Below are 242,643 nucleotides of genomic sequence, written 5' to 3' on the forward strand. Positions count from 1 at the left end.
ACTTACAGTAATCATGAGAGTTCAGTTTATAGCACAACATCTGATTTGGTGTCCAATCAGTGATACATTATTATAACAGTCATTACTTTATACACAAATATTATACATCAATTGTGGCATAATTGTGTTTGTCAATATTGCTTCACCTCCTGACCTCCCGCATTTCTTAAAACATAAAACATTCTCCATAACACTGTCGTGAATAAACGCATTAATATGCAGAAACATTGGCGACACATTGTACATTCTTTGACTACCCCCTGCTGACAACATAAGGAACTGTAGGATAGAGAAAAGGGGTTAACTCACAGGTCCAGATTTCCAGACTCCCCCCTCCCTAACGTATCCAGCAGTTTCCCGTGAAAGCTGCTGAGGTTTATCACAAGGGACAGAAATGTAGAGAATCTGTGTTTGGAGGCAGCCGGCCCGCCCGTCCCATTAGCCTGTTTGTGAAGGTGCCTGATGGGGGACAATCCTGTGGGCAAAGTGAGATGTGGTGCCAGAGCAGGTTGAAAGCAGGTGGGGGCTGATGTGTACTGACAGCAGGTATCAGGCAGGGTGGCTACGGGATACGACAAGCCACTGCGGAGCAGTGCTGAGATGTCACAAGCCTAACTCAACAAAACAGCCATGAAGAGAGAAGCCCAGATGACGAGCACTGTTTCAATTCCACTCTGACCTAGCTCGGTTTCTCTAACATTCACACGAAGTAAACCTGTAGACTTTGACCCTTATATCACTGGCTTTATATTGATTATTGTATTGAATATTTAAAGTTAAATGTTCTTAGAATAAAAATTACATGTTTAGATGGATTTTTACATTTGTTTAACATTCAGTAAAAACATTTGTTATTGCCTTGGTTTGAAATAACTTTTTTAACATCACTGTTTATTGTGACTTGTTTTTTAAGACTTTGGACTTAGCTGCATGTTGTTTCACAACCATTTTGTTAGCTCTAAAACCTATAGTCCATACTCTCCATTATCTGTAGTCTGAGTTTCACATTGAAATTTTAGAAATAAAAAGAGAATTGTATCTAGGTTTACATCATGCAGCAGGAAGGCTGCTGTGTGTGTGTTTGCAATAATATATACATTGATTACATTAAACACAAATACATTTTGCATACAAACAGTACATTTTAGAAAGTTATCCGTGACGTCACTGCACTCGGCCAATCGGGGCCATGGGAATCTTACTCTCTCTCTTGATCGCCCTCTGTGCGTGCGTGCGTCTTACAGCCATGGTGTCAACTGGTTGTTAGCTAGCGCTAGCTACCGTGTTAGCTGGCTTCTTGAAACATTCAAACATAGGCAGTCTACACCAAGGAATTGCTCTTGTTCATCATGCTAAAGGACCCCTGCTCCCGCAACATGCTTGGGAACATTTGCTGCCAAAGAAAATGAGAGGCTTTCGGAAGACAATGATAAAATAGCCAGCGCCAACAAAAAGTGAAGCTACAGTTTTGGAACATCCGATTTCCTTGCTCGCTAGCATCCTGAGAAGCAAAGCTCTGAGATTTTGCAAGCACTGGATGCGGAAGGAGGATATGAGGCAAGCTGGCCAGCTAATGCTAATTGTAAGCTATGCTGGGATACATACCTGGAAAACATTTAAGTGTGATCACAGTTATCAAATCTACCAAGCTAGCCTACGCTAACATTAGTCAGTAGAAGGGCCAACGCTAACGTAAAGCCAACTTGTCATAGGCTGACGTTGAATTTCTCAAGCTAACGAAAGGGACATTACTGAGGTTGAAATGTTGATATTTGCGGCCTAGCCTTAGCCGGTATCTAGCGAATATCAAGCGACCGATGCTCAACGTTTGTCAGCGAGTTTGCAGAGGTGAACAGCTGCTGTCGAGTGTGTTTTTGCATTTACCGAAGAGCTAATACGTATCTGCGTTTAAACATGTCATATTTGCCAATAATAAACCCGTAGAGATCTTCGTAAGCTAGGCTAAATCACCCGCTAGCTTGCTAATGTCAATCAAAAAACTCGATCTAGGGTTGGCCTTCACGTTAAAATTGGGTGTTATAAGCTGTGAGATCTTGTTTTATAGCTGGACACGATATCAGTCATGTTGAGTAACTTTCCTTATGTTTGCTTTGACTGACAAGCGTAGCACTCATTTTAGTTCTCCTAGTACATATCACAGTGTGGTGAGCAGTTAAAAATAGTGTACAGATCTCAGATCTGCTCAATTACTCTACTGTGATTTTATGGATATGAAGGGTTCAAGTTGAATATTTGATTAATTGGAAATGTAGTCTTGTTTTTTTGTGACCCTTCATTAAACTGAAAACTAATAAGGCATCAAAACTACTTTTGATTTTTGTTTCATAATGATGTGGAATTTAAAGAAGTGCCTAAAGTAAACACACTTGAAGGTACTTCTCTCGACAGCTGATCTTTGCATGTTGAGGGCTTTATACTACAATAAATTATTACAAGCATTTTAGAATTTCTACTGTAATGTCATAGAGTAGATTTTTGCCTAAAAGTAATTTTGCTCACTGAATGCAATGTATATGTAGCTTCAAACAAACAGTTTTGATTTTTCTTACAGATGAATATTTTTGCACACACTCAGTGGGTTACCAATGTGCCAAAAAGTCACTCTACTGATTACCCAACAAGGATTAGGCTAGAGTGTGGCAACGTCGGTTCAGGGAGGGAGCACATACTGGCAAAAGAATATGCAAGGATTCTTGACCTCAACTGAAGTATACATATCCAAGACACTGAACTATTGTCCTTCATGAAACAGTCTTGGTTAACCTGCCATTCCCAATGGAAGTGCCATCATAGACACAATATACTGTGGCTTGAACTGCTGCATAGTTGTTTTGAGCTGCAGCCTTGGAGGAACAGTTTCAGCATTTAGTTGAACGCGAAGGAGGAGATGGGTTCCCAAGCTCTTCAGATATTGCGGCAGGGTGTGTGGGCCTCGCTCACGGGAGGATGGTATGTGGACCCCCATCAGAGCACATTCTCCAACTGCTTCCATCTCTACCTTTGGATTTTTCTCCTGGCCTTCCCCTTTCTGCTGTACATGGTAAGAGCACCTTCACAGCTGGATTAGTCATCCATATGAATAAGATAGAAAACACTAAATACAGACATGCGACCTTAGGAAAAAGATTACGATGCAAAATTGCTTTAAATGTGCAGAGCATAACATCACAATTAGTTTTATGACAAATTGTACAAGAGCATGAATCTTGGTGTTTTACTTAAGTGTAAGTTAACACAGTAATTGTGTAATTTTTGTTTGTGATATTAAATGCAGCATCTGTTTTATTTACCTCTCAGGCTCTTCCTCCCAGCTTGGTGGTCGCAGGCGTGTACTCTGCTGTTGTGGCAGTCTTTTTCACAGCCATTAAGGTGGTGAACTATCGCCTCCATGCAATGTTTGATCTTGGGGAGATTGTAGAGAAGAAGCAGGCGTCACTGTCCGCTGAAGCCCCGAGGACTGAAGAAGGAGATGAAGGTTCAGGTGTACACGATGGGAATCAGCAAAGGTAAGAAAAGGTTTCCTACACATTTTGGAGAAAATCTAACCATATCCAAATGCTTTGAGTCCTTTTAATTTTGTGATTGTGTAATGTTTTTACAGGGATAGTCATGTTGGTGTGGAGATGACTGTGTTTCGAAAGGTCAACTCAACACCCCCTGTCCGCTGCAGCTCCCAGCACTCACTGTTTGGATTAAACCAAGTTTCTGTGAGGACTGATTCATTTTTCTAGCATACAGTCCCTTTTGTCTTTCCCTTCTAACTGAAGTAGCACATAGATCAATAGATCTCAGGCTTAAGTGAGTAATGACATGGGATAACTATTTTATTGCGCTAATTATGTGTGTATTTTTCCAGGAGTTCTTGCCCCAGCTGGAGGATACAGGGGGTACTAAGGGTAAGCATCTAAATTCTGGTTCCTCTGTGTCAGAATTTATTTAAATGTTTAAATAATACACTGAATCTGAATTGTTACTGTGACCTTACAGAATTAAATTTGTTCACCTATTAATCATGAGTTTAAACTATATTAATAATGGATGTTTTTGTTTTTGAGTGACTTTTTTTTCTTCATTTTACCTCAGATATCAAAGAGTTCATGCGGGAACAAGGAAGCAATAATGTCATTGTTACGTCAGCTCACCGTGAAATCCTTCGCCAGAGTTCCCAGGATATCATTCGTAAGTGTGCTTCTGATGCGTATCCAGAAAATAGGTATGATTTTAAACTGAAATATAATATAGTTTGTCTTTTTGAAAGCTTTCTTATGCTCAGGGCCTCAGAAGATGAACACATCAATATTGTCATTACAGAAATTGTTTTCTCTCTCATTTCTCTTTCGTAGTTATTTTTACAAGCATGTTGATATTGATGTTGATTGATAAGAATGAAGGCATGCTTAGAAGCAGAAGCACAAATCTCTGCCTCCAGTTATCCTAATTATCTTTCAACCTGTTTTTAATATCTTACTCTGCAGGGACTCCCAATGTGGTCCCGTCCTGCATTTCGGCTGCTCTGGGTGGTGATTTCCCAAGTCTCATTGGAGTATCTGGAGTGGCAGCTGGATTTGTAGAAACTGGAGACTGCTTGTCTATCCCTCCTTCACCCTCCAGTCAGGAGGATGGAGGTGAGAAAGACCAGTTGCAAGAAATGGATGAGTTACCAGAACAACGGTGCCAGAAAGACAAAGGGTTGGGAGATTATTCTCCCCTTGGTCCGTCTGCTGAATCAGAGAGCCTGGGGGAGACTCCCCTCAGCCCCCTTATAAAAAGCAGCTTAAGTGAGGAGCTAAGTGAAAATCTCCTGGGTTTGGGCCTCGACCCTGTGGCATTTGCACCTGGAACTAAGCACCCAGGCAGCCGGAGTGGAGTAGCACTAGCTGCAGGATCTACAGACAGTTGTTTCAGTGCAGGTGGAGCCACCACAGACCGTGAGACGCTCAGTACTGTCAGCAGTTACCGCAGTGAAAAAACAGATTCCACTCAGCTAGAAAGTCCTTCATTCAGCCAGTCACGGCCTGCAGATGGACAGACATCTGCCCCTGCACCAGCAATGGGCTCTAATATCCCAGAGCCTGTGGAGAGTCTAGCAGGACAGGGTGGCAGTGATACAGACAACCTGTCAGACAGTGTGTTGCTACGCTCCCCTTCCAAAGAGTTCTCCCACAGCCAGGGCCTGGACAGGACACTTGTTGAAGGAGAGGATTTGGCCCCTGTCCCGTCAGATATTGCACAGCCCCCTCCACTTCAGAACTCCTCTCCATCAAGTAGCGGCCACTCTGAGGTTTGTGATTTAGACAGAAATGTTGCAGTGCCTCCCTTACCACCACCCCGACAGGCCAATTCAGTGCCCTCGGGGCTGGCCCTGGGTCTAGTGTGTTCTGAGCCTGCTTTGCCCATATCCTCTGCTCCCTTCTTGCTGTCTGATCAGCCTGCACTTCAAGCCCAGCAGGTAGTGCGCCCTAAAGACTTGAAGCTGCTGCGGGCCAGCGGCAGTACCGTAGGGCACAGGCCAGGCCGTAGGAAAGCTCCAAGGAGGCGAGCTGGAGCAGGAAGCAGTAGCTTTGACTGTGGCTCTTACAGGCGTCACCACAATCACAGACAACACAGAGATTACATCCTTGTTCGAAGACTGGGTGCCAAGGCTTACAGTGAAAGTTTGTTTGAAGACTCGAGCGATGAGGATGATGGCAGTGACGTGAGCGCTGGTTCTAGTCTGGGCTCTCAGCGCCATTTTAGCTCAGACGATGACGACAATGACGATGATGATTCGAGTTCCTCTACCTCCTGCTACTCCCCCGATCTCGCTAACACTGGTGTGACGTCCACACTGTCCCCTGCTGCTCAACTGCCCACCCCAAGGGAAGGGGAATTACCTGACACTGCTGGCCCCTCGAATGCTCGTGCCGCTCAGCGCTCTTCTAGCACAGCCAGTGCTAAGACTCATGCAAGAGTGCTAAGTATGGATGGGGCAGGTGGAGGCCAGAGCAACACTGCAGCTCTGCCGTCCACTCTGCTTACAATGCCCTCCACCTCCACCCCTGCACCACGCACTCTTACCATCTCTAAGTCTGACCTGGAAGCGCGCACCAGCCATACAGATGGCTTTCCTAGCACTCGACATCATCATCATCATCATCATCATCATCAGCGACTGGACTCTCTTGGAGGCTCTTGGACTGGCAACCAGATGGGCTGGAGGACTGGAGAGCTGGTTGAAGAGGGAGCTGTCGGAGGAGGTGAGTTTGCGTTATTATTGCCCATTTGCCCAGAATTTGGGGTAAAGCCACTTCTTCGGGTGCAATAGTATTATTTTTTATAGTATGATGATAATAATGTCTCTTTGAAAAATATGCTTTGAACATATATATATTTATTACATCTTTCCACCCTTTAAAACCATTAATTGTTAATTATTATAGTAATAAATGTATTAAAATGTTCTCCAGTGATAAAAGATAATTACTAAAGATGTAATATGCACCATAGAATGTTGTGTCTTTGCAACATCTCTGCCACTGGGGCTCACTAAATCAGAAGGCAGTTTCATCTGACGTGTTTCATAGCCACTGACAAGTCTACAGACAGATGAAATTGCACTTAAAAGTAATACAAAAAATTATTGAGTCTGTTACCATACAAATGGACAAATCAGATGACTAAACGCTGCAGACTGCAAGATTATATGTCTCAATATTAGTTTCCTGCAGTTTGTAATTGTGTAGTCATTTTATAACAATAGAAGAAACAAATGTGCTGTGATGAAATATAATACTAAGCATCGCCCACTGCCTCTGCTAATCAGTTTCCTGGCAGAATCCCTGAATGTAATAATTTCAGTATTTGGCTAATGCCTGCTAACCTGTTATTATCTGAGGTACTTACTAATGTTGCTTATTCTTTTCACCATCAATGCTTGATTACGCTGCATTCTTGCAGTTGACATGTACTCAGTGGGGTTTGCTATGCCTGGATAATTAAAAAGAAAGAATTTGATTAGTAGTAACAGTAAGTCATACTGTTGACTGTGTGTGTGGTTTATGTCAGCATGTGGTTCATTCTAAATCCAGGCATAAAATATGTCAGGAGTAAAAATGCAAAATGAGATTTACAAGAAAATGGAGCTCTGTATAATCCACATAGACTGTTGTGATGTAACCGATGACATTTTTTTCAGCCTTGGATCCTGAGAATGGAGGCAAACATGATTCAGTCAGCAGTGTTAAGAGGACCCAAGCCATTCGCAGGAGACACAATGCTGGGAGCAACCCTACACCACCCCCATCCACAATGGGATCCCCTCCCAGGTTAGTCACCAAAGCAGTGAATACCCACTGCCTTACCTCAAGCTTTGCATGTCTTTATGTTACCAACTTTACCAAGTGTGCAGTAGCCATTACATTGTGAAATGTAGTAATTTGACATGCAAAATAGTTTCAGTAGAAGTAGTACCGAGTCAAAGTCAAATATTAAACACATTTTGATTGGAGTGTTGTTGTTGTTGTTATTTTCTGCAGCCTCCAGGACCTCCAGCGGACCAGGACCTCATCTCACTCACGGGCTCGCACACTTCCCTCAGCCTTACAGTTTGCCTCCTCGCTCCTCCTGCCCCGTGGTGGTGTCCACGAAGCCTCCACCTTTGACGACACATCAGAGGGGGCAGTGCACTATTTCTTTGACGAGAGTGGTGAGTCAGGCGCCTCGAACAGCCCCACAGCTCTTGGAAGACAAAATGTAGTTTATGATGCAAAAGCTTTAGACAGAAATCTATACGATGTGATTATTTTTTTCACCTTTGCGATTACCAAAACGAATGTTAGGATTAAGTTTTGAATTTCTGTCTTTAATTTTACAGGCGTGAAGAGGTCATACACGTTTGGAACTGCAGGAGGTGGATATGAGGATCCAGTTCAGTAAGTTCAGATATTTATGTCAACTGTCCTTTTCTTCACGTCTATTAAGAGTTACATAGAAGACAAATAGTTAAACTTAATACCATACAATTTTATTATTGCAGGGAAAGGGAGAGACAGTCCCAATCATCAAGCTTCACCTCCACTGAGGTCCAGGATGGGGCACCAGTGGCCATGTTCCAGCCCAGACCTGTAGTTTTACAGGGCATGCAGGTGCGCCGAGTGCCTCTGGAAATGCCTGAGGTTAGCAGTCTTTAATGTCTAATATGGCACAGAACAGTATGTAAGTAAGTCAGGACTAACAATGAGAGAAACTCCTTCGATTTTTGCTCTGAATTCATCATTCATTTCTGACCTCCTGCCTAGTTTGATTTGGACCACGAGTCTCTGCAAGAGTCCCAAGAAAACACTCTGATGATCGAGGAAAAGGCCAAACCCAAGCAGTACTATCGCTTTTGGGTGCTACCGGGGAAGTGGCTGAGGGTTCGTTATGATCGGTTGGCACTTCTAGCCTTATTGGACAGGTGAGTGGGCCTGTTGGAGTGGTGGTGATGCCCATTTGGTCTTTTTGGCTGGTATTACCCGGTGTGGCTTCTGAAGGACACATTGCAGCCAAACAATTTTCCCAATGAGCACTGACTAAATCTTGAAAGAATTTTACATGACTGGATGTGATTTATTAGTGCTACATCGTTAAGAAGATATTTATTGCCACAGTTGGATGGAACATGTGTTTATCGTGTTTTTCTACCCGCTTCCATTCTGTGGCCAGAAACCGCCGCGTGGGGGAGAATGTGTTTGCTGTGGTGCTGGCAAGTCTGGTGGCCTTCCTGGGGTTCCTGCTTCTGCTCCAGGGCTTCTTCAGGGACATCTGGGTCTTCCAGTTCTGCCTGGTCATTGCCAGCTGTCAGTACTCCTTACTGAAGGTATCGTACCTCGTGCATATGTAAAGTTATTATATTGAAGAATCTAAGCTCATACTACAGGTTAAAATCCTCCCTCTGTTTTGTGTAGAGTGTGCAACCAGATGCAGCGTCACCCATGCATGTGAGTAGAGGTCACTTATGGTAAATGCAGGTATGATGTGCAAAACCTACGGGAAGTAATTTTATTTTGAAAATTTCTGCGTGTTTTCAACAGGGCCATAACTGGATCATTGTGTACAGTCGGCCAGCTTACTTTTGCTTGTGCTGTGTGGTGATCTGGATTTTTGACCTGTCTGGACGCTCTGGAATCCTGCAACCCGTCTCCCTCTATGGTGTCACCTTTTTCTCTGGACAGTTCCTGCTCTGTGTCAGGGATATGCTCATCGGTTAGTTTTTACACAGCATTCTGTAGTCTTAAAGTAACACTGTAATACATTTCTATTATACCAATTTAGCAGGCAGGAAAAGGTAAAGCTTCACAAAGTTAGTCTCTAAGTCTATATTATCTGCTAACTGTTATCTGCTATGGATCTCTCTAACTTTCCGGCTTTTAATATTTCTTTTCTTTTCCCGTCAGTGTTTGCCTTGTGTTTCCCAGTCATCTTCCTGTTCGGGTTGCTACCTCAGGTCAATACTTTTGTGATGTGTCTGCTGGAGCAGATCGACATGCACGTTTTTGGGGGAACTGGTAATAACATCTACACAGGATTTACCCGCACCTTGTCATCAAATTAGGAAAGTGCTAAAGTGTCTCATTCTTTCTCCTCAGCCACTACCAGCCCCCTCTCATCTCTATTTAGCCTCATACGCAGCATCCTAGTGGCTGCCCTGCTGTATGGATTTTGCCTCGGTGCTATTAACGTGAGGAAAACCCACACTAAGCGTGACTTTGCAGGAGTTTTATTGTAGTGTGTGATTTCATTGTGTCATATAATCTCAACTCTATTCTTTTTATTTTTTTAGGCACCGTGGGGGGATGCCCATGTGCCAGTACTGTTCTCTGTGTTTTGTGGCTTACTCTTGGCTTTATCCTACCACCTCAGCCGCCAAAGCAGCGACCCCACCATTCTCTGGTTGGTATAAAGACCATACATTAGCATTTACATATAACTGGCACACATTTGGCTGACTAGCAGTTGTCTATTAACACTGGTGTATCCGTTTATTGATTTATGTCTTTTTCTTTCTCTCAACTACTAATATCAGGGCGTTGGTCCGGTCTAAATTGTTTCCAGAGCTGGAAAACCGAACACCAGAGGAACCTCCTGTGGAGATCAAAGACCCTCTTCCTGAGAAGCTACGTAACTCTGTGGTAAAGCTTAGCCCTCATTGATCTTTATAGACTCACAGTTTCGTCATATTGTTGTTACTACACACGAGCGCCCTCTTACTCTCTACTTGTAGAAAGAGGTTCTCCATTCAGACCTTGTCATGTGTCCCCTCATGGCTGTGATTACCTTCGCCATCAGTGCCAGCACTGTTTTCATCGCTCTTCAAGTCAGTAGGCGCAGCGTTTATGATCCTGTTCTTTCAATACATTTCTTATTTCAGTATAGATTGACTTAGAGAAAGATATGAGATAATGAATTGTACTTTTTTTTTTTTTTTTTTTGATCTACAGCCTGCTCTTAGCTTTGTCCTGTACATCCTGGCTGGAGTTGTAGGCTTCATCACACACTATCTCCTGCCTCAGCTGCGCAAACAGCTGCCGTGGTTCTGCTTGGCTCACCCTGTGCTGCGCTCCAGAGAGTACAGTCAGTTTGAGGTTCGAGGTGAGTGTCAGATTAGTCTTTCTCCTCAGTCACAAACAGATATGGGTGTGTAATAGAAAGCAGATCATTTTGCGAACTTTGGATTTTCTAAGCAAGTGTGTTACATCATTTTTCCTTTCATTTGCCCCAGATGCTGCTCAGTTGATGTGGTTTGAGAAGCTGTATGCGTGGCTTCAGTGCGTGGAGAAATATTTCATCTACCCAGCTGTAGTTCTCAACTCTCTAACGACAGAAGCTCGAACTGTGGGCCAGAACCATAAAGAACTGGACATTTAGTAAGTCTTTCTTTATTCACATCTACCTTAGTGTCCTGGCTCTTCTCCCAGGCAGCATGTGCTGTCAGCTGTTTTTGTTGGGAACATAGAACGTAAAATTAAGCCATGCTAAAATTCCCTAGTTGTGTAATGTGCTCAGTAGCAAAAAGTACCTAAAATATACTCCAGCAAATGGTGTTTTTCTCCCTTTAGCAGTCGACTAGAATAGTCAGCTGTCTGCTTAGATCAGGCTTTGGGAACTGAATGTCATTCATCGCTACTGTTTCAGCCTCGTTTGTCAGCGTGTCTCTGATTTCCTCTTTCCTGCCTCCTCCAGCAGCCGAGCTCTCTTCATTTCAGTGGCAGGAATGAAGCTGCTGCGTTCGTCCTTTTGTGCCCCATCGCAGCAGTACGTCATGCTGTGCTTCACCACACTCTTCTTCCAGTTTGACTATCCGCGCTTCTCTGAGACATTTTTAATTGACTATTACTTCATGTCCATTATCTTCAGCAAGGTACGCCCACACACAGTCGGTGAATAATGAATTCGGAAGGCATTTGTTTGTCTCTTAATGTGATTTTGATCTGTCCTTTTGGTTGCTTAGATGTGGGACCTCCTGTACAAGCTCCGCTTTGTACTCACTTACATCGCCCCCTGGCAGATTACCTGGGGCTCAGCCTTCCACGCCTTTGCACAACCCTTTGCTGTGCCTCGTATCCTTCAACATAAGTTATGCGCCACCTCAAATACACCTAGAAATTGGCCGCCGTTAATTGAACATGAAATTAAATTGTGTGCATTTTTATTGCTGTGCAGCTTTGTTCTTCCATGTGGTGAAAGGTTTTGCTAATTCTCTGATGTGACGTCCTTAACTCGTGCTATTTCAGACTCTGCTGTGCTTTTCGTCCAGGCTGTCTTTTCTGCCGTCTTTTCCACCCCCCTCAATCCTGTCCTAGGCAGCGCTGTGTTTGTCACGTCGTACATTAGACCCGTCAAATTCTGGGAGAGAGACTACAAGTATGTAACTTCTGAAAGATGACTGAAATCTTAAATTAAGACATTTCCTTTTATTAAGCTAATTGTTCTTTATGTATCTAGCACCAAGCGGGTTGATCATTCGAACACTAGACTTGCTACTCAGTTAGACCGTAACCCAGGTAATACATTTTGTCTTAATATTTGATCATCTTTTTGTGTCTTGAATTTTTGCTTTGAAACAAAAACTCATCTGTTGTTCATCTGTCTTCCAAGGTGCTGACGACAACAATCTGAACTCCATATTCTACGAGCACCTGACCCGCTCTCTGCAGCATAGCCTGTGTGGAGACTTGCTGCTTGGCCGCTGGGGAAACTACAGCACGGGCGACTGCTTCATCCTCGCCTCAGACTACCTTAACGCTCTGGTGCACATCATCGAGATTGGCAATGGCCTGGTCACCTTCCAGCTGAGGGGTCTGGAGTTCAGAGGTCTGCATAAGGGAATGATTTGAGCTGACAGTGTTTGGGGCTTGAAAAATGAGATCGGTTTACGTTGTTTGCCTTCTGGTTCCAAAATGTCACTTTGTTATCTATCAACTGTTTTCCCAGAAAAGTGTTTGGTACAGAGATCAGGTGGTTGTAACCCAAGACGGTAGCTTTTTTTGTAGAGTAGCAGGTCATGCTACTGAGCCATGAGAAGTATTGCTTAAGGACTAATGTAATAACCTTGTAATCTGGTACTGTTCATCTGTACCCACATTGTTATATAGCAGTTTTATTCCTTTTTGTAGCTGCATGTCTCTTTTAATTTAATCCACCTCTTCCTCATTTCTGTCTAGGTACGTACTGTCAGCAGAGAGAGGTGGAGGCCATCACCGAGGGGGTGGAGGAGGACGAGGGCTGCTGCTGCTGCGAGCCTGGCCACCTCCCCCATATGCTGTCGTTCAATGCTGCCTTTGGGCAGCGCTGGCTGGCGTGGGAGGTGGCCGCCACCAAGTACGTGCTGGAGGGCTACAGCATCAGTGACAACAATGCCGCCTCTATGTTACAAGTGTTTGACCTTCGTAAGATCCTCATCACATATTATGTCAAGGTAAGCTATTGCTCAATGCTTTTTTTTCTTATTTTGCTGTCATTATGAGCTAATTTCACAAATGTCTGCAAAACGAATGCGCTTCGTGTTTGTGCCCTTGAACAGAGCGTCATCTATTATGTGAGTCGATCATCAAAGCTAGAGGACTGGCTGACGAATGAGTCGATTCAGGAGGCTCTGCGGCCTTGTCTCAGCCCCAACTACATTGATAGTGACCCCACATTCAACCTGAACATTGATGAGGACTATGACCACAGGGCCTCTGGGATTACTCTGTCCTCATTCTGCATCATTTACCTGGACTGGATTCAGTACTGCAATAGCAGGCGTCAAACGGTTAGACTCTCTGTAACAACTTTATTATGCTGCATACTTTTATTATAGTAGTACACAGTTGTACAATATTTGACCACTAATTCTAGCTTCTTTGCTGTGTTGTAGCCGGTGGCTAGTGAAAAAGACTCGCCACTTGTCAGCCTCTGTTTTGGGCTGTGTATTCTGGGAAGAAGAGCCCTGGGCACAGCCTCTCACAGCATGTCTGCAAGGTAGAAGCAGCAAGCCCCACTGTTTATACACATACATGTGTTTGCAGAGGTTATAGCTGTGTATCTGTTTGACAGCCTGGAGCCCTTTTTGTATGGCCTCCATGCACTGTTCAAGGGAGACTTCCGCATCACGTCTCCCAGAGATGAGTGGGTGTTTGCAGACATGGACCTGCTGAATCGAGTCGTGGCACCAGGAGTGCGGATGTCCCTCAAATTGCATCAGGTAGCTTCTCAAAGATGCAGAAAAAACAAGTGTTAGGGGCTGTTTTTGTTTGGGTTTGTCACCATTTGAATTTGAATTAACAATGCTTTTCTCTTAATCTTTCAGGACCACTTCACATCTCCAGATGAGTATGAGGATCCTATGGTTCTTTATGACGCCATCACTGCCAATGAAGAGAAGATGTTGATATCACATGAAGGTGACCCAGTGTGGCGCAGCGCGATTCTAGCCAACATGCCTTCGCTGCTGGCATTGCGCCACATCATGGATGATGGAAGCGACGAGTACAAGATCATCATGCTGAACAAGAGGTTCCTCAGCTTCAGAGTCATCAAGGTCATAGCTCTTGCTGTCTTTTGAATTGCATCATGTGAATTGTTGCAGGAAGAATGCGTTTCCAATCAGACTGCTCATTCCTTAGCGGCCTTCACCTGAACTGCCCTTGTGCTGCATCCTACAGGTCAACAGAGAGTGTGTGCGCGGGCTGTGGGCGGGTCAGCAGCAGGAGCTGGTTTTCCTGCGCAATCGTAACCCAGAGCGTGGCAGCATACAAAACGCCAAACAGGCCCTGAGGAATATGATCAACTCGTCGTGTGACCAGCCCATTGGCTACCCAATCTACGTGTCCCCTCTCACCACCTCATATGCTGGAGGACACGGCCAGCTCCGGTCTGTGTGGGGAGGACCCGTCAGCCCGCACAACATTTACACCTGGCTCATCAGTAGCTGGGACAGGTACGTAGGCCGTTCTGTTCAGAGGTCTTTTTTATACAAAGTGATCTTCCTCTGAGCATCTTTACTGTAATGCCCGTCTTTCTCCAGGTTACAGAAAGGTTGTGGCGCTGGCTGTAACAGTGGAGGAAACATTGAGGACTCAGACTGTGGAGGCGGCTCCACCTCGATCTCTACCAACCCAGCTGTTCACACTACACAGAGCACACCAGCCTCCAGCCTCCCCCAGCCACACATCACCACTGTCCAGCCCTCTATGGGTAAGACCTGCAATGACCCGCTGCTTTTCACTCTTCACAGCCTGCAGCGCTGTTTGCTAAACCACATCAGCTGCACATTCAGTGTTTCATAATGCACAAAAGAATAAATAAAACGAGTGTCCTTGTATTCCAGGTACAGACAACCCTCTAGGTCCAACACAGAACTGGCCTCACCACCCACAGCCTCTTCCATTAGCTCTGCTTAGCCAGTCAGAGGGCAGGATGGAGGCAGGACTGTTGACATCTTTACAGCGCACCGCTTCAATTCAGGGGCTCCTGGGCCAGCAGCTGTCCAGTTCCCAGCTGTCGTTCAGCAGCTCCGTGGCTCAGCCCCCTCTTCCAGGTCCAGAGCGCTTCTGCCTGGAGACCTCTGGGCACCGAGTGGGCCAGCGGGCTGGCCTCAGCCAGGGGAGCGGACTACACTATGAGAGCCACTTTGGGAAGTGGAGTTTTTCGGGCAGGAAGGCATTTAACGGACCAGCTGTAACGGAGGGTGAAGGAGGAACAGTGCAGACCATACGGACACAGGTGATGGTGTTTATATTGTAGTTTTCATTGTAAATGGTTCTACTTGTATGACCAGTGTTAGTTGTTTTTGTCAATAATGGTAGTAATGATTGGTCAGTTTATTTATAGTGGAGACTTGTGGTCGTTTACTATTATTTACTATGATTAATCAAGACGGACACCTTGCTTGAACTTTTTTTCTGCCTTCTCTCTTACAGCCTACTCCCTCTACAGCCCTACAAGACATCAGTCCAACACAGGATCCTCTGGGAGCCACTCAGAAAATGGATCCAGTCCTGCAGACACCAGGTGACCCGCTCACCCCTCGAGAGGAATCCACAGAGCTGCCTTTACTTGAGCACCTACACTGAGTCTGCACTAAGAGATTCAGAGTGACATTCTCTGCAGTGAAAGCACACCGCAGCTGAATCTGGACCGGGCCTATCCCGTCCAGACTAAAGTCATTCCAGCTTTTGGGACTCATTCTGTCTGCTCTCAGTCACCTGAGTGCAGCTGCTGTTTGATGGGTTTGGTTATGCTGTTTATCACTCCATGCCGCCTCAGCCTAAGCAGCTAAACACCTGAATGCATGCTGAGCTGGTGCAGGTCAGATCATGAAATGATTTTAGCCAAATTCAGCTTCTGAGTCAAATCTTGATGATGATGGACTCATTCTTGCCCCTCACCCCCACCATGGACACACAGTGTCTCTATGGACAACCTATAGGTTTTAACTGTAGTGGCCAGAAAGGCCCGGTGCAATTATAAGAGATATTTAGCTTAAGGATTGTTTATTTTTCTATACTGGAGAATAAAGGATCAGCTCAGTCGTTCTCACTTGAAAGCAGCAAGGTTTTTTTTTTTTTCGTAAAAGGAAAAAGTGTTCAGTTGAAGGATATGTTGAACTTTAAGTCCCCAAAGTGACTGTCAAACAATATTAATTAGTAACATATTGACCAATTTAATTAGCCTCTATCTATGCTCTCAACATAAAACATAATCAAAAGTGATTTATTCTGTGGCTTCCATGCCTCACAACATCATCAGTTCTGTTCGGAGCAGGTTTCAGGGATAAACTCAGATAAGTCCCTTCCACCCAGCCAACACGTGCTACTACCACCTGTTTACAGTCTATTTAGGCCTGGATCTGACTGGCAGCGTGGACATGTGGGATGACTTCTGACTCAGCGGAACCCCGTAGGTCAGGATCAAGTTTTGATTCCAGTCTGTGAAAATTGTGTTGATCACAAACCTAAAAAAAAACTGGGAGTGTTAAAAGCATAAAGACTTTTTAGTAGAATGTCTTTTTTTTTTACTTGAAGAATCACAATTTTCTCTGTTTAAAGTGCACTGAGTTTGTCTCTGACTAGATCCAGTCTGCTCACGACGTTCTCAGTAGCAGGGACCCAGGCTGCTTCGTGTGGGGAGCTCTGTTTTCTTTGCCTGCAGTACGGCCCCTCCCATTACTATACTACTGCTTCAGCATCTCCTGCTACTACTAATATACCCACTACTACTGCTGTTCCTACAACAGTCAAATCCAGCGTTTTAGTTGGAAATAAGTTTAATAAATACTGAAAGCGAAAGGCAGACTATTTATTTGAGTAATATTGTCTTACAGATATCTTTAAGGAGTTTGTTTATATGGTGTGCTGATATATCAGATTGGAAATCTACCTTTTCAACTGTGCCCCCACCCTCCCTCCACCTTCCCAGTGTTTGTATCATCTCACCAATGGCAGTCTTTTTAATTTAAGAGTGTAAAATAACTGGACGAAATGCTGAGAATTCACTTTGAGTAGATTCTTTCCCAACTCTCACGCTTTGTATGTCCCACCACTGTGAAATGCAAAAAAGATGGTAGTTGGACGCAATCGGGCCCCAAAAGTACCCGGATCCTGTGGCTGTGCCACTGTGAGCAGCTACAGGATGGGTTTTAACCAGACTACTGCCTGGTATGCGAGCTCTCCCAACTAATTCTCCTGGAAATGTGTTAACTTGAAAGAAGACAGACGTTCTCAGGGTTTATTATGGGAAGGAAATCAACTTTCTCAGTGGAAATGGTTTTTGTCGGAGGGTGAGCAGCTCGTGTACAGTCACACTGGCATTAAAATATGGCCCTCTGAAGCATTCTACTCTCTGTGGGTTGCAGCACGCGCTGCTCACTGCATGCTGGTAAATCCATAGATTTGTTGAGGTCTCTTCGCAGCAGTACAACATCCCCCACACACGTTTTTATTTTCCTATCCGTTGAGATTTCTGTCAGTCTCAGCTGTGAAGGAAACACGACAGTGAAAAGTGTCTGGATCCCTCTCAAATGCGCAACTCCCTCGACTCAGGAAAAACAGAGACTTTCTGATCAAGTGCTGTTTTCTGTTTTTCTTTTCTACCTTGTATCCAAAGCAACAGGGAGGTGTTTTTGTTTGTTTTTTGTCTTTGCTGGGAGTGAGGAAAGCACAAGATAATGGTCAGACCTGGGTGTCAATAAAAAGGGATTTCGTAATCTCTGCAATTCTGTACAGCATGTTTCATATATAAATATATTAAAAATACAAATCTATTTTATTATTATTGGATTTTTGGGTTGTTAAAGTTTAGAGACACTTGAGTTTTCCGGGAGGAATCCTTGTTCATCCATCAGAGGGGAGATCTGCGTGGAGACGCACTCTTCACATTTAAATGTGCAGTTTAGAAGAACCAGTTCAAACTTCTTTTGCACAAAATGTGTTCTACACCACCCCACTTTGGTTTTACTACTTTGGTTATTTTGAGAGGGGGCTCTTTTATTTAACTAAGGACCTCAAGTCAATGTTCTGTACAGTTTTTTTTTTTTTAAGTGATTTTTTTTTTCTCCTCCTATTTAAATTAAAGGTTATCGTGTCTTTGTTTGCAAACGAACTGCAGTGAGTGTTTTGATTTCCCTTTTAAGATTCACGTTGCCCTAATTTGTACTGGTGACCGCTAAAATGTGAAGTAGTGCGACAGTGCTCTCCAGTCACGTCATTAATAAGATGCTGTGGATCAGCTGAACAAGGGGAAAAAAAACACAGTGGCCCAAATGCTATACAGTTAAATTACAATTGAGTTACTAGCAATTATCTAAGATGCAATTAATTGATGATAATGTTTAGTTTTTGTCGAAGCTGTTTAGGAGATGTACCAGTACATTGTTACTGTTGGATGTTCTAGATTATTCCAGCATGTTTTCTGTTGGTCTGAGCTAAATACATGAATTATGACAGAACATTTCAAAAGCAACACAGCACATCCTATTCAGTTAAGATGAAAAAAGGAAGTAAAATTTCCCAGTTTTGAACAAATGGACCAAATGTTTTGAATCTTACCGTGACTGAAACTGGAGTCTAGTTGATAAAAGCATAACGTACAGGTTCCAACCCTCTCACTCAGCTTTTAATTTCGGAATCCATGATGCTTTAACAGTGCGACTGTAGAGTTTAAGGAGCAGAGGCTACATGGTAAAAATCCATTCATTATAAATCATCAGGTGAAACAGTCTTTTGAAGTTTGTTTGTGCTGCTTTTACTTGTGGATGATTTTTGAGAGCTCAAACGAACGACCGCTTCATCAGCGCCGCCGTGTAGCGTATCTCGTTGTAACACTCCTCCTCCTCCTTCCCCTCCCTCCACCTCCTGGTCTGTCCCGTGCGATGCAGCCACAACAGAAGCGCCATCAGCGCCAGCAACACCAGGCTCATGGACAGGGTGAGCAGCACCCCCTGCAGCATCCCCGAGGAACTGTCCGGAGCTGCGGAGAGGGAGGATCAGGGATGAGCAGAGGCCGTGCAGACGTTAGAGGTGCAAAGGAGCAAGAGAAAGGCTCTCACAGCTGTAAATGGACAGGTTGATGTAGCAGTTCTCAGTTCCCAGCGTGTTGGTGGCAGAGCAGCGGTACAGGCCGGACGTCTGAGAGGAGACGTTGACAATTTGGACCGAGCCCGACCGTTCGTCTGAGACAGGAGGGACACGTCACGTTAATGACAAGAGCTTAACGAAGCAGGAGTGTGACTCGTGCTTTTTAATCTCTACTGTGACACCACAGAACCTTCCAGTAACGGCTGACACTGACCCTCCATGTTGATGGGGAGCGATATCTCCTCTGGATTCAGCTTATCCCAGCGGATCTCTGGGGTCGGAACGCCCTCTGCCACGCCGCAGGACAGCGTGACACTGCCCCCGCTGTCGGTGTCTCCGTCCCACTGGCACGCGGGCAGCGAAGGTGGTGCTACGGCGAGAAACCATGGAGGGGTCAAATGCAGCGGGACCTGAACATCACACTAGCAGAGCAGGCACTCAGTTGCACATGGTGGTAAAGGCTTTGGGGCTGTTTTACTACTCCAGCCATAAGAACATTTTTAAGGATAATTCAAGAAATGAATCTGCTGTCAATCAAGTTTTACATCATCACTGGGTTTTCCAGCGAAACAATTACCACAAACATGTTTCTAAATTGGCCGCGATCGGAATCCAGTTGAGAATCAGTGGCAGGAACTCAAAATTAAAGTCTGTGCTCAGCAATTAGCGATGGAAGAAAGAGCCAAGATCCCTCAAGAAATGCGCCGACCTAGTTAGGAACCTCGACAGGTTGTGGCCACAACGGGAACATCCGCTGAGATAGTTTGAGTTTAGCTCATGGGTAAAATCCCGCCCGTTACAGACAAGCATGAGGAGAAACCAGACGCAGACGAACCCAGGACGCTGAGGGCCACCTCTCCTATCCCCGGATCTGCTGCCTCGGGGGGGTTGTTGACCATGCAGCGGTAAACCCCAGCGTCTGACACGCGCGTGTCGTTCAGGACGATGTCTGCGCTCCAGGGAATACCTGCAAAGTGGCCGTGGTTTAACCCTGCACTCATTGGACAGTTTGCGTGGACAGTTCACCAGGTACCTGTGAAGCCCACCCTGCCGATGAGGGAGGGGTCTTCAATCACCTGCCCGTGGTCATAAACGATCACCTGGAGGCAAGAGCAGCAACAGTGGGCCTTAAATCACCATTCAAGGCTGTGCTTTATTGCTGCTATATGGAGAAAGACGCAGGTTCAGACCTGAATGGGTGTTTGTGGACTGGAGGAAGGAGCCAGCGTCCAGATAACGTTGAGTCTGGTGAGCAGGCTGGAGGTGAAGAAGGAGCAGGGCAGGACGACCACATCCCCCCGGACCACCTCCAGACTGGACTCCCTCATGGCCACTCTGAGCGCGGCTGGTTCCGTTACCGAGGGAGGAGAGATCACGTCCAATCACACGTTTATCATCCAGACTCCACCTTCATTACTGAAACAATGAGCCCGTCCTCCCTCCCTCCCTCCCGTCATTTGTGTGCGGGAGGATTCAGAGTGCACACTGCTTCTTAATTGCATGTGACAGCTCTGAGCCGGAGCCAAACTCATCACAGAGTAGGTGGAACAACAGTCCACTTCAATATGAAACGCTCTGAATCCATGATCGCCTGTTTTTAGAAATATTTGAGTAAAATGCATGCGACCAAAAAATGACTGTGCTGTTTAGTTTTTAATTAACTAAAATCCTCCAACTTTAGGCAAAAGCTGCAAACTCTTCCAAAGTGTGTATAACATCACCAGTGTTATATTATACGTTACCAGACTTGCCTATTCGTACCAGAGCGTAAACACTACTCACCGTTCTGCCGACTGCTGAAGCACAGGCACAGCGTCCAGAGCATCCATCCTCCACGGGGACCCATCGCTGTGAGGACGCGCCGAGAGGCTCCGCTGGGTTCTAACTGGTGGCCAAGAAGAGCAGGCATGCATGATTAATCTATTGAGCCGTACCAGCGACCCCACCCTCCGCTATTTCCACTCTCACTTTACAGTATGTTGTCTAGTTGGAATTGAATCTGGTTTCCAGTCTAGTTTTATAAAGATTATTTAAAGGAGCTCCAGTTGCAGCACTACATTTCCTCACGAACTCACCTAAATGGAGGCTTCACTGTCAATATGAAAAACAAAGGATTAATATATTTACTCCAACATGTCAAGTACAGGAATTTCTCCTTGTAATATATTTCTATTCTTATATAACACTTACACACAAAGTCTGAGTTGAGTCTTTGGTTTGAATGAAAAGCTTCATACTTTCGTTGTACACGATTACAAAGCTGCTCCAAAATAACTGAGCACACAATAGTACAGATACGGGAGGGAAACGAACAAAGTAAACATCTCCCCAGAATCCTCTGCTTCTCAGCAGGGACCCACGGCAGCTCCTTCTGCAGGAAAAACATGTTTTTACACCATTTCTGTTTACAGGGATTTGTGCGTTCAAGGCAGTCAGAGATCCAAGCTCGTCGCAGGCATCAGGAAAGGTTCAAAGATTTGCTTTTGACACAAATCTGGTGACATCATCCACTTGTGACCTATGGGCTAAACAAGACGCCGTCAATGGATTTGCATAAAACGTAAGATATTAATGAATCATGTACATCAAGCCGCCTGCCAGGTTGTTCAGTGATCATCATCCAGTTGCAGCTAAACGTCACAAGCTGATGTCGACTAACGCCTTTGCCACGAGGGCCAGACAAAACATTTGTCACATTTAATGACACTCTATATCCAAACATGGATCTACAGCCGCAATCAGCAGCAGAAAACAATGATTTAAGCAGCTTCCTGGTCTCTGCAGCAATGAACAGTGGCTCCGCTGTGGTCATAACTGAAGTCAGACTCAATCAGAAGCAGGTTCTGAGGTTAAAATGTGACCTTTTATTATATCAACTCAAAGTCAGTAGTTTCCTACTGATGATACACTTTGCCTTCTGTCATTTAAAGTCATGTCACTATGAGTTCTGATACGATAACGTTACAACAGCAGTGAGGTATGTTAACGTGTCAGTTTACAGTCCAAACATAAGGAGAAAGTCTGAGCTTGTTTGCAGGTTTTATTGGTGTGGCCATCATGAACCAGCAGTGACAGATCATATGAGGAGGCTGTCTGCACATACGTATGCAACACAAACTGAGATGATGGTGTCCACCAACAGTATTTTTAAAAATGTGGGACATTTTGCACATTGTACCACTGCCGCTCTATCTGGTATAACTGGTGAGGTGAACTGCCAAACTTGCCATTTGACGTGTCGCAATTCATTTAAATAACAAACATCCAGCACCAGCCTTGTGCGTTTCAGCTGAGAAAGTAAGTCATTTTCTCTGAGACTAGAAAAAAATAATATCTGTACTTAAGAGAGAGCGAGAACCGGCAGAACTCAGATCTATACAAATACTAAATTATACAGAGGGGCTGACTTTGACTACTTCGGCCAAACTGTATATAGAGCTCTATTTGGCATTAAACCATAGAGACATTCACAGAATAGTGTTTGTGTGTGAAAACCCAAGGATTGTGTGTGACTTACTCGTTCAAATCCATCCTTGGTTGTCTGTAACAGACAAATATGATACTTTATATGAAGCCTGGAACCTACAGTCAACACACAAAACAAACTTGGGGAAACTAAGTTTGCTGGTTGGACATGAATCATGAACCAGGGTTTTTTGTGACACTGGGCCGGTCTCTGTTCTAGAATAAATTCAACCTAATTTAGGTGTCTCATAAGATGGGACTTCAATAAATAGAATGTAACCGAGGGAGAGCGAGAGGAAAACAAAGACAGCGAGACAGACAGATACGTGGAGTGAGTTCTGCCTCTTCCCCCTTTTGGGGTAACGGGGAGTGATCTTGAGGCCGGCCAACCAAACACAGGAGGAGCCACGTCAGGTCAGACCGATCAGATCACTTCAGCGAGAGGCCTCGGCTGCTGCCGCAGTTGTGTTGGCAGTGGGGTTTGATCACAACAGCATGGTGACGGGTTTCTCCAGGAACTTGCGAAACTCTGCGAGCCACTGTGCACCGACCGCCCCGTCCACCACCCTGTGATCGCAGCTCAGCGTTACCGACATCATACTGGCTACATCAAACCTGCGAAGGCCAAACATATCAGATGAGGGTTGTGAGACGCTATGCAGGTGAGACGCGAGGATACGGCAGTCACAGCACTGACCCTTTTTCATTATCAGCGGGCAACAACCGTTTCTCTGAGCCACCAACGGCGAGGATACAGGCCTGAGGAGGGTTGATTATCGCTGAGAAGTTCTTGATGCCAAACATCCCCAAATTAGAAATGGTGAATGTTCCTCCCTGGTGGGAAAACACATCGATGAGAGGAATGCTTCAGTTTGCAACAGCAGATTTTAAACAACGAGTGAGTTTTTGTACCTGGAACTCGTGCGGCTGCAGTTTTCCATCTCTTGCTTTGGCTGCTAGAGCCGACACGTCGGAGCTGATGGCAACCAGTCCTTTAGTGTGGGCGTTAAAAACTATGGGTGTGATCAGGCCACTGGTGGTGCTCACTGCTACACTCACATCCACCACGTGATTCCTGCAGGAAATCATGATGCGAACGTCAGAAATGTACACACGAAGAAGAGCGTTATTCTGTGTCTGCTGACTGAGTGCCCTCTACTGGCTCTGTCATGCAGGTACATATGTGGAGACCAGCATCTGGCAAAATGTTAAGGCAACAATGCAAGTGTTTCCGCTAAGCTAAAGATGGATCTTCACATGTCGAGAGAATCTTTCCAGTTCACTATACATTAGAACAAAGCAACATCTTGGAAAGTTTTTACTCACTGTCGGATCACAGTGTCCATCCAGGAAGAGTTGCACTCTGGAACCTTAAGGCAAGCCAGAGCACTGGCTTTGATGATGAAGTCATTTACACTAAGTTTGATATTCTGGGCTGTAACTTCCTGTAAAAAGCAAAAAAAGTTTTTTTTGTTTTTTTTTTACAAATAGAAGTCTTATCTTTTCCTCTTCGTATTTTTATACAGGTATGAATAAGCACTCACAGCATTGAGCTCTTTCCGAAGCTCAAGTACTTGGTCCATGTTGACATCTACAGACAGATAATAGTGGGGGATTGTTTGCTTGGACTGCATCAACCTCTGAGCTATGACCTGCAAAAGACAAATATATGATCTTTAGCTTTAGTCTATTATTCATCAGAGAGAAAATTTGGTATGTGAGTGAGGTTTGTGTTGAAGTGCAAGTCTTCATATCCTCATTATGCTGGATGTCAGAACCAGATGACACAGTCTACTACCAGAGCTACATCAAGACTTCGCCCTTACCTTACGGATGTTGCTGATAGGGATGTCTGTGAAGGTCCCAGCTGGTGCAACAGGAGCAGCAGCAACACGTGCAGGAGCAGCTGGAGCTGCGGCCGGCGTAGCAGCAGTCACCCCCTGTCAAAGGACATGAACTATTTAGCATCACAATTAATAACAACAAAGCATTTCAGACAGACACAGGAGGACAAAAACATATTACCACATTTTAAAATGCACATTAAAATAGAAATTGATTTTACTTACAGGAGCAGCCTTTGGTGGAACAAAGCTCTCGATGTCTTTCCTGGTAACGCGTCCATCTGGACCAGAGCCTAAACAGAAACCGGCCCAATGTATGAATAATATTTGAACTTATCACAGTAGATACAATATATTTTCTACTGATAGACATTTTAATCATGTGCATTTTGGTCACTTACCGCTAACTTGTGCCAGGTCTATTCCTTTCTCAGCAGCAAGTTTCTTGGCAAGTGGACTAGCAAACACACGGCCTTTCCTGGGTCCAGCAGCAGCAGCTGGAGCAGCTGGAGCAGGACTGGGTGCTGCTGCAGCAGCTGGAGCTGCAATCTATAGAATAACAAAACACTCAATACTGAATCACTTTGCCCAAAAGGAATAGACACCAGATTTAATATTACAATGTAAATTTTTGTTACAAATTAAAAGCTCAAGAGCTGCGTCTTACTGGTGCTGATACTGGAGCTGGAGGTGGTGTGGAAACCTCTGCCACTCCGGTCTCCACATAGTCCTTGAAGGCATCAATGTCACTCTCTTTCTCTACAATAATGCAGAGCGGCATTCCCAGTGGGACGTCCCGAGTTCCCTCTGCCACCAGGATTTTGGCCAAATATCCTTCCTCCTGCACCTCAAACCCTACACACCAACATGAGAGACGTGTTGAGTTGATCTTCCGATTTCAGGCACTCCTAGTTCCGTAGGTGGAATATTTACAGTTGCAACAAGTCACAGCAAAACTATACCCTCACTCATCGCCTAAATTGCTTCACTACTGAAAGAGTAATTTTGAGTTTTACCAATTGTCGCCTTGTCTGTCTCGATCTCAGCCAGCAGATCTCCTTCACTGAGCCTCTCTCCAACCTTTTTCTCCCAGCGCTGCACAGTGCCCATCGTCATGGTGGGAGACAGGGCAGGAAGAGCTATCTGCAGGGCACACATTTAAAATCCACACCAACTGAATTAATCAAGGCAGAGGGAGGAAATCTCAGTAGCTTCCAATCCATTGGAAGCATCATTCACACTGCTCACTGAAAGATATTGCTTTATTTTAGTCTGAAAAAATATTTAATGATTACACAGTGTCCCTAAACTATCCCCGAGGCTACAAGTCCCGTATTTTATTAGACTCAGCTGCTTTCAAACTACGGTGCATAAGATTACGTTGTATTGTACCTTCATGTGTGGTGGGTAAGAGCTGCCTGGGGCTGCAGGGGAAGTAGGAACAGCAGCAGCAGCAGCAGCAGGTGGAGAAGGTGGAGCAGAGGCAGCTGGTGAAGGAGCAGCACCAGCTGCTTTGATCGAGTCCAAAGTTACATCTTTAAAGGCTGGGATGAGGTCCGGGCTGCAGAGAAAAATAGACAAAGATATTGCACAGAATATAAGTATCCAGTATTTTCGTGATTTCATTATATTGATTATAGGGATCTAACAGAAACTTACCTATCAACTGTGATGCAAATAACAGCTCCGACATTTACATCTCTGGTCCCTTCAGGAACCAGGATCTTTGCCAGATAGCACTCCTCCAGCATCTCAAAGCCGACTGTGGCTTTGTCAGTCTCCACCTGTCAAAACAAGCAATATTTAAAAAAGATTGTACAGATTTGATTCCTGACAGTGTAAACAACAGCACCGCAGCAACACTCATGTTCCAACCTCTGCTATGAGGTCTCCCTCTCCAATTTTCTCCCCTTCCTTCTTCTCCCAGCGAGCGATCGTTCCTGTCTGCATGGTAGGCGACAGCGCAGGGAGCTCCACCTGGAGAACAGAGGGAACACAGTGGACATTAAAAATGAGGGGGGTTGAGAGAACTCACGCACGACACAGCAACGTATCCAAAGATCAATGCAGTGACTTCACGGGTTCATGACAGGGCACTGAAACGCTGCCAAATGTCAGGTGTTGTAACTGCAGCTTCTCCATCGCCATCACCTCATTCTCTTGCTCAACACACAACCTATATTTAGCCGCATTATGACACATCTGCACTGATTTGGGCCGTTTTAGGGGCATCTATGCACAAGTACTACCTGTGGACACGCAGATTTACATTAGAAGAGACAATTATTAATGTTATAAAGGAAACAAACAAGACATACCAGCTGTGAAGGTCTCCAAATTAAACTTAATGTATTGGCTTCTGTTTACTACGTGTTGACTGAAGAAAATGACAGTGACAGTTTGAAGACGCTGCTGCGTTTCACCGTTTTCAAGCCGCTGGTTCGTAACTTTACCAGGCAGTGCTACTTCGTGCTAGCTGCGGAGGTCATGCTAACTATAACCGTGAACGTCGGTGCTATGGCAACCCGAGCTCGAGCCCGGGTCCGGTGGCGTTACCTTGGTGTGCGGCGGGAAGCTGTAGAAGCGTTTGCCCCGCCAGCTTCCTGCCAGCTGGGGACCCCGCAGTGCAGTCGTTCTGCGGCTGAAGCCGGAGCCATAGCTCTCGGCTCGGTACCTCGCTCCACAGTGAAGCCGCCTCGCGCAACCGGTTCCGGGTACAGAGCGGGAGCCGAGAGCGGCAGGCCCGGTCGGTAGGGCACGGGGACAGCGGAGCCCGGCGGACGTCCTGAGCCGCAAGATGAGACGGAGCATTTCGTGGTGGTTGGAACCTTAGACACGGACGATGAATAATGTATTGTCTTACACCGACATCAGAGATACTGGTACCGAGGACCGGTCCGTACTTAATCCTCACTTTCTAATGACCTCCTTCAGCCTAAAAACACGACGCTTTACGGCCCTGCCCTCCGCCTGCCGTCGCTTCGTCACAGGTGTCGTAAACTGTGGGGATTCAGATTTTATCGAATAGCGACACCTACAAGAAATTAACTGAAAATCCATTAATAATATTACTGTTGCTGTTAACTAGACTTTTTAAGCTTAAGTTATCACATGATAAGACATTTTATGATTATAGTAACACTAGTAAGTTATTTTATAACCAAATACCTCTCTTTATAACTTTAAGTAGTAAGCAGCTGAAAGGTCCTTCTTCAAACACTAAAACCTTGAAAAAATGCTAATAATAAAGTTAAGTTTTATTTTAAAATAGATTTTTAATATTCAACAAAAGACGTATAGGTTCTGCAAAAAATCCAGTATTTCAATAAAAAGGAAAATTACCATCTTACCAGCAAATTGTACATTTCACAGTACAAGCAGGTATGGCATTAAAAGTAGACAACGTTTCTGTTGGCGTTTTAGTGAAGGCAAATACAGTGATCCAAAGGCAAAATAGAAAAAGATGCATAAAAACACAGTTCATTTTTCTTTCTATACACCCTGGCCTCCCACCCCAACATTAGCACAACTACTACAACTAAATGCATGTTGCTAAACTGAATCCCAAACAAACCTAAAACTTAGTGGCAAGGGCCGACTAAAACATACTTACATTTTCTTAAAATTTGCCCAGCAAACTCTTACAATCTGTGACATCCACAGCGTCTTTTTCACAGGCACAAAACAGCTGCATCGTAAGGATCTCGAAACAAATATAGATAACAATCTTTAAATATTTAAAGATATAGTGAAAATACTTTACACACGTTTACAAAACCCTTTTATACAGTAAACAAAATCTAAAACATTTAAACCCACATGTGGTTTTAGGTTCTATTTCACAAACCTGGTTATTCTCAAGCACATTCTCAAACACTTTGTCCCCTATCTTTTTGCAACAGAATATTTATTTCCAAAAAAAAATAAATTAATCTTGCACAAACATTGACTTTTCCCATTCTTTTAAAGTGTTCTACAACCTAGATTTGATCCTATTTTCTTGCTATGGTAAATAATACTGTATTATGAGACCAGAACGTACCAAGGCTAAAGAAACGTAGACAAAACATATTTGTAACCTGTAATATGGTGGTATTCTGAATAAGTGTTTCTGCTACTGAGCATTTTAACATTAAACTGGTTCCTTTTCATTAGCTACGCTAAACAACAAACATTCCTTCAGCTTCAGATAAAAGTATTTTATCTTCATGCCTTATTTCAAGTCCCCTTATATACCGCAGTTACTGCCTGACAATAAAAACGTGATGGGAAGAGCTTTTTCCCATTATGATCTAAGGCACTGGTTTTAATTATAATGTAATTATCAGTCACAGACAGTTTCCAGATCAACACTGGTTAAAACCTGTTGCATACCAGTTGATCAGCACAAACCTCTTGCTACAGTAACAGTACTTTTCCTCAAAGTGTCCATTTGTGCCTCTCTTCTGACCAGCTCTCTTGATGCACCTCTGGGATCAAAGTAAGCAGAAGTAAAATCAAGTGTCATGCTCCCTCAGCTTGAACCTACATCGGCCTAAGACACAAAGGATAAAGAGTCGTTCACCAAGAGTCAGGAAGGTAAAGTTAGGAAGCCAGACTTAACATGTGGTCACCTTTCCCCTCCACTCTCCTCTTCTACCCAGGCCACTATTTTCCCTTCCCAACCTGGAACAATTGCTCCATCCAGGAATACCTGCATGCAGACATATAGACATGTTTTATATTCTTAATCTATCTATAAATAATGCAGGAATAAAATGATTTAAAAAATTTAAATAAAAATTTAAAAGGTGTCACTTAATTAAATAAAAAGAAGATCTTATTTAATAGCACATACAAAAAGGTAAATAATATTGTGCTATAACAGTGAATGAGTGAAAACAGGAGGAAATAATTTACTTATTTTATGCCAAGTATTTGTTTATTGCCTTCTCAGACATGTACCTCTTCCTTCACAGTGCCAAACTCAGGGTCCAGGGCCTTGAAGTGGTACCTAAAGTTCCCCCCTCGATCCACAGCTGCTTTAACGTCCTTGAGAGTCACCTCACCTAGCCTGAACAGCAAGTAGGGAACAGATTCGCTCATCTCTGTACCTTGTGAGTAAAATATTTCAGTGTTAGCAAAAAAAAAAAACACCAACGCAGAACTCACCTCTTTTGTATATTAATCATGGAAGGTGTTGGAGACTTTCCAGTAAAATAAAGAATTTTGGTAGATGCAGAAGAGCCATTGTGGGACTGGCAATCAGATTCTGTCATTAAACAGCAAAAATAGAAACGTTCTGCTTAATACATTGATGTTATTATTGTACATAGGTTTGTTGAGTGTGCATCAGAATCACTTACTTTTGCAAGACAGGGAGTCAGAGTCAGTGTGTTGACCTTTGCGTCTTGGTGATTTTCCTCTTCCCTGCAGGATTTGGCCAATTATTATTTTGCATTCCGCATCAGAAATATATAGCTCCTTTTTTAATGTAAAGCTTCCCTAAAGTAAGAGACTTCAGCTGATAATTAATAAGTCAGTAGCCACAGTCCTGAAGCAGTTTGTGTGCCACCACACAATGATGACTGCTTACACGTGGTGCTCAAGCATTTAAAGCTCTTCTGACATCCATACCCTGTGAGTATGCAGAACACGCAGTCTGTCAATGAGCGACACTATGCCCTGCTCCAGCGTGTCCAACGTGTGGTGCTGCGGGTCATGGTCTCTAAAGTTGTTCCTCAAACTCCTAAGTGCATCTCTGAGCAGCTGAACCTCCTCCGCCTGCTAACAGAGCACAACATACAAGAGCCAACTGCATTAACAACAAAGGCCTGCTACTACTTTGTAATTTAGTAGCTTTTAATGCAGTTCTAGTTTCATGTGGCAAAACGATAGCATGTTACATAAATACTGAATGAGAACGTAATACAGGCAGGATGAATACTGACATATATAGAATGACTGATCAGGCTTTTCAAAACGAACAATACTCACACTGGACACAGATGGAGACGGATTTCCAGGGTAAGAATATCCATTTTCTTTGGCAGTGGGAATCTGAAAGAAAGTGTTGTGTTGTGTGACATATACAGAAACTGCACTTGCAGGCCGAACTTTAAGGTTATAGAGTAAAAAACACTGGTAACAGTACTACCTGCTGCAAATCTCTGCTCATTAACTCCTGTAGTTGGCTGCTTTTATGCTCCAACTCTCTTTGTAATTCACCCTGGAAAATTGAAACATTATAAGACACCAAAACACACGTCAAGCAAATAAACCATTAAACCTCAAATAAACATGTAGACACTGAGAATGTTGACTGAAGTTTTAACCGCTTGCTAAACAACTTTAAATATTAAAGTAAATTAATAATGAACAATTGTGAACCACTGAGCTGCACAGAAAAGTTTAAACATAGAATAAATCATACCTGCTGCTGCTGGCTTTCTTCAAGCTTGTGTTTGAGTTGCTGCAGCAGTCTGTCCTTTTGTCCTGCCTCCTTCTGTATCCAACCAATGAGACAAGTTTAATATTCAGTATGAACTCAATAAACTTTGAAGACGTAACATCAGGATAAAAAAAATTATTTATTAAATTATTATTAAACTATGTTGCAACAAACCATTAAAAGGAGAGAAGTGCCTCACCTTGCATTCGCCCCACAGCCTGTTACATTCCTCCAACTTCCACTGTAGATCTGCCTACAACACATTTTCACAGAAGGGAGTTTCCTTATGTAGTCACAAATTAAAGCTGTCTTGTCAAGAATAAAAACAAAACGATAATAATTTAATTAAGAATAATTGTATTTTGAAGAGTTCACTTCAAATAAGTTCAAACAACAGACTTGTGGAAATGTGAATGTATATTGTTATTCATATACTTCCTACATTCTGGTTGTTAAGGTCATCTTTTGCCATGCTGGCTCTGAGAAGCTCCTGCTTCATCTGCAGTACTGATGCTTCCTGAGTGCAAAGCCTCTGCTGCTGAGCATCCTGCACAAAAACAATACTATAAGAATGCTATTTACTTGAGACATTCCATCCTGAAAGTCCTAAATGTGGCTTTTGTCTTACCTTCACTCCCTGAAGGTTTCTTATCTCTTGTTTGCAACGCAACAGTTCCCTCTAAAGCAAAAAGCAAACAACACTTCCTGAATTAAATATTAATGACATTGAAGTTCAAGTTCAAGTTGTCTCTGTAACAAGAGGTAATTTTATTCATAGCAAAAGAAGAATTAATCATACTGATACCTTCAGTGCCTGTGACTCCTCCATGCTTTGATCCAAACGACTGCGAACGACTACCTGGAAGGAGAGCAAAAAGTGTGTGTGAGAACCACAATGGACTGAGACAGAAGGGAAACTGATACCCGTGTCACCGTTCAACACACATAAGCGTGTGTACACACACACACACACACACACACACACACACACACACACACACACACACACACACACACACACACACACACACACACACACACACACACACACACACACACACACACACACACCAAGCCTGCAGTTAAGAAAAAGAAATGGGATCTGAGTAGACACAATAAGCTGGTATGACAGGGGGATGAGAAACTAGAGAACTAGAAACAGAAAAAAGAGGGAACATGCGAGGACAGAAAATGCAATTAGGATGGATAAAACTGATAAAAAGCACAAATATAAAAACTAATTCAGAGGCATTACCAATTGTTGTTCAGCGCTGCCTTGGTCCAAAGTCAACGCCACATCCTGCTCATCCTCAGGCATCGAACCGTGCAGCAGTAGGGCCTTAGCAACAGAAAGGCATTAAACTGTAACACTTAATTGTATTTCAGCACAAACTGGTAGACAAGTACTGCAACCAATCGGTTGAAGTCATAATGAAGCAAATCAGACATGGTCTGGTTCACATTCTCTGAAGCCCTAAACCAAACCAGATTACATTACAAAATGTCTCCACCTAACCAATAGTATTTTAGCAATTCAGATTACAAATGGATAATTCTCCACAGTTTCTAAAGGCAACAAAATGGGATGACCTTAACTGGCCAAATCAGTCACCTCATCCCAAAATAATACAGCAGGTCAACCTACAGTTTGTACACACCTGTAACGCAGACACCATTTTACGCGTCTCCTGCACTTCTTTTTCTATAGCTTCGTTAAGAGACTCCTCCAATGCAGACTCCACTGTGATGTGAGAGGATTCAGCTACAAGCAAACATACATAGAGGACGCACTTGATGGGAAGGGTTATGGTTTAAAAATTAAACCAAACAAGACACAAGACACAACTCACCAGCGCTTTCCTTGATGGTGATGCTGTCTTTGCTGTCTTCCTGCTGTTTGTCATAGTGGCAGCTGGGTGGTGTTCTTGGAGATGGCTGTGAACTGACAGAGCTGAAGCTCAAAGAACAGAAAACATTTTAATTAGCTTTTTTCCAAAGCTTTATCGTGAATTGGTATTTCAGTCCGCTCTAATAAATACGAAGTAATAAAGCATGCGAGTCTATAACAAGGACACTCTGAATACAGCCACTGTTTGTGGTCCTAATTATTTTAGAGGTCACAGATAATCGCAACATTCAAAAGGAGTCAAACAGAAAAAAACTAACAAGAGAATTACACAATTTGTTTCCAAATATAATGAATTACAGCCCAATTCTTTTGCAAATCAAAGCACTGTTTTTTAACATTACACAAACCACGGCAGACTTAGAATCTTAGAAGAATCTTATTCGCACAGAATAACAGAAATTCATCCACACATCCTCACAGAGTCTGGTCTTACCATTTAATCTGTGTCCCCCCCATAGTGGGCTACAGGTGGTTTAAAGGGTATAGCACCCACATCTCCACCAACTTGTGATTTTGTGATAGTCCTCACCCTGTCTTACCCGCCCCTTTCCCTCCAGCTAGCAAAATGTTACCAGGGCGACCAAATCAGCAGACATTACTTAACATCTGCTTAGGGGATGCAAAAAGCAAAGCCCATAATAGAAAAGCTGTGATATTCTTTATGTAAACCTGAAAATAATGTCCACTAAAGCAACATTATGAAAACAATGAACTAAATTCATTCAGAATCGGCTCGAACACTGAATATAATATCTCAATATTAGTCAATTTTAAATTAAAAAGATAAGTATAACTGAGTAATACCAAAACCTAGTACAAAGTCTAGATAATGTCTCCCACTAGCATCACATACACACTCTCCTGCCCCTTCTCCCCATTTGACACTTGCAAAACATAGCACTATATAAAACTCAGCATAACCTCTGGGCCAGATTCTCATAAACATGTTTATGGGAAAGTTTTTAGAACAAAATGGAACCGTTTCATCTAATGCATAATCACATACATTTTTTTTAGACTGACAGATGATAAAACTTCATCAGAGTGTGATAAATAATGATCAAGACACAGATACACACACACACACACACACACACACACACACACACACACACACACACACACACACACACACACACACACACACACACACACACACAAAAACCACAGGGCACAACTCCAAACCAAACATGTGACTGGACAAGATAAAGACTAATTGTTCATCATTGGTCTGTTGCTGCCCGGATGTCTCACATACACACAAATAGCAAAGTGAGGTTTGGAGTACTAAAACCAAAGTCATATGCTCTGTCAGGCAGGGATACGCACAACCACAGAACATAATCTACTGTTTTTTTTAAAAAGTAATACACAGAAGGCAGAGGAGTTTTTTTAACCGCTTATTTTGACACCAAACTGTGCAGAAAACAAAGAGTTTTGTACCAGGATGAAGTTAATAACAGACATCACATGTGATTTTAGGTCACTAAGTACAGTATTCACCATATTTTAGGACAGCGGTGTCCCATGTGTTAGCCTTTCGTTTTTAAGGCTACTTTCATTTAGTAAGTTTGAGGTTATTTAAATGCAGAGTACCTGTTAGGCAGAAAATCATCCTGTTCTTCTGAACCTCCTCTTTCATATTGCTTAACCAGTGCACGAACACACACACCTTTATCCACATCCAGGCCCCAGCCACTGAAAGGTGACAGACAAAGCAGATTATTGTCCACTAGAGGTCAGCAAAGACAGAGGTGAACGTAGATATATACAGTGTCACAAAACAATTGATTTTTTTTTTCTGTAAAATAATGAGAGATTAATTATTATTGTAAACTGAAGTGCATTTATGAATGGTGCAATCTGCATACCTGTGGATCCGTGCAACATATGAAGGCTGCAATGCATCCAGTCGTGCTGATGCTAAGGCAGCTGCAGCACCTTGTGCTAGTGCAACACTGGAATGAGGGTTGTAGCTGGAACTTGCTTTCGTTGAGCTCCTTGCACTTCCAGTAGCATTCCTATGATTGGCTGAGGGTTTGAAGTGGGCAGCCAATGCCAGAATTATCCTCATTACACCTTTCAGATTGCCATCCACAATGTCTGCAGAAAGTAATATACAGGATGTCCACAATCAAATACATCATGAAGTGTGGTTCATCAGTGAGAAAAGCTATGGATCACCTTGTGTCACACTTAAGCAAGAGAGCGCACATAAACCTCAGATTTACCTCTAGCGGATATGTGTGACATCCGTATGTGTCTGGAGGAAATGAACTGCAACACTTGCTCCACATTCTTCCTGCTTTCCTCTTTGTTCTGTGGAGCAGCATACGCTCCTTCCAGCACTTCTCCAGCTGCCACGGAAAAGGATTTGGAGGAGAAAGACAGTAAGACAGTAACAGTAAGGTACAGCACAATATTAACATCCATAAATCACCAAATTAGATAGAAACGGGGGTAATATAATACAGACTTATTCAATCAGTATATTACTATGCTGTGAGACTTTACCAACTATCTCTATTAGTTGTGTGAGCACCACTCCATCCTGCAGGTCCCTCCTGAGGTCTGTGATCGGCTTGAGACCGGGCTTCTTCTTCAGTTGAGAGTTCACCCAGGAAACATAAGCTGCCAACTGCTGCTGCAATGCATCAGGCACATACACACAAATCAGCTAGGCTTCTGGGTTTTAACCGCTGGAGAGTTCAGCTTTGTATACCACTACCGCTTGGCTTTTACTGAGGAGGTCAGTGATGTAGTCGTCTGTGTGTGTGTGTGTGTGTGTGTGTGTGTGTGTGTGTGTGTGTGTGTGTGTGTGTGTGTGTCACGTGACGTCCTGTTGTCCGGGATACATTATATAGAACGCGTCCCGTTTGAAGCGCATGGACGTTTTCACTTAGCTAGCTCCGGGTGAGGGAACGCTAGCTAATGGTGACATTTGTTTTAAATAACGTTACGGCTTTTTTTAAAGCTTAATTACAGTAATAACGATTGGTCACTTATTTCGACAGCTTCCAAATTAAGCCTGAATATTTGTTTTGAGCTATATTCATATTAACATTTGGCAGAAATATTGGTCCATTAACATCAGAGACAGCTTGTTAGAGTTTAACAAACTGCAAAACGCTCAGTTTAACCCAGATATGAACTGAAGAAGGTTTTCACCACTGTTAGCTCGTCAACAATGACGTTCTTTCACTTGCTAATTGTTAGCTTAGCCACACATTTAGAGAAACAATGACATTAGTAACGCTCGGTAAACGTTACCTCGTTAAAGCCCCCATGAAGAACCTCTTCCAGTAAACTTCCTCTAGACAGTGAGGCGATCATCTTTTAGTTCGACAATCCATTTATGCTAGCTAGCGAACTGGAGTCTTTGAATGTAACAAAAGTGGCCTGAAACAATGGCCAGTCCCCCGTTACCAACTACCGCTGCAGTCCAGCAGACATCAACAAACCAGGACCACTGAATGATCGGATGCGACAACCGTTAGCCCTGTCACACAAGACTTCCGGTAAAGCGTTTCAGAATAAAACAGTCACAGGCAAACACTTCCGGAATTATACCGCAACGTAAAGTGTCTATATTTTAGTGCTATACGTCATAGACTGTTTAGTTATCAGTGTTTATTGCTCTTAAAAATAAATTTAACTGTATCCCACACAACTTTATCTAATATCTTACACTTTTGGATGTTTGAAATTGAATTTAGATCACTATAATAATTCCAATCAAATAAGCATGCACATAGTAAAGACAAGAAGGTGAAACCAGGAAGAACCTGCAAAGCAGAACATTCTAGGGTAACGTCGGTCTTGTGGAATCGCAGCATGAAAATGCCACTGTCCTATGTTTTGCTGTAATAAACGAAGAGAAAAAATTGTCCCATCCAATATCAACATACTTGCATTTTATTTCTTTTCGAGCATCATTTACAGCTAAATGCAGGCAGCAGGTTTCAATATTTGATGTAACTGCATTACAACATTAAAGACCAATTTCAAGAAATCCTCTTTCCTGCTTCTAATAGATGACCCCAGCATGTCATAACAGTTTAATGCATGTCACTGATCCGACATAATCTCTTTACACTCCTAAATATTAGGAAATATTTGAAATCTGTCCTGGGAACTGAATTAACCCCATCCTTTTTAGTAGGCACAATTACTCACAGTGGATCTGGTTTTGACTTTCCAAATACAGATTATCTTCTACAAACCTGCAGATTTTGAAAGATTAAAAAAATAGATAAAACCTCATCAGCAAACCTCTCATGCTGTGCATATACATTGCAGCAAAGCAGTAGAATAAATGAACAGGGACACAAGTTAATACGAACAGTTGCCAATATGTAGTTACCGCTAGAATTTGTGGTATATCGATTTAGGCTTCCAATGAGAACATTAAGCAAGATCTTTACAACCAAACATTCTCATTTCATTTAGAGAAAACCTCAGAGACTTTCAAACTGCAACGTTAATGTTGACGTGTTCGTTAAATACCCTCTGCATGTCATCACAACGGATGATGTGTTAGAAGAAGGTTTCTCTGCACAATGGACAGGATGACTTGTTGCTGGAAGTAAACCACTTGTACTGTAGAAAGATAAAAGATATAGTCATTCAAACAAGCTCTTCACTGTGTGGTTGCGGTAATTAAAGGCCTTAAGATAAATGATACTGAAGTGCTACTTGACAGGCCAGCACAGCATTCCATATAAACATGTATCTCACCAGACACGCTGAGTGGAACTTTTTTTTGCAGGTGCGGCAGGCCTTCTTGGGCAGGGAGTAGTTGGAGCCATGGATAACAGAGAAGCATATCATACAGTCTTCTATTCCCTCAAAACGCTTATCCACATTGTTCTTCCAGAGGGCCAGGCCTTCCATAATGCTGCCATTCTAAACAAAAACATAGGTTGAACAGTCCCTACTCACTGAACCAGCTCTTTGTGTTCATGTCTATATCCACAGGTTTTGGGTGTTTCTACCTGATGTGTGAGGTATGTGCTCAGCTGCAGCATCCAGTTCCTCCACTGCTGTACGGCAACGCCAACGCGCCTCCCACTCTCTACAGCTATAGAGCCTAGAGGATAGTTCTGTGGCAGCTGAATCACCAACTCAATGAAGATGTCATCCACAGAGTAGGTAGCAATCACTTCACGTGCTGCTGAGCGGGCCTTCACCTAGAGCAGTGACATTAATACACATGTTGGCCTGTTGCAACAACCTCGAAATCACCTACATTCTGACAATAATTTGCCTAATAGTTGTAAATGTTAAGGTCTTAAATATAAACAATGTTCATTAGATTAGTTTTAGTTATACACAACAATGTTTTTGCTTACACTCATGTTTTCGAACATTTGAGTGCTGGAGTGCACCGATGTAATCTCCTCAGCTGAGAGAACAGGACTGACATATTTAATGGTGAACTTCTCCACAGCTGTGCTCACTCTCTTCTCCTGGCTGTTCCACCACAGCCGCACCATGGCAGGCAGGTCCTGTACTGTACTGAAGTAAACGTTGCATGCCAGGTGAGGAAGCTCCCACTCAATGCAGTCACTTTCTGTAGACAGAAAAATAAAAGGTTAGAAAATCTAAATTTGTATAGATTTCTCTGTCATGTACAGGGACAGTTTGTGTGTGTCCTTACTGTCAACAACCAGAACCAGGCTCTCCGTGAAGAAGGTTTTGGTCTCCCTTGCCTCTGACCCATGGCCTCGGTAGATTGGATTCTCAGGCATCAGTTTGAAGAGGTGAAGGAGAAGCTTGTTTAGAGAGGAGGATCTCTTCAGATACTGGGCATAATGGGCACGCAGCTACCAATAGAAGGAAAGAATGAGTGAGTATTGCAACAGTCCCGGAGATGAAAAAAACAAGTATACACCACTACATTAAACATATTGTACTTGTATCTAACAATAAACGGCTCATAACTTACATGAGAGGGTGAGGATTTGAAAAAGGTGAGGAGCAGCTTCCAGGCCAGCAGGTAGCCCAGGATGCAGGAGTACTCCACGCTGAGAGGCTGGACCACTGCAAACTCTCCTACTTGAACCCCTGTCAGGATACTTTCACAAAGCTCCTCACAGGCTGACAGAACTGTCATCAGCGACGCTGGAGGAGACCTGCACACAAACACAAGCACATGAACCACTAAGCCCAAGAATATTTTCATGTAGCATTGTACTAACTACAATACAAATCCTATATTATCACCTGACTGTAAAACCAAGTGACTTGTTCTCCTTCAGTAACTTACAGACAGGGTTCATCTCCATCTTCATCAGACTTGTTGTTGTCTCCTTCTCCGTCATATTCAGGCAGCTGAGGCATGACCCTGTATGATAAAAAGATAATGTTATCCTTATACTCAAACAGCATCCGGACAAGCATGCAGCGAGATGATCACCCCTACTGTAAGTTGCTGTAGCAAGGTAAAGTTAGCTACATTTGAACACTGATAAGACACAAAATCCTTACTTTTCCAACAGGTGAAAAATAGTGATCTGCAGAGGTCTGGCTTTAAAAAGCAGCAGAGGACAGAAAGTGTTGAGAAGCGTTTGGAGGGGCTCTGGCAAGTTTGTCTTCTGGTCTGCTATGAATCGCGGGGGCAGGGAGTTCTGGTTTAGCTGCTGCACAGGAACATACGTCAGAGCCATGCCAGCAGACTGGAGCACTGCCAGCGGAAACACTGGATCATCTGGTTCATTAAAGGCACCTACATTTAGATAGCAAACACAAAAAATACATATGACTGCTTCATTCACTTGCTCAGAGGATAGAAACTGTAGGAAAAGGATTTGATACATTTTGCTTCTGTTTGAGGATACATTCATACACAAACCTATAATCTTGACAGGCAGGGGCAACAGCAGGTTGTAGATTCCATCAACAAAGAAGTCCTTCCATTCGCTGGTCAGTTCTGATGGCAAATTCCCCAGAACATCAGCAGAGCTTGATGTGAAGAATTGGTTCAGCTTCACGATCAGTGCAGTACTCTCGCACGCAAACAGCTGCACCCATGGGTTCCACAGACTGCTCACATTCTCACTGGCTGTCTGTTTTTGGCAGCAGGAAAATGCACATGGCATAAATAAAACTGCTAAAAATGTATGTGACAAAAGATACTTCTAAGCTAATATTTACCAACAGGTATATTTTTTATATGTGCATCATCTATGTCTCACCTCCAACCAGGCTAACATTGAACATAGCAAGAAATCCCACTGGTTGGCACCAAGAACATTTGGACAATCAGTCACTAGCCAAGATAGGAAACGCATCATCTCAACAGCAAGGTTTAACTGTTCCGTGGTTGTTTTAGACAGGTCGCTGAAATACAAGTCATATGATGAACATTATGAAGTAGAGTAAAGGTTATAGAGATGTGTTAATGTTCGTATTATTTGAGAGATGCTGTTACTTGCTGAAGAGAAACCAGTCCTCCTTGCTGTTCCTCCACTCCATCACTGTGGCAAGAACAGCCTGCACAACCTCCTGCTCTACTTGTGTGCTGGTTTTGAGGCAGCACAGCAGCACTGTCAGACACCCATAAACATCTGTAGCACACAGCACAAACTTACTCTATATGCTCAGAAGTTCAAAAACAATGTTTGTTTTTGTATGCTTATGTTTGTTTGCACACTCACTGTCATTCTGTTGCCAGTTGATTAGTCCAGCAGTAGCCAAGGCTACAAGAGTGTCTTTCTCTTCATTAGACATAACGGGGCAAAGCACCTGGAGTGTGCTCAGTCTGCTTCCAGATGCTGGGAACAAACTGGTTAAACACAGTAAAGCTATGTTGTTATAGTATAAGTGTTGCTATATAAGTTGTGCTACATTGATTTGATGACATCTAGTGAAAACAACAATACTTGCATAACTTGACTACACACCTAGGACCATGTAGTTTCATATATTACATATTAAACACTGCAAATAATTTGAATATGCAAATGACTGACCTGCCCACACCGTCATACAGCCCTTTCACAGCTTCACTGGTGGAGCAGCTAGTGTGGATGTAGTTTTCTAGAGTCAGTGACCATAGACTTCCATCCTCCATTGACCTTTAGGATAACATTGAAAAGCATGATATTATTGCTTTTATTGTAGAAAATCACAACATATGTTGACCACAGGCTTGTCTTCGCTTACTCTCACATATTCTTTTAAACTACATTGCACAAGATCACAAACAAATCAAAATCAAATCAACTATAGCAGGCACCTCGAGTAGAGAATTTCCAGGAGTTCTTTCCTTGGGACCTGACTGGGGAGTCCTTCTGACAGCCCCCAGTCTGTCAGCAGGTTGTGATAGGATGACACTATAGCCGGACTGTATTCTATCTCCTTACACCACTGAAGTGCATACAGCAACTCTGAACCTGCCAAACAGTAGATTAAACAAACAATCAAAACTACATCTACATACAGTAAAAAAGTGTATGTGTTTGTTTACCTGTGTTCATGAGGTTTGATACATGTGAAGCAAATTCTTCATTGCTTTGGTCACAAGGTCTGAAAGCAGTTGTTGCCACCTTCCCTAACAGGGCGCAGGCACACAGGTGGGCTGGAAGCCTGGATGAGAACCTAAACTTCCACATGTCTATAGAGAGTTTCTCACAACCTCCTCGGTGACGACCAGACAGTAAGGGCATTTTGATCCACTGCAGATGACAAGATTATAATAAAGCAGGATCCTTCTACAGAGAATCTGTCAAAACCCATGTGCAGTGGTGCTTTATTTACACTGTGTAAACTAATTGGCTTGCTAACCTGAGCAGGTAGAGCCTGTCTGATTCTTGTCCATTCGGTCTGGCCTGGCATCAACAAGGTGAGAAACTCATTGAACAGGGAGAGGTCTTCACCATGTACAGAGATGATTGTCTCCACTATGTTCTGTACAGCCACAGCAAGAATCTGTAAACTAAAACAGAACAAAGATCTTAAGATATAGTAGCATCAATGTAGACACAATGATTATGTCAAATGTTTAAGAAGAATGAATGAAAATCATTTTGAGTGTTACCTTTTAATGTCCATACAGGTGCTGAGCAGTTGGTTTTTTACCCATATAGCTGCACTGTGTAGGAAACCGCCTTCCTTGACCTCATTCGCAGAATGTCGGATCAGTGTCTGGACCCCAGCTAAACACACCTTCTTCAGCTTTTCTAAAAGTGAGTCTTTACAAGCAAATACAAGGGAGCTACTTAGTTTACTTGAGAAGAACGTGTGCTTTATGTTGTATTTGTGCAAGTGCCTACCTGACAGACGAGTATATGCTTGATCTTGAGCAGTAAGTTGGAAAACAGTGAGCAAAAGCTCCTCAGCAGAGAGTAGAAGAAGGCAGTCTTGTACAGAAGAGAAGAATGTGGAGGCAACATCACAGATGAAGGAGATGAGCGGCTCCATGTTTCCTGCATCTGACAGGGTCTTGGTTTCGGACAGAGTGGCGTGGAGCTTCTCTAGGATTTTCTCCATGTACACCTCCTCTATCAGAGGTACTGGGCAAGTACAAACATGTCAAAAATATTATGCGGGGTGTAAACTGATCCGATTTGCAGATGAAAAAATATGACTGAATGTTTTAAGATGTGCATTTGTATTTACCATTGTTGTGATGTTGCGAAAGGACAAGGCTGATAAGCATCCAACTGTGGTTGCTTGTAGACCGTGGAGAGATGTGTTCCAGATTGCAGAGCTCCTCAGTCAATCCCAGGAGTTTTTCACCCAGGACTGAACCTTTCAGCCATTCGTTACAGCTCTTCAGCGTGTCAGGATCTGCACATGCCTGACAGGAGACACTTACAATAGTAAAAAATGGAATTACACACAATGATAAAGTCTCCAAAAATTAGATGACACATACCCTTTTTATAATTTGTAGGATAATTCCCCACTGTAAATCCATCTGAAAGCAGAATGGAAGAAGTGTCAAACTGCACAAAATTCAACATCAGCCATTAGGTCCTCAGTGTTGTCCTGTTACCGTGGTGATATGGTTGAGGATGCGGGTAGTCTCTTGTTGGTTGCAGCATCTTAATGAGCTGAAGACCAATTCCACCAAGTGCTCAGAGTCACTGTGACTCTTATCAGCAAGCCACACCAACACTTGTTCCAACAGAAACTGTAGTGCTGGATTTTTCGTATTCACGTCTTCTTTCTTCTTTGATACTTTCTCATCTAGTTCCACCAATGTCTAAAAAAGCATAATAAAATTTTAGTAAAATTTCATATAAAGCCAGATCCATAAAAAACATTATATAAGTCTGTTGGCATTTCAAATTTTGTATGTTTGTTTATTTGACCAGAAATACACTTAAGGTTTATTTGACTTACACCAAAGACCCTGGGTGTGTGGAATGACTGTAGTAGAAGGGAGAGTAAAACAAGATGTCTCTCTGAATTTTTCTCATTCACATGCACCAGACATAATTGTGCCAGCTGGCACACTACATCCTCAAAATGCTGGGTCTGCAGGGACCCTAATGTCTTCTCATTAACAAGTGCAGGGTTCTTAACACCAGCCTCTTCAACTCCAGTTTCCTCCTCTTGCTTAGAAAAACAGATCTTGACAGACTTCGACTTTTGGGTGTGTTTTTTATTTACTCGCTCAGGATAACGCATCACCTGGAAACAAAATAGTGAATTGGTGTATTTAGGCACTGTGTTTTCTGTTTCATGTCATACAAGAGTGGCTGCCTTATTGACAGAACTGGTGTCAGCATGGAGATTTTAGGTGTGTATGTGAATTACACCATAAACTAACCTGCAGCAGGGTGGCTACCCCGTTCAAAACCGTTTGGTCTGCATCCTCGTTGTCAATATAATGCACAAAGATAAGACTAAGGGCCTCCCAGAAGTCTGCAATAAGCCCTTGAAATACATCCTTGTTGTCAGTAGCTTCATCTTTATTATGTAAACCTGCCCTTTTCTCCAAGGAAATGAGCAGTTCAGTAGCCAAAAGAAAAAGAGGACCATTCTGAAGTGAGGGGTTTCCCAGAGCCTTCTTTATCAGTGGTACAAGCTACAAAAAAAGCAAGTAGATTATTAAGTCACAACGATAGAGATCGTAGTACATTAAAAAAATGAGAAGAAAATTATGTGAAACAGTGGGACCTCACCTGCTGTGAAATGAGCATGGACCTTATTTTTCTTTGATCTTCCTTCTTTTCTGTATTTTGCAGTATACAGTATTTCAAGCACTCAGTAACAGATGTCACTATAACTGCACTCTCTGATGGGCTCGCCACTGCACGCTCACTAGACAGGCTAGACAGACACAAGAGACTTTGAGTACAGTACAGGAATTATGTAGAGGTAATGCATTGCAATATAAACAGGAAACATCAGTGTAGCTCTTTTTACTCTAACAATAAAAAAAACATACCCTTGCATGAATGATGTGAAGAAGGTGGTGTAGAAATCTAAGGCTGGATCTGTAACCTGTGGGGGTAGTTTACTAAGGAGTGGCATTAAATTAGGGTGGAGTGATTTAGCCATGCCTTTGCCACCGTCTTTTAGCAGAGACCATAGTTTTGGTAAGAACCCCTTCTTTGCATTTACATGAGTCCAGCAATCCTGAAATAAAAACAAAAAAATGTCATACAGGGCTTGACTACAATGCTGTGTTACTGATACACATGAAAGACATCAAAGTACAATGTACAGTGTACAGTGATGTAATACTTACGGGGATCGTGGTTACAACATAAAGAACAGCCTCCCACACAGGGGGTAGCACTACAGGGTCTGTGTCATCAATGCTGAGCAGTACAGCAGGGCAAACCCGTGCTGCTTCAGCCTGAACCAATCCTGGTGTGAACTCACAAAGGGCACACATCAGCTCGAAAAATGACCCTCGTACCTGTGAAGCAAGACATATTAGTCCTGGAAGCATTATTAGCCCTTTCACATCTTTTCTCTGTGCTTGAAGAAAATAAAAAGCTAGCTTGCGTAGCTGCCTTTGTTGTAGAATATAACTCAGTGTTTTTTTTTTTTTATTGTTAAATCTGCACTCCGTGTCAGTACCTGAGGTGTCTTGTGTTTGCTGTATTTCCAAAACTTTCCAGAGTTAACCAGATCAGGAAGTCTTTGCTCTAGAGCCTCCCTATCATTCTGCAGAAGCAGGGAAAGCAGTCTCTTCACCCCCAGCATCGAACTGGTCAGCACCCGCACATATTTAGCCTCCCTCTCCTCCTGTGTCACACTTCTAAAAGAACAAGGGGAGTCAGTACAGCAAAGATGATACCAGAATTAATTATTGTGCACATAAAAGCAATAGACAAAGACACATAAACATACTGTGGATCACTCAGAGTGTCTGCTGTTTCTTTCAACAAAATATCTTGTAGAACCTGCAAAACAAAAATAATCATTCAACTTTGTTTAATTTACCTTACTGTGTTAGAAATCACATTGTTTGCACCAGATCCACTACTACTCACAGAAAGGATCTCATCCTTGCAGAAGCTGAGGGCCTCAGGTTGTTTGGTGGGCGAGAAAGCAGCCTGGAAGGCCAGGCAAGCAGCAGAGGCTGCAGGTGTGTAAGTGTCACACTGGGACAGTATCCAGTGGCCCATCAAGCTCTTCAGAAAGGGGGCCAAGCTGCGACGCACTTTTAGCACCAGCTGCTCAAAGGCCAACTGCGTGGCCTCCCTGATTCTTCGATCGTGATCCTGAGAGACACAATAATGGGGATAGAACTATCCTAAAGCAGACTTAACAAACAGTAGTACTCACATATATACACCGAAGGGTTATGTGCACATTAGTTTTTATTTCCAGAATGTTAACCTGAATTATTGATTACAAAATAAATTACCAGCTCACCAATGATATCTTGCAATAAATCCTTGGCCAGTAAGGCAAGACGCCTTTAACCACTTCAGCATCACGTTCCTGACACATGGACCCAAAATCCTGCACAGCCTAAAAAGAGAACCTCTGATCAATACACAGATACAGATAGTGGTGGGGTTTATTCTTAGCTAATGAGTGTCTGTTGTTTATATTTTTAATAGCCTCAAGAATCTGACAGTATAAGACCAAGATCATTAGGTTGGACAAAGTTCAATCTCACTTTTAGTCTGGTGACGACATCCCTTTTGGACATTTTCCTGAGAACCAGCCTGAAGTCGGCATCAACCAAGTTATCTATCTCCTCGGCGCCGTGGACGGCGGGGACGTAACTCAGGTCCGAAGTCACGCTGGAATCGAAGCCAACAAACCCCGGGATAATGCCACCATCGCGGGCCAGTACTTCAGCGGCGCGGCCGCTACTGGACGGCTAAGAACGGGAGACGAATAAGAGACAATTATCACAAAGTTGGAGGCTGTGGCAAAAGGAAAATGGGACGTTACGACAGAAGGAGTAACCAGAAACAGTCACACGTAGCGTTAGCTGACGGCTAAGGATGCTAACCGCTTAACAGTATTTAAACAACGTAGTAACACGGTACGTACCCGGACGTTCCCTTTAGTTCGCTGCTTATTCTTACCCCCCATTGTACGTCTTAAACATTAAAGTACCCTCTTCCTGGTAACTTAGAAGTTACAAATGTTGTCTAAGGTTAAGCGTAACGAACTACGCTGGTAGTGCTCGTGCTGCAGAACGGAAGTTGATGTCAATACTTTCAAAATAAAGTACCCACCAACGTCATCTGTGTACCATGGGGCTTTTCAGCTTTCAATTTCTATTTCTTAGCTAGTTTAAAATATTCTACATATTATGTAGAACATTAGATCTTTAGCGTCATTTTATTACTACACATATTAAAATAAACTCACCTTTGCCACTCACACTTTGTAGACTTGCAGATGCAATTTATATTAAAGATTGTAATAACTATAATTATCGGCACAAGACAAACATGTCATATAAGTTGAAACAAAATAAATTTTATTATATATTCTTTTTACACGAATTAAACATACATGTATGCACTACAACCATTGTTAACTCTTTGGCTTGAGTCGTTCACCCTCTACTTTAATTTTTTTTTATTTTTCAAACATGGCTTCTGGTGGAGGTCGGTGTGCCTAAGCTGGCCTAAGCTAATTGTGTTCACATCAGAAACAGAGCATCCCTAATGGTTTAATTAAGAACTGAAGACGAAACAGTATGATTTTCAAAAGGCAGAGAATGAGTTGAGCTGCGTTGTTTTATTCAGTGAATTATTGTTTAATACACTTAGTTTGTGTAAACAATAGAATATGCTTTTAAACATTATTATTTAAAGTCAATCAACATCATTTTTCACTTTAGTGACACAATCACATATTACTGAAACACTCACTTGTGAAATATCGGTGGGCAACATTTTTTCTAGTTTAGAACTTTAATTTTAAAAACTCTTATCCTGAATCTGAAATAAATTAATTGAAAACATCTATTTGAAAAGTTGAAAGCAGGCCACAAGTGAAGTTCAGACTCAAGCATGATGGCAAACAGATGTTCTCTGCCGACCACTCACACTGTACATGTAATTATGAATAGGGTGAGAGATGTCTTGAAAACCTGGTTAGAGTTCTGCATATATGTAGTGTATGATACTACCTTAACATTCAAATAGCCTGACTGCTTGTGTAAAGAAGTCACAGTACAATTTACTAGTAAACAACCAGTGGATGTGTGGTTCCCCTCAGCTGTAATTGGGGAATTTTCCCCAGTTAATATAAATTAACTTAATCTTGGTCTGTGCTTTCTTTAACATTCTTAAATATCTATAAATGTTGCTCTTTGCTATCACCACTGTAAACTAAAGAGAGAAAATGTTTTAGTGTGAAAAATGTGAATTTGCATAAAAAAAAGGCTATGACGTTCTGAAAAAATGTAAAAGTTAAAATTATGTATTTTATAAATCTTTGAAGGTCACATTTTTAGAGATATTTTCCATTTCCTGCTACAGAATAACATGTGAGTGCACACACTGTTATAAAAATACACATGAAATGATCAGGAAGTAATACTTTCAATTTCATTGTCCTCCTAAATCTGAGTCAAACATTAAATACCACCGTGCCTTGTGAGTGTGTTTTACCTTTGGATGTGAAATTAACCATCCAAATAACAAACATCAGTCAGTATCAAGCTGCAGGCAACAGAGTGAAGAAACATCACAAATACATTAAAAGGGAATGTTGCATCAATCTACTTTGAGTAGAGTCAATTTTATTTATTGACTAGTCATTTTGTTTTTGTTATTTGTGTAGGTGTGTATCTACCCTACCAACACACCATGTAGATCCATCCATGTGATCTTGACAAAGCAACAACAAATATAAATTAACAGCCTACATGGACATTTTCTATAGTATGCCTATCTGTGGTCTCTTTAGGACTTACCTCTATTTTGCTAGAGATCTTGGGCTTTGAAATTCTTCAGAGTACATCTTATCTTAGAACAAATCATTCCCAATGTTACGTCAGAGGCATAACGCTTGAAAAATTCTTCAAGTTTCTGAAAAGCAATAGGCAAACTGTCCATTTCTTAATGAGGTAACCCTACAGCCCCTCCCAGAGCCTGGTCCTGATTCATCCAAGAAGGATGTCGGTCACCGGTGGAAGCACGGTGGTGAATCGAGGGTCCAAATTGGGAACAAATCCTTTAAAGTCCCTGGAAGCCTGAGTGCCAAACACATCTAGCAACTGTCTGTTCATCAGAGCAAACCTAGGAAAAAAGAATCTCATCATGTCTGCAGCAGCCACAGTTATTTTCTTCACATATTTAGTTTTGTGCATGCACGCTAAGTATATGACCAGTGTGTTTCATTTCTAAACATGTCAAACCAACAAATCATACGCTATATATCCTCACCTGCCCTTAGTCAAACGCAGCAGGAACTTCCAATACGAAGGCCTGAGGTTCTGCACTTCCATCACAGCCTGCATAACAGCAGTGAATCTGACATTAAATCCACACTCAGACAAAAACAAAGAAACATTTTCGTGCATTTGTTACTTACAGCTTGGAAACAGATGGCGGTGGAGATGGCGTATAAGATTGTGTCTGCATGGGGAAAGTATGGGAACCGTCCAGCCTCGATGCCTTTGAAATACATGGTCTAAAGACACACATAACCAGCTGTTAATGATAAACTCTTCAACCAGATAAGGAGGCATTTATGTCATCATAACCAGGGTAATAAAGTGAATGCCTCCTTCTGAGTAACCTTGTGTTCTAGATTTAGTTAAACATATGGCACTGGTTATTTACCTCCACCAGCTTGGAGAAGAGGTACATGGATATTGTTGTGCTTTTGTAGAAGAACATGGACATACCAGCCAGGAAACCTTAGAAGATGGAATACAAAAGGAAAACACTGAGTAAAACAGCTGAGCAATAGGGAAATCTGGGGTTGGACCAAACTATAGGAAAGTTAGACAGTTTAAACCATACATTCTTACCGGCTATCAGTGCGTGGAGTTCATCGTCAATGTTTCGCAGCCAGCGCAGCAGGCAGCTGGTTCCCTGTGTGACCCAGAGATGCATTTAATACAATAATAAAACAACACTCACATGACATTTAAATAAATGCAGAATTGCATTTATTTAAAAATGCAGAACAAATTAAAATGGTTTAGAAAAATAAAAAGTGTAGTACGCAATCTACCTTATAGATGCTGACAAATGATCCTAGAAATGCTCCCAGCTGGAAGTTCTCTTTGTTATAGAAGAGAGAAGGAAGCCGTGAGGGTTTGGAGAACATCTGCCTGAATGCTGAAGGCACCCGAAGACAACACTGGATCAGGTAGCCAACACTGAACATCCTGACAAATCCCTGGGCAGTGGTAGAAAATATTGCCTTATAAAAAAAATCAACAACCACACAAACAGGAACGATATCACTAAAAGTAGGATTCTGAAAATATCTTACTTTAATGCAGTAGGAAATGCAGTTGTCTTGATGATGTTTGCAACATCTGTGTCTTGGACCCTGTTTACATCTGCATTGAAAGAGGGAAACATTACTATTGCTTTGTACTCTGCACAAATTTATGCATGTCTGTACAGATGTGTATACTCTCACATTGAATCTAACAGTTTCCTGGTGTAGGCTACCACAGTTTTCCTCCTAGAGCTTCTGGCAGGAGCCTGTGAATTCTCCGTCTCTATCGCAGCTGTCCTATTAGCAGACACAGTGCAGCTTTGCTCTGCTGTGCCAGAGTGGGCTGGAATCTCTTCCTTCCCAACAATGAACCTGCGACAGAAAAAGCACCTCACCTCTGTAAGCTTTTCCAAAACACTGTCGGGGTCTAAACAAAGGCCTCATTAGGAATATAGTTACTTACTTTAATGCAGAGAATGCAAAGCCTTTAAGACCATCTTTACTCCTGCAGTAGAGAACACAACATTCAAAAAGGAAACAACACTGTTTTAAATTTTCACTTTAAAGCATATTTCTGACAATCCACATGTGTACATGTTTCACTCTAAGAATTGACTGTGCTGACCTGAAGAAGAACATGTAGAGCGATGCAGTTATGCAAAATAAAAGCACCTAAATGAGAGAAACAAAGAGAAAATCAGCAGAAACAGAAACATGGGCCATCTTAAACAGGGAGTAAAGTGGTCTAGATTTATTCATAGGCTCCCAGGTTTTTTTTCCCTCAAGCAAATCCAGCAAATTAGATTTTTTTCAAATTAAATCTTTGGTTCTACATTTTACATTACATTTATTCATTCCTAATGTGGCAGAAGAGCCAGATCAGAACTTGCAGGTGCATATTGCCTGTAATTAAATATCATAGTCTACACATCTTAGTTCAGTAAACACAAAAATAGAAGAGCATGCATTGTTGGTACTGTCAGTGTGATTGTATACAGTGGCCGACATATCAGTCAAATTCATCTTACCTCTCCATGTTTGATGGGTTTTATCATGCCTCTTGTTACTGCCATTCGAAACAAAGTCTCTGTAGCCTGACAACAAGATCACACTGTTAAGAATACATAGGTTTATCTCTTGATGTTAAACTAATTCAAAAAGATAAACAGAGGTAATCTTACAAGATTTGCCATGTAAATCGTCAGCATCCCTCTCCTGGTGGGGAGGAGAACAGGTAGGACACATTAAACACATCCATGAATACAAATGGTATTTGAGATGTATCAAACAACCGAACTGTGGCATTTTTATGTGTTTTAAGTGATGGTGTGAGTTATTATACATTTCAAGACAAAAAGAAAAGCTAACAAATATAAAAATTGTCAGAAATCTCACCTGCTCTTGCGCTCAATGAGGATGGCGATGTAAGAGGCAGGCAGTGCAGCACCGAACCCTGCAGACCACGAGTAGAACCCTCCCAGCAGTTTTCTAAAATTATTTTACAGTTTTCTGTCTTCATACAGGTTTTCGCCAAACTGTATGCATTTGTGTTTACAATATACAGTGTGTACAGTATGTGCACAAAAGACAACAGTAAGATGACATAATTCATTTGTGTATTTTGTCACAGTGATGTTTCCAGATTTGCTTCTTGCCTGTGGCTCACAGGATGAATTTTTCAATTAAGAACAATCCACTTCTTAACTGCTTAACTTGAAAAACTAACATAATCAGATTACCTCATCCAGGATTACTGCTTTCAGCAAACCTCATTGGTCTTGGAACTATTTTGTAAAGCACCAAGACCTTAGAGTGCACTTAATTAAACAAGAATGGAGGTGTAACTTAACAATACTACATTGTTGTAGTTTATTATTCAAAGGAAACATCTGTAATGGTATACTGTTGCTACTTTCCTAAGAAGAGAAGCTAAACAAGGACGCTTTCAATGACACGGTGCAAATTGCTTCATAAAAACACCAGAAATGTCTTTTGTGGATATTGAAATCCTTGCATTTCTGCTAAACGTAAGCTAAAACAGTGTGTGTCTAAGTCACATTCCCATACTCACCTTAAAATGCAGAAAAAAACTATGTAGAGACCCCCATTGGTAGTGAGGAATGAGGTGGACCACAGGATCTCAGGAAGAAGCCTTTTGAAATAATAGTCCTTCTTCTTTCTCCTAAGAACTGCTGCTATCTGTTAAACACAGAGTGGAGGTCATCGGCTGTGTCTACATTTGTGGACAGACCAACCTTGAAAGTGAAACTTTACCCTTGGGGCCAACAATGACTTAAACAGTGTCACGGTGACTATGCCACACTATAAACTGCAAACGAAGCCTGGCTGAGAGGTCAGATGAGCTGAGTGTGGAGATTAACAGTTTTCATAACTTCGATTAGATTATATAAAGTTTTCAGTCAATCATAGTTTATTAGACCAGACCATGAGAATGGAATATGATATTTTCAAGGGGCGGACGTGTTTATGCATGTGTCTGTGAGCGACAGACCACAATGTAAAGCCTGAACTTGTCCCTCAGTGCAGAGTTATTTAAAACGAGCCACCTTGCTGCTAGTTAGTGGAGATAGAACTAGTTAGCTTTGGGTGTTAGCTAGCTAACTCTAGCTTCACAACCAAAGGTCCAAAGGTTGCGGGGCGCGAGGCGACACTTACCAGATACAGAGGCGCGTAGACTTTGAAGGAGACCTCCAACGCCCCCCTCGTTATGGCCACTGCAGACTGCACGCAGGACGGGTCCCAGGTGTGGCCGATCTCGTAGCAGTTGTGCGGTATTTTACTGAGCGCAGCCATGTCTGAACGCTGGCAGCCAACGGCGGAGAAGCAGCGTCGTGCGCGCTCGCGGCGACGGGAACGCGCTTAGGCAATGGAGCTGTGCGCGCGCACGCCACAGAAGAAGAGCTGTTCGCTTAGCCGTTGAAGCAGTACACCTGGCATTTGATCCTAAAATTATGTTTAAAATGTGGATCAAAAGGGATTTAAGGGATCAAAATATCCTTTGAACCCCTTAAATGATGAAGTCAAATGTACTTTGTACTTGGTGCAGTAGAACTTTCCTTAAAATAATATAAAATGTCATTAAACAGGGGACTAAATCGTCAGCCAAGGCTTTGCTTATTCAAAGTCTCAGACGTATGACTCACACTTTCTGACACAAGATGTTAACATTGAATATTGTGGTTAAAGTGTTTTTGCATTGCTGTGGACCACAAGCAGTTTACAAGAGAATAGTCTAGTCAGCAGAGCCACCCATGCAACCCTGACCTGCGGCTGTGCTGCTGCGGGCCGGTCAGCAGGTGTCAGCTTCATCCCTGTGAGGTGAGGCGGACACAAGGCCGACTCTCAGGGCAATTACGTTTAATGACTCCCTGAAGTTGAACCAGTCGACTGCTGTGTGACTTTACTGCGGCCATATGAAGACGTTAAGCAGAACAGCAGACTGGTCTCTCATCCCGGCGACCACTAGTTGTTTTTAACAGTTCCAACGTTCTGGAAACCATCGGGCCAAAATACCCATAAAACCACTGGTCCCACCTATTATTCTGTTTTTGGTGATTTAAAAATGAAGTGGTGAAAGATCTGGAACATTGTGAACAAATGACTAAAGCGTAATGTTAAAAACACGCGTGACAACAGGGACAAATGATTCAGATTTTAACACAAGTCGACAGTGACTTTCATTACTTCCATTTTCCAGTTCACAGCATCTCGTAGTAAACTGTTAGAGTGACTGGTGAAGTCGTTAATCCACAGGATGCTGTGGCCCCGCCGCCGCCGCTCGAACCTTGAATAGCCCGACTGTTGTCTTTTGCAGGGTTTCATAAGCTCCGCAGCGCCGCCGCCACTACGCGCTCACATGGTGCCGGAGGAGGTTCGCTCGCGTGCCTCTTGAACCAAAACCCCGCGAAGCACGCGCCGGTCGTCGACATGGCGCGGATTGCGAGGCTGTCGCCGAGCCGCGTGCTGATTCTGCTCGCGCTGCTCGGTTGCTCCGCGAGAAGCGGTCGCCGCAGGGAGCGCGTGTTCTACGTGGGGATCGTTGAGGACCGGTGGAATTACGCACCGAGTGGAAAAAACCTCCTGAGTGGGAAAGCGATCGCGGATGATGGGTGAGTCGTGATACCGTCGCGATAAGACATATTTAATATTTTTTTAAACTATTTATTTTAATGTGTACACAACTGTTTGCTGAGGCTATTTATAAGAGTACGGGGTGAATTCAAGCACTCAGAACAGTCAGTATCAGAACATGAGCAGGTCCAAAGTTTACGCTGTCGTCCTGCCGGGTGTGACCGAGGCTGCACTTCTGAAGAGGTTCATGAGCGCGTTACTGGATGTTGAGCCAAGTACGTGAAACGTCTCAGAATAACAGTGAATATTTGCCCCTTTGTGGCAAAGGGGGGCTTCATAGACAAGACAGAAAGTAATTATTGTGAGATAATAGGCAATAAGAAGAGAAGAAGAAGAAGAAGTTATGTTATAAACCTACAAAATAATGTCGTTTCCTCGTTTATGGTTGTGGCTGCAAATTTCCTGTCTCTGCTCTTATAGATTGAGGATGTATTAATGACACATACTGACAGTTTCCGAATCTTAATGTCATGATGTTATTGGGTAAAAGGCTTTATGAATAAACCCCATGTAGCCTTGACACAGAGTTATTACATCCCACAAACTGCCCCCCAGTTATCAGCCATGCAGCTTATCAGACTCTCGCTGACTAACACCAGACACAGACAGTCCCACGCAGCTTTTACACAATCCTTATATTGTGTACTTTTACTGTATGATACAATATCATGATGTGTCGTTACAGTGGAGGATGATGTAGTGAGAGGTGCGTGTATGGAGTCACTTGTAACAACCTCCACCCAAAACATTGCGCCTTTTGTGCTCGTGTTGTTTTCTGCTCGAGCCGGTCGCAAAACTGTGTGTACCACAGCTCTAGTGGCCGCTTATTAGCCCGCAGAAGCGTGTCATTACAGTAGTGATATGTGTAATTGTGGCAGAGCTGCAACAAGGTGCAATTTGTTTTGCGGTGGTGCATTTAGAGCGTTCTAGAAGTCGTATCAGGCAAACCACAGCGACAGCACCTTTTTCTACACTCCAGATCCTTCCTTTTTGAGTCAGATTGTCTGTTTTTGTGTAACCACCTCTTACTTTCCACTTCCACCTCAGCGACGCAGCTGTATTTCTGCAAAGCGACAATCAGAGCATCGGCGCTGTCTATAAGAAGGCGATGTTCCGACAGTATACGGACGCCTCCTACAGCCGCCCGGCTCCTCGACCCGAGTGGCTGGGCTTCCTGGGCCCCATTCTGCGAGCGGAGGTTGACGACGTGATAGTGGTTCATCTGAAGAACTTCGCCAGCAGGAATTATTCCATGCACCCCCATGGAGTTTTCTATAAGAAGGATGCTGAGGGTGAGATCCTAGAGGACGCAAAATATACGTGAACACATAGAAAATCATACAGAAGAAAATTAAACACACTCTTCATACATGCAGTGCTTTAATGTATGTGAATATGCATTTGTAGTTTGAGTGGAGTCTCACGTATTGTAGTCTGATCTTATCACCACACCAACAGATTTATTCAAGTATTATGTTCATGGCAGGAAATGCACTGTTTTCCATAATGCGATAGTTCCTTCCTACTTTTTAGAATGTGCTGCTGTAAAGAAACTATTATCAGGCAAAAGCTCACTGAACATTCTCTCTTGGCATAACTTTGGTCGGATGTAATACTGACATTGTCCACACAATAAAAGACATTGTGTGCGGTTCCAGCACATGAATATAATACTTTCTGTCCTGCTTAAAATACAGAAGGCTTTGGCTTCGTATAAAAGTAGTCTGAAGGTTTTGCCTTTTTTTTCCCCATACTGTCCCTGATATCAAGATAGTAAGACGAGAGACAGGCAGCGCCGTTCTGATTGAATGAGTCTGTTTAGGGCGGTGGACGCTGGTCAGTTTCAGGAAGTCAAGGCTTGTTGTGGATGATCTGGCCCCTGTTAATGGTGTCTTTGTTACGCAACGAGCCCCCACCCCCGTGGGAGGTCACCCTGAGGAATTTAAGTGCCTTCAGGGAACTGAAAGTGAAAGTTTGTCTAAGGCTTTTGTCCTGATTTGCTTGAGGTATTCATTGTATATCAGTGTAAGCTTTGGGTTAGAAGAGGAAGAGAAGGGGGAAGGGGAAGGTGAAGACATAAAACTGCTACTCAGCGACTCCTGTTTTTAGCTGTGACATGATGAGCAAAGGTTAATGTACTGTACCAGTAATGCTTGTGAGTCAGACTGAGGTCAGTTATAATAGGCTTGTAGATCACACACAAGCTGCGGTAGCTGATTCTTCATCAGAGACACCATCTGTTAAAAGTGATATGACATCAATTTGGCAAACGTAGTTCTGAATGAAGCATCTGCATTATACCGATGCAGTGAGTGTGAATAGTTGAAGCCGATCCGTACAGGCAGCAACGCGGTGCATGTGTTTTCAGGGGCGATGTACCCAGACGGGACGTCGGGCAGGTTGAAGGAGGACGACTCGGTTCCCCCGGGGGGCAGCTACACCTACCGCTGGGAGGTCAGGCCAGAATTTGCTCCCACAGACGGCGATGCCGACTGCCTGACCTGGGTCTACCACTCCCACCTAGACGCCCCCCGCGACATCGCGTCAGGACTTATTGGCGCTCTGCTCACCTGCAAGAAAGGTACAGCGGCATCAACCGCATGCTCCTTATGTGTAGCTCTTTTTACTCTTTTTAAAAGTGGCATCATCCCATTCGGCGTGTTTCTCGGCGCGCAGGGGTTTTGAAGGAGACTAACGAGCCAATCGTTACAAAGTCTGCCCGTAACGACGTGGACCAGGATGTGTTCTTGATGTTCAGCGTGGTCGATGAAAACCTGAGTTGGTACCTGGAGGAGAACATCAGGGAGTATATTGGTCCAGTTTATATCGACCAAGAAGACCAAGACTTTGAGGAGTCAAACCTGATGCACGGTGAGTGAAAATGTTCCACATTTCCCCTAAAATCCAAATTTGCTGACCTCAGCGTTTTCTCTCCTCCAGCTATTAATGGCTACGTGTTCGGGAACCTGCCGGGGATCTCGTTGTGCCAGCACCGCAGGGTTTCCTGGCATTTGTTTGGCATGGGCAACGAGGTGGACATCCACTCCGCGTACTTCCATGGGAACACGCTGCTGGACCGCGGCCACCGCACCGACGTCCTCAGCCTGTTCCCGGCCACGTTTGCGACGGCCGAGATGGTCCCTAAAGCCCGAGGAAAGTGGCTGCTGTCCTGCCAGGTTAACGACCACTTTGAGGGTAGGGTAGCTGACCTTTGACCTCTTGGCTCTGGGGCTTTGCCAGCTGTGCGGAGCTGCTGACGGGGGAGAATGCGAGGCACCCTGCTGGGGTTTTGTCAGAGGGAAATCTTCCAAACGGCCCCACAGCTCCTCTAAACAGGCCAGAACTCGCGTTGGAAGACTTTATAAGGCCAATAAACGTAGAAATGGTCAAACTGCACTCAGCGGCCTAGTCTAATCTAAAGTTTATATTTATTTACTTGTTTTACAAAGATTATGAAAACCTCATCCTCTCTTTTTTTTGAAACTGCTAAAAGACAATCATCCAGTTTCCTCAGTCTGTGGTCCTGTGTGTTTGTCTGTTCCAGCTGGAATGGCTGCTTTTTATGAGGTGAAGGCTTGTGACGGTGAGTCTGGCGCTACAGTGGCTGAAGGTGCTGTGAGGACCTATTACCTGGCAGCGGAGAAATTACTGTGGAATTACGCTCCTTCAGATAGGGACCTTATTAATAACGTATCTCTGACCGAGGCCGACAGGTGGGTGGACACGTACCGAGTGTTTACTGTGATGTTTTTCATGTTGCTGATGCTTAAATCCACGAATAATATGCACAGTATTGAGTATAGCTTAAGGTTAATGTGAATCTGGCTATAGATAGAAAGAGCCATGGCAGCGCCTCTGTTGAGTGAAACAAATGAAATTCCCCAGCGCTGCCTCATCTGATGTTGATCGCAACACCCGTTTTTCTTGTAATCCTCCCCACCCACCCCCGCCTTCTTCTCACACAGTCCATCAGAGGTGTTTTTTGGCAGAGGTGACGGGAGGCTCGGGGGTCAGTACTTGAAGGTTTTATACAGGGAGTACACGGACGGCACGTTCACCACCAGGAAACCGCCCGAGAGCTTTCACTTGGGACTTCTGGGTACTGACTCTCTCCTCTCGGAAATGACTCAGGTTCTCTCAGTTCCCCTGGTGACAGTGCTCTGCCGTTGTCCAGGTCCAGTCCTGAGAGCAGAAGAAGGGGACACCGTCCGCGTGACGTTCATGAACATGGCCGATGGACACTACAGCATTGAGGCTCACGGCCTGCAAGACGACCGGCTGTCCCCAGGAAGCTCCTCGGACAGCAGTGAGAAAGCAGCAGCCGCACATGCGCACGCAGTACAAACGCAGACATTGTAGAGTCATGGGAATGAAAGCGGAGACAGGAAACACTGCCTCTGACTGCTGTCTGTGCAGATGAGCGATGGATGGGGGCGACGCCCGGTTCCCAAGTTGCTCCAGGAGAGAATTTCACCTACACGTGGAAGGTGCTGGATGGTCCATCGGCCTCTGACCCGCCATGTGTGCCCTACCTGTATTACTCCGCCACCGATCCCATCATGGACACCAACTCCGGCCTGGTGGGACCTCTGCTTGTGTGCAAGAAAGGAACGCTGGCGCAAGGAGGAACCCAGGTGCAGCGAAAGTGACGTCAGTTGAAATCCAGTGGGTATCTGAAAACTTAGAACAAGTGAATACTGGGTGTGTCTGTGTTTCTGTGTAGGAAAAGGAGTTTTTCCTTCTGTTCTCTGTCATGGATGAAAACATGAGCAGGTATTTCGGGGAGAATGTCAAACATTTTGGAACGAAAGAGACAGACATACACAATGAGGATTTCCAAGAAAGCAATAAGATGCATGGTGGGTTTCTGCCTTGTTTCATTGATTCTGGTTGCAGCCGCGTATTCGCCGGTAACGCCTGTGAATCTTTCCGTTCCGCCCAGCTGTAAACGGACTCATGTACGGGAACCTGGACGGGCTGGACATGTGTGCCGGGGACGCTGTGAGGTGGTACGTCTTCGGGCTGGGCTCCGAGGTGGACATCCACGGCGTTTATTTCGAGGGGAACACCTTCGATAAGCACAGCACCACGCGGGACACCGTCAGCGTGTTCCCACACACCACCGCTACCTTCAGCATGCGGCCCAGCACGCCCGGTCAGTCAAGAATGAGCAGATGCAGTATGTACATGTACAGGATGCAGGATTAGGAGATCGTGTGTTCCTCCCAATACTTGAATCAGGAAGCACTGAGGTAAATAACTATTGTACTTACAGGAAATGGACAAACATTTATACAGGAGCCTGAACCTTCACCTTAGTCCAGCTAAAGGAAACATCCACAATGAATTACTGTACATTGAAGTTGAGCAGTTAAACTATTTTGAGAGCTTTATTTTCGAACCTCAGAGCTCCTGCTCCTGTGCACAGTAAACCCTGATTAGTTAACAGAACTCAACTGATTGCCTCAAAACTTTAGAGTTTATGAACTCAAATGTCAAATGCCACAGTAACGTAAAACTGCTGATTACATGCTACATATTATTATTGATTGCTACGAAATGGGTATTTTGAGTTCAATACACAAAATGCATGTTTATTAACCCAAAATCTTTAATATTCTGAACTCATTTGCTTGATTACTTGACATAAAACTTTACATTTAACGCGCTGATTACCAAATGGATTTAACTTTGTTTTCCAAATGCTTCCCTTAATATTTTATGTAATATTTTATTTTAAGTTAAGTCATAACAATTTTTTTTCACTAATTTCTAATTCAGTTTAGATCATCAAACCACTAAACCCATAAAAAAACAAAAAACAAATGGTCTTTTGCTCAGATGGCCAGTTTTATTTTTGGAACACCTGAACGCATCACAGCGGAGGCAGGGTCACCCACAACAACAACATCTTCCCTAACGGTGCTGCACAACCCACACATCCCCCTCAACGCCCAGCGACCCGGAACCCCCAGGGGGGTTTCATCATAATAAACAGAAGCCATTTAACGCAACTGTCAACTAGGCAACAAAGTCAACAAATCTCACCAAAACCTAGAGTGTTGCTTTCTTAATCAGAAAAAAAAAAGTTTACAGTGCGTCCACACTTAACCGCTCATCATTTCCCCACAGGTGTGTATGAGGTGAGCTGCAGGGTCACAGACCACTTCTCCGCTGGCATGAGGCAGCTGTACAGAGTCAACTACTGCCCGCAGCGCAAAGTCAAGGCAACGCAGACCCGACCCGCCAAAGTTGTGGAGTACTTCATCGGCGCAGAGGAAATCGAGTGGGACTACTCCCCAGAGAGACACTGGGAGCTGGAGAAGCACAGCGCCACCCCAGAGAACAGGTGTGTGTGCGGCATGAGTGTTGGCTCACTGCTGAAGCTGGAGTCTGTAACATGTAACAACCCGTGTCCAGTCCAGGCAGCATCTTCGTACAGAGGGGAAAGGACCGGATCGGCTCGCGCTACAAGAAGGTGGTGTACAGAGAATACACCGACGACAGCTTCAGAGTCCACAAGGAGCGCAATGGGGACCAGGAGCACCTGGGAATTATGGGTGAGCTCCTGGGTCCGGCTGCACGGGGTGTTTGCGTTAGTCCAAGAAAAGAGCCGGAACTTGAGATTTCATCGTCCGCAGGTCCGGTGATCAAAGCAGAGGTGGGGGAGCAGATCGTGATAACGTTCAAGAACCTTGCTAGCCGGCCGTACTCCATCGGCGCCCACGGCGTGAGGGCCAGCGGCGCCCACGTCCCCGTTCAACCCGGTGAGCACCCAACACGCCGCATTAATGCTAATGGCGACGGGGTCTAATACCCGCTGCATCCCGCCCTCAGGTCACATACTGGGCCTGACGTGGGACGTGCCTGTCAGCTCAGGCCCAGGGCCCTCAGATCCCACCTGCATCACGTACGCCTATTACTCCAGGGTCAATTTCATTAAGGTGCGTTGTGCCCTTCGTGTACACGTTGACAGCGGGAGCGCAGCCCTCACAGTGACGTGCGCGTTGTGTTGTGTTGTGTTCAGGACCTGTACAGCGGGCTCCTGGGGCCTCTGGTGATCTGCAGACCTGGGACTCTGCAGCACGGCGCGGGGGCTGACAGGCGCAGGGCGGACGTGGACAAGGAGTTCGCTCTGCTCTTCATGGTGCATGACGAAAACCAGTCCTGGTATTTGGAGGACAACATCAGAACGTATCTGGAGGAGGACCCCGATGCATTTGAGGCAGACCAGGAGTTTGAGGAGAGTAACTTGATGCATGGTAAGTGATAGGATTCAGTAAAACACAACCGGACCGTGAAACAGTGGATTTGATGCAGCGTGTTTTAATGTCCGTTGAAGGGATCAACGGTAAAGTGTACGGAAACCTCCACGGGCTGGAGATGACGCAGGGCCAGAGGGTGGACTGGTACCTGCTGGGCATGGGCAACGAGGTCGACATGCACACGGTCCATTTCCACGCCGAGACCTTCACCTACAGGGTAACGCTGCGAAGTCTGACGCCGGGCGTCGTCGTCTTTGCACTCAAAGCATTTCCTGTACCTGTTCCTGTATCTACTTATGCGAGAAAAACACTTCACTGCGATCGCTCAGGGCTTGTTTCCTCTTTTCGTTGTTGTGTGTGTGTGCGTCAGACGGACCGCGTGCACCGCGCAGACGTCTTTGACCTGTTCCCCGGGACTTTCCAGACTCTAGAGATGGTCGCTGGAAACCCAGGAACGTGGCTGCTTCACTGTCACGTGACGGACCACATCCACGCAGGCATGGAAACCACGTTCACCATCAAAGGTGTGTCGTGTCCACATGTGTAGGCTTGGTGTTCACTATGGTGATGCAACAGTAGCAGATGGTATCTGCTAGACTTGATTTCCTATATTCTTGCTAATCGTTGTTTTTCCCGTTGCAGCGTCGGGAGCCGACGTGTCATCAAACACCGTGCTGCTCATACTGACACTTAGTCTCCTAGCTGCAGGTGGACTGCACTGATCCAAGGCCTCTGACACTGGACTGGGACTTGTGTAATCCCAGTGATTATAGGTGGATTTTAAAATTCTAGGACAAAATCACTGTTGCATGTGTTCACTAAATGTAAATGTCCAGTCAAACATCTCGACACTAAAGAATGTTGTATATCTTGGGACAAATGGATTTTATATTTTTTTGACATGTTGCACTTCGTTGTTAGTTTTGCTCGTCGTGCCCAGAGCTGATGTGACTAACATTTGATTCCTGTAGAGAATGTGCAATAGCAACATTTATTCTACATGGCTTAGACATCGGTTTTCATTCTGATTGTGATATTTCACCACCAGGTGGCAGCATTGCACCTTGAACAGATGCATCCAGGGACTAAATCTGAATGTGCAGTGGTGTATATATACTGAGCCAAAGTACACAAGTGAGTTAAAAAATGCAATAGTAAACACTCCCAGTAATACTACTGTAGGTTACATTTATATGTTTTGTGCACTGCACATGTAGCGTTTTATGTGTTAAAGCGTTTCAATTGAAGCAAATGAATGTTAAAGCTTGTGAGAAATAAACAGATCAGCAAATTAAACAGGTTAGTGACATTACACAAGAGTGGGAAGTCAGATGACCAGTTAATGACAGACACTCAAACAGGCTGATTGATTCATCTATTGATAGAGTAAGTTCCCCATCATGGACTTTCAGATTAAAAGCAGGTCTGAATCTCAGAAGCGGTTGTTTATTTTACTGTTATCCAGAGACATTCATCATGTAAGAGCATGAATTAGCCTATCAGTGTTTGTTCCCATGGGTTTGTTGTTGGTCACTTTGTGATTGATTTGCATATTGATTGGTTTCAGCACTGTGCCCTACGTGCGAACAATCAGCGCTCCCAGTGCTCAGAGAAAAACACATTCTGCTAATGATAAAACAATCACAAGCGCAATAAAGTTACTTTTAAGGTTTGGAGATAAGTGTTTTTACAGCCTGGCAAATCTAAAGTTGGCTGAACCTGAGAAATCAAATTGCCAATAAATTATTTAAACAATTATTGTTTGTTGTGTCAAAACAGAGGAATAGTTGCAGAACCAAAGTGGAACACTTTAGAAATGCTAGAGTCAAATGAATAAATATGGATTTGTTCAAACATTTAGGGACACGCCAGGATCCTCATTTAAGGCTCAGTCATCAAAAAGTTTCCTCCCAAATCTAAACCTCAGTGTGATTTAATCATTCAACACTTTCATGAAATGTCTGAATCATAAACACTTTATGCAACAGGAGCCTCTTGCCTTCATCAATAGGCCTTAGAGATCCAGACAGATGTTGACAGCCGTCACGTACCCTTATCTGAACAAATCCATTATGTTTTCAACCAGACTTTGTTTGGTTCTTGATTTATTCTTCCCACTTACTCAGATAAAAGTCCAACGACGTCATTCTTTTTATTGTAGACTTTTATTTTCTCCTGGTTTCCTTTAGGCTAAAAGTTCACATGTTTAATGTTAAACCCGTTTTCAAGGTGGAAAAAGACCAGGTCCATTGAAGTGCTGGGCCTGTTGACAAGGCTGTGGCCTGGTGGCTGATCAGAGAGAACAGGGGCAGGTTGGTCGATAGGGGGCGCTGTGTGGAGGGAGCTGGAGTATAAAATCCTGGCCTTTCAGATAACTGGTCACTTTAAAGCCAAGAGTACGTCTGGAGAGGAGTCTGTGTGAAGAGGTAAGGAAAAGTCACCTACTGCTCAGGTTATAGCCTGTTCTTGATATTTATTTTACTTTAATTCTAAAAATCTGAATGAAATTATCTATTATATTAAATAGGATATTATTATATGCAGGATATCCTTGATTTTTCTATGTTTAGGTTCTTCGGTTTCATTTAGTTTCAGTCTCCATCAAATCTAAAATTGGGTCTGCACCACTTTTATCCCACTGGTGAACAGCTTGTGTGTGGGTGCATAGTACAGCATGTGCGAGCGAGGTTGGCTGCGGGAGCCAGTTTGTTTATTGTTTGTCTGGCGACTCCTTTGTGCTCCTCGTTCGATGCACCGGCGCCGTAATTGCGGCGGAACGCTGCAGCGGAACGGGTCAGGGAGGACGTGGAGGGGGATGCGAGACAAATGAAAGCCCGAGAGAAAAGGGGCCACGAGTTGAGGGAGCAGCCAGCGAGACAGACCCATTTGTCCAGTTAGTCCAGTTCAGACCAGTCTGGGACCCCAGCATGGATGCTTCTTCACTTATTAGTGCCCATGATGGGATGGAAGGCCTTTACCCAGCAACACAGTGACGCAATGCTGATTTACTAGCCAGAGAGTTAATTATTCACCCCCCCTTGTTACCACTAGTTAGTTTAGTCCTTTAAAGTCATTACTTCTTCTAATCTAATTAGATGTGCAGCTTTCACCAACAGTGTATATCAGTAATAAACACACTAGATATTATGTGTTTCAAGTGGATTTCACCGCCTGTTGTTTACAGTTTGGTCCAAAGTTTGCAGATTCCTCCAGTGATCTAATAAAACCTGCCCAGTATAAAACCTCCCCCGTGCTCTTGTCTCTCTCCTTTCAGATCAGACTCCCAGTCGCACCAGTCCGGGAGCCTCTCTCCGCTCGTCCAGGTTGTTCTGTCCCTCTCTCTCTCTCTCTCTCTCTCTCTCTCCCTGTTCATCCATCCGCCTCGTTCGCCCCCTCTCCGCTCTCCCTTCCTCACCTCCACCATGGCTCCGACCTTGGCCACGGCGTTCGCCCGGCGCTGGTGGATGGCGGTGACGGCCATCGTGGAGAACCTGCTCTTCTCCGCCGTGCTGCTGGGATGGGGCTCGCTGCTCATCATGCTCAAGTCAGAGGGCTTCTACTCGTACCTTTGCAACGAAGAAGGTGAGCGACGGGCGTCGGGCGATTAGCGTGAAGTTATTGCCTTTATCTGCGAGACACGTCGTCCTGTGTTGTGAGGCAGAAGGAGGGTGTAGCTGGTGTTCAGCAGCTGTAACCCAACACTGGCTCCTCCGCTCTGAGGGAAGAATGGATGTTTTCTGTGAAATGTTTCCTCTGGACTCAGGAGGTTAAACCTGATAAGTCCAATTAAAAGCGGGTCGACTGGGTTGTTGAAGGTAGAATAGCGACCGGCTCTGGTGTCTCTAAAATCTGTCCTGCTGGACGTCTTTACTCACAGTGGCTCCAGCTGATAAACCAAAGACAAACAGAGACCGGGTTTTACTGCATCCCGTATCTTTGGCTGTTTGTAAGACAATATGTGACGTGAACAAGTGGGATCCACTTGCGATGCCGTGCACAGAGGAACACACACGGGACCTGGGGAACTGCTTCTGTATCTTATCTGGGCTCCATGATGTAAGAGTCAGAGGAGAGCAGCACCAGCTCAGCGCTTTTCAGGCATGTGACATGTTGATAGAGGGACAGCGGGATTTTATTACTGCCAATATGGATGTTTAAAGTCCACTGATAGAGAGCAGGGAGGGCGATAAGGCTGATAGCGAAGTGATGAACGGGAAAAAAGAAAACCAAGGAGCCAAGTGTTGGAATGGAAGATAGTGGTGGGAGCAGATTGTTTTGCGAATGCAGCAGATATGAGGGGAAGGAGTCAGGACTTAGGCTTCTTTACATTATCTCCTTCACAGGTTGTGACGATCGTACGACATTAATTACCTGATGGCCTTATCTCTTTTTATTATTCAGTGTTCCTCAGTCTACTAATAAAACCCGAATAACCCAGCAAGAACGTGTGATCCACACAAAAATGCGCATTGTTCCTTTTGCTTTGTCGCTGGTATGATGATGCATGATCCCAGCAGCCCTCTTCCATTCGTCCGCAGGCAACAGCTCCAGCTACAACCTGTCCCGGTCCGCGGCCGCGCCGGAGCCCGACGACTACGACTACTACGAGGGCGAGGCCGGCGTGGTGGGTCTGGGGGACGGGGTGGAGATGAAGCCCCTGGTGCCCCAGGACGGCCCCCTGCGGATGAACGGCTGGCTGGTGTGCAAGGAGCAGGACGAGATGCTGAACCTGGCCTTCACCGTGGGCTCCTTCCTCCTGTCCGCCATCACGCTGCCGCTGGGCATCGTCATGGACAAATACGGGCCGCGCAAGCTGCGTCTGCTGGGCAGGTAGGCGCCGAGGGCCTCGGGTGTCCTCCACGAAGGGCAGATTCCTCTGGTGGCGCTGGTCTGAGGGGGCGTTTGTGTGTTTGCAGCACCTGCTTCGGTTTGTCCTGCCTGATGATCGCGTACGGAGCCTACCAGCCCAACGGTGAGCCAGCCTGGGCCGCGCTCGCGTTGACCTTTGACCTTCAAACCCGGGTTGTTGACAGACTCGTGAACTCTCGTCCGTGTGTTTCGCAGACCTTTCCGTGCTCATCTTCATCGCGCTGACTTTCAACGGCTTCGGGGGCATGTGCATGACCTTCACCTCCCTCACGGTAAGTGTGCGGCAGATGGAGGTCCTCTCTGTTTTAATAACACGCCCCCCCCCCCCCCCCTCGTGTCGCATCCCATTCCATTGTGTTCCCAGTCTGCACCCCGTGTTCCTTTGGGGAACCGGGCTCAGTTTAAAAAAAAATAACTACTTTCGCACCCACTGATAAACTACTTGCTCCTGGTTTAAAGCTTTAAAAGCACCAGCTGATATCCCATCGACATTACCCAAAATGCAACACTAGCAAACATTAAGCGAGACTCTCCCACAGGCGATTGGAGAAGCTCTCGGGGCCACTGCTCCCCATCAGTCCGCTCTGTGGCGTCTCAGGCGTCGTGCCATGGTGACGGCGCTAAATCTGCCAAAGCGCCCGATCCGTCAAGCAGCAGGTTGTTGCTGCTGCTTCTCCGCTGGCCTCAGCGTGAGAGACGCGGTGAATCCAGGATTTAGGGCTTTGTTTGTGTCCTTCCCTTTGTCTCCTTCACGACGCGTTGCATTTAAAAGCCTTGGCGGCGGGTTAATAATTGGACCCCAGCCTTCTGCGCCCGTTGGTCGTGGCTCCGGCTCGGACTCCCAGCTGATGGGTTGGGTAACGCTGAACTGGCCCCATGCCCGTGTCACACGTCGGGTCACCTTCACCTTTGTTTCGCCGCGGTTCCTACTCTTTTCAGGGTGCTGGGCCGAGCGTTCCCCACTCTTACGCAATTGAATGTGCTTGTTGTTGTCCAGTGTCTCGTGAAAAGGAACAGCCTGTGAGCGCCTTCGTACTGTATCTGGATGTGCTTCCACCCACCGTCTCCTATTTTCTGGCTTTTCACTGGTTTTCTGCTAAAAAGGAGGAGAGAATTCACCTCGGCTGCCAGATATTAAGTCTCCAGCTCTTTCTCCGGTCCCCTTGAACGCCACCTCACGCTCAGATGCTGTGAAGTGACTGCGTAGTGTGGTACAGTTACTTTTAGTGGGCTTCTCACATGTCCACTCTGACCCCACTGTCACTAGAAACCATCCTCAAACTGTCCCCAATCTGTCCCCAGAGCAGCCGCAGCGCAGTTACAATGACTGATCTCAGCAGTGGACGACTTGAATCCCATTCTTACATTTACTCAATCGAACTACTTCCTGTCACCAGCTGCCGAACATGTTTGGGGACCTGCGCTCCACCTTCATCGCCCTGATGATCGGCTCCTACGCGTCCTCTGCTGTCACCTTCCCTGGAGTCAAGGTAACGGGCGTGCGGGGGGGACTGTTCTGAGCACTGTCGCCGCCGCCACCGCTGAACACTGCGTTTGTGGGTGACGCTCACAGGTGATTTACGACCTGGGCATCTCCTTCATCACCATCCTGGTGGTGTGGGCTGCGTGTGCTGGACTGGTCTTCCTCAACTGCTACTTCAACTGGCCTCTGGAACCGTTCCCCGGCCCGGAGGACATGGACTACACGTCAGTACAGCCTAAACGCACGAAAGTCACGTTTTAGCACCCAAAGCAGCTGATGTTTATGACGCACTCGTCCCCACTGACACAGTTATGACATGAGGCCAAAGTCTATTTGCTGGTGATTGCGCTGATCCACAGAACTCATCCCTGTGGTTAATCCCTTTTAATTACGCGCACCCTCCTGTCTGGCCTGTTCAGCAGAAAACGTTTCCAGTAGATTGATTCATACAGAGCGTCGTCCACAACCCGCACTCCCTCTGCCTCCACTGACACCCTCACTCCCCCTGCGTTTTCCCAGCGTGAAGATCAAATTCAGCTGGCTGGGCTTCGACCACAAAATCACAGGGAAGCAGTTCTACCAGCAGGTGACCACGGTGGGCCGGCGCCTCAGCGTGGGCAACAGTCTGAAGGAGAAGGAGACGGCCGCCAAGGATGGGAACACCCTGTGCCTCTCCACTATGGACCTGGAGGTGGAGTGCAAGCCTCAGGAGGAGTGTAAGACAGCGATTTAACCGCACCACGGGCGCCCTCTTCTTCTTGTCTGCGCCTGTTGATGTTTACCTGTGTTCCCCCGCAGCCCAGTCGTTCCTGAAGAGCATCATCAGCCCGATCTTCCTGCTCAGCCTGGTGACCATGTCGGTCACTCAGCTCCGCCTCCTGTTCTACATGGGGGCCATGAACAGCGTCCTGGAGTCTCTCAGCGATGGCGACTTCAACACAGGTTTGTTTTCGCACCCATGCGTCCGCGCTCCCAGACTTTTCTCTAAATTTGCCTGATGACTTACGTGATTCGACTTGTCTGGATTTAACGTGGCTTTCATCGACTTTTCAGTGGAGCGAATGGAAGTTGGTAAGACTCAACGCCTGTAGTTGTGCTAGTGGTTTAATTCCCCCTGGAGTTCGCCTGTAGTTTGCACCCTCCGGCCGCCACGCTCACCGCGGCTGCTGTTGAGGTCATCTGACCTTGAGCGCCGTTCGCACTCATTAACCAACTCTGCCCTTCGGCGTCAGCACAGACTGACGCATCATGTGAGCAGGTTCACGGCGTGCGCTTTTCATTTACCATTGCTCCCCCGGCCATAAATAACCCGGCTAATGGCGTCGTGTTGACTTTTGAACAGCCGTGCTCTCTACGCATGTAGTTTCCCTCAGTACGACTAATAATTAACCGCGCCGCACTAGACATTAACCAGGTAGAACGAGGGCCCCTCTCTCTGGCGTCCATTTTTCTCATATTCTATGCGTATTATTCTCCTTCTTTGCCCTCAGTGAGCCTGTACTCCTCCATCTTTGGCGTCTTGCAGCTGCTCTGCCTGATGACCACGCCTGTGATTGGTCAGATCATGGACTGGAAGCTCAAGGAGTGCGACGACGGAGAGGGCGAGAAGGAGCCCTCCAGCAAGTGAGTCATGTTGCGAGCCTCGCATTGACGTGATGGATAGAACCAGCAAGCAGAGTTCTTATTCTCCTCTGATTTGAACCCCCCTCAGGGGCGAAACTAAGAAGAAGCGCAGAGACAGGAAGACCCAGAAGGTGACCAACGCCCTGCGAGCGTTCGTGCTCACCAACGTGCTCCTGGTGGGATTCGGAGTCACTTGCCTGATTCCCAACCTCCCGCTTCAGGTGAGCAGTTCACTGTCAGAGATAACGCGGGACACGAGCGCGCTGACTGGCTCACGAAGTTATCAGCGCGTCTCCGTGACCTTCAGTTACTGATTAGCCTCATGTGACTGGGCCCCGGACACGATTCACACCGTCCCTGTTCGGGTTCCAAAATTAGACGCATCCCTTTCTCATCCTTCCCGTTTCTCATCTCCGCAGATCGTGTCGTTCATCTTACACACCGTGGTCAGAGGATTCATCCACTCTGCCGTCGGCGGCCTCTATGCGGCTGTGTGAGTCTCGCCGTGAATCTCACGCTCCTCACCACCAGTCGCCGTCGCGTTTGACCCCACGTTGACCCCCTGTGTCTCTCCAGGTACCCGTCCTCCCAGTTCGGCAGCCTAACGGGCATGCAGTCACTGGTCAGCGCCGTGTTCGCCCTGCTGCAGCAGCCCCTGTTCTTGGCCATGATGGGACCCCTGGGGGGCGACCCCTTCTGGGTACGTACAGCATGCACACTATGCCAAATAAACCTTTGGACGGGGCTAATGGCTACGTCGCCCCCCCCCCACAGGTCAACATTGGACTGTTCGCTGTCAGCATGCTGGGCTTCCTGCTGCCGCTCTACCTGATCTGCTACCGACGGACCCTCCACAAGGAGCAACAGATGAAGGAGGAGAACGCTAAGATCTACATCAAGATCAACGGCTCCGACGTGCCCGAGGCCTTCATCTAGAGGAGAGCGAAGGCGAAGATCGGTTTCTAACCCGCGATCGCCCAGCGACGCACAGACACAATCCCACATGTCACATTTAAGCGTATAATTGTTAGACTCTTCTCTCTTTAGTGCAAGTATTTCTATCCCAAATCCCACCGGCGAGAACTGCTACTGCAGTTGTCATGGAAACGGAGTGTCGCCGAAGAGACACGTGAAAAGAAGCGCACGAGAGGAAAGACTGTGAAAGGAAGGAGGCATCAGCTCCTCTGCGTCCCCCCAAATCCTCCCGTGTCTCTTTTTACTCCTGCGTCGAGCAGCGCGTCTCTTCTTTTTTCCTCCTTAACGTTGGCTTTAAATCGTGCTGACCGTGGATCAGTGTGATTTATCGGTGCTACCTACTGTATCCGCCCGTCGGCTTGGGACTGGATGTGAGTGTGAGTGTGGATCAAGTGGCGTTAATGACTGACAGGAGGGAGTGAAGTGCCTTAGTGCTAAGGTTTCTCAGGCAAGTAGTCCTGATTCATTAAAGGGCTGGAACACGTCTAACATCTTATCACAAACCTAAGTGTCCCATAAGAAGGACATCAAACAACCTGCATCGTTTTTCCTAAAGAGAAATGTTCATAGATTATTTATTTTGCTTCCTGCTTCATTTAGTTGACTTTTTATACTTTATGAAGTTTACCATAGATGCCTTTGAATCTATGACTGGGCTGCCTGTTCTGTTAACCTTTTACACAATAAAAGTCTGCAGTATTGCACATCCTTAATGTTTCTATTAACCATAACCATGAGGTCATCCAGTGCCTTCGATCATTACTCATTACTTCTAACACGAATAAAGCACTTTTACCTATTGTACGTATAGACACGTTCCCACCGAGCTCCTCCTTCTCTATTTATTTTATGCAGGCATGACTGTTTAATATGGTGAGACTTCTGAGGGTTTATAATAAAGATGTGTCAGCCTCTTTAAATAGTTTTTTGGGTTTTTTACTGCTCGGATTCATTTTCTGAACACATTGAAGTTGGTGGAACGTTTTGTTATATTCTGTAAAGTTCCAGCAGAGGTCAGTGTTGGCAGAGATGATGTTGAAAGACCCAGACAACACAATGGTTAAACAATTTAAACTAGATATTGCTCTTTATGAGCTAAAAAAACAGAATAATGGCTAAAATATGTGTATGTAAATAATATAAAGCTAACATTTGATCCTAAACTGCAACATTAGTATACGATGTGACTCAGTCTAGACAGGAACTATTATTTCATCTATACAGAAGGACTTTCATTATGCTAATTCTCTGAGTCTATTGACTCCACGTCACACAGGTGGTGAAATTAGGACCATCGCAGACGCTCTTGACACACTCTTTCTAACAGGTGAGTCTGCTCTGCCACCTGACACCGCTGTTATCACCCGACACCTCGGCCCCTCTCATCACCTGAGAAGGGAGCTGAGGGAGCGTTACGCACATCAGGGACGATGGCGGCTCCTGGAGCTGTGGTGGGACACGGTTCAAAGGCGCAGCATGAGACACTTTGAACTGATGATGAATGGATGAATGATGGATGAAAGGATAGATAGATAGATAGATAGATAGATAGATAGATAGATAGATAGATAGATAGATAGATAGATAGATAGATAGATGGATGGATGGATGGATGGATGGATGGATGGATGGATGGATGGATGGATGGATGGATGGATGGATGGATGGATGGATGGATGGATGGATGGATGGATGGATGGATGGATAGATAGATAGATAGATAGATAGATAGATAGATAGATAGATAGATAGATAGATAGATAGATAGATAGATAGATAGATAGATAGATAGATAGATAGATAGATAGATAGATAGATAGATAGATAGATAGATATGTACATGTTGTACATGTTATCACAGGCGACCATGAGCATTAGTGAAACGCCAGCAGAGATGGAGGCAGATAATCACGTCAGATGTGGGGACTTGGGTTGAAGGGCTGACGCACCGTGCGTCCGTGCCAGCGGCGGTGGTCCCCGCGTCGTGCCCATTTTATACTGTGACGTGACCAAGCGCGCCTCTACGTCACCGTGACGGCGATGACGCACAGGATGTAGCGCACTCACAAGAAAAAGGGGATTCAGGAAAGCTCCTTTGCGCCGCGCTGAGCGTATTTATAGCATCTCATATTTGGCTCATCTGGATTTTTTTTTATTATAATCACGTGACCAATTTATTCCACTGTCGGACAAACTTAATTCTAACTTTCGCTTCCAATCTCTATAATTACTATTACTATTTAAAACGCTTCTGCACCCCGTTCTCCCCATCCGATCCCAGCCAATCTGCATCGACTGCGTGGACCAGAGGCAACGTCCACAGACGTCCCCCTGCCGTGAACCACCGTTTTGCGTGCAGGCTGCTCTGCTCAGGCCTCGGCGCTCTGCGCGCAACAGCAACGCCGCGCCGCGGCCCCGATCAGGAAGTGAATTTGAAGAAAATAAGCGAGTGTGTGGAGGTAGAATGACATAGAGGGGGAGAGGTGGGAGAGAAGCAAGCAGAGGAAGAAGAGACTCGCGGAGGGAGGGATCGACCCCGGTTCTGGACCTGAATTAAGCTGCTCCCCTCTGGGATACACTCCATCCTAAAAATGCTCATAAAGGAATAGTAAGTAGCTCCGTGTGGAGGTGTGAGTGCGTGTTTCCGTGTGTTTGTCGCTGACATTGTGGTCAGTTGCCCGGGAGGGGAATTACAGGAGCGCGGCTGGTGGTGATGCTGCTCTCGGTGCCCGTCGTTATTTATCATCCGTGCGACATCAGCCCGTTCATCCCTAAAGGATGCGCCGGACGCGCCGGGAGATGATAACGCGGCGGCCGTCGTTGCATCAGCAGCCGGCGCAGACATGGCTGTGCCCTTCACGTCGCGCACCGCAAACCTCCGGGCGCAATCCGGAGGCTTTCACTGAGTCACGTAAACCCCCCCTTCGCTCCGGCGCTAAAATGACGGACGCTCGGGTGGAAGCGGTGCGTCGAGCGGAGGAATGGCGTCCGGCACCGGCGACCGTGTTATTGATGCACAGTGAAGGTGAAAGCGACCGACGGAGGAACGGAGACGGCGAGGCGTGGAGGGATGCTCGGGGGGGGGCAGGGGTGTGGAGGTGCAGGGTAGGGGAGGCGGGCGAGAAAATGTGGAGAAAACGCGAATCGTGCGCGCAGCGGGAGGGGTGTGGGGATTTTCGCACGCGCCTGCTGGAACACGCTGCTTGTGCAGGCCACGGTGTGCGGAGAGGATCAGCGAGGCCTCCGCACGCTCAGCTGCTGGTGAGGAGAAGGGTACTGTAGAGCAAAGACTGCAAAGACATCCAGACGATGGGTTCCAGAAATCAGTAAAAGCAAAATGAATCCTGCAAGAACCCACCTGTAAAAAAGTTGTCAGTCTTTATATTTAATTTCCCTTCAGTCTAATAGCTTTCTAATTATTTATATTCAAATTCAATTACAAGGTCCGAATTGTGCAGCTCCAATCTGATAAAGTCACTGTCTGTGTAAATGGGATGGTCTGGATTAAATGGATTCAAATTCCTCAGCGTGGTGCCGTCTTGAATCGCGACCACATGAGTTCAATCAATAAATGGTGCGGCACCAAAAGGCTCGGGATCACAGCGATGGCGTGGCTAAAGATCTGAAGTGATTAGGGAAAAGTCTGGGCCTCAGCAGTCCGCCTGGAAATTAATTAAATCTGTCACGGTTAAATGTTGTATGCACTTGCACACTGTCAACGCATGGGCACGGCGTGGACACACACACACACACACACACACACACACACACACACACACACACACACACACACACACACACACACACACACACACACACACACACATTATGAAGTCCAGAGACACGGACTGGATCCTTCCACAGGCCAGTCGGGCCTTTTGGACTCTGCTGTTTACCTGAACCACTGACCCAGATCCTTCCTCGCGCCCTTTTTCTCTGCTGTGGCCTCTGGGCAAGTGAACCGCGATGCCTAAGCACAATTTATAATGTGATGAAGAGAATGAGTGAAAAAAGGAGCAGAAGGAAACAGCATCACAGTTTGTTGTCTGAAGCAACAAGAAGCTTGATATTCTTGTCAGGAGGTGCATTTTGGATCTCACTGAATGTTTCCCACTGCTTCACTTGCAGCATCTGGTCTCCCGTCTCGTATCTGGCTGGGAATCAGACCCAGATTACGCTCAGCGGCGAGTGGGATGCAGGATTATGTGAATTTGGGCATACATCACACAAAACGCAACAAACAGTCAACATACTGCGCGTTGTGTGGCATGAAGTGCAAGCACGAGCTCTAGCCGCTGCCCGGGAACAGTGCACACATGCACAAAGTCTGTCTTTCTTCACCCATTATACTCAGTGGAGAGTTTATCATTTTATATAAATAATAAATATCAGGACCATCATGTAAAACAGACACTAGGCATCAGGCCTAAAATACGTGGCCACATGCAGGTCTAGATCTATACAGGCTAGAAGCTAAGCTAGTCAGGGTCAGTCCACTGCTCGCCCGCTCCCTCTCTCTCTCTCTTTCTGCTCCTTTATCTTCTGCACAGCTTTGCGGGCAGAAGTCACTGTCGAATTACAATAAATAAGAAGCTGAACGTGTTTTAATGCGTCTCTGGGTGGTTGGACGGTCGAGTCTCATTCAGAAGATTTAGAGGTGGATACGTCTGTAGTGGGTCCGCGGATGATTTGTGGCTCATTCTTCTGAAAAAATGTAGAGTTGAGGAAATGCAAAGTTTTGATTCCTCTGTTCTTAAATGATTTTGCTGTTACTTGTTTTTTTCTCTCCCTTCCAGTCGAGTGATTCTTCCTATTTCCGTTGAAGAGGTAAGTTCCATTTCAGCACTTTCCAGTTTTTCACATCACACTATTCAGATCTGTGGTTACGGGGGGTCACGGGGTCACGCTGGTCTGACATGACCACGTCCTCGTCCTCTTCTGTCCCTGCGCTCATATTAACTGTACTGTACATCTGCATAATGAGGCGGCTCTGATCCCAGTCAGCGGCCCCTGTCACGACTGGAGAAACACTAACTGTTAAACGTGATCAGGCCTGAAGTCGGCTGAGTAACGTCCGCTGTCCCTGGAACCACGCGCGCCCCCTGTGCCCTTGAACGTCATCCCTCCGGAGCCTCGTCTTCCCTCTGATGAGGCAGCAGCTCTATTCTCCTCAGCTATGATTCCTTTAGACACTTTTTTTTAATTTTCCACATATTTACATATTGCCAACAACTTCACTGAGGTCATTGGAGGCCTTTAGGCCTTGGGGTGATGCTCCCTGGATAATTTCCTGTCTGAATGCTGGATTTCTTCCCTGTTAATGTCTTGCTATGAGTCATCCTTCGGCCTTTTCACTGTTCTATTGTTGCTGTTGTCGAACGTTCTTTTAGAACCGGACATAGAATCACCCCGAAAGGCAAGGTTGAATTATATTTGTCCGACCCTGTTACCCATGAGGCATTGCTGTTCTTGTTGCCTCTGCATTTAGTTGGCAGTTTTTGTTGTTCTGATCATTACAGGAAGTAGCTGCCTTTATATAAGCGACCAGTGTTTGTCCATCACAGCTTTTTATGTGGGATTTGGCCACAACTTAATGTTCTAGTTAACTAAGAGTTGTGGTTATGATGATGTCCAGAGCTCTTGGATGCTGAATGCTCCTCCTGATAAATCAATTATCAGTTTACAACGTAGAAGCATGAACATAAACAGATAAACACTTACTTAATTATTTTGTCGGTCAGTATTCTCATGTTTTCATTTGACACGATGGGAGATTCACTGGAATCCCAAAAGTAACTTTGTCTCCGTGGACCCGTTCCATGTTTGCGCTGTCGCACGTGCGTCTGAGCTGTGGTCCAGCTTTGTGCAGAGGTTATATTTCGGATTAGAGGTGATTAAGAAATGAACGCCGCCATTGTTCCCTCTGTTTACACACTCGCATGTACGACCGGGGTCAGGAAACCAGGGATTAGAGGAGGAGAGGAGCTGGGAGATAAATTTGGCACAAGATGAAGTGTCCCGGGGACAAGACGGAACAGTGCAGGATGAACAAGTGTGTAGTGACTCTGGGATGAGAAAACGTCAGGGACTCTGGAGTCTCTAAACTGTGGGCACAATTAACACAAATGCATGTGTAATAATCGAAATGAAAAATACTATTTGTTGTGATCTTCGTGGACATTTTGCTGGTTCGGCCACCGATTCCCCTCAGCATCACATGTGATGTTTGTCCAGTGCAGCCCTGGTCACCTGTGATGTCCTCCCATGCAGCATTCATGGAATTCAACAGAGACATCCGATCCTGTGGCCGATGCTCATGTGCTTTTACCTCCAGACTGAAGAGAATTCCTGTGTCGCATTCAGGAACGGTGGAGGCATCAGCAGCAAAACACACACACAGCAGAGTTTTCTGTGACTAAATGAAAACACAGAAGAAGAAAACAGGTGTTTATTTCTCCCCGTCTTCTTCCATCCAGTACCAGGTGGGCCAGCTGTACTCTGTGGCCGAGGCCAGCAAGAATGAGACGGGTGGAGGCGAGGGAGTGGAGGTGCTCAAAAACGAGCCCTACGAGAAGGAGGGGGAGAAGGGCCAGTACACGCACAAAATCTACCATCTGCAGAGGTGAGCGGCCGCGACCTTCTACCTGCTGTCCAAGTCACACAGGCGTCGTTCCTGTCAGTCAGAACCAAAGTTGGCTGAAATGGCTCCAAATGAATGGTAATTGTTGTTTTTTGCTGCGGTTTTGTTCGTTCTGCAGCAAAGTGCCGTCGTTCGTCAGAATGTTGGCTCCATCTTCAGCCCTCAACATCCACGAGAAAGCCTGGAACGCATACCCATACTGTCGCACCGGTACAGACACACACACACACACACACACACATACACACACACACACACACACGGTTCCTTTTGTCCACGTCAGGCTAAAACTTCACTGTTCTTCATATCTGCACATGCATCGACTAATAAGATGTTTATTAAACTGGAGTGAGGACAATAAACATAAACATGTGAGCGTTTGAGCACGTTTAACTTGAGTTATTACAGTAGCGCCACCTCTCCCTCGGTCTCTCAGTCTCTCTTCTCTGGGTCTCTGTCACCTTGAAGGAGCACTTGAATAATTTACTCCGTGTCCAGTGAGAGGAGCCGCGCAATCACTCTAGCAGTTCAGGCTGGAATCACACACACACACACACACACACACACACACACACACACACACACACACACACACACACACACACACACACACACTATACTTTATTTGTTAATATATTTGTCATCTTCCTAAACTGTCTTATTTTTCTCCTCCTCTCTTGTCGCTCCTCTGCTCGCTTCCACCTGCCTCTGCAGTTATCACTGTGAGTACGTCTTAAACACCTCACGCACCGTTTGTTGACGTGATGCGTGTGAACGCAGCGAATGAGGCTGAAAGCTGAGAAAGAAATGTGATCGTGTCTTCTGTGACGCTGCAGCAGAAGGGACAGTCAGACACAGTTACTCAGCGTATGTGTGTGTGTGTGTGTGTGTGTGTGTGTGTGTGTGTGTGTGTGTGTGTGTGTGTGTGTGTGTGTGTGTGTGTGAGAGAGAGAGACAGAGAGAGAGAGAGAGCAGGAAATGTGTTAATTTGTCCTCTTTTCTTTGCAGAACGAGTACATGAAAGATAACTTCCTGATCAAGATTGAGACATGGCACAAACCTGACATGGGGCACCTTGAAAATGTGATTATTAATACTAATGTTTGTGTTCATACAGTAAGTGTGTCGGCAGAGACCTGCTCCTGCATCCACCTGTGCTCTGTGGTTCTCCTGCAGGTGCACGGTTTGGATGCAGAGACCTGGAAAAAGGTGGACGTCGTCTACATCGATATCGCAGAAAGAAGCCAAGTGGAGCCAAAGGTGATGCATTCAGCGTTCGATCCCCTTTAAAAGCTTGACAGCGACAATGTTTTGCTTCTCGTGTCATTGGTTTCATTTTTATTCTCTCCGCGTCCAGGACTACAAACCAGAGGAAGATCCCTGCAGGTACAAGTCAGCGAAGACGGGGCGAGGGCCCCTCGGCCCGGACTGGAAGGTACATTACACCTAAGTTAAAGATGCCGATTCAGGTTATGTGCGTATTTAAACTTTAATCAAATCCTCCCTGTGTGTGAACTTGCAGAAGGACCTTCCCAAGAGGACAGACTGCCCACACATGTGTGCCTACAAACTGGTCACTGTCAAGTTCAAGTGGTGGGGACTGCAAAACAAAGTGGAGAACTTCATTCAGAAGGTTGGTTCCTGATCAGAGCTTCGGTCCAGTCGAAGCTGATTGGACCTGTAAATGCTGAACCCAGTTCCATCGTGTGGGTTAAACCTCCTCCTCTTCGCAGCAAGAGAAGCGCCTGTTCACCAACTTCCACCGTCAGCTGTTCTGCTGGATCGACAAGTGGATCGACTTGAACATGGAAGACATCCGCCGCATGGAGGAGGAGACGCGCAAGGAGCTCGACGAGGTGAGACACGAGCAAAGCTCCAGCCCGGCCGCGTTTCGCCGCTCCAAACCGTGGTTCAGCCCGTCTGGGTCTCTGCTCTGTGCGTGTGTGTGTGTCAGATGCGGGTGAAGGACCCAGTCAAAGGGATGGTGGCTCTGGAGGACTGAGGCCGGGTCGGAGCGTGAATGCTGCTGCTCATCGGGTGAGTGTGGGGGGAGCGCCTTTATTTACACGAGCAGCATCAAAGCCTTTGTTTCCGTCAGTATTAAAACATATGGAGCAACTGGTGAGATGCCTCCTTTGGTCCATTTCAGACCAGAACACCCTGACACCAGCGGATTCACATCCTCCCCCCTCGCCCGGACGCTCCAACCCCACCGCCCCTGGTATATTCTGGTTTTCAGGGACCTGGACCCAGTTATCCTGCAGTTTTCCCTTGAGTACCATCTATATGTTTTCTCGTCATGTTAGGAACTGCTCTGAGGCCTCCAGTAGCAGTAGAGCTCATCCGTCTGCTCCTCCTCCCAGTTTCTGAGCTGTTTTAATCTACAGAGAATAGTATCAGCAATTTAGGATTTATTTATATTTAAGATATTCTGATGGTGTATATACAATATACAGTATACTGAGGAGCTGAATAATTGTATTAAAATATATAAATATATATATAATATATATAAACAGGGTTTTTAAAATGATTTGTCTGTAAGTTTGTCCGTGGATGTTTATTTTTCCGGCTCAAGCTGTATCCGCTGTGTTTTTTTCTTTTGCTCACTTCCTCCACTTGTGTCATACTTTATGCAGTGTTCCCTCTTTGTCCTTGGACTCGATTTGCAATTCCACAAAGCGCAGCCGTCTGAGGGTTCCGCTGCTGATACTGGAACCCTGACCTTTTTGCCGTATCTCCCTTAATATGTTGCTTTTCTGCTGCTTTGTGAACTCTTGTGCGTGTGCACATGCTGATGTGTGTGTGTGTGTATGTGTGTGTGTGTGTGTGTGTTTTGGTAGCATCCGTCTGTATTTTTCCCATCCTTCTTTCACTGGACCATTTCATATCTCCTTTCATTTTAAAGGACTGATCACACATTCACAGAGAGACAGTAATCTCGCGTATCACATGGCTTAAGGGCGGCACAGCACACTTTCCTTGACAGTTTACCAGAACAACCCTAAATCTTTTTCGGTCTAATGGTCCTTCTGTCGCAGATCTTCCAGCCTTTCAGTGTAAAAGTCCTCATGGCGGCAACACTGGCGACCTTCATGGCCGCGCGGCTCCTCTTTCTTTGTGTAGATAAATTTATTGTTCTAAACTTTACCCAATTTGTATGGAATCGTGCCCCATCACCCATTCTGTCACACTCCAGTGGATAAATGGTCTTATCCAGCGATAGCAATAACTACCATGACATGTTGGTCTCTTTTGTATCATGCTAAATATATATATATATATATATATATCCTACTCTGCCGTATATTTCTATTGTGCAGTTTTAGTAAGAGCTCCAAGCTCAGAGTCAAGGATGCTTGTTTGATGACTTAGTCAATGCTGGATTTGTTGTGTTTCTCGTCGGGTGCGGCCGGTGTTCTGCTGCTGCTATCTGCGTATCTGTCATAGGTGACTGTGTGCTTTTTGGTGCGTGCGCGACACACACGGGCGCCGTGCGCTATCGTAGCTCGTCCCGGAGCCGATCTGGTGCTGGCTGGTTGGAAATAACCAGGGTAAATGTGCGCAGCCCTTCGCTCCCCTCCGCGGCGGCCTCGCGCTTTCGAGCCATTATTTATTATTCCCACTGTTTGCTTCACATCCGTCTCTACGTATTTTTTACCACGAGGGAGAAGAAGCAGGATCACTGCTACCACATCAAGTCTTTAGAGCGACTAAAGCGCTGTATAATAAAATAAATCCAAAATTCACCTTTTGGTTCTAGACCATAAGCATAATAAGTAAGAAATGGCAGTTTCTACACAGTTCTATGAATCAGTGGGAAGTAAGTTATTCACACAATCATTTAAACTCCCATGAAGGACTTTAAGCATATAGACCTTTTTTAAGACATCTCCGAGCATCTCACTGTCTGTGATGGGGCTACCAGCTGAATCGTGGAGATTTGTGGATGTACTCTATGTATTGACTTTGTAAATAGTAAATAAATTAAAGATGAACACACATATATATAGCTCAGACTGTCCTGCCAGGCCCACAGCACACCGGCCAGACTTCACAGCTCACCGCCGTAGACACGAGACGAGTCGCTCCAACGCGCTGGGTTCCTTTTGCAGCCGTGGAGCTGAGCTGCTGTTTGTAGCGGGTAAAAGTAATAAAAAGCGCTCACTGCTTCCGCCCCCTTTTGCGCTCTTCCCCTCCAGGGAGCACATCCCGGCGGCAGGACAGTGTATAAGTATATATTTTTGTTCTGAATGTTGTTGTACCTCTGTTGTCGGTCTCTTGAACTACACTCGCGTCTCTCACTGAAAAGGAGCAAATAACGGCAGCTCGGGTCACGTCGTCGATGCACGTACTGGATCCTCAGCGCCCGTCGGTGGCGAGGATCAGGGGGAGGTTACGCATTACGGAGCAGCTTCAATCAGGTGCTGGTGGGTCAGGGCTTAAAGCTACACTGAAAAGAAAATCATTTGAAGATATCATTTAAATGTGTGAGAGAGCACAGTTTAACAGAGACAATCTTATAGATAACCGTCGTTAGATCCTTCGATTTATAATGAAAGTATGAAACCAAATGAGTCCACAGTCCCAAATGTTAAGTCTCTCTCTTTCTCTCTCCTTCTCCCCCCCACTCCTGATAACCTGTCTCCTGTTTTCTTTTCTTTTATTGTGAATTTGTGCCTTTTTGTCATCTTTTCTTCCAATAACACTACTGTACATTGGAGACATAAAGAAACGAATAAAAGAAGCAAAGCAACTGTACCTGGACTTCTGATGTGATTGGGTTTTTTTTACTTATGGAAGAAGGAAAAAGGAAAGTTGTGTTGTTATTGCCATGAGTCTGAAATTTATGAATAATATTTTTGCTAAAATGAAGTGTAGAATTTGAATATTTGCCTTTGGCGCCCCCTGTAGGTGAGTGGGAGCAGAGACTGTGGCAGGCAGCAGTCACACACTGAAACGCTGCAGAGTGAAATTAATCAGGCTTTGGATGGCGAAGATTACTTTAAATCCTGATTATGAGGCAGAAGAGGGGCCGGCACACAGCGCTGCTCCACTTTATGTGATATGTGGATGGGCCTCTACACATTATGTAGGTGGACGCTGTGGGAAGACATGTTCTCTTCTCTGCTTCTTCAGCTACACAACGTTATGTTAATTCACTTTAAGAGTAATTTACTTTATGAAAGTTAAGATGAATTTAGATGTAAATCCTGCTTTTAAGCTGTGGTTTTTATTTTGATATATTCTTTATAGTGAGCATTTAATTAGACTTCATTTAACCTCTGATTCTACGAGCGGTTTCTGGTCCAGATCTGGAGCCAAATGTTATTTATTATAAACAATTTGTTTTAACTTAATTCAGATCAGTTATGTGTGATCCTGACAGTCTGAGGTGCTGATACTGTACTTTACACAGGGGCTCATGCTCACATTTGCTCAAGTTCAATTTACAATAACACAGAAAACTTTGAGGCAGCAGATTAAACCAGCAAGTTGCAATGTTGTTGTGTGTTTTATGAGTCAACAACAGAATATCTTCGCCTGTACACGACACTTCATCTCTTTCTGATAGTGTTTATTATTGCTGCGGTGCCCATCCATTGCTGTGCTGCACATTCCATACCGCTGAGCTAATAAAGGAGTATTAATGAACATACAAAGACGGCCTTAGAGCAACAACGCGGTGACACCGAACAAACAGATGTCCATTCATGAAAAAGATAATGCTTTCTCACTGGGTCGTTAGCCAGCCTGGGATAAAAGCTTGATCCGATGCTATGCTTTAAGTCCGGAGCAGGCACCTTGCAACAAGAGGGGGAACAGCTGAGAACAAAGTGAGGGGGGGGGGGCAACAACGTGACTCGCTGCAGGGAAGCAGCTCTCAGCTCTTTGAGGTCTCTGTCATCGGTGAACGAGGGGTCTGCAGCGTTTTCTGGACCGCACAAGCGGGACACACACAGAAAGGTACTGTACAAACTGGATCACACAACGGGTTCTGCGGCTCCAAACATTAGCGCTAAACGCCTTCCTTCAGTTTGGGAACATGGCGTTCTGCTTTTTACACAAAGAGAATAACTTCCAGTGGGCTCCACGTGTCGCTGGGGTCTGTTGTAACTAAGTGGGCTGATGGGAGCAGGCATGCATCAAACACTAGACACCAGCTGATGAGAGACTTGTGTTCTGACAATGATGATGACTGTGTATTTTGTTCCTTGCCTGTATTTAAAACAATATCCACAAGCACAAGGATCAAACATGCACTTGTTTGTGAAACTGGTGAATGTTTATGTCAATGTGATATTATGTGATTAATAAGAACATAAATGAACTGTTTTGATGGCTGAAGTGGTGGATCAGTGATGCTCTGGGGCTGCTTTGTTTCCTCCAGAACCAGAAACACTGGGAGGCAAACGCATTCATTCAAGAATGCTGTGAGGAAGCCTCCACTTTGTGTGACATTAGTCCTTTAGATCATTTATTTCAATTTAATGGAAACAGAATCATTATTTGATGCCAGGGACCTCTTGATGAAGTTTTACTAGTGTTTTTGTTTTCCCATGTGCCCTTCAGGGCTCTGTCACTTTAACGTGGATTAGACATGATTACAAAGCAATTTCACAGATGACTTTCAGGCATCCCTGTCAGGTTGGGCTCCATCTAGTCTGTTTGTCTCAGGGTAAACTGAGTGGAACAGAGGAAATCATTAGTTGTTGGTGTGTGTGTGTGTGTGTGTGTGTGTGTGTGTCCTCCCGGCTGCTGAAGAGCGCGTGTTTGCGTTTCCCCACAGGGGAGAACATGACCACCGGAGGACCCCAGAGCGGCAGAGACGAGCTCAGGTGAGATCAGCTGGAGCTGCTCCTGCACAAAATGAAGCGATGATGGGAGAAAACAGAACGCGGAGTCTGTGGCACGTGCACGGTCGGGCCTCTGTAAGCGGATTTGATCTGGTTCTGTGCAGGGTGTTTGTGGGCTCTGTGGTGAAACCTCATGCTGGACCTGAACCCTGTTGTGATTATCCGCGCAAAACTCCTGGTTGCTAAAGAATGTGCCTAAGTCTCTGCATGTGACGCTGTTACATGACGCGTTGGGGAAGTGGGACGACCAGGATTAGCCTTTTATAATTAAAGGCCAGTCTGGTTATTATGTCTCTTTTTGCAGCAACAATTTATATTATGAATATTTATTGTTGTGTAAAAGAAGAGACTCATTTTGCACTGGTGGCTTTGTAATGTAGGTTTTCTAAACTAACTAACTAAAGAGTATGTTCTTTTAAAGCAGTGCACGTTGCTTCTTAACTCTAAATCTGTTATGTAAATGTTATTGAGCGCTCAGTTGTTCATAAAGAAAACCCAACAGGCCTTGGTCTGATCTTACAAAGATGCATTGACCCCCAGTGTCTGGTTTACAACAACAGCCTTTCATCTATAGACGCTGGAATGAGGCCAAACTAAGCTGATGCTATTGTGCGCTGAGAACGTGGGGGCTGCGTGTTCTGTCCGGCGTCTCTGCTGACGGACAGAACGCCGGCAGAAAACCCGCTCAGGGCTCTGAGGGGTCGGTCGGGCCTCACAGAGGTGGAGACAAACACGCAGGTTCACGTGCCTGCGCTTAAAGCCCGCGTCCGACCCCCTCTCGCCTGCATTCCCGACTCCAGTCCAGCGCTTCGTCAGGACGCGGACGCACTGTTTCACCCTGGTCAGTTCGGAGGAGCCGAAACAGAGGCCGCCTGAAGGATTCGGGGGGGGATTCGACTAACGAGGAACCCGGCCGTGTTACTTCCAGTGGCCCGAGCAGAGAGGAGGCCTCCCCGTCAGATGGCTGCTCCCAGACCAGCTGGAGACGCCTGAGGACGAATCGAGCCGCGGGCGTCGAATCAGCAGGAGGTCGCTCATTGTTTTGGGGAAGACCTCATCGGCGTGAGATGGAACCGCCGGCAGACGGTCCACGCGTGCGCTCGGACAGCGCCGGTAGCTCGGCGTCCCAGGGCTCCAGGACCAAAGTGCTGCTCCGCCAGCGCTTGTCCCAGCTGCTGACCTGCATAGAGGACATGAGCTCTGACGACGAGGCCAACGAGGAAGTGTCGCGCACGCTGGACGAAGCCTTTCAGCTCTGTGGACGCTTCGTCCCCACAGACGCATTCAGGTGGACGCAGCATTGAGTTCTTTGCGTGGAACAAAACTACTGAGCAGATTAAATTGGTGGTGGAAATAATTCTAAACTGATAAAAACAGTGTTTAATGATTCTTTCATCTCCATAAACGCTGACAGGCTGCACATAGTGACCTGGAACGTAGGCACAGCTGAGCCTCCTGAAGACGTGACCTCTCTGCTGACCCCCGACGTCCAACCCTCCACAGACCTTTATGTGATTGGGTAGGAAAAACAAACAGGTTCTGAAGCGATTGGGCACAAGAGATGCTGAATGTCCGCGCAACGTGTTGGTGTGTGTGTGTCAGCCTGCAGGAGGTGAGAGCCACGCCGCTCAAGTACATCTCAGACCTGCTGTCGGACGACTCCTGGAGCCACGCTTTCACAGACGCGCTGGCGCCCAGAGGCTTAGTGAAGGTGAGCGTGACAGTCTGCTCGTGTGTGTGTGTGTGTGTGTGTGTGTGTGTGTGTGTGTGTGTGTGTGTGTGTGTGTGTGTGTGTGTGTGTGTGTGTGTGTGTGTGTGTGTGTGTGTGTGTGTGTGTGGATAAACGATCTTTGCTTTGTTCAGGTGGCATCACTGAGGATGCAGGGTTTGCTCCTGCTCGTCTTTGCCAAACACCTTCACCTCCCCTTCATCAGGAACGTCCAGACCACCTACACCCGAACCGGCATCTTCGGCTACTGGGTAGGAAGTCGTACTGGGAGCACTGGTCGTAGACCATAACAATATTATTCACCTCTGCACACCAGAAATCCCACTTGCATCAGCTGCTGGAGGGCTTAAGCACGTTATGAAAGGCTCATTGTGCTTTGACAGAGTGCAAAACACAATGAAATATACAGAGTTAGGACAAATTAATTATTTAATTATCATTAAATAAATGATCCATTCAAACTGAGACCTGATCCGTCTCCTCTGTGTCACAGGGAAATAAAGGAGCAGTGTCCGTGCGTTTCTCCTTCTACGGCCACATGCTGTGTTTCCTCAACTGCCACCTGGCAGCGCACATGAACTACGCTCTGCAGCGCGTCGACGACTTCGAGTACATCCTGGAGACCCAAGACTTCGACCTGTTCGAGACGCCGCGGGTGCGCGACCACAGGTGAGCACACGGCGACGCGCCGGGCGCACGTGCGACGCGTGCTGACGCTGCGGCCTCTCTCGCAGGGCCGCGTTCTGCTTCGGGGACCTGAACTTCCGCATCGCCGACCACGGCCTGCACTTCCTCCGCTCGTCCATCGACAGCGGACGCCTCCACCTGCTGTGGGGCAAAGATCAGGTGGCGTGTGACGATGGGCGCGTGCACACAGGCCGGTGTTTGGCGGTTGCGGAGACTGTTTGACTGTGTTCCGTGTCCCTGCAGCTCATCTCCATGAAGAAGAAGGAGCCTTTCCTGCAGGAATTTGAGGAAGGGCCATTAAATTTTAAACCCACCTACAAGTTCACCAGAAACTCTGACACATATGACACCAGGTAAAGTACATACAGAGCAGCCCACCTCCCAAACAGGCACCCAGACTACATGTGTGATCCTGTTTTCATTCCAATTCTGCACAGCTCTTCAAAGACATGGTTGGGTTTTAAGTAAGACATCCTCCGTTATTTCCTGTTGCATGCCCCACACTATCTCGCATATGAATTTCAGGCATGAGCTGCAAATTCATTAAACCTCAGACAACTCCCTCGTACCCAGCACCGCTTCCTGCATAATGCTTGTGCTGCGTCTTATAGCAGATGCTCGTATACGTAGCTGTGATGCACTGTCAGATGTTCTAGTTGACTCTCGTCACAGCCTGTGGTAGAACAGCACTATAGACACATGTCTATGTGGGCATGTGTGTCTGGTTTGTGTTATCTAACAACACAGGCTCCAGTACATTCACATTAGAATAACACCAACAGCTGTCATGTACTTTTACAGGAGTAGTCTGGTGGTAAATATCGCCCATTCTTTATTCAGTGGCAAGAAAAGGAAACCCGCTTGGACTGATCGCGTGCTCTGGCGCATAAAACCCAAAAGTCCACCTTCAGACGAGGAGGACGAGAAGGCGTCGACGTCTACTGACGACGGACTGGATGAATACCCGCTTCTGGTCACGCAGGAGAAGTACACAAGCGACATGAGCTACGGAGTCAGTGATCACAAGCCTGTCGTTGCAACCTTCAGCCTGGAGGTGAGAGCCATTCACTGTGGGACTCAAAGACTTTGATTTGTGCTGAGAAGGTTTGTGACTTTTGACAGCTGAGGAAGTACTTTGACACACAACTGGTGCACGTGTCCTCTGTGGGAGTGTGGAGCGCTGACCAAGACGCTCAGCTGAACTACACCATCCAACAGGACTTCCTGTCCTCCACGTGGGACTGGATCGGCCTGTACAAGGTTCGGAGAAAAGCACTGAGGGAAAAACTATATTGTAAAAAGCCTGTAGTGTAAATAATACAATTATTATCTTATTTGTTATAGGTGAGTTTGAACTTGGTTATACTGTCTTTAAATACTGCATGTTTTATGTGGTGTCTTGTTGTGTTGTGATCCCATATAAAATTGATTTGAATGGTTCTTTCCCTGCAGATGGGATTTAAAAGTGCATCAGATTACGAAACCTTTGTTTGGGTTAGAGAGGTCGATCTGCCAGAGATAAATGAACTTATACAGGTAAAACGCATGACAGACACGTGATTGTGATTTGAAATGCTTCGCAAATGTTCTATGAATGGATTCTTCTTCAGTGTACACTTGTGTGTGTGTTGTGGCTGCAGCTATCTATACATAAGGATGAGATCCCTGCTCTCGGTGGAGAGTATGTTTTGGGCTACTACAGTACAAACCTGCAAAGCCTCATTGGCCTTAGTGATAACTTCCATGTGAGTCCTAATTATTTATCATTAACATCATGTTAAGATTACAATATTTATATTACACAAAAGCTTGATCTTTATTTTTGATCTTACAGATCCTGGAGTCAAAGTCCGCTGTTGCAGACAACCTTGTTCCTGACAACGTGAATGGGCTCAACAAACTAGAATAAATCGTCTATTGTGCCACTTTATTTTCCGTTACCACGCAAATCCACAGAGAATTGATTCAGGCTTGAAAGCACCAAGATTAACTCATCATCCAATTGATCGATGCCAGGTGGAAGACCACTTGGCCTTTAAGTAATGCTTTTCAGTGTGTACTAATACACATGAAGATACACATAAAATTGAATTTGTTGTTGCAGACTTTTTCCATTTATCATAGTTTATTGATATAATTGGTAACTGACCAAATTGTTTACTGGAAGCAGAAGATACATTAAAACACATATCAAACAACCAAGCAGTGCAGGTTAGAGCAGCCCCTGTCAAATAGTACCTAGCAAAAGTACACTTTTATGTACTAGTTTGGTGTATTTTAGTGCCTTTGCATTTCAAGCGTATGAACAATCTGCCAATCATGAGGAATTGTTGTAGAGAAGATTCTTTGTTTATGCAGGCTGTTTTAATTTGTTGCTTTCAGAAGCGTGTACCTTTAATGTGAATGTCTACAGTTTCCTGGACCATGTATTGCTTTAAAATGTGCAAATGTGTAATGCTCAATAAATCTCATGAATATTGTGTCTTAGACTTAATAGACTTATAATATAACAGGATTATTTATTATCTTGCTAAACACATCTGGTGAAAGTAGTGGGATCCAGAAAACTTCTGTTCCAATACAAAACAATGACATAAAACAAAGAAACAATGTCAAAATTTCTTTTCTTTGTGTATGTGGAGTAAACTTGTGTTGTTTGGATCACAAAGTTCGCATTGCGGGTTGAGGAATGGGTTCTTTCTTTTCACATTCATCGTGAGAAATGCTACACACAAGAGTCATCACCAGTTGAATTGGAAACGCTTCCTGGCTTCGCTCTCCCAGAATCCTTTGCGGCTCTGTGCTCAGTGTTGACATCTTTAGCCGGTTAGAGCATCTTTCGTTCAATAGACTCTTCGGTGGGATACACGTGGGGAGTTTAAACACATCCTTACGTCGCTAAAGGTAAAGGTTTATCACTTTTTGGTCGCGCTGTATTGTGATATACTGTTGAGGCGGTGGTGTAAAAACATTACAGTTAGTCTACTGACCTGTGGACGCTACTGAAATAAATAATGCGTCCAAAACCGTGGCTAGCACTGGGCTAGCTAAATTAGCCTCGTTGCTTGTCAACGTTGACTAGTAGTTAACCTCAAATAAAACGCGTTAAGGTTAACGTCGTGTCTTAGGAGTTGACTCCTGGAAAAAGTAAAGATGACAATGTGGGTTTGCCGTGTGTTGTTCACTGTTTTTGTTTTAGGCTAACACAAGGCTATATTAGTTTGGCTAGTGTTAGCTGAATGTGGTCGTAGGATAACTGGATAGTTTGGGCTATCAGTGATACATTACCCATCAACCAAACAAAAACACGTTAATTCGTTATAAGATTCAATATCTGCAGTATCTTTTAGGTTATAACGGTACTGTTCTTCAGAGACACTGAAAAACTCGCATCAGCAATGTCCAGGAACTTCGGCGATATTATTTGAGTAAATACGTATATTTTGTTTATAGCTGTGTTTGTTTCGTTAGATTTAAAACCAAAATTCAGGATGACAAGTGAGAACGTGGAACGGCTGCTGATCCAGTTCCAGGATGAGAACGGGGAGATTCTGGGTTCACCCTTTGACGTGCCTGTGGACATCACTGCAGACAAGCTACAGCTGGTCTGCAATGCGCTGCTACAGCAGGTGACAAGCTCACATTAGGCGTTGTACATTTTACACAATTAATGTATTTAGTTAAAATAATAACAAATGATTTACCAAAATGGACCCTATATCTGTATTTTAATGTTATACCAAGTGAAATGACCTGTTGTTTATTGTTGCTCAATGCAGGAAGATCCAGTACCTCTGGCATTTTTTGTGTGCGGGGAGGTCGAGGTAGTATCCAGTCTGGAGTCGAGTGTGAAGACTCTTGACTTCGAAACAGAAAAAGTCCTTCCAGTTGTTTACCAGCCTCAGGCTGTGTTCAGGGTTCGAGCTGTGGCCCGCTGTACCAGCACCCTACAGGGACACACAGAAGCTGTCATCTCCACTGCTTTCAGTCCCACTGGCAAGTGAGTAACTCTTACTATAAAGTTTCTATTGCGCTTTGCATGGATTCAGCTGTCCGTCAGCACCACAACAAGCTAGGGAGGCATGCAGATGGTGTAGGTACAGTAGGTCAGTGTCTGCTGTTAATAAATACAACTAATCTTGTGTGGTGTAGATATCTGGCCAGCGGTTCTGGTGATACAACAGTGCGTTTTTGGGACTTGATGACTGAGACACCCCATCACACTGCCAGAGGTAAATATAGTCCTGTAGAATAGCCTAGTCTGTTGTTCTTTAAGATATAAATCACCAATTAATATCTTTAGAAAGTATTTAACCTGTGTTCTGCTGGATTTAAGGACACACACACTGGGTATTGAGCATTGCCTGGTCACCTGACGGCAAAAAGCTGGCTTCAGGTTGCAAGAACAGTCAGGTATGCTTCTAAGCGATACATCTGATTTGTAAGTTTAAACTCAATGTCATGACATACAATGTGTTTTGCTGTGATTCACTCGTAGATATGTCTTTGGGATCCAGAAACCGGTGCACAGATTGGGAAGACTTTGACAGGACACACCAAGTGGATCACCTGGCTCTGCTGGGAACCTCTCCACTCGTCAGTGCTCAATTATTGTATTCATTCAATTCTGTGCTGATTTGCTTTACTAATTTAGATTTGCTGTATTCAATTGACAACTGCTTCTACTCCTTGCCAGAAACCCAGAGTGCCGCTTCTTGGCCAGTAGCTCTAAGGATGGCTCCATTCGTATCTGGGACACTGTCTTGGGACGCTGTGATAAGATCATGACTGGACACACCCAGTCAGTCACCTGTGTGAAGTGGGGAGGAGATGGACTTCTCTACACCTCTTCCCATGATAGGACAGTCAAAGTCTGGAGAGCCAAAGACGTATGTTTGTGTCTGACAGAACAGTAATAAGAAAGAAGAGATGTTTGTGTAGTAAAGCTGCTCTAAATGTGTGTTCATGTCTGTGGGTGTAGGGTGTGCAGTGTAGGACTCTGCAGGGTCATGCACACTGGGTGAACACACTTGCTCTTAGCACAGATTATGTCCTCCGCACCGGCGCATTCGAACCAGCAACTGCCACAGTCAACCCCCAGGACCTCAGAGGATCATGTAAGGGCCTCCATTTTTTGATGAGGGGGGGGGCAGTGTGGATGTTTCCAGATGTTTTTATTTAACAAGTGTTTTTTGTTTTGTTTTTTTTTAATCTCAGTGGCAGAGCTGAAGGAGAGAGCATTGCAGAGATATAATAAAGTCAAGGTAAGTTAATGTGATGTCTGTAAATGAAGATTTGAAGAAGAAGTGTCCGTCATCACTCTTAATCTAATTCTAATGCTGCAGGGCTCCGCGGCAGAACTTTTGGTGTCTGGCTCAGATGATTTCACCTTGTTCCTGTGGAACCCTGCACAAGACAAAAAGCCTTTGGCCAGGATGACAGGCCACCAGGCTCTGGTCAATGAAGTTCTCTTCTCACCAGACACCAGGCTCCTTGCTTCTGCATCTTTTGATAAATCCATAAAAATCTGGGATGGGCGCACTGGAAAGTAAGACGTGTCAACCATAATAATGAACCAATAATGCTGTATCTGCATGCAGTTTTACTGTTGGCCAGGTGGTGGTGGTGTAAACACAAGATTAGCGGTGTAATATTTTTGTTTGGCTGCTTGTCTGTATGCCCACAGGTACTTGATGTCACTGCGTGGCCATGTGGCATCTGTGTATCAGGTGGCGTGGTCAGCAGACAGCAGGTTGCTGGTGAGTGGCAGCAGCGACAGCACACTTAAAGTCTGGGACATCAAGACAGGCAAACTTAACATGGACCTACCTGGACACGCTGATGAGGTAAAGGAAGAGAGACTATTCAGGAAATGTGCTGACTCGTCTCTGTTCTTTGTTGAATGATTTTTCCGCTGTTGCCTGCTTTCTGTTCCAGGTTTTTGCAGTTGACTGGAGTCCTGATGGACAAAGAGTGGCCAGTGGTGGGAAAGACAAATGTCTCAGAATGCAAGTCATACTGTCACACACGTTTTTTATAGTTGTAATAGTGTTTCCTCAAAGCTAACTTGCTGCACCATTGTGCTATGTATTTCTAGATGGAGAAGATAACCACACGCTGCTCCACCTTGTTTATGACGAGATTCACATCCTCCTAATGTTACATTACGTGACGGAGAAAAGGTGACCGACCTGTAACTACTCCCATGTTCAACTTTGTCATACTGTCAACAGTGATATTGTGTCATGGTCCATGATGCTAATGCCACTTTCTTTCAACCCCATTTATATTAATGATTTAAGACCTTAAAGGTGTTTAGTTGAGTGGGAATTTAAAATGCAAAAGCTAAAAATAATAAGATCATCAACCCATGCAGGTTTGTGCCACAACACATGAAGCACTGTGTTTATGATTACATAAGCTAATGCTTTAGTGGATACTGACTGTAGCTCAAAGACATGACATAAGACACCTACATAATCATATTGAGGGTTTAAAATGATTTAACCAGCCCTTCCGTAAAAGCAGGATTTGTTCCCTCATTTACCTTAAGCCTCGCTACATGAGCTATAAACTGTCCTGTGACAGGTGGACGGCCGAGGCAACAGGTGGGAGCGCTAATGCCTTCCTCTGTGATGTTAATGCTGACGATGCTCACCCTCTGCCTTCAGCCTTTAATCTCCTGTCCCACAGAACGCAAAGCCTCAACCTGCCGTTTTTGTGTCGGGTGAAGGCAAGTGTCATCCACACTGACTAATAAGTATGTACATACACGATATGTACAGTGCCTATTCTCAGTTTATGATTTGATCAAACAACTTCAAGTGTTTCAAGTTAAAAAGAATTAGGCGTCACTATTGTTTTAAGGCCTGTGGGCAAATTGTTGAGTAAAGTTGAGTGATTCTTGTAATGATGCAAAAGGAATATTCAAAAAAAGGTATTAAACAAGTTAATGTTTAATGGTATTTCCTGTAAATTAAAATGGTGGATACAATGTATGAAAGTGTTTGCTTTTCACAGCCAAAATGACACAGTAGTCTCTTTAGCACGATGTGTACTCCCACATTTCAGGTTTATTAGTTTATCCATATCAAGCTTATAGAAAGCAGGTCTATTTATGCTTTTCCCATATCAGATCCTGTACATTACACCGCAGCCTTTCTCTTCTGATGTTACTCTCGCATCTTTGTTTTACAGCAGCACAAATAAAATACCTGTAGCTCAACATGAGCCTCTGAAATATGAAAGCACAGTTTCGTGCAAAGTAGCAAAGGATGACCACAAAGATAGTAAAAATGTGCTCAGTTAATCAAAAACAGTGGTGACACACATGAAACACTAGTCTGTTGCCTTTTGATAGAACTCTGCTAACTGGAGATTCTACTGGGCTGAACTTTGGCAACTGTGCTAGGCTGTGTGGTGCATCTAGGCCGATCAAAGCTGTTCAACATGTGTAAACAATGTTAGGCAAGGAAAATGAGTAAACAACTTGGACGTACTTAAATACTATAACAAAAATGTGCAGCCTAAAATGCAAACATATAGAAATAACAGGAGTTCCACCTAAGGCCTTAAGTCGTTTATCTGGTGATGAATGTAAAATCACTTAAAAAAATCAATCCTTCTAAAAATCGTTGCATGTGTAGATTATGTTCAGTTTTAAAATACCAGGCCTGATGTCACAATGCACAGTAAACGTAACTAATACACAGAGAGCAAAGATTGTGAACACTTTAGTGTCCTGACGCCATAAGCACAGTCAAATAAGCACGAACACCAGGATGTGCTGAAGTATTACACATTTAACAAGTACTGCAGCCAGATCACTTGCATGTAGTAGCAGTTGGGTCCCGTCAGCTAAATGACAGTAACGATCGTACAAAGCTTAAACAGTAACAGTCATAGAAAATGGAAACATTACATACAGTACACGTAATGTCCCTTTAACCAAGGCAAGGCTTTTTCTCCATTTCCGACCTTTGGTTAATATTTGCACATTTCTGGAAATAATACTTATCGTTTGGACAATTGCACAGAATAAGGCATGATCTACTTCATGTCACTGTGACTTTTCCTGGCCCTCAAAAATAAAATAAAGAAAAGGATCCCCCCTGATTCCGAATCTGACTACTGGCTAAGAAAACTGAGCCCAAGCGAACGCGATGGACTTGGTTGCGGCGAGGAAGACGTTTCATCTGGCCGGGGCCACGACGGATGAGGTGGAACGGAGGTGTTGGGTTGTACAGCGTGAGGCACGGTGCGGCCCGTCTACTGCGTGTGCCACACGTTGTTGAGGAGCTTCACCACCTCCTCGTAGATGACAAAGACTATGGCCACATCCAGGCACACGCGGCCAAGCCTGGGAACCGTCCCTTTGTAGAACCTGGAGGCAGAACACACAGACGCCGCACGGCGGTGGTCAGTACGGGCTCCGTCTGCAGCGGTAAAGCACCTGTCGGGGCTCCTTACGCCTGCGGTCCTTCGTGCTTCAGGATCTGGAAGGCACAGTCCACTGTGTGTTTGTAGCGGTGGGCTTCCAAACCCTAAAGGGAAAGAAGTAATAAGTGTAAAGAAGCCGGCGTGAACGGGTCACGGCAGGCGTGGGCACGCGCGTTCCCCACCTGCATCCGGGTTTTCACCACGTCCAGAGGCGTGTTGCCGAAAACGCTGGCGGCTCCGGCCGCCGCTCCGAACGTGGCGGTGACGATGGGGTGCATTTCCCGTCTGGGGTCGTCGCCTGCGAGGACGAATTCCACCAGGAAGTGAAGTTACTGTTACTGCATGAAGTCAGACTGTGTTTGGCGTGAAGTCTTCCTCCTCACCTTTGTACCAGTTGCGCAGCGCGTTCATCACATAGAAGCGAATGGCCTGATTGGTTCCCTGCTTCAGCACCGTCGCCGTCAGGCCTTGATACGTTCCCCTCACACCTGCGGGAGGAGAGATTACGGGTGAAGCGCCGCCCGACGACGGCGGCGGATCGGGTCGCGCCGGCGCGTTCTGGTGTCGTACCCTGTTCTCTGATAATCTCGCTGACTCCGTGAAAGAAGCCTCTGTAGCGCGGTCGGAGCGAACACTGGTCATGGATCAGCTTCACCTGCAAGACACGCACTATTAGACTAACGTCCATTCAGATCAGTGCTGATTAATATAAATAGAAGGCGTCCTCTGGACCTTGAGCGTCTCCATGGGGCACACGACCACCACAGCCTCAGCTATGCCTGCTCCCAGACCGCACAGGAGGCTGCGGGTGTTGTCCAGACGACCCGTGGCGTCTCGCATCGGGTTGCTGAGCATCTCGAATGTGCCGAACCTGACAGGAAGAGGGGAAGGTGAGACGCCAAATTGACTCATGTCGTAGCTCAGCTTGTAAACGATCTAATGTTTAAGTGTGAGAATTCACTGGCAATTACAAAGAAATGCTGAGTCACCCCAATAAACCCCTGTGCTGTCAGTTATAAACTCTATTCTATGCTGTTACACTAGAAAAATCTATTTTTACGTGGGATCTGTGGAGAACAGCTGTTTTAGATGATGCAAAGCTTCACCTCATGGCAGACTTGGGTATCGATCCGTAAAGCAGGGAGCTGAGGCCGCGATACAACCCTCTGAGCCCGTGATCCTGCACGGTCAACTTCACGCAGTCGCCTACACGCACACACACACACGCACGCGCGCGCCCGTGAGGTGTGACACACAAACCCGCAGACAGCCGCGGCTCATGCGCGTCCTGGTGACCTACCGATGCCTCTGTAGCGCGGCGGGTTGGCGCGCTCGTCGAGCTGCAGCTGCGTCTTCACGTACTCCGTGGGGAAGGTGATACAGATCTCGATCCCTCCTGCAATGCCGCCTGAGAGAGTGGGGGGGGGGGGCACGGGGGTCAAAATGTGTCGACTCACTGTGCAAGAGGGGCAGAAGGGTCTGAACGCAACATGAGGCTCAGAAATTAAAAGCGATAATAGGTCATCATAGACATTACATGGAGCCGCAGCATCTCTGGCGGCCCGCTGTGTTTTGACCCAGTTCGGCGACAGGTCAGATTAAGCTGTGCGCCGCAAAGCGCACGAGGCGACACCGAGGAGGATGAACGCACCTGCGAGGATGGCTTTTCCGGGGTGCGTGATTTTCCTGCCTCCGACCGCAGCAGCCGCCAGGTTCCTCCTCGCCGCGCACGAGCGCTGGTGGAGCGGCAGGGAGCTCAGCCCCGCGGCGGCGGCGGCGAGACGGGCCGACGGAGCCCGCGGGGCGGCAGCCGGCGTCGAGCATCCCCTCCTCGCGCCGCCGCTCTCGCACGGGCCCGCGCACACCGAAAAGGGCTTCAACAGCGAGGACATGTTCCGTCGTCGGTTCCGGTTCGACGAGGGCTCCCGGCGCAGCGGCGGGACGTCGGGCGGCAGCAAAACAGGGGGGCGGGGCCAACGTGGCGGCGGAGGGAGTCAGGTGATGCGCAGGCTATTGGCTCCACGCGCCGTCCGAGGCCATCGGCCGGTCACGTGACCGTGCGGGTCCCCGAGCAGCCAATGGCGGCGAGGATGCTGAAGAGCCACAACAATGAGCTCCCGTAATCAGCGGCCGAGGCTGGAGACACAGGAGTTAGGTTGATATGAACAAGTGGACAGGATGGAACCGCTGATTTCTGTTTGTCCGGAGTTTATTGTTCTACATACACTGAGCACAGTGTTGCACAGTTCACAGTTTCCGCCGCTTACTAAGTGCTTTCCATTAACATTTCAATCAGCTGGAGTTGACAGAAAACCACAGCTTGACTGCTAAGTGCTGTAGAATTATTCAGCATAATATTACATATTTCCAACTGTTTCTGCATCTTGCCGTTTTTTTTGTTTTTTTTTTGTGTGCTGTGCTAATTGAATTTTCCCAGTACGGGATTCATCTTATCTCTCGCAGGAAACCACGACTGTGGACGGTCTGACAACAAGGTCCATGTTAACTTATTACCGCATACCTGTATGTTAACGTGACAGCTGACGACTAAATAAAACACTGTTGTTAATGGATAGTTTTACAATGAACACAAGAACATACAGCACTTGTCAGCAGCCTTCCCAGAGAAGAATGTGGTCTACTGCTGTTGCCTTCTAATCCTGGTTTCTTTAAATAGTGCTCTCGCGGTGCCAGAGCCCTCAACCAAACCACTGCCTCTCCAGATCACCCGTTACAATGAAAGTGGGTCAGTGATTCCACACCGCTTCCACCCCCACCCCCCGAGAAGTCCAGACTTAGTCCAGAGATGAGTATCGTGTTTTATTTTGGGTTGTCTGCAGGCGTCCATGCATGTATAGATCATGCAGGGAGAAACATAAGGCACGAGAGTCAAGTGTCAGGTTTAACATTGACTTTGTAGAGTTTAGTGCCCTACAGTTCCCAATGCTGATCAACTCACTCATATATAATATTATTTTATTTTATTATTTTATGCTGACGAGAGTGGTATGAACAGAACCTGCTCATGGTGTTCTTTCTCAGAGGCATCTCAGCAGATAGTGTTGACGACTCGGTCCAACTGTGAACTTCATTTGAAGCTCTGGTCAGCTTTATATCAAAGCGGACCGCGACTTCCACACCAGACGGAGAAGATGAACAACACAAGCCTGAGGGCGTTGGATTTTTTGCAACAGCATTGCATTTCTGCCGTCACGCTATGTCGGCACCGGCTTCCTGCCCAAAGCACCCACAACCTCCCTGTCAGGATGTAGGGGACTTCCCAGCCGTGCGATCCTAACACAGCTCCTGCAACCATGATAGGTTCCAATGTCACTTTACTGTTCTTATTTACAACAAACCTGATGATGAAACATGTTTGTTTCACACACAGGTGATTTAAAATAGACCGATGCCGTTGGACGTCTCCCAAACCAGCCCTTCCTGCCTCCTCCCCGGCCCCACCCACTGCTGGTTACCCGGCAACCGCTCCATCCTTATTTCCAGGTTGGGACTGAAACCAACACATTGGTCTTGTGCACTTGCTGTTTATTTTGACACATTAAACATATCACAGAAGCTAATCAAGAGAGTGAACAGACAGTACAAGTTTATTTCTTTGTGCTCCTCAGCTCTTCAAACAGCAGACACTTCGCCTGTGAGGACAGAAACAGCCTCTTGTTAACAAAGTGCTTCTCGTGTGTCTAGTGCCGACCGCGCCTCTGTGCACCAACCTCATGCCAGCGCAGAGTGTCGGGCGCCATCCCCAGATGGCAGTGGGGGCACGGGTGCGTCTGGTCCAGCAGGTCCTGGTTCCTCTGGCCCCAGCTGGGCCCCTCGCTGCCCCACAGAGGGTGACTGGTGGAGTGGAAGGACCAAGCCACGCCGAAGTGAGGCCGAGGGTCTGTCTGGTAGGTCACTTTACGGCCACTAGGGGGCGACGGTGACAAAGGGTCCGCGTCTTCCTGCAACACAGCAGCGGTGGGTGGTTGTATTACAGCTCAAGTGAAGGAACACGTGAAGAAGAGAGAGCTCAGTTTCTAGATTAGTATTGGGACAAAGTAAAACCTGATTGGGAGTTTCGGGGTGATGTTCTGAGTCAAGAGACATGAGGCAATACCAGCAGGGTCCAGGCGGAACATCTGTAAAGGCATAAATATTATATTCAGTATTTAAATATGGCACAGTTTATAACACATGAGTGCATGAGGCGTCATTATTCAGTTCCTGGCCTCCACCAGACTCTATGTGTGAGTGTCACTTACTCTGTGTGTTGGAGGGAAGCGATGACAGTGAGGAGAGGCTGGCGTCTTCCTCTGTTAACATGGGGGACAATGGGAGGCAGTCAGCATTCTGTGTGTTTGTGGCTATCAGACTCTCCTGTGGTAAGGTCTCTGCGTCACCCATACACAGATCCTGCCCAGCCTTTATCAGTCACACCAACCAAGGAAACACCAACATCTTAAGGGTTAACACTGAAATCCCACAGTCAAAATATATATATAACAGAAGGATCTGAGGAGTATTTATGTTATAACAGCTGGATTAGAGGGGGTTTATTCGGGCTCTATACCTCTCCATCAGGGTCTCCACCCTCTGTCTGGACGTCGTCCTCCGGCTCCTGTGGGTGTCGGGGCTCGTCGCCGTCCTCCCTGCAGCTCTCGGCCGGTGTCTCAGCCTGGGCACACGTTGTCTCGCTGATTTGAGAGGGGAAGAGGCGAATTAAAAAACATGCCCTGCTGAGCACCTGACCCAAAGGTTATCAGCCAATGAGCCCTCGGCTTGCCTTACCTTTCGGCGCTGCCCGCCTGTTCCGCGGTCTCTTCCTCCATCCCTGCTCATGTGTCTCCGTCTCACCCCGTGCTGTTTTCCTCTGTTCCTCTGACCCTGTGCACCGCGGCCTCCGCTCTTTCTGCCTCTCCGCTCGCCTCCCTCCCCGCGGCGCGCGTGAAACGGAAGCTCCGGGCTTTCAATATTTGATGGGTCTCAATAGCTCACAAGCAGGTTTCTGTAAAGAGCAATAAGCTGAGGGTTCAGGTGTCTGTGCTTTGGAGCCTGTTTTGATGCAAGCGAGTGAACAAATAGCAGGGTTCAAAGGCCAGAAAGTGACAGACTGGCAACTTTATCATCCTTGGAAGAAAACATTCAAATCGAATTGACTTTGTAACCACAACGTACTTCATAAAACGATACAAAGTATTTTTGTTGTTGTTGATGCAGAGATTTATTTACAATGTTACTGTAAAACAATATTTTTATGGAAACTCACTAATGTAATTTCAAATTCATATTCACTCAAAATCAGTAAAACATTTATTTACATTAGTTTGTTATATATTTTCATTCAAAAAGCTTAAGGTTTTACTCATCTGTGGATCATTTATTAATAATGAATATTTTCTATAGTTATTTTTAAATGTCTAAACATATTAGGAATCTTAACATTTTGGTAATATTAAACATTTTGATTAATTATAGCAACATATACGCTATTGTGTTAGTATGTGATTATGATTTTACCAGCAGAATATCAATCAAATGACTTATGATGAACATCTGCCATCTTGTGCACACTGCAGCCGTATCTGCATTGTAAGTGATTCCTTCCACCAGCAGATGGAGGAAGAGAATTTCCTTTGAGGATTACAAGCACTAAGAGAGAATAATGAGCACAGACACTAACATGGGGGAATATCTGTTAACATCTCCTTTGTTCACCTTGTCCTCAGCGAATTTAATTTTCACTCACCTATTTAAGAAGGAGCTCATCCTGCTGCGTGTTCTTCTTCTGTGGTGTTTCTCATTAAAGACAATATATGTACACACACGAAGCAGCAAACATCAGACATCTGAAATGGCCTAAATCATATCACAGGTTGTGTGATATATATATATACACACATACTTGTGTCCATGTAAGTGTGTCCATGTAAGTGGTGCATGTTGTGTGCCAGCAGACTCACTCACTCATGTCTCTCTATGTGTGTCATCCTGTAAGTGCGCGGCAGGTAGGGAGTAATTTGAGTGTTTTTTATGTGAATGTGTGTGTGTGTGTGTGTGTGTGTGTGTGTGTGTGTGTGTGTGTGTGTGTGTGTGTGTGTGTGTGTGTGTGTGTGGCTTTTTTTTGTGGGAGGAGGGAGACAGGAACATAAGTGGCGATGACTCACCAGTCTTTTGTGACAGTGGTGCAGAGAGAGTGCTTTTCACCCATTTCTCTCCCTTGGGGCTTGCATACAAAACATGAAATGGGGAGCGGATAAAGAGGCAGCGAGGAAGACTGGGTGTTTGGGATTGTTACGGAGCAGTGGGGTGGGGGGTGCCGATGGTTTGAGGGGAGAAGGGAGAAGATAGAAGCAGGGCAGAGAGCAGGGCAGCAGGAAGAAAGGGAGATGAAAGGAGCGGAGGAAGCCAAGGGTCATAAACAAAGAGATCATAATCAAAGGCAGCAGCTTTAAGGAGGAGGCCTTCGCCGCTATTGGCTGAAGGAAGCAGCCGTGATGAGGCATATGATGCGGCCAGGATGGCGTTCGACCGTGGCTGGCACAATTAGCAAGCAGGGGAAAGCGAGAGCAGATTCAGTGGAGTCGCGTTTGAGGTCAGGAAAAAGTTCAAAGGCGTTTTCCACTGAACGCAAAGTGCCAGCGCCCTGAATAAACAAGCTCGCTCGTCTGCTGGATCCAAGGTATAGAAATCGCTGGGCGTGCTCCAAGCCTTCTGAGGTCGAAATAGGTTTGCGTGCATTTGAAGTTTATAACATTAAGACTAGCTTCACATTTTGGCCCAGGGGCAGGTCTCATGTCTCCACACAGAAAGTCAAAGTTTGTTTGTTCACACAATTCTCGTAGCCGTAGCAACTAAGTCCCAGATGCTGAGGTCTATACAAACAATGGCTTAGGAAGTGATGCCCTTCGTAGAAGCCTTTAGTTATGGAGGTATTTAATTACAAACACTGCATCATCAATAGGCTGGATAACAATTAGCAGCATTCTGGTGTCAGTAGCTTTAAAATCATGTAATCAATTGATGAAAAGTCATGTTCAAACTGATTGATTCATCTTATTTTATTAAGCTAAATCTTAGTCATAGTGTCATAACAGCCCAACACCGTAAACACACATAAAGAATGAGAAGGGAGGCTGCGAACAAGTAAAATATGATGCAGAAATAAAAAAAAAAAGACATGCGGTAAACACAAACTGCTAGTTGCCATGCAACCTAATGACCCGCTTTGTGTGTTTTGCTGTAGTGGTGGGGCTCCGTGTGTGTCTGACGCCGGCTCTGGCAGATCCAGCGTCGCGCCAGCGTTGGTCTTTTCGTGTCATTTTGCCTCACTGCTGTGTAGATAGGTGTAAAACTGAAGCGCACAGTCAATTCTGGAGCCAGTATCACGCTGACATTTACAGTGGAAGGTTGGACCAAATCTCTCCTGGTGTAGAAAGGCCTTTAATCAGATTTAGAAGTTATTTTGGCTGCATTAATTCAATATCCATACTACTGACGCCTGACATTTCCCCTGTGTTTCCGTCTGTAAATTCATGGTTTCCTTGCGGCCATTACTGATGAATTACTGTGCTGTCAGACGCTTTTGTGCCAGGAGCTGGATTTGCACCAAATTCGGTGCCTTTGCGAGTGAGAACCTTTTAGAAAAAAATTCAAATTGCATTTTAATTATAGCATAGCCACCAGGAGAACTATAAATGATCGCTATAAGAACGTAGCCTGATCCAACGCTCCACTCATAATTATCCCATTGTGCTGTAAGATCTTGGATCTCGTAGTCTGTCGCAACTTTGTGGAAGGTTCCTTTAGCGTGTGAGCGTGTGTTAGAGGGGATTCTTCATGTTTTCACCTGAAGCTTGTTAAATCTGATAAATAAGGGAGAAATAATAATTGTATTTTATTGTTATGGTTAGACTCACTGGAAATGAATTTGCAGTTTGTGAACTTTAGAGAGTTGTTATCAGTGTTATTAGACTCTATAACTAGTGTAGCACAGATCAGACAAGGTTAAGTGTGAGGTGAAGGCTCAGAAGGTTGTATTTAAGGATTCCATGTGCACCGATGTCACTACTTTGTCTAATTGAAGAAGATTTATTTCACACAATAGGTTTTTATGGCGTAGAACAGCCACATTCAAAGTGTACAGATGAGCAGTGATTGATGTTATTTCATGGTCCTGTGTGAAAAGACTGTAAAAGCTGGTTCCAGAGGTCTCAAACAACCTTAAAATGGAATTTCTGTGGCCACCGCCGACGTGTCAGCGAACGCGGCATCCAGCGACGGTACAGGCTGCAATTAAAAAATCTGACTTGATGACACCGCGTCCAGGAATCACAGGACGAGCCCAGATGGAGCCGCAAAGGCAGCGAGTGGAGAGCGAGCGAGCTGATGATTAGAGCGAAGCGGCGTCCTGCTAATCACTGCCGCCGCTTGCTTGGCTCTAATGCCGAACAAGCAGTCAGAACCATTTCAAGGCACCACAGAATAAAGGCGTGTTGCCCATGTGAAGTTGGAGCGAGGAGGAGGTGTGGAAACAAGATATGGCGAAAACCCATCTACCAAACACCTTTTCCAGCGGCCGAGCGGCTGGCAGCGAACATGACTCAATCTTTATCTTGAATGCCAGCAGCTAAATTACTATACAGCTCAAAGAGAGAGGCTGTCAGTGTGTGTGTGTGTGTGTGTGTGTGTGTGTGTGTGTGTGTGTGTGTGTGCGTGTGTGTGTGTGTGTGTGTGTGTGTGTGTGTGTGTGTGTGTGTGTGTGTGTGTGTGTGTGTGTGTGTGTGTGTGTGTGTGTGTGTGTGTGTGTGTGAGTGTGGTCCTGCGCAGTAAAGTGTACAGATGGATGACTCATCGACCAATCATGTGACTCATCAATCACTGCAGTTCCCGTTTCCTTCACTCCTTCTGAATTTTTATTTTTCCCTCTTCCTCCTCTGTTTTTCCGCCGTTTTCATGTTAGTTCAGATTTTTGGACAATATAATCAACCCCCTTTATAGCTTTTGTTCTCTCTATTACATACTTAGGCGGCCGGGTCACGTATGAGTCGTGCTTGTTTTTCCCTTTCTCGTCAGACTCAGGCCTTTATCTCTACACAAGTAAAACATCGCACTTTGCAAAGAGCCATTAAAAAACTGAACTTTAATAAAATAATTGCTTTTATTTGTTATCATATAGCAAAACTAGTAATCATCATGCTGTTATTTACACATTGCACGGGCATATTTATTTCACACTGTACATCTTACAATGCTAAAGGTGACATCAACAACAACACTCTCCTTTTACAAGACAGATGGCTTCACTGTCACAGTGGCCCTCTTCCTTAAGGTTTCTTTTTTTTATGTTCACAGTTTATTCAGAGAAAACAACCACCGCGGATTCTCCACACTGTTTTATTTTTTCCCTTTTTTTGTTCATTTTTTTTTTCATTTTTTAAGATGCAAGTAGAAAGACGTGCATTTAACGGTTTAAGCGCAATCCCTGACTCCCCGGCCTGAAACTCTTCAATGGATTTCTTCTGAAAATGAACAAAATGTTTGTAGCCTCTTGGTTGGAAATCTGTTTTGAAAAGGCTGCAGAACAGATGTTTGTGATTTCAAGTATTTTTTTGTTCTTTTGGAAAGAAAGGGAAAATCGAGCTTATGGATATGGTTCAAGGAACACCTGAAGACACAAAATAAGCTGGCGAACAATGAGACCGCCTAAAGGATCAAGTACTATGTGTTGGTGGTGATGCTCAATCTGCTGCATGTTGACACAATAACCTCTGGATCCCATAATGATTGAAAACCCTTAGTCCACCAGGTTGGAAGTGTTTAGTGTTTAAGTTTGTGCTTTTGGCGTCCGCAGGGTTTCTACACTGGGATCGTTTGTGGTGATCATATTATGCATCATGATGTTTCCCTTGTAGAACCATGGTGTTTGTAAGGCAAAAATCTCAATCTTGACTTTCAAAAACTGAAACGTGTGTATTTGGCACCTTTACAAATCGCAGCTGTTTGAAGTTAATCCAATTGGGAATTTAAAAAACAACAAAAGGCAACTACACACATCAAATACAGAAAAACTATACGATCAACGTCTGACAACAGCATGTTCGTTTTTTTTTCCCGTTTGTGTCGCTAAGAAGTCGTTTTGTAATATGACGTACAGAATTCAAAAAAGGAACTAAAAGGTACAAAGTGGAGCTGTAAACATGGTCCTCTTACAATGGGCACGTGTGAATGTGTCAGACATGTGGTCGCGCTGTATGCAGATGTGTGTTTGTGCGTGCGTTTGCATGCGTGCGCGCACGCGTCCGCGGAGAAATCTCTGATGGATGCACGAGCATCAGAGATCGACCTGAATGGAGGCAGACACACACACCGTGGTATGTTCTGTTTCAAAATGTAAACTGAGCAAGAGGCTGAACAAGGTAACAGGGAGCTTGAACTGGGACCCCTTCATCCTCTCCCTGACCGAGGAAATCAAGAAAATTACAGTGATTAAAACAACAGAAATCTAACTTTTTAGTTCTTGACCCTTAAGTTTCCATCAGGCTCAAAACACATTTCTCCTCTGAGTCTTTTTTCTCCTCTCTCTTTTACTGTATATATCTCCCATTTCAGTCAGTCTCTCTGCTTTGACGAATGTCCAAAAAGTCTCTCAATACATTCTGCGCTTCATGTAGATCCGCTCAATAAAGTTTTCCAGTTCCTCCTCACTGTCCAGCTGAGGCACCAGCCCGTCTTCCTCATAGTCATCCGCCGGTGTGAACTGTGGGTAGTAGTAAGGGGGCTGCCTGCCTCTCCTGGGGGTGTTGATGGGTTTGGGGGGAGGTAGGGGCTGGTAGGTCCGTGGGTGAGGAAGGATATAGTTAGAGATATAAGGGGTGAGGGGCAGGCGAGGCGCCGGCTGCTGCCTCCAGCCCTGTCCGCGGTTCTTGCCCCCGGCCCTGTGTTTGCGCCTTGGGGCCTGAAGGTCCAGTTCCTGGGGGCCAAACAGCTGATCTCTGGATGGGGCGGCCTTGCCATAGTACTGCGGTTTGGGGTACGGGAAATAAACAGGGTAGTAGGCCCGATATGGCTTCTGGTAGTACGGGTACGAGGGGAAGGCCAGAAACTGCTTCTGGGGTTTGTACCAGTAGTCAAGCTGCTTCTGGGGCTTATACCAGTAGTCCTGCTTGTATGACTTGACCTTGTCCTTGTGCCACTTCTTGTTGGACTTGTTGTACTTATAGGGGGCCTTCTTGGGGTTTTTTGAGGCGGTGTAGTGGTAAATGGGGGGCGCAGCCAGGGGAGGGGGTACCAGAGGTCTGAACCGGGGGGCGACGGGGCTGCCGTTGACGGGCTGCTGCTGCAGCTCTTTCCTCTTCTTCTTCTTCTCCTCCACGTCGCTGATGATCTCCACGACGTCGTCGGCGGGCAGGTGCAGCTTGCTGCTGATCTCGATCAGCCTGTCGATCATCTGCTGGTCCAGGTCGTCCTCGTCGGCCAGGATCTCCTCGGAGCGCTTGTCCTCGGCGGCGCCGCCGCCGCCGCCGCCGCCGCCGCCGCCGCCGCTGCTCTTCTGCCGCGGCCTCATGTAGGACTGCTGCTTCCGGCCCATGTACTGCAGCAGCATGTCGGAGGCGATGTCCGCCAGCTTCTGCTCCTCCTCGCGGGCCCGCTCCGCCTCCTCCTGCTGCCGGAGCACCTCCTGCTTCTCGGCGCGCGCCCTCGCCTCCTCCTCCGCGCGGGAGAGGTTCTCCTCCTCCTCCTCGATCTCCTCCAGCTCCTCGCCGTCGTCCTCGAAGTCGTCCATGAAGTTGCCCCCCTTGACGGGCCGGCTGCTGGACGGGTTCTGCTGCCAGTGCTGCTTCTTGCCGGCGCGCGCCAGCTGAGTGTTGTACGCCTTGTAGCCCTTCAGCGGAGGCAGGATCTCGTTGTCTTGGAGACCCAAGTCGATGTTCTGGAAGTAGCCGCGTGTTTTGCGCTGCAGAGACGGATCGTCTCCCTGCGAGGTGAAACCGGATCGGGCTTTGGCTAGGAAACTTTGTAACCCCCCCCCCTCCTCCGCCCCCGTCCTCCCACCCCGCTCGCTGGCGCTATCGGGTCCAGCATCCTCCACCGACCACCCTGGATCAGCCTCTGACCTTGTGCTTTTGTCCTCCTCTTCCCTCTCCTTTAAGTCGTCACCCTGAGCAGCTGTCAAATGGCCTACAATTAGCTGTGCAATCGCCTTATCGGCCCCGCGCCCCTCCCCCTCCCCCTCCGCCCCCCCCTCTCCCTCCGCCTGCCCTGCTCTTCTTATCTCACCGCCCTGGGAGACGTCAGCGGAGGGCAGCTCCCGACTCCCATCCTCCCCCCAGTCTCTGTCCCTGCTCGTTTGGACGGCGCCCTCCGCCGGGTGGTCCAGGGCCTCCAAAAGAACCGCGAGCACCTGCGCGGGGCCCGTCGCTTTATTCGATTGGCCGCCTTGACCCGGGTTCCTGCCCTGGTCCCGCGACGTGTTGTCAGGGCTGGAGGAAGGCGGCGAAAGGAAGGGGGCGAGGCTGTCCTCTTTGCGGTCTGTCCGGGTGCGCCCCTCCACCCGAGCCTCCCCTCCCTCGCCCCACGCAGGGGCGGTGCCAGCCAGCTGTGGAGTGAAAATGAGCAGGACCAATAGAATAAGGTGGGCTGTGGACAGGGCGTGATGACAGGTCATGACCATGCAGAACTGGCAGGAGGGAGGTTAAGCACCTGAAGAGGGTGGAAGGGAGGTGGAGGGAGAAGAACAAAAGAGGATCAGTCGATGTGATTATGTGGGGGCTTCAGTGGCAAATATACAGAACATCTATGCAGGTTAAACAACGCACAACAGTTTTAAATGCCAAGTTCGAAAACAAGTCGATATTAAATAAATAAAAAACACACAAAGCTCGACTGGCATGAAATATTTTGATGGCTTTAGGTTTAGAGCAACTGGAGCATTGAGAAATGTTAAATGTCATTTGGATGAGCAGTCTAACTTACAAACATACCGTTTTACCTGGAGCCTCCTCTGAAGCTGATAACACCGCGAGCAGCTTTTCGTTTAATGACAAAGAAACGCTCGATTCAGCCTTTTGAAATTCTAAAAATAAAATAATTTTAATTCATAATATTTCGTATTAGGTCCGTTTTGAACATTGCTGTATAACCAATCGATGACTCTGAGCTGACAGTGTAATATTTATCGTGTAAACAGCCCACACCTTAGTTTATTAATCTGCAGACATCTCTTTCCGAACTCGAGCTTTAGCCATGTTTCGGATGTGGTCGTGCGCTAAAACGCTTCGTTATCTTTCCTCCGCGCTGAGGAATCAGAGTCAGAATAATACATATCCTGATGTTTGGTCTCATCGCTGATTTTACCGAATAAATGACGATAATAGAATCAAAATGCGCGTAAGAAGATTAAATGCTCAGTCTATTTACGATATATTAAAAAATGCCTCACCTCTTCCTCCAAGCCAACCCAAGCAGAACGCGCGCACCTGCCATCGCAATCGTATTTCCTAACACACAAAATAACACGGAACATAACGAACTGATCCCGTGTCTGTCCCGGGGTTTATTGGGGTTCTGCTATTCCATGCGTCAAAGCGTTGTGACCGGGACACGGGTACAAAGGCGGCACGCACCGAGAAGTCATGCGTAAAGCTGGTGGCCACGGTTGGGTTGTTTAACCCTGCAGTCCCTGAACGGTCCGTCCAAGATGTAAATAAGATGGATTTCACATTTCTGGTGGCTGAAGTCTTTTTTTGCAAAAGAGAACAGGGAGGAGCAGTCAGTAAGAAACGCGTCTTTGTCCTTGGCGTGGCGCGAGCGCGTTTCTCCTCGGTGGCAGTGGTGGAATGCAGACAAGCGCAAATTTGGGCAGCGCAGCACAGAGTGCCGCACACATTTGAACTATTTGCATTTTTACAGATCGGGATTAGCAAGGTGAGAAACGAAACAAATCCTCTTAATAAAGTGAATGGTCCGCGCGGCGTGGTTAAGAACCTAATTGAATTAGAGATTAGTATCAAAAAACGTTGTTAAAATCTTGCTGTGGATTCTAATCCTAAAAATTGACGCATTTTTTTGTTACGTCCAACTGTGAAAAATCGTAACGGAAATTTTAGAGGAGCTTTTGATTGGTAGCTACACATAGAAATATTATTTAGACATAATTGTGTTTTATAGTATTGTTTTAATTTTTTCAGCGTTTAGACAAAATAAATACCAAACAACGTATTTTGATATTACACCTATTACTGACGTGAACATTATTGTGAATTAATATTTTAAAAACTCGCTTCGTTCATAGATTGCGTGTTTATTTCTCAATTTTGCGAAAATTGCTTTAATAGTTACAAGAACATTGCTAGACAACCTACATATACGCCGTGTTTCGCATTTTCCTTCATGTAAAATAAAACTATTTCACATAGAAACTGCCCCAGTTCACAACTGGACCAACAACAGCCTCGCGGCTGCAGAAAATAGGCAGATTCTGCTGATAATGAGGGGCTTTGAAAAAGAATTTCTCCGGCACTCCACATGCAACAAAACAAGCTCCAGTCCTCGTTTTAAGCAAACCGAAGTCTTAATTTAATGACAGCTAAACAAACAAGGCAAATCAAATGCCCCGAACCTTTCTGATCAACATGTTAGTGAATGAAACAGAATGAGATTTCGTTCCACTTACCTGGAGTCCCACTGGGGGGTGGGGAAGTAGTGAAACTCACCACGGGTGTAAAGCCAAGATTATTTCATGAATAGCGGATCACCTGAGAGAATGTCAGCGTCTCCCCCCTTCTCTCTTCATTTTGTGACCAACATCAAGAAAAAAAAACAGCAGTCTAGCGCCTTTTTTATTTAGTTGTGTGGTGTGTTTGGATGGCAGTAGCACTGGTGCTAATGTACAATTGAGTGAATGTTTTCAGCACCACGGTCAGCGCAACTTTATTGTATATACCCTCACCGGACCACGTGACTCCCCCCACCAGCAGCAACACCACCCCCCAGCTGCAGGCACTGCTGACGTCACTCCCATTGATAAGAATGTTGGTGTGGAGATGGCACTGCGAGTCTAGGCTGGCCCCAGCTGATGAATGAACGGAAATGGCATGAATGAAATAGTACTTTTCCTCAATGAAAAGAGAAAATTGTAGAGATAGAGCTGCTACGCCGCCATTTTCTTTCCCACATATTAAAGGTTAGCGCGTTGCCCCCCCCCCCTTGTTCCTTCCTTCCTCCGCTCTGGTTCGTTCCAGATTCAGGTGCAGGGAAAATATAGAGTGACCCCGTTCAAAGGCTATCAATTAAGGTCGTTTGGTGACTTGCTCCCCGGAATCAATGAGTCTCATCTGCAGCCGCGGACACGCCGGGGCCCGACGTCTCCTGCAGCCGTTTGTCAGGCTTTTGTCTGCGGCGGCCCCGATCCTCCGCGGCTGCGTGGCTCACGGGGCTGCAGGCGCCGCCATGCTTTGTGCTCAATTTCTGCTCAATTTCCAGGCATTGCACAATTTTCCACCCGCTGTCTCACATAATTCCTGGCTGCTCTCCATCTGCCAGCAGCGCATTGTGCTTTTAACATGGCTCCTCCACACCACTCATTTTTCAAATCACGGAGCCACAAGTCGATGAGCGGCTGTACACAAACCGGCGACACTGTACTTTTGTGACAAGGCTGGAGGAGCAGAGGTTTGGTGATAAATTAGCGTTCAATTCACAAGGTAGGGCATCGTGGATGTGCCATTTAGAAATGATGATTTTATGTAAATCTCTGTGGTCTAATGGATCAAATATAATGAATAATAATTCAATTCCATGCTTTCAGTGCTTTTCGATTGGATGTTTTTGATTAACCTCCCTAAAAGCATAAACCGCTCATATATAGAGCAACCTGTGAAATGCAACAGTCTTTGCTTACGGAATCACAGTAAAAACATCGAGATGCTTTCAAACTCAGGTGTGAAAGTATGGAAAAAGTTCGTACTGGTTCAGGTTCTGGAGTTACAATAGAACTTAGTAGAATCTCGCCGATGACTAACATTCAGTGACTTGACAATTCTTTAATGTGAGCATAGGATTATATGATACACCAGAATATTTCATGATTCATTAAATGGTCATGAGTCATGCATTACTCATGCATTACCCAACTATCGGTTTGTACCCTTATCATGCCCATAACATCACGCTGTATTTGATTCATGCTCATGGGCTCTAATTCTGATCATTATCGCCAGCAACTCAAGGGGAAAGATTCAGCAGCTTAGCTGAAAAGTCGCAGTCTGCCTGAAGATTTTCAGCCTCGCTACTTCTGTCTGATAGGAATCAAAGGTTTGCCAAAGTAAACAACTCTGTGTTGCGGGGGGGGGCTTTGAATCCATGAGCCACACACTCAAGCGTTTACCTTTGTTCTTTCCTTTCTGCTCCATTTGTCCTGAAATAAAAACAACTTTCACTGTCAACCAGTTGTTTCCCAAGGTCTGCTGTAATGGAGCATTTAGTGCATTACGGTTCAAGGACGTGTGGCGTTGCGTTCGCTCGCTGTGCGGCGGTGGAAGGAAGACGCGGCGCCGCTGCTATCGGTGTGTGTGTGTGTGTGTGTGTGTGTGTGTGTGTGTGTGTGTGTGTGTGTGTGTGTGTGTGTGTGTGTGTGTGTGTGTGTGGTTTCTTCACCTCCACTCAGGCCTCGTGTGATGCCAAACTCAGCAGAATCTACATAATCACTGATGTAGTGAGGTCAAATATGATGACTTCATGGGATTCAGAATGTCGTTTTATCAGTTTTTAAACTCTTCTCATCAGACAGGTCCCCTTTTTATTGTAGAGAATGCTCTGAAATGGTGCAGTGGTGCTGCCCTGTGCTTGTGACGAGTGCTCCCTCTCCCTGGAAGCTGGAAGCGGCGCTCGTCTCTCGAGCGAGGGCAGGGTGCGACTCGGGCTCTGCCTCTGCGTGCAAATATGTGTTCTGTGTTAGCAGGCGAGATATGCGCACATCAAATGAAGTTGTAATTTGTTACAATGGCTCCAGGCGCCACATAACCTCTGTTTGATTAGATTCTGCAAGAGGGACTGTTTGCTGCAGAATGCAGAGCGTTCGCGAGGCGGCCGCGTGCGTGTGTGTGTGCGTGTGTGTGTGTGTGTGCGTGTGTGTTTGTGCATGTGTGTGTGTGTGTGTGTGCGTGCGTGTGTGTGTGTTTGTGCATGTGTGTGTGTGTGTGCGTGTGTGTGTTTGTGCGTGTGTGACTCTGCTGGAACGCTTGATGGCGGCAGGCTCGGCAGAGGTAAGCGCGGAGCCCGAGGGCAGATGCTGATATAACGGTCTGGCATTATCAACTGCCACTCAGCATTAGTTGGCCCCTTTACCCTCACTCCATGTCCGCACCCCCGCACTGACTCACACTCCGCCACCTGCTCGGCCATTCACATAGATTAACACTGGTACACGGTGCGTGCGTTTAATGGAACACACACACTGGAGAACACACGCACCATCACAGTAATAGTTCCATTTCTCCCTCGGTTAGACACTCTGCCGCTCCTCCTCTCTCTCTCTCTCTCTCTCTCACACACACACACGCACACACACACACACACACACACACACACACACACTCCTACTACTGTATGATGTACATTACAGACCAATGAGCCACTGGAGGAGGTTGCAGATGGCAATGGTATAGACCATAACATGTGGCCGGCCCTTTGTTCCGTTTAATTACCTTCATCCTTCTGACTGTTGCTGCCGGACTGAGGGGTCGTCAGGCAGAGCTGAGAAATCCACAGGCTTTAAACGAGACGAGATAGTGAACGATGAATTCTGTGGGTTGTTTTTTTTTTTTTTTTTTTTTTGCTGACATTTTGGCCACAATTATGGTAATGCAGCCTGGGAATCTTTCGGCAAGTGTGCTAATGCAGCTCCCTCGCACAGCAAAGGGTTCCTACCTGCTAGAGATAAAATAGAGCTCATGATTAACAGAAGCTTTTCCGCCCACACCACTTTGTCAGGGGAGGGAAGGACAAGTAATTGCACCGTAAGGTTCCTACAACACAATGCATAGCCGGGACTTGATGATGTGTGCAGGACCTTGGCGCCCACACTATAATCTACAGTTTCATCTGGTGTTTTTTTTTCCCCCTCACACAGTTAGAATTGGCTGCAGGTTAACCCCCCCACACACACACACACACACGCGTCGTGTGGGAGTGAACTTAACGTCTTTACAGTCACGGCGACTGCTCGGATTATCGTTCACGTTCGAAGCGGCAGACGTCGTGGAGACGTGGCCCAGTTTCCCGTTACCCCACCCCCCCCCCCCCCCCCCCCCCCCCCCCCCCTCTCTCCCCCCTTCTCCGCGCTTCCAATGAGTCAAGCGTTCGTTCGTGTCAAAGCGACACGACAACATCTGGTGTTCGCCGCTGTTATGTCGCACTGCTACACTGGCTTGTGATAGTTGAGCAGCTGTGTTTACTTCCGGAAAGTGACATAGTACGAGCGGGTGACAGCGACGAGAATTCATCAAACACTACCCCATTAGCAGCCTCATTAATGGATGCAGACGCTTTCACAAGCCAAGATGACGTTTAATTCTTAAATTGAGCATGAAGTGATGTTAAGTCTCCAGATTCTGTTCTATGGGCTCAGATCTTCCTCGCTGCAATGCAAAGCAAAGCTCTCCGCTCCCGTTTTACAGCACCGCCACTGATCGCCATCAGGAGTGATGGGTTCGCCTCTCCGCGTTGATGAACGTGCTGCTAAAAGTCATCTGCGGAGCCATAAGCCGGCAGAAATGATGTGGGAGAAAAAGCTGCAAACCAAAACTCGAGCCCCATAAATTAGGCCGGGGAGAGGAGTTACGGCGGAAGTGGGACGTTCGTGAACGGCGCGCGCGCATTTCGGCGAGTGTCGTCCCGCTGTCTCACTGTCCGCCGCTCGCAACGCGTCAACCCCCCTTTAATGTGAGCTGCACAACGTGCACGGCGGCCCCCGAGGACCGGGCGGTATCGGTGACGGATGGCGTTGAAGGCCAGAAGCAGGCAATGAATTTGAGGTTGATGAGGCGACTCATATCGGAGCGCGCGACACCGGCGCTCGCCATCAATCTCCTTCCCTCTGCCCCCGTGGACGTGCGGCGCACGCATCGGCGAACACGCCGCCGAAAACGCTCGCTCTCTCTCTCTCTCTCTCTCTCGCGCGCGCGCGCGCGCGTGCTTGTTGAGGGCCTCGAGACGAGGCGCGCCTGCCACCGTGAGACTTTACGAGCGGCTGGCCTCCGTCATTTGTAATCGCTGCACCAAACGGCGCAGATGGCAGCGCCACCGACCGCACATGTACCGGTAGGGGAAAGCACGCGCGCGCACCTTCAAAGCCACTGTATCCCTGCACGCAGCACATTTAGCAGCTCACCGCGTGCACAGTAATTACCCGTCCACTTCCGCTGCGGCGACGCCTTTATGTCGGGCTGCGTATCAACGTATCAAGTATTTTTTTTTTCTCACGAGCAAATCCCGGCTCGTTCCCCCTAAAAGCGCCCGCTTGTGATGTTCCCCGTCTCTCCTCCGCGTACTGTACTGCGTGTACCTTGAGGCTGACAAACAGAGGGAGGAGACGAGCCCTCCAGAACTCCTGTTGAAATGAAAACTGTTATCGGTTATCAGCGCGCCACCCGACTGGAAGGGAAGCAATTTGAAAGCTGTTTGAAATGCCGTAATTTGCCGGTGTGACTCATCGCCGACACCTACAGCAGCTAAAGCCCCGATCCTGCTGGGGAGGAACGGGGTCACGCGGCGGCGTTGCGAGCATCCGTGTGAGGACGGCCCGACCGGTCCTCCCACGGGGCGCCGTCATAGATGAGGGTTGAGGCCGGAGAAAGGCTGGGATGCTTCGTTGTGGGCTGGCGTCGATAGAAAGCTGTAGAACACGCGCATTAGCATCAGTCACATAATTATGAATCTTACGTTTAAATATTTCCTGCCTCACTGTAGAGACCAGCCAGTTCCAGCCGTGTTTACTGAGGTTTATTAGCATTCAGTCCATGAGGGAAACAGTTTCGCTGTGTGGTTTTTAAAATGACATCCACTTAATACAGTTTTGATGACAACCTGATGGTATCGCAGCAAAACATGGCGCACTCACTCGAGGTGTCAGGGTGAGGGAAATTATCATGATTAATGCCGGGTTACATCTAGGCAGGAACATAATCAGCCCCTCACTTGTTAATCATTATCTCGCTGATTAATTTTGGCTCAAGATTTAAAATAAGATATCAAGCTTCATTGTGTTCGGCGAAGACCTCAAACAAGACTTTCCATCAGGACCCAGTTCAAAAACAATCCATTAAAATAGCCCTCTGAGCCGGAGCGATGACACTGCAGGCTGCTACTTAGTCGCATGTGTGATTATATGCGTCACAGATCCGAAGCTTAGTCACTGCAGACGATTTGGAAGATGTAAAGGTGTAACACGCTCAAAAGTAAACTTTGTGTGGCGCAGGGAAGATTCAAATGTATCAACAAGCCTCCCCTGACTCTGATAATCACGTCCAAGTGTGCAGCCTCATGCTCACGTGCTCCAGCTTAGTTTGCTTAGAACTGAATGAGTCCACTGGCTTGGACACATTAGCTCGGCCTGCTTTCGTGTGGGGACTGTGACCCCGCTGAAGCTCGGTGTGTCCATTCCGCCTGTGCTCTCGAACGCTCCCCTCGTTGTTCTGCTGTCCTGACTCTATAATCCTTTTCTCTCCCGATCTCCTGCCTTTTGTCTTAAGGCTTGTGCAGATGCAGTCATTTCTCACACGTCGTTCCATTTCTATTTCCTCTGCTCCTCCCGTTTCCCGTACATGTGTAATCTACAGACTCATTATTTATATTTATGATGCGTTTAGGGACACTATTTCAATGTGGAAACAACAAAAAGGTCGTCGGGTGTTTTTATGATATCACTGATGCCCGTGTGTGAGCTGAATCTAATAAATAGACCAATAAACGCGCGGAGGGGCAGAATGCTAGCAAAGATAAAGGCTTCAATGGGGAAAAATAAAAACCAAACGAGCGCTGGGATTAGTAACTCAGACAGACGAGGCTCTTGAATGGCAACCAGTTACACCGACGGCTCTGAAGTGCCACATACAAGTGATTTAAATATGTGGCATTCAGCAGTTTTCTCATCCTTTTGAATTGTGATTTCACACATGCACAGCTCCTTGTGAACATGCGCCACTAGTCCAAATGAAACAAGCAATTTACACGCACTTGGCAAGTCTCGCTTTCATATCCGAAAATTGAATTTTAAGGTATAAATATAACAACTTGTCCTCTTTGACACGGCCTGTGTTATTTCGTTTCCAGCATTATTACCGGGAGAGAACAGTGTTTCAGAGTCGCCTTTTGGTGGAAGCTGAGCTTGTAAATGTAAAAGGATTCAGGCGGTAACAGACTAAATAAAAGCTCAAATCCAGCTCAGTATTCAAAAAAAAATCCATTTCCCTGATAACGGCATACAAAGAAATTTCCCATTTCTTTATCTGTCACTTCAGCTGCTCCGGACACTGATCTGCCTGAAACAAAACTGTCATAAACGCTTCTCTTCAACTCACCACCTGCTCTACAACAGCTGCCTGCATTTATTATAATTTCTCCCCTTTTCTCTATCTCGTCCTTATATGTCCTGTTTCTGGGCCTGAACATGCTTATCTGTGCCTGAGGCAGGAAAGAAGAGCGGCAGCACTGACAGAGGGAAAACACAAAAAGGCCAAACTAGCACAAGTACATGGGAGAATTTCAAGGTTTTACCGATAACACCTTAACTCTACCTTTATTCCAGCTGAATGAAGCCACAGGAGCAGTATTTTGTCACAACGTTAACTCACAGTTGAAAATTAGCTCGAGCTTCGCTCAACTCGGAAACTTGGGAATCTCCGTTGGTTATAAAATAAAGTGCCTTAATCGCTTTGTGTTTATAATAGACTGTGAAGGAAAAGAAATGCTGTTGTTTTATATATATTTATTTTTGTACTCTGTTACTGTAAAATAGCAGGGTTGTACTCATTCGATTACTACATATTTACTTTTGACTGGGTGTGTTCCGTTTGCACCTGGACGACTTTGTGGGCGCATCTTCATCCAAAAGGCTCTCATTCATCAACGATGAGCGATTTCCTATTCAGACGAAGGCGTTAAATGACTTATAACCACCAAATATTGAATCGGTGCAGTAAGTGGATGGTGGTGAGCAAACAAGGGCGCCTGAACTTCTATTAGCTCTCCCGCCTCACGCTTCAAAGATGAGCTATTCACAGACACCATGAACCTATTTGTGGCAGATCAGGCTGAAACCAGCCCTAAATGACTGTGAAGAGCAGAAGTGAGTAGATTGAAACTCTGGCCTGTGATGTGACGTACTGACGCCATTCAGAAAAATGAAGGGGAACGCTTTTTTTCCTTCATGGATGTGAAATGAAATGATTTTTTATGAATGATAACTGAAGTGTATCAAACACTTCTGACTGACTGGATCTGTGGCGTCCTTCAACTCGTGCTAGTTTCTCGACCCAAGTCGTGTCACATAATACAAACGTTACGGCTGTAACACCAGGGGGACGTTCTTCCTTAGCTTTGTGGTTTGTTATTGGGACGGCCTCAGAGGGTTTAAAGGTAAAGATGAGATGATAAATAACGGCTGCTTCCAGAGACGAGGAAGCAGAAAAAGGGCACGGATCACGGCCCAGCAGCCGCCGCCACGCGCCGTAAAGACATGTAGAGGAAATATCAGGACACGCGGGGAAGCGACATGGAGTAAAGAGCACTCCGACCACGTTAGACGGGATAAAATGGATAAATTGGTCAGATTGGTCAGGCCGCATTTGGGAAATGTACTTCCACTAATCCCAGCGTGAAACACAAAGGAAACGCGGCCCGGCTGCTCGCTCCTTTTATTCTCGCGGCAGGTAAATAAGCAGCTGGGGCTGTTGTGCAGTCTGTGGAGTGGGGGGAGCTCCAGCCTGGTGCAAGCCCATTTAATGTGTTGTGACTTGGAAGCTAGTGGCAGGACAGGATGGACAGAATGGGCCTAATGCGGCCTAATTATATTGTTTTGGTTAATAATTTACGAAGCTGATTTTGTAGGATCTGGAGAAAACACAACTATTGCAGTAATTGTGTTTACTTGGTTTCTGCATCTGCTCTAAATACAGGATTTTAGAAATAGAACTTAGAGTTGAAGGCCTTTTGGTAACAGATCGCAGCAGATGTAAGAATATAGAAGGAATCCAACGCACATTAGGTTTATTTTAACATTTAGGAGTGAAGTCCTGCAAATCTGTTGACTTTTCTGCCTTAATGTGTCCAATATGTTCTTTCTGCTTGGATAAAAGTATGAAAGCAGAAGTATCTGTCTTTGTAAGTGCTTAACGGTCTGAACTGTAGAATGAGAGATTAAAGCCCAAATGACTCAGATACACGAGTCTTTAACAACGCCTCAGAAGCAGTCAAATCTGTAACCCAAGGAAAGAACGGCTAAATTTCTCAGATAATCTTCTCGCTGTGGAATTCTCATTTGCTTCCGTCCGTATTAATCGGGTTTTCGGGTCGTTTTTGTTTGTGCAGCTGCTCCGACGGGGACGGCGGCGCGCTGCAGGCCGGAGGCGGTCGTCCCGGCGCCGCTGATGTTTTCGTCAGCTGTTCGGGCGCGTTCTCACCAGCTCGTTGTTTGTAGGAAGTAGGAAAAAAAATCGAGCGACGAATATTCGGATACCGACGAATATCCACTCACATGTTCAACCTAGTGTTTTTATCCACGTCCAGGTCGCCCAGATAATAAATAGCTAGACTTTGGGAAACCCTTGAGCAATCAAGGCGCGCGGCTTCGCTAACGAACCCGCGGCTCACAGCACCTGTGGGCTCGAGTTCTGCGCGATCCCCCCTCAGTCAACCTGAAACAACTGGCGCCCAGCACGAAAAGAAAGCAAAAAAAAAAAAACTGTTGCACTCAAAATGGAATATTTCATCAGACGGCCGTGCTACGTCGACGCGAAGGCTCTCCTGAGGATAAAACATCCATCAGGAACACAGGCGCATTGGCATACATCCGCTTAGCCACATGTTTTGTGTGACTAATTGGATAACCACACCAAGTAAAGCACGAAATTGCCTGTTTTTTTTTTTTTGTCCCTCCTGCAGCAGTGGATGCAACCCTCTCTGCAGGGCGTTGGTGGGGCACAGAGGCACACACATTTATGAGTCATACATTTAATATGCTCTCCCTTCCTACTCGTATCATAAACACTCAGAGAGAGAGGGGAATGAAACGTCCCCCTTTTTTCCTCTTTAACCACGTCGGCGACTTCGTCAGAGATTCTGTCCTCTTCGTCCTCTGAGTGCTTTTCATCCGCGCTCGCCGCTGCCCCCTGACTCCTCTCCCCCCGTGTCATCGGAGGCTCACGCGAAGCCGCCGTGACTCTCCAGCGCGTGAGGCGTTTGGGGAAACAGCGAGAAGAGGAAAGATCAGCGTGAGCTCCGTCTTTCTCTCACTTGTTCCCAGGCTTCTGTTCCCTTCGCACTGCACTTACTGCCATTGCTGCCCCCCCCCCTTTGGACCACTCCCTGTTGCAACCTGTTCCCCACAGGTCCCCGCTACTCCTCCCAGCGTCGCCTCCCGGGTTCCTGCCTGGCTGCCACTGTGGCAAACTTAATAACCCAGCAGTTCACGGGTGGGCGTGGAGAGGTTAACAGCGGAGATAAAAGAGGGTAAAGACGGATCGAGTGGAGAGGAAAGGTGGCTGGTGGGGGGAGGAATGGGGGGGTGCAGCCAGATGTGGGGAGATAAACAGAAGCGTGTCGGATTTAGGTGGAAATTGAGCACGAATCTCGAGGAGCGTACGGGGAGAAAGCGTCTGCTCGCGTCGTGTGCGTGGTGAAGGGTGTGGGGGGGGGGGGGGGGGGGTGTAATTTAGAAAGAGTAGGACACAGGAATGTGTAGTGAGAGGCAGAGAGGGTTATAGAGAGCTGTGTAGAGGTGGATGGAGGCAGGGATAGAGCGATAGAAGGAGGGGTGGTGATCCTGGGGGCCTGATGACTCATGGCTGTGCTGCGGTTTGTGCGTCACTGGCGCTGGCTGGAGGAGGAGATAGTGGAGAGGTCTACGCATTTAATTACAGCCTTCCAATTTAGACACACTGTACACACGCGCACCTACACACACACGCGCACGCACGCACTCGCACAAAATAATATCAGAAATAATAGTCGTACAAGTACACTAATTTGCAACGCACACACACACACAGACGCAGGAAGGAGGCGCACGCTGAGATGTTCACAGCGTTTTTTTTTTGGCATAGTTGCAAACAGAATACCAATGTTTCCATTCTTTTCCGCGTTTTTGTTTTTTTTCTAATCGTCGACGCTGAGCTTGAACGACTCTGGTCAGGAACGTGTTGAATATTGTTCATCCCCATCATCCCAGACAGACCTGGAGGCACCAAACTTATCACAACCCCCCCCCCCCCCAATAAAAAAAACCCAAATGCCAAATAGCCTTTAAGCAGCAGCGCTCGGCCGCCGGTGACTGGAATATGAAGCAGAGCGGCTCCTCGCTTCGGGGATGCAGTCGCATCCTCCTGCAGACCCTCCGCCGCGCGGCACAGCGTGCGCCGTGACGTGCGCGTCGCCCGCTGGTTAAAGGTCACCGCTGTAGGAGCGGGGTTTCCGCTTCACCTGTTGCGCCTTTTGTTGGTTATTTACAGTCATGTGCTTTTGAACCAGAAGGCCGAGATACTGTTAACATCAACACAACATTCGTAACAACGCTGACATTTTACCATTTGTAAATAACTCTCTCTTTAGGTTATGTTTATTTGAAAGCAGCTTTTCTGCTGCTTAAACACTTCAGGAAAGTGCAAGTGGACACGCAGAGAAGAGTCCAATATAATTATGATTAATATGAATGTACGTTCCCTATCAGAACTGGCACAAAATAAAGTTTAGCAGCTGTGATATACTGCGCTGTGAATGTATTATTTAGTATTATAAATAAAAACATAAAGCATCTAATATATAAAACCCGATTTATTTTATTTACAACCTATTTAAAGCAATTAATTTGTTTTATACAGCATGCAAATAGGTGAATATTGTGTTGCCTTTTTCTCCCATCCCACAAATAATAAAATTAAACATGAATGAATATAGCGTCTCCAAGCAAATCTCAAAATAAAGCAGTAAACAATGTTCTCTGTGATGGTACTGTCGACTATCGTTGAGGTTTCTTCAAACGTGATGACTGGTTTTAAGAAACTAAACACTTGTCTTTTATTGTGTAAAGTGATTGAAATCCTGCATTTTAATTTCAAGGGCTCCCTCGCAGCTTAATTGAAAGGTTGAAAGTTTATTCTTGAAAGGTTCAGAATAAACTCTATAATAAAACTAAAATACTTCATGTTGCTGTATGGACACTTAATTTTACAAGAAGCGGGTTTCGCTTCTAAACATTTAGTTTTATAACTTAAAACGTAACCAATCCACAGCATCCGCTCCTTCAGCCTTGTGGCCACCTTTTCTTTTCATTCCTCTTTTTTTGAATTCCCGTCGCCATCCAAACACATTATGCTCATTGTGTGCCAATTATCCCCTAAGAGCCTGCAAGCTTCACTCTTAAACAATAGGAGCAATCAGTTGCCCTCTCTCCCTGTCTACCCCCCCCCCTCCCCCCCTTTTGCCCTTCTCCAACAGAGAGTGCAAAGGGAGGATAATTTTTCCAAACAACAGCGTTTGGAGGAAAATGGCAGAGGGAGGAGAAAGGAGAGTCAGATGGAGATCAAGGCAGAGCGAGCGTGATTGGCCGGGTCATGTCAGCTTGAAGAGTCTGGAGGCACATGCAGATGTTTGCAGTCTCAGGACCAAACTGGCAAATGCACAGCTGCTCTGTGGTCCTTGACCCGACACATGTGCTAGAACGATCTGCTCTTGTGCGTTTTCAATACATTCACACAGAACCACTGTTTCACACACAAAAGCAGTCATGTTGCTTTCGCTTGAAGGCAACGTGTCTAGTAAAAATGGTTTGAATTGTTTTATTACTCTTTTATCTGTTAATCAAATACGATTCACACATTATTGTTTTTTTAAATTATGATTTGATTTACTTTTTAAAATAAAAAACTAATTTCTAATAAAATATTAATGAAACAACACAACAATTATCTTTTTTGTAAAATACCTAAAGAAAGATAATTTGAGTAATTTCTCTTGTGTCTTTTTCTCTTTTTTTTGCCTCCTTTTATTAATTCAGGGCTGTTTTTCCCCAGCAGTTTTCCAGATCTTTTAATTTTACGCCTATTTCCCCTCTCATTCATGCCGGCTATCATGAGTCGTCAGCAGCTTCGTCCCTGGGGAGGAGAAATCCCAGCTGTCACTAAATAACTTTTCAGATCACACCAATAAAGCTAATGTCCACAGACACTAAAGGCCATGGAGTCCATTTAACAGCCGCTTAACGCATGAGCACACAAGTGACACGAACCCACACATATACGTATATACGTGCGCACACACACACACACTTACACACACTGAGTGTTGTGGATTACTCTAACCAGGCTAATGATCTCCTCAATGGGACAACTGGGACTCTTCTGAGACTGTCTTTAGTCTGAGGCCCCACAGGGACCTGGAGAGAGGCTCAGGGGTAATTACAATGTAAATGGCCAGTGTGTGTGTGTGTGTGTGTGTGTGTGTGTGTGTGCCTGCATGTCTGAGATTAGGTTTATCTGCCATGTTACATCTGCATATTTTATTATTAATATCCAATCAATATTATTACCAAGGAAAATATGGGCCTCTCACTTTATACCAATGTCATTTCTGTTTTAAAGTTCTTATATTAGACTTTATGTAACTTAAGCGAAATAACATTTAATCCGTCTTTTGATTTGTCTTCTGAAAACAGACTAGAGACCCCAATTGACACTAAATGAATGTTGTCCAGTGTTTGTAGATCTGATCAGTTTCCAGTCAGATCATCTCTGTTCTCTAACTGGAGTCTTCTGGGCAGTATGACGTTGCCTCCACCATTCATCAAAGCTCATAGTCGTCGCGCTTGTCCCTTCACAGGTTCAGCTGCTTCTCTGTTCAGGCAACGCTTTCCCACAGCGCTCGCTCCGAGAGCGAAATCACATCTGAAATTGTATTAAACATTGAAAATCTGTGACACTGGCTGCAGATGACAGGAAAGCAGAGGACGAGAAGGAGGAGGAGAGAATGTAATTGAGAGGGAGAGAGGCATGGGGTAAATGGTGGTATGATTGATGGGAGTTTGATGCTGGCAAACGGGAGGAGGGGACGAGGGGAGGCAGAAAATGAGGCAGCAGACACAAATTGATCCTCACCTTTTTTTTCTATTCTGCCTTTGTTTCGGCTCATGTCCCCTCATCATCACCCTCATCATCATCATTATTCCCCTGCGCCTCTCTCTCTCTCTCTCCTCCTTTCTCTCTGTCAGCAGCCCCTCTTCTCTGTGACGCTCACTGTGCCAATCAGCTCGTAACATGACATTATGGTTATTATACCTGAGCTGGATGAATGATCTGCTGGTACACAGAACAAAAAGACATGTAGAAACGTTGCGTTTGCATTTCCATCTATTTATTGAATCCTATTCCTGTGACATCCAGATGTAAACTGGGCGTTAGGTAATTGGAGCCCCGGCCTGTTTTTGCTTATAGTAGGCAGCGATGGGGTGAGATAGCGGGAGAGAAGGCGAATGATGGAGAGGGAAAGGCAGAAACAGAGCCATGAACGCTCCAGCAGCAGAAAAACATTGTGGTCATCTGCAGTGCGATGAGTCACCTGTAGGCAACGCACACACACAGACACACACACGCACGCATACTGTAGAACCCAAAAGAGACGGTCTTTGCAATCACAGCCCACAGCTGTGTAGTTACAGCTCACTGTTACATTTTAAAATGTGAAACCCGGTCTCCTGCCAAATGCAGAGCAAAAGGAAGGCGGCGACTAAAACGACTCGACCTTTAACAGCTTCCTGGTGAAAATCAAGGTTTTAACCTCATGATTAGCATAAACAGTTCGAACTAAATGTTAATGAAAGAGAGAAATGAGTCATTAGTCGGTTTAATGCCAGCGTGATGTTCTTGTAATTAGTTAAAATAAAAGCTGTGGTTTAAATCAACCATCTGTGGCCTCTATCCATATTTACTGTTGCCGCCCTTCTGCGCTTCCTCTGCCGGCTTCAACATGTCTGACTCATTCACGATTTGGTTCAACTGTAACCAAATATTGTTCAGACCCACCAGATACAGCGCTGGAGAAAATTTTAGTGCTGCAGCTGTTCATTATTATTGCTATTGATTTTGCACAAAATAATTAAGTATTATTTGACCAAAAAAAAAACAGCAGATACGTGTGAAAACTATCCACATCAACAGCCTGAAGCACAGGATGACGTCATGAAACGTTTGAACTAAATGACTTCACTCACATCTAAATGTGGGACTTTTTATTGTAACCAGTGTTCATTTAATTCATGGTGTTGAACAGCAAAAAGGCAAACATAAATAAATAAACTGAATCAGGTTATATAATTATATCATATTAGTTATTTTTAGCAAGTTGTATTGACTAATATGACAAGAACTTCATACTATGCTAAATAAAAATACAGTGGGAAACAGTCACATCATAGCATGACAGCAGTACAGAGCAATCAGACGTCTGCTTTAATTTAATGTAGAGCCACAAATATCTGCCTCAGCCCGTGACACGTTCTTCCTTCATTGATAAAGCACTTTCCAACAAAGCCGAGGCTTAAACTGCCTCATTATTCAGCGGGTGTCACACAGATTACTGTACAACAAAAACAAAGCGTTCGTCCTGCAGCCTGACAGGACGTCAGGTGAGCGGCTCTCACAGCGGCGGCGCGAGCCCATTGTCGTATTCTCGGCTCGTCACGAGGTCGCAACAGCGTGTTATTATATTCAAATGCGAAACACCTGCGCGTTAACGCCTGCGCGTGTGGCGCGCGCGCGGAGGCGAACGCCGCCCGTGCTTTTCGCCCCTGTCAGCCCGAAAAAACCCGACCGCCGGCATGAAAGGGTGCGGAAACCGGAGCAGATCTTGTCATCATTCATTCTAATTCTCCCTGCGTTTAATTCACGCTGCCGCCACTCCCCCTCCTCCCGACTCCGTCCCTCACCCCCTCCCCTCCCGTCCAGCTCCATCTCTTTTCGAGCCTCGTCGCGGGCACAGGGCACCCCCCCCCCCCCCCCCCCCCCCCCCCCCCCCCCCCGCTCCGCCCTCCACCTCACTCCCCTCCCCAATTTCGTCCATCCGCTTTCATGTCCCCAAACAAGAATGGGATTAATTTAGTCCATTTGTATTAGTAGTGGCTGCTCGTGCCGCTTCAGCTTCCCCAGCGGCGGCGCACGCCTCGGATCTGTCCGTCTGGAGCGCGAGCAGCTCCGCGTCAGCCATCTCCACCTCGCTGGCGCGTGCACGCGGCTGTGCGTCTGCGCACGTGCCCGTGCAAATGGCTCCTCTTATATTCGCAAACACGTGCGTCTTATTTTCGGGGGAACATTTTTGTTAAGTGGTTTATGCAACTTTTCAGAAGACCGGCAACGTTCAGGTGTCCTGTGGTGTTGCCATGGCAACTCCGTCAATGAGAGACATTGATTATTAGTATCGCGCCACCGCTCTCTGCGTTGGAAACTTTGCATTGTTAGTGGGAGTGAGGCGCGCGAGTGGACGCGTTTGTGTGCAGGAACACGAACGCCCTCTGTGACCCGTGGGCACAGGTCCACACTGGACCCAGTGCAGCTGTGGAAATAGAAAAAGTGTCATCAGTTGCACCCATGGTAGAAAACTCAAAGTTAGCCGTTGGTTCTCCAACCACCCACATTTTAAGCATAAGGCTGTTCTATAATACTGATCTTCAAACATTTAATGTCTGTTGGTGTTTCATTAACAACATGGGTCTGCAAGTTTAGTTTCGGCCTCGTCTGCTGAAACCTCACCTCTGTGTCCTCATGTTTCCACGTCATCCTCCGTGGCTCTAATGACGGCGTCATGACAGAACATTCAGGAGCTTTCGCTGCTTGATGCTACGCTTCTCTGTTCGCCGGAGACTGATGTTCGCCTCGCAGCACACAAATCGCTCAAGATTGACTCCGTTCGGCGCCGCATATGAATCATAAAGGGCAGGCGGCTGAAAGCTCCGTCGCTGTTTGCAGATTCATCTTTTTCGACGTTTCTCTCCGCAGCGATTCCAAGTGCAGGGCGCGCGTTTGTTCCCAGCGCCTGCGTCTTATGCATTTTTAAACGCATAAGTTAAATACAACGCGGTAGTTACTCAAGTGCTTCAGCGTCTTAACGACGGGTGCAAAGAGGCTCGTGAGCGGATGAGACTGGCTCGGTCTCCAGTGTGGCTGCATGCGTGTGTGTACACAAAGGCCTGACTCATTATTTAATCATTCCTACCCGTGTATTGAATGCCTGAGCAGATGTAGCGCTAATAGGCCCTTTTATTTTTTTCAATCAATTTTCCAAATAACACACTGTGTAATGAATATCAGCCCCTTGTCGTAGCACGTGACCATCGCTAGGGGACCGGGAGTCAAAGTTTGGGCTGCCATGTTCTGGCTGTTATCCGCGGTGGCGGCTGTCATGTGACTCCCGCGTCACATTGTACATCTCTCAGACAAAAGAGAGAGAGGGGGAGAGAGAGGGCTCCCAAGGGTGAAACTGAAAGTGAGAGAAACAGGTTGTCTTCTCTCCAAGGTCAACCAGCTGCCACAGCCAATGAGCCTCTTCGGCGCATGAGTCAACAAAGCGCACAATCGCATCCAGGCACGAATCTGCCATGTACAATGCAGGTGCGCGACCCCTCCGCGCGCCCGACAAAGGCACAGTCACGCATTATAGCGGCGCCAGCTTAATGGGAGGCTTCTGAGTCATTCATAAAAGACGTCCTCAAAGGCCTGTTTACATCTGCTCTCTTCCGGCGTTGTGCCGTCGCGTTGTTCTGTCACCCGTGGGTCCCGCGCGCGGCGCCGCGGGAAGGACGGCGTGTCACGGGGGCCGCGCCGCGCCGCATTGTTTCAGAGCCTGGATGAGTCACGGAAGACGAAGCCAGAGTTGGTGGCATTTGAGAAGGCTCGTCCGCGGCCGGTGAATCCACGGAGGGATCCTAATGTTCCCACGACGCCTGTTTTAGCAGGTTAGACAAGGAATTCATTAAGTCATGAGCTAACCTAATTATCCCAGGGACGCGACAGTGGCGTTATGATTGTAATTTGTTTTTGATGGTGGGGGGGGGGGGGGGGGGGATTTTTCCCACTGTCGGCCTTCCATCTAAAAAATGATAAAGCTGAAAACGTATTTATAGCACAATGCGAGTGCAGCATCACCGGGTCTATTTCTATAGCAATTAGTATATGACTCACTGGGAGAATTCAAAGGTTCACACATCATCAGGAGCACGCTGCAAAATGTTTTGTTCCGCTTTAGTCACGGCCGAGTTATTTGTCTTTCGTGTTGTCATTGTGGCGGCGAGGGGAGACCACGCTTCAGTTGTTTAGCTCGGATGAAGCCTCTGACGTCGGTGGGGTTTAGATTCATTCAGCTTCTCGCCGCGTTGCAGCGCGAGGCTCCTCAGTGGGACCCGTCTCTCTCTGAGTGGCTGCCTTTGAGTTTCTTCTGTCTAAAGTGATAAAAGCAAAATTATACAAGATTGCTCGTACGCCTGTAAATGCCTTCATTTTGTTTTTGACATCTCGCACATTCATCCCACACGCGAATGTCAAGTGCGTGCAGGTGACAGCCGCGCGTGCCCGCCCCCCCCCCCCCCCTCTCCCCTCCACCTCTGTCTCCCTTTGTGTCTCGCCCCGTACCCGGCGTCGCACACGCTGCCGCCGCGAGATAGCCGCTAGTCCGCGTGTCCGGCGCAATGTGTCGCGCGCGATAGCCGCCGCTGACGCGGCCGCTCACGTGCCGGCGGTTCCCGGGTTCCGCCGGGGAGCCGCTCATCATCGCTATCGCGTGTAGCCATCGTCATTATCGGCCGAGGCAGACGCGACGGATCCCTCTGCGTCATTGTTCCCCTCAAACCCCCCCAAAAGCCGCGGCCGGAGCCGTCCACGGCATCAGCAACAAAGGAGGGAAGAGAATCGCTGTGGCGCTGCTTCCGCGTCACCCCCCTCATCCATCCTCTCATCCAGGGCCTGCCCCCCCCCACACACACACACACTGCCCCCTCCCCGGCGTAGCCTCTGCACTCTGTCTCCCTTTTTCCTGCCTCTCTATCAAATGTTCACTTCTTTTGTCTCATCCACTCTGTCTTGTTCCATCACCCTCTATCGTCGCCCGTGACACGCCGTGCCCTCGTCGGCTCTCTGCGGCCGCCATTATCCAAACCTCATCTCTCCCTCAATTCCCGTCTCTCTCTCTAAAAAAAAAAAAAAAAAATCACAACCTATACGCTCGCTGATAAACGCACACATGGTGACACTGTGTGTGCAAATACTCCCGCCCCTCCCAACGCTTTCACCACCACCTTCCACTCTCTCCACCCCCCCCACCCCCACCCTAATCCTAATCACACCACCACCACCGTCATCAGCCCTTATCTCACTCCACCAAATCTGCTGTGACTCAAAACAATTTCCTCTCATTTGCAATTTTACTGCCCACCCCCGCCTCCTCCACCTCCATCAACCCACCTACCCCCTCCAATAAACCCTCTCCACCTCTTCAATACCCCATCACCACCCATCCGGAGCAAACCCCACCCAAACGCACGTGCACACGCACACACACACACACACACACACACACACACACACACACACACACACACACACACACACACACACTCGCGCACACACGCTTCGAGCGGCCGCCATTAAGAGCGGCGGCTCATCATCGCGTGGAAGCGGCGACCTGCCACTGTCATCCAGTGGAGCCGGGGAAGAACTGCAGTGTGACGTCACGGCGGACGCCGGCCCCGCTGGTTGGTGCAGCACATTCACGCGTGTGTGTGGTTGGGATGGAGGCGCTTTTCGGTGGGTGGGTGGACCCGGTGGGGCCTTGCTGCATCACTGAACCAGGGAAATGAATGAGGACCAAGACCAGGTGTCACCCCTGCCTCCCCCCGCCTCCCCCCCGCTGGCCTCAGCTACATTCCCCCTCTCGTTTCTGTTCATCTCCCCCTCTTTGGGCCCAGAGACATAAGGAGCACAGGTCCAACATCAAGACTGACTGTGTGGTGTTGACGGCGCCTAATGACTCGGCGTGCGCTAACGGAGAGAGAAATGCCTACATGTTTTTAATGAAACGATCAAAAATCCATCCAGAGTTCACCCAAACGGCCCCACGAGCCATGACATCTGGAGAGGTGGGATTTCAGCAACAGCGCCCCCTAGCGGAGGGCTCTCACACCCACACGCGCGGCGAGGGAGAGAGGGGCTCGTCACCGCGAGGGGAGCAGAACATGACGCGGCGTCAGGATACAAGCGCCGCGGTTGTTTTACAGTGACAGAGCCGGCGGTTCGTCTGTCCCTCGGCCGGAAACATGACACCATCTTGTTTGTCGGCCGACAGAACACACAAATCAGCCTGTTCAGGAGCCTGCGCATTAATGGACTTTTTCTATTATTGTTATTAGCTGAACTGCACAGTGACACCTTTAAAAAGCTGGGACTCACCCCTTCCATCATCCCCCCCCCCCTTTTTTTATGGCCCCCTGCTAAACATTAGCAACAGTAAGACTTTAAGCATCCAATGCGAACAAATGACACAGCTCCAGCATCACTTAAACCCCTTTAATGGTACGGGTCTAATTGACCCCCGGCCGTGAAGACGTGCGGATGCTGCAGAGGCGCTGACACAAAAACTACCGGCTTCGGTCCTTCCCCGCGCTGATCTGGAGGGGCGGAGGACAGCGCAGCTCGGTGACAGGTCAGGGTGCAGGGGCTGTGACTCGTAGCAGCATCCTGTGCTCAACATCCACGCTCGCAGACAGAGACCAGGGCCCGGTTATTGATTCATGCACACGTAATTGGTTATCGATCGCGCGGCGGAGGGACCGAGCTCCGTCTCCTGCCGAATCCCGCTCGGGCGTGGGAGATTTAGCCGCGCAGGAACACATGCAGGGAGCAAATGGACTCGCCGACAGACGAATCGCCTTCTGCTGCCGCGTGCGCCGTTGACTCATGCTGCGGATGCTGCCCGAGAATGCCTCAGGCTCCGGAGCCCTGCAGACTGCGGGAGGAGATCGGTGAGACGAGATGGGCTCCACACGAGGTTCCAGTCAGAGTGTGACTCATACGACGGGATGAGGCTCTTGATAAAAAGGAATTAAAGGTTAACACCTTCCCGTTAGAGCCACATTCGCTAAAACAGTCCCAGCCGAGGCCTCGCTGGTGTTAAAGGTGATGCTGAGGACGCTCCGGACGGGTTAAGTTGTAGACCCGCATCCTGTTAAGTGTCACGGCGGCGCCGCAGCCAATCCCAGCTGATAAGTTATTGTTCACACCTGCATTTTCAATGTGGCACCGAAAAAAAAGAGAGAGAGAAAATTATAGCTCCATGAGGAGAATAATGGATCTCCAACACGTATCCACTTTTCACCAACTTCTATTCACCGTACAAATCCAGAACTTGATAGGACATTTAGATTCGCTTTGTGGAAACCTTTTGATGCCAAGAGCCGTCAAAAACCTACACCAGCAATCACAGGGACTATTTTCTACAGGAGAAAAGAGAAGTAGTAAAAGTGTTAGAAACACAAAGGAGCTGCAGCTAAACCAAAGCATAACACATGTCAGCTGCCAGAGGACCTGTTCCTACTGTACCTGAAGACCTTTCTGAAACAATGATGTTTTTTCCACCTTAATAACTCAATATTCAGACACCGTGCGCTGCAGTCGGGCTTCAACATTTCATTCATGTTCGCTGAAGTTCATTTATGTTTGTTGCATTGACGACAATGTCTGTCCTCAACTAGTGTTTATTCCTATGTTAGTTCATCACAACTAATGAATGCCACAGAATTTGCCTGTAGTTCACCGTGATATTTCCCATGCTCCATCCGTCTTACAGCTGCTCTTGGCCTTTCATTTATCATATATAACATCATTGCTGTGTTTTCTCACACATGAGCCCTTTCCACTAACTAGTGCAACAGTATAAAATGACATCAGCACAGCTGCAGCGATCCCCATCTGTAACATTATTGCTTCTGATTTGGCCTTTTTCCCTCCGCTATAAAAACTCAACGGGACTGTCTTTTAACTCTGCCTTCCTCCACCGTGATCTCTGAATGTGCATCCCTCGACGCCGCGCCGGATTGTTGCAGCGGCGCATTATTGATCTAATTAACTCCATTCACGGCCCCGTGTCGGCGCGCGCAGATTGGCCTCGCGCGCCAGCTGCAGGGGCGATATCGTCGGGAGCAGGTGCGTTCAAAGGCTGAAAGAGCCGCCGCGCGGAGCCGAACGACAAAAAGTTTATCGGTAACAAGATCATTTTGTGCCCGCGGCAGAAAGGCAGCGCTCTGGAATGGCTCTGGCTCAGAAGGCATCATTCAGCCACAGGTAATAGTCTAATGCCAAAGATGTGCAGTAAATCCTGCCTTCATGCAGGTGATGAATTCAGTTTTAGTTGAAAGGGTTTTAATGATGTGCCGATCTTTTTGTGTGATGCTCAGCTTTCTCTTTTTTCCTCAGCCTGCTGCTTTTTTCACATTATCCTGGACCCTGAACTAAAAACTAGACCCCGAGCCGCATTACACGCGTACGCGCCAGTTTGCCTTTAGTCCAATAAAGAACTGGGCTGCAGGGATTTGATGCAGATCAGCAGCTCCCCGCGACGTAGCTTTGTCAGTCAGGCAGCTGGAGGTGCGACGTGGCCTCACTGCTCCGTTCATGTTCACCGTCATCCCTGCTGGAGTCTTCATCAGCGGGCTGTTCATCAGGCAGCTCAAATTAGACAAGTGCCCATTATTGGGCCACATGTGTGCGGGAACGAGACGAAGCTCAGTGGATCTGCCTTTTAACGCGGCAGCTGTTTTCCTTTAGCAGTCAAAATCATATGACAGTGTCATATGATTTTGATGGCAGTCAAAATCATATGGCAACGTTTTAAATAGTAGTTTGAGTTATTGTATTAGTCTTATTCCGGTAAATGAAAAGCTGCAGTCTAAAAACTATGAGTATGTCTCCTGTCTATAGAAACCTGCTGCGTAAGAGGAGCTCCAAAAAAGACAGTGACGGAATATAGATTCTCATTCTGCAATTTATAGTCTGAATGGAAACTGCAATTAGAAATCGGATGATTAAATGCTATATTTAGGCTACAGCACATTTGTGGATGTGCGCTTTCATCATCAGAGACAGAAATGCTGCTCTTTTCTTCGGTTTATTTTCCCTTCCTTTGATCTGCGATGCCAAGTCTGATGATAATGAAAGGTCTGTGTGCTCCCACTGGATGAAGACATCATCAAACTGTGCAAATCAACCACCTGTTCGCTCTGCGCGGGAGCAGATAAGGAACTAGCTCAGGCTTTGTAGTTGGAGCTCGCTCATAAATAAATGCACCGTGTTTAGACCAACTGTTAACCGCATGTGATTTGCGACAGCGTGCGCATCCAGTTCATGGTGCTGAAAACCACAGGGCGGGCGCTTTGGCGGCTGGAGGAGTGCGCTTGTTTGGCACAAATCGACTTTAATAATCCTGCTCCAACGTTTCTGGATGATTTTTAAGTCTCCTCACTCATGAGATATGAACATATCAAATTCATTCTCGTCAGTGTTTATGAGTTATCTATAGGAGTAATGATCCTCAGGTGCTTTGACTCATATGTCTCGTGTTTTGGTGCAATTTACTTTAAACACATGACAGATACGAATCTGAAGCTAATATAGGATTTTATTCATCTGAGTTCATAAAATACATTTCTTACATCAGACATCATATTTATTATAAAATACTGTTTTCCTGACAGCATTTCCCTGTTAAGTTGCAGTGGCAGAACATTTAGAAAAATAATGGATTCTTTTGTCAGAAGGCTGTGACTGCATGTGATTTATGGAGAAAGCTTAAGTCTCATATTAGATAAGACACATTAGGCACATTGTGGATGTTCTCTGACAGGTTGGTATCAGGTAGGATGTGTAGAACCTGAGGAAACACAACCTTGACGGCATATTTCACCAAACAATGTGAGACTCTTGCTGAGCCTGTTTCCATTCATGCCTCTGAAAATATAATTCTGTGACTTCCCTCTGTAAACATCAGATAACAGGAGGAGTCAACCCAGACTTTCCTGATAGACCTTATTTCCTCCAGGTGCAGAGTAAACCCTGGATGCTGCCGGTGTATTCATTTCAACATGAACTAAGTGTGTGACGCTTTCCTGTAGCCGGTGTCAGACGTGGGTTTGCTCCAGTCACACAAAACGTGCATATTAATGTATCGTTATTCAACATGTAAATCAGCTTTGATTCATACGTGGTTACGTCGCCACCGCAGCCTGAATCCGGCTCATCAGCGGAGACACTGCCACAGGCTCCTCACAGAGACTGTAATCTTGTCCCGCTCACCTCCAGAGCCTGCAATCAGTAACACGCTGTGTCATCATTAGCGAGTGACTGGGTGAGAGTCGCTGTGAGTGTGGTTGGACTAGAACTTGGGATACAGTAGCTAAGTCTCATATTAACTTCATATTGACCACGGTAATGTACCAGTGGAGGTAGAAGCCTCACAGATGGTCCACTGATGGCAGCTTTTGTTCATTTGTCCTTAAAGAAGATGCTGACGTCCATCAGTACCAAGTATTGTACTTGTACAGGTCGCTAGCTCATATTCCCTGTAATATGTTTTATTATTATTCACTTTATTGAGGTGATGTCACAGTACATTTAATGATTGGCCCTAAATATAAACTGTACAAAACCATGTTATTTTTTATTCATTTACTAGGAATTACAGTTGAATATGTCTTCAAGTTAAAACACCAGACAGCGATCCAGGCTCAGTCAACAAGGCAAGAATTGGTAAAAAAAATCACAATGTATCAGTGGAAAAACACCTGCTTATGACGTCCATGCGGTCTCTTCGAGAGAACCTTTAGACAGTGTGTCTTCGTAATGAGCTGAGCATCTCAGTCTCTTCTGCTGCTTCCAGTCTTCTGATTGGCCCAGGAGTGCGTCATCGAGATCGTTCACCCCGTGTTCAAAAGAAAACAAAAGAAAAAACAAAAAAAAAACCACGCGGACGACGTGTAACAATCGAATTATCCACTAGGTGTCTACAGTTGCCACCGCCAGTTCACAGATCTGAGGTCAGGTCCAGTGGACTCAGTAGTGTGGGAGTGGAGTCGTTGGCCCACGTGAGGCTGAGGTTGGCCCTGCTGTGGGCCGAGGGCTCTGGAGCAGGGACGGCGATGTGGACAGCGACGCCCGCGGCCAGGATCAGGGCTAAAAGCAGCCCGGTGAGTCCCCGGCGTAATATTAGCTGGCTGACGGAGAGCAGCGCCGGGGCCTGTGCCTTTGATGGAGCCCGGCTCTGCTCAGCGTCTCCCTGGGCTCCTCCTGCGTCTGTGTTGTGGTCCGTCACCTCCTGATCCTTGGTGTCCACGGGGCTGTAGCCATCTGCTTTGGTAGCCTCCTCAGCGTCTGACTGGGCCTTAATGGGCACAGATGCAGCTGTTGAGGACACTGCGAGGCCGCTGCTGCTTAGTTACACACCACGTTGTTGCCGTACCGTGTTAGATCCGTCAGAGACGCCCGGCATCATCGCGTCATTCAGTATCAGACTCACAGGACGACTTGGGATCACCACCAGCTTTTTCCCTGCTCGCATTTGAGCCTAAAATGAGGATCATTAGATTTCAACCCATCAAAGCAGAAACGTGTCACGCGTTAATGCTCCTGCCACCCGACCTTGTGTGTTACTTTCTTCCAGTTGACCCGGAAGATTAGAATAAGCAGGAATCCGGTCTGAAGCACCGTGCACACGAGCAGACCCAGCCACAGGCCTGAGATGCAACAAGACACAGTCAAGTCAGAAGAAATGCCTACATTCAAAAAAAGTATGTATGGGCAAAGTATGGAGGAATCCTCGTGCCTAACACTCTGAGCTTGGCAGCAAACATCAGCGCCACTCCCACCGGCAAACCGATAAGGTAGTAGCAGATCAGGTTGGACACAGCAGCTATTTTCTGCATCCCGGATCCGACTAGAATCCCTGCGCAGACGCACTGAGCACACACACACACGCACACGCACACACGCACACAAAGATTCAAACAAAACTCCAACTCCAATTTGAAATATTGCTGCAAGATTATGTGCTCCTCATCTCCCTCCCAGTGATAACGTACCAGAAGTGCATCAAAGAACTGTACAAATGTGTAAACCGTGACGGTCTCTGAGACGATCTGTATAATGTTCCTGAGGACAGAGGAAGGTTGTGAGAAACAGCCGCCTTCACGGGCGTGACGCGTGAACGTGTGAAACTCACTCATCGGAGGTAAATATGTATCCAACAACAGACTTGGTCCCAGTGATAGCGACCCCCTGCAGCACAGCGAGCAGGCCTGCGGCGAAGACGCTAGTTAGCGTGTGTCAGATGGTACCGCTGGGCCTCTGTGTCACATGTGCACAGCTCCATACCTGAAATAACCAGGGCTACTTTGCAGGTGACGATGGCCCTGGCGGTGTTTCCGGCCCCCAGAGCGTTCCCGACACGCACACAGGTCGCTGCATTGATGCCCAGAGGGAACTGCAAGGATGCCATCGACATTTTATATTAGAATAGCATGCATGAATAAAATGATATGCTCTCATGGACGATCCATACCATGTATACTATAGAGCCTATTTCCATCACCACATGTTGAGCAGCGAGATCCACCTCGCCAAGTATACCTGATGTCAGGAAGTAAAGATCTTAGCACATTTGACCAAGTCAGATCACAAGCTGGTGCTGGAGAGCCCTCCCACAGGGAATATGGAAACACTAACCAGCCAGGAAACCTCCAATTTCCCATATCCACCATTCAAAGCAGACCATGAAGGCACTGGGAATAGCCAGTTTCATATAGGAGCCCCATTCCTGCAGACAGTCAGTGGACCAGCCTGCAGAAAGGTGCACGAGGAAGCGTGCGTCATTTGCCCTGTGAGAACAAAACTCGCCACATTCATCGTCGTATTCATTCAACACACCTTCCCACGTCTGCCGGTGGAGCTTCTTCCATCGGATGTAGCCATACAGCAGCAGGCAGATGGTGATCTGAGAGAGGCTGTTGGCGATTGCTGATCCCCTGCAAACCCAGACAACACAACATCTATCTTAATACGGGACACGGGATGTGCAGTGATGACCCTTCGCTAACTGAGGCTTCCTCTGGACTAGTACAGGAAAGAGCAGTGCACCCAGGGGTCAGAGGAGGTCGGCATCGGCAAAGGAGAGGGATCTGAATTTATTTCCACAACCACATGTGTGAGAGTAAGCTCTAAAATTAGCATGTGAGAGGAGGGACCTGATTGGGTAAGAAAACTGCCTGTTGAATCAAATGTTTGTGCAGCTGGATCAGGATCAACTCCTGCCAGAGCTCTTTCTCATCTCCCTTTTTCTCCTCTGTCACAACCAAGATAATAAACATTACTCTGCAACAATAAATCGCATTGGTTAGATTGCAATGCATATAAAGCTCCCTGGCCTCTAGCAGCGCCCGCCCGCAGCCAGGGTCCCGTCTGATTAACTGGTCATGGCATCTCAAGCCCAGCAAGCAGCACAGTGTCAGTCATCAATGAAGCGGCAAGACAAAGCAGCATGACACTTACGTGACACCCAGCTCCAAGCTGAAGATCAGGACATAGTTGAATCCCAAGTTAAAAATGTTGGCGACGGCGGCCGTGTACATCTGAGGCAGAATTATGCCCTGACGGACGAAAGACAAGGTGGTTACGGTGGAATTGGTGGCGCCTCGGAGCGTGGGTCACTTCTCCTCATGACCTCACCTGGTTTTGCAGATAGGCGACCTGCAGCTGGTGCAGGAACATGGCCTGTAAGGCAGAGGAAGCATTGGGCCCGGCCTCACCTCAGTTACAATTATGTAACAGTGACACGTTCGGTTTACTACATCACGCGTCACCGAAAAGTCATTTACATGTAGGTTACGGCTAAATTTAGATCAGTAAATGCTCAAACGTAATCACATTATTTACAGCGATCAGAGTTATCATGCTACTGAACATGTTCCATGGGTTGAAGCCAAGAACAGGGAGCATCTTAGAATTAGGTAAATGCTGCTTTCAAACACATCACCATCAATTTATAAAAGGCAACCCTTAACTCTCCTAAATCTCAAGTTGTTTTTTTAATAATTAATTAATAATTAAGCTTTTAGTACTCTGTCACACAGTATCACAATGTTGTTGTATAAGGCAGGGAAAAGCACAAACTATATGTTCAGACTTGCTATTGTTTAAGTTGCGTGCACCTACTGGAACCGCCGGTAGAAACGCCATCACGTACAGCTGGGCGATTCTGGAGCCGAGGAAATGGAATGAGTTTAAATTAGTAAATTAGTCATCTGGTGGAACCTCAGTTTAGCTTTTGGGCTGAAGACTAAATTCTACATGTAGGGTAAGAACCCCAGAGCTATTATATTATAATGTCAAACAGTTTATCTTCCACAGAGGCCTGTTTAAAGGGTCCCATCAAATGAGTGTACCTTGCCACCTCATCCTCTTGTTGCAGGATGAGCAGTAGGTTCTGCGAGTTGATGAGAAGAGCCCAGCAGGGCAGACAGAACAGGAGGAGGATCAGTGAACTCCTCTGTAGAATCACTCCGACGCGTTTCAGGTTCTTACTGCCGAACGTCTGAGAAACGCAGGTTTGATTACGTTTATTCAACCTTAAAGTCGTCCACGCAGCGTCGGATAACGGCGCCGGTGAAGTCATGCGCTCACCTGAGACATCAGCGTGTCACAAGCTACCGCCAGTCCATAGCCTGTTGCAGATGTGGTGACATTAATGGTCTGAGGAGTGGAAAAATAAACGCACAAAAGAGAATTCAAGCGGCAACGCTGACCTAGAACTAAACGTTCCTTTTCAAATGTCTCATGCTTTCTTACACCTGATGTTCAGCAGCACTTGCTTGCGTATTTACAGGAGGTACGAGACCGGCCTGATGTGTTTTACCTATTCTGAGATGTGAAGGCTTTAGTTCTAACGCTGGCAGGCGGCGGCGCCTTTTCCCAGCATGTTACATAATGTACGTGAACGCTATTGAAGGAAGCTATTTTTACATTCAGTAAATGAGCAGGTTGCACTCAGAGGGTTCAGGGACATAAACCACTCACAGTGTCTCTAAGGCAAATGAACCAGGTTACAGGATTTGACCTTTGACCCTTCAAGAACACAGCGACGCAGTGTGTTTGCTTTGCCCTTTGGAGCTTCCCAATGCTATAGCTGCAACTTATCGGCCATCTTTGGCTAATTGGTCACCAGCAGAAGTGCAAACCCTTTTGAAAAGCAGTGAGTTGAGCAGTTTGCTGGTCTGGAGCGTGTCACCACCACAACTTCAAGAAGGAACCACGCAAATGTTCAGGCTCTGCTGCCAGTTCCAGCCGTGTTACCACCTCTTCATCATTTTAGCTGCGTTCCCCTTATCTTTACAACCGTTGTGATTGTAAAGTCCCAGAGGACTTTTTGCACCTCTTTGGAATATAATGTTAAATCCATCTGGTGTTTAGCAATCAACCTCATCACACCATTAAGTTACTAAAGCCAACACACTCAGCCGAACCACCAGATAACACGAACCACAGCATCTGTTCTTTGCACTGCAAGCGCTGAAGTAACACCAGCACCACCGCTACTACAGTAAATAGGCCCCAGCGAGGAGGACAGGTCTTACTGCGGAGGCCAGCGCGTATCCAGCAAGCTCCGCATTGCCAATGTGACCACAGAAGATAGTGATAACAAACGGCAGGAGGAAGTTCAGTATCCGAGACAGCAGCTGTGGAAACAAACAAAACAAATCAGTGTTTTCTCAACCTCTCATCATTGATCAGGTGAAGCTGATGCAGCAGTTATTCTCTGTGCTCTGCAAAGTGCCTGACTGGTGTTGGGAAATCCCTGAGCCGAGGCAGGTTTGCACAATGCTGCAGTATATGTTAAGCTTTGCATGGCTTGTGCTTCAGAGGCAGTAGGTGATTGTCTGTAATACAGTGAGCACTTCTGCATAACGCAGCACCCCCCCCCTTCACCGACGCTTCAACTTTCCCCTACTCACCAATGGGCCTGTGAGTCGTAGGACATGGTAAAGTTCTTCTCTGTAGTCCAGCGGCAGCCAGCGCTTTACGCACGCACACCGAAACAGTTTGGAGCTGACCGCTCCCGCCGCCTCTTCCCCCTCGGGACCCGCCGTCTTGGCAACGGAAACCCCAGCAACGGGCCCTGCACCCGGCGACGGGTGTGCATGTTCCCGGGAACCCAGCTTCTCCATTCAACAACAGCAAAATAAGAGAGAAAGAGGCGAGAGGGGAGGAAAGCTGCGGGACATGGGAGGGACGGAGCGGGGAATGAGAGCGCGGGGGTAAGAGAGGTGGCCTGTGGAGGACTGGAAATGCAACTATCTTTAGTTATTGATTAAATAACGGAGTGGGGGCGTGGGAGAAGACAGAAAAAAAAGATAAAACAGAGTCAAAGCAGCACTGATGAGGGTTTATTGACAGGGACGGAGGAACAGTGGCTCTGAGGAAATACACAGCGAGGGTGCGATTGCTTGCAATGAAACGTGTTTCATTGAGGTATTTTGTGTGTGGACTCATAGGGTTAAGTAATCTGATGAGGAATGCCTGTTTGCGTGTTCTACACAGGATTGTGACTAATTACTTGCTTTTGTTTGTGCGTACGCGTTAGCTCCTGCGCTTATCTGCCTCTCGGTGCACCTTGATCACAGGCTTTGTCCCCCGGCTTGATTGCGTCATGTACTTAAATACACATCACATTTACTAAAATGGTTTGAAAACATTCTAAGGGCGATGATCGCTAAAACAAACGGTCTAATAAGCACTTGCGTAACCAGGTGTGACCCATTTTCTTGTGACTCCGGGTGAGTCGCCGCTAACGGGGGCCTGAGGTCCAAAGAGGTGTCGATGCAAGAGAAGAGCCTGAAACACTAACGGTTCAGTTAACAGGTTAGAATTCCGTCAAGGTACACGGAGCAGAGAGTAAAAGGGCCCGTGGAAGAAAATAGAAACCAGGGCATCACAGAGACACAAGAAACAGAATCTAATTGTCGGGAGAAAGCCAGACACAGGTCAGTGACGGCTTATCCCAAGCAGGTGCCACCAGAACTGAGTCTTTTACACAGAGGCCCAAAGAAACCTGTCAATGATCACCGACTTCAACCGCATCCTGAGTGTTGCATATTAGACCCATTGTGGCGAAGTGTAGAGGGCATCTATGATTAAAAGATTACTGTGGCTAAGTGATTGCATCTCAATTCAAAGTCTGCATCATCAATAAGATGCTGACCTTTAGTCTGGGAAAGATCATAAAGTCAGATAATTAAACATTACAGCCAAGGCGGCTGGCAGGTCGTATACTGTTGATTACAAGCTGCTCAGTTGAGCAACACCACATAAAAAAGCACCAATGTTACAAAAGCTGCCAACCTTCGATCTATGATCGGCCTTTTCCATGAATGGAGCTCTCAGCAGTTGCTATGCTTCTGAAAATGATATTGATGATATATTAAAATTTAACTAACAGGTGAAAGGAAGGACGTGGATCAGTAGAATTTATCGTGGGCCCCTGAAACGATGGATTCATGAACCTTTTAAAATGCACTTAAATACAATATGTGACCTGGTCAAAAGCAGCAGTGATGCATGTAAAAGGGACGGTTGGTAAATCATTACATTAAAGTAAAGTACCTGATTATTAGCTTCATTTACATTTTAAACATATATATTTTTGCAAACATGTTTGCTTGTTTCGTCCTGGTATGAACATCTGGTCATTCTTGTACATATAGACTACACCATGAAGGACACACAGTTTGGTGCATCACTGCCTCCCACTGGTGCATCAACATCAGTGGGCCCTTCGTTGCTACGTGATGGTTTGAGTTTAGCTTCTTTCAAATCCAGAACTAAATGTTTTTTAACAACTAACTCAATTAACTCAAATTGTGTGGATACTAGTAGAAATTACATATTATTGTTGCCAGAGTTCAGAGAACTTACAATACAGGGTGTAAATTTCAGTTTAAAGTGAGCAACCACATCCTTGATACCAGCAGGGATTTTAACTATTACCAATAAATATGAAAATGGCCTTTAAAGTTTTATTTTTTACCACCACACCCTTGACATTTTAGTGCCATTATAATGACCAGAGACACTAAAGTGTCATTGTGTAGGCACATTGAAAGTGAACAGTAAAAGAAAAAAAAAGGACATCAGAGTGGGAGGACTGGGAGGTGTTGACTGGAACATGCAGGGTGGGTGCGGAGAAAGCCGTTTAGAACCAGTCAGGAAGTTATAGGTGAGTCCTCATCCGCATCTGACGCACACAAGAGCAACTAAGGACTCAAACACTATTCCATCGTCATTCCCTCACAAGGATCATATGAAATAAGGAGAATAAATAGTCACTGTCAGGTACGTCGTTATCTACAAGGATGAGTTACATATAAAGTGTACAGATACGTTGTTTAGAGTTTTGTTTCATTTGATATTAGAAAACTTAACCAAATTAATCAGGAAGTGATGGAATTCAAAGAATAATTATTAGATAACCTGTGTTCGTGCATTAATGTGATATTTACTTAAGTTAGTAAAAGAAATTGTTTGATTAATGGTAATCAGGCAAATAATTGCAGCTGTTTTGCACAAAAATCTGTTTGTTTTTTGTTTTAAGGAGAATGTTTAATGTTAATAAATGTAAAATCACTAAAGTGTCACGTTTTGTTACTCTCATGGTTCATCCGAACTCTTGTGATGATTAATAGGCTAGATTAATAGTCTCTCTGAGGACAATCGTTCAGCACATTTCACTGCTCCGGTAACTCTAATATGCAAATCCTTAGTAAATGTGGATGAACTTCAGACTTTAAATAAACTTTTCATGAATGCCTTTTCTGATGAGCCTTTCTTTCCCTCCAGGTTTATCAAAGAGAGAAGATGAAGTTCATGCTCAGCCTCCCTCTTTTCTCTTTGCTCTTCCTCTGTGCAGCCCAGACGTTAGGTATTACGCTTTGCAAATTCAGGTCACTCACTTCAAGTGACATTTGGCCATCTATTGCGATCGAGTGCATTTTTTCTCATCCCCTTTCGTGTAAATGCTCAGCAACTCCCTGATGTAACTCTCGACCCCTCAGGTGTCAAGATCCAATCCAGCCAACCGGTGAACAGTGCGGGTGTCATACACACAGAGCTGGAGCAGACTGTGTCCCTGCTATGCATGTCCGACAGCCACTCAGGGGCTCCGGATGATGAACTGGTCTGGCTGAGGAATGACGAGTTGGTCCAACTAAAGGAGGAAAATAAGAAGGGCAAAAGCAGCGTGTGCGTTACACCGGTGCTCCTCGACGATAATGGGGCCACTTTCACCTGTCGCCTGAGCACAAACGCCACAGATACGACCTCGGTCACCCTGAAAGTCACATGTGAGGCTCCGAATTACACTAGGAGTATTGACAGCATTTTACTTAGAGCTGAGGCTACAATTGGAAAATAAATAAGCCTGTAGAGTAAAATGAGAATTTTAACTGTTAATCTGCACAACCTTTAGTGGCAGACAAACAACAACTGTTTTAGTCTGGGCTGAATATATATTATTGTATAATATATTCCTCTGTGACTTTTCAGACGGCCCACAGCTCTCTGGGTCAGAGGAGGTTACGGCCGAGGAGGAGTCCACGCTGGTCCTGAAGTGCAACATCTTCGCCAATCCACCAGTCTCGTCCGTTTCATGGACCCTGAACGGAAGTTTGGTGGATCTACAAGCAGGCGGCCTCACGGTGGTCAACGACGGCCGCACGAGCCAGCTGACCGCCAGGAGCCTGAGGAAAGGCCTGCACGAGGGCACGTACCTGTGCACGGCCCAGTCGCCCATGTATGGAAATTACAGCAGGAGCTTCACTGTGACAGTACAGGGTCAGTTTGCACAGGGTTTGCAGGGATTCCTGATTCCAGATCAGTTCTAGACGGTCTCATTGCTCCTCTTTGTCTTCACCGTGTTCAGAAAAGACCGTGAAGTTTCCCCTGATTCCCCTGATCGCAGGACTGGTGGTGGTTTTCCTCACTTCGCTTCTTGCTGTGGTTTCACGCTGGAAGAAAATCATTAAGGTAACACACATGTACATGCAACATAAAGACTCTGACCATATGCTGAACCGCCTTAAGGTCTTCTTCTCTTTTTACAGTGCTGTAAATAAGCTATACCTGAAAACCCTGGTCTTCTTTACTTCAGTGACTGACAGAAGCCATGGAGACAACTCTTTTGTGTGAAGTATATTATATCTGACCTTTTTATTATAAATCTGGTATTCAAATTGGACAGTTGTGTAAATGCCAGTATTTGGTGTCTGGTGGCCTTTTAGAAGTTTAGTACCACTCTTATATTCTAGGTATAGACTGGATTGTCTAGTCACCACTTTGCTTCTATTTTCAAACGGAATAAACAATCAAACACCTATTTAAACAGTGTAGGAGGATTTGTGGAGATTCTGACACACGATCATTTTAAAATGTTACTTTTCACCTATTGGTTTTGAGACTTCATTGGTTGTTTGCTTTTTAAAGCCTTTAAATAGATTCAACTGCACTTTTAGTTTTGTAGTTAGAAATACTATTGAGGAAAAAGGGTTGGTATTGTAGTGTTAACGTTTAATTTGAATATTTTATTTATTTGAACATATCTTATTATGTATTATTTAATTGGCAAATTGGACAATGATTATTTTTTTTGCTGCTAATACATACAGACCACAGATATATGCTGAGTGGCGTCTCTATAATAACAAAAAATTAATAACACACATGATGAATGAATGATGATGAATGAATTGATGTTTGGTTTCAGAAACATGTTTTTAATGAGCTATAACTGAAGTGTGTCTAATAAATGTTTATGAAAAGACTGAGACAGAGGAATCATCTGTGTGTGTGGAACTTTATCTCCGGACTCAACAGCAAAAAGCAAAGCTTGTTAAAAATTGTTATACATTTACTTTAATTGGGAGAAAAGGACAGTGTCTGCAGCGCCATAAGGTTCAAGGTCTACATAATTGTGTTCTCACCAGTGAAGACACACTTACTAGGTTCACATAAAACAGTGCAGTGCATAACTTCAGTATGTGAGACTGGAATGTATGTTTGCTGTAACAACTCAGCGGGTAATAAATAAACCAAATAAAGTGAAGCTTATTGACTAAAGTTTTGGTTGATTCACTGTCAACCACCAATATGTTGTAAAACATCTCTGCTGTATCTTGTGTGTTGCTTCTCCATATGTATGAAATACACCAAAGATTCTACATCAAGACTAATAGAATATATAAGATGCTCAACAGGAAAAGTAAGATTGTGATCAATGTCTACTTTCATTCGAACTGGTTCATTAAAAAATGTTTAATAACTCAAAAAATAAACCAAAAAATAAAACCAAAAATGACAATAGACAAATAATAATTTGACGCCTCTGTCCTCATAACACTGTGGTTGATTACAGGACTGCAGTGACATCTGGTGTTAGTTTACAATAATATAAGTACGCACCAAGCTAACACTTATAAAAGACTTCTAAAGTTACCAAGTTTACCAAAACATCAGTAAGTCACTCACTTAACTCAACTACATAATACAAGCCAAACTAAGAAGCTTTGAATTGGTTTTATTGAAATTTGACTATAGTGAGGAAACAGTGGGTTTTGCTGAACTGAGTGTTTTAAACTGCACCACGTTTAAGGGAGATGTATTATCATATGACAATACCTGCTCTGTTACAACAAAACAAATATTATTTCAAAACAATTTCGTGTTGCGTATGACGTCACGGGGAGCGGCGTTGCGTGAAGGGCGTGTCTACGTCAGCGTCTGCGCAGCAAGTGGTCCACCGCCAAATTCAAACAAAGTCAAAGAAAGAAACAACAGCAAGACACATCTGAAGCGCACAACACGGACGGTTTCTACTACATTCAGGTAAAGCAGACACTCTAGTCGCATTAAGCTGTTTAATAGTCGCTTATCTTTTTAGCCCACGTTTATCTTAAGTTGTTTTGCAGCTAACGCAGTTAACGTTAGTGCAGATAAGCTAACTGCGTGTGTTACCTTAACGTAGTCACTGGCCAGTTTTCTGGGATAGTACAACTTAAGTGTGTAAAATACAAACTTTTACTGAGGTTCCCTACGTGAATGATGGGATACATCAGTGCTGTTCCGTTCCCTGTGGCTGATCTTACCTCGGGCAGGGCAACTAACAATAGCGAGGGAACTTTCACTGAAAGGAACTCCGGCTCTTTACGGCTCATTGTTTTCTCCCATTCTTTGTTGAGTTTTCATTCACATTTAAAATGTTTTGCTCAATGACAGATTAATATCCAATCTAACTATTGTCTTTGGATTACAAATAGTATGACTGAAGACAGTTTGAAATCTTGACTCCGCCCTATTCAAAGAATTATATATTGTTTGTTATACTTTCTTTTAGAGCCTAATTGGAATTTTGTTCAATATTTAGTTTTAAAACATTGTGCTCTTAAAATGCAAACAAAACCTTCAAATTCAAATGGCCTAAAAATATTATGGCTATCACATATAACATACATTTGTTTTAATAAGATAATCTTCCCCTGTTGCAGGAAAGCTAATAATGGATGGATTTGGTAGAGCTGTGGTTGGAGTCTGGCGACAACATACAGTCCTGGATGAGTCCGATGGAGCAGAGAGCTCTCCAGAAGCCCCCACCCGCTTCCGCAAACTTCGCTCTTCCTCTTCACTCAACTCATTGAGAATGTCAATGCGTAAGCGGCTGCCACTACGTTCTGTCCAGGTCAACTCCCTGCCTGAGAATCCAACCTTGGAAACAATGAAGGAAGAGAAAAAAACCAACACCATGCGCAAACTTACTCGCAGTGCTCAGAACTCCATCACTGGGGTGTGTCAGGTAAATGGCCAAGTGTGGTAAAATGGAGCTGGAGATATTTTTGTATTTCTATTATATGGATCATCAACAACACCTATGAATCATTCGGCCCCTTCTCATCATCATCATTTCTTGTTTTGTCCAGAGGTTGCAGAAGAACAGAGAGCTTGCGCGTGATGCGTGTTTGGTAGCCTCTCCAGGCCGAGCGCGCGATGAGGAAGAATCCTGTACATCAACATTTCGTACCCCAAGACGTACTCCTTGCCGAGCTGCGACACCAAGAAACACCCCCAGAGTAGCAGCAACACCTGGACGTACGCCAGGCTCTAGAAGAAGAAAGACTCCTGAGGATGCTGTACGAGGGGTCAGAACTGGAGGAGGCAGGAGACAGCTGGTCCGCATGGCTGCTTTGCGAAGTCCCTTTGCCTCACCTAACACACAGAATGAACGACTGTAAGTTAGATTATTCAGAGCTTCAAAACTGACTACATTCATCCACTTTCAGTTGTTTTAGTGGGTCCAGTGGTCTGCATGTCTGTGGTCTTTGTTTATTTTACTTCTGTGGTTTTATCTGTTGTTCTGAGTATATGTTTTTTTATGTTTCAACAGAAAGTTTGACAGAGATCTGGAGTCAGTTTCTAGTGGACTCAAGAAGCTCAAACGTCTGTCCAAGGCTTTTGACGATCTCATTGGCAGAGACGACAGGTAAGAAAAAGTTTTATCTGTTATATTGTTTTTGCACTGCGTGTATTTATAGATAGTATTTGGATAAATGACTGTTAAATGCTGTTCAAATGATTCTGTGTGAGTATGGTTAAATGTAGATATGAAGACATAATCGGGCCATTTACAGTCACACGACGGCCCTCTGACTGCTCACCCTCCCACCCAAAGAATCTGAGTGCAACACAGCTTGTGGGTCACAGATATCCTCCCCCTCCCCCCAATGCACATTCTTCCCGCCTCAGTTTAAAATTCGGTCTGTGTTTCTGGTATTCAACAGCAGATGGGCAGAGACTATGGGTGTGGGAGTTGGAGCTGGAGCTGGATTTAATGAAAGCCTTAAAGTATATCTTCATCCCTTCCTGTGTTGATTTTCAAAATGGCCCAATGATCCCTCAAGAGTCATTTAAAAAAAAAAAACAGAGAGACACATGAGCAATGACTTGGTCTGATTTTAGTGTGGGTCACCTGCAACCTAAAGCTTATCTCACAATATGAATGTTGTTCTCCTACAACAGGAAGTCCAGCTATTCCCAAATTGTGGAATAAGAAAGAAGGTAAAATCAAATATAAAAACTTTGCTACTAAAACCAGATTAATAATTGAAACAAAGACTCACAAAACTAATTTGTAAAACATGGAGTTGCATGGCAGAGCTTGCTCCTTGTCTCTTCTGTGACTGGCGAATAACACATCATCCAAATGAAGGATGAATCTTTTGTCCTCCCTCTTTCTTTCCTTTCCTTTCTCATTTTCTGTTTCTTCCTAATGCGCCTTAACACTGTCACGGTCCATTTTGGAAAATCCAGCAATATTACTTTGAAATTAAAATGAACTACAGTACTGATGTGTCTTGGACATTTCATTATTTGCCATATCGATTTAAATATTACTTTCTTTTTCAGTTACTTATTGCGTAGTATTAAATCAACTGAGTTTCTGACATTGACATTGTCATTGTCTTTGTCCTCCCTGGGGTAATTGAAGTTTTCTCTCTACAGAACCAGTACTAAGGTACATTCTGGGGCAGCGATGATGAGAAAGTTGGACCCTAGTGGTAAACTCAGTCGCTCAAACCTGTCACGTCGAGCCACAAATCTCTCAGACACGCTTGGAGGTTGGGCCCACACAGCTGTGAACAGTATTCGCAAGCCCAACTGAGCTTCATGCATGTAAAACACTTTTTATAGCTATGTTTCACATTTAGCATTTTTGTGGTGTCACTGTTAAATTTACATGTAGTGTTGTCTTTATAACGGGAGACTGTTACATGACAGTTTGTCCTTCTTATTTCTACCGGTTGTGCTCAGTGCATCCAAGGTATTCTTGTGTGTTTACAAGTCTTAGGTTAGCTAGTTGTGGGTAAACCTTCCAAACTATAGCTGCCAAAGGGTTTTCTTTATTGTGGTATATGTACCTGTTATAGCTGCTACAACCAAATGTCTTAGATGTGTTTTCAAAATACTAATATTGTAGGTTATAGTTCCACTTTTGCAAAGAAGCTTTTGCCTAGTTTCATAAATGTATTTAAAAAATATTGCACCAAAACTTAATACTAAATTTACTGACAGAGGGGCGACAGTGTTTCCTCTATTTTCATGTATGCAATACTGTTACTAACACTAACTAAAATACACATGCCTTTTAAAATATAATATCCAAACTATATATGTGTGAAATGTTTTTACATGCATCTTAGGCAGTTATTGAAATGAATTTTAAAATGTTTTTTTCCAGTGCTTTCCCTGAAGTAGAGGTCAGTACTTTAATGGCCTGTGAATGATTCATGCAACACTGTATAAATAAATCATCTAAAAATGTGATGGGCAAATGAGTAATGGCTCATTACCTGATGACAGTTTAGTTGATGTTATATAGCCATATTAAGCGGGATATTCGTATAGTGGCTGTAAAGCTGATAGCCTCAAATGAAGCAAAACCTGTGTCTTTTTTCTGTATTGGTACTCCCTTTGTCTACAATAAGGAATAAATAATGATGTGTGCGAAAATAAAGCCTCATAATAAAACCTATAAGCTTTATCAACTGAATGTGTCTGGTTTTGGTATTGCAAATTTATATTCATGACTATTATATATAAAATGTATTATAATATTATTATTTATTTATTCATAATATTATTTATAATTCTATTGTAAACCTCTGGTTTCAACACCATACCATAGCCTTCTGTTACTATGACTGCTGATGGGAGCAACAGCATATTGACAATTTATAAATGCTTTCTTTGTCTATTGTGTCAGTTCAAATATTAAAAAGATACGAGAAATAAATAAAAACACTTCAGCAGCTTATATTTGAAGACTGTTTAGTTCTTCTATGTACTGTAGAATTTGGCCCCAAACTGAATACTGCAGTGATTAATTTGAATGCAATTTACACAAAACGCTTCACACCTTAAAGTAGTCTTACTACAAATACAATTTCTTTGGAAATTAAGTAAAGATAGTGTTTTTATCATGAGTCATAAAGGGGACAAAGCTAATTGTAAGGTGTTAATGAGTCTCAATGGTTTGGTGTATATAACAAACATTTTGACGTGATGGGTCGATTTTAAAGAATGTGTAGATTTCTTATTAGGACTAACTAGGGATACCTAACACGTTTTAATGATGTATTCGACGCTCGCTCAGTTTGGCCCTCATTGTTTTCCGTCCCCGGCTCCACGCCTCGCAGAAATCGCTCCTCCTCCCTCTCTCCGGCTTTGTACCCATAGCTGAACCCACGCCGCGGCTACCTTCTCCAGGATACCGGGGCTGATAAACATTCTACAATGGCTCTCCACGTCCCCAAAGCTCCGGGCTTTGCCCAAATGTTAAAGGATGGTGCTAAGGTGGGGATAAAATTGTAATTTACAGAAGTTTTGTAGCTTTGAGGGAATGGTTGTGAGCTAGCATGCTAGCTAGCCTTAGCCTCTGAGTTAGCACGTTCATGTGGGACAGTTCTAGAAGCTGCCATAACTCTGTTATCCTTGTTTTTTCTGTTTGATGTTGGAGAGAATATCAAATCTATATAATATAAAATCTATTTGTCTATAATGGACACAAACACACGTCCTGTTGTTTTTTGATGCAGCACTATTCAGGCCTTGAGGAGGCAGTCTTCCGAAACATCAGAGCCTGTAAGGAGCTTTCTCAGACCACACGCACTGCCTATGGCCCGAATGGTGAGCAACATTCTCCAGCCTTAGGATCTATGTGAAGTAGCAAAAGATGTATTCTGAAAACTCTTCTTGTTGGCTTTAAGGGATGAACAAAATGGTCATCAACCACTTGGAGAAGCTGTTTGTTACCAATGATGCTGCAACAATTCTCAGAGAGCTTGAGGTAAGAAAACCTCCACATGTAGTGCAACACACTTCATACTGGAATGACCTTATATGTGACAGTTTTGTTATACCTTGTTTTACAGGTGCAGCATCCTGCCGCCAAAATGATTGTGATGGCATCCCACATGCAAGAGCAGGAGGTTGGAGATGGTACAAACTTTGTCCTGGTGTTTGCTGGAGCTCTGCTGGAACTAGCTGAAGAACTGCTAAGGATGGGCCTGTCTGTTTCAGAGGTAGGTGATTGTAGTTAGTAACCACATGCATGCATGCAAGTTGTATATGGTTTTACCAGAAAGTCACGTGTGCTTTCACAAGGAGGCTGTTTAAAAAAAAAAAAAACACTCTTTTTTTTTTTTTTTTTTAGTTTTGTAATGTATTGACAGTTAATATATAGCCAGCTGATTTTTTTTTTTTTTTTAGTATTCCAAAATATCAGGATTTGTATTTGGGTCTCAGTGTTCCTTCTCTTCTTTGTCATAGGTCATCGAAGGTTATGAGAAGGCATGTAAGAAGGCTCTGGAGATCCTGCCAGACTGTGTATGTTCTTCAGCTAAGAACCTTCGTGATGCCAATGAGGCTACGTCACTTATTCGTACAGCAGTCATGAGTAAACAGTATGGCAACGAGGACTTCCTCTCCAACCTAATCGCACAGGCTTGTGGTGAGTCGTCTATCCTGACTGCCTTACCTACGGTAGCTGTCAGTTGTCAGAACTAGCTTGATCCAAGTATTACTCTCATTTCTCTTCTTTTTTGCCTGCAACAGTTTCCATCTTCCCAGACTCCGGCAATTTCAATGTTGATAATGTCAGAGTATGCAAGATTTTGGTAAGTAAACATAAGTGTTGAATAGAGTTTTTCAGTGTATGTGTAATTTGTTTGTAAGTAGAAATGTTGTGGTGTTTTTCAGGGCTGTGGTGTGACTGCATCCTCTGTGTTACATGGGATGGTTTTCAAGAAGGAAGCAGAGGGAGATATCTCTTCTGTCAAAGACGCCAAGATTGTTGTTTTCTCCTGCCCCTTTGACTGCACGGTGACAGAAACAAAGGCAAATAGCTTTTTCATGCTTTATACAAATGTATATTATTGTTGAACAATTGGAAAGGCTGCCTTCTTAAGTCATGTAAATTTATTGATATTTGTGCTAACAGGGGTCTTGCTTCTTCCACAGGGCACAGTGCTGATAAATAATGCACAAGAGCTTATGAACTTCAGTAGGGGAGAAGAGGATTTGATGGAGACTCAGGTGAAGGCCATCAAGGAGGCTGGTGCCAATGTGGTGGTAACTGGGGGAAAAGTGGCTGATATGGCTCTGCACTATGCCAATAAGTACAAGCTTATGGTGGTTAGGTAAGATCCAAATTAAATAATTGTTCATTATGAAGTGATTCAGTGTGGTAGGACAAAACACAAATGAAATCGTTCATGTAAAAGTCAAGTATTGCATTTACTTATTTTTATTTAATGAACTTCCAGACCAAATATTCTCACTTTTTCTAATCAGGCTTAATTCAAAGTGGGATCTCAGAAGGTTGTGCAAGACTGTGGGTGCTGTAGCGCTGCCCAGGCTGGTGAGTTGCACCATGTTTCATGCTGATGCTGTTTTAAAACCATAAACAAACACTACATCCTTTAGGTCTAATCTTCTTCTGCATTCACAGATAGCTCCAACTCCTGAGGAGATGGGTCACTGTGACAATGTCTATCTGACAGAGGTGGGGGACACGCAGGTTGTGGTCTTCAAACATGGTAATTCAATTTTTGTGTTGTCTTTGTTTTAAATCTGGTACTTGCTCAGTTCTATTTTTAACACTAACATACTGTTTGTTATTTGTTTTGTACAGAGAGGGAGGATGGCACCATTTCCACAGTGGTGATTAGAGGCTCCACAGACAACCTGATGGATGATATTGAGAGAGCTGTAGATGATGGAGTCAACACATTTAAGGTTCTGGTCAGGGTAAGTAACCACAAAGATTCATAATGATTAACTCTTTTTTTTTTTCTGCTTCACCTGTACATCAGCTACAGTTTTGCGATATTCACTGTCTGTAGGACAATCGACTGATACCTGGAGCAGGAGCCACTGAGATTGAGCTGGCCAAACAGATCACCTCATACGGAGAAGTATGCAAATTTTAGCACGTTAGTCAATGTGACCCATGTTTTTGTCTTTGAGTAAATGCAGGAACGCGAACCATTGTTTTTGCTTATCTGCAGTCCTGCCCGGGTCTGGAGCAGTATGCCATTAAGAAGTTTGCTGAAGCTTTTGAGGCTTTGCCACGAGCACTGGCTGAGAACTCTGGCGTGAAGGGGAGTGAGCTCATCTCTAAATTGTACTCCGCCCATCATGAGGGAAACAAAAACATTGGCTTTGACATTGAGGTGTGTATGTGTGTAAATGTGAATATATCTGAAAAGATTGTTTTAGAAAGGTGCATTGACATTTAAGCTTATAGATTGGCTGAAAAATTGATTTTACTTTTTAGATATGTTACATTACATCACAATGTATGAAGCTGTGTTTGTATCCAGTGACTAATGGCACATGTGTTTTTAGGGAGAAGGCCCTGCAGTGAAGGACATGCTTGAAGCTGGTATTGTGGAGCCTTACCTGGTCAAATACTGGGGTGTCAAGCTGGCCACCAATGCAGCCATCACAGTACTGAGAGTTGACCAGGTGTGTAGGCTGTTTATCAATATTTTCTATCTATCTAAGACAGTTTGACATTCTTTTTCAGCACACAGTGGTTAAAAATAGTACAATAAATGCACTAAAACCATTGATCAATACACATTGGAGTGCTTGTTAGAATTAGGACAGCAGGATCATTTGTTTGGGGTGGACTGAAAATAAACTAATACCCCACATTCATCACAACCAAGAAGAGGATTGATTTTTTTTTATTGATTTAGGGGATGTATTAAATTTCAGTTGTGTATATTTCAAGTTGACATTTTCCTTAAATCCAGCAGGGGAAAAGTGTTACTGGCAGCTGACCACTGTGAATGAATGGTCCCCAGTTAGTTGATGTTGGTGTGTGTGTATATGTACAATCCAGATCATCATGGCTAAAGCTGCAGGGGGACCCAAAACCCCCAAGCAGAAAGGCCATTGGGACAAGGACGATTGGGATGAAGAGCCTGACCATTTTGATACTCACCATTAGGGGGCAGACACACACCCTCTGTCAGTAGGTCCTGGAATGTGTGTGCTCTTCGAGATGTACTCACCTGCTCACAGGAAACTCACATCATCTAATGATTGTTTGCTTGTCACTACTAACACTAGGTGTGATACCTTTTGTTAAAAACACATTTTGTTCACAGGTGTGCTAATAATGCTTGGTGTGTAAGTAATTCCAGACAAAATCCATCTAAATCTAAACGTCCACAGTGTGGTGTGATGGCCTGCTGCATGAACTCACTACTACTTTCAACTGTGTATCCACAGGCAAACGTTACATGTGATTATGATGATGATTTTTTTCTACATTTTCCTTTAGCAGAACCTCCACAGGCCGTTCCTGTTTAACCTATTGGTGAACATTTACAGGTCCCAGTGGGCCTGTGTATTTTAAGATTTAGTCCTAATTTCAGGACAGTTTTGTTTTTGTGTATCTTTCCTGTGTAATATAATATTCCCTCTGCAGCACATTTTCTTTTACAGCATACATTGGGTCCATTTGTGCTCATGAATGTTTAATCACTGTAAATGACCACCGACTCCATCTCCAAGGGTTTAAATGGACTTAAAGTGGAAACTGTTGTTCTGAGCATCTGTTCTGTGCATCTTAATTGTCCTGATTTCCACTGATTTTTTTTTCCCCCCACTGCTCTTCTTTTTCCAGATCATCATGGCCAAACCAGCAGGAGGACCCAAACCTCCACAGGGCAACAAGAACTTTGATGAAGATGACTGAACCTGATGAAATCCAGCCGATGCGTCCTTAACCCTGGTCCCACATGGATTCACAAACCCAAATTCTTTTCTACTTGTTTATTTAAAGCTCAACACTTGGTTTATTTTGTAGAAATGACACATGCATTGGTTTAACTGAGTTGTGTTTATGGATGGCACTGTTTGCTTTTTATGTTATTAGTCCCAAATAAAAGGCACTTGCTCTGTCATGTCATAGTTTGGATTTTGTTCATATGTCATCACTTGGCCATGTCCTGATTGATGAGGCTTTGTGTTGGCAGTTTGCTGTGTTTGTTCATTAATCCTTTAAATCTATTGGTAATAGAATCTGATGTTATTCTGAAATGTTATATAAAACTAAGGGTTACCCAAAATTAGTGAGCCCATCCTTTTCTATTAGCATGCTATCTATTTGCAGCATCCTTTCCATCTCTGTCTGCATTGATGGGTTGGGGGGGGTTGTGTGATAGAATATGTGTCACTGTTCTGCACAAAATGCAATGACGTTTGTTCGTGCGCGCATTTGTTTGCTGTGGACTAAAATGACTGTTAAGCAGGTCGCAGGACACACGAACACACATTTGCTGCAGCTCCGGTTGCAGGCAGCAGCAGAGGGAGCTGGACTCCAGCGGGGCGCGCTCTGATTGGACGGCGGGGATGTGGGCGGATTTGCGTTGGCGTTACACTCACTACGGATTAACTTGTTTTTTTTATGTCGCCATATCTGTCACATTTTGCAGCGGGTAGCCGGATCACCTGCAGATTATCTATTCCACAGCGGACGCCTTCACGCCCGGCGGCCTGTGTGATGTGCGTGGGGCTGGGTTGAAGTGCGATGAGGGCGCCTGGATGTGGAGCAGACGCCGCACTGAGCCTACAGTGCTGATGTCCTGTCACGCTGATGGGGGCCGACGCCAGTAAGAGCAGGAAGGTGAGCTGAGTGAAATTCCTGCTTGCTAAGGTGTGACGCATATAGGGGGGGGGTCCCGGTTTCCATGGAGATGATCTGGCGTCTGAAATCAAGCAGGAATAAATAGGTTGCAATTACAGGATGGTGTCGTTTAAACGACTTTAGCAGTATATTTAACTAAAGGGTAATGCAATTGATTGGTCAATAGTAAAATTATAATTTATCATTACTACAGGCTGTTCTGCCGCTTAGATATTTTCTGCTTTACAGTGTCTCAGTTAAGTAAACATTTATGCTTTTACTCTGAAAGTCAAACTTTACGCTTCCGGTATTGATATGTAAAACCCATGGCTAATGAACGCCTAAACGTCAAATATTGTCCAAACTGCATCCTACATTGATCTTGTTTGGTCACGTTCATGGCAGCTGAGTGTGATTTCCTTCAGATCACAGTAACATCCCGCATGGTTGATTTCACGCATCTTGCGCATCAGTATCGGGCCCGGGGCGACACTGTCTGCGACCGAGGCACTGCAGACTGGATGCAGATCATGCACGTTTGCTTCGCCTAGTTGCTTCTTCATGACTTCTACTGATGCATTTTAAAAGTTTTACACAATCACCAAAGTCACCATGATAATGTACTAATTTATATGTATAACAATGCACACGTTGCAGTTTGCCTGCAGTTTTTGGGACGTGACGGGAACAATTGATGTAGATTTGGACAATGCAAGTTGATGAAATATGTATAAGTGATTGTACCTTTATACTGTATATATTTCTTAAATAGTGTTGCAGATTTGGAAATTCACTGAAATCTGAAATTTGTGTTTACACTAAGCAGCTCTCCAGCATGAAAATATGAAGCAATGTTTATGCACCCTTCCACGGTCACACACTGAAAACCCTCACTTTGTCTTCCTTGTGTGTTTCACCAGCACTGTTCGCGTTTCTGGGTTATGAAATCCAAGCAGCTCAAATAAAACTAGAGCATTTCTTTTTAGCAATGCACACCTTCCTTGATAAGTGTTGAAACCTGCCGTTGGGTAAAACAGCAAGTGCAAAATAAGGAATAAAGGTGTTTGTCCAGCAGTTGGATAAAACGTGCAGAACCACTGCTAAAAGGTGCTGGTTAGAAATACTCCCAGATAAACCAGTACTCTCTGTGGCGAAAGCACTGATATGGTCTATATGATATTAATGCCGTCTGCCATGTGCTCTACAGAGGCCCACCGAAGGCCAGGAGGATGAGCGCTTCTCGTCCGGGTGGCGTGGCTTACTGTCCACCATAGGCATGTCCATCCCAGCCGGCCTCTGCCGCCTGGCTCCCTCCACGCTGCGTCTGGGCCAGCGTCGCATGCTCCAGGACAAGAGCCCCGACATCCCAGAGCACGTCCTGAGGTTGGCCGGCGTCGGGCCCCACCGGCTGCGAGCAGAGTGGAGCCTGCCTGGGTTCATAACCATGTTCCTGCCTGAATTCCCGCACAGATCCGTGCCGGGGCATGAGTACTTTCAGGTAGACACCAGCGGAGGGCGATGCTTAAATAACTGAAATCATTGCGATTTGAATTAATTTCAAACATACCATATTGCCAGGTGCTGGGTTACATCGCCAAAGGTTCATTTGGACCCATTCTAAAAGTGAAAGACAAAGCCAAACAGAAAACATATGCAGTCAAAGTAAGTGTCCTTCCTGGATCTAACGTGTTTGACTGAGTGATGAAAGGCCTTATTGTGGAGCCAGATATTATTTATTCTGGGGAGTTACATTGAAATAGAGGAATTTGCAAAGGGTCTTATTGTAGGCATGTTAATCAAATACTGTTGCATGTTAAGCAATAGATGTATTAATAATGGTCACAGTCACATAATACTGTTGGTTTTACTTTTCAAATCTCTTAAACACACAGGTGATACCTAAATCAGAGATTCTGAGACTTGGGGTCTTGGACCAGTCAAAAGAAGAAGTGATAATTCAGGTAAGTACTAGGAGCATTACTAATTTCTACTGTACTGTTTTATTATTTGCTTCAACATTGATGATGAATCCTCTATTACAGCCTTAGATATCGATTTTATAGTTAAGAGCGCAGGTTGCTAAATATCAGCAGTAACGTCATAGCTCACAAAGCTTATTGGACCCAGTAACAACTACTGGACCTGTCTGTAATCCATAGGCACAATTAAGATTTTATTTTCCAGATTTGACCTTTAACCTTTGCCTGCAGCGTCAGGTCCGCCACCCTTTTGTCCATGATCTTCAGGACTGCTGGCAGACTCAGCGCCACCTCTACATTAGTGAGTCAGCCAGTGACCAATGGCCCAATCTTACCCAGATCCACTACCCAAAACCTCCCACTTTACCTTTTCTCACCTTAGCTTAGCTCTATTCTCAGTGCTTCGCGCAAACAGAAGTTGTAACATTAACAGCCCCACATCCGCTTTCCACCGCTGCCTCTGCATCCTGCAGCTCTTTGGCCCCTTCCCTTCTACCCTTTTTTCCAAATCGGCCACTGACTCAGAAAGTGTGACCCAGTTTGTTTGCCTCCCCACCCCCTGTGAAAGTAGAACGCGCTAGCTCGGTGACCAGATGTTAACGCTGCTGCGGCTCAACAAAAAAACACGTGTCGCAATCCGAAAGGGAGGATGCCTCTTCCTGCTCCGTAAATCACCACAGAACCACAAATATAGATGGAGACATTTGCACTACCCTCCTTTTTCCTCCTTTCACCAGTGTGTTCTTCAAATCCTGCAAACCTTTAATATCGCTTCACTGTTCCTATTGCATGACAAAGGCATGATTTAATAGCGGTTTCTCCTCCTGTAGTGTGTGACTACTGCAGCACGGGAGACCTGTACACCTACTGGCAGATGATTGGTCAGTTTACAGAAGCTACGGTGCGAATATTTGCAGCAGAGCTGGGATGTGCACTTGGTGAGGGTGTGACGTTTCCATCTAAAATATCCACAGTCATTCTAATGAGACATGCATTTATCTGCTTGAATTTATATTTATATCCATGTTCACAGGGTTTCTGCACGACATAGGGATCATCCACAGAGATGTGAAGGTGATTTTAAATGACAGTTCCTTTTGAACAACTGATTGCAGTCAGTCTTCCTCACTTACGTACTGTAATAATGTTTCTGCGCCGTCTCTGTAGATGGAGAATATCTTGCTGACAGATAACGGTGAGTATCGCCTCGTCCCCAGCAGAGAGCAGCAGAGCTCAGATAAACAGCAGTCACAGGGAAGCTTCCAGAGAACATCCTTAGCATGCACAGTTCAGCACAAACAGTCCATCTGTTGGTGATGCTGAGAGAAGGAACAGCCTGTTTGTTCATGTGAGGATGTGTGTGACCTTTGATGGGGATGATAAGATTCTGTAATAGTTCTGTAACTGTATCATCAACACAAATGTGGATTAAAAGTCAACTGTTGGTAACGATGCTTCGTCGTAGGTCACCTCCGCCTCGCTGACTTTGGTTTGTCCCGCCGCCTGGAGAGAGGAGGGAGGGCCTTCACTATTTGTGGAACCATCCAATACATGGGTAAGAATGAGGAGCGGTTCCCAAACCACCATCGGCCCGTCCGCCTCTGCTTCCCTGCGGTGATCTGTTGTGTGCGTGACTGTGTGGCGGCTCCAGTGCAGTGACCACGCTGTGTCTGCTGTGTCTGCAGCCCCAGAGGTGCTGAGCGGCGGACCCTATAACCACGCAGCTGATTGGTGGTCGCTGGGGATTCTGCTGTTTTCACTGGTTAATGGGAAGGTGAGCAGTAGTCTCACACCTCTTCCTCGTGGTGTCATTTCACAGTCACATTCGCAATTAGGTTTTATTAGCACATTGACTGAACATGTTATGAATTTATTCATCCTATAAAAACGATGACGCTTGTGCCTCCACCTGTCGTCAGTTCCCCGTGCCTCCGGAACCGGACCACTGCAGTATGTTGAGGAAAGTGAGGAGTTTTCCCTATGAAATGCCCCTCAGCTTCAGCTCCTCATTTGCCTTGCTCATAACCGAGGTATAATGTACAGACAAACCATGTAACTGTTTGACTGCATGTCCCAGGCTCTACATCGGTTTAGTCTGATGTCATATCATGGCCTACGCGTATTTCTGTGAACAGCTTCTGTGCAAGACTCCCGTCCGTCGCCTGAGGACCCTGGACCGTTTCAAACGCCAGACCTTCTTTCACGGGACAACCTTTGACCTCGCCCTGCTGCAGCGCCGGCCCGTGGAGGTACCTGACCGGCGTCTGGGTCTGTTCATACGTAGCGTAGTCAGTGATTTCACCTGGTCATCTCCACCCAGGTGATTCTGGAGCTGAGAGAGAGGCCAGACAGAGCCGCCAAAGCTCGACGGGGACTCACGTTGTCTTTGCAGCCGCTCAAGGGGTTCGACTACGAGTCCCTCCTCAGCCCTCCTGCCACGCCGGACACTCAGCTGGAGGCCGACACTCGGGCTCACGCAGTTGCACCTCTGCCCGGCCCCGCATCCCGGCTGCAGCCCGTTCAGGACAAAGGCAGAGAAGTCTTTGTGTAGGTTTATGAGTTCACAATATGTTTTTGTGCAGTTATTCACCCTAACACACCCAGTAAACGCTAAAACAACTGATTATGTTCATTGGATCTATAGTTTAAAAGGGAATGGCTACTTTCAGTTAAACCCTTGTCTCCACTTTCACTGTTGGGTTTATTCTTTTTTGTGCTGTTCTCCTTTGTTTTGTACTTGTTTGCCTTTGTCCATTGAGCACATTTAAAGCCTGCTGTGATGAGGAAGTTTACACCATTGTCTAATATTAGACAGGTTATTGTTATCTTGTTAATATACAACTGCTACCAAATTCATCCCACATGGACCCACATTTTGCAGCAAGATGTGTATACATGTAAACATTCAACCCAAGTCAAGTGTTCAAGTGTTTTTCTGAACATTTGCTTTTGTTTTAGTGATTATGAAATATTTTTGGCAGAAGTTGATGGAGAAAACGTCTTTCCTCATTTTCTAAGTGAAACCTCTCTTCTCATGCACAGTATTAAAACTGTGCATTGCATCAGGATGCGTACGCCTTCAGTGTCTACCTTACCATTTATAACCTGCGACTCAGGGGAGCTGGTTTTCAGATTCAGCCTTGGGTTTGACTTTGACATAGCACTCAGCTGTTCAGATATGAGTTGGAACTGTAAGTGTTGAATGAACAACAGTATTGTTTACCTCCAGTTCACACTTTGATAGATAGAGAGCTTTTTCTATTGTCCAAGGCTGCCGTTACTCTAGCCAGTAATTACACCTTCAAGCACTTACCTGATTTTTACATTACATTATAATTAAGGAAACACTGCCCTGTTGTGTACCCACAATACCTCATGTCTGTGATCCTTAGCTTACATTCTTTGTCACAGAAAAATTTGCATTTATAAATTCCTCTTTATAAGTTTTATATGAAGAGTTGGATGCTATTTGTTGTAACGTTATGATGTATTTTTGTAATTAATCTGTAGCACACTGAATATTAAACTCTTACTATACAATCATCGGCTTTTGTCTGCATTTGAATGCCTGAATAAAGATAAATGCACACATTCACTTATGAATCTGCAAAGTGGACTGATGGCTTTTTTCTTACTCCTATGTAATGACTAGATATTTGGCAAATATAATAAAGATCTAACTATTTCAATGTTTGTCTGCAGTTAGAAGTACTTTAAATACTTATAATGTGTTTTCGTAACAAATATCCCACAGAAAATGTCAGGGACGCCCAAATATACATGAACATATCACATTTTATACACACCGAAGTTATTGTATCTTTAAATTAAAGTATCTTAAAATTAATAGACTTTTCACAGTAATGTTGCCTAATAAATATTCAACAACAAGTAATAATATACATATCGTTCACAATCAAACATAAACTTGTAATTTGGCAAAACACTCCACCAAAGTTGCAGACTCATGCACCAATCTATGATCAAGCTACGATTAGAGGGTGTGCGCGTGCGCGTCAGCTGTTCCGTGTCGTCACCGCGTGACGCGGCGCGCGAGCCCCGCCCCGGCCGAAGGCTTTGTAAAGGGTCACGTTTCTCTGCAGCGCAGAAACAGGAGACTGAACCGCATCACCAGCTCGTCGCTCACCTACTCTCTCCACCCAGACACCTACTAGTAGGTAAGCAGCAAAATGATCGCAGCCGAATATCGCATCACAGATTCAAACTATTTATGTTCTGATAATTTCAGACAGTTGGCACATTTACAGATGATGCTGAGGATGTGATGTTGTTCTGGAAGACGTAAAGCTATCGTGATCTTCTTAGCGACTAAGACGCTAAATAATCGAAACCTCCAGTGTCTGTCACACATATAATGTGGAACCAATTGACAGAAAGCCGAATTAGACCCTCAAACGTAAAATTAAAGTGACGCATCGTATCCTGTCATTGAAATACGCAACAGGAAGAGCGCAGCAGTGATGACCTTCATGGGGAGCGAAAAGGGGGAAGGCCCTGTTGAGGCAACTTCCACCTAAAATCGAAGCACGCTCCTCACTTCTGGATTTTATGACTCATATTAGGTTTTATTTTGTGTGTGAGGTGTTGGCATGATGGTGACTGGCCGGTGTGTATCTGTACTACAGCACGTAGACATCCTCGGGTGTGGGGGAGGGGGACACGGAGGAGAGGAAAAACACCTAGAGCTTCGTCTATCAGCACAGCAGGGGGCAAAGCCTTGCATCATCTCAGCTGCATAACACAACTATAGGCTGGAGGCTGAAGAAACAGATCAATCCATCAGTAGATTGGAAGGAAATGTTCAGTTAGACTGGGCATTAAAAACTAAAAAAATGTGTTATCACGTTTCTGTACCAGAAAATTACTCATGCGCAATAGTATCGCAAATAATATAAGCTGTCATGAAAACTGAAGGTTAAACAAAATGTTAGTGTTGTACAGAGATGGACATAACCTCTGTAAGTCACGCAGTCTTGACGTCAGCAGTGGGCTCGTATCAAGGGCTGCATGCGTGACGGGGCTCCTGCTTGTGCAGCTGCTGGACAAAGTCAGGAAGGGATCAAACACAGGAGCCGGCATTAGAGCCAGCAGCTCCTCTGGTGATGAGATGCAGCACACGGGCTGAGAACCTGCAGCCCTTTAGACCTGATGCTTCGCTTAATAACAAAGTGGATAAACCTGCATGTAGAGGTAATGATGCAGAAGGGCAGTTTTCTTTCGTAAGATCTGTTTTAGAGCATCTAAACGGGTGTATATTTATCCTGGGTGCAGCTGGATGTTTAGGTGTAATCTGTCTCTACATCCTGCCTCAATGCATCAACCTGCACAGAATCAATAGTTTGAGTGGCAGCTCTATAATCAATATGGTGTGACCTCTGACCTAATCCTTCCGTCCTCAGTACTGGCTATTTGTTGGGTGAGGAAAATACCAATTGGTTACCAGTTTGATTATTTCTGTTCTGATGTATAACATTGTATTTTTTAACGTGGATCCATTTCAAGTGTCTGTGCATGACGCCATAGGTGGGAGTTGGCAGCTGCACCTTGATGTCGCAGTGCAGACGGAGGGTTTGTATATTTGAGGCCAACCAATGTGCAACAGGCTGGAATGTGAGACACAGAGACACGATCATGACAAGCTGCGTATTAATCATTAATGTCTGTTGCATTACCAAAGAAATGTTTAAAATCATCATGTTATAACTTCCTTATTTGGATTGATTTTGAAATGACACATCAGTCTACTGCAGCAATTATAAGATGAACGTATACAAACTAAAAACTTGACATTTATGCATATTTTGCACCATATTTCATATTTGACTTACACATGCCAGAAGCAGCTTCACCAGTTCCGGTATTAATTTCCTTTTAAACTCTAAACCAGTAACAAATGGTTGAGGGTTGGGGGCATGCTGTCAGTATGTCCCTAGAATCCGTATTCATTCCAGGGAGCAGTCCTCCATTTTGTTGCCAAGATGGTGTCACTGGAGTTTCATGATGCTTTTCTCTGAGTTCCCCCATAGAGGGAGAGGGTTTCCTAGAGACACATACGCTCACATGGAAGAAAGAAAGGTTTAATTACACCTAATGCATATATACAATAATACTGTGGCATCATCATAGCTACATGATTAACAGGGAATTAAACATAAAACAGAACTTCACTTATCGATGCTCAAAGTATTTTAGTCTCCACCATATTAGTTTAACAGCATCACAGAGGGTGTTTTCACTTTGAAAAAGTTGGCGTTTGGCAATTTTCAACCGAATTTGTTCAACATTGCGTGAAATATAGGTTTCACAAGGCCTTGCAGAAAGGCAAGCACGATTCCAGCCTATTGTGAAACGCAGCAGAACACAGCAGGTATTTGCTGAGCGTGGCTTTTGTCTGACCCGCGACGGTGAAGCTGGGCTGTGCCCCCAGGTATCATTTGTGAATACTTTTGCAGGACCTAATGCTCCTGATCTGACTTGTCTCATGTGGAATTAAATATTAGCCCGAGGCCCAGACTGGGTCCTGCATGAATGGAGCCGTGCTGAGCGAGTGTTGTGATACCACTGGTTTCACGCTGTGTGCTCTGAGGATTAACATGGGGGAGAGAAGGAATGTCAGCAGCGTCCTGCCACCGGACTCAGTACGGAACAGATACACCCTAAGCTATGTCATTATTAAACAGGCCCATCTATAGCTGATCAGTATTAGCAGGCACATGCGGGTGGGATGTTCAACAGGGCTCTAAACGCGTTGTTGTTGCGCTGCGAGCGGAGAAAAATGCTGCAGTCGGCCGCAAAGGGAAGTCACAGCTTGTTCCCTGGCGTAAGCTGCTCCAGTGGGAGTGATGCATTTTAGGTACGCGTGAACGTGGGACTTCACGAACACAAGCAGGTCTTCAGTCGTAGACAATGAACAGGGTGGCGTTGCTAGGGGCAGGGACAACAAGCCGGGATCCAGTCTGGCAGGTAGAATGAGGCCTCTCAGCGGCGCGTACAGGATGGAGGGCTGTTACATAATCACTCCCACTCTCTTTGGGTGGTGGGGAGGGGAGGGGTTACGTAACCGGTTACGCACAGCGGAGCGAAGACGGGAATAATGAACGAGATAATCGGCTTTGAAGTACAGGTGTGTAATGTGACGCTATATGATTGAGTCCACACAATTTATCAAAGAGGAAATATTTAATTCTGCTCTGGTTCTTTGATTTGAACATGACGGAGGAGGTTTTGACTCACACTCCGGCTGAGTCCCCGGATTGTGTGACTTTAGCTGTCATCTTGTAGGAGGTTTTCTCACCCCCCCTCATCGCTGTAGTGCTGTAGTGTGGACGCCATGTCGTTCTGGTCGATGTACTATGAAACAGTGTGACCTCTCTGTGTCCTTCTCTGTGTTTCAGCCACCATGACTCACCAGTATCCAGCACTGACTGCTGAGCAGAAGAAGGAGCTGCACGACATCGCTCTGAGGATAGTGGCTCCAGGAAAGGGCATCCTCGCGGCCGATGAGTCCACCGGTATGTGTATATGTATATGTGTGTGGCAGCAAACAGACCTAAATATAATGCAGTAATCGCCTCCCTCTCCATTTTGCCAGCATGTATAAATTAGCTGTTTGTGTGTGTGTGTGTGTTGCCTTCAGGCAGCATGGCGAAGCGCTTGAACCCCATCGGGGTTGAAAACACAGAGGAGAACAGGCGTCGCTACCGCCAGCTGCTCTTCACAGCCGACCAGCGCATTGACAGCTGTATCGGAGGCGTCATCTTCTTCCACGAAACCCTCTACCAGAGCACAGACGACGGCACCCCCTTCGCCAAGCTCATCAAAGACCGAGGCATTGTTGTTGGAATTAAGGTACACGCCGCTCAAGCGGTTGGGATTCACACCTGTCAGCTTTACGTTGGCTTATCACCTGCGGTTTGCCTCCTCGCAGGTGGACAAAGGTGTTGTGCCACTAGCTGGAACCAATGGAGAGACCACCACTCAAGGTAGGAGCCACACGCACTCAAAAAGCCGCCATTACAAAACCATTGGCCGTAAGACTCACGCGTGGATGTGTGTGTGTGGGGGGGGTGTAGGTCTGGATGGGCTGTCTGAGCGCTGTGCCCAGTACAAGAGGGACGGGGCGGACTTTGCCAAGTGGCGCTGCGTGCTGAAGATCAGCGAAACCACGCCGTCCGATCTGGCCATCTTGGAGAACGCTAACGTCCTGGCCAGATATGCCAGCATCTGCCAGCAGGTGGGTGGAGACGTCGCCATTATGTTTGTTTCAAGGTCAGAGTAGAACCCCCGGGGTGCGTGTGCCTTAAAACTACACTTTGCATTGCCTCCTAGAATGGTATTGTTCCTATTGTGGAGCCTGAGATCCTCCCTGATGGAGACCATGACCTGAAGCGCTGCCAGTATGTCACTGAGAAGGTGAGCCTGCTCAGAGGTCATTGCTGCATCGGCTCGTCTTGTGTCGTTGCTGACATCTGTCCACATCTGTTTCCTGCTTCCAGGTCCTGGCTGCCGTGTACAAGTCTCTGTCCGACCACCACGTGTACCTGGAGGGGACGCTGCTGAAACCCAACATGGTCACTGCCGGGCACTCCTGTCCCACCAAGTTCAGCGGCGAGGAAATCGCCATGGCAACCGTCACTGCTCTACGCCGCACTGTGCCTCCTGCTGTCCCAGGTCAAAGTCACAGATGTTAGACACAGTAAAACGGGTGGAATATTTGTGAAGCAACTTATTCATTATTTTTTTTAGGTAGCTGCAGTTAAAGCGCTTAATAAATAAGCATGAGTTGCCCTCACTGTCTTTTAATCCCACATGCTTATATTAAATCAGCTAACACATCGTATTCAGAAAGTATTAAAAGTTATGTAATGAGGTCTGTCTGGCAGATAATAAACCTGCTGCTTCTGTCTTCTCTTTAGGAGTGACCTTCCTGTCCGGTGGCCAGTCTGAGGAGGAAGCCAGTGTGAACCTCAATGCTATTAACAACTGCCCACTCCTCAAGCCCTGGGCCCTGACTTTCTCCTACGGCCGCGCCCTGCAGGCCTCTGCCCTGAACGCATGGAGAGGAGAGCTCAGCAACGAGAAGTCTGCCACCGAGGAGTTCATCAAACGTGCCGAGGTCGGACAAAACTGACTAGCATGTTACTGAGACCTTATGTGTTCAAGATTGTTAATTAGACTTTTTTGTCTTTTTCTCAGGCAAACGGTCTGGCCGCCCTTGGCAAGTACAAGTCTTCTGGGACCGGTGGTGCTGCAGGGCAGTCTCTCTACGTGGCAAATCACGCCTACTAAACATCAAACCTCCACATACTACTGTGGCCTAGTTAGTCTTACTGTATCTGCTCTGCTATTCCCCTCACTCCTCCATAGATCACGGGCCTGCGCTGTCTACTGTACTTTAGAGTTGTCAGAGATATAAAAATTACATTATTAGATATATGTATTAAAATATAATGTGAAGCAGAAATATTAAGGTAACAGCAGGTGTGTTTTTCTTTTTTCCCTATTTGGTCAAACAATCCAATCCGAACAGTTTTGAGACAGTTTCTGGAGTGGACAAGAATTTTATTTCATCTGTCTGTCTTTAATGGTTGCTGGAATCAGATGAGACGGTAGAAACTGCAACATTTTAACAGTAGATTTGTGACAGTCAGCGTCGGAGCCTCGTGTCTCCACCCATCTCCACACCTGGTCCTTTCTCCTCCATGTGATAAATCTGGAGCCACTGCCAGACAGGGCCAGTTAAGAGCATGCGTGTCGGTGTTTCGCTTCTGTCAGTGCCGGCTTATTAAACCAATACTAACATCCACTCTGACCGTGGGACGAGCCGATCCTCCGAGGCATCAGTGCACACTGTGTGGGGGGGCGACAAGATAAGCGGGGTGAGAATGTAGACTTTTGGGCTTGAATTGATCTTTTGAGCGACTGTCCAGACGTGTGGAGCACTCACTGTACTTTCAGACAGCTGCCGCAGCAGCAGGGGTCAGCAGACACACCGTAACAGACCACTGCACACCAGGATTCATCCCAATGTTTCATCCTGACCTTTCTGTTCACAAACTGTATCTATTCTGTCATTAGCTTTGAATTACATACAGTATTTAATGTCTTTCAGTTGTGTGAACGTGTCTATATTGCGTGGCGCTTGTGTCATCCTCCTCCTAATTGCCCTCCCCACGCTCTGCCCCATGCACACAGGAGATGGTTTCTATTGATATTCCCATAAGGAGGACCAACGTGTGGGGCGAGCTGCGGGGAAAAGGTCACTGCTATGTTTGATTAATGTTGTTTGTGGTGTTATTGTTCTTGAAGCACTTGGTGTGTCAAATAGTGGAGAAAAATAAACTAATCAAAACTACAGTTCGACCCTGCCTGACTCTCTCCTGCACCTCATCATACTTTGTCAGACTATGTCATTACAAATGTTCTGTTATGTTTGTAATCAAAGCATAATGCGAGTGCCTACATTGCCATATTTTTTCATGGTTAAAATTTCTCAGACTTTTACTTGATTAGAATAGAGGTGTGATTATCATCATGTCCTAATTAAATAGCATAACAGCTCAACACTAACCTCCCCGGACAAATGGGAGTTCATGGACTCTAACCGGGGATTAAAACAATCTATTTATTTATTTAATTATTTTTTTGGGCTTCGCGTGTTTTTGAAGCACTAACAGGGTTATATTTGATAATCTAACATGTGACATTTAATAAAGTTGCAGTTTGTAGGTGGTTGATAGGTTTGTCGGTCACGTGACTTACAACTGAACGACGTGACGTTAATCAAACGCACCCAACTCTGTTCATTGAAAGAAATGGCGACCACGGAAGTGGGTGAGTAGATGCATAAATGAGTCATATACGGATTATTTTCGTTATAAAACAAGACAGTATGTGCATTAAACATGTAGCATGTGCCTAGCGGTGCTTGGAGACGGCTGTTTTCTTCATGTTTTGATCTCCTGAAGCTACTGCTAGCTAGCCTGCCTTTTACAGTCCCTGCTCACTGTGCAAGTAGCTAACAATGTACCTGCATTTTTATCGACGTGTGTCTTTATACCGCATTATTATGTGCTAAGCTGGTGACAAATCGATGTATTATTGACATGAATGAACAAAGGAAAGAACCCAGCAAACCCATTGTTGCTGTGATCCGTCCATATAGGCTCCATAACACACTACATGGTTGTCGTGTTTCTTAGACACAAGAGAGAGAAAAGCAAGTGCAGACAACTGGAAACTCTAGGTTACCCGTAGATCTCTATAGGTATCAGTAACTGGAAACCTGTCCAGTGTGTAACCTCGCCCAGTGACAGCTGGCATAAGCTCCAGTTAGTGTTGTAATATTCCAAATCCAATCAACAATAGTAAAGCCACTGTCCTGATATGCCTGTTTCTGTACTTTTCAGAGTGTAGACGAGGTCGGCTGGCTGCTCTGTCCATAGCAGCAGTAGTCATACTGGTGGGAGTCCCTCTGTGGTGGCGAACAACTCAGACATACCGGGCCTGGCTGCCTGTCAGTCAGATAACAGAGCTGGCTAAGCTGCAGGTTGGTTCCTGCTTAGTTACAGGTCTTCTTCCTTGTTCCTGGTTACTGTCTAAAAGCACATTTTTGTTTGATTTGCAGTTACAGTTAAGTGTTGATGTGGAAGTTGTGTTTGCGCGTGGAACGGTGACACCGGAACAGCAGAAGAAGATCCCACTGACACGGACCCGGGATGAGGAACACACAGTAGATGGTGATATTTACTATGATACAAATCTTACAGTGACAAAGTAAAAACGTATGCAGAGTAATAACTCTTAAATATTTTGTTTTCAGAGAGCACGGCTTTGAGGTACAGGTTTGAGACGAAGTATCGCACAGCTACAATTATGGAGGAGGATGCGCTGAACCAGTTGACAGCTGCAGGTGAGGTGTTGTTAGGTCTTCGGGTGGGATTTTGTTTTCCCTGTAAATTCACAGGTATCTTCTCTGTCTCTCTCCTTCAGAGGCAGATGTGTCCCTGCACACACTGAGCGAGAGTCTTTGTGGGTCTTTGGTTGTATATGTGATCCCAGAGTCATCATCACTGCTGCCTCAGGTAATATAATATCTCAATTCTGACAGATTGTTACAGTGTTAAGAGTGATATGTCTCACTCTGGATAAATAGATGAACACCCAACAGCACTGTGTACCTTTATGCCTGACAGGGTGGGGAGGTGTATATCGGTCAACAGCGGACAGCCTTGCTGCGTATTGGTGCCCAGATGAGAGTGGGGAGGACACTAGAGCAATTGCTGGCTCATCTGGAGCCGAGGCTCAAGCAGGTGATGCAGGTGATGTCCTTCAGTCACTCTGACATCACAGCTGCCCTCAGTGACAGAGTCCGTCTCAGCCCTGGGAGCAAGCAGAGTAAGGCTGACAGTATGAGAGCCTTCAAATCCAGCCCAGGTTGGTATTTGTTTCAGAACAGCCATGTAGTGAATCTTAACTTAATTTCCAATTAGTATATACATCAACTCTTTAATGTTGTTTGTTCTGTTGTGCACTTATTCATTCCTTCTCTTTAGGTTATGAGATTACTTTTAGTCTTTTAAACCCAGACCCAAAGTCTCACCGGTTACACTGGGACATAGAAGGTGCTGTGAAGACCTACGTGCAACCTTTGCTAACAAAACTTGCTCCTGTGGCAAATTTCAGCATTGACTCTCAGGTAGATTCTGTGTGTGAAAATACTTACATCATCATGACAAGAGGGTTGGTTACTGTATTGTTAGATGCATATTTTTCTTGCAGATCTTATACTATGCCGTGCTTGGTGTGAACCCGCGTTTTGACAGCAGCTATAACGCCTACACACTGAATGCTGAGAGCCTTGCACATGTCATCAATCCTGTGGAGGCTAGACTTGGTAACATGTTATGTTATTATTACAGTATATATAACATTATTCAGTTATTTTACCAATATGAGAAACTTTTTGTCTGTTTTGTTCTTGTTCGTTTTGGGTCTGTGTGTATGTTGTGTATAATATTTTTTTCCATTTGATTTCAAGGCTCAAATGCTGCATCTTCCAACCCGATGTTGAACTTTCTGCTGTACGTCCCAGATGTTCAGCGTTCACCCCTTTACATCCACGACCACAAAAAACAAGCAGTGCCTTCTAATGCTTTTCACTCTCCACGGTGGGGGGGAATAATGGTAAGATGAAGTTGTTTTACATGATTAGAGCTTATTATTGAGTGCAATGATTGCATGTGGCATGCAGTCATATTCCATGCTGTATACTAATTCAACAGGTGTCTTATTTATCAGGTTTATAATGTAAATGATTACTATGGACCAGACGCTGAATTCCCTGTTGACATTAATATCAACATGGCCAAAGTCATGGGAGTCTTCCTTGCACAACTTCGGTAAGTGGACATCTACAGCAAAAGAACTGTTTTTTTTTTCCTGTAGACATGTAAGATAAGACAAACTTTATTGATCCCCTTGGGGAAAATATTTCTCTGCATTTAACACGTACACACACACACACACACACACACACACACACACACACACACACACACACACACGCTCTACCCACTGAGCCACCAGGCCACCATGCCACAGACATACAGTAACCATTTATGTGGTTGTCCCTTCAGACTGTTGCTGGGTGTGCAGACATCCTCACATCCCCCTGGCTTTGTCATGGCGCCATGTGGAAACACAGGGATAGCTGATTGGGAGCTGGACCGTCTCATGTGGAGTCGGAGTGTGGAAAACATTGCAACAGCAACCACAACCATCACCTCATTGGCACAGTTATTGGACCAGATAGGCAATATTGTTATCAATGACAACATTGCAGAACAGGTATGATGTTCATAGATTTATACGTTTGAAAAACTCAAACTTACTCAATTAAAGTTCACAAAACTTACCCCATATTTTTTCCTGTCTCCCAGGTGTCCAGTGCTGTCACGTCTTTGCAGCTTGCTGTGGCTGAGTTGGAGGCTGGGAACCTGGGCTTTGCTCTGCAGTACAGTAAAGAGGCCATCTTGGCATCAGAGAGAGCATTTTTCGACCCCTCGCTCCTCCACCTCCTTTACTTCCCTGATGACCAGAAGTTTGCCATCTACATACCACTCTTCCTACCAATGTGTGTGCCTATTCTGCTGTCACTGCTTAAAATAGTGTCTGAAGTCAGACAGAAACGCAGAGAAAAGCAAGCAAAAAAAGACTGAGATGCACTGGAGGAAAAGAAGTATAAATTAGAAATTTAAGCAAAAACAACTGTCAGTGGCCATGACAGTTAAGTACAAATGTGTTTGTGAGCAAGGTGCATGAGATTTATGGTTGTGTATGATTTTTATTGTTTTGGGTGAGAATTGTTTCTCATCAGATTTGAATGGTTTACACTGTATTGTTCAAAACCTGAATGTGAACACTGATACTGAAATTATACTTTTATTTAAGTTATTAACAAATAAACATCAGTTTATATCTTTTTGTTTTGTCTAATTTTCTGATTGATTACTTTAATTTCTTGCTGTAAACTACAGACGTTGTATTCCCAGGAGTTTGTGTCCCCGTTCACCACAAGATCACAGAGTAATACTCAAATTATACAAATATCTCGCAGCAACATCTCATCTACTCACATTTCTTGACGCGTTAACCACTAGCGTGGAGTCCTGCAGGGAGCAGCCTCCTGCTCCAGCAGGTGGCGCTGTGGCCACAGAGCACGTCTTTCAAACCGCCGAAGAAAACGGAACTGGTTCAACTGAAGTGGTAGCTTGCAACTTTAACTCTTGTTAAACTGAATATTTTGACGTTCGTCTGTATGCATTTGTATTTCATTTAGGCCGCTACCGACTATTTAACGTGTAGTTGTTTTACAACGTTTACTAAATCAGCCGGCAGACCCGTTAGCTAACTTGCTAGTTTCCCCGGTTTTTTTTAGCTTTAGCTCGTTTTGTGTCGTCATGTCTGGCGTTGGTGTGATCAGAGGACCCGCGGGGAGCAACGACTGTCGGATCTACGTTGGAAATCTCCCTCCTGATATCCGCTCAAAGGATGTTGAAGATCTTTTTTACAAGTATGGGGCCATTCGTGATATAGACCTGAAAAACCGGAGAGGGGGACCACCGTTTGCCTTCGTGCAGTTCGAGGACCCGAGGTGAGTCTCTGCGCCTGAATCAGCCTTTGTTCCACCATCATAGACTTGACTGTAATTCACTAGATCAGTAACATGCTTCTAGTAAATCAAATCCAACCACTGCTACAGAAACTTACATGCTTAATTTTCTCTGCATGGGCTAAAGTCTGTAGGATTTACATATTTGCCAGGTGTCTCACCCAGAAAACCGTTAATGCCACCAAAAAATACAAACCATCTATCTGAGAGGGACTATCAGTTGGAGACCAATGAGTCAGATTCACATTCTTACTATAACAACCAAAAGGCTCCACGCGTTCTTGTCCTCTTACTGATCTACCGTAGAGGTGTGTTGTAGTGTCTGTGTAGTACCAGGCCCAAAGCCACTGACCCCGGCCCCTCTGTCCCCTTTACAATGAGCTGTGACCAAAACAAACGTAGGCTGGACATTAGTAGCGTATGTGACAATAGGCAAGTTTAATTAAATCGAATTTACGAATAGATAATAATCGATGACGGAAATTGATCGATAATGATTTGCCGTTATCGATTAGTCGGGCTGGTCATTGTACGGCGCAGCGCGACGGCAAAATAGCAAAATAACGCACACCGCTGGCGAAATGCCAGAAAAAACAAACCGAGCGGCAGCAGAAGAAAGGCTGCGCCCTAATTTCTTCATATGAGCATTAAATATTAAACAAAGACAAGGTTAACCTGCAAGTCATACAAAGTTCAGCACGTGGTTTGCTAATGCTACAGCGACACAGGAGAACGTAAGAATGAAACGCTGGTGTCCCGGATGTAGCAGCGGTAACAAATGCTGCTTATCCATCACGTGAAGACTCTTCGTTAAGTGCCACAGCGTTAAAAGTTACTTTGTTACTTAATCTGTTCAGTCGCGAGCGTCCGCTGGCTGCGCATTTACACAATGATTAAACGGCCCCACCACAAAACGGGGCAACTTAAACGGTTCAGACACTAAATGTAACATCGACAATAAAATATGACGACATGGTTTTTAGTAATTGTCACCGTTGCTCAGGAGTCTCTGTGGAGTTTACACGTTCTTTTGTTCTTTTGTTTTGTGTTTTGTTTGAGATTTAAAGAGTCAAAATTTAGTTAAAAAACCCTAATATGGGATTTCTAACAAGCAAAACATCATGGAATATATTTTTTATTTATTTTTATTACTATATTATTTTTTGTATTTATCGATTAATTGTTTAGTCGAAAAATAGTTCACAGATTAATAGATTATCAAAATAATCGTTAGTTGCAGCCCTAAATATCAGATTTTTTAGATTATTTATCAAACGGTTAATATGTGTCTGGTTTCACAGGGATGCAGAAGACGCGGTGTATGGCCGAGACGGTTATGACTATGATGGCTACCGCCTGCGGGTTGAGTTTCCTAGAAGTGGTAGGGGCGGCGGCGGTGGTGGAGGTGGTGGCGGTGGTGGTTCAGCAGGACCCCCAAGGGGAAGGTATGGGCCCCCGTCCCGACGCTCCGAAAACAGGGTTGTTGTGTCAGGTGGGTGACATGTTTTTTTTTCTCCTGAGGTTGCTACAATATTTTGGCTAAGTGTAAAGATGACTGAATGTCTCCTGCTGCTTTTTTCCATCAGGTCTTCCCCCAAGTGGAAGCTGGCAGGACCTGAAGGATCACATGCGTGAGGCAGGTGATGTATGTTATGCTGATGTGTACCGTGATGGCACTGGAGTGGTGGAGTTTGTGCGCAAGGAAGACATGACCTACGCTGTCCGTAAACTGGACAACACCAAGTTTCGCTCCCATGAGGTAAGTACAGGATTACAGCTTCAGTCTAGCTTCATAAGAAATGGCTTTGGAACTAGATCATGTTTCATCTTTTCTCAAATGGGGGAAGCAGGATGAATGAGCGTGACAATGACAGGGCAGTAAGTAAAGGTTTAAAAGGTCATACCTTGCTGGTGATTATGTTAAATGAAATATTTTGAATTAATTGTTCTTCCAACAGCATCCATCTACTGCCTACCAGACAGTTATGTATCAACTTACTTGTGAATCAAGGTTTAATTGTGTGTGTGTGTCTAGGGAGAGACGGCCTACATTCGTGTGAAGACGGACGGTCCCCGCAGTCCCAGCTATGGCCGTTCCCGCTCTCGCAGCCGGAGTCGCAGCCGCAGCCGCAGCCGCAGTCGGAGCAAGAGCGCGTCACGCAGCTGCTCTCCTCGTAACAGCAGAGCGTCTCCACGTTACTCTCCTCGGCGCTCTCGCTCTCGCACCTAGGACACCTGACCAGAATTAGAGTAATGGTGTACCTCAGAGATGGATGGAAAAGAACTCTTCGCTTCAGTTACAATAACATCACTTCTTCTGTCAATCCTGTATGTTCATCGTAACTCTCCTTGCGTTGGTTGTTTACACTGTAGCTTTTGTTTGCTTTCTCCACACTTTTTTTTTTGTTCTTTTTTTTAGTCGGGTTTGTGAACATGGCTTTGTTTTTGTTTTCTCATACTTCCTTCTCCCATTTCCATAAGAATGTTTATGCTAATCACTGTTCTCTCTTCTCTATGCTGTGTGTGCTTTTCACTTGTTTGCTAAGCTTTTCCTTCTAATTATAAGATGTTGTCCCTTGACCCTCTTGTGTGTCTCTCTGTAGAGTTCAGAGGAGAAGGATAGCATGGAAACAAACGAAAGAGTTCATATTAAGATAAACAGGAGGAGGAGGAGTCAAATATGGCACCAATGGTATGATGACTGTGCCTTGTCATGAAATCTGAATTATAAAGCAGTTTTTATAAACGTACAGTTGAGAGCAGTTGTGTTTGCAGTGATGACATGTTCTTATTTGTATAGATGCAAAGTTGTTTTACTATTTCTCATTTCATGGTATCCAAAGTAAGTTGTAGTTTATGGTTTAAATCCTACAGGGTGACTTTTTTTTTCTAAACACTCTTGTAGATGCATTTGTTGACTTAAAAGTAGTGCGAAGGTGTGATTCTAACTTGCCTCCTTCTCTTTGGTTCTGCTGGTGTTCTGAAGGTTTTCACTAAGGCTCATTGCCCTCCCATTCCGGAGCTGGATCAGGATTAAGGATCAAATCTGGATTAGGATTAGGGTGGATACATGGAGCAGGAGCATGGGAGCATTTTACCGGGAGAGGATCCCGACCCCTGGCCCTGTCTACGTAACTCCATCAAAGTGGAAATGTAGTAAAATATTCAAACTCAATTGGCTTTCAGTTAATCAAAACTTCCTCCACTTTGTGTGGACAGCAGAGAGACAGTTACGGATGGCACCGGGATGAGAATTTATTTTTCCAGTTTTTGCTTCTCGCACAGTAGTAATGAAGAGCTTGGATCGAAACCAAGAGGAGGGCAGGGAGGTGCAGGATGGATCCAGACATAAGGAGGGTGGTTAATAGTGGGTATACGCTGACAGAAGTTGAGGGGGATCAAAAAGAGGCCTGGGGGATGATGTGGAAATGTGACTGTAGTGTGGTTTGTATCTTTTTTTTTCCAAAGAATCGTACATCTCAAAGCTTTATTCTGTTTTAATAAAAACTTAGCATGGCATAAGTAAGTCTTTGTCTTTGTCTGTACACCTGTTTTATCGTGGCTTAATTTTTACAGGTCTTGGCTGCCCACACGATTAATGGGATATTTTGAAAACAATGAATCAAATACGTTTTTGTTTGTAAATGTAGCAATAGTTTGTAAAACTACATGAGCACCTTCCGTAACAGAGATTTTGCAACACAGTTTTACGCTGGTACGTCGAATACAACTTGATGACGTAGTGGTGTCTGCCGCCTGCTATTGGTCAATACGTCTTGCTCAGTCGCGTATTAAAACATCTATAGGCTGTTATCTCAAGTTGTGTATTAACGTTCACGAAAATATTGACTGCGAGACAACTGCTATTTCATATACTTACAACGTTAAAAATAAGCAAACGTGTTTGTCTTGGAAACGTGATTTTTCTTGTTTTCTCGCTTCCGCCGGCGCGTTGCCGTCGGCTAGCTGTCACGGCGTCCGTGCCTGCGTTAAGATGTCTGGCGGAGGAGTCATCCGAGGCCCCGCAGGGAGCAACGACTGTCGGATCTATGTGGGGAACCTTCCCCCAGACATCCGCTCCAAAGACGTCGAGGACGTGTTCTATAAGTACGGACTCATTCGCGATATTGACCTGAAAAACCGAAGAGGAGGGCCGCCTTTCGCCTTTGTTGAGTTCGAGGACCCGAGGTGAGCTGCTGTGCCACATTTGAACTTTTGACGCTAATCATCACAGAACTCGCTCTCGTGGACAAACACGCTGGGCGTTCAAACAGCTATATAAAACCGCGTATTCTAAACTCAGTGCATCATTGAGCTATTGATTATTCTGCATATACTCTCACACGTTAAGAAAATGAGCATGTGCCACTGTCGCCTTGCAGGGATGCAGAAGATGCTGTTTATGGACGTGATGGTTACGACTATGACGGCTACAGACTGCGTGTTGAGTTCCCTCGAAGTGGACGTGGAAATGGTAGGGGAGGTGGTTCTGGAGCTGCAGGGAACCCAAGGGGAAGGTATGGTCCACCTTCACGTCGCTCAGAATACAGAGTTGTTGTGTCAGGTGGGTGACGTGTTTGTCTCCGGAGGTTGTTATATTTTGCTTAGTGTAGAGATGGAAGCGAGTCTCGTGCTGCTTTTTTCCATCAGGTCTTCCCCCAAGTGGAAGCTGGCAGGACCTGAAGGATCACATGCGTGAGGCAGGTGATGTATGTTATGCTGATGTGTACCGTGATGGCACTGGAGTGGTGGAGTTTGTGCGCAAGGAAGACATGACCTACGCTGTCCGTAAACTGGACAACACCAAGTTTCGCTCCCATGAGGTAGGTCACAGTTACCTGTTAGGTTAAGGTAAGTCATGGAGGATGTCATATTGAGAAAATGGACATGAGGGTGAAAGCAACTGGACAGTAAGTAAACACAGTTTTATATATTTGTGCTCAAACTGTTGCTTTGTCATAATAATGTGTAAATCTGTCACATATAGGTTGTTTGACACCAATAAGGTCGTTCTGTGATCTGTAACGTTGCAATGTATCTCCTCTAAACTTCTCTGCTAAACTTTCCTAATTGTTTTTGTGTTTAGGGAGAGACGGCCTACATCCGTGTGAAGATGGACGGTCCTCGCAGCCCCAGCTATGGCCGCTCTCGCTCCCGCTCCCACTCCCGCTCCCGCTCCAACAGCCGAAGCAGAAGCAAGAGCAACAGTGGATCTCGCAGCTACTCCCCCCAGCGCAGTAGAGGGTCTCCACGCTACTCTCCCCGGCGTTCCAAATCGCGCTCTCGCACCTAAGACGCACCTGGCCTGAGATCAACCACCAGCCAGTTTAAAGCCACCCAATCTCTGATTGGATTGGGCAACCTCGGAGTCCTGTATAGTCTCTCTGGACTGTTTCTTGTATTTGTGTTTGCTGTTTCCCTTGTGTGTTTCCCCGTTACCGGGTGTGTTTTATTTTATTGTGCTTTGCAGTTCAGCTGGTCTTTTTTTTTAGCTCAGATAAGATTGGCTAAAATATCTTGGTTGTCTGCTTTCCTTTTGTTAATGTTTCCTTTCATCCCAAAATGTGCAAAATGCTTTTTGTTGTTTCTTTGTAGGTGATGTGTTTATATATTTTACTCAGTCTTGCATTTTTCATTGTACTTTGACCCTCTCATGTGTCTCTCTGTAGAGTTCAAAGGAGCAGTATAGGATGGAAACAGATGAAAAAGGAAACACAGTTCATATTAGGATAAACATGAGGAGGAGGAGGAGACAAATAAGGCACCAATGGTATGATGGCTGTGGCCTTGCAACTTTAAAAAATACACAATAAGAGTTTTCTTTCCTGAATGTAAATTTGAAAATAGCTGAGAACCAAATCCTTCCCGTTGATTTAAAGGTTTAGCTGTGCTGCTGTATTTCCACATGCACCAATTTAATTTCAAAAAGCAGCACGGTTACTTGGTGTCTGTCAGTAGCCCAGAAAACCTTCTTTTCTGGTTCTGTTGTTTTTTCATAATAAGATTCTTTATTGGTTCAAGACAGTAATAAGTTAACTAAAATAATCCTAGATGGTGATTTTTTTTTCAAGTGTAAACTTCCTCCTGTGGATGCATTTGTTGACATTTTAATTTGTGAAGGTGTGATTCTAACTTGCCTCCTTCTCTTTGGTTCTACTGGTATTCCAAAGGTTTGGACTGGTCTCATTGTCCTCCCCCATTCTGGAGCCGGATTCAGGATCAGATTAGGTTTAGGCTTCAGGATGGATACATGGAGCAGGAGTGTGGGAGCATTTTACTGGGAGAGGATCCCGACCCCTGGCCCTGTCCACATAGCCCCATCCAGCCGGAAACATTGTAGTAAAACATTCAAACTAAATTGGCTTATAAATAGACAAAAGACTTGGTTTTGTGTGGGACTTCAGACACATGATCACTGAAGGCATCGTGATGAGTAAATGTTTTTCAGATTTTTTTTTAATTAAGAGGAGAATCTTTCTGATCAAAACCAGGAGGAGGGCTGAGAGGTGTGGGATGGATCTGCGCACAAGGAGAGTGGTAAATAGTGGGTAAATATTAAGAGAAGAAGGGAGCATTGGCAGATGAAGAGCAAATGTTCCTTTAATGTGGGTTTTCCTTTATAGGTTTAAAGTTTTTGCAGCATTACTATTATTTTGCTTAATAGAATTTGAATATGTGGAAAGATTGTTTTCATCAATAAAAGATCAGTTAACAAGTACAATTTAAGTGTCTTTAATCTGTGATATAAATTGTTTTAAATAACCATAAATATCAAACAGAACATAAAAAATCTGAAAGGTTTAAACTTGCATTATATGATTAGACTCCAGTGTTTTCAAATATAATTTAATACTAAAGCAAGTCTCACTAAACTCCATGAAGTCATAGACTGCCTGGAGCAATAACATACGCTTCATTTGTACGTTTGTTACACATAAAGTTAAACGCCCCCCTTAAAGAAATGGTTCCTTTCTTACAGTACAAAGTAGATGCAGCTTTTTTACATTACACATGCAAATTAAACACTGGAAATAATTTTTCCCTTAATAGCTCAGTATGAAAGCAAACTGCGTCAAACTGCACAAGGAACAACTGTCTTCATTTTGGGTAATTATTAAAAACAATGCATATACAGCTCCTTCCTATGGCTTTTAATCTTTTCTGTGTCGCAGACTCTTATAAATGCGAATCGATGTTATCGATCAGTCGGATCACTTGCATCGATGACGCTCCGGCGGGTAGAGGAGGCGAAAACAGTGCATTCTGGGTGGAAATAAGATGCAGACACTGTCCGCAAGTAGAAGTCGCCGTCGGCAGGGTGGCGGCGTCCCCGCAGCCAATCAGCTGCTGGACGTGACGTCGTGGGGGGCGGGGCGCAGATGCACGTTTCTTGCATAAATGAACGAAACGTCTCCGGTTGCGTGTAAGGCACACGTATAAACGCTTGAACTTGGTGGCGAGAGAAGGTAAGTGTGAGGCGCGTGCGAGCTCGTGCGTCTGTGCCGTGTAGTGTCCTCAGCTGGAGGTGAGCGTGGAGGTGTTGTACGCTGAGGGTCTCGTGTCTGTGTCAATGCGTCTTCCACTTTGTTTGCAAAGTGACCTCTGTTAATCTCATTTAAACCACAGCGTAGCTTCCAGATGACCGGAATAACAGTTTGTGCTGCAGAATGTCACTTTGTGTTGCCTTTTTGTGTTGCCCCACGCACGTCAGTGTTTGACTTGTCTGCACAACACAACTTCAGTAGGGCCCTGATTGGCCCTGGTTCAAGTAATTGAGGGATAAAGAGTGAATGTATTGATCATGGATCAGATTTATTAGTTTGTATTGAAGGCCCTTGAATAGAAATTCAGGTGGAACTAGTGAAACAATCACCTAATACTGGAATATTTTTGTCTTTTTTCTCCTGTGCAGTTCAGAAGTCAATATGTCGGACAAGAAGGCGGTGATAAAGAATGCAGACATGTCTGATGAAATGCAGCAGGATGCTGTGGACTGTGCCATGCAGGCTATGGAGAAGTACAACATTGAGAAGGACATTGCTGCCTACGTCAAAAAGGTACATCAAAGTGTTACAATTGTGACGATCATGGCATCATATTTAAATGTGATCTTCCCATGTCTGTCCGTGCTACAGGAGTTTGACAAGAAGTACAACCCCACATGGCACTGCATCGTCGGGAGGAACTTCGGCAGCTACGTGACCCACGAAACGAAGCATTTCATCTACTTCTACCTGGGTCAAGTGGCCATTCTACTGTTCAAGTCGGGTTGAGGCCCAAACATGTGCAACAACTTTTAATTCAGCCCTCAACACTTTAGCACTAGTCATTCGCTGCCACCTTCCTGCAGACATGCCTACCTCCTGGTGTTGTGCTTGCTTCAGGCTCTATGACCATACTACCATCTGTGGATGGAGCTTTAGTCATGCCTGGACTGGTGATGGTTTTTTCATTATGATAGACGTGCCATGTAAAACTACTAATCATCCCAGCACTCATTCAGCATTTGCACATCTGACCAAAAACCATGAATCATTTTGGAATATTTTTGCTGTGCACTAATGCATGGACTTTGTATGTTGTTTCATATTACTATGTTGTCTAATAACTTACTTTTCATGAAGCTAAAATGAGCAACTGAGTTTTTGTTGAAATGCCTTCTAATTTTCAGTGTTGAGTGAGTTAAAAAAGTGAGTGTTGCTCCCACTTAATAAAGAATAACATGCTAAGAGATTAAATTTGTAGATGTTTGAACATTCCTGTTTTCACTTCTGTTGTCAATGTTTGTAATATTACTGCTGCTTATCTCTGGAATGTAATTTATTGTGCAGTTTGGTTTGTGATATTCTTAACATGTTGAGCACAACTTTGAGACAATAAAGCAGTTTGAGAATGTGAGCGTCTAAGCCTTGACTTGGCCTCTGTGTAGTGTTTCAGACTATATGTACTGCAGAGCATTTTCTTCTGTATCCTTTGATCAACCTCATAATGAAGAAAGTCAAGTCCGATTACTTGTTGAGGGATGTGTGGCCTGATATTATTGTAAAATGTAGCTGTGGGTACCTAATAATAAAATAAGTCTGCTTGTGGTAATTCTGCAGCTGTTGTTGTTTTGGTAGTCTTGCAATTTTAAGTTATGGTTATCCTTATTTGCAGTGCCTAGTTTCTTGTGACATCCACACGTTCCTATTCAGCTTCTATATTGAATGTTACATATTTTCTCCATATTATTAAATTCATAATGTTGTATAAAAGCTGTATTTGCTATTTTATAAAAGGACCAGTGCAAGAGCTTACAACAATCATCCATCATGAGTGTTGTTATAATATGGTGTTTATTAATCTTAGCTATTACTGAACAATGGTTTCATCTTCAGCCATTATTTTTCATGGGGCGAGAATGAATGTTCCACTGGAGTGTTCAAGTCGGAATGAATAGTGTGAGCACCGGAAAAAGAAAAACACTTCCGGGTTCGGAAAACATGTCGGCTCCTATCGGGTTGCCAGCGCCGGCTCTGGGCCGCGCTGGAGTCCCTGCTTTTCCTCAGGTGGCCCTGTCTGCGGACGCTGCCCCGTTCACCCCCATGAGCGCGGACGGGCCGCAGCGCGAGTCGCTGTTTGACACCGAGAAACACTTCTCCCTCTGCGCTGCGAAGCTCAGAGCCCTGCGGCCGGACTCGGCTCAACTCCGGGAGGAGCTCAACCTGCTGTTCGACCAACTCCTGTCCGAAAACTACAGCAGAACATTCTGCCCCAACATCAACATACGACCAGAGGTAACAGACCACAGAGTTTGGTTCATCCTGTGATGAACTCATGCACTTACGCGTTTTGTTGCGTCAATTCAAGACACACTGTACTCCCCAATACGTGAAACTTACGCAGTGTCCCCATGGCAACTACATCATACACCCTAGCAACCACAGCAGCCTGAATACTGTGTGAGATAAAATGAATATGGTAGCAACCTTTGAAGAATGTTTTACTGATGAATAATAATAATTAGCACATGTGGAGCTTTTAGGTGTAAATTTAAAGTGTTCCTTTTCGATGTTCTTTCCTCTAATGACCCTGATGTTCTTAGTGTGAGAGTCTCTTAGTATCGCCATACTGCAACTTTACTCAGCATAGATTTATAATTTATGCTGTAACGGGCTGTTTTTGGTTTGTTTGTTGATTGCTCTGATGGTTTTTATGTCAGGATGTGTGCACTTTGCTGGAACACGCCAGCAGCCTGGTGCCACTAGGTCAAGAGCATTTAGTCATCAAACTCTGCCAGTTAATACATCATCTGCTTAATCAACTAAAGGTAATAATGGCACCAGTAAAATCCACACACACAATGATTGAGAGTTGGAGATGTTTGTACTAATGTGTTTTTTTTAGATAATAATGGACGAGCAGACGTTGGATGAACTGGTGAACTATACTGCCAATGCTCTGAAAGTATGCAGTACGTGGACACACTCTGATGTCCTCCTGGCGCTGTCTACAGTAGTGTATGGGAATGGACATTGGTGCCAACAAGTAGGTATTGCTTTAAGAGTGTTGTAATTAATGACAACAACTTTACACTGAGAGTTGTTTCTCAATTGTAGCGTCTTAGTAGTTTACTGGGAGAAGATGGAGTCCTCATGCTGTATAGTTCTCCATCTCAGCCAAACATGGAGTTACGGCGTGTTGCTCTGACCTGTATGGCCAACATCTGTTTCAGGTAATGTAAAAAGTACTTAAGTAGATTATAGCTTGATATTCAATAAATTAATTTACATTATTTGCATTGTCTGTCAAAGCCTGGCACATTTGTTGTGATGTTTAATTTTTCTTGTGGATTGTTTTGATCCAGGATGCCTGGTCAGCCTCCACTGGATGATAAATATAGAAATGCATGTTTCAGAGTCTTTCTGAATACAATGCAGTCGCCCAAACCTCCAGACACAGATGAGCTCTTCTACAGTATGGTATGAATATTGTGTTGTATCATCAAATTCAGTGGGAGGGTTTACATTTAATTAGAGCTGACCTATGCCTTTCCATCCCTAGGTGATTCAGGCAGCACTGAAGGGACTTCAGTGTTGTGTTTCAGGCGGAAAGTGGAAATTTAGTGGAGAAGAGGAGCTTGGGTCTGTGTTAGCTGCACTTAAGGTCAAACATTAATCAGGTCATTCTTTTATAGCAACAAAAACTGCATGACTGTTTGAATTTTGGTAATAATTTAAAACTGTATTCTACAGAGGCTCATGTTCCAGGGAGTTCCAGGTGTGAGTGTGGAGTGGCCGGCTGTGCTGTACCCAGCACGTCTTCCTCAGTATGAAGGACTCTCTGCACTAAAACCTGCTGAACCTGACAAATCTGAACCTCTAAAGGAAACCACTGTGGCAGGAAAATCCTCCGGGGTGAGACAAAGCCTCAAATTGCTATCAGTTCTAAAGAGAAACATAAACTTTGTTATTGATTAATTAGTTTTTCTCTAAAGAATAAGAAAAGGAAATCCAGAGGGAAGGGAAAGAAGACGAGTCGTGAGGAGAGCAGAGTGGATGGAGAGGAAGATGATGGAGCAGCAGTGCCTCTACCTCAGAGGGAAAGGGGGAGGGAGGGAGGCAGAGGTGAGGGAGAGTCCTCGTACAAACCCTCTGACCCATCTCTCTACCCGTCCTGGAAAAGAAACAGCTCTGACTCAGAGTTTTCTGACCCAGAAGGCAACGCACAGAGCAAATTAAGGTACAGAAAGATGCTGTCTGCATTCACCCATTCATCCAATCAAGCTTTTTTTTTATGTACAATGAATAAAATGGAAAGAAAAGCTTAAAAAGGGATCCATGTAATGCTAGATGGTTATTTTCAGTTTTGCCAATGTGGACATGTACTATTTAAGTGATGTGTCCGGCTCTCCTTCCTTCTGCAGACTTTATCACTGCCGTGTACGTCAGGCAGCCCTGCATTGTTTGCTTGCAGTAGTGAAAGGTGTGGAGAAGAGGACTCTGTACGGGTACTGGTCTTTCTTCATCCCGGACTCTCCTGTCGGAGGACCACCGCCTCTCACTCTTCTGACGATTATTCTCAAGGACCCTTCGCCAAAGGTAAAACAGACCCTCACTCCCGCTACACTTCTCACTGACCAATGTGACTCTACCGTCTGTCGGTCCTCTCTCAGGTGCGAGCGCTTGCTCTCCAGGTGTTGTCAGCCATGTTGGACGGCTCCCGGCAGTTCCTGGCTGTAGCTGAAGATACTGCGTCTCCCCGCACGTCTTACACCCCTTTCTCTTTCCTGCTGGCCACTGCTATCAGAGAGCTGCATCGCTCTCTGAGTCTGGCTCTGCTGGCTGAGACCTCCTCTCAGACTTTAACGCAACTTATAAAGGTACAGTTGCTTGATAACCCTGCACATGTGGTGCTAGAGTCAAATGTAGGAAATATTCTTTAAGACTCTTTTTTTAAAGCAAAGGATAACATTTGCCTCCCCTGTCTGTTAGTGCCTGGCATACCTGGTGTCAAACGCTCCTTACCACCGTCTCAGACCCGGCATGCTCAGCCCTCTCTGGAAACAGATCTGTCCTTATGTACGCCACAGAGGTTAGTGTTTTGACAGTGCAGCTAAGTAACAGGTCAGTGAGGCCCGGTACTATTAATGTAACGCTTCTTTGTCTTCAGATGTGAACGTGCGTGTGTCAGTCCTGACTCTTTACGGAGCGTTGGTAACAGCTCAGGCTCCTCTCCCTGAGGTGCATCTCCTCCTCCAACAGCCAGAGAGCGGCAGCAGCGTCACAGGCTCGTTCACGCCGCAGGACTCTGTCAACTGGAGACAAAGAGACGGCGTTTCCTCACCCTCTCGGACGCCAGTCGCACACTCCCAGCACAGCTCGCACACACACTCGCCCCGCATTCCTCGCACACCAGGGGAGAATAACTCCGCCCCACCGTGGCTGCTGCAACTGTGTGTATCCTTGGTAACTCACCCTAGAGAGGAACCATCAGACAGCGAGGGAGCAGCATCAGGTGGAGCTACTACATTAGAGCCCTCCCCTGTCCGTCTAGAAGCTTTACAGGTGATGCACAAACAACACTAAGAAGCACTTATATGTAGACATTAGTGAAATGTGATGGTGAAGTAGACTTATTTATTTTTCAGGTTCTGTCCCATCTGGTACGTGGCTATTTCTCTCTAGCCCAAGCATATCTTTGTGAGATTAGGCAGGTGAGCGCACGCTGCCTTGGAGAGACTGATCCCTCCATACAACTGCATGGAGCAAAGGTATTGGTCTCTAGTGTTTGTTTCTGCAGATGCCCAACAAATAATATTTACCATCAGGTACCTATAAATAATGAAAATCCCCCCACATGTTTAGTTACTAGAGGAACTGGGAACAGGAATCATTCATCAGTACAAAGCAGAGAATAATGTGCCAGAGAGTTCAAGAGTCCCCATGAATCAGGTGAGTGCAGCCTTCACTGTATGTACTGTTTCACCATAGGTCAAAATGGGTTTGTTATGTTGTATGTTTAATGTGTGCATTTGTGCACAATGTAGGTAGTCCAGTTTTGGTCAGATGTCTTGAGTGGTGCACTGAATGGAGCTCTGCAGAATGAACAACACCCAACGCTGCAGACAAGTGCCTGTGACACACTGTCCTCCATCCTGCCACAGGCCTTCGCACAGCTGCCCGTGAGTTCCCATTAGAACTGTAAAAGTTCATACTGAACTTCACGGAGCTGCATGTGTGACGTTTCGTTTTTTTAAAGGATAAGACACAGCTGATGTGCATCACTATGCTGCTGGGGCTCACCTATAGTGAGAACTATCTGGTGAAGACCGCAGCCGTCAGAGCTTTGGGAATCTACGTCCTGTTTCCTTGTCTCAGAGAGGTAATGATTTAAAGCTGTAGCTACGAGCAGGCTGAATGGCAACTAAAATATCAGAAGACATTTAAAGAAACTACGGTTAAAAGTATCTGTTCTGACGTATCCTCTGTTTGTAGGATGTGATGTTCGTGGCAGATACAGCAAACACTATCCTCGCTGCTCTCGATGATCGATCTACAAATGTCCGGGCCAAGGCTGCCTGGTCTCTTGGCAACCTCACAGACACTCTTATTGTCAACATGTAGGTTGAAATAACGCTTTGCTTCATTGTGTTGGGTCATGTACTTCCTGAAGGAATGCCTGGCATTCCTCTGTGGTCCCAGGTAAAACCTTGGATCTTCTTCAGTGTCTCCTGTTGCTTTTCTAGGGAGGGTGTAGGTGTGGAGTTCCAGGAAGAGTTATCAGACATGCTGCTCCTTAAGATGCTGCAGGCAGCCACGCGAGCAGCAGCCGACAAAGACAGAGTGAGTGTGTTGTTGCCGTGCGTCCGGTACTTTGTCAGAACATAACATAACATATGGATAAATCTACCAGAACATAAAAAAACATCATTAAAAGTATTTTTGCCCACCTGCTTCCTTTTCCCTCCCAGCTGATTGTAACCATGTCTACTCTGTGTATCTTTTCCTTCGTATGGTCTCTGATTCTGTTTCTTCAACCTCCTTCTAGGTCAAGTGTAATGCAGTGCGAGCGCTTGGGAACCTGCTTCATTTTCTACGCCACAGTCAGCTGACTCGGCCTGCGTTTCAGCGCCCGCTGGAGGACGCAGTTCGTGCTCTTGTGAAAACTGTCCAGTCAGAGGCCTCGATGAAGGTCAGATGGAACGCCTGTTATGCTTTGGGAAATGCGTTCAGAAACCCAGCCCTGCCACTTGGTAAATATTATGTACGCAACTATTTATACTTTATATGCCACATTCATGTGAAACTCAGCTGCTTTTCTCCTCCTGTCAGACTCTGCCTCCTGGTCTTGTGACGCTTTCTCCGCCCTTTGTCATGTCGTCACCTCCTGTAAGAACTTCAAGGTGCGGATCAAATCTGGTGCTGCCATGGCAGTTCCCGCCCACCGCAACTGCTACGGGGACACAAAGCGTTTCATCTGTGTGTGGCATTCACTGGCTACCGCGCTCGAGAACAGCGAAGACACAAACGACTTCTTAGAGTACCGCTACAGTGCCAGTTTGCGACACACACTCTCTCAGGCTCTCCTACACCTGCTCAGTGTCAGCCAGTCTCAGGACATGCCCGCACTCGGCGCATCGCTGGCCAGCGAGGAAGGAAGGAACATCAGGGCACATTTGATTAAATATCTTAAAGTGGATGAAGGAGGGAGAGAGGGGGTAGAGGATGAGAAAGACACTATGACAGAAAGTTGTAACCCTTTGCAGAGAATCAGAGGTCTGCAGCAGACTTTTACTAGACTGAAGAATTTGAAGGCTGAAGGGGTGAGAAAGGAAGAGGAGGAAAGAGGTAAAGAGGTCGTGGTAGATTTTTTGGAGGATTTGATAAAAACCTGTGAAGAACCATGAAGAGACACATTAAAACTGCAGCTCTGGAATTCAGATATCCTTTTGTCTCTCAATTCAGGGCCGTTCTGAGCGGACTGCCACCAGCTGTAAACTAATTCAGTGAATCACATTTGTCATATTGTGATCTTAATGACCAAGGACCACAAAAGAAATTATGTTTTTGTTTCATGATACCCTGAAGTTATTTCATTTTATTTATCGAAATGCACTTTTATAGATTAGCATCTGACGTATGTGGTGTGATGTAATGGAAGTAGTTTGAATGCAATAAAAGATCACTGCTTTATTTCAAATGTATTTGTCAAGTGAATGTTTTAAAATAATTTTAACACCATTATATTTTTGTCCTGCTCTAACAGGATGTACACCAAACTGTCTATGTAAACATTGTCAATGCTGACGGATCATGCTGAACACTAACAAATAAACAATGATATCAGATCCAGTGATACCCTACAGTCTGACCTCTGCTTCACATAGAACAGTGTCCACAAGGTCTTCTGCTTCTTCTAACTAAGCTTGCAATGTGTTGCTGTGATTTTTGCTTTCCTGGCCATATATCTTGATGGGTAAATAACTGATAGGTGTAATTAATAATGTAATTAATAATGTAATGTAATTAATAACATTCTTTCAACATTCTTTCATTCAACTTCTCAGAGAGCACTGAGAAACATATTTAAAGCCAACATGTCTCATCATTGAGCCATAATAATGATGAATGAATAATAACCTCTTCGTGCATGTTTTTCCACATACAGCCAGCAGGTGGCAGTCGAGGCGAGCGATGGATGATGCGGATGTCGATTGCTGATGCCTGTGTCCGGATGTAGACCACGCTGCCGAAGGAGTCAGGCATGGACGCTCTCGAGTTGTTTCGGAAACTCGGAGCTGGAGCTAAATTTGACCTGAAAAGGTTTGGTCAAGATGCCGCTCGGTTTAAGGTAAACTTGACGTGCAGCAGATTATATTGTAGCCAACAAAGCATGATTGATGACAATAGCACGGGCGACTATTTCACTAATGTTTTGGCTAACACTACCCTGACTGGTATTAGCGTCAAAGACTGAGTGTATAGACATCAAATATGTTAGATACATTTTAGAGCAAACGTATACAGGCTGTATACACACACACTGTATTTACTATCTTATTTTGTAGCTATGCAGATCTCATGATTTGGAAGCAACCTCAGATCCTTTATCTGCGATCGATTACTTCGGGACAAGTCGAGCCAGCGAAGCCCAGAGCAGGGGCACAAGTAAGGAGGAGGAAAATGATGGAGGAGGACAGCAGCTTGAGGACAGTGAAGACTCTGGTTCTGGGGGGAAAAGGAAGCGAAAGGATCGAGAAAGAATAGCAAGAAAGAAGAAGACAACAAACGATCAGACGGAGGTGGAAGGTAAAGTTATTAATAAAAAATATAAGCATTAACATCTACTAAGTAATAGTATATGATTATATATAATAAAGTAAACTCTTTGTTAAAATTACAGCTGAAAAGTTAAAAGTTTAATGAATATTTAAATGATTTAAGTTTCACTGTAGAAACTGTTCTCTTTTCCATGTGCAGGTGACCAAACACTGAAAAGCAAAGGAAATGGCATCACTTGGACATCCTCATTCGACAGAAAGATTACAAACCTGCCAAATGATGAAAAGGAGAAAAATTCACTGAAGAGACTGAAGCATCTTCATCAAGAAAAGGTCCTCAGGACAATACAAGCCTGATTTAAAAATGCTGTTTGAGAATAGATTCGATGATTAAATCAAATGAAAAATATTTCCTTGTGCCCACTGTAAGCATCTTTTTTCATTTATTAATTCAGGTGAATCGTATCCGATCTCGAAACCGTATAAATGTGCATGGCTGTGATGTCCCAGACCCAGTGTGCACATTTGATGAACTGCAGTCAGAGTATCGCCTCAATCCACGTGTCATTCAGAACCTCAAGGATGCAGGGCTGAATTCCCCAACACCCATACAGATGCAGGCAATCCCTCTCATGATGCATGTGAGTGCAGATGGAATAAGCAATGGTTTCATTAATGGTGTACAGATAGTGTTTATTCAAGTTTTCTTTCCATCTTGTTTCTCTGTCAGGGTCGAGAGGTCCTGGCTTGTGCTCCGACAGGATCAGGAAAGACTTTGGCTTTTTGCCTCCCACTGCTTTCTCACCTGCAGCAGCCGGCCAACCTGGGATTTAGAGCTGTGATCATCTCTCCAACCAGAGAACTGGCCAGCCAGGTAAACGGCACACACACAACCTGTGTTTGTTGGGTGTATTATAATACTTTTGTGGTTAATCACTGCAAGCTTCAGTTAATATGTTGGATTTTAACTCATTAATGATAATGTCTTTTCCTAAACCTTCAATAAATGCTTAAATGCTTAAATTATAATTGCTGGTTATTTTCTAAGACCTACAGGGAGCTGCTTCGCCTGTCTGAGGGAGTCGGTTTTAGAGTTCACATCATAGACAAGGCTTCCCTGGCAGCCAAGAAATATGGACCACAATCAAACAAAAAATATGGTAGGCACTGTGTTCATGTGGATGGATGTCTGATTTTGTTGCTCTTACTCTTTGTGACAGAATATTTCTGTGTGTAGATATACTCGTCAGCACTCCGAACAGACTCATCTTTCTTCTCAACCAGGATCCTCCAGCTCTCGACCTCAGCAGGTCACATTCAATCTCTTGTTCTGAAAATGCCGCGTTAAGAAAAAGAGACTGATTGGTTGTTGTCACGCATTATTCTTCAGTGTGGAGTGGCTAGTGGTCGATGAGTCCGATAAGCTGTTTGAAGATGGCAAAACAGGCTTCAGGGAGCAGCTCGCCACAATCTTTCTGGCCTGTTCTGGACCCAAGGTACGCAGAGCTTTCTTCAGTGCCACCTGCACACCGGATGTGGAGAAGTGGTGCCGTCTGAACCTTGACAACTTGGTGTCTGTCAACATCGGACACAGGTAATGCTCTCCATGTAACACTCCTCGCTGGAACTTCATATATTATTTTGTTACTTAAATTATTTTCTAAACTTCCCAGAAATGCTGCAGTTGACACAGTGGAACAGGAGCTGTTGTTTGTTGGGACAGAGAACGGCAAACTACTGGCCATGAGAGACATCATCAAGAAAGTACGGAAATGTACCGGATATCATTGTGTGAACTACATCATCCTAAATTTAATAACTAATTGATTGACTGATATCCAACTTGGTGTTATTTTAGGGTTTCCTGCCACCGATGCTGGTGTTTGTTCAGTCTAAAGAACGAGCGCGGGAGCTCTTTCATGAGTTGGTCTATGAAGGCATCAACGTGGATGTCATCCACGCAGAGCGCACTCAGCAGCAGGTACACACTGAATGTTCTGCATAATCTCTGAGACGCTGAGTGGTAGCATTAAGTTTGTTCTCCTCTTCTTTGGATTTCCTTTTTTCAGAGAGACAATGTAGTTGCTAGCTTCCGCGCTGGTAAGATTTGGGTGTTGATCTGCACAGCTCTGCTGGCCAGAGGAATCGACTTCAAAGGAGTTAACTTTGTGCTGAACTACGACTTCCCCGGCAGCGCTGTGGACTACATCCACAGGATTGGTTAATATTGAATAATAATCCAATACACACTAGCTATTATGTGATCATATATACATATTAAATCTTTAACATTGTATTGCTGTCCCATAGGACGTACTGGTAGAGCTGGACATCAGGGAAAGGCCATCACCTTTTTCACAGAAAATGACAAACCACTGCTGCGCAGGTACGAAAGCTGTTTTTGATTGTAGAAATTCAATTTACTGCTGTATAGTCCAAGACATGTCTCCATTCAGCTTAAGTCTATAATTGCCTTTTTATATTGTCGTCTTCTTTTAATACATGATATGATATTGTGTGCACGTGTCTCTCTAACAGCATCGCTAATGTTATAAAACAAGCTGGATGTCCTGTTCCTGAATACATGGTTGACTTAAAGAAGACTCGCAGGTATAATAAGGAGATAACCATTAAATGTCAAATTGGTCAAGTTCAGATTTGGTAATATGGTTGTTATTGTCCATCTGTATTTGTCACTGTTTAGCAAAGACAAGCGGAAACTTGAGAAGAAACCTCCTAAGAGAAACTCCATCTGCACAACTCCTCGCTACTTGATGAAGAAAGGCAAAGCACCAAAAAAAGGGCAGAAGAAGGCAGGGAGTGGAAAGCAGAAGAGAGAAGAAGCGCCTCAAACGCCAACACAGAAACTGAAGGATAAAAAGTCGACAAAACAGAAGAAAAGAGATACAGCACAGAAAGAAGAGGGAACAGAAAAACGTACAAAGATAGCAAAGTTAAAAAAGTAAGGCATGTGGTGAAAGACATCTCTAAATAAAAAAACCTGTATATTTATGTTAAATGTTAGTAGTTTATAAGATAAGCAGGAACACAGGAATGCAAACTAGATCTGTTTCATACCAGGAAAGCCGCTAGTATTCTTCAGAGATCTATCATAATCTACACACCGTCATCTCCCCAATTTAGTTTTATCTGAGCAAAACAAATGGAATTCTTATTATATAAGGAATTGGCCAAAGTACCTTGGTTTTTCTGTTCAGATGTTAACTGCACTGAGTTTTAGATTAAATATTTAAGACTTTGTGTGTTCTAATTAAGATTTCTTGTTCCTCTTCACCAGGAAAAAGGGGAAGAAAAATATTCAACAACAACAATAGGAGGAGTCAATAAAAACGATGGTGGATGTGTATTTTGTTAATCATTTTCTTTACATTTTGCAGTTTATTAGATTATACAAAAAACAGCTGTATACAATAAACAACTTCCATGTCGCTTTCCTTTGCTTACTTTGCCAATGAAGATACAGACATAAAACCATACACAAAAATTAAAACTGATGAGTGATCGAATTCTATTTAGAACAAACAAACCAGATATTTTCTGCATCACCAAGCGAAAGTTAGAGTGAAAGTGTATAATTGTATGAATAACTTATTAATAGAATAATAATAAAAGAGTAAACATACTGGGTTGTCTAGTAATATAGGTCTAGCTATAAGAAGATACATAGACTACTGACAGCTGTGTTAAAGCATTTATAAAAGGTTATGCAATAAAAATCCTACAGATTAGTCGTTAATGCTCAGTCCACACCCACTTCAGATTGTTTTTTTAAAAAAGCCTATAGAGAGCTTCATCCACATTAAACTTTAACATGTGTATAGTTACTTTGCATGATGTGACATATATGTTCATCATGTTTTTTGCTCTTAGTATTGCAGAAACGCAAACTAAATTGCCTGTCCCATCTAAAGAAAAATGTGACGGTCTCGCGATATCTCATTGAGATCTCGCCCATGCATTATACTGTGGGAGACCCGGTTTGGTCTTCCTTTCTCAACATGGCACCGAAGGTGAAGAAGGAAGGTCTGTCAATCGTATCTGTTTTAATGGATAAACCCTTTATTTTACCTCAATTCTCAGAGGATATTTTAATAAACGTTCCCGGAATATAAGGCTAAACATTTACTTGTTTAAAGATCCTTTTAATTAAATGCTTTTAACAATCTAAATAAGTAGCTAACGCTGTCTCCGGCATGTATGCTCTAACGTGCTGTTAAGCTAGTGTTAGCATGCGACCGGTATTGGTGCTCACCAAAAGACGCATTTATGTGTATGATCGACTTCTGAGATCTTCAGAAGCCTCGTATAGTCAACTCGTATTAAACCGCTAACGTATGTTGGTATTGATATTTGTTTTAGCGTTGAGAGTATGTAGCCCGTTAGCACTGGCTGCGCCTCCGCGGCGCTTGAAACGTTGCACACGTTCGCTAACATTTACACGTGAACGTATTCTCCAGAATCATTAGACGTAATTTGCAAAACCGTGGCTGTTTTGTTAGTTGTAGATTAGTTAATAATAAATCCTATGTGATTAGTTTCTCTGATGCCCTCCCAATGGACGATGGCTATATATGTTGTACAGCGATGGTTATGGTTGTTTCAGAACATGCAATCTTTTCAACAGTTAAACTTGTTGCTTCGTAGTCACTAATTGCGTTTGTAAAATGCTAAAGTGACCAAAAAATCAACATTCAAAACTTAAAGACCACATTTTACGATATTAATTTGTAGACTGGCTTAATGTAAATGTTTAGTTGCTTTCAAATGTACTTGGAGGCACAAGGTTGATGAAATGTTATTTGTCTTTTAAGCGGTTCCTGCCAAGACTGAGGCCAAGTCAAAGGCCCTAAAGGCCAAGAAGGCTGTGCTCAAAGGTGTACACAACCAGAGGAGGAAGAAGATTAGGACTTCCCCTACCTTCCGTCGCCCTAAAACCCTTCGTCTCCGCAGGCAGCCCAAGTATCCTCGCAAGAGTGCTCCACGCAGGAACAAGTGAGTGGACTGCATGCTTTTATACAGACAGTGGCTGAATCTGGTGCATATGATGGTTTTACGCGATCAAAGTATGAAAGAGCATGATTTCAGCTTTTTAAACTACTGATGCACCCAAGATATTAAATAGTAAGAATAGAAGTTTTGTTAAAATAAAATAACATGCCAACACTAGACTTTGTGGGTTTGAAACAAGTGGCTTTGGCCTAATGTTAATTTTGTGCTTTTAGGTTGGATCACTATGCCATCATCAAGTTCCCCTTGACAACAGAGTCTGCCATGAAGAAAATTGAAGACAACAACACGCTTGTGTTCATTGTGGACGTCAAGGCAAACAAACATCAAATTAAACACGCTGTCAAGAAGCTGTACGACATTGACGTCGCCAAAGTCAACACACTCATCAGGTAGAGACCTTAAAGGCCAAGATCAGTTGAATTTTGTTCCGTTATTACAGTTTTCATGTGCAGATAATCAATAGTAGAAGGGTGACGTCGCGATTTAATGTTATTTTTTTAATGGTATATCTGTCTGTAGATGAGGGGATATATTGATATCCTTGTTAGGTGACCGTTAGCTTGAAAATATGCTCTGTTGACCATGGCTTTTGTTTTCCCGTTTAGACCTGATGGTGAGAAGAAGGCGTACGTTCGTCTCGCACCAGATTATGATGCGTTGGATGTTGCAAACAAGGTGAGTCTCTAGTTCACTACTTTCAAAAATTGTTAATCTGCTCAAATGATGTGAATTTAAATTTAATCTGAATGTCTGATGCATTCAAAGGAACCACTGATGTCTGATGGTGCGGGTACATGTGTATGTACTTTGATTAAGCATGATTTTAAATCCTGTTTTGTTTTTGTTCTTACAGATTGGCATCATCTAAACTGTGGCTAAAGAAACTTGTGGAATAATAAATATTTGTAAAAACAAGTTGCTTGACTTTTTCTTCTCTCAAACATTGGCTTTAAGGGATTTAGATAAGTTTTCATTAGTCATGGTTTATTACAAATTTTTAACACAATGAAACCAAAACAGACAAATCTCATTTTGTAACATTTTACTGTAATATGTTTACAATTACCTGACTTGTGTCAAGGACTTGCACAACTGCAATATTACAAGGACCTGGAAAAATGTATTTAATGACATCCTTCATGTTAAAAATTTATTTTGGTAAATAAGTTAAATGTTAGTTACACAAGTTGGCCAACAATTGCCCTCTTCCAGTAAATGAAAACCTGTGTCATATTGCTCTCATTTAGTCACATTTTAGTGACGACTTACAGCCTCCTGGTTATGAGAGGAAGGTACGAACTGTGCCTTTAACCAGGCCTCTGCAGATGGGGCACTTTCTTAATGATGGTGCACACTCTTTACACACCACTAGGTGTCCACATGGAATGAAAACGATGTTGACTTCTTTATCCATACACACTTTGCATGTGCGCTCCTCTTGGAGGCGTCGCAGCTGCTCCTCCATAGGGAGATCTGTAAAGAAAAGGATAAATCTTTATTTTCTTGTTGCTCAAATAGGTTTGCAGGATAACTGCCATTTCCTCCCCTTTGTGGTCAAAGGTTTTAGGGAGTCTTCCAACAAAGTTGTAGAGATTTTCAGTTGTTTTTATTTTACATTTTACAAGTTTGATTTATAAAATATTTATTTCTATAAATTATCTCATACTAACTACTAAGTGTTTGGCTACAAAATACTTTTCGCCTCTAAATTGAATAATTTTAAATAAGCTTTCCTGTAGTGGAAAATACATCAAACATATGCATCTTACAGTCTGTTGACGCACAGGTGTGTTTTCATACCTGACAGATCTTGGCTTGGTGATGCAGCTTCATTTGACTGGGCTGTAATTACAAAAGAGGAACATTTAACCAATAATGAATTTGTTGAATTCACAAAAAAAATTAAAAATGTACTCAACGAGGGCCAATGTTTATCACTTCATTATTTATCCAGAGTCCATTCAGAGACAGTGTGTGGAATTACATACCCATGAGATCTCTGAGCAGGTGGATGTCATTCTTCTGGATCCAGTTGCGGAAGACCTCAGCTGCAGCATTGCCCTTCGTGAGGACAAACTCAATCAGCCTGGCAGTTTGCTGTTGTGCTGACGTCTGAGCCTGTAGACTGCTGTACTCCTCAGCCGCTGTAGGTCAACAGGTAAGTTACAAACCCAGCTACTCAGACTGAAAGCTATTTGCACATTAAACGCATAACTTACATAAAACATTTTGGTCTCTTAAATGCTCCAACACTGGCTCAACACTCTTTAGACGCTGGATTAGAGCTGCCTGGTGCCTCTTCACAAAGGTGAAGCCATCTGAACCAAAAGGAAATGCACAATTGTCTGAGAACAGATAAACTATCAGTGTGTTTCATTGGTTGTAAGTTTTCAGTGTCAGCTCTACCTGATGCCATGGCCTCTGCCAGCATCTCTCGCTCCTCTTCCCTCTTCTGATCCTCAGCACTCAGCAAGTCTGAAACCAGTTCCTGGACTGTTCTATAGTTTTCTCCACTGGTCAGAATCTTGCTCTGGACTGTTTGTTTAACTAGGTTCCTCTCAAAACCCATCTCCAAGGCAGACTTAATCACAGGGGTGTTCATCATGACTGCATCCTCGGACCGCTCTTCTCCTGGACCGAGGTGGACCACTGAGAGAAGGAAACAAAACACACCTGTGACTTTTGTACCACTTAAATTTGCCCATATTATTTAATTTAGCTATGTAAATTTTATTTTCTCTGAAGCCATTTTCTTCATATCATTATAGTAAGTTTTATCTTAGTCAAGACTAAGTCAGGGGAACTCTGAGCCTAACTGTAGTCATGTTAACATTGCTTAAATGCCAATGCAGCTGACAATTGTACTTTGAATTATTCTTAATGGGACAATATAATCAGACATGCCAGTCTGTAATTCTTAACCTACAGAATAAAAAGCCCACACGGCCAAAACAGTCACACCACCTGGTGGTTTAAACTGGTATCAATGCCAGCGTTGATCAACAGGTGTCAGAAAACAGCAGCTTGCTGGATCAATAGTTGTGTAGCAGACCTGCCACACTGTGCAATACTGGTCTACCCCAACAATAATTATATGTCTAACTGTTTAAGGAGTTTAATTAAAGCAGTTTGTTTCATTGATTGTTCACTAACCTGGTGGATCCACAAACTCTCTGGACGAGTCGCCACTTGTTAAAAGCTTTTTAAAGAAAATAGAAAAAAGCAATTTTAAATAACTTGACATGTGCCAAAACTTTAAACCCATAGCATGCTTTCTACTAACCTGTTCAAACAGACGAGGAAAACGAGCTTGGATCTGATGAACAAACTCTTGTCCCTTTTCCTGAAGCAAATATTCACACCTGCAATTCATAAATTAATAAACATGCATAAAATGACACAATATGCTTTTCATTAAATCAAGTATAAAACTGCAGTATTTACCGGGGAAACCATTTAGCATGTTCCACCCATGGATCATCTCCAGACTCCCAGCAACGAAGGCCCCCATCGCAACAGAAACACTTGACGTCATCGTTTCGACCTTGTTGGCAAACAAAGAGCTTTTAGTGTGAAGTGGTTTAGGGGGTTTTTAAAAAGAAAGGAAAACATTAAGACAGAGCTTCTCATGAGGGTGACTGATACCAACTTGAATACACACTGGTTCTTCACCTTCTGTTTCCTTTTTTGCTTAAACGTTAACAAAATGCTCACGTTTAGCCGTTATTTCTGTTATCATCATTTTGTAACTATTCTTTTCATAGTGTGTCATACCGGCAAACATCATTATAAGAAAATAATGAGTACGTCTATAAGGATCATACGACATGAAACGCTGTCTTTCATGGTTTTCTACCGTCCAGTACCTACCTACATAGTAGAAGCCGGCTTTAGCCAGCTGGTCAGGCCGCACAGGGATACGAGACGGCCAGTTGACAAAGGTAAGCAGCCTCTCATCGCTCTGCTGCATGGCAGGGTTGGAAACATTACTGAGAGCTGGGGCTGCTGCAGACATTTGGGAAGTTATTGCTCCAGGAGCAGCTCCAGCTAGAGGCACGTTCTCAGCTCTCTCGCCCCGGACAAACCGACAGTTTGGATAATGTCTCTGATGTTCAGATACAGGTCTGTCTCCTGGCTCCCAGTTACTTAACTGCAAATATTTAAATAAATGTCACATCAACTGTACAAGTGATTAATACTCATGAAATAACCTTACTGTGATTGATGATGATGATGATGATGGTGATGATGAATCTCAAACTGAGCAACTGTAATTATGTCACTACAGAAATACACACCTGTCCTCCACAGCTGAAGCAGGCCACTCGGTCAGCCTGGCCTAAATAGTAGAAGCCTGCTTTGGAGAGCTCCGCAGGGCTGATGATGGAGAGTGTCCATGGGTGGAAGGAGTCTAGGCGGTCCTGTTCTCTTCGCATGCTGGGATTGTGGCATGTCGGTCTTTGGTGGGACATGTCCTCTACACCACGAGAGGTCAGTGGGCTGGAGGGTGGCGGCGCGGAGAAGGCCATATTTAGGTAGCCAACTGGCTCTTCACCCTGGCCTGAACCAGGGAGCTGCAAGAGAAAAAAGACACAAAACAACACAGATTTAAATCATAAACAGGGTATCTTTTACACCAAGGTACTAAACATGTTTGATTATAGTCAAAAACAGATTGTTTGCAAAAACAAAGCTATTTTAGCGCAACAATTTACCAAAAACAAAAAAAAAAAAAAAAAAAAAAAAAAACACCCTTTAATCTTACTGGTAGGGCTGGGGCAATGCGGAGCGGGGAGAAAGCAGAGTGAGAAGAGGAAAGCAGGTTGGTTGTGGATGGGAGACTCTGGATGAAAGAGCAGGAAGGAGAGAGCTGTCTGTGTTTCTCTGTTGGACAGTCTCCAGCCTGCCAGCCCTCTGCTGTCACATTACACCTGAAGCACTGCACGCGGTCCCCCACACCGGTGTAGAACCAACCGGCCCTCGCCAGGCTTCGCTCTGTGACTCCGGACGATGGGAAACGAGCAAAGGTAGAAATGCGGAAGAGTTCTGCGAATGAAATATTCACTATGGTCAAAAGCTTAGTTCCAAAAGAATAAATATAAATGTGAAATGAACATAAGACAAAGAATGATACCTGAGGAGTTGTCATATTGCAAGTCAGGTGGAGGCCCATTACGACACAACCCCATCAAAAACTGGCTGTTTTTAAGCTGAACAAGAGTTTCCATTTTTTAATTTTTTTATAATGATATGAGGCAAAGTGATGTCCTTAAAAAGGGAGAGAGGTTTGAGAAAACCCAGGGTCTCAATCTCACGCAGACACTCAGTCACACCGAAACTGAAAAAATTGAAATCGATAAGGGGGCAGAGGTGGTGGAAGGTTTACCTCAGATCAAGACCATGAAAAAGTACTTCAAGCTGAAACTAAAAGGGCTGTTGTGCAGAAAAAAGTACCAGTGATGTAGCGCTTTCCCCAAAACATCTGCCACTTCACGTCTCTCAGAATCATTTCTGCTCTATAAACACTTGGCACCTGCATTCGTAAAGTACCACCTCTGAACACTTAACTGCAGAAACAATATTTCTCCTTTCGGCTGCCGACCCAGTGGACGCGAGATAAACAAAGCACATCCTGTGCTGTTAAAAAAAGATGTATAATAGCAGGGCTGAAAATCAAATCAATAATCACAAAAGTGAAGCCACATCACCCCGGGTCACTGTCCGCTTTCCTATCTACTAACCCCAGTGCACACATCCCTAATATCTGCCTATTCAAACTTAAAGATAAGTATGATGTCTGCAAACATAAGTCAAAATAATGTCTCATGCACACAAACACACAAATAAACCAAAGCAGACGTGATCTCAAACCCCTCTCCCCTCCTCGGACATCCCTCTGTACGGACTTAAGCCTCCATGACTGAACAATCAAAATCAGATAAGAAAAACTTTATCCTCCTCTGGCAGGAATAGTGGAGGTCCAGCGTCTGTTTGAGGTTAGCAGCTCCTGAGCAGAAAAGAGAACAAAGGTTTAATGGTGTGCATGAACAAGAGTTTGGTCTCAAACCGGGACAACACAGCCTTACAGTCCAGGACTGAACTATGAACTGTGTGTCACCAGTCCGTCGATAACGCAATTAGCTAGTTATTTGGTTAACGCCTTCTAAGGGTTGGGGCTGAGAGGAGAACTAGGTACTTTCCTCCACATCAACAAAAACCTGACCTGGGTTATTCCAGACGCTTCCAACTACAGCTCTGATTACTCTCGATTCTGCGTTGCTAGCTGTCGTTAGCTGCGTCGTTTGCTATTCAGAGCGACGTTGGGTTGGCGTAAGACGGGAATTCGCTGCAAAACGTTCATTAAAACGCACAGACAATATAATAATGGTTTGACATTTAACGCCCCAACCAGGAAACACTCAGACAGGATGCTGACGCTAATGCTAACGCTAACGCCTGCTAGCGCGAACAACTTTATTGCTCAGCAACTCTGCGCGGCAGCTCGGAGGGAGGAAAACGCACTAACACGCTCCGACTGCCGCAAACACACGAAACACAACACGGCACCCTGCGTTTTTCTTTCCATCGGGTTTCCTGACTCACCTTTTTGTTATACAGCTAAGTTGGTACGGAAAGTCCCGATGTCGACACGTCCGTGAACGGCGGCGCCACCTCACGCGTCTTCCGGTTAGCAGCGCAATGACAGAGAGAGAAACATGCACATGGATTTTAAAATCTCCTCCTATAATAATAACCCCTCCGGTCCTATTAACTCCTCAGCTGATCCACCTGTCCTCAGCTGTTCCCAGTTTTCAGCCTCAAGCTGAAAATGGCCCCATGTCAAAATAAATGTCACTACAAACACACCAAATGCTGCAAATCTTATGCAATTTTTTAAACAAAGTAAATAAACACTGACACTGTTCATTTATCCACACTACTACTACTACTCATAATACGAATACTACTACTAATAATAATATTAATAAAAATTGTCTACTTCCACATTTAACAGAGGTGAACAACTAGTGAATACCCTAAAAATCTGTTGTATGGCAACTTAACACTGTACATTCTCTCTGTACGAAGCTTATAAAGATACTGTTAAATACATAGGTAAACACGTTTTGTTTGAATTTTTTTATAATCTTGAGTCCTGTAGCTAGTGTAAATTTATGTTAAATTATAAAACCAAAAACCATACTGTAAGGCTTATCTGATACGCTTTATATAAAACACGTGAAGACGTCTGCTATTGAATATAAGAATCTGTCTAAAAACACCGAGAATCACCACTTTGATTACCCACGATTATAAAAATGAACAGCTTACTTACATAGAGTTCTTGCTGAGGACAGGTCTTATGAATGAACCATATAATGTCATTTGAAGCCCAGTAATTCCCCTGAAGTTCCTGTCCTAAACCACTCCCCATGACGTCACTGTGAGACTGAAATTCCCTTCCAAGTGTATATTGAACTGATTAATACGATTTGTTACTATGATCAAGTTTGAAACAAAGTTAATAAAAAAACATAAACAACTTTAAAAAATATATTTATTTAAAAAAACGTTTTCAAATTCCACACAAACTGTATTACTTTCGTTTTATGTGAGTGTCTATACGTGTTTGAATTGTTGTTGACACAGGTCCCTATAACAGTGACATTTAGGTAGTTTTCCATCAGACGCTGGTTTAGGTTTGAGTTTGAGTTTGAGGACCAGTGTTAGTTATAGAAAAGTCAACCTTGAAATGAAAGTCAAAAGGTTCCCTGCTGAGTCATTTAGTCACTTACAGCTGCTTTGTATTCAAATTATAACATTATATTATAAAGTAGTTTTTATTCAAATGCTTGTTTTAATAATTTAAATAGGAGTGTTGCATCACACTCTTTTAGTGGGATTTTCCCTATTTTTCAGGACAGGGCATCAGAGACTATGTAATGATACTGAGGCACTTCCATCTTGAATTTCCCTGTCTGATGTCTGGTGTCAGTCAAGAAAACGAAAGTGTCTAAATTCTGCAACAGGGCAGACGTGGTCTTCACAGTCCCGACTAAAACATTTCTGAATATTACACTAATTTATGACACGTGTGTAAGACAGTGAGCAGATGACTGAGAGGTGAGTGATGACTAGGCAGTAAAGGGGAAAATGACTAAAATAAGAAGATAAATCTTTCTGGACACTACAAGCGATGATGATGTAACTTATTTAATAAATTATAAAAGGCAAAATGATCATAAATATTTAAATTCGTCGATATTCGTTTTGATGCTACTTGCTGGTATGGAGTTAAAGTATCCCATTGTATCCAGAAATGCAAACAGTAAAACCAGCTGTTCAAAGGTCTGTCTAGAAGCGCATGATGGACAAACAGCACAAACACCAGAGATGACTTCTTGTCTGGTTTATTTTAAAGATGAAGTCCTTAAAAATGATTATAGTGACAATAGGAAGAAATTTATTTATGGAAAGCACATGCATAAAAAAGGTACAAAACATTTGAGATTACCTCCAAACTCTGTAAATAAGGTAATAATTATATGTATCACAGCGGCTGAATGCATGCTAAGATAAATAAAATCTAGGTAGTGTGTGCATTGTGTCTGAGCCCAGCGTACGTTTGATTACAAAAAAGGCGACTTGGGTCTTTATTTAGGGACATGTGAAGAAAACTACGGTATATGTAACCATTAAAAAAAAACGAAACAAAAAACACGGTTGAGAGAAATGCTTCCACCGACTTCCGTCTTTGATCAACTTTTAACACACTGCAGAGACAACCCAGCAAATAAAAAACACATTATATGTACAGTTATTATGTAGTTTAAAAGAGGATAAAGAGCTTCCCATACAGACCTACTTGCCAACAACTATTTGTAATTACCATTTTTCTGAAGAAGCACAACAGAATCCTTGACGTATGCAGTGACTTACCAAAAATTGTTTTGATCTCCTCATTCTCACTCGTGTACCTGTGCCAAAGACAGGAACTCTGGAGAATGGCAGCAGAATACTACTTTAAATGGCACTGATCCCTCAGCTCTACAACACTTCAGCTTTAATAGATTTGAATTGTGATTCATAAGCTCATGCTAGTCGTGACACCTCAATCATTAAACCATCTGACCATCTGGAAACTTGCCTTTCACTCAGTGTGCATCGTTTTTGATTCTATACATTATCACAACACAATGATAATGTAAGGCTGAAAACATACTTATAGAAGTAATGTCAAAAAAGTTTCAAGAAACTGCTGATTGATTTTAAATGAATGTGAAAATCTAAATACATATGCGCTATATGCACTTGGATTATTCTGCATGGAAAATAACCTCTAATGAATCATTAGTAAAACAACATGTAATAAGCCAATACTGGACTAAGGTACATGTTAAATTTGATTGGGTGCTGGCTGATTTAAATATTTTCCACATATTTCAGGCCCCGGGACAGCAAACAAGGAGCAACGCAATAATGTTACGACTGTACACTATAATGCAATCCAATAAAACACATTTCCAATAAATATGACCGTTATAAAGCTTATATCAGTGCTGCAGTGGATAAAATGATTGGAACACAATAAAATGCAATCCAATACAACAACAAAAGCTAAAACGTAGAAACAAAACTGGATTTAGGCTTCAAAACACATGGTTTTTATTTCAAGGCTGTGTAAAGGTTACTGTCTGGGGTAAAGACACATTTTCATAAATTAAACTGTATATGTAACACAATTAAAGTCTAACCTCAACCAGAGAGAACAGCGGTGCTACTTCACACATTTAACTTTGTGCCACCATCTGCTATAAATCACAAGACCCAATGTCTCAGGACTAGTTTCCTGGGGGAAACCCTGTATTGTGTTGGCTTGCATTATACTGACCACGTGCTTACGCACCATAGACATTTTCTACATATTCCAGTGATATTTTGTGTCCTACAAATGTTTTTATGCCCCTCTTGTCCAAAGTTAGTCGGCCAAATCCTGTAGCCTGTGGCGCTTTACCTGCTCATGACATTCCGTGATTTGTCAAAAGTGACATTTTCAGTGTGAGCAAACCAAAAACTTCATTTTGAAAAAGCCTTTAAATGTCTAAAATCCTGGTTTTGAGCAGGCCCACAACTTTCACACACACACATTTAATACGCAACTGAGGCTTCTTAGTGTTTTGTCTTTTCTTGCTCACCACAAGGGTGCGTCCTCACCCAGAGCAGCATGAGCTTTGATGGAGGGGGGGTAAGATAAGATAAGATAGATAAAAAATGCTGGTAAAATAATTTGTCTCATCTGTTGCTTTCAAGTCAGACGCTTCCTAGAACATGTTTTTACAGCTGTAAGCATGTGCACCTATAGTTCAGGTAACAGGCGGCCTACAGGTAGCACATATGAAGAGGATAATGGTTTGTTACTGTTAAATAGCTTTTTTGCTACTTTAATGTTATTTTAACACTGATCGTAAGACATGAGCTGCTCAACTGTATGCATTTATGTAACTTTACTAAGTGTAGGCAATCAAGGAAAACAAAATAAAAAAAAAATCCTAATTTCATAAAAAGCTGGGACACAATTTACGAGAATAGTGTAAAACAATGTATTGTTGTAAAACCAGGCCCAAGGAGAGAAGAGTATTAGCAGCTTACCACCTTCTGTGAGAGGTTATTTCATTCCTCTAGGAGCGGGCAGTGTTAGGTCTCCGTCACACGACAGCAGTGTAGTCTCTCAATATGTTGTTCTGTACCACATTTGCTCCACCGTCCTCAGTCACGGTCGGCTGATCTGAGGACAAACCATGTTTTGGTGGCGGCTGAGCGAGTCTATAGCCAGGTGAGAAGGCTGTCTTTGTCCATGTCCATGTCCATCAGAAGGTCTGAGCCCAGACCCTCGGGGATGCAGGGCATCACCTCCTCCCCTTCAGACAGGGGCAGCACGGGCATCGACTCCTGCAGGACCATGGAGGGAGGCTCGCTGGAGTCACCTTAACGAGTTTGATAGGGAGACACAAGTCCTGTGATGCAATGAACAGCAAAGTGTGTGTGTGTGTGTGTGTGTGTGTGTGTGTGAGTGTGTGTGTGTGTGTGCGGGGGCAGCACCTGTGTCCATGTGATCCATGGGGCTCAGCATGTGGTCCGACGTGCGGGGCAAACTGCTGACGCTCAGACCGCTGTCAGTGCTCTCATTGCGAGAGTGGGCGCTGCATAGGAAAATACAGAGGCTTTTAATGTCCCATCATCATTATCCAGACACGACGCAGCAGCATGTATTGGAATCCGCCGGTATGTCGCGTTAGTGACACTTACATGAGGGAACGCGCTTTTCTGTCACAACCGCGAGAGAATCGACACCGCTACGAGAGCGGACATACACGGACGTACCCGTTCAGCGCCGGTTCGTGGTTCGAGCCTCTGATTCTCACATCCAGAGACGAGATCAGCGTCTGCGAGTTTCTGTCGTGGTCCATTCCACCGGGCACCTGGTTCCTTCCCCCCGCCTCCTTCAACACACACACACACACACACACATACACAAATCTACTCGCACAGTGTAATAGAAAACCCTGTTTACACAAAACAATGTAAATACTCTTCTGACTCGACTGTACAACACATGACTCTGATAAGACATCAGATACTGTAGCAGAGCTCCGACCTGTGGTGCGAACTGTGGAGGGAGGCCTTCGCATCTCAGCTTATCCTGCCTCTGCTGCAATACCAAGCTGAGGTTCATCTTCTGGGCTGCAACAGAAAATCCAACAGAAAAAGGTGCTTTTTGACAAATTCCCAACCATGTCCCAGTGGTATAGGTGAAACATTTCAGCCATGGCTGAAGAAACTTGTCAAATCTGTGCGATCTTCCTCATGTCCGTTGCCAGATAGCAACTTGTGATGGTGGACATTGGAACAAAAAAAGGTTTCGCATTGACAAACAAGAATTGTCAACTCAGGAGACACAAATTTGATAGTGTGCTACCTAGACGCGGGTCAACCCATGTGGTGGCCTTATTTATGTGATCGATGTAGTACACCTCTCCATCTGCAGTCACAGCCTGCTCCCAGCCTTCAGGCAGTGGACCTGCTGTGGAACAGCAGTGAAAGCACACAGTGAGAAGGCAAATCGGAGGATGGAGTGCACGGAGAGTAAAAAGTAGAACCCGGCCCACGTCCTTTAATGCCTGTGTAGCTTCTAGTTGGTTTGCTGCCGTATGAAACGTCCTGCAGATTAAAAGTGGGACTCGTTCCCACTACTGTGGAAGCACTATTGTCACTATTTATGTTATAAAGACAGTGCTCGTGGCTGCATACAATCTATTCCTTCAACCTGATTAGAATGAACGGATTTGAATGAGCAGTTATGTGGTCAAAACAGCATTTTAACAGCTCGTAATGTTCTGGTCTGTTTTCTAGTTGCAGCCAGTTGATAACCAACAAAACATATGGGAAACACACATGTACCTAAACCTACGTAGAGCAGGAGGAAGCGGCAAACATCGACAGAAAGAACAGAAAGTGAAATGGTTGACATACAGGTAGTCAAAATGTTAGGCCCAAAAGTATTTAGAGGTTCAGATTTTGCCTTTAAATGTCAACTGTGAGTGAAATAAAAAATAAATGTATGTGTATTTATTTTAAGGCAATTGTTGTTTAGAGATTAAAGCCATTACAGCCAGGATTCTTCCATCTTTAGGAGCTCAAAGGAAAGGAAATGCACCAGATGAAGTAGTGTGACGTTGTGTAATGTGTCTGAGCCCCTGAAATGAAGGTAATGTGCATTTGGTGTTTAAAACCAACCGTTAAATCCTCTATCACTGCCTAAATACTTGTAGGTCAACAACGTTGATTCTACGTTTCAATCACAACTAATTCACCATGGCTGTGTAAGACTGACACCAGAACAGAGGAACTATTGTGGACCAGACGTTTAATGAACATGTTCACAGTTTTCCATTGGTCCTAAACAATAGTCCGGTGCCTGTTTGTACAGCAAAACAGGTTTTGCTTCCTGCTGTCTGTATGGAGCATAAAGAAAAACATTTCCTCACACGCTTGTAATGTACAGTAAGAGACAGTAGGTGATGGGAGACGAACTCCACAGTCCTCGCTCAACACTGTGCTGACTGACGAGAACGTTTCAAGTGACTAAAAAGAAAGAAAAGAAAAACTGCTTCATCAAATTGTCCGTTCTCATCGATTGCAGCATCTTATGAACTTCACTTTGTCTCTGTCTGGGAATATATCTTCATCTCAATAGAATAAATGAATGTATTATTCATTCATGCTTTCATCACCATTTCCCTGGGAATTAAAACTCCACATGTATTAGCATGCTGCTGCTTCCATTTCTCCTGTTGCAGCCTTTTCCATTATGTTACCACGGTGACCTAACTAAAGTTCAGCCTGGACTTAGGTCTATGACGGAGTCAACCCTGGAGACTGTGTGGCGCTATAACAAAGAAGGCCTGTGCTTGGAGGGGAAAACTGGATGGTGAGATGGGAAGAGAGGAACGCAGCGATACCTGTCTCTGGACTGATGCTTTGCTGCGTGGCGTTTGCCGGGTTGCTGAGGGAGTGTGCGTGGACCGGAGGATGCTGAGCTGCGGCCGACTGGAGCTGGGAGAGGCGGGGGTCATGCCAAGTGGTAGTCTTATCCAGATGACTGCAAGCACACGACAAGTCTCAACGTATTTGGAGCTGTTAAACCACGGCAACCTGACGGATAGGAATCGGGAGGCCCGTTTAGCGCGGGACCTGCTTTACCTGTACTACCAGCTGTGCGCGCACGGATACACGCGCACGGACAAACCTCGCTTGCTTGTTGCTGTAACCTACGGGAGCGTTAGCTGTCAGACGACGCCTTCCCATGAATGAGAACGGCCGGTTGCAAAACATTTTCCCTTTTTTCGCATGTGACTGGGTTGATGCTATCTGCAGTAGCGCATCTATGCTTCAACTGATAAAAGCAAAATGAAGCGAATGAATTTTCGAGACATCAGATGTATCAATGTACTTGTATTATTTTCACACTCTGCTGCCACTTTAAATAGGGGGCGTGAGCCAGTGTAGATGTGTACCTGAGGGAATAAAGTGATCTAAATACAAGCTCTCTGACTAATATCCACTTGAACTTATGTTTAACCTCTTACTTGAGAAAGTATCGTTGGCCGGTAGGCGTTTTGGCCATTTCCCAACCGTGTGGGAGTGGCGCATCATCAGGTATGATCGGTGTGGCTGCTACATCTGCTGCCTGAGTGGAGAGGGAGTTGACTGGTAGCGAGGCCGGGGAAGAATGGGCGCGGACGTGATGAGGAGCGAGGGAGCCAATCACGCCTCCATCCGAACTGGCCTGACGAGAAACAAGCAGGGTGAGCAACGAAAGCCGCCCCGGCAGGGCACGGGCCGCGATCACAGGCGAACTCCGGCAGGAGGAAATGGTTCGGAGGCAGCCAGAGTGAGTCAGGACGGAAAGCGAAACCGCTGGCTCACACATCTGGTTGCGTGATCGCTGTTCAGCGAGTTCCACTGAGGTTTTGGTGTCACACAGAGTAAATGATTAAGATTATTGGATTAATGCTTCTATGATCAGATGTGCTGGGATGATGGTTTGATGCTGATTACTCTCTATGAGTATGTTTAGGTTGGGAGCTGGTGTTGGAATTTTAACAAGACACCTAATTATAGGCTCTGAATTTGTATCACTGAAACAATAGTCAGGTGTCCTTGACCTAGACAAGCTTTGCTTCCTGTAACAATTCCTACACAGTCCACAGGATCCACAGTCCTCCAACTCTACAATCATTTACTAAACTATACCTGAAGACATAACATAAATCAGTATCTAAGTACATTTTTGCCCAAGAGAAAAACAAAGGTTCAGACTAATACAGCCTCAGACTAGCTTTAAACACTGTCACTTGTGGCTGCCTGTCACCTCATTTCTAACAGCATTATCACCTTTCAGTCATTTCTGCAGACCATTTAAAACACACTGGGAAACTGAACTCACACTAGATGCTTAGTGAGTCCATTGACCAATCTGTTGCAATATGAAGGGTTAAAAAGTGACAGACTTTTAAAATCCATCCCCAAATTAACGTGTGGAATATTTAATCCCTGATTGAGAAATAATTTTTAGGGGATCCTTAGTGTTACCATCTTATTTTATAATGGTCATATATGGATTTAAATACAATATCAGCTTAATGACACACAACCGGAAGTTCAGGACTGTGATTTCCTATAATTGGGGCCACTTTTTGACAGTGAAGCAGCGTGTGGTGGACGGTGCAGGTATTCAGTAGTTCTGCATGTACTTGTCTGGAGTGGCCCCGCGGTTCCGGCGGCCTGAAGAAGGAGTCCGGCAGCTTCCTCATCCTCATGGGCAGAGAGGCCGGATGCCTGCCCTCCTTGCTGGGGTTCATCGCCGCGTTGAAGAGGGCCTCCAGGTCCGTCTGCGAGTCCCCGCGGACGTGCACGACCTGCTGCCCGGCCGGAGGCGCGCCGCGATGCGCGTCCATGTCGCCAAAGTTCGCCGTCGAGACAAATCTGTTAAAAACAAAACGGAGTCCAATCAAAGGCAGGACGCGCAGGCAGCGCAGGCCTCGGACTTGACGCGCGCGGGTGTCGCGAGCTCGGATCGAATGTGTTTACGCTCCCCCCCCCCCCAACCCCCCGCTCCGGACCTCCACCACCCCATTTAAAACTTTTGCGTCGTTGTCTGTTTGTTTGAACCCGCAACATCTCGGAAGTCCCTCGGCCGCGAAGGGAAAATCTCCCGTCGGGTGGAAAAGTCGAAGGAGTGCGGTGATCGCTGGCAAAACTCAATCTCGGCAGCGCACAACACGTTTCATGCCTCCCACATACCTTCAAGCAGCCAGACCGTTCTCCCCCCTCAGTCCGTGTATTCCTGCAGGCAGAAAATAAGAAGTTGGCGCAAGTCACCGCTGGGAAAACGCAGGGATCCGACGCCGAGTCTCAACGGGACCGACTCCTCGAGCGAAAAGCACAACACACGCACGCAAATGTATGAAAGTCGTGGAAGAAAAGTGATTTCAGCGAGACCTCCAAACTTTTTTTTTCACATCCAGTGTTGAGTCCAGATTCATGTGATAGTGCGGTGGGCGGGGTTGCGGCGTTTAAAGCTGCCGCAGTTGCAGGGTAAATATTCAGGCACGGGCACAAACCGCGAACGCCATAATGAGAAAACGTGTATTTGTGTAATGATTTATTTAAAAGTCAAAGTGCATGAAAAAAAGTCACATTGGGCGCTAAAAGCGAGCGATTACTGCTTATAATAATAAGGCGCCGCGTTGTTTTCCTGCTGTGCTGCAGTTTCCAGTTTGTGCAGTTTTCTCCCGAAGAGCGCAAGAAACAAGAGGCGCAAGTGTGACACAAGCGGCGAGAAACGGCGAACATAGTGGAGGAAGGGGCATTTTCCTCGCTCCTCACACTGGGCCCGAGTCTGCTTTGGTTTTGGGAGGAGGGGGAGTTGGGAAGTTGCACTGAGAAAACATCCGCCCCAGATGAGGACAGCCCCGCCGGAGCCTGTTTGTCCGCGCGGGCGCAGCCGCAATCTCCTGCCCTCCAGTGGAAAACACGCGCACGGTGCGCTTCAGCTGTGCGGGCCCGCAGAACGAACCCAGGAAAACAGTCTGTCCCGTGCGTCCAGTGAATCACAGCGGATACACACAGTTCAAATCTAACACAACATACGCATAACTGTCAGTAGTTAATGTATTGTGTGTGTGTTAAAATTGATCTTAAAACCTTGTTTTGCATCTGGTGCGCAGTACTTTTAAGTTTATATAGTGTTATGGTTATACAATGTGAAATGAGCTTGTACTCGTTTATACTTCACTTCATAGTTCACCGTCAAGTTGCATCACTGTGGGACTAATACAGGCTCATCTTGTCATGTGACATTCAAGTACGTCAACAGGCACTCTTTGAGTTTTGGAAAACGCACCTGGTGCAATACACAGCAGCGGGCAGTAGGCGGCGCTGTCTGACCTATAACCAACCGCACGTGTGGAGGAAGGAATCTGCGACGGAAACTTGGCGACAATCTTTAGATTTTCACACGACGTCGTGCGTTTAATCCTCCGTTCAGCATTTCTCCGCCACACTGTGACGTCACCCGTCACTAGCGCAGAAGTGTGCGGATTCAAATTCCCACGACTCACTTCACTGCTGCATGTCGACATGGAGTTTTGCAGCAGACGTCATGTCAGTGATGCAACGTTAGGAGAGAAAGACAAACACCAGCCCCAGATTTGGTCTAAATGTTGTACATCCATTTATAAAATAAACTACCTGCCACTATTTGAGTGTGGCAGCTGTGGCTGTGTAACCAGTGACCCTTTGGTTCCTCTTTATAGTCACCATCGCTATCTTCATATTTAATTAACGTTCAATTAGCAGATATCAGACACTCTTATCTGAACGTTCTTATGATCTCTCCTGGCATTTTCTAGGCATGTAACGTGGGCCAGATGTGGGGCCCTGAGGCATTCCTCCCACTCCCCACGGCCGTAAACCCACACAGGTTCAGAACAGCACCGCTTCTTGTCTTTGGCACTCACACCAAAGTTCTCCAAGGGAGCGCCGGGCCCGGGCCGGATCCAGCTGGACCCCGGCTGGAATGTGCTGTTGCCGGTCGTCTCTTTACCCTTTCCTCACCGCTTAACTGCCCAATTAACTGGAGTAATTGGCCGGAGCCTCTGGGAGGCTGCTTTTAGATGCATGAGTCAGTACCCGGAGAGGGGGGAGGAGGGGGGAGGGGGGAGGTAACATGAGCAGGGGAAGCGGAGACACCCCACCTTCGACCGCAGCTCCCATGCGCGAGCACAGAGAAAGTTTCCCCGCATTAAAACCAGCTGCCCATTTCCTCCCCCCACATCTGGTTCTCATGCCGGCGTCAGATATGACCTTTAAAACAACAGCGCCCGCACTTTAATCTCAGTTCACCATCAATCTGGAAGCAGCGCGTTCAGCCCCTTCGCCACAGACACATGCAGGTTTGCCCCCCACTTTCTGGGAACGTCGTCATGGAGGATTTACGAGAAGAAGTGGGCGTGACTGGTGAAGGTGGAGAAACGGGGGCGGTTAGAGGAGAGGTGAGGAAAAGGGGGACGCTTGAAAGCAGTGAGTGAAGAGGAGACTCCGGAAGGGACATGTGAGCGAAAGGAGCAGGCTTTGTGGAAAAATAGGCATAAATGAAGGAGTGGCTGCGAGGAAAGGCTGCAGCCCCCTCAGTCCTGGAGGAGACGGAGAGACGAGGCTGACGCGATGTGGACGACAACTGTCCTCCTGCTGCTCCTCACACTCGGGCCTCGCTGCACAGTACGTACCGGACGCATGCTCTGAATGCTGTGTGCTTCTAGTAGACGAGACTGTCTGTGCTCGGACGATGCCGTGACACAGGCTGGAAAAATCTGCAAAAGCCAGCTCAGGTTGTGGCGTCTAGGCCGAACCGTAGGCTTCTCACTGAGAGACTTGTGGTCTGTCTGTGCGTGGGTGGGAGTCAGAGTCATTGGGGCTTCACGGAGTGTATACATTTAATTAAACAGAACTGTACTCAGTTATAAGTGCAGAGCTGAATTATGAATGCACCATATTAAAGTCTTTAAAGTCTTTGGTTTCCTGTTCCTCCAGGTCACAGAAAACATAACAAGTTTTAATCAGTCAGAAAGTGTTGGCGAGGAGTTTTCCGAGGCTCCCGTCAAAGGCCACAAACCGGTCAGAGGGGTCAAAGGTCGGGACACGTGCTCCATCCCATGTGACATCACTGTCAAACTGCTGCGAGATGAGAAACATTCAGTCTGTGGTAAAGTCATTATTTTATCCCCTAATGATTCTGTCAATCAGCAGCATCACATCTGTGTGCGTGCGTGTGTGTGTGTGTGTGTGTGTGTGTGTGTGTGTAGGCCAGCTACAGCAGTCTCTCTTGGCGTTCGGGCGCAGCACCAGGAAGCTGATCAGGGACGTGATGGAGGAGCAGCAGAGGGCCCTGGACGTGCTCAGCAGTCAGGTAGGGCCATGAGGCGACGGCGGCACAGCTTCTTAGTATGTGAGTGGCTGAATGTACAGCGCCGTCACGTTTCCAGGTCACTGAGCTGATGACCAAGGTGCAGACGCTGAGCTCAGAGGTGCAGAGGAGCAACAACGAGATGTACTCTGTGAAACCGGTGCAGTCCCACGGTAACACACACACACACACACACACACACACACACACACACACACACACACACACACACACACACACACACACACACACACCGCTGCTTTAACTCTTTGACTTCACACGTGACATTTTAATGATTAGGACGCGACTGCAGCGACATCAAGGACGGCCTCATGTCAGTCGTGCCCAAGATTCCCAGCGGCATTTACATCGTTCACCCCGAAGACACCGACTCTTCATTTGAGGTCACTCATTCATTGGTTCATTCACCGACAGCCGATCGCTTACTCGCCATTAACCCCTGAAAACCTAACCTGCCGTGCAGGTCTTCTGTGAGATGGACTACATGGACGGGGGGTGGACCGTGATGCAGCGGAGGACGGACGGGTTAACCGACTTCAAGCGCCCGTGGGCCGATTACGCTGACGGCTTTGGAAACCTCGCAGGTTGTAAAAGCGGCGTCAGTGGGAGGCTGAGGTGTTGGGAGCCGCTAATGTACATCAGGTGTTGGGTTACCGGTCTAATTAATCAAGTACAGCTCATTTCTCAATTGTTTATCAGCTTTTTGTTAGAGAGACGGGAAAATCAGAACTGCTCTTAAGTCTGTGAATACAAAGCCACTGTTCCCTGGTTTGTTGATGACGGTGATAAACGCGGCTGTTTGTTCTACAGGAGAACACTGGTTGGGCCTGAAGAAGGTTTTCCACATAGTGAACCAGAAAGATGCTCGCTTCCAGCTTCACATCGCCCTGGTCTCTGAGGACGACGTCACCTCCTACGCGTCCTACGACGACTTCAGCCTGGACGGTGAAACCCAGTTCTTCAGCCTCCGCCTGGGCAGGTACGCCGGCAGCGCGGGCGACGCCTTTCGCGGCTACGACCAGGAGCAGAACCAGGACACGGCTCCGTTCAGCGCGTCGGACGTGGACAACGACGGCTGCGAGCCGTCCTGCTCCATGGGCGACCGCACGGTGGAGAGCTGCAGCGCGCGGCACAACCACACGGGCTGGTGGTTCAACCGCTGCGGCCTGGCCAACCTCAACGGCTGCCCCGAGGACGCGGAGCGGGGCCGGGGGGCGCCGACGCGCATCCTGTGGGACACGTGGCGCCGCGGCGGCGTCCCGCACGCCGTCAAGGCCGTCACGATGAAGATCAGGAGGATCGCAAGCAATAGCTGAGGGGGAGGAAATGCACAGAATGTACGAGTTGCACTGCATCTTTGTACGACTGAGGGCTTTCATAGGATTTGTACTGTGAGGTTGAAACCCCAATAAAAAATTGCATTGAATTAATAGAACACAGTTCGTGACAGCACATTTTGTCCAGTCATGGCTGGAAGCAGTTGGGAACATGATGGATGTCGCTCTGCAAATGATCTGGGGTTTCACTTTGAGCTTCATGAACGTCCAGGACCAGATGTAATTTCCTGGGAGGAGACCGAGGTTGTTACTACCCTGAAATCCTTGAGGGGAAACTTCTCCTGAAACCACATGTCTGATCTTGATGCTCAAAGGTTCTTTGAGGTGATGGGTTTTGGTATCACTGCGATTAATGCAATAACTACCAGTCCAAACCGGCAGATGGCGCTGTGAACCCCGTTCAGCATAATCAAGTCACCGTGTCGGCAGACCTTGTGGTTATATACAGACATGAATATTATTTATTGGTAGTATTTTCTGAGGAGCAACTCAAGGTTTGCACTATTGCAGTTTGACAACATAAACGACGAACAAGTGTTTTAAAATCAGACCCAATTTGTGAGAAACCTTGTCATGACAATCACGTTTAATATTTTCTAAACATTTTACAGTATTTTGAGTTAGTTTTAGTATTTTTAGTTAGTTAGTTTTATAATTAGTTGTTATTTAAATGATTTAAATATAATAGTCAATATTATAGTGTCAGATAGATTACGGTGATAACACTGGACATGATCAGTCTGTATGTGTGGCCTGACATGTGAATATTGCCAGTGTTAGTGTTATTGGATCACACACACACACACACACACACACACACACACACACACACACACACACACACACACACACACACACACACACACACACACACACACACACACACAAACTCCAGGTGCTTGTCCCCTCGCTGCCTCCCAGTAACAGATTTGGAGTTGACAGTGTTTACATTCAGATATAATTTCTGTTATAGGAGGTCTCAACAAAAACAGACATTTGTGTGAGTTTATTCTGCCTTCTCCCTCCCTCCATAAAATGTGTCACTGTTATCTGGAAGTGTCTAATCTACAGTAATCAGGCCCTTAAAAGGCAATTTTCATGCCGCAATCCTACATCGCAGACTTTGCTTTATCAGACTTTCGAATGTGGAGACGCTGGATGATGTAATGGCATGTTTTTTGTGAAGTCCAGTGAGGAAAAACACTCGTGTGTGTGTGTGTGTGTGTGTGTTTGTGTGTGTGTGTGTGTGTGTGTGTGTGTGTGTGTGTGTGTGTGTGTGTGTGTGTGTGTGTGTGTGTGTGTGTGTGTGTGTGATGGTGAACAAAGTGGATGAGAAGATGCTGTGGCTTGCGTCTGACCTGCTGCTCTGGGAACAGTTGTTGTAGTCGTTGCCTAATTAAAAGCACAGACGTCCTTAAACACACACAGTGCACGTGAGAGTGACAGCGTGTGTGTATGTGCACGCGTATGTGTGTGTGTGTTTGAGTGTCGAGCGAAGAGTCGCTTTTTCCCACACTGGACGAGGATCAGCACACAGGAAGCTCAGTCTACTGGGAATTTAAACCCTGAGGAATCTCATCTGCTGTTCATCAGCCATCAGTCACTTCTGCCTGCATGTACACAGACACACACACTAACAAAATTCAACATCTACTTTAAACAGTGTGATTGAAAGTAGCAGCCACAGCCCCAGCGCCAAAACACAATACTTCAAGACTCCTCTGCTTACACTTATCTGCTCAAAATGGGCCGCTTTCAAAATTAACGGCGCAAAACAAAACCAGGAAGCGTTTGTAGATTCAGCTGAAACAGCTGGAGACACAAACGCCCATGTATCACCAGTAACCTCCGCTGGGTCCAGTCATAACACTGAGCTGCCCACTGACACGGAGCCATGTAAATAAAAGTATAGTGGGACGGAGAAGGGTGCATTCTTTCTCAAGGACACAGAAAAAAAAAAACAGAGGGGGAGGGAGACAGTGAGAGGGAGACAGAGACGTGCCACAGGGGCTCGATCAGTCAGGAGCCGAGCCGCTGCCGGGGATCACCTCCAGCATGAACCACAGGACGCTGGCGCTCCACCGGAACCCGGGACCGGTCCGCTCCACCAGCTGCCCCAGGGCCCGGAGCCGGGACAACCTGCTGGCCTGCAACGAGCTGGGGGAGAAGAACTGTGGCCCCGGACGATGCCTCGGGTACGTGAGCCGTGACGTCCATGACATGACCTGTGCCCACTACAGGTGGAGGTCGGGATTCACCATCTACAGGTTGACTTTTACGTATGCAGTTAGAAACTCTACCTTATCTGTTACATGGCATGTTTAAATGAAACCCTTTCAGGCGGTTTTAAGTAGCAGCAGCAGCAGCCGAGACAACAGAAAATGTAGTGGAGTAGAGTTGGTTTATTCGTCTTCTCATGCTTTTATCCCAACATTCATTCTGGGGCATCTGAGCGTTCAGTTCGTGTACAGTAACAGAGAAAGGTCTCGCCCAGCGTTTGTACTGCAGCTCATGAAGTGTTTGACTGAAGTGGCTGCTCCTCTCAGACACCATCATTACTTATTTCTGTGTTTATAGTTACTGTGGAATTACCATCACATGAAGGGAAATTAATCAAAATTTTTCAGTCAAAAGTTTTTTATTTATTGACTGTCCCCTGGACCTCCGGCAGCTGCGGCAGCTCTGAGCGGCACCTGGCGGCCCGTCTCAGCGCCCTCAAGCGGCGCCAGGCCCTGCGCGGGCCCGCCTCCATGTTCTGCGCCTCCTCCGTCAGCCTGTCGGAGGTGGAGCAGCGCTTCCTGGAGGCGGCCGAGTACGGCAACATCCCGGAGGTCCGCCGCATGCTGCTCCACGTGCCCAACCTCAACGTCAACGCCGTGGACTACATGGGCCAGAATGCACTGCAGCTGGCCGTGGCCAACGAGCACCTGGAGGTGACGGAGCTGCTGCTGGGGAGGGAGGACCTGTCCAGAGTGGGGGACGCCCTGCTGTTGGCCATCAGTGAGAGCCGCCCGTGCGTCTACGGCAGCGCTAAACAGCAAGGCAGGCGCAAAAGCAGCTGCTTCTCTGTGTTGCAGGTAAAGGCTACGTCCGGATCACGGAGGCCTTGTTGGGTCACCCCTCCTTCAGGGACTTCCGCCGCTTGATAGCGAGCCCAGCTCAGGCAGACATGCTGGACGACTTCTATGCCTACGACGAGGACGGGACGAGGTGAGGCCGTGACCCCGTTGCTCGCGACGCACGCGCCCGCGCTCACTGTCCTTTCGCGTCTGCTCAGGTTTTCCCACGACGTGACCCCCGTGATCCTCGCCGCTCACTGCCAGGAGTACGAGATCGTCCACGCGCTGCTGAGCAAGGGCGCCCGCATCAACCACCCCCACGACTACTTCTGCGGCTGCGACTCCTGCAACTACCAGCAGCAGTTCGACTCCTTCAGCCACTCCAGGTCCAGGATCAACGCGTACCGAGGCCTCGCCAGCCCGGCCTACCTCTCCCTGTCCAGCGAGGACCCGGTCCTGGCCGCCCTGGAGCTGAGCAATGAACTGGCCTCGCTGGCCGATATCGAGAAGGAATTTAAGGTACGGACACAAATAAGCCTCAAAGGACCTTTTTGTCAGATTAGTTGGACCCACTTCACGCTTGTGGTTATAGAACGACTACTGCAGACTGTCCAACCAGTGCAAGGACTATGTGGTGGGCCTTCTGGACCTGTGCCGCAGCACGGAGGAGGTGGAGGCCATACTGAACGGAGAGACCGACTCCGAGGACAGCTACGAGCCACCGGGTCGGCCCTCGCTCGCGCGGCTCAAACTAGCCATCAAGTACGAGCTCAAAAAGGTCAGAGGTCGGAACACTCATCCGCGCCCCACTGTCGCGTCCGGTCGTAGACACAGCGGAGACGTGCGTTCTCTCCCCACAGTTTGTGGCTCACCCCAACTGTCAGCAGCAGCTGCTGAGCATCTGGTACGAGAACCTGCCGGGTCTGAGGCAGCAGACCACCGGCATCAAGCTGCTGGTGGTGCTGGCGGTGGCCGTGGGGCTGCCGTGGCTGGCTCTGGCCTACTGGCTGGCCCCCTGCAGCAGGGTAGGCACACGTCGCCCGATCTGATCTGTAACCGAGGGGGGACCCGGGAGGCGTCTCTCATCCTCCTCCTCCTCGCTCCTCCTCAGGTGGGCAGAGTGATGCGCAGCCCCTTCATGAAGTTCGTGGCCCACGCAGCATCCTTCACCGTCTTCCTGGGCCTCCTCATCCTGAACGCGGCCGACCGCTTCGCCGGCACCACCCTGCTGCCCAACGCCACCCACCGCCACCACCCCAACGGCTCCAGGGTCGCGTCCGACCCGCTGCTGCTGTACCGCATGACCACCGCGCCGTTCACGTGGATGGAGACCCTCATCATCTCGTGGGTCGTGGGTGAGCACGGGGCGGCGGTGGCGTTCTGGTCGTGGGCCGGGCCGCGTCATCGTCTGTGTCGCCGCAGGTATGATCTGGGCCGAGGTGAAGGAGATCTGGAGCCAGGGACCGGGCGAGTACCTGGTGGAGGCGTGGAACCTTTTGGACTTCGGGATGCTGGCCATCTTCCTCGCCTCCTTCAGCTGCCGCTTCTCAGCGCTGCGGCAGGCGAGACTGGCCCAGGCCTACGTCCACATGCACTACACCACGCTGATTAACGCCACGCTGCCCAAGGACATACACTACTTCACACAAGGTGAGTGCGCTCGCACGCAGTCAGGTCTTACATTAACACTACGTCTAGACCTGGTTTCTGCTCTGTTTGAGCAGCGCGCATCTACTGGCTGCCGTCGGACCCCCAGCTGGTGTCGGAGGGCCTGTACGCCGTCGCCGTGGTGCTCAGCTTCTCTCGCATCGCCTACATCCTCCCGGCCAACGAGAGCTTCGGCCCCCTGCAGATCTCCTTAGGCCGGACGGTCAAAGACATCTTCAAGTTCATGGTCATCTTCATCCTGGTCTTTGTGGCCTTCATGATCGGCATGTTCAACCTGTACTCTTATTACCTGGGGGCCAAGCAGAACGATGCCTTCACCACGTGAGACATTGCACCCTGTCAATTTTATAGTCACTTTACGTTTTAGTAAGTTATAGAAGCCATTTTTCAATGCTAAGCAGTGGTAAAGGTCAAAGGTCACAGATATGAGATAATAATGGAGCATATTATTAAATACACCGACAAAGATAACTTAAAATAGGATTCAGTAAATAGACATTAATCTACAAGCATGACATGAAAATAGAAACTAGAATTCACTGTGAACCCAAACATGCTTTCTCTCACAGAGTTGATTAATGGTTTGTAGTAAATGTATATAAATAACTTATTTTCTCGTCTCCCCCCGTTTCCTGCTCTGTGTCCGCGCAGGCTGGAGGAGAGCTTCAAGACATTGTTCTGGGCTATATTTGGACTCTCTGAAGTCCGATCTGTTGTGATCAACAACGGGCACAAATTCATCGAGAACATCGGTTACGTGCTGTATGGGATTTACAACGTCACCATGGTGATAGTGCTGCTCAACATGCTCATCGCCATGATAAACAGTTCCTTCCAGGAGATTGAGGTGGGCCGATCAAGCGCTACGTCATTCTGCTTTTAAGAAGCCCCCACTGAGAATGCATTCACTTCCAGTCACATGAAGTCCACATTCCTTAAACTAGTTTGGTAGTAACTGACTGTAGGAGACAAACTGACCTAATATATGTGGTCAACTAGTCCATGGAGCACGTTTTCTTCTCTGTCTCTGTGATCAGGATGATGCAGATGTTGAGTGGAAGTTCGCCCGGGCCAAACTCTGGTTCTCCTACTTTGAGGAAGGAAGGACGCTCCCTGTGCCCTTTAACCTGGTCCCCAGTCCAAAGTCTCTCCTTGGACTGGTCAGCGGCGTCAGGTCCCTGATCCTGGAGCATGTGACTGGACACAGCGTGGAGAAAACTGAGATGCAGCTCAACGAGGTACCGCAGAGAAGGCCACACAGGCCTTTTAGTAGATGTATACATCATTTATCATACATTTTACTGCTGCACCTCAGACCGGAAAACAATGTGGACTTATTTCATTTGTTGAGCTCTATTAATTTCAGCTTTATCCTGCAGCTCGGAGACAAAAATTCTGAATATGGTGCTACTGCCAGACCAAGCAGATATGAGGTGTGTGTTTGTGGTTCCTAGTCCGCCTGCAGAGACAATGTGGTCATTACATGTTTTTCACTGTAATGGGTTCTAAAACGGTGCCTTTCCTCTCGTTGCAGAAGACCATGAAGCGACTGATTAAACGTTACATCATCAAAGCCCAAGCAAACAGAGAGAGTGACGAGATCACCGAAGGTAAAGTCAACCTAAAGTCTTTCACCTCACAGCAACAGTCGGCCCTGTTTTGGATGTTCTCCCTCCTCATGTTTGCGTTCTGCTCAGGCGAGCTGAAGGAGATCAAGCAGGACATCTCCAGTCTGCGATACGAGCTGCTGGAGGAGAAGGCGCAGAACATGGAGACGCTGGATGGACTCCTGAAGAGGCTGGGGGAGATCAGCGCGTCGTCATAGCAACGCGCCGGGAGCCCTGACCGCAACGGAAACTGCACATCCTCCATGTGCCGAGTGACAGGTTGAAATGTAGCATAATAAATACCAGACCCTGGTATGATCAGTTAAGAGTGTGTGTGTGTGAGCATAAATTAAAAACAGACTGCATCATAATGAGCCATTGCTGTGTTTGCAGGTTTGACACTTTGTTCTCTTACTTACATAACATTTTGTACAAACAATCATCACATAAGACGCTTATGGTAAAACATTTAGTAATAATTAGGGTCATGTGGATTTTACTTATCATTTATTTTGACATGGATGAAGGTGTTAAGGCACAATTCAGTCCTGCTGTTCCAGGTACAGAGGTATGAGCACTTCATCTCTGGACATACAAATATAATGTTGAGACAATGACATAAATGGCCACAAATGATTAAAAAAATACTGTTTACATGTACCTTGCATTTCTTTTAGCGTTTGATGATCTGTAGGAAGCCTGCTACACAGAGGGTCACATAGATTTACAATCAGCTGGTAGTAACATCTACTGTACGTTAGGCCGATTAAGGTCACGTAACATAGTTCAGGTACAGTAGGCACATATACTGTACATACAGGACACGCATCCTTCATGTCCAGCTACAGTAGTCAGTCATACACCGTTCAGTGAGAACTGTCACAGTTGATTATGATAAATATGTTCTTGATCAGAAGCGCAGAGGGTTATTTGGTGCATGAAGCCATCATTATGAATAGGTCTTTGTGGCGGACGGTGATGATGTTGCTACATGGGTCAGATGTAGGTGATGTAGTTTTCAGGTATGAGTCCTGTTCTGCCTTTATATGTTGCCTGAAGCCAACCTGGTTCCACAGAGGAGCACACTGAGGACACAAACACTCATGTCAGCGACACACACACCTTAGTATTCCACCACATTCTTAAAAAGAGCTGAGAATGTTTGAACCACACAAGTGTTTATTTTATTGCAGATTCAAAGAGACAGAGGAAACAAAACCGGTAGGTGTTTTTCTTACCATTTGAGAAGAGAGCACCTTGAGGAAAACTCAGCTCATGACTGTGCTCAGCCTCACATGAGTAAAGCGCTTTTGCTTCCCTAAAAAACAACAGCAAACAAATAGAATTATGAAATAAAGTCAAATTAATGTAGAATAAAGCAATTTGATATGAATCAATCAGTCAATACTAGATTCCAGCTATTTATTTTACGTACCTTCCTGAGGAACATATGTCTAACGCTGAGGAGAAAACGGAACTTTCACGCTGTGGCAGTCTGACTGAAAACCTGTCACACACAAATATTAATATGAAGCTAAGCCAATTAAATGAACAGGGCTATTTCGCAGACACTTACAAGGAGCCAGGCCTCTGGTAACCATTGCTAGATGCGGACGCAGAGTGTTTCACAGTCAGATCTGAGCCACAGCGGACGTGTGAGGCCTTGCGTGTGCGCGGTTCCAGTGACATCAGACTCTGTACTGATCCGTGACAGCTTTTATAATCTGCAAAAGCAACAAAGGAAATCAGTACAGAACAAACGGGGGAACTCATAGAAGCATCAACCTTAAACTTTGTTGAAATGATTATTTTACGTACCCTCAGAGATGTGCAGGGAAGTGAGGGAGGAAGATGTGGAAAGTGGGTAGGGAAACAAGGAGGAGGAGGATGAGGAGGAGGAGGAGGCAGTCCTGAAAGGGGTCCTTGGCTGCCGTGAAGGAGAGGTAGAGTCCGTCACCCTGGTTTCCGTTCCAGTGGAGGAGGCATTGCTCTGCTCCACTGAACGAGTGCTCTTCAGAGAGGACACAGACGGTGCCCTCTGAACGGCCTCACCCTCCTTGCGAGAGGAGACGCGCTCCACTGAGGAGCGCTGCAGGGGGGTGGTGGAGGAGGAGGAGGCCCTGGAGGGGGCGTTTGAGTCTTTGACAGACGACAAGGAGGCCGCGGAGCTCCCTCTGACTGACAACGTCCTCTCTGCGGAGATTAAAGAGGACAGGGAGGAGGACGCAGAGGACGCGCGCGGGGCCGATTTTAGCTGGGAGGAAGTGGAGGAGGAGGAGGGCGGGACGTGATGGGACGCAGCGCTGTCTGTGGGCTGGTTCGGATCCTTTCCATTGGAGCGGCTGTGGGACGGGGAGGAGGTCGGAGCTGCAGGAGGAGGTGCAGGAGACACAGAGGGAGCGCCGGGGTCAGCGGGAGGAGAGGATGGAGGCGAGCTTTGACACAAGCCGTTCTTTTCAGAGGAGTGAGAGGACAGAGACTCCTGGCTGCCCATCGGCGTCGTGCTGGGGCTGCTGCTGAACGTGTCACCTGAGGGAAGAAATGGAAGCGAATCCTCCCGCCGTAGTTGTTTCAACAAGTAATGAAGCATTCGGGCTCTCACTGTCGTTGTCCGCCAGGCACAGGGCGGTGGGGTAGAGGCGGGGCTTCCGCTTCCCAGACGACAGGCAGATGGCTTTGTTCCTGCGAGGGGTCGAGCGCGAGGACGGAGCCGGGGGCAGCGGCAACGACAGGTCGGGGGCCTCGCTGAAGATCTGACGGGACCGGATGTGGGTGTGTTAGGTGTGTTCACTGCACGCACACACACACGCTGTGGGAGCATATGTGTGCTGTGTGTTTACCTTGTGGCGGTTTTCAATGATGATCTCCACCACGATGTTCTGAAACTTGATGTTCATCATGGCGGCCACGGTTTCTTCCTGTGACCTCATCAGTGTGGGGCCGAATATCATTCCCAGGTTGGAAACGGTCATCAGGTTCTGCTCACTGTGAGAGGACACCCTGCACGCGCGCGCACACACACACACACACACACACACACACACACACACACACACACACACACACACACACACACACACGCACGCACACAATGATAATGCAATTTAGTTAAAATATGATCATTTTGTTTTCAGAGAATATAAGTAAGAAGCTCTCAAAGGCATTTATTAAAAGGTGCCAAGCAATAAAAGCACAGTATGTGTTAATATCAACATACCTGAGGAGGTGGTTGGTTAAAAGGTCCAACATTGCTTTGTTTTTGTCCGGTAGTTTGTGCACCAGAGCATGAATCGCTCTCACCCTGTACATCTGGTCATCATACTCTGAAATGAAGAAGGGGAGAAGGCTCAGCAGTGAGAGGACGACAGAATGTGTGCCCTAAAGCCAAAGAGGCGTCGTACGTGCAGCCTTGAGGAATTCTTTATGCAGTCTATAGGTCAGTAAGGGCTCTGCCAGGCACCTGCACACACATTAGAAACCATGACTTCACAAATCAGAAAAATGATTCATCAGTGACCAGTCACTGACTGTATGTTACCTAAAATAATTCTTGAGGCCGCTGGTGATGGTCTTGTTGTCCCACATGTCTGCATCCAGCTGCATGTCAGGGGCAGCTGCGGACGCTGCTGGAAGGTGGGCGATAAAAGAGCTGTGGGTGGGTTCCGTCAGCGCTAAAAAAGACACATCACCTGAGAGAACCGTCCTCACCGAAGACGCTCGTCATCAGGCGCTGCACCTTGGAGTTGACTCCTCCGGTCCTGTACAGTCCCAGGGTGCTGATGCCTTCGCCACACACGCGCACTCCGTTAAGCAAAAGCACATCCCAAACAGCTGGGTGTCTAAAGTGTTATTGTTATAAGACGCATACCTTTCATTTCAATAAGCTCAATACACTTCTTAGCAAAGTTGAAGCCTGCCTCATTGAGAAACGCTGTCAAATAAAAAGGACAAAAATCAATTATCTGTCTGATGCATTGCAGAGATTCTTCATAGACGTGGATGAACTTATTCTGTGACTCACTCTCCTCCTTTTTGCTCAGCAACGAAGGCAGAGTGTAGATCTGCAGAAGAAAACGGATGCATTAAATGAGCACGATCATTGTGCATGTGACACAGTGTCGAGTGGCGGATGTGCCCGCACAGGTTCTTTCCCATCCATGGCCTCCATCCACAGCCGCCTGTTGGCCTCTGAGAGCGCCTGCAGGGTGATGACGCCGTGTCTGCGGGAAACAGAGACCGCGGTCACAGCTCGGTCCCACCGCAGCCGCATTCAAGGGGATTTATCACGCGGACACGCGCTCCGAGCGCCTTCTCCCCTCACCTCTCCACCACCTCGATGTCGAAGCAGAAGCGTTTGTCTATGGAGTCCGTCTTCCTCCTGACACACGAGCGCAGGCTGAACATTTCCGGGGGAACGTTCACCAGTCCGTTCTGCAAACAGACAGACGGGTGTTGGGAGGGAAACTTTAAAGCATCGTCGTGCAGAGGTGCTGGTGGTGCCGCGGGCGGACCTGGCGGCTGCCTGGTCTGGCCTCCGTGTTGCTCATGGTGAAGATCTTGGTGCTTTTTTGATAAGTGCAGTAGTATCTGGTCCACACGCTGCCCAACGGACCTGTGGAACATCATATGAGTGCTTCTGTGTGTGACAGAGACAGGCGATGACCTCATTCCAAGGCTAGCTCACGTTTTTCTTGTATATATAGAAACCCCTCCATTGTAAAGCCGCTGGGGGCTTTGAAGTCTTCCTCAGCCGACCGGATCCTCTTCATCAGCCTCTCAACCTCAGCACGCGTGCTTTCAAAGTTATTACGCGCCTTCACCGCACGGAGGGAAGTATAGTCAGTGAACGGAGCTCATCGGTGGTTCAAATTCATCCAAAGGTGACTCACGTTTTGCAGGTTGAACTGGAGCTGCTGCTTGTAGGGCTCAAATTCACTGGCCACCTCATAGCCCTCGTGGTAGAACGTGAACAGGCCCTGCAGGAAGGCCAATAACTGACGAGCAGAGAAATCCACAGGAAAAATATTAGCTGGCGGCGCGGGAGTGGAGAGCATAATGAGAGGATTACAGGAGAATGACTGTCAGTCATCTGTTCAATCAGTCAGAGTAACTCCACAGCACAAAAAACCCTGGAGTCAGAATGTTGTTTGCTTTTCTGCCCCTGTTTACTTTACAACAAAGAGCTTTCCTCTTTGTCAGGAGGGGGAGATCTCCCGTGCAGGAAGTGCTGCTGCAGCAACAGGAAGCGGGTCCGACTGATATGTATCATTAAAACATTTTTATCACTGACCAAACATTATGTTTTCAGCCTAGTTTTCGTAACCATGTCCACACGCAGACAAAAACAGTCCCAGTTATTGGAAATGCATGAAAACAGACTCACATGATGCGATCAGCGACGCGAGTTAGCCAAATAACAACAGAAATACAATCACAAAAGCCACAGTATTTGTGCATTAACTCACCGGCTCCACAAACTCGAACTTCTTCCTCTCCTGCACTTCTTGAATCTTGAAGACGTACTGTAGTGATGCATCGTAAAAGACCTGCCTGTCCTTACTCATCTGGGAGTCAGCCTGCAACACAACCAGTGCTGAACCCTGACACACAGGGGAGAACCTTCTACATCTGTAGGAACTGGACTCGTTACCTCTTGAAGCTGTGACTCCTTCTTTTTGGGGGAAAGGTTGAGATGTTTCTCCAGAACAGAGTAGTACCTTTCTGTCTCCTTGTCAAACTGCTTCTTTCCTTCCTGGAGATGACATCATCATTACATCAGCAGTAAACAGAAGCGTATTTTACTTCAACACAACTACCTTTATTATTTATTATTGCAAAGTGTGTTTTTAAGTCATGTCACCACAGTTCCATTCATTTGCCTGTTGTATGTGTCTACAGTTTGTTCAGTGAGATTTAGACCTTAAACAAAAGTGTTGGAGTTGATAAACTGGTTTTAACAGGACAACAGAAGACAATAAAACTCACTCTTCCTTCTTCTCAAATGCATTGATAATGAAATAAGTAAATAAAAGGACTGACAATACATTTCCTGGGCTCTGTGTGGGAGCAACTCCAGACTTGGACCGCGTTTTCCTGCTCGGCAGCAGGATGTGCTGCTCACATGCGCTCGCTACATTCTACAGGCCTCTGCTTCAATTACCACTAAGAGATGAGCCGCGATTTCGCTTTCAGGATGAGTCATGGCTGTGATTCACTCGTGTTTTAAAGCCCTGCCTGCTGCTTGAACAAGACAAAGATAGAGATATACATATATATAAGTGGACAGTAGAGGCTTGAGACCGCAGCTGGAACCAGACACCAGGCTCAGTTTGTGTTTACACTGTCTAACTGGGTTCAAGTATCTCTCTGTTTGTGACATGCTCCTCGTCTTCTCTCCCAGTGTTCGTTCCCATGACCCTGTTGGTGACACTGGACTGTGCGCCATCACTTATCTGAACAAACCGGGTCCCGTGACCACAGACAGACTAACTGAGAGCTGCTCACCACCCATGTTGATGGATGACGATGACGATGAGATGACCTGAACTTCATATACTGGTGTGATGGACATCACCCCTGGTTGTTTAATGCGTCACTGTTATTGTTCGGCTGCAACTATACCTTAACAGCTCCAATCTGCTCCTTACGAAACCTCTCAAGCGGCGAGATCAACACGTCGTCAGCATTCTGGATCTGGCACAGGGAAAAACAGGCAGCAGTCAGCGGAGTGAGTCATAGCACTAAATACTACGACCACCAATAAAAACGAGACAGCTCAGTCTGATGAGAGCTGCAGGGGCGGCGTGATCCGATTCCTCAGTTGACGTTATGCGTCTGACAAATCTGTCGTAAAGAGACTTAAAAAAAAGACCTTTTAAGCGGATAGAAAGCGACACAATACAGAAGCATTTCACAAAAGTAAAAAAAAAGTAAAAGCTCAAACTAAAAATGACATTTACTTAAAGATTCTTCCGTCCGACTGGGGAGTGCGTTGATCGCTCGTGGTTACGATTCAAACAATGGATCCAAGTGTTCTACTGAGCGTTCGAGTGCAGCGTTCTGCCAGCGAAAGCAGCACGAGGGGCGCCGCATTTCACCACATCAGGCAGCGCTGGCCTCACATCAGGAGCAACCGGGGCAAATGTAAATGAAAACCTGGTGCAAGCAAGAATTCATCACCTTATGTAAAATTATGACCTTAAATATGGGTAGTGTATTACAAACACTGTCTTAAATATTAGGAATCATATTAGGCAGGAAATGGCTGCCAATCAGCAGCATGGAGACAGAGGATCCTATTAATAATTCATGCATCACATACCTATGGTTGCTGTTGATACTTCACAGTAGTCGACACAGCAGTTATCACAGCTCCACTGTTTATATTAAGCGTTGGTCCCTGACTATCGATAGTGGAACTCATGTTCTTTGCTTTGTCAAGCAGATTAAACCAGAACTCTAAACAGCTTCCCAGCTCTGCATCATGACTTCACTTTCACTTCGCTTCACCAGCGCCCGAGGAAAGAGCTGCTCCCCTTTTTGGTCTTTGTTTTCAACACTTTACAATAAACAGGGTGAAACTAAAAACCAGGAGAATGGGAGCCATTGTTGGATCTCAATACCAGCAAGGCTCCTTTCAACAGGTAGGGTTTTTCCCAAGTAAAAAAAGTGCCCTTTAACGCAATAAGGAGGGTATGTTTAGAAGTTCAGGCCCATTGGCAAAACTTTGAGGTGCCACACCAACACACACACACACACACACACACACACACACACACACACACACACACACACACACACACACACACACACACACACACACACACACACACACACACACACACAGAAAGAGGGAGTGAGGCAGAGGAGAGTGGAGACACACACACAGGACCCTTTATGGACTTTCCCAGGCAGTCAGGGCTGCGCTCAGTCTCACAGGGGAATTGGCAGAATAGGTTCCACATGGTTCCTCTGTAACCAGAGCATGCACACACACACACACGCACACACACAGTGTACTGGTAGCACACTATGCACATACGTTGAGCACACAGAGGTTAGCCTACATATGCACAGGCTCTGCCAGACGCCAGTCACTCCCACACAAAGGCCTCTGCTTGATGGAAGCTCTGTGAGTCAGACGGGCCCTTTCCTGCCATGTAGCTCTTACTGCTGCTGGTGTAAGGTTCTCACAACAAAACCATGAATCAGACGTGTGGGGAAACGGATTAGGACCTTGACTGGGTCACTGTGTGAAACCATGAGGCAAAGGATCCTGACAAAAGCATTAAACTCTTCAAGTTACCCTTTAGTAAAAGAGGTGGGAGTGGCTGTTCCCAGATTGAGCGTCATCCTGATCAAATATTAAGTAGATCATATAAACTTTAATCCAGATTAATTATTAACAAAAGGCCAAGAATACCTGGCCTGTGTAAAAACCAGTGGACCTGCATTGTGTTCAACTACAAACACCAAAATGTCAGACCTTTTTCCCACTCACCAGTCGTTTTCGCTCTTCTTCCATGGTGCTCAACAGCTGGGAGAACTCCTTCAGGGACTGAGCTGCGAAGTGAATCACAGACTCCAGATGTGAAGGTTGTCATTTTGCCTCTGAACACTGGACGTTTCCAACTCACCTATATTAATCTCATCATCAGTCTCAGCATCGCCAATGCATTCAAACTGGAAATCCTGCAGAGACTGAGAGAACCGCTGAACGGCAAGAGACAGACCTGTGACGAGGAAGAAGAATTTCATTCAAGGCACTTGGCGCAGTAATCATTTAGCTTCATTTACCCACAGGGACGCTGCACGTGAGCTGGTTTACGGTTTACTGGTTTACCCTATCACCTGATTTATTTATAAAACTCTCGCTAATGACCCACTGCCAAGACCTGAGGTGCCAAAGTCTGATGTGAGCAAACGGCCACACCCTGAAACCAACTCACAACCTTGGTCTTGGAAAACTGTGTTTACACGTCTACACAACGCACCAAATGTTCCACACCACCTTTTATTACCTAAGGTGCCCAAGAACTTGGCAACCGCTAGGCTACGTGCCCCATCGTACCCACACCTCTGTAACACGGGTCATTATGCCAGCTGCTGTAAAGTACAATTTCAGCTCCATCACAGAGTGATAATGACAATGAAAAGCATTAAGTAGTGGTTCACACTAGATTAGTGCCTAGAGCGCAGCAAAAAGGTCTGTGGCCAAGATGAGACAGATAACACTTATGATAAAAAGACATAGATAAAATGACTGTTATCTGCTGATGCGATCAATAAAAAACATGCATTCATGTACAGAGTATGTAATAATTATTATGCTTGGAAGCATAGACTTTTCAAATGCATGTTTGTGTTTCTGCATGAAGATGTTGTACTGTTAAGGTAAACCATGCAGTGTTGTCTGTCTGCTGTGTTCACACTCTGCAGTGTGTGACAGACCACAGCGGTGAATGCGCCTATGACCTCAACAGGTGAGTCAAAGCCAGAAGTGTGGGTCACAGCCCAACCCTGATGCGACGAGCAGAAACTCACAACTCATAGGAGGTCTCTGACCTTCATGTGCACATGACTGTGACTGGACATAATGAACGCGCTTCACTTTGTTTTTCATCATTACATAATCTTGCATAATCCAGAACAGTCCCCAGTCTAATGTGTGGCTACAACACTTCCTACCTTATCAAATCAGTGGATGCAGTGCTATTATGAGGTAAAGAAAAAACTTAAACAATACAAAATCTATTCATACACTTATTGCTTATTGCCATTTACAACTGGAGACTTTAGAAACCTAAATTCATTCACATTTAATATTTGCATGGAGCTGACTTGTATCATAATGAATGAATAGTGGTGTGAATACGATGTTTATAAACAGATACATGAAACAGCTGAAGGACTTGTGATGATTATATGTCTGTAAACATTTCAAACACACACTGAAGAGCAATAATCTATTGACTGGTGTTAGACTAAACCTGCAGTGTCTCTGTCTGGACCGATGGCCTTGGGTTTCCTCTGGTATTAGGCAGCAGAGCGTGCAACTGTTGGATCGCTCACCACACACACACACACACACACACACACACACACACACACACACACACACACACACACACACACACACACACACACACACGTCTGCCCCGTTGTGAATCGGCGCATACTTACTTCTTAGTGCGGATATGAGCATGTTTCCATCTTTGATGAGGTCCTTTATAAACCTGTTGGTGCGCTCCAGCTCTATCTCATGGCACTGCAGCCGCTCTCTGAACTCCGGACTGTCCAGGAAAGAGTCGCTAAACTCCAGCGTCGGCAGCCCCATCGGTGAACGAGCACTCAATCCCGCACGAGTACCCGCAATCCAGTGCGCCCAGACGCCGTACGTGCGCACAATGTGTCCCCGCAGGAGAATGGACTCGCGCCCGCGTTGCTCTGGCAGAGTCGCACTGAGCTTTTCCTCCAGATCCCCTTTCTCACTTTTTCCCCCTCAGAACTTCCGGACACTGAAACGCACCGCCGGCTACGCTACATGACGCGCACTGCGTCTGAAAGCCGCGGAGAGGCGCGCAGCTTCACCACCATTCGTTAGCGACTCATCAGGAGTGAAAAGAACCCAGCGGAGCTCCGTTGTGACCACAAGGCGAGCGACGGGGACTGGTGTCGTTAACCCTCCCCGCATACGGCTCCGACTGCAGAGCTGTTACTATGGGAACGGGAGACTCCTGCTGGCCTGCAGGCGGTCACAAATAAGTTGCGGGACTTTGCGTGATGCCTGTGGATTTAATAATATGCTTCATTCAGTGGAAGGACGTAAACAGTGCATGTGTGCGTGTCTCTGGCACACGGCCAAGACCCTCAAACCCACCGGCTGCTATTTAAAATGTAAATCTGTACAAATAGGTCACCAAGAGTTGAATTTGTTTTACAAAAGGCGTATTCATTTTATAAAAGTACTTCGGTTGATAAAAATATTCAAACTGGAGGAGGTCGTTCACTTGTTGGGAGCAGTTTACGGCTGCAAAGAAAGATTGAATGAGAAAACAGAAAAAGGTCAACAAAAGCTGAATAAAAGCATTGCTTCTAAAGGAAAATGAATGAAGTTGTTTTTGCGAGAGAGCAGAGAATAACCCATATGAGTTAAATGTGTGTGATTGCTGGTATACATGTAGGTTTGAAATATCTGGACATCACTGGGAGCGACACACACGCTCAGGATGTGAACACATTAAAAGCACTTTACCGTACGCCCTTCACTCACCTCACAGCACACAGTGAAATTAGAAACAGAAATAAATGAAATGTGAACATTGACTTCCCTTTGTGGAGTAATGCTGCCTGCTGTAATGTAACAGGTCAAAACAGGCAAAAGGAGTATAGTTGGGACTGGTGCCAGCACTTCGATGGAGGCTCAGCGCATTGCTGTGCGCCGGCCAAACACTCCAGGGCAACCGCTGAACATATAACACGTTCTTCTGTTTCTGTGTGCAGTCGAGATCATTTCATCATTGCTCTACTTGCTACTTGAGCGAGCCACCGACGAAACAATGACCCGGCTGAGTACAAAAACAAGGCTCAGCTCAGCAACTTGCCGCTCCCTGACAACTGTCAGCACATTTCTCTTACTTATTGCACATGTTCTTTTTTTCTCAAAGGGTCCGAGTGAGCGGCCACTCCGAGGTTTCAGCTCTCTCTCGGTGGTCCAGCTGCTTTGTCTCAGTCGGTAACTACTGCATCTGTCACTCACAGGAGAAGAATAGAACTCCATGACTACTGAAGTAAACAGCTCTGCGTATCGGCTGACACGTACAGTAAATGAGAGACACAGATGCAATTGTAGCAGAGCTTGTGTTTTATCCACATATAAGGTAAGTAATACAGCAAATAAATGTAATAGAAGCTTTTTTCTATTTGATTCATGTTTACTGGGTTTATAGTTTCTGTTGACCAGGCATTCAAACGTTAGGAGCTGCTGGTGATGCCAGTAACCAAACAGCACAACCAGGAGCCACCAGATATAATGTTTGTTGAAAATGCCAACGTGCAACAGCCGCGTCCCCACCACGAGCTTTTGCTGCGCAGTCGACCCTACAGGGGGGAGCCGCCGACAGTGGCAGGTGAATGCGTGCTGCACTTGGGTTCTAGCATCATTTATTGCACAGTTATAGAGTTTTTTTTATAGGATGAGAAGTGTTTCTGTATGTAGCCATCCACACACATCATAAAAACAAATCTATAAAAATATTGATACAGCCACAGTAACAACAATAATACATTGTCACTTCATGTCTGTTTCTAGATCTTTAATATAAACATAATAGAATTAATGTTATTGGTTCATTGTGAATAGACTGTAACCACATTTAATAGCAATAGTAAATGTTAAGTGAGATTAGTCCACTATTATATTATATCATGACTGAAATTACTCCAAAATATCATGTAAAAACCTGAATGCCAGAAAACTTTGTGTTCCTGTAATTAGACACTTTAAAGTCCACCCTTCACCCTCGTTTTGTGTTCTGGCCTGCTCAGGATTCCTCCTCTACCCAGACACTCCTGCTAAGATGGAAACAACCTCACGAGAAGCTTTCAGGTTCAGAGCCTTCGCAAAACAAGACAGAGGCAAAGGTCTGCAGTTTATCTCAAGCACCTGGAGTGTAACCTCCTCTTATCGGTTAATACGTGAGCTGTGGATGTATGAGTGTTTCAGTAGGCATGCAGACGGTGAGTCACTTTTGGTAGATATAACCGTGTGTGCTTTGGAGAATGGTTTCCTCACAGTTTAAGGCCAGGTTTACAGCATTATAATATTACCTTTACTGCAATATCAAAAAGTAAATAACTGACTTTAGTCTGAACACAAATGTAAATTGCAGGAGACCAGAACAAGCAGCAGCAGTTGCAGTCTCCTCATCATGTGGGACAAACAGCAGGAGGAAAGAGCAACAGAGACCCAGAGGAGGATGAGCAGGAGGAAAAGCATGATCAGCGTGGGTCAACAGCAGTGAGAAATGAAGATCCAGCAGACATGCGGTCCCAGTACCAGAAGGACTTCCCCCCTCCGTCCTCATGCCGCAGGAGGCGCACGCCAGCTCTTCCACAGCCAGACAACATTGGCATCAACCCTGCCTTCAGGTGAGTGTGGCTGTCAGTATCAAAATGAATGAGTAGCTTCATGTAGACATTCACTCATCAGCATCTGTGGGTCTTGGTTCACAGGATTGAGTTTGGCACAGTCCAAAGACAAACGTTACCTGAATGGGCTGTCATGATTCGCAGCTTGAGGGTCGACTCACCTGAAACATCTGACCATTAGTGTTTTACATCAAAGAAATCAGCTTCCCAGTAACAAGTGTTCTACAAGATATAACCACCCAAGGAGATAAACACCCCAATGGCGTTTCTAGTCAATAAGAAAATCACAATAAAGTTATTTGAATGATTTCTCTTTGCTGTTCTGGTCAACTTCCATTCATCTATTTACTACCGGTCCTTGTAGAGGTCGCAGGGGGTGCTGGAGCCTAGTCCAGCTAACTTAGGGCGAGGGGGGGGGTCATCAGTCAATGGCAAGGCCGCCTGGAGAAGCTGGAGAAGCAACGGGGACAATATGCAAACTGCACACACAAAGGGAACCCAGAACCTTCTTGCTGTGAGGCAACAATGCTACCCACTGCACCACGTGCTGCTTTTTGTTCAAAATATATTTCTTAAATTACGCTTTACAATGAAACAGAAAACAGACCAGTTGCTAAAAAGGCATTTAATAATTTATTTTACAGAAATGATGAGGAAACTGACAAAACTGCTACAGTTTTTCTTGTCAAACGATGCAGCCAATGTTGCACAAATCCTCTAAGGGTATAAAACTGTAGACACATGAGTGACACAGATCTATGTGTTTGATTACAGATGCCTCCGATTTCAAACCAGAAGTAGACTCGTCCTCATTTTCCACTGTAAAAAAGGTGTAAAACGTTCTCTGACAATTAAATTCTTAACAGTACCAGCCCGACAAGCATCCAGAACTAGAGGTCCAGTCCCGTATGATACTGTAAAAAAGATTCATGTGAAAACTGCAGCTTCTACAGTCACACAGCCCATCACTGTCCAATTGACTAGAACCTCATGTCTCGACTCAGTTTGAGCCAGCTCAGATGATCACTCATCACCTCCGGTCCTGGTACCGGTTTCTGTCATCGTGCCTGCGCTCGTCTCTTCTCCTCCTGTTCCCCCGCTCGGCCTCCCTGTGCCTGTCCCAGTCCCTCCGGACCCCACCAGCACGCTCCTGCACCGGGCCGACCCCGAGGTTAATGGGCTTACGGAAAGGCCGGTCCCTGCCTCCGAAGCGCAGTTGTCCGGACTCCTTCTTCCCTCCCTGACCGCCACCGAGGCGCCGGGGAATCCAGCCTTTCAGGGTCCGCTCCTGCTCAAAATCAACAAACACTTCGTGCTGGTCTACCACAAGCTTGTTGGCGTCGCGGCGAGCCCGAACCACAGACCGCTCCTCCTTGTATTCAATGAAGGCGTACCGCTTGGAGAAGCCCGTGACGATGTCTCGGACCAGTCGCAGTCGGAGGATGTCTCCGTACTTGGAGAACACGTCGTGCAGTTTATCCTCGGTGGTCTGAGGGTTCAAGCGGGACACAAATAAAGTGAGTAGCGGGTCTCCAACGACGCCTTTATTGGGCTTGTAGCGGGCACCCATAGCTCTCCACACCGCTCGGTCATGGGGCTCCACGTCGGTGCCGTCGATGCTGCCAGCTTTCAGCGGGTCGTACACCTTCGCCAAAGGACTCCAGTCCGCCATGTTTAGCGAAGGAGACTCTGCTCGAGCACACGGCTTTAGGCGGTGGTTTTCTAGCCGGTTACTTCTCTATACGAATCGGAAATCAAGTACAAAACCCCGAACTGAGTACCACCAATTTAAAGTTGTCTCAACAGGAAGCGACGTTGCAGCCGCGAGTGCATCGATAAAAACATTCCGTAAGGAAACATGTTCCTGCACGTCGCATGTTCCGCTCTCCACCTTAAATATAATGATGACGCTACTGAAATAACGGCGAATTTACTAGTGTGTGCGTGCGTTTATAATTTCAACTGAAACATTTTGAGGTGTAGTAAAGACACAATTAAATACAAAAGTATTTAATGAAAACAGTGAAAATACATCAGGGTTAACTCTACATTGAAATAGGTAAATAAGATGGTCTCATTAACTGTACAGCAAATACTGAATCATTTATAATGTTTTACAGTATCAAACTACTTTGAAAAATAAACAACATTTTCTTATTCCATATTAATCAGTAGGTATGATTTGTAGAAGTCAAATATGCAGTTTGTTTTCATCAGATGAAGTAATCGGTCACAGTTTGGACATATACAATACATGATATCTATCATGTCAGGCTGGAATTACAATGTTACATGTCCTCCACACTCCATTTATAAGCTGCCTCCTGGCCTGCTTTCCTATCCGCTATCCGCATGTACCGTTTTTGTTCAAAACCATTGGACCTGTAGAACATACAAAGAAAATTTAGACTTTCCTCGCATTCAATCCTGTGTAGAAGCCAAATTTGGGCTCATGGTTGTGTTCACATTCATTTTCTCTTCAATTACGCACACTCTTTACCTGTCAACTCCATCCCATCGATATCCAGGTGGAATATTGAATCGATTTGGAGGTGGTGCTGGGCCTTTATACCGAAGCTTTTCTGCAAAATAAGATGTTTACAATACATTCTGTTATTCTCAAACAACTAAAATTTCATATCAGTCAGGTACCAAACTTATGAATAATGTTTAACACCTTGTCCCTTCACACCGCGATCCTTTTTTCGCCTGAGCATGGCAGCCATCGGATCCCCCTCTCGTTCCTGCTCTCTCAACATGCGGTCAAGCTCCTCATCGTCGTGGTGACGTGCCAGTGGCTTCTGGGCTTCATGCAGTGCGTCCACAAGTTTCTGCTGTTCCATTTGGTTTTGGGCCAAGCTTTAAACACATTGACTTTAATCATGGAAAATCCAAACAATCTTACAATCACACTTTAAACATTTTCTTCAGACTCACCCTTTTCCCCACTGAGCATATTTCTCATCTTTTGCAGCTTTTTCTCCAGCCTTTTTCTTCTGTTCTTCTCTCTCCATATCTAAATCCCTCCTCTTACCACTCTTGTCTCGAAACACCGTCTGGGCATTGTGCGATTCATCTAGTAGCAACAGGTACATACACAAAAGGTTCAATGTTCAATAGTGAATTAGAATTTCTAATCATGTTATTCAGTTGACCCAAGTAATTGGTTGGCCAGAATTTGAATGGAAAACAGTTCATTAAATGAACATTCTCCATGCTCTCTCATCAATAGATGCTAAAGGAAAACAAAAGAGGTCGGGCCAACCTTCTAAAGGCCGATTTTGTTTTTCTCTGCGCCGGTTCTGCTCTTGCTCTTGTCTTAAGACATCCACTGAAACCAGACCTGCCTTCCCACCAGAAAGCATCCTCTGCTCCTAAAAACAGTACATGGGTCTATAAACCTACTACAACACAGCATACATAGCCATTTGAAGCCAACCAGATTGTTTTAAATCTCTTCAATTCCCAATTTTCTCACCTGTGACAGGCCAGGTCTGCGAGGTGGTGACAAGTCTTCATCTGAGTCTTTTCGATTCTGTGGTCGCCTCCTGGGTGGAGACTGGTCAGAATCAGAGCCTCTTCTCATGTTTGAGTGCCTTCTTGGAGGAGACTGGTCAGAATCTGAAGCATTTCCCTTTAGTGTTTTTTTGCGTGGTGGAGACTGGTCAGAGTCTGAATCATGTCTGTTCTGAGCTCTCTTTGTCACTGGGGACTGCCGTGAATCAGAAGAATGTTTTTTATATGTTGATGAGGAGCTGGGTTTTCTTTGGGCAGTGGGAGATGAATCTGACAAAAAAAAATTATTTCACTGACTGGATGCATGGCTGCATATCCGGATGTATTTGGGCACACATTTATTATCCAAAGCCACAAAATTTTTGCCTTCCCATAATTACTTCTAAAATAGGAGTTGTGAAATACTAGGGAATATAACATAACTCCATATATTGTATATTGCAAACTTACTCACCTTTACTTAACACCTTTCCTGATTTCCCTTTATATTGCCTTGGAGGTGAAAGGTCTGGAGAATCATGACGACCTCTCCTGGGAGGGGATATGTCTGGAGAATCATGACGACCTCTCTTGGGAGGGGATATGTCTGGAGAATCATGACGACCTCTCCGAGGAGGGGATATGTCTGGAGAATCATGACGACCTCTCCTGGGAGGAGAGACTTCTGGAGAGTCATGTCGAGCCTTTCTGGCAGGATTATAATCTTTCCTTTTCTTTGATAAGAGCCCTGAGGGGTCATGGCTACTTTTGACTGATGCCACAGGGTCAGAATGGTGATGTCCTACACTTTCCTCTGAGTCTTTATCATCGTCAGCTACCAGAAAAAGACGGTAAAAATAAGTAAATGATTTTATAATAAGTAAATAAGTAAATAACAAGTAAATAAATTAATTTGCTTCATTCTCAAGTACTGACTACCTCCAATCACTTTCCATCTGTTGCTAGTTCTGAAGTCCTCCAGCTGTTTCACCTCCTCTGGTCGATCATCAATTACCTCAGCAATCTAAGTAAATAAATAGGATTCAAGTTTCAGTTAAAGTGTCAGGTAACATGAAATATGCAATCTGTATTCTACTTATCCAGTTACTATATGTTCGCATTGCTACTAAAGCATTACAGTTGATGTTCATCATTGAGGTTGACCACATTTTGCCACATCTGCAAATGATTTTTACATTATTGTGCTGTACCATGGTTTTCAAGAAAAAAGAATATCCAAAATTTCTGAATAAAATGTGCTTGCAGGTAGTCATATGCTGACAAGTGCCATCACGAAATATTTTGTGAGTTGGTGATTAATGTCAACATAGCTGTTGCCTACAGCCAATTTTAAATTACTTGTTTTTCAGACATAACAGGAAAAAAACAGATCATCTAAGTTTTTTTTAACAAAACACTAAATGAATGTACTACACTAGACACGACATTTCCTTTCTATACATTCTTACCACCGGAGCGTCCTCTTCGTCCTCTTCAATCTCATACTCCTCCTTAACTGTCTGTTTCCAGTCAATGTCATCGTCTACTATTTTCAGTCTAGAACAACATAAGTAAGTGTTAGTTGGATACATAATTTAATCATTCTGTTCTAAAGTAAAATTTAGGCGGCACCGAACATGATTCGCTTCCAGCTAATTAGCTAACGCTAGCGTCACATATAAGAAACACAGCATTTACTTAAAAGTCTCAACAGACTCACCCTTTCTGCGGAACCTTGCGCCGTTTCTTTTTAATTTTTCCCTTTGATGATTTTGCATCGTTATCAGACGACAAATAACGTTTTAGATACTCAGCTTTAGATAATCCCGTTTCGTTACTGCTACCACTGAGAGCCGCCATATTTGTGTTGTCGGAAACTACGGGAAGCAGAAAAGGACAAATGTCTTTGTCAGACAAGAAGCGCTGTAAACTGCTATAGTCCACTGTGTTTTCATACATATACATATGTACATATAAACAGCATTTACTTCATATTATTATTATTATTATTATTATTATTATTATTATTATTATTATTATTATTACATTAATAGTTTCCAGCGTTCACTGTTTGATTATTCATGTCGGCATCTTCTTCCGTACGTTAATAGTCCCACAGTGGGGAATTTGCCCCACACAACAGCAAAGTACAGAGCACAGAATACAGCGACAGAGTGAAACACAGTTAAAGATAGTTCGTGTACACCACAGCGGTAGAGTGAGTATGAGGTTATTGGAAGGGTTATTGCAGTGTTCAAAGAAAAGTTGTTGCACATTGTGAAAATATAGAATAGATATATAATAATGCACAGAGTTTGCACAAATATTGTACAGAGGAGATTACTACTAAACCACTGATGTAGAGGGTGAGTGAATGTAGTGGGAGGAAGTTAGCAGTTCTAATTGTACAGTCAATATAGCAGCAGGTAGGAAAGATCTGTGATATCTCTCCTTCACACAGCGAAGCTGGATCAGTCTGTTACTGAAGCTGCTCTGACCCTTCCTGTAGAGTGCATCAGTCCAGTTTATTGTTCAGATGCACACCCAGATCTGTCCGTGCATCCGTGGGATGAAGGCAGACTGCCGTCTGCGAAAATCCACCACTTGTTTAAACCTATTGAAATGTGAGTTCAGGTCGTTGACCCAGCTCAGTTCCCCCTCAGCCTGTGGGTGTGGAGCTTTGTAGCCAGAGATGGTTTTCAGGCTTCGCTACACCTCACTGCTGTTATTCTGCTGAGATGCTCTCTCACACACATAAAATATCACGCAAAATCTTTACAGAATTTTGCACCAGAAATATCCAGGGTTTGAACATGGAATGTGTGTGTGCTTGAGAGAGCAAAAGATAAATAACATGATAGAGGGTGTGTGTGCATGTTCTGAAGCCTCATCTGCAGTAAAATTTACTCGAGCACCTCTTGAAAGAAACAACATCGCTAAGTCTTCAGACATCAGACACACTGTGACTTTTTCTGACCCTTAAAAGGATCAAAGCATTTTTTTTGATTCACAGTAAAATAGTAGAACTGGCATTTAAAGGGTTAACCTATTCATCTTTGCCAACTTTTTATCATTTATCATTTGTTTAATCTTTGTCATCTTGTTCATCTTTTTAATAATTTTTATCTTTTTAGGTTTGTCATGTTTTTAATCTTTTTTAACGTCTTGTCGTTTTCATCGTTTTGCCGTAGTCAACGTTTTGCCGTCAGCAGCTTAATCAGCGTTTGGCATCGTTGCGGCAGCAGATCAGCTCTCCCACGTAATTTCTCGGAGGAATAACTTTTTCTAGTTTTTATGCAAATGTTTCATTAGCCTATTTTCCACCTTTAGACTCCACAAGGACCCACATTAATCATCCAAACTAGACTATAGGTTCTTATACAGTATAAGTAGAAAATTCTTTTGTCATGTTCTTCTCATTTGTGAGGTAATTTGACATTAAAAGTGTCCATCTCACTGTTGATTCAATATATGCAAAGATTTAGACAGGTGAAGTTGAGCGCTCTGTAACACATATAGTTAGCGCTTCTTGGCTATGTATAATTCTAAAACACCAATATTGATAACTCTACCACATACTGACATCCAATAAAGAAGATATCTGGGTTAGACTGTCATCCCTTTATTGAAAATGCTTTTAGAGTTCTAATTGTATGGCAAGTCAGTGCATTTACACTTAATGAGTACATAGAATAATAGTGCATGCCTGTGCAGGAAATCACATGTCTAAACATTTAGCAGATTTATATGATAGTTTTTTTTCTCAGCATAAAGAGCATCAACAGGTCTGAATACTTTGCCAGTGTAGAGAGAGACATAGTTGCAAGCTGTTTATGAGATTCTTCAACCCGTGGTATTGTGGGGATGCTTGTATATATGGATACATAGCGGTGGTGGGATGTTTGTCTGTGTGCCCGCACAAGCCTGCTCGTCTGTTTTAGCTGTGCAGGTCATAGAAGAGAAGCAGCAGACAAACGATCCAGGAACAGGAGCTCTTCAGAAACAAGCTGACAGCTGAACATGGTAGAAGTTGCTCTGCACAGAAAGAAAAGTGGGAGGTGAACCGTCAAGATTTAACGCCTGCTCACTCACTTTCATGCTCGCTCCCTCAAATTGCCATCCAGTACACATCAGTCCACCTACCTCTCTCCACAGTGACTTTGGCATCCTCCCCGAGTATTCTGCACATGTAGGTGGTGTTGTGTGGGAGATTCTCTGTGAAGTCTTTTAGAGTCAGTCTGTAGCCGTGGGGCTCCAGCTCCTCCACGTAGCTTTTGTCCTTGAACTGGATCTCCGATGTTGAACCAGACACATTGGTGTTAATGATGGACATTTTCTTTCCAGATGACCAGGAGAACTCATAGGTGTTGATCTTGTTTGGCGTGGCCTTGATTAGACAGTCTACTCTTAAGTCACTGTCATCTTCAGTGCACACAGAAATCAGGTTGCACTTTCCTGGGATCAGCAAGACTGAGAAAGACAGGATATTAGCGATAGTAGAAATTTTATTAAGGTGACTTGTTGCATAAGATATTTCATAGAAACAATTCCTACCTCCCAGCACTCCATACACAAAGAGGGATTTGAGCATGATGGACAAGCACCCATCCAACTTTGAAAAAGAGAAGAAATGTGAGAAAGAAAAGTCAATAACAGGAAGCATCCTGTCATAATAGAACGTAAACACTAATGGTTTTGCAGTTACATGCCAAATTGTGTTAAGACCTCCTTCTGTCTCTGGGCTTTAAAGACAAGTATGAGGTCATTTTGGGTGGGGTCATGACATCATTAATAGTACGGACACAAAATAATAATAATAATAATAATAATAATACATGAATATGTAAATATAATTTAAAACACATAGCAATGTGACTTGGATTTCCATTAAGTCTTACCTCCTGCCCAGGCCAGATGAGGTAGCAGATTTTGCCTGCGTTCTCTCCTTGGGATGGGGCACAACCGACAGTGGCTGCCTCAGTGTGCAGCACTGCAAAGCAGCAGCAGTACTTAGAGCCGGAGAGAGAGTGGGAGGGAAAAGGGTGGACCAGAGATGCTGATTCGTCTGTCTCCTCTGCAGTGTCTGCTGGAGACCACTGGGCAGGCAGGCTGAGACCAAACTCAGTCAGCATCGTTGTTGTCATCAGCAGGCTGTTATGACCTTCCCTGCTCTCCTGTCTGGTTCTCCCCTTACCTTTGTCTCATCAGCACACCTTGCCTGTCCTCATCTCCCCCAAGTGTCCCCGTCCGATTTAAGCTTTTACAGTTGGACTTATATCTTTATATGATGGTTCCCACTTGATCCAGTTGTTTATTTACTTTAAAATCAATATACATTTTCTTGGCATTATGCTTGCTCACAAATAAATTCTGACTTTGACAGAATGACTTTGTGATTTCTTTTTTTCATGCGTAGTGATTTATGTACAGTAATTCGGTGCTGCCCCCTACAGGCCGATAAAGGGAATTTAACACTGTAGGACAGAAATGGATTAAAGGTATCATCACAAGCCGCCCTGTGAAGTTCAGAAGCTTTGCAACCAGCAACTAGTAATGCATCAAAACCACCTGCATCAACTAAAAAGATCATGTTTTTGACAGAGACATCACTGTTTTTAGCCGTCACTGGTCAGAAGGCTGGAAAACGTTTGATTGTGTTACACAGAAAGTTGGCATCCATTTACTGGCATCTCCACATGATGGAGAACATTTAATGAGTCCAGCTCAGATTTTATGACCTGAAAATAAAACCTACACGGCAATGTTGGAACATTTGTCTTAGAAGCTCAGTGTTTGAGTCACTGCCACAAACAAAACATGGTTATATTGATATTAATTAAATACATTGTTTAGTGAAATCTTCGTTGGTTTTCTACGACATTAATTCCTCCAGTGCCCATCAGCGATTACAACCATATCTGCTCTAAATTG

The 242,643-nt window shown here is 45.3% G+C and overlaps 35 protein-coding genes and 1 non-coding gene across 74 annotated transcripts; 22 read left to right on the forward strand and 14 right to left on the reverse strand.

Moving 5' to 3' along the window:
* Positions 1-1,221: 1,221 nt before the first annotated feature.
* On the forward strand, positions 1,222-18,120 carry LOC114869189 (pecanex-like protein 3). Of its 4 annotated transcripts, XM_029173174.3 has the most exons (36): positions 1,222-1,582; positions 2,573-3,061; positions 3,319-3,527; positions 3,623-3,728; positions 3,878-3,917; positions 4,105-4,200; positions 4,497-6,257; positions 7,196-7,325; positions 7,536-7,705; positions 7,874-7,931; positions 8,036-8,174; positions 8,298-8,455; positions 8,704-8,857; positions 8,946-8,978; positions 9,072-9,243; positions 9,435-9,545; positions 9,627-9,718; positions 9,821-9,930; positions 10,064-10,169; positions 10,262-10,354; positions 10,479-10,629; positions 10,760-10,904; positions 11,221-11,398; positions 11,489-11,597; positions 11,772-11,901; positions 11,983-12,041; positions 12,136-12,351; positions 12,702-12,955; positions 13,061-13,291; positions 13,397-13,500; positions 13,576-13,723; positions 13,829-14,059; positions 14,184-14,458; positions 14,546-14,715; positions 14,849-15,243; positions 15,441-18,120. In XM_029173174.3, exons 2-36 carry the CDS (start codon positions 2,909-2,911, stop codon positions 15,591-15,593), a joined length of 6,840 nt encoding a protein of 2,279 aa, XP_029029007.1. In that variant the 5' UTR covers positions 1,222-1,582; positions 2,573-2,908; the 3' UTR covers positions 15,594-18,120. The 4 variants fall into 4 exon arrangements, with proteins under 4 accessions (XP_029029007.1, XP_029029006.1, XP_029029008.1 ...); XM_029173173.3 differs by having other exon boundaries at positions 1,222-3,061; XM_029173175.3 differs by having other exon boundaries at positions 1,222-3,061; positions 11,224-11,398.
* Positions 18,121-18,612: 492 nt separating this feature from the next.
* zgc:165604 (uncharacterized protein LOC792578 homolog) lies at positions 18,613-21,787 on the reverse strand. 3 transcript variants are annotated; one of them, XM_055514655.1, is made up of 8 exons: positions 21,504-21,787; positions 20,877-20,979; positions 20,285-20,439; positions 20,128-20,194; positions 19,930-20,061; positions 19,309-19,464; positions 19,067-19,189; positions 18,613-18,987 (listed from the first exon to the last, which is right to left on the reverse strand). In XM_055514655.1, exons 2-8 carry the CDS (start codon positions 20,938-20,940, stop codon positions 18,788-18,790), a joined length of 897 nt encoding a protein of 298 aa, XP_055370630.1. In that variant the 5' UTR covers positions 20,941-20,979; positions 21,504-21,787; the 3' UTR covers positions 18,613-18,787. The 3 variants fall into 3 exon arrangements, with proteins under 3 accessions (XP_055370630.1, XP_029029020.1, XP_029029019.1); XM_029173187.3 differs by having other exon boundaries at positions 18,613-18,668; positions 18,767-18,987; positions 20,877-21,787; XM_029173186.3 differs by having other exon boundaries at positions 20,877-21,787.
* Positions 21,788-21,935: 148 nt separating this feature from the next.
* On the reverse strand, positions 21,936-27,386 carry dlat (dihydrolipoamide S-acetyltransferase (E2 component of pyruvate dehydrogenase complex)). The gene is made up of 14 exons (XM_029173185.3): positions 26,960-27,386; positions 26,279-26,380; positions 26,063-26,187; positions 25,796-25,964; positions 25,420-25,546; positions 25,071-25,258; positions 24,805-24,952; positions 24,629-24,696; positions 24,386-24,499; positions 24,104-24,211; positions 23,886-24,004; positions 23,472-23,634; positions 23,257-23,393; positions 21,936-23,174 (listed from the first exon to the last, which is right to left on the reverse strand). The coding sequence occupies exons 1-14, from the start codon at positions 27,212-27,214 to the stop codon at positions 23,045-23,047; spliced, it is 1,953 nt and encodes a 650-aa protein (XP_029029018.1). The 5' UTR covers positions 27,215-27,386; the 3' UTR covers positions 21,936-23,044.
* A 272-nt stretch (positions 27,387-27,658) lies between these two features.
* On the reverse strand, positions 27,659-36,256 carry LOC114869137 (dixin-like). Of its 4 annotated transcripts, none has more exons than XM_029173041.3 (21): positions 36,013-36,256; positions 35,257-35,383; positions 34,974-35,099; positions 34,614-34,845; positions 34,339-34,440; positions 32,684-32,790; positions 32,492-32,595; positions 32,089-32,172; positions 31,639-31,692; positions 31,462-31,512; positions 31,276-31,380; positions 31,033-31,086; positions 30,816-30,887; positions 30,540-30,611; positions 30,380-30,442; positions 30,020-30,169; positions 29,749-29,812; positions 29,555-29,654; positions 29,348-29,456; positions 29,017-29,096; positions 27,659-28,937 (listed from the first exon to the last, which is right to left on the reverse strand). In XM_029173041.3, the coding sequence occupies exons 1-21, from the start codon at positions 36,073-36,075 to the stop codon at positions 28,928-28,930; spliced, it is 1,929 nt and encodes a 642-aa protein (XP_029028874.1). In that variant the 5' UTR covers positions 36,076-36,256; the 3' UTR covers positions 27,659-28,927. The 4 variants fall into 4 exon arrangements, with proteins under 4 accessions (XP_029028874.1, XP_029028875.1, XP_029028873.1 ...); XM_029173042.3 differs by having other exon boundaries at positions 32,684-32,784; positions 35,257-35,386; positions 36,013-36,255; XM_029173040.3 differs by having other exon boundaries at positions 30,020-30,166; positions 35,257-35,386; positions 36,013-36,255.
* A 380-nt stretch (positions 36,257-36,636) lies between these two features.
* On the reverse strand, positions 36,637-46,389 carry ltn1 (listerin E3 ubiquitin protein ligase 1). Its single transcript, XM_029173037.3, has 32 exons — positions 46,219-46,389; positions 45,836-46,042; positions 45,586-45,684; positions 45,201-45,431; positions 45,058-45,110; positions 44,785-44,965; positions 44,447-44,620; positions 44,144-44,334; positions 43,878-44,025; positions 43,523-43,780; positions 43,093-43,383; positions 42,743-42,952; positions 42,623-42,664; positions 42,364-42,544; positions 42,018-42,257; positions 41,783-41,936; positions 41,530-41,680; positions 41,213-41,420; positions 40,982-41,138; positions 40,716-40,820; positions 40,401-40,528; positions 40,175-40,310; positions 39,939-40,083; positions 39,596-39,809; positions 39,232-39,469; positions 39,011-39,088; positions 38,690-38,876; positions 38,402-38,567; positions 38,094-38,314; positions 37,737-37,931; positions 37,480-37,647; positions 36,637-37,341 (listed from the first exon to the last, which is right to left on the reverse strand). The coding sequence occupies exons 1-32, from the start codon at positions 46,258-46,260 to the stop codon at positions 37,279-37,281; spliced, it is 5,262 nt and encodes a 1,753-aa protein (XP_029028870.1). The 5' UTR covers positions 46,261-46,389; the 3' UTR covers positions 36,637-37,278.
* A 244-nt stretch (positions 46,390-46,633) lies between these two features.
* Positions 46,634-52,475, reverse strand: tmem135 (transmembrane protein 135). Of its 2 annotated transcripts, XR_003788114.2 has the most exons (16): positions 52,261-52,475; positions 51,656-51,783; positions 50,980-51,072; positions 50,766-50,799; positions 50,613-50,678; positions 50,210-50,256; positions 50,048-50,089; positions 49,786-49,956; positions 49,633-49,702; positions 49,369-49,536; positions 49,163-49,226; positions 48,972-49,048; positions 48,721-48,819; positions 48,573-48,640; positions 48,101-48,425; positions 46,634-48,014 (listed from the first exon to the last, which is right to left on the reverse strand). XR_003788114.2 is itself a non-coding variant. In XM_029173045.2 (15 exons), the coding sequence occupies exons 1-15, from the start codon at positions 52,396-52,398 to the stop codon at positions 48,290-48,292; spliced, it is 1,401 nt and encodes a 466-aa protein (XP_029028878.1). In that variant the 5' UTR covers positions 52,399-52,475; the 3' UTR covers positions 46,634-48,289. The 2 variants fall into 2 exon arrangements, 1 of the variants encoding a protein (XP_029028878.1); XM_029173045.2 differs by having other exon boundaries at positions 46,634-48,425.
* Positions 52,476-53,424: 949 nt separating this feature from the next.
* On the forward strand, positions 53,425-62,759 carry LOC114869135 (ferroxidase HEPHL1-like). The gene is made up of 19 exons (XM_029173038.3): positions 53,425-53,714; positions 54,784-55,028; positions 56,105-56,317; positions 56,413-56,607; positions 56,677-56,931; positions 57,281-57,449; positions 57,702-57,835; positions 57,911-58,042; positions 58,153-58,370; positions 58,460-58,595; positions 58,679-58,891; positions 59,869-60,085; positions 60,157-60,296; positions 60,378-60,503; positions 60,574-60,680; positions 60,764-60,998; positions 61,079-61,218; positions 61,372-61,525; positions 61,644-62,759. The coding sequence occupies exons 1-19, from the start codon at positions 53,533-53,535 to the stop codon at positions 61,721-61,723; spliced, it is 3,291 nt and encodes a 1,096-aa protein (XP_029028871.1). The 5' UTR covers positions 53,425-53,532; the 3' UTR covers positions 61,724-62,759.
* Positions 62,760-63,323: 564 nt separating this feature from the next.
* slc43a2b (solute carrier family 43 member 2b) lies at positions 63,324-70,871 on the forward strand. 2 transcript variants are annotated; one of them, XM_029174432.3, is made up of 15 exons: positions 63,324-63,427; positions 64,276-64,583; positions 65,540-65,831; positions 65,918-65,973; positions 66,066-66,142; positions 67,268-67,360; positions 67,444-67,577; positions 67,873-68,069; positions 68,152-68,295; positions 68,407-68,424; positions 68,844-68,976; positions 69,065-69,197; positions 69,396-69,469; positions 69,553-69,676; positions 69,751-70,871. In XM_029174432.3, exons 2-15 carry the CDS (start codon positions 64,424-64,426, stop codon positions 69,910-69,912), a joined length of 1,797 nt encoding a protein of 598 aa, XP_029030265.1. In that variant the 5' UTR covers positions 63,324-63,427; positions 64,276-64,423; the 3' UTR covers positions 69,913-70,871. The 2 variants fall into 2 exon arrangements, with proteins under 2 accessions (XP_029030265.1, XP_029030266.1); XM_029174433.3 differs by lacking the exon at positions 68,407-68,424 and having other exon boundaries at positions 63,326-63,427.
* A 1,141-nt stretch (positions 70,872-72,012) lies between these two features.
* pitpnab (phosphatidylinositol transfer protein, alpha b) lies at positions 72,013-81,358 on the forward strand. The gene is made up of 12 exons (XM_055514699.1): positions 72,013-72,559; positions 74,748-74,778; positions 76,428-76,573; positions 76,710-76,801; positions 76,991-76,998; positions 77,600-77,674; positions 77,768-77,851; positions 77,949-78,026; positions 78,114-78,224; positions 78,325-78,447; positions 78,546-78,628; positions 78,741-81,358. Exons 1-11 carry the CDS (start codon positions 72,543-72,545, stop codon positions 78,591-78,593), a joined length of 813 nt encoding a protein of 270 aa, XP_055370674.1. The 5' UTR covers positions 72,013-72,542; the 3' UTR covers positions 78,594-78,628; positions 78,741-81,358.
* Positions 81,359-82,442: 1,084 nt separating this feature from the next.
* Positions 82,443-88,344, forward strand: inpp5kb (inositol polyphosphate-5-phosphatase Kb). 4 transcript variants are annotated; one of them, XM_029174626.2, is made up of 14 exons: positions 82,443-82,558; positions 83,357-83,430; positions 84,863-84,967; positions 85,051-85,159; positions 85,312-85,428; positions 85,671-85,846; positions 85,912-86,023; positions 86,108-86,217; positions 86,302-86,328; positions 86,705-86,918; positions 86,987-87,124; positions 87,317-87,400; positions 87,505-87,609; positions 87,699-88,344. In XM_029174626.2, exons 2-14 carry the CDS (start codon positions 83,390-83,392, stop codon positions 87,771-87,773), a joined length of 1,413 nt encoding a protein of 470 aa, XP_029030459.1. In that variant the 5' UTR covers positions 82,443-82,558; positions 83,357-83,389; the 3' UTR covers positions 87,774-88,344. The 4 variants fall into 4 exon arrangements, with proteins under 4 accessions (XP_029030459.1, XP_029030460.1, XP_029030457.1 ...); XM_029174627.2 differs by having other exon boundaries at positions 82,447-82,558; positions 83,382-83,430; XM_029174624.3 differs by lacking the exons at positions 82,443-82,558; positions 83,357-83,430 and adding an exon at positions 83,512-84,736.
* Positions 88,345-88,612: 268 nt separating this feature from the next.
* Positions 88,613-92,860, forward strand: nle1 (notchless homolog 1 (Drosophila)). The gene is made up of 13 exons (XM_029174079.3): positions 88,613-88,768; positions 89,336-89,493; positions 89,644-89,864; positions 90,017-90,096; positions 90,201-90,277; positions 90,363-90,460; positions 90,561-90,753; positions 90,846-90,981; positions 91,082-91,128; positions 91,210-91,412; positions 91,551-91,710; positions 91,802-91,872; positions 91,962-92,860. Exons 2-13 carry the CDS (start codon positions 89,356-89,358, stop codon positions 91,972-91,974), a joined length of 1,437 nt encoding a protein of 478 aa, XP_029029912.1. The 5' UTR covers positions 88,613-88,768; positions 89,336-89,355; the 3' UTR covers positions 91,975-92,860.
* A 45-nt stretch (positions 92,861-92,905) lies between these two features.
* Positions 92,906-96,330, reverse strand: slc25a1a (solute carrier family 25 member 1a). 2 transcript variants are annotated; one of them, XM_029174080.3, is made up of 9 exons: positions 95,955-96,329; positions 95,604-95,711; positions 95,410-95,509; positions 95,036-95,174; positions 94,874-94,958; positions 94,687-94,791; positions 94,486-94,601; positions 94,334-94,407; positions 92,906-94,247 (listed from the first exon to the last, which is right to left on the reverse strand). In XM_029174080.3, exons 1-9 carry the CDS (start codon positions 96,193-96,195, stop codon positions 94,133-94,135), a joined length of 1,083 nt encoding a protein of 360 aa, XP_029029913.1. In that variant the 5' UTR covers positions 96,196-96,329; the 3' UTR covers positions 92,906-94,132. The 2 variants fall into 2 exon arrangements, with proteins under 2 accessions (XP_029029913.1, XP_040929602.1); XM_041073668.2 differs by having other exon boundaries at positions 94,687-94,958; positions 95,955-96,330.
* tmigd1 (transmembrane and immunoglobulin domain containing 1) lies at positions 96,323-143,459 on the forward strand. Of its 6 annotated transcripts, XM_055514622.1 has the most exons (8): positions 96,323-97,624; positions 97,695-97,807; positions 98,009-98,211; positions 141,481-141,562; positions 141,696-141,983; positions 142,186-142,473; positions 142,562-142,665; positions 142,743-143,459. In XM_055514622.1, exons 3-8 carry the CDS (start codon positions 98,038-98,040, stop codon positions 142,752-142,754), a joined length of 948 nt encoding a protein of 315 aa, XP_055370597.1. In that variant the 5' UTR covers positions 96,323-97,624; positions 97,695-97,807; positions 98,009-98,037; the 3' UTR covers positions 142,755-143,459. The 6 variants fall into 6 exon arrangements, 4 of the variants coding, with proteins under 4 accessions (XP_055370597.1, XP_029029293.1, XP_029029295.1 ...); XM_029173460.3 differs by having other exon boundaries at positions 96,323-97,807; XM_029173462.2 differs by lacking the exons at positions 96,323-97,624; positions 97,695-97,807; positions 98,009-98,211 and adding an exon at positions 133,653-133,784.
* Positions 103,442-109,223, reverse strand: si:dkey-175g6.2 (uncharacterized). 3 transcript variants are annotated; one of them, XM_029173458.3, is made up of 2 exons: positions 108,975-109,223; positions 103,442-107,002 (listed from the first exon to the last, which is right to left on the reverse strand). In XM_029173458.3, exon 2 carries the CDS (start codon positions 106,971-106,973, stop codon positions 104,949-104,951), a length of 2,025 nt encoding a protein of 674 aa, XP_029029291.1. In that variant the 5' UTR covers positions 106,974-107,002; positions 108,975-109,223; the 3' UTR covers positions 103,442-104,948. The 3 variants fall into 3 exon arrangements, with proteins under 3 accessions (XP_029029291.1, XP_055370596.1, XP_029029292.1); XM_055514621.1 differs by lacking the exon at positions 108,975-109,223 and adding an exon at positions 107,926-108,508; XM_029173459.3 differs by lacking the exon at positions 108,975-109,223 and adding an exon at positions 107,742-107,912.
* Positions 132,203-139,243, reverse strand: slc47a1 (solute carrier family 47 member 1). 2 transcript variants are annotated; one of them, XM_029173457.3, is made up of 17 exons: positions 138,600-139,240; positions 138,222-138,323; positions 137,272-137,340; positions 137,034-137,182; positions 136,804-136,846; positions 136,318-136,362; positions 136,141-136,238; positions 135,520-135,617; positions 135,319-135,432; positions 135,155-135,222; positions 134,968-135,076; positions 134,816-134,891; positions 134,676-134,745; positions 134,420-134,552; positions 134,236-134,330; positions 134,057-134,161; positions 132,203-133,978 (listed from the first exon to the last, which is right to left on the reverse strand). In XM_029173457.3, the coding sequence occupies exons 1-17, from the start codon at positions 138,810-138,812 to the stop codon at positions 133,622-133,624; spliced, it is 1,944 nt and encodes a 647-aa protein (XP_029029290.1). In that variant the 5' UTR covers positions 138,813-139,240; the 3' UTR covers positions 132,203-133,621. The 2 variants fall into 2 exon arrangements, with proteins under 2 accessions (XP_029029290.1, XP_029029289.1); XM_029173456.3 differs by having other exon boundaries at positions 134,420-134,745; positions 138,600-139,243.
* Positions 143,460-144,361: 902 nt separating the features above from the next.
* LOC114870024 (uncharacterized) lies at positions 144,362-148,234 on the forward strand. Of its 2 annotated transcripts, XM_041073861.2 has the most exons (6): positions 144,362-144,519; positions 145,179-145,483; positions 145,608-145,915; positions 146,072-146,167; positions 146,704-146,742; positions 147,187-148,234. In XM_041073861.2, exons 2-5 carry the CDS (start codon positions 145,190-145,192, stop codon positions 146,732-146,734), a joined length of 729 nt encoding a protein of 242 aa, XP_040929795.1. In that variant the 5' UTR covers positions 144,362-144,519; positions 145,179-145,189; the 3' UTR covers positions 146,735-146,742; positions 147,187-148,234. The 2 variants fall into 2 exon arrangements, with proteins under 2 accessions (XP_040929795.1, XP_029030455.1); XM_029174622.3 differs by lacking the exon at positions 146,704-146,742.
* A 641-nt stretch (positions 148,235-148,875) lies between these two features.
* Positions 148,876-153,662, forward strand: cct8 (chaperonin containing TCP1, subunit 8 (theta)). 3 transcript variants are annotated; one of them, XM_029174393.3, is made up of 16 exons: positions 148,876-149,037; positions 149,280-149,370; positions 149,451-149,530; positions 149,616-149,765; positions 150,013-150,193; positions 150,298-150,359; positions 150,442-150,579; positions 150,703-150,881; positions 151,036-151,102; positions 151,193-151,280; positions 151,376-151,491; positions 151,587-151,658; positions 151,752-151,916; positions 152,092-152,211; positions 152,594-152,725; positions 153,383-153,662. In XM_029174393.3, exons 1-15 carry the CDS (start codon positions 148,978-148,980, stop codon positions 152,699-152,701), a joined length of 1,677 nt encoding a protein of 558 aa, XP_029030226.1. In that variant the 5' UTR covers positions 148,876-148,977; the 3' UTR covers positions 152,702-152,725; positions 153,383-153,662. The 3 variants fall into 3 exon arrangements, with proteins under 3 accessions (XP_029030226.1, XP_029030227.1, XP_029030228.1); XM_029174394.3 differs by having other exon boundaries at positions 152,594-152,721; XM_029174395.1 differs by lacking the exon at positions 152,594-152,725.
* A 342-nt stretch (positions 153,663-154,004) lies between these two features.
* Positions 154,005-159,906, forward strand: rskrb (ribosomal protein S6 kinase related b). The gene is made up of 13 exons (XM_029174445.3): positions 154,005-154,384; positions 155,592-155,882; positions 155,963-156,046; positions 156,277-156,345; positions 156,595-156,664; positions 157,194-157,301; positions 157,397-157,437; positions 157,531-157,558; positions 157,829-157,918; positions 158,049-158,137; positions 158,283-158,393; positions 158,499-158,612; positions 158,684-159,906. The coding sequence occupies exons 1-13, from the start codon at positions 154,355-154,357 to the stop codon at positions 158,912-158,914; spliced, it is 1,356 nt and encodes a 451-aa protein (XP_029030278.1). The 5' UTR covers positions 154,005-154,354; the 3' UTR covers positions 158,915-159,906.
* Positions 159,907-160,382: 476 nt separating this feature from the next.
* Positions 160,383-166,738, forward strand: aldocb (aldolase C, fructose-bisphosphate, b). Its single transcript, XM_029172797.3, has 9 exons — positions 160,383-160,541; positions 163,779-163,895; positions 164,021-164,232; positions 164,312-164,366; positions 164,457-164,617; positions 164,713-164,796; positions 164,880-165,054; positions 165,300-165,499; positions 165,580-166,738. Exons 2-9 carry the CDS (start codon positions 163,784-163,786, stop codon positions 165,670-165,672), a joined length of 1,092 nt encoding a protein of 363 aa, XP_029028630.1. The 5' UTR covers positions 160,383-160,541; positions 163,779-163,783; the 3' UTR covers positions 165,673-166,738.
* A 367-nt stretch (positions 166,739-167,105) lies between these two features.
* On the forward strand, positions 167,106-170,866 carry pigs (phosphatidylinositol glycan anchor biosynthesis, class S). Its single transcript, XM_029172796.3, has 12 exons — positions 167,106-167,217; positions 167,793-167,932; positions 168,011-168,122; positions 168,206-168,295; positions 168,376-168,467; positions 168,579-168,819; positions 168,939-169,081; positions 169,165-169,279; positions 169,424-169,569; positions 169,684-169,784; positions 170,022-170,232; positions 170,325-170,866. The coding sequence occupies exons 1-12, from the start codon at positions 167,199-167,201 to the stop codon at positions 170,601-170,603; spliced, it is 1,689 nt and encodes a 562-aa protein (XP_029028629.1). The 5' UTR covers positions 167,106-167,198; the 3' UTR covers positions 170,604-170,866.
* A 146-nt stretch (positions 170,867-171,012) lies between these two features.
* On the forward strand, positions 171,013-175,078 carry LOC114869024 (serine/arginine-rich splicing factor 1-like). Of its 3 annotated transcripts, none has more exons than XM_029172801.3 (5): positions 171,013-171,150; positions 171,323-171,538; positions 172,858-173,048; positions 173,143-173,315; positions 173,592-175,078. In XM_029172801.3, the coding sequence occupies exons 2-5, from the start codon at positions 171,345-171,347 to the stop codon at positions 173,784-173,786; spliced, it is 753 nt and encodes a 250-aa protein (XP_029028634.1). In that variant the 5' UTR covers positions 171,013-171,150; positions 171,323-171,344; the 3' UTR covers positions 173,787-175,078. The 3 variants fall into 3 exon arrangements, 2 of the variants coding, with proteins under 2 accessions (XP_029028634.1, XP_029028632.1); XR_003788095.3 differs by having other exon boundaries at positions 171,096-171,538; positions 173,592-173,884; positions 174,160-175,078; XM_029172799.3 differs by having other exon boundaries at positions 171,096-171,538.
* A 237-nt stretch (positions 175,079-175,315) lies between these two features.
* Positions 175,316-178,277, forward strand: LOC114869023 (serine/arginine-rich splicing factor 1). Of its 2 annotated transcripts, XR_003788094.3 has the most exons (5): positions 175,316-175,744; positions 175,939-176,120; positions 176,207-176,379; positions 176,643-177,326; positions 177,727-178,277. XR_003788094.3 is itself a non-coding variant. In XM_029172798.3 (4 exons), exons 1-4 carry the CDS (start codon positions 175,551-175,553, stop codon positions 176,847-176,849), a joined length of 756 nt encoding a protein of 251 aa, XP_029028631.1. In that variant the 5' UTR covers positions 175,316-175,550; the 3' UTR covers positions 176,850-178,277. The 2 variants fall into 2 exon arrangements, 1 of the variants encoding a protein (XP_029028631.1); XM_029172798.3 differs by having other exon boundaries at positions 176,643-178,277.
* Positions 178,278-178,867: 590 nt separating this feature from the next.
* Positions 178,868-180,454, forward strand: dynll2b (dynein, light chain, LC8-type 2b). Its single transcript, XM_029172803.2, has 3 exons — positions 178,868-179,022; positions 179,469-179,613; positions 179,692-180,454. The coding sequence occupies exons 2-3, from the start codon at positions 179,482-179,484 to the stop codon at positions 179,827-179,829; spliced, it is 270 nt and encodes an 89-aa protein (XP_029028636.1). The 5' UTR covers positions 178,868-179,022; positions 179,469-179,481; the 3' UTR covers positions 179,830-180,454.
* A 544-nt stretch (positions 180,455-180,998) lies between these two features.
* Positions 180,999-187,400, forward strand: heatr6 (HEAT repeat containing 6). The gene is made up of 20 exons (XM_029174435.3): positions 180,999-181,332; positions 181,758-181,865; positions 181,943-182,083; positions 182,155-182,270; positions 182,403-182,517; positions 182,600-182,701; positions 182,791-182,952; positions 183,033-183,277; positions 183,462-183,636; positions 183,711-183,917; positions 184,030-184,129; positions 184,208-184,602; positions 184,686-184,808; positions 184,903-184,989; positions 185,085-185,219; positions 185,297-185,419; positions 185,533-185,657; positions 185,784-185,880; positions 186,086-186,290; positions 186,370-187,400. The coding sequence occupies exons 1-20, from the start codon at positions 181,039-181,041 to the stop codon at positions 186,942-186,944; spliced, it is 3,630 nt and encodes a 1,209-aa protein (XP_029030268.1). The 5' UTR covers positions 180,999-181,038; the 3' UTR covers positions 186,945-187,400.
* A 327-nt stretch (positions 187,401-187,727) lies between these two features.
* Positions 187,728-191,769, forward strand: ddx52 (DEAD (Asp-Glu-Ala-Asp) box polypeptide 52). The gene is made up of 15 exons (XM_029174529.3): positions 187,728-187,888; positions 188,106-188,346; positions 188,518-188,651; positions 188,774-188,959; positions 189,049-189,192; positions 189,367-189,478; positions 189,556-189,628; positions 189,709-189,912; positions 189,992-190,082; positions 190,177-190,299; positions 190,388-190,538; positions 190,629-190,704; positions 190,857-190,928; positions 191,023-191,280; positions 191,617-191,769. Exons 1-15 carry the CDS (start codon positions 187,802-187,804, stop codon positions 191,651-191,653), a joined length of 1,989 nt encoding a protein of 662 aa, XP_029030362.1. The 5' UTR covers positions 187,728-187,801; the 3' UTR covers positions 191,654-191,769.
* A 463-nt stretch (positions 191,770-192,232) lies between these two features.
* rpl23a (ribosomal protein L23a) lies at positions 192,233-194,264 on the forward strand. The gene is made up of 5 exons (XM_029173983.3): positions 192,233-192,362; positions 193,151-193,331; positions 193,562-193,738; positions 193,955-194,024; positions 194,203-194,264. The coding sequence occupies exons 1-5, from the start codon at positions 192,293-192,295 to the stop codon at positions 194,215-194,217; spliced, it is 513 nt and encodes a 170-aa protein (XP_029029816.1). The 5' UTR covers positions 192,233-192,292; the 3' UTR covers positions 194,218-194,264.
* LOC114870139 (small nucleolar RNA Z17) lies at positions 193,374-193,446 on the forward strand. The gene has a single exon (XR_003788272.1). It is a non-coding gene; the product is annotated as a small nucleolar RNA Z17 (small nucleolar RNA).
* A 112-nt stretch (positions 194,265-194,376) lies between the features above and the next one.
* On the reverse strand, positions 194,377-200,750 carry birc2 (baculoviral IAP repeat containing 2). Of its 3 annotated transcripts, XM_029173981.3 has the most exons (14): positions 200,686-200,750; positions 199,953-200,030; positions 198,484-199,356; positions 198,115-198,395; positions 197,648-197,923; positions 197,220-197,499; positions 196,794-196,893; positions 196,633-196,711; positions 196,503-196,548; positions 195,756-195,998; positions 195,569-195,667; positions 195,338-195,493; positions 195,150-195,191; positions 194,377-194,822 (listed from the first exon to the last, which is right to left on the reverse strand). In XM_029173981.3, exons 3-14 carry the CDS (start codon positions 198,575-198,577, stop codon positions 194,629-194,631), a joined length of 1,890 nt encoding a protein of 629 aa, XP_029029814.1. In that variant the 5' UTR covers positions 198,578-199,356; positions 199,953-200,030; positions 200,686-200,750; the 3' UTR covers positions 194,377-194,628. The 3 variants fall into 3 exon arrangements, with proteins under 3 accessions (XP_029029814.1, XP_029029813.1, XP_029029815.1); XM_029173980.3 differs by lacking the exon at positions 200,686-200,750 and having other exon boundaries at positions 199,953-200,101; XM_029173982.3 differs by lacking the exons at positions 199,953-200,030; positions 200,686-200,750 and adding an exon at positions 199,573-199,847.
* A 994-nt stretch (positions 200,751-201,744) lies between these two features.
* LOC114869565 (transcriptional coactivator YAP1-like) lies at positions 201,745-209,771 on the reverse strand. 4 transcript variants are annotated; one of them, XM_029173891.3, is made up of 9 exons: positions 209,214-209,771; positions 208,664-208,895; positions 207,497-207,696; positions 206,870-207,009; positions 205,327-205,431; positions 205,006-205,091; positions 204,732-204,847; positions 204,450-204,550; positions 201,745-204,334 (listed from the first exon to the last, which is right to left on the reverse strand). In XM_029173891.3, exons 2-9 carry the CDS (start codon positions 208,865-208,867, stop codon positions 204,174-204,176), a joined length of 1,113 nt encoding a protein of 370 aa, XP_029029724.1. In that variant the 5' UTR covers positions 208,868-208,895; positions 209,214-209,771; the 3' UTR covers positions 201,745-204,173. The 4 variants fall into 4 exon arrangements, with proteins under 4 accessions (XP_029029724.1, XP_029029723.1, XP_029029726.1 ...); XM_029173890.3 differs by having other exon boundaries at positions 204,732-204,850; positions 209,214-209,769; XM_029173893.3 differs by lacking the exon at positions 205,327-205,431 and having other exon boundaries at positions 209,214-209,767.
* A 1,491-nt stretch (positions 209,772-211,262) lies between these two features.
* On the forward strand, positions 211,263-213,832 carry angptl5 (angiopoietin-like 5). The gene is made up of 7 exons (XM_029174643.3): positions 211,263-211,691; positions 212,004-212,175; positions 212,276-212,379; positions 212,456-212,549; positions 212,677-212,780; positions 212,861-212,981; positions 213,208-213,832. Exons 1-7 carry the CDS (start codon positions 211,638-211,640, stop codon positions 213,711-213,713), a joined length of 1,155 nt encoding a protein of 384 aa, XP_029030476.1. The 5' UTR covers positions 211,263-211,637; the 3' UTR covers positions 213,714-213,832.
* Positions 213,833-215,622: 1,790 nt separating this feature from the next.
* On the forward strand, positions 215,623-220,724 carry trpc6a (transient receptor potential cation channel, subfamily C, member 6a). The gene is made up of 14 exons (XM_029173778.3): positions 215,623-215,929; positions 216,406-216,734; positions 216,812-216,944; positions 217,012-217,312; positions 217,386-217,571; positions 217,654-217,818; positions 217,905-218,148; positions 218,216-218,443; positions 218,518-218,782; positions 219,113-219,308; positions 219,499-219,699; positions 219,841-219,894; positions 219,996-220,071; positions 220,159-220,724. Exons 1-14 carry the CDS (start codon positions 215,790-215,792, stop codon positions 220,284-220,286), a joined length of 2,646 nt encoding a protein of 881 aa, XP_029029611.1. The 5' UTR covers positions 215,623-215,789; the 3' UTR covers positions 220,287-220,724.
* arhgap42a (Rho GTPase activating protein 42a) lies at positions 220,559-230,770 on the reverse strand. 3 transcript variants are annotated; one of them, XM_029173776.3, is made up of 24 exons: positions 230,251-230,770; positions 228,705-228,800; positions 228,569-228,630; positions 226,690-226,761; positions 225,719-225,820; positions 225,534-225,644; positions 224,958-225,062; positions 224,753-224,882; positions 224,580-224,680; positions 224,390-224,499; positions 224,210-224,288; positions 224,090-224,129; positions 223,937-223,999; positions 223,777-223,851; positions 223,607-223,691; positions 223,470-223,528; positions 223,286-223,391; positions 222,909-223,068; positions 222,671-222,821; positions 221,887-222,597; positions 221,645-221,792; positions 221,504-221,575; positions 221,307-221,386; positions 220,559-221,153 (listed from the first exon to the last, which is right to left on the reverse strand). In XM_029173776.3, exons 1-24 carry the CDS (start codon positions 230,402-230,404, stop codon positions 221,065-221,067), a joined length of 2,961 nt encoding a protein of 986 aa, XP_029029609.1. In that variant the 5' UTR covers positions 230,405-230,770; the 3' UTR covers positions 220,559-221,064. The 3 variants fall into 3 exon arrangements, with proteins under 3 accessions (XP_029029609.1, XP_029029608.1, XP_055370651.1); XM_029173775.3 differs by having other exon boundaries at positions 223,607-223,694; XM_055514676.1 differs by lacking the exons at positions 228,569-228,630; positions 228,705-228,800; positions 230,251-230,770 and adding an exon at positions 227,390-228,541 and having other exon boundaries at positions 223,607-223,694; positions 225,719-227,223.
* Positions 229,729-233,526, forward strand: si:dkeyp-69c1.9 (uncharacterized). Of its 3 annotated transcripts, XM_055514677.1 has the most exons (6): positions 229,729-229,789; positions 231,735-231,947; positions 232,017-232,196; positions 232,615-232,710; positions 232,959-233,217; positions 233,302-233,526. In XM_055514677.1, exons 3-6 carry the CDS (start codon positions 232,058-232,060, stop codon positions 233,396-233,398), a joined length of 591 nt encoding a protein of 196 aa, XP_055370652.1. In that variant the 5' UTR covers positions 229,729-229,789; positions 231,735-231,947; positions 232,017-232,057; the 3' UTR covers positions 233,399-233,526. The 3 variants fall into 3 exon arrangements, with proteins under 3 accessions (XP_055370652.1, XP_040929694.1, XP_040929693.1); XM_041073760.2 differs by lacking the exon at positions 229,729-229,789 and having other exon boundaries at positions 231,529-231,947; positions 232,031-232,196; XM_041073759.2 differs by lacking the exon at positions 229,729-229,789 and having other exon boundaries at positions 231,531-231,947.
* Positions 233,527-233,837: 311 nt separating this feature from the next.
* On the reverse strand, positions 233,838-235,059 carry snrnp35 (small nuclear ribonucleoprotein 35 (U11/U12)). Its single transcript, XM_029174263.3, has one exon. The coding sequence runs from the start codon at positions 234,887-234,889 to the stop codon at positions 234,248-234,250; it is 642 nt and encodes a 213-aa protein (XP_029030096.1). The 5' UTR covers positions 234,890-235,059; the 3' UTR covers positions 233,838-234,247.
* A 152-nt stretch (positions 235,060-235,211) lies between these two features.
* bud13 (BUD13 homolog) lies at positions 235,212-238,572 on the reverse strand. Of its 2 annotated transcripts, none has more exons than XM_029174262.3 (10): positions 238,433-238,572; positions 238,182-238,269; positions 237,652-237,736; positions 237,188-237,547; positions 236,696-237,003; positions 236,483-236,591; positions 236,155-236,293; positions 235,895-236,076; positions 235,718-235,799; positions 235,212-235,599 (listed from the first exon to the last, which is right to left on the reverse strand). In XM_029174262.3, exons 1-10 carry the CDS (start codon positions 238,570-238,572, stop codon positions 235,506-235,508), a joined length of 1,587 nt encoding a protein of 528 aa, XP_029030095.1. In that variant the 3' UTR covers positions 235,212-235,505. The 2 variants fall into 2 exon arrangements, with proteins under 2 accessions (XP_029030095.1, XP_029030094.1); XM_029174261.3 differs by having other exon boundaries at positions 237,649-237,736.
* Positions 238,573-240,318: 1,746 nt separating this feature from the next.
* On the reverse strand, positions 240,319-241,859 carry LOC114870016 (uncharacterized). The gene is made up of 4 exons (XM_029174612.2): positions 241,611-241,859; positions 241,267-241,324; positions 240,856-241,182; positions 240,319-240,747 (listed from the first exon to the last, which is right to left on the reverse strand). Exons 1-4 carry the CDS (start codon positions 241,854-241,856, stop codon positions 240,650-240,652), a joined length of 729 nt encoding a protein of 242 aa, XP_029030445.1. The 5' UTR covers positions 241,857-241,859; the 3' UTR covers positions 240,319-240,649.
* Between the last annotated feature and the right edge of the window lie 784 nt (positions 241,860-242,643).

The sequence above is a fragment of the Betta splendens genome, chromosome 14 (genome assembly GCF_900634795.4).
Source record: "Betta splendens chromosome 14, fBetSpl5.4, whole genome shotgun sequence".
Taxonomy (NCBI): domain Eukaryota; kingdom Metazoa; phylum Chordata; class Actinopteri; order Anabantiformes; family Osphronemidae; genus Betta; species Betta splendens.

Bases quoted from the DNA above. Each gene is read 5' to 3' on its own strand.
- aldocb (XM_029172797.3), top strand. From the start codon at position 163,784: ATGACTCACCAGTATCCAGCACTGACTGCTGAGCAGAAGAAGGAGCTG. The intron at 164,233-164,311 runs GTACACGCCGCT...GCCTCCTCGCAG, and splicing joins GCATTGTTGTTGGAATTAAG to GTGGACAAAGGTGTTGTGCC. The intron at 165,055-165,299 runs GTCAAAGTCACA...TCTTCTCTTTAG, and splicing joins TGTGCCTCCTGCTGTCCCAG to GAGTGACCTTCCTGTCCGGT.
- ddx52 (XM_029174529.3), top strand. From the start codon at position 187,802: ATGGACGCTCTCGAGTTGTTTCGGAAACTCGGAGCTGGAGCTAAATTT. The intron at 189,479-189,555 runs GTAGGCACTGTG...TTCTGTGTGTAG, and splicing joins ACAATCAAACAAAAAATATG to ATATACTCGTCAGCACTCCG. The intron at 190,929-191,022 runs GTATAATAAGGA...GTCACTGTTTAG, and splicing joins GACTTAAAGAAGACTCGCAG to CAAAGACAAGCGGAAACTTG.
- LOC114869024 (XM_029172801.3), top strand. From the start codon at position 171,345: ATGTCTGGCGTTGGTGTGATCAGAGGACCCGCGGGGAGCAACGACTGT. The intron at 171,539-172,857 runs GTGAGTCTCTGC...CTGGTTTCACAG, and splicing joins GTGCAGTTCGAGGACCCGAG to GGATGCAGAAGACGCGGTGT. The intron at 173,316-173,591 runs GTAAGTACAGGA...GTGTGTGTCTAG, and splicing joins CCAAGTTTCGCTCCCATGAG to GGAGAGACGGCCTACATTCG.
- LOC114869137 (XM_029173039.3), bottom strand. From the start codon at position 36,075: ATGATCGCCTCACTGTCTAGAGGAAGTTTACTGGAAGAGGTTCTTCAT. The intron at 30,888-31,032 runs GTGAGGCACTTC...GGTTGGATACAG, and splicing joins GGCTGTGGGGCGAATGCAAG to AAGGAGGCAGGACAAAAGGA. The intron at 30,443-30,539 runs GTAGTACTGTTA...ACTTTCTTTCAG, and splicing joins TGAGCAGAGATTTGCAGCAG to ATTCCCACTGCCAAAGAAAA.
- LOC114870016 (XM_029174612.2), bottom strand. From the start codon at position 241,856: ATGACAACAACGATGCTGACTGAGTTTGGTCTCAGCCTGCCTGCCCAG. The intron at 241,325-241,610 runs GTAAGACTTAAT...TCTTTTTCAAAG, and splicing joins TCATCTGGCCTGGGCAGGAG to TTGGATGGGTGCTTGTCCAT. The intron at 241,183-241,266 runs GTAGGAATTGTT...TGTCTTTCTCAG, and splicing joins TGTGTATGGAGTGCTGGGAG to TCTTGCTGATCCCAGGAAAG.
- pigs (XM_029172796.3), top strand. The intron at 168,468-168,578 runs GTAATATAATAT...TATGCCTGACAG, and splicing joins CATCATCACTGCTGCCTCAG to GGTGGGGAGGTGTATATCGG. The intron at 168,820-168,938 runs GTTGGTATTTGT...CCTTCTCTTTAG, and splicing joins AGCCTTCAAATCCAGCCCAG to GTTATGAGATTACTTTTAGT.
- bud13 (XM_029174261.3), bottom strand. From the start codon at position 238,572: ATGGCGGCTCTCAGTGGTAGCAGTAACGAAACGGGATTATCTAAAGCT. The intron at 236,592-236,695 runs GTGAGAAAATTG...TACTGTTTTTAG, and splicing joins GCAGACCTGGCCTGTCACAG to GAGCAGAGGATGCTTTCTGG. The intron at 235,800-235,894 runs GTGTTAAACATT...CTTATTTTGCAG, and splicing joins TCGCGGTGTGAAGGGACAAG to AAAAGCTTCGGTATAAAGGC.
- LOC114869135 (XM_029173038.3), top strand. From the start codon at position 53,533: ATGGCGCGGATTGCGAGGCTGTCGCCGAGCCGCGTGCTGATTCTGCTC. The intron at 56,318-56,412 runs GTACAGCGGCAT...CTCGGCGCGCAG, and splicing joins TCTGCTCACCTGCAAGAAAG to GGGTTTTGAAGGAGACTAAC. The intron at 56,608-56,676 runs GTGAGTGAAAAT...TCTCTCCTCCAG, and splicing joins GGAGTCAAACCTGATGCACG to CTATTAATGGCTACGTGTTC.
- pitpnab (XM_055514699.1), top strand. The intron at 76,574-76,709 runs GTGAGCGGCCGC...TTCGTTCTGCAG, and splicing joins AAAATCTACCATCTGCAGAG to CAAAGTGCCGTCGTTCGTCA. The intron at 77,675-77,767 runs GTGATTATTAAT...GTTCTCCTGCAG, and splicing joins ACATGGGGCACCTTGAAAAT to GTGCACGGTTTGGATGCAGA.
- trpc6a (XM_029173778.3), top strand. From the start codon at position 215,790: ATGAACCACAGGACGCTGGCGCTCCACCGGAACCCGGGACCGGTCCGC. The intron at 218,444-218,517 runs GTGAGTGCGCTC...CTGTTTGAGCAG, and splicing joins CATACACTACTTCACACAAG to CGCGCATCTACTGGCTGCCG. The intron at 219,309-219,498 runs GTGGGCCGATCA...CTCTGTGATCAG, and splicing joins GTTCCTTCCAGGAGATTGAG to GATGATGCAGATGTTGAGTG.
- LOC114869189 (XM_029173173.3), top strand. From the start codon at position 2,909: ATGGGTTCCCAAGCTCTTCAGATATTGCGGCAGGGTGTGTGGGCCTCG. The intron at 3,918-4,104 runs GTAAGCATCTAA...ATTTTACCTCAG, and splicing joins GGATACAGGGGGTACTAAGG to ATATCAAAGAGTTCATGCGG. The intron at 14,716-14,848 runs GTAAGACCTGCA...CTTGTATTCCAG, and splicing joins CACTGTCCAGCCCTCTATGG to GTACAGACAACCCTCTAGGT.
- snrnp35 (XM_029174263.3), bottom strand. From the start codon at position 234,889: ATGGCGGACTGGAGTCCTTTGGCGAAGGTGTACGACCCGCTGAAAGCT.
- LOC114869565 (XM_029173890.3), bottom strand. From the start codon at position 208,867: ATGGACGCGCATCGCGGCGCGCCTCCGGCCGGGCAGCAGGTCGTGCAC. The intron at 205,432-206,869 runs GTATCGCTGCGT...GCTGTTCCACAG, and splicing joins AAGCATCAGTCCAGAGACAG to CAGGTCCACTGCCTGAAGGC. The intron at 204,335-204,449 runs GTGCTGCCCCCG...AAACTCGTTAAG, and splicing joins CATGGATCACATGGACACAG to GTGACTCCAGCGAGCCTCCC.
- cct8 (XM_029174393.3), top strand. From the start codon at position 148,978: ATGGCTCTCCACGTCCCCAAAGCTCCGGGCTTTGCCCAAATGTTAAAG. The intron at 149,371-149,450 runs GTGAGCAACATT...GTTGGCTTTAAG, and splicing joins CACTGCCTATGGCCCGAATG to GGATGAACAAAATGGTCATC. The intron at 151,281-151,375 runs GTAATTCAATTT...TGTTTTGTACAG, and splicing joins GGTTGTGGTCTTCAAACATG to AGAGGGAGGATGGCACCATT.
- dynll2b (XM_029172803.2), top strand. From the start codon at position 179,482: ATGTCGGACAAGAAGGCGGTGATAAAGAATGCAGACATGTCTGATGAA. The intron at 179,614-179,691 runs GTACATCAAAGT...TCCGTGCTACAG, and splicing joins TTGCTGCCTACGTCAAAAAG to GAGTTTGACAAGAAGTACAA.
- heatr6 (XM_029174435.3), top strand. From the start codon at position 181,039: ATGTCGGCTCCTATCGGGTTGCCAGCGCCGGCTCTGGGCCGCGCTGGA. The intron at 184,809-184,902 runs GTATTGGTCTCT...CCACATGTTTAG, and splicing joins TACAACTGCATGGAGCAAAG to TTACTAGAGGAACTGGGAAC. The intron at 186,291-186,369 runs GTAAATATTATG...TCCTCCTGTCAG, and splicing joins AAACCCAGCCCTGCCACTTG to ACTCTGCCTCCTGGTCTTGT.
- dlat (XM_029173185.3), bottom strand. From the start codon at position 27,214: ATGCTCCGTCTCATCTTGCGGCTCAGGACGTCCGCCGGGCTCCGCTGT. The intron at 25,547-25,795 runs GTACAATACAAC...TGTGCCCTGCAG, and splicing joins CTTACCCACCACACATGAAG to ATAGCTCTTCCTGCCCTGTC. The intron at 23,394-23,471 runs GTACAAAAACTC...TTTTCCCACCAG, and splicing joins TGCAGCCGCACGAGTTCCAG to GGAGGAACATTCACCATTTC.
- LOC114869023 (XM_029172798.3), top strand. From the start codon at position 175,551: ATGTCTGGCGGAGGAGTCATCCGAGGCCCCGCAGGGAGCAACGACTGT. The intron at 175,745-175,938 runs GTGAGCTGCTGT...GTCGCCTTGCAG, and splicing joins GTTGAGTTCGAGGACCCGAG to GGATGCAGAAGATGCTGTTT. The intron at 176,121-176,206 runs GTGGGTGACGTG...TTTTTCCATCAG, and splicing joins ATACAGAGTTGTTGTGTCAG to GTCTTCCCCCAAGTGGAAGC.
- arhgap42a (XM_029173775.3), bottom strand. From the start codon at position 230,404: ATGGGGCTGCCGACGCTGGAGTTTAGCGACTCTTTCCTGGACAGTCCG. The intron at 226,762-228,568 runs GTGAGTGGGAAA...TCCCTGTGCCAG, and splicing joins AAGAAGAGCGAAAACGACTG to ATCCAGAATGCTGACGACGT. The intron at 222,598-222,670 runs GTGAGAGCCCGA...TTCTTCCCTCAG, and splicing joins GTGCCTGGCGGACAACGACA to GTGACACGTTCAGCAGCAGC.
- inpp5kb (XM_029174624.3), top strand. From the start codon at position 84,516: ATGGAACCGCCGGCAGACGGTCCACGCGTGCGCTCGGACAGCGCCGGT. The intron at 85,160-85,311 runs GTGAGCGTGACA...TGCTTTGTTCAG, and splicing joins CGCCCAGAGGCTTAGTGAAG to GTGGCATCACTGAGGATGCA. The intron at 87,610-87,698 runs GTGAGTCCTAAT...TTGATCTTACAG, and splicing joins GCCTTAGTGATAACTTCCAT to ATCCTGGAGTCAAAGTCCGC.
- birc2 (XM_029173981.3), bottom strand. From the start codon at position 198,577: ATGGAAACTCTTGTTCAGCTTAAAAACAGCCAGTTTTTGATGGGGTTG. The intron at 196,549-196,632 runs GTTAGTAGAAAG...TTCTTTAAAAAG, and splicing joins TTCCTCGTCTGTTTGAACAG to CTTTTAACAAGTGGCGACTC. The intron at 195,192-195,337 runs GTATGTAATTCC...TTGTAATTACAG, and splicing joins CCTGCTCAGAGATCTCATGG to CCCAGTCAAATGAAGCTGCA.
- zgc:165604 (XM_029173187.3), bottom strand. From the start codon at position 21,003: ATGCCTGCTCTTCTTGGCCACCAGTTAGAACCCAGCGGAGCCTCTCGG. The intron at 20,440-20,876 runs GTGAGTAGTGTT...TAACGGAACCAG, and splicing joins CTTCAGCAGTCGGCAGAACG to CCGCGCTCAGAGTGGCCATG. The intron at 20,062-20,127 runs GTACCTGGTGAA...GCCACTTTGCAG, and splicing joins CGGCAGGGTGGGCTTCACAG to GTATTCCCTGGAGCGCAGAC.
- nle1 (XM_029174079.3), top strand. From the start codon at position 89,356: ATGACAAGTGAGAACGTGGAACGGCTGCTGATCCAGTTCCAGGATGAG. The intron at 90,097-90,200 runs GTAAATATAGTC...GCTGGATTTAAG, and splicing joins ACCCCATCACACTGCCAGAG to GACACACACACTGGGTATTG. The intron at 90,982-91,081 runs GTAAGGGCCTCC...TTTTAATCTCAG, and splicing joins CCAGGACCTCAGAGGATCAT to TGGCAGAGCTGAAGGAGAGA.
- slc25a1a (XM_041073668.2), bottom strand. From the start codon at position 96,195: ATGTCCTCGCTGTTGAAGCCCTTTTCGGTGTGCGCGGGCCCGTGCGAG. The intron at 95,712-95,954 runs GTGCGTTCATCC...CCACTCTCTCAG, and splicing joins CGGAAAAGCCATCCTCGCAG to GCGGCATTGCAGGAGGGATC. The intron at 95,175-95,409 runs GTGAAGCTTTGC...TCTTCCTGTCAG, and splicing joins ATACCCAAGTCTGCCATGAG to GTTCGGCACATTCGAGATGC.
- si:dkeyp-69c1.9 (XM_055514677.1), top strand. From the start codon at position 232,058: ATGCCAGTAACCAAACAGCACAACCAGGAGCCACCAGATATAATGTTT. The intron at 232,197-232,614 runs GTGAATGCGTGC...TGGCCTGCTCAG, and splicing joins GGAGCCGCCGACAGTGGCAG to GATTCCTCCTCTACCCAGAC. The intron at 233,218-233,301 runs GTGAGTGTGGCT...CTTGGTTCACAG, and splicing joins GGCATCAACCCTGCCTTCAG to GATTGAGTTTGGCACAGTCC.
- slc43a2b (XM_029174432.3), top strand. From the start codon at position 64,424: ATGGCTCCGACCTTGGCCACGGCGTTCGCCCGGCGCTGGTGGATGGCG. The intron at 69,470-69,552 runs GTGAGTCTCGCC...GTGTCTCTCCAG, and splicing joins GGCGGCCTCTATGCGGCTGT to GTACCCGTCCTCCCAGTTCG. The intron at 69,677-69,750 runs GTACGTACAGCA...CCCCCCCCACAG, and splicing joins TGGGGGGCGACCCCTTCTGG to GTCAACATTGGACTGTTCGC.
- tmem135 (XM_029173045.2), bottom strand. From the start codon at position 52,398: ATGGCTGCGCTCAGTAAAATACCGCACAACTGCTACGAGATCGGCCAC. The intron at 51,784-52,260 runs GTAAGTGTCGCC...TGTGTTTAACAG, and splicing joins TCTACGCGCCTCTGTATCTG to ATAGCAGCAGTTCTTAGGAG. The intron at 49,537-49,632 runs GTAAGATATTTT...ACCACTGCCCAG, and splicing joins GCATTTCCTACTGCATTAAA to GGATTTGTCAGGATGTTCAG.
- LOC114870024 (XM_029174622.3), top strand. From the start codon at position 145,190: ATGGATGGATTTGGTAGAGCTGTGGTTGGAGTCTGGCGACAACATACA. The intron at 145,484-145,607 runs GTAAATGGCCAA...TGTTTTGTCCAG, and splicing joins CCATCACTGGGGTGTGTCAG to AGGTTGCAGAAGAACAGAGA. The intron at 145,916-146,071 runs GTAAGTTAGATT...ATGTTTCAACAG, and splicing joins AACACACAGAATGAACGACT to AAAGTTTGACAGAGATCTGG.
- tmigd1 (XM_029173460.3), top strand. From the start codon at position 98,038: ATGCCAGCGCAGAGTGTCGGGCGCCATCCCCAGATGGCAGTGGGGGCA. The intron at 141,563-141,695 runs GTATTACGCTTT...TCGACCCCTCAG, and splicing joins CTGTGCAGCCCAGACGTTAG to GTGTCAAGATCCAATCCAGC. The intron at 141,984-142,185 runs GTGAGGCTCCGA...GTGACTTTTCAG, and splicing joins GGTCACCCTGAAAGTCACAT to ACGGCCCACAGCTCTCTGGG.
- si:dkey-175g6.2 (XM_029173458.3), bottom strand. From the start codon at position 106,973: ATGGTCATGACCTGTCATCACGCCCTGTCCACAGCCCACCTTATTCTA.
- slc47a1 (XM_029173456.3), bottom strand. From the start codon at position 138,812: ATGGAGAAGCTGGGTTCCCGGGAACATGCACACCCGTCGCCGGGTGCA. The intron at 135,223-135,318 runs GTTAGTGTTTCC...TCCTGACATCAG, and splicing joins AATTGGAGGTTTCCTGGCTG to GTATACTTGGCGAGGTGGAT. The intron at 134,892-134,967 runs GTATGGAGCTGT...TCTTCGCCGCAG, and splicing joins AGTAGCCCTGGTTATTTCAG to GCCTGCTCGCTGTGCTGCAG.
- ltn1 (XM_029173037.3), bottom strand. From the start codon at position 46,260: ATGGGGGGTAAGAATAAGCAGCGAACTAAAGGGAACGTCCGG. The intron at 41,681-41,782 runs GTAACACTCAAA...GTTCTGTTTTAG, and splicing joins ACCTGTATGGACATTAAAAG to TTTACAGATTCTTGCTGTGG. The intron at 37,648-37,736 runs GTAGAAACACCC...GTTTTTGTTTAG, and splicing joins GCACATACCTCACACATCAG to AATGGCAGCATTATGGAAGG.
- rpl23a (XM_029173983.3), top strand. From the start codon at position 192,293: ATGCATTATACTGTGGGAGACCCGGTTTGGTCTTCCTTTCTCAACATG. The intron at 192,363-193,150 runs GTCTGTCAATCG...TTGTCTTTTAAG, and splicing joins ACCGAAGGTGAAGAAGGAAG to CGGTTCCTGCCAAGACTGAG. The intron at 193,739-193,954 runs GTAGAGACCTTA...TTTCCCGTTTAG, and splicing joins AAAGTCAACACACTCATCAG to ACCTGATGGTGAGAAGAAGG.
- angptl5 (XM_029174643.3), top strand. From the start codon at position 211,638: ATGTGGACGACAACTGTCCTCCTGCTGCTCCTCACACTCGGGCCTCGC. The intron at 212,550-212,676 runs GTAACACACACA...TTTAATGATTAG, and splicing joins GAAACCGGTGCAGTCCCACG to GACGCGACTGCAGCGACATC. The intron at 212,982-213,207 runs GTTGTAAAAGCG...TTTGTTCTACAG, and splicing joins CGGCTTTGGAAACCTCGCAG to GAGAACACTGGTTGGGCCTG.
- rskrb (XM_029174445.3), top strand. From the start codon at position 154,355: ATGGGGGCCGACGCCAGTAAGAGCAGGAAG. The intron at 154,385-155,591 runs GTGAGCTGAGTG...TGTGCTCTACAG, and splicing joins ACGCCAGTAAGAGCAGGAAG to AGGCCCACCGAAGGCCAGGA. The intron at 156,665-157,193 runs GTGAGTCAGCCA...CTCCTCCTGTAG, and splicing joins TCAGCGCCACCTCTACATTA to TGTGTGACTACTGCAGCACG.